The sequence below is a fragment of the Larus michahellis genome, chromosome Z (genome assembly GCF_964199755.1).
Source record: "Larus michahellis chromosome Z, bLarMic1.1, whole genome shotgun sequence".
Classification (NCBI taxonomy): domain Eukaryota; kingdom Metazoa; phylum Chordata; class Aves; order Charadriiformes; family Laridae; genus Larus; species Larus michahellis.
The window spans coordinates 55,485,638-55,694,412 of record NC_133930.1 but is presented as its reverse complement, the minus strand read 5'-3'; the positions used below and the strand labels follow the sequence as shown (position 1 = coordinate 55,694,412).

General features: G+C 45.8%; 2 protein-coding genes and 1 long non-coding RNA gene across 9 annotated transcripts; 2 read left to right on the top strand and 1 right to left on the bottom strand.

Moving 5' to 3' along the window:
* Window positions 1–22,815: 22,815 nt before the first annotated feature.
* On the top strand, window positions 22,816–137,655 carry PSD3 (pleckstrin and Sec7 domain containing 3). Of its 7 annotated transcripts, none has more exons than XM_074571110.1 (16): window positions 22,816–22,962; window positions 35,668–35,776; window positions 49,762–50,824; window positions 53,390–53,782; window positions 66,753–66,959; window positions 67,064–67,144; window positions 70,343–70,455; window positions 73,312–73,370; window positions 77,097–77,186; window positions 99,702–99,745; window positions 108,043–108,236; window positions 110,776–110,846; window positions 116,951–117,108; window positions 117,985–118,129; window positions 121,361–121,504; window positions 127,614–137,655. In XM_074571110.1, the coding sequence occupies exons 1-16, from the start codon at window positions 22,942–22,944 to the stop codon at window positions 127,824–127,826; spliced, it is 3,105 nt and encodes a 1,034-aa protein (XP_074427211.1). In that variant the 5' UTR covers window positions 22,816–22,941; the 3' UTR covers window positions 127,827–137,655. The 7 variants fall into 7 exon arrangements, with proteins under 7 accessions (XP_074427211.1, XP_074427212.1, XP_074427216.1 ...); XM_074571111.1 differs by lacking the exon at window positions 22,816–22,962 and adding an exon at window positions 29,280–29,327; XM_074571112.1 differs by lacking the exons at window positions 22,816–22,962; window positions 35,668–35,776 and adding an exon at window positions 45,977–46,022.
* LOC141736595 (uncharacterized) lies at window positions 28,125–46,598 on the bottom strand. Its single transcript, XR_012585014.1, has 3 exons — window positions 46,471–46,598; window positions 36,009–36,200; window positions 28,125–31,729 (listed from the first exon to the last, which is right to left on the bottom strand). It is a non-coding gene; the product is annotated as an uncharacterized LOC141736595 (long non-coding RNA).
* Window positions 137,656–173,335: 35,680 nt separating the features above from the next.
* LPL (lipoprotein lipase) lies at window positions 173,336–190,918 on the top strand. The gene is made up of 10 exons (XM_074569422.1): window positions 173,336–173,638; window positions 180,572–180,735; window positions 180,880–181,059; window positions 181,688–181,799; window positions 183,667–183,900; window positions 184,142–184,384; window positions 185,487–185,607; window positions 186,277–186,459; window positions 187,605–187,709; window positions 188,733–190,918. The coding sequence occupies exons 1-10, from the start codon at window positions 173,554–173,556 to the stop codon at window positions 188,776–188,778; spliced, it is 1,473 nt and encodes a 490-aa protein (XP_074425523.1). The 5' UTR covers window positions 173,336–173,553; the 3' UTR covers window positions 188,779–190,918.
* Window positions 190,919–208,775: the final 17,857 nt, after the last annotated feature.

Below are 208,775 nucleotides of genomic sequence, written 5' to 3'. Positions count from 1 at the left end.
CAGAAAAATGGATTATAGTTGTAGGCAACTCCCTTCTGAGGGGAATAGAGGGTCCGATATGCTGGCCAGACACTCCTCTTAGGGAAGCCTTAGGAACGCTGCTTGAGTCAGCGTCCCTGTACTCTTCCCAGGATACCTGTCCCTACTTCCACTGCCTGTGCCTCTCTTTCTTGCCCTTTAGTTTGACCAGCAGGTCTCAGCTCAGCCATGCTGGTCTCTTGCCTTCCTTTCCTGATTTCTTACACCTGGGGATCAAGAGCTCTTCTGATCTATAGAAAGTGTCCTTAAAGATCTGCCAGCTCTGTTCTGCCCCCTTGTCCCTGAGGGCAGTTTCCCAGGGGGTCCTACTGACTAAATCCTTGAAGAGATGGAAGTTTGCTTTCCTAAAATTCAGGGTCCTGACTTTACTCTTTGCCTGACCCATATTCCTCAGGACTGCGAACTCCACCAGTGCAAATAGGAAGATTTAGACTAGCTATAAGGAAGACTTTTTTTACAATGAGGGTGGGAAACAGTGGAAGAGTTTGCCCAGAGAGGTGGTAGATGTGCCAGCCCTGGAAACATTCAAGGTCAGGTTGGACGGGGGTCTGAGCAACCTGATGTAGTTGAAGATGTCCCTGCTCGTTGCAGGGGAGGCTGGACTAGATGACCTTTAAAGGTCCCTTCCAACCCAAACTATTCTATGATTATATGATTCTATGGGTGGATGGATGGATGGAATATGAGTGCACACCTGAGAAGAAATGCTCATTCAAGTTACCAGGCTTCAGTGCCTGAAATTTGTTGCTTGTGCCTCTGTCTGAGTGCCTGAATATAATAAAAAAGTATCCTGACTGTTGGGGAGACCTGGGACTCTTTGTTACCCGCAGGTTGCCCTGGGGCAAATCACTCAGTAAATCATCCACCCTCCACCATTTGCAGGATCAAGCTTCAAATTGTATGGACAGAAATCCATACAGCCCTCCTCCGGAAGAAAGCCCTGTGGCTGTTTTCTGTAGCATTCTTTTGGGTAAATCCAAGCTTTGTGCCAGGTGTGTACAGTGCCAAGCACTGGCACCCCATTACAGATGTATGCCCAACCACGCAGTTCCTACTACCACACGGTTACCTAGGGGTGGGATTTTTCTGATGGCTGAGACTGTGTACCTTTGCAGAATTAAATATTGGCCAAACTAAAGATAAAATTTCCATTGGTGTCAGTGCATCCAGTGTTTTACCCGTGGGAGACAAATCCCAGCAAAGGGTGGCTCATGGAAGACTACCTGTAGTAACAAGGCAGTACCTTTCATGATTCCTCTTAATAAGGGCAGCACACTCCTTTCTCCACCCCAAGTAATTACGTTAGAGGGCCTACGCATGGAATTAAAGTGAAGAGGAAAATGATGAATTCATGCCTATGGAGCTTTCATGCTTTTGCTTACAGTTACAGACATTTTTTCCCTTTGTTAAAGACAAGCCCAGGAAGAAAGGCTGTCTAAATGGAAATGAGATTGAGAAACTAGTTCTAACACACACATTAAAAGAGTGGTGTGGAAAGAATGAAGTATCTGCACTGCATGTATGTTATATGTTCGTTTGCAAGCGGTATCCTTGGTTACATCTTTTATGTCAGAAGAACTAGCATGATACATGCTAAAGTGTTTTTGCAATATGGCATGAATAATTCTCATAGTTTCTGTGGCAGAAGCACACATGTAAAGTGATTACTGATGCAGTTATTGCCAGTTTAAGGTTGGTTTGGCATCTGTTTTTTTTTTACTTATGAGCAAATTGCATCTCAGCTGAAGGCAGGGAATGAGATGGCAAACTCCAAAATATTTAAGGTTCTCCTTTGTTTATCTTATTACATGGATGGAGTAATGTTGTTCGTAGCCATGCTGTACTGGAATATTCCTTCACATTTTCAAAAGCTTTTATTTTTATTTTTTGAACTTTTCCCGTGTTTGCTTTCTCATCAGGAACGATCACACAAGCCAGGATTTGAATTGAGTAGTCATAAAAAGAAGGTTTTGTTCTTGCTAACCTGAGTAGTCAATAAGAAGCTTTGCTTTTATATTTCTTTTGTGTACTCAGGGAATAGAAAGGTGAATGTGATTTTCATATTTGAGCAAAGCAGTTCAACACGGTGCAGAGCTAAAATGTACAAGAAACTGCACTGGAACTCAGTGAAAGGCTGAAATGATTCCCTGAAACAATTCAGCAAATTATTTTATGCAGCAAGTAAATTTGAGAAAACTGCTTTTAAGTGCAGCTAAGGATAGGGATAAGGATAGACTTAGACACAAATTTTTGAAAAGACTGTTCTTTCAGCTCTGCATTTTTGCCTGGAACTTGAATTCAGCATACCCCCTAGTATTTTCTCATTCATGTTCTTCTAGAAGCCTGGGGGTATGTTCTTCTTTCCACATGGGTGTGTCAGAGCCAGTGGTGAAACGAGAGGACTGTACCTCCAGCTCTTGCCTGCCACTCACAGGTCTGTTGGCCAATACACAGAATGGTAAACAGGAGCTGTGCTGCACAGACGTAAATTTCACAACTCCCAGATGGTATTGGACATCTGGGAACGACAGTGTTGATCTTGTCATAGAAATGATAGTGGATAGTATCTGCTACAAATGCTTTTTGATGGGAAGTTTTAATTTTGGTAATGAATTGATGATCCAAGTTAAATTTTCGATTTATGAAGCTGTGACTGCCAGAGCTGCCTGAGTTGAAATGGTTTTTTAAAAACTTTTGTTACTGGTGGAAGCCAAAGCCCCGTGGAGACAAAATGCAAGAAGGCAATTTGTGTGGTGTAGTGCATTTATGTGTTGTACTCCCTGCGTGCAACATTTTCATCCATTTGCATTTTCTCACGGAACAGGAAACACTTTTAGTCTGCTCTGTGACTTGTGAATGTGGGCAAGCACTGGACAGGATTTTTTAATCTCCTTTGTACTCTAAGTGTACCAAAGGACTTAATGCTTTCAAGGGCAGCTTAACCTTCATTTGCAACGTTTGCTTAGACACAGAGAAAGTGACTCAGAGGTTTTGGAAAATGAGAAAGCTCAGTACCAGCTCCTGTGCTAGGGGAGTTGTTCCCGTTCGTGAATCACAGCTTTCAGTTTCCTATTGCATGAGGGATAGAACAAGGAAATTTCCCTCTATTTCTCCATAGATCCTTCAGCTTAAATTCCTTCCTCAGAAAGGTAATTTTCAAAAGCACAGGAGGGAGTAACTCACCGCCCACGTTCAATGGCAGTAGGGTTTCCATTACATAGTGCAGTGCCATTGATAGGCTTGAGAAAGGCGTGCAACAAGCTTGTTTGGTGTGAGCGTAAGACATGGTGTTTTCCACTGTTACGTTTTCACAAATCTCTCGTGCTGAGCACTGCCCTTCCTCTCTCTAGTTGTGCTGCTGGGTGAGCAAGCAAAAAGGGGTTTCCTGGTTTGCACACAAGGCAACATTCCTGAATGTAATGCAGCCTCTTGGTACATTCCCAGTAGGCCAGAACATGTAAATATCCTCTGGTTTCCATTTCTCTCAGCTGTTCCACGTGAAAATCTGAATAACAGCTTATCAAACTTGGTATTTTCTGCCCTGCTTTTCCTAGCCAGTTTGCATTCCTCATCTCATGAAAACAAACTGCATTGTATATAAATATTTATTGTGTGGCACTGAGAATGCCTACAAGAACCAGTGTCATCTCTGTGTTTATGGGTGGTAAGAGTCACGTTAGTGTTCTTTGTACCCAGGGCCTGAGGACACGTTTGAACCAGAGGCATGTTCAGGTGCCTTACCAGGCAGTGAATGAGCATCAAGAAAAGTTGGTCTCATGTTTTTGCGTTGCTGGAGAAGGCAGTGGGAGAGCAGCCTAGTGCTTTATCTCTCTGGGAAAGCAAGTCTGTCCACTCTGGATTTATTCATCCAAATACGTGCCAGCGTTTGACACAGCCCCTGACCACACCAGGGTGAAGGCCACCAGCTGCCTTGGCCGGGCTGGGAGACCGCAGCCATCCGCTGCTGCACAGTGAGAAGATAAAGGGCAGAGCAGGCACTTAGGGCTATCTGGGAGGGAATAGAGAGCTGCTTCATACTGCTTGATTTTTAAAAATGTTTGGGCCTGATGTCTGATATGGTGACGCCTTGTGTTGTTGTTACTATCAGCACTAGGAGGAGATAATTTTACTGTGTCATTCTCCACTCATCTTGCAAGTAGCTGTAGCAGAAACTGGGTAACAGGCCACTACATCTGTTTGAATTAAGTCCAAAAGAAAACATGTAGATATGTTCCATATTCTTTTTTAGAAGACGTGTTTCTTAGAAACTTGGTGAACGGATTTTTCCTTTCTTTTTTTTTTCCCGTGTAAAATCTGTGATGGTTTAATGATTCCAAAAGAAGGGACGTGTTAAAGATAACACACATACTGAAATCCTCCATTTTTGTATAGTAAAATGCTTTTATTCCAAACCTCTGATTAAAAAAACATCTTCCCTATCAACAGGCCATAAATATTATATATAAAGTATTTAAAGACTGTATTAATTGCTTGTGCTTATTACTTGGCCACTGTAATTGCAGTTGTTCCTCTCAGAATATCTACGTGGGCTTTGTGTATGATATTTTTAAAATTTGGGAAGGAAATATTGCTTTTAGTCAATTAGTTAATTAGTTAAATTTTAGTTTTTAGTTAATTAGACAAAAAAATGAATGCCCTGCTTGCATGTTTTCACAGACGGAGTGACATAAGGTAGCTTCTGCCACTGTGGGTATTTCAAGAACTATGGAGCTGAGAAACTGGGAGGTCTGTGCTAGAAAGGTCATGAAAGGAGACAACATGAACACGCAGATGAAGGTTTACACGAGGAAGACCTAGATGGTTTGACTTTTCACTTCACAGGCACTAGCTAGCTCAATTAACATTTTCCCCAATAATACTAGGATCTGAAAGGATGCTGATAAAATACCCAGATCCTCTTTCTTATGTTAAAATTCTCTACAGCCTTCTCTTATTTGATTCTGTTTTCAGTATACAGTAAGCTGTCTTCTGGAGGTGCGGAGGGAGATTTTCTCTAGGATTTAGCTGAGGTTGCACTTGTGTTCTGAACCCAGGTTTGCTTGCAGAGAAGTGAGTATAAGATGGGAGCTAAGTATTGCCTTAAGGCAGGCTCTAACTTCTCTGCTATCAGAGGAGGTAAAGCCAGGTGGCAGAGATCAATCTTTCAGGGCCACCCCACCATTCCTCTGGCAGGTGTTTTCTGGGTTTTCTACTTGGTCTTCTACGCACAGATCTGAACATGCTTAACTTGGAGAAATCCTCGGAGGAATCCAGGATTATTTCAGCTGAGGATGGAACTGTGCTTCCTAACCTGTCTGAGGCCTTATGTGGTGGAAGAGACAAGCAAAAGTACCCATTGCATCAGATTTGTATGAAGGAAGGTGGCGTCCAACACAAGACATCTACCTGGGGAAAGCACCTTCTTACCTTGCAGTCCCATGCCAGGCCCAGCCCAGAGGTGGAGAAAAGACACGGTCCTGGGCAGGCATAAGAGAGAGGGGAAGCTAATAGGGACCACTTTCCTTTCTTGGGTGATTTCTTTTACCCTTTCCCACCTTGGATCCAAGATGAGTGCAAGCAGGCCACTCTCAGACAAGTGCATCCCCTCGCATTTTCTTGTTCCTGTGGTTGTGCCAGGGGGAAGCCCTGACTGACCCGCTGGCCCCTTTTCCCTGTGCTGACCCCTTTTTCCCTGCCTGAGCCCCGCAATGCCTAACGTGGAAGAAAAGCGTTGCTGATTTGCTGTGGGCCTGGTTAACCTGGGTGGAGAGCCATCAATGCTGGCACATAGTAAGCCTGTAATTTCTAGGTATTTTGTTCTTTATCTCTTTATCTGTGATCCGCTGTAATACCAGTAATACCACTTATGACATTGACCCACAGCCTGCAGCAAAAGTCCCAATGGCTGTGTTAATGAAAGGAACTCTGCGAGGGCTGTGCTTGGCCTCCTTGGGGTTAGAGGCTGCAAGTCTTGTTGCTCTTTTGTTGAGAGCAAGCTCCTGTGCCCTAATTCAACTCTCCAGTTTGAGGTTAAATCCTGGAGGATTTTTCATAAACAAAAAGCCCCAAATAATGGGTGAGATTTCTAAGAAAGGCTGAATTATCAACTCCAGTAACTCTCCTCTCTTAATTATTGATGCATTGCTTAGATAAACATCTCTTTCCTGTAGAAAACCAGTCTTGTCCCACTTGCCTGGAAAAGTTGTTCCCTCTTCCAGTCTCTGTAAATAACCACTTTCAAGCCTTCCTTTGGCTGGAGTTGCATTGAAATGAGTACTGATAATAGACTTCTGCTTCTGTCTTAGTTCATCTTCCCTCAAGCCTTGGAAAACTTGCTTTTCTTGGTATTGCAAGATGAGAAGTTCCCCTGTTATACAATGTCTCTCGCCAAAGTTCAGGAGGCACTGCTGCTCCTTAGGGTAATGAGCTGCAGGTCTATGCTAATCACACAAGGGAAGTTTGCAGCAGTACTTGTCAGCTACCTCCGCATCTGTCCAGGATGGCGTCATCACCATCTGTCCTTCCCATCTGAATCCTGGTGCCATGAGCACAGCTGAAGGCTGGACTACTTCATCTATCTGTGAGTAAGACATGGCTGACACAGGTTGAACGTGCTGAACAGGGTATAGCTCAGTTAAATAAACTGATGGGCTAAGAATAGGGAGGCTGGGAGCAGAACAGACAAGTTCTGCCACTGTGCTCCTCAAAGCAATCCCTAGAGCGGCACTGGGCAACAGGAGCTGTGAAATTCACCTCAGCACTCCTGCTGCCACACAGGAGCGAACGTAGCGCCTGAATAAACTGCAGGTTGACAGATACAAGTTGAGTGGACGTGGAATGTGAAGAATGTTTGCAAGTGGACTTGGCTCACCTGGACATTGTAACTTACATCAGTGCCCACTCCATTTTACAAAAAAATAACAGGCTTATTTTCGCTTGCTTACATCTACCCATGTGGGAGTCATCCTTTCAATAAAGAGTAAAAACTTTTAATGTCTTTTAATATGCCCCAACTATCTCAGAAAATGCTGTGGAACGGCATTCTCTGTGATTGTTATTGCAGAGAGATCTCTCTTATAATTTAATGTCTTAAAACCAGAATAAACCAAATCCTTCTCTTTTTAAGTTAGGAACCCTATAAAACTCTGAGCAAAGCTTTGATACAGAGTCTCTTGGCCAATACAACTAAAGGAAGGTGATTGTGTAGAAAGTTCCAGTCTGGAAGAAAAGTCTTATCAGTAAGCGTTTGAGCGATTCCATGTGGATCTGTCCTGTAGCGATATAAAAATAAAAAGACCAGCCTGAACCAGAAAGCATTCTGATACTCCTAATCATCTTCTAGGGAGGAGGACTACACCTACTGTAGGGAGAATCCTCACAGCAGGCTCCGCTGGCTTGATACTAGGAAATCCATGAGTCACAGCGATGTTAGGCAAATCGGTTTAATCATTCACTTGGAGGGCTTCATATATCAATACTTACCCATGGGATTCCTGGTATTCTGAAGTCCTGCACTTCCCCACATTTACTTGGAAGCTACTGATATGCCAGCACTTTGATGTAGTCACTCTCAAAGAACTTTGATTTTTAAAGACACCTGTAGTATTTCAGAGCAAAGTTTTAAAAATAACTTCTAAAAGAGAACACCTATCCACATGGACGTCTGTAATAACAGTGAGCTCTTCCACCAGACTTTACAACATCTGTACAGTCTCAACTTTATGTTACCTTGGTCCTGCTATGCTAAGTTAAGCAAATTGTTATTTACAGAGCTGTCTGTCAAGTGAAGGAGCTGTGAACTGGGATTCAATTTACCTAGGATCAGACAGACTGGCAGCAGCAGAACTTGCATTTGAATCTAGGTATTTCTAGCTCCGGGTCCCAAAAATGTATGGTCTATAAGACCAGAACATTTTCTTCACACTTGGTGGCAGTAATCCCCGCTCAGCTCTAATGAGAAGGTAGACTGTTGCACTTTTGCTTTATCCAGCAGGTAGGCCTATCTCAAAACAAACAAGTTACACAGGCAGCAGGACTTACAAGGAAGGATGAACAAAAGCCAGGGTTGTTTTAATTTAGAAAAGAGGCAACTTGGGGGTCATATGATCCTTTTCCATGTAATTACAAGAGTGCTTCAGGAGGGAAAGGCATAATCTGTTCTCTCTGTCCATGGTGGATAAGGTAAAAGCAGCAGGCTGAAATTACAGGAAGGGAAATTTAGATTAGATGTTTTCCACTTGGTAAGGTACTGAAACATTTGAAAAGATTGCCTGGGAGAAAGTAGGATATTCAGGCCTGGAAATAATAGGGGTGGTTAAAATAGTGTTCACGCGTTTACAAAGCTTGTGTGGGCTAGATTAGTATTTTTAACCTGTGGAATATGGACCACAGAGTAACAGTCTGTGAGACATGCAGAGCTCAAGCAGCATGAAAGGGAAAACAATTCAAAGAAGCACCTCAGTCTGCAGCCAGCCGGGATGTGGCAGATCTCTGCCCTCTGCTCTGAGGAATTATTTGACATGTTGGGGGCAAAACCAGTAAAAAAACCTTTGCGTAAAATGGTGACACTTTGACCAAATGCTGAGCAATGTACTCATGCATCACCATCCCTCCTCAAGTTCTGAAATGCTAGATGGCTGATTAAAGAAGTTTGAGATGTTTTTGACCACCTGGCTTTCTGGCTTCACCCCCTACATCTTGTCTAAGATAATGTCAATTTCTGAGAGAAATGAACTCATATTTATACATTGAGATTTTTAGTGTGATAACAAGCAGCTACTGCCAAGAGCCAGTCCTTTGTCACTGAAAGCCCACAGGAGCCTTCTACATTTTGAGTGACTACCGAAACAACCAGCGATGCCTCAGGGTTAAACATCGCAATGGAGCTCTGTGCCCTGTATGCCGCAAAAAAGTTCTTGCTGGGATTGACACAGACTCAGGAAAGGGCAGTCAACAGTGAATGCCATGCCAGAACTTGGTTCAGCTGTTTTCTTCATAATACCTTCTCTGTCTGTGATGCTGAGGCAGCAATCTGGGTATTTACCAAAGAGTTGCCCTTTGGTAACCAGGAGCTCTTCCCTCTTCCAGCAAAGAAAATGAAGGAGGCCTCTAGTTGGAGCTGGCAGAATTTCAAAGGGACCAGCTGTGTTGTTGGTGTTGAATCACCAAGAAAACGATGTCCTTGTTTGCCTGTTAGCAGGGCACATGAATCACAAGGAGCTTCTACCAATGGTAGCAAAAAGTATAATGTTTTGTTAAGCCTCCATTCTTACGGCTTCACACTTTTGGCCCTACCTCATGCATTCCTGTCAGTGTCTGCCATCTCCCATTTGTGTCCTGGTGGGTACCTCTGGCAGGCAAAAAAAGTGCCTAGATGAATGGACCACTTGCCAGTGCTCACTGCTGCCCAAAGGGATATGCTTCTCCCTGTCTTTCTCTCGGAACTAGCATTAATAGCATTAATAAAGTGCAGATTTCCATTAACCTCATTTTCCCTATGACCTCTGTCCTACTGTTGTTTGAAATTCACTAACCAGTTCAAAAGATATTACGGGAAGCTGACAGATGAACAAACAGATAACAGGTAGCGTAACCACATAAGCTCTTGTTTTCTTAGAAAACAAGGCTAAAACAAGCGCTGTTTAATCAAATTATTGCTGCCTGTGAATTGGTCAAGTCAGGCACTCAGGAGAAAGCCTGCACCTCAGAAACCGGGATGGCAAATCCAGCGTACTTCTTGGGGGTGGGTGGCACACAACGTAAAACCCCTGCCCAGGCTGGTCCAATTGAATCCTCATCGATCCAGCGTTCAGCACTGCTCTCAGTACTGCTTCCAGCAGACTGTGGGCACTGGAGATGAAGACACCTTCGTGGCTGAAGGACGGGACTGAATTCAGAAGGACTGGGGTTGGTCATCACGTTTGATGGTACCTTCTTTAGGATGAAAGGGAGAAGCTAAGGTGATGGGTTGAAGGACATGGCAAGGGGGGAACTGTAGAATCTCAGTACGAAGTATTGCCTTCCAGGACAACTTTATTAGCCTCCTTGTCATGTGAGTCATAGCAAAACATTGGCTTTTAAGAAAACATCACTTGGATTGAACTGGGGACTTTCTGAGTAAAGACCAATGCTTAAAAAGCATTCTGCACCTTTTGGTCTCTCCCACAGGGTAAACAGTAGTTATATTAATAGTTTTGGGTGGTCTGTACTGTACATTATTTACGGCAATATGCTATGGTCTCTGAAAGCATTCCACTGCGTTCATCTTCAGGATGTCTTTCATTCTCCAATCGACTGCAAGGGTATGAATTTTCCCCACAGTTGTCCAATCTGTCACTACAATATCATTTGAATTACATAGTGTCACCCCCTAAGGATGATTGCAGTCCATGCAGGGAGTTTTTGACTGGTGGTTTGTCTTTCTGTCTTTAGAGAAGACCTTGGTGGCTTGAGATCCATTAGTCATAGACAACAGGTTGCGTGGTGTGCATGCTACCATCTCCCAGACCTCCTATGGGCTCTGATCTATAGGAAAACCCTTGTGGTGGCCATTAAGGCAGATGATATCAATCTGTTCACTTCCAATACCTTCCTCTACCAGATCTGCAGCCACACACATTGGCCAAAGTAAATTGCTGGAGTCTATGGCCAACCCCTGCCAATTCTTGTAAAGCATCCCTTGGATCGCAGAGATCTGGCCCTATTTAATTCAAACACGGCTTTCAAAAGAGAAAAAAAGAAAAAAAGAAAATTGCCAAATGAGATTTGTCAATCTCATTTTGCCAGGTTACTTCAGTGCACATAGCACAATGCTTCTTTTCATGTGTTTAACTGTTTTATACCCAGAAGAGACCCTCGGTGAGGTACCTGCAAATCCTCAGGCTGCACCAAATGCAGGTGTATGGCTTGAGGCCAATAGCCTTGATACAAAGATTGCCTTTGAAGTGTTCACATTACATTGAAAAAATGCATTCCCTGCAGGAAATGCAGGGACGACACAGGAAATGCAAAAAGCATTCCTGTCATGCCACCAGAAGATATGGTGGGTTTGTGTCATCATAAGTCTGCAGTATTTGTTTTCTTTGGAGATCAAAGCCATTATTTAGGTAAGGCCATTATTTAAGCAAGTTATTTTAGCAATAATCACATTCCCATTATGGGAAGCAGAAGGGTTTTCCATTGTTCTCTTGGCTGTTGCTAACCTCCAGTGCAAATCCGTCTGCCTACTATAGGTGTATCTAAAGAACTGCTGCATGAGGAGTTCTTTGGAAAATCTGGACCTTTATATTTTACCTACAGAAAACAGTGATCTTTTGTTGGTATCAAGGGAGCTGCTTAACAATGACAAATACCTACTTGCAAAAAGAGGCAAAAATCTCCCATCCAACACAGATAATCCCCTCAAACTCAATTCCAAGACATGAGTCAGGTTTATTAATCTGAGGTCACCAACTGAAAGGTGTTTCCCATCCAAGCAGGGGGACGAAGGGACAAACCTGAGAGCCTCAGAATATCATTCTCCTCTTTTTCCACCCAGTTCCAACAGCTCAAGCTCAGGCAGCCCAGGGAAATTCAGGCCCTCCTTGAAGGCTCAGTTGAGCAAAGCTCACTCCTGAGACAGCTGGACTGGCTGGTGATTTTGTGGCCACTTTCGGATGTGGTAAATGCACTGGAGCTCATGCTTCAGCACTGCGTCTGATCAGTGTCTAAAAATGTAAATGTGAATGTGAGATATTTGGGTCCCAGTTTTATAAAGCATTCATGTGCCTGCCTAATTTCATGTATGTGACTATCTTCCGTGGGGACTGAGAGGCGCCAAGCTGAAAGACATCTGTTTTATTGCTATGCAAAGAGCAGCCTTTTACTATTGAGTGTAACACTCACTTGCATCTGTGGCTTGATCGTGTCATTTAACTCCTCGACCTCGGTTGTTTCATCTGAGAAGTTAGATTGCTAGGGTTTGCCTTTTTGACAGGGGATGTAGGAGGATTAATTCATGAGTGCGCACCCTGGACTTCAGAGAAGTCTGTCAGTATGAAAAACTATAATTAAGAATTGTTTGTCCTGCCCTGGAAAAACACTCGCACAACAGCCTTATCCTGAGCACAGCGGACTCTTTGCCACTACTGTTCAAAGCAGTAAAGGCTGAATGTGCTCGGCAGGATCGGAATCAGACTAAAAATTTACTTTTAGGACAGCCATTGAAAATCAAAAGCTTGGGAAGAACCTAAAGCTTTTAGAACCAAGGGAGACTCCAGAGGCCAAAGCAGTCAGTGATAGCTTTCCACTGACTCCAGCAGGCTTTGAACAAGCTTGTATCTCTCACAACTGTCTTAGATAGTTATCACTTCATCACCATATGTACCTCGTCATCTTCTGCTTCTCTCAGAAAACAGGAATAACCAAGCTCTTCAAGTCAGGAGACAAGTTCTTCTGACATCAAGGAAATGGAAGAAAACAGCATGTTGCTTTGGCACCAGCTATCAAAAATACAGCATCCTAATTTAAAAATATAAATGGAAAAGAATTGTGAAGGATCGGAACATATACTTGTGGGAGTGAGTGGCCTTTTCCCTTGGGATGAATTTGGACTTGGATTTGATCTTCGGATAGCTGTGGAGTTGTAAAGCTGGTTTGATGGAGTTGTAAAAAGTTGGTATGATGCTGAAGGGAAAAAAAAATAAATCAAGCTTTTGGAAATAGAATAAAGAAGGATTTTTGGATTCGAGGGAGTCAGGAGCAGCACATCTGTTTCACCTGTAGACGTTGGATCCACGTGGAGATGGTGAGTGATAGGAAGTGGGAAATGACAGGCAATGCCCACCAACACCCTCGGTTGTTCAGATAAAAACCTGCTTTGCAGGAGATTGGATCTCCATGCTAGAGTATCGTATTGTCCATTTTATGCCTTCTGCATTCCTGGTGAGGATTTCCTGAAAGTAAGGGGAAGAAAAGACCTAGATGCTCTATAGCCTTCTAGCCTGGCTTTTATTACAGTTATCTGGGGTGCAGAGGAAGATGTATGGAAATGTTGAAAACTAATGCTGAGGGCTATAGCACTGGAGCAGGCAGGAGATCTTTTATCCAGTTGTGGATGGAAAAGTAAAGCTGAGTAAAGGGCGGTGGGAGCAAAGGTGATAGCAGCAATTCATTTGGGGAAAATGTAGAAAAAAAACTCAGATGGAAAATGATGCTTCTCGGCTCAAGCATTCTGCCTGCACGGGGTGGGCCTGACTAGATGTGGCATTTGGCACAACTTCCAGATGGTGGGCAGGAGTGAGAGTGGGGTGGGTGGAAACTTCCTACAGCTTTCCTGCTGCGTGAGGTAATGCTGAATGTCGAGCCTGTGCACCAATTTCACTGATGGGGGGTTGGTTTCTGGCCAGGGACAGGGTGGGAATGAATAATTAGCTGGGGAAAGAGCAATAATAATATAAATGTTTGCAGGGGAGGTAGGGAGCACAAGACTGGGGGTGTACAGCAGTGGGGCTGGGACCCTTTCCGGGGGGGGCAGCAGTGGTATATGGCAGGAGGGCAAGGGGACTGAGAGTGCCTGTGTTGGGGTCTGAGTCTGGGCGCTGCAGGGGGCCAGAGCTGTGAGAAGCAAGAGGTGGGGCTGGTTGTGAGGAAGTGGGGTGGTACAGGAGAGGGTGGAAATTTAGAGGATGCATGCCGAGGTTGACATCTGGGGAGGGAAGAGGGAGAGAGGAAGAGTTTGAAAGGAGGTCTGGGGTCCTGCTTTGGAGAGGAGCAGGAAACTGCAGGAGATTTACATGAGAAGAGAGGACAGGAGTCTTCCCCGGTAGCCCGTTTTCGACCCAATAGCTTCAGTGGGTAACGCCAGCCATACATACACTCACGGTCACCTGATGCAAAGCTATGCGTCCCTTCTCGATCCATCCCCCCAGGCACCTTAGGGCTTTTGCTTTTCTAGGGCTTTCCATCTCTTCAGATGACACTTCAAGGCCGATGTTAGCCCAGGAGGCTGTCCAGCTGCCTTGTGTGGCAGGCTGCCCCAGAAAACCAGCTACAGAAGGACAAAATGTTCTTCCCCCCACCCCGGCCTGGTGATACAGCCCTCTGGACTGCAAACTGCAGCTGTTACTATGGTGCTGCACCCAGAGAGTGGCTGTCTCTGGTGTCATGCTCCAGCCGGACACATGATACCTCCAGCTTGAGTCTTCTTCAACTTTGGCTCCTATTTTCTGCTGTGGGAACAAACGGTGTCTTCCTTTGTTTAGGAAATCTGCCAAGAGACCTGCCTGCAGAGACCTTCCACATCCGACCACAGTTGGTATCGATCTCTTCACATTGGCTGGGCTTGCTCTGCCCCACTGAAACGTGCTTAATTGTCACCATTTAACCTTCCACCCGTCATTTGTGACCGATGCGTGCTCACTGCCTGTGGAGAGCTGGGGAGGGATATGGATGTGCCGGGCAGTTTCCAGCTGTTTGTTGTCCACACCTGTTGCAGCTTTGTTTAAGCAGAAAAAGCAGATCTTATTAGTACTTTTCTTCTCAGCCATGTTGACTCCCTCTTTGGCTGCAGCATTTCAGACAGTGGCTGCTGTATGAATGTCCCAGAGTTGTGAGCTGTAATGATCTCATTTTGGGAAGGACAGTGGGGTGATGTGCCTTATGTTTGCCTGACTCCGAAGGCTGCTTGTTGCGTGTCAGTGCAGTCACAGTTGTGGCTGTAGAAGTCCTCCTCTGACTCAAGTTTTCCAGACACTAGTAGGGCTGTAAAAAGCTGCTATTTACCCTACCAAAAAACCAAAGGCTATTGACTAAATGTTCCTTCCCCCTAGCCTCGCACTGGCTTGGTATCTGGAGTGCAGTTTCAGTCCAGTCTGACCCATCCGTAGCAGAAGAAAGAAGACACACATGAAAAGGGGAAAGCTGTACAGGGCACTTTACAGGAGGATGCCAGTGTCTAAGGAAGCCAAAAACACAAAGCCACAGTATCTTGGCCTGAAATGTATGCATCCTTTGGTCACAACGTACCACATAGTCGTAGCATCTGGCATCTCCTTTTGGAGGCCAAGACCAGAATGCTTTATGTGAGACGGGCTAAGGTTTCCCTAGGAAGGATACCATTCTGTAGAATCGTGTAGGTTATTCAGGAGGGGAAAAGACCACCTGGAGCATTTCCGCTGTGCTCAAATACAGCGTGCTCCCCTCACCTGTGTGTTTGATCAAGTGCACTTTTGAACGCCTCTGCTGATGTTCATGCAAAACACTCTTTCTTCTTGCTGCTGTTAGTCTAGATGGGCTGTTTTGCTAGTGAATCCATCTGGTTACCATACACAAGCACAAGGCAGAGGCAGCCAAGGAATCACTGAGTGAAGGGCAGATGGGGTTCTGAGAGGAAGACCCCTAAGAGTAACCACACTTAGGCAGATGTTTTGCAGACTTATTTTGAGATGGTTGATTGATTGGAGTGACTCCAGAGGAGAGCAATGAAGATGATCAGGGGGCTGGAGCACCTCTCCTATGAAGACAGGCTGAGAGAGTTGGGGTTGTTCAGCCTGGAGAAGACTCCAGGGAGACCTATAGCAGCCTTCCAGTACTTGAACAGAGCCTACAGGAAAGATGGGGAGGGACTCTTTATCAGGGAGTGCGGTGATAGGATGAGGGGTAACCATTTTAAACTGAAAGAGAGGAGATTTACATTAGACATTAGGAAGAAATACTGAGAAATACCACTCTGAGGGTGGTGAGACACTGGAACAGGCTGCCCAGAGAAGCTGTGGATGCCCCATCCCTGGAATTGTTCAAGGACAGGTTGGATGGGGCTTTGAGCAGCCTGGTCTAGTGGGAGGTGTCCCTGCCCATGGCAGGAGGGTTGGAACCAGATGATCTTTAAGGTCCTTTCTGACTAACCATTCTATGATTCTATGATTAGTCTGATTCAACAAAGCACTATTGCCTTGATGAACATACTGCTTTGTGCTTCAGTCTGAGAGGAAGGTCTCTCTTAGCTTATATCCTTCCTTCGCTTTTCTGCTAGGCACTGTATCCTCTGGGACAGAGCTGAGGAGTTGTGCATGTCAGGTTTACTTGTGGGGCTGATGATGCTGGTGTGATGCATGCTGTCTGCTAGAAGGCGGTGAAAAAGCCCCTTCCCAAAGCCAAAATACCCCCTTGCCATATGGATACCATTACAAATAAACCAACCTGTGATTCTCTCCTTTACTCTTTTATGTGGCAAGTTGGGGGAAGGGAAGGAGTCTTGGTGATTTGATCCCTAGAAACCTCTCTCATTAGCACAGATCCAGGCACAGAAACAATACTGAGCTCCTGGGAACTGGCTGATATTTGCTTTTCCCTATCTCCACTGTTGGTATTCCCATTGCTGGAGCATCCTGGACTCCTAGACCTGGCCTCTTGCTTTCCTGTCAGAAGCAGGATGGAGGGCTTTCCCCCACCCATAGGGATAGCTGTGTTGCACCCTTAGTGCTGGGGAGTGGCAGGAGCAGACCTCCATAGGACTCGGCAGCCCAGGGGTACCAACTATTCCTCCATCACTTTTGGAGGTGCTTAGGAAGAACATGGCCAACCTCAAACTGGATGAGACCCTTCCTTCATTTCTTCACTCTGGGGAGTTTTTAGTAGGGTCCTCAGGTGACACTGTTGTGGTTTTGGCCAAATTGGCCAATAGCTGTCAACAGATGCTCGCCCCTCACCTCTTGCACATGGAGAGGAGCAGGAGAGATAAGAAGATTTCTGAGTTTAGAAGGAACTAAACTACTTTAATGAAATACTACTAATAATAATAAAAGGAAATAATGAAACAGATACAGTATATACAAAACTGTATTAAGCTCCCAGGATGACGTCACCGGCAGGCACTGGGGAAGTCCCAGACTGGACTCAGCGACGGGTGGGAACTGGATTCCACAGCTGGAGTCAGGAACACACGGATTGGGATCAAAGGCAGATGAACAGACAGGGTCCTCCTTGGATTTCAGCCATTGAAGGAAGTGTTGACCCTTTGATCCCTCAGCTTTTATACTGAGCACGGGGCAGATGGGATGGCATACCCCTGTTGGTCAATTTTGGGTGACCTGTCCTGTCCGCTCCTCCCTGCAGGTGGGACCCCTCTACGCTTTTCTGTTTCTGACACTCCAACGGAGCAAATAATAAAATGAGCTGCCCTTGGTTGTTACAGCAGTAAATATAAGCAAGAGCCTCGCTGCGTACCGTTCCTTGGCACTAGCTGTAAACATTGCTCTTATCACTCTGAGAACGAACAGTTTTTGGCACAATATGCTGTTAATATCAGAGAGTTAGAAGAGGCTTAGCTAAGAAGCAAAATCACCGAACGGAAATTTGGTTCTGTTTTACCTCAAACCAGGACAGACACCATGAATCCTGCAGGGGGCTGCCACTTTTGAAGTGAGCTGGCAAGCAAAAGATTTAATGACCTGTCCCTGTTGCGGGCTCATCGGTCCTGCCCAAACTCCCAGGAGCTGTGGCTGTTTGCAGGGCAGGGGATGGTGCTCTTGGCTGTCGCTGATGGTCTGCTCAGAAGGTACAGACCCACTGCAGACGGGCTGATTTCAGGGCCCTGCAGCCCTTTGCTAAAGAGAAGGACAAAAAGAGAGATTTGCTAGAGATGGGGAGGGGCAAAGGTGGAGGTGACAAAAGAGAGAAGGTGACAGCAGAGACCCAGGATGTAACCGTGAGCCTGCCGTGAAAGCAGGGACATTCAACAGCGCTTTCTGTGTCCTTCAGTTTGGCTTGGGCTAATAAAAATAAGGATACTTCTAAAGACTCGCCCAGCAGGGGAGGTACCCGTTCTGTGAATTCCCTGTTTTTTGGAGGTGATGTCCAATAGGAGATCCCCAAAGTCTGATGAGTGGAATAACAAGCCTCTGAGATTTCCCATCAAATGCTCTAATTTTGGCCAGTTACAGGGCTCCCCAGGCAGGGAATGTTGGTCATTTCCTTTCCTCCCAAGGAGCATGTCAGCTGGAGGAGGGAGTGAAGGGAAATCTCTGGAGATGAAAGATGGAGGGTCTGGAAAAATTATGTTTCCTGGAGTCCTGGGCACAGCAAGACTCTTGAGAATTGTGAGGGAGGGGGAAGGAGCAAGACAAGAGTCAGTTAACCCCGTAAAGGGAGGTTTGCAGGAGCTTTGGGTGGGAGGCCAACCCGGCCTGACAACCTGCAAGGAAAGAGCCACGTGAAGAGCAATGATACTGGCACAGCCTGCAGCATACCCCTCCTCACCGCAGTGCCAGCTAACTAGCCTGTGCGTGCACTAACCCATTCCCTGCCGTGGCTGTCCCCTTGGGCATTACTACAATGATTTATTAGTGCTATCTTACTCTTCTTAAGAAATAACAGAAAGGTTACCCTCCGTACGCACGCCCAGTTGTTTCCTAGTCTGCATCTTACCTCCAAATCTGCTGTTCCCCTTCTGCTGTTGCAGCTACTCTCCACCCTTAATTCAGAAAGGGTTGTGATGGTCACTCTGTTTTTCTGAGTAAAACAAGGAAAAAAAAAAATTCACAGCTGAGTCCACAGAAATCCAGACACGCAGAGGAAAATCCAGTAAATTATTAACTCAGTCTTTCCATCTGTGGATAACGCTATTTCTGGTTGGTTTTTTTATTATTATATTTATTTATTTATTTATGTATTTATAATTCTTCTCCCTCATGGAAAGAGAGAATCTCTATTTGATTTGAAATGCAATGCCCCAAGCTGTTTTCTGGCGAGTACCTGGATGATGGCTTACATGTGGTTTTCTGCCTTTTGAATGAGGAGGAATAAACTGGAAGTGAGTTTCCTGTACTCCTCTCATCTCCCTGCGAGAGGAGAATAATACGCAAGAGAGCGGCTTTCTAGGCAAACGATTACAGAGTTTATGCATTGGTTATTCTTTACAGACCACTGATTAGGATACACTCCCCCCGCTTTTTTTTTTTTCTCCTGAGGAGATGGGCTGATGAGAGATGGTATTTTCAGCTGTGAATTTTTGACCCAGATAATTAACGTTTGTCTTAAGATGTGGTGGGAAGAGGCTGGTGCCAGCTGCCTGGAACAGGCACTGACACAGAAATGCTGTGATGCTCAATCCACGCCTCCACCCAGGTGCTGCCCTCCTGGCAAGGGAAAGCATGCTGTGGTACCATGTTGTGACCAAAGGCAGGTTTGATCCACGTGGTATGACCAGAAAAATGGGTTTATTTTGCTGCTCTGCTCCCACTCTCGTGACGAAGTGTGGGGCTGCTCGATGGGCACAGCTTGGAGGCCCCTTGGCACTGTGTAACTTACCCATTTTCCTGTTTCTTGACCTGCCATTTTCCACCCAAGTCTCCTTGCAAACAAGCAATCCACCATAATTACTGTTTTGCCTTGGGTCCCAGTTTTGCTGCATGGCGTACCCAAACTTCGTGTTTTCAATACCGTTACCAAGGCAGCCTCAGCTTATAGGATTAGTGGCGCACCAATGGTCCTGCTAGGTTCTGCTCCCCGGAATAACCCCAGCAACTGCCTGTGCAGTTTGGCCACTTCTCACACAGCTCCTGCTTACACCAGCTGTGAGATCCGTGGTGCTTTCACACTGCTATCCGCCACGGCCAGCAACTTATGGTGTCGCCTCCGCTTTCCCATGCCCTGTTCACATAGCCCAGGCCACAGCCGGGTCGCCTGCCTGGTGTTGGCTCCCTGCTCCCCATCACTGCCCTTGGCCAGCAGAATTGGAGCAGCTTAGCCATGGAACCAGGCTGGACATTCCTGCAGAGCTGACTGTTTACCGTCTGCACAGGGGCTGACTGGTGGGTGCCTGGCTCTGTCCCTTCTTTCTTTTTCACTCTAGGTTGGGCTGTGTCAAAATACAGGCTGTATGCTCGAACTTAAATCCTTAAGCAATTCGGAGCGCTCTGTAGATGTGACAAGCCCTCACAACTACCTAGCAAGCCGCCAGTTTTTGTGTCAGCTTTTGCTGCAATCTTTTTTTGATATAACTGACTGGAAAACTTAAATCAAGCCTTTGGACAAAGAATACAGATTTCCTTCATAAATGCACTGAAACCAACCCATTTCTCTGCTGATTGCCTGTTTGCAGTAATGTTTTGGGATTTAATATGGCCCTTGTGAAGAAAGCGATGATCGATGGTGTTAAGAAATACCGCCTTCCCTTGTGCAAATCTCAGGACGGGTGGTGCCAAACCCCATCACCCTCCTTTGCAGTGAAGCAAACCAACAGCTAGATGCCAGCGTGGCAGAGGCTTGCAGGATCACCCTTCCCCAGACTAGCAAATGCTCTCCTCTCCCAGTCCTGGGGCACAGAGCATATTCCTGGCAGCCTAAATGCCTGGGTGACTCAGGCCACATGCCTGGATTGGAGAGAAAAGGTCAAACTCTTCACAACTGAACACAAATGGGGGAAAAAAAACTAAATTGAAGAGCGGTGGCCGCAGCTGCCACGCAGGTGCCCAGGGCTGGGCGATGGGCAGTTGCTTTGCAAGGGGCAGCAGTGACCCTTCCCTCAAACCCGGCTTTTTCTCCCAGCTGCCTCCTGGCCTGCAGCGGCATTACCTCAGCCCTGCAGGGGAGGAGGGAGGCAGAGCACATCACCTCCTCAGAGACCCAGGCGCTGGGTGGTTTCTTTTTTCCGCTGCGTTAGCCAGCTCAGATGTGGCACAGATGGGGAATCTGCAGCCTGTGGCCCTGCACTGGCTCCTTGGGGCCTTCAAGGCGCCTGAAACAGATGGGACAAAACCCTGCTGCGGCTGAAACGTGCTTGGCATCGCAGCCCTGGCTGGGGGAGAGGGGTGAAGCCCTGCTGGGGCACTGCGGTCCACGGTGCATGTCGGCCATGGATGGATGGGCACGGGGCTGCATCACAGGGACATGCTGCTCCTGTGGGTGCTGGGCTCAGCCCTGGCACACAGGCAGAGGCGGACAAGGCAGTGCCTGCAGGCCTGTGCAGGGACCTCGTCAGGACCTGTGCCAACTGTTTTGGGGGATGGAAAGGCAGGTTTTCGTCCAACTGTTCCCAGAGGACAGAAATGACTGGAGTGGAGGGCTGCTGAGCATGGCAGGAGGCAGATCCTGTGCTGCTCCTGGGATGCGTGGGCGAGCATGGCTTGTGGTGCTGTGGAGCCAGCGGGAGGCTTGGGATGGGGAGAGGGGAAGCTGTAGGGAAAGGGCGGGATGCCTTCGGAGATAGAGGGTACGCCAGGCCTGAGGCACCTGGGCGATGGAGGCAGTGCAGTCTCTCGCAGGGTGGCATGGGTAGAAAGCAGGAGCAGCACTGCTTGGGTAAGTATGGATGTGCAGGTAGTGAGAAAGAGGGGTTCGGGTCAGGAGGAGCCGCGTAAGCTCTGTGTGCCGCAGCCCTATTGGGAGGAGCATGGGGAGATGCTGCTGGATGGAGCCTCCAGATGAGCCTGAAGAGCAGAGGGATGGTGCTGCCACCTCTGTCTTACTGCCAGACAGAGAACGCTCCAGGCCAGGATGCATCATGCTTGATGCCTGGATTTACCTTTACCTTGCTAGAAATTGATTTTTTTAAATGTATTTATTTTTTTGGTGCTGGAGAACTGAAAGGCTGAGGTCGCCCCGTGCTGGCAGTGATCATGGCTCCAGCGGTGAGCTGGAAGGCTGATGGGGAGCAAGTCAGGGCTACGCTTTCCTCCTCAGCCGCAGAGGTGCTGCTGTGTCCGGGTGTGGTACACTTATGTCGGTGACTTCATGGCGATGCACTTCTGCCACCAGGACTGTCCAAAGCCTTTCCTAACAGGAAACCAGCTGGAACAGCCTTGCCTTTCACCTAACATGCAGCTTTCTTTTCCAGTGCAGGGGAAGGAGCAAACCTCAGGTGTTTAGCAAGTCCTCGTTCTTGGTCCAGAAAACCTATCCTCAACTTTGCTGGGTTAAAAAAAAAAAAAAAGCTTTCAATTGCTACTAAACACGACACAAATGTGCTGAAAATACAGAAACTAAGTTCCTTCTTTTCTCCAGTCTGTCAGCTGCTTGTGTAGCTAACTCCTGTAACTGGGCCCATGAGATCTGGGGGTATTTTCTAAAGCACAGCTTCCGACAGGGAAACCCCGCTTTCATTAAAAAGGATGACTTGCGGAGTTCCTGGTTAGAGAAATCCTAACAATGTGACTGCGTGCTCAGAAACGTGACAGTGCAAGAGACCTTCCAGTGAACTGTGAAAAAAAATGAAAATGAAAAATCAGTTTTGAATGTTCGGATGGGGTGACTCCGAAGACATCTGTGCTCTTTTGAAGCCGGGCTGTGAAAGGAAAGCCCCGAGGCTGGAAAAGGATTTTGGTTTTTTTTTTTTTTTTCCTTTTTCCCAGCAACGGCCAGCCACGCTGAAGGGGTTTAGGAGCAGAGCACAGTACGGCATGTCCTGTCCCCCACGGGCTTGGGATGTGTCCCTCCCCAGCGCCGTTGCCGTGGGCAGGCAGCCTGGGTTGTGTTTTTCACTCTGCTGCTTCGCTAATCCTGAAATAATTCCTTTTTTTTTTTTTTTTTTTAAATCTTTTTGAGGAGCACGTGGTGTATTCCCTTCCCCTTCGCTTTCATCGCATTCCCCCCGCAACCCCGCGCCTTCCATCCCCTCCCCGCCTTCCATCCCCTCCCCTCCCGGGCAGCCCCCCCGGCACCCCGGGCCCAGCCCCGCCCCGCCGCCCGCCCCGCCCCGCCCCGCCCCGCCCCGCTCCGGGTCCCCGCTCCCGCCGCGCCCACCCTGTCGGGGCCGCCCGCCGCCGCGCTGCCCGGCTCCGCCGCCGGCGCTGCGGGCGGGCACGGCGCCACGGCCCGGCGCGGCGCGGTACGGCCCGGCGCGGCGCGGTACGGCCCGGCTCGGCCCGGCCCGGCCCGGCCCGGCCTGGCGGGAGGGCGGCTGCGATCCGCCACGGCCGGCGATGGGAGATGGAAGGAGCCGGCGGTGCGGTAAGGGGCGGCGTGTGCCCTGCGGTGCGGGGGGTGCGCGCAGCCGGGGGCACTTTCTTCCTTTCATTTACTTTTACCTTTTTTTCCCCTTTCCTTCTCTTTTTTCTTCTCTGTTCTTTTCTTCTACGTTTCTTTTTCCTTTCTTTTTCTTTATTTACATTTCCTTTTTGTTTTCCTTTTCCTTCTTCTCTTTTCCCTTTTCCTTCTCTCTTTGACTTTTTTCCCTTTTCCTCTTTCATGTCTTCTCTTTCTCTTCTCTTTCTCTTCTCTTTCTCTTCTCTTTCTCTTCTCTTTCTCTTCTCTTTCTCTTCTCTTTCTCTTCTCTTCTCTTCTCTTCTCTTCTCTTCTCTTCTCTTCTCTTCTCTTCCTTTCTCTTCTCTTCCTTTCTCTTCTCTTCCTTTCTCTTCTCTTCCTTTCTCTTCTCTTCCTTTCTCTTTTTTCTCTTTCCCTTTCCCCCCCCCCCCTTTTCACACTTCCCTAAGGGAAAAAAAAGCTCAGAGCCCGCATCTGCCCCCATTACTGCTAGATCCCTGGAGACATCAACTGCACCAGGGAGGCTGCACTGGGACCCCCACCCCAGGGCTGGGACCCTCAACCTGCATCTTGGACAGTTGGTTTTACTTCTGTGTTCATCTGACTTGTCTGTGTAACAAATGAGCACTGTTGCTGCACTGACAAACTCTCTTAATCATATCAAATTCTCCAATTAAATGAGGTGTTGTGAAAAAGTTAAGAGTCTTTGGCTGAGTAGTAGCCTTGCGCTTTCTGCGGAGGAGTGGGGCTGAGGTGACTTTACCAAAAGTGTACAGTTTTAGAACATTAAATGAACACAGGGACGCTCCTGTGCAATTGTGGTGTTATCTTCATCCTTGCTACTAGGGACTGCAGCTATGCTTCTCAATGGGAACGTAAACATAGAGTTGTAATGAGCTTGAACTTCACACAAACTCACCAAAGATGCCAGCTTCCCATATAGACGCAATATTTCCATGCCATAAACAACAATTACCTGGCTCCCACGGGGTGCCAGTTAGTACTTTGTCAGGCCAAGCACATCTATGTGTTATTGAAGCGATTTGGGTGTGTAATAGGCAACTGCAATTACTGCTGCTTTCGCAGCTTCAGTCATGCTTTAATGCTGTCTGTGCGTAGGGCCATTAAAACAGAAAGTCAAATGCAATATTTCTAATGAAACTGGTGGTTGCACACTCACTGTTTAAAGCAATTGTAATAGGCTGCTGAGAATCATCTAAGCCTTTCTGGTTTAGCTAGCAGAAAGAAACCTCTTTCTACTCCAAATGCTTTTTCATCAGTCACATCCTCAGTTGATGTGTTTCAGCAGATGTTACCAGTTTAACGCTAGCTGTGACTCTGACCTGGCTCTGTTGATTTACACAGACTGAGAGTTTGGCTATAGAGACGTTGGTTTTGGGGTACGTCTTTGGAGGGAGAGAAGGTGAGGTTAAACTACCTTCCCTGTGCTCCCCTTCAGTTACAGCCTTGGTTCATTGCAGAAAAGACTGTAAGAAAATCCTTTGTGGTAGTCCTGCTAAAACAATTCCAAGAAACTTACACGTGGTTCTCTTCAAAACTCGATACAAGAAAAAACTTAGGACTCCCTGATACAAAAAGAAAATTCTTGCACAACTTACCTGTGTGAAAGGGGTGTTATTGGTGCTTGAGCACATTATCTGATTTACTGTTGCCATTTCTGTGACATCAAATTGAGAAGGAAAAGAGCAGTGAGGATCCTAAGGAACACGCTCATGGGTTTTCTTTCAGCAATCATTTCTTTGCTGTTGTGAAGTTGTATAGCTGAGACCTGGATGTCATTCAGAGTGTTTCCCCTCCCTGTCTCCCCCCCCAAAATGGACCTTTCTATTCTTGCCCATCATAGCAGGAAAGTTTGGCAGTTATTTTTGCAGCTTTGATTTAAGAGATGGTTTGGGGTTTGATTCCTGTGGGATGAAGCGGCAGTCTGTCTGCGGGACTACTGTGGACCAGTGCCACGGAGCATCTCTGCAGACAAGTGGTTGTTTCTGTGGGTGTACTCTGAGCCAAGTGCTGGGAGCTTCAGCCTTGGGGCTGGTGGTGGGGGCAGCACAAGTCACACTCCGCACGCTGCTGTCAAGAGGAAGGATGTTTTGGGCACAGCTGATAAACTGTCGTTGAGCATGCAATAGAACTGATTGCTTGAAACAATCTCTGCTCCATGGAGGGACAGGCTGGCAGACCTGGGTGCCAGGGTGTTTTTTTTCTGAGGTGTTGCATGTGTTTCTTTGCAGGGTTCCTCAGTTTAGTTGTAAGGGTCCTGAGAGAGAGCAAGAGTCTGGGGTACTGCTGGGTACTGATTTAAAGATAATTTAGAGGTAGTACAATGTAGTCGCTGAGGGAAGGGAGCACAAGGGAGGGAGGGAACAGCACCTGGAGAGTAAGATCAGGTGGGTCCCCAGGGTACTGGAGAGCCATCTGCCAAGCTGCTGTGCTCCAGCTGAGCTTTGGCAAACCTGTGAACTGCTGCCAAAACTCAAAGGTCGGGACAGTCAGCCACCATCCAGAGTATCCCCCTCCATGTCAGCTCTGCGACGTGGGTGCCAGGGTGCAGCAGCTGCTAGAGGTGCAAGGTTTGTGGGCTCGGCCAGAAGAGTTGGGAGCGGCATCCCTGTGCTCAGCAGCACATGCCACCTGTTCTCCATCAAGGGATGTTTCCTTGCAGCTGGTTCCTAATGGAAAGCAGCGTCTGGCGGAGCAGAGAGTCTCTGTCTCTCCCACCCAGACCCACTCTCTGGCCTAGGGGTTTCATCACATCCTAGTGGGTTGTAAAACTGTGTGTGGGTCCTTCTCTTTGGAATTTTGTCTGGGAGGAGAGATGTGTGATAGAGAGCTCCTCCAGATTATCACCATGTGGAGAAGTGGAGCTGCAGATGAACAAGTTTATGTCTTGAGCAATTTGTGTCTTAAATATCTGAATCTCTTCTTGAAGGGATTCCTGCCTCTGGCACCCATGGTAACAGAGGCTGTTTCCAGTCCCTTTTTTCTGTTTGCACTGAGGTGAGGTTGGTGGGGCGTAGAAATTGTTCACTTCCATGGGATGGAAAAGCTATTTGAGACCAGCTCTAAGTGCCTGCCCCACACTTTCAGTCCAGCTGGAAGTGTCCTGTTCCTCTCAGTAATGGCACTGTTTGAAGTACGCTTCTGCAGTATGTTTCCAGGTGCTTTTTCTGAGTACAGCCCCTCCTTACTTTGAGATGTCCCTTGCTGTTGTGCCAGCTCTTGTCAGAGACCACAGGCTCCTGGGATGCTAATGCATCCGAGCATTTATTCTCTGCATTAAGAGATGAGCAAAGCGGGTCATGGATGGGGCTTAAAAGCGGGGTGGAGTGAAGGCTAGCCCTCTGGGTGCAGGCTAGGTTGCTACAGGGTTGAATTGGGAGTCAGAGGAGCTCAGGTATTATCTAGGCCTTGAAGCTTGAATTGCTCTTGGATTGACTGTACTTCCTGGATGCTGTAAGCAAACAAACCTGCTGGGGCACTGGATCAAGCTGTCCGTCAGGGATCAAGCTGTCAGTCAAAGCGGGAGCTCTGTATTTCCACCTCCACCTAGTGCCTCAGCCACCAACTCCATTGGTGGGAAGTGCGTGGTGTTTGCTCTGGCTTGCTTTGGTAACTATACAAAAAGATTTTCAGTGCCGCAACCACTGGACTAAGCCTAAGGAGACCAGGCTGGAGCTGGGTTTTGAGGGTGGGCTGCTAAGGCAGAAGCACTCCGGTCACTATCATGCTTGCCAAGTGCTTCATGGTACAGCTACAGGAATTTTTTGGACACCTGATGAAATGGCTGAATAAGAGGGCATTGTCTTGAGTCTGTGCTACAGTAGTTTGGGAGCAGTGAGAAAATAACCCAAACAGCACAGATTACGCAGTGCAAGCCTCCCTTTTTGCACAAGTGATGAATGGGTCTTGCTCTCTCTTCTGAGCGTGAAATGGCACAGTGGAAGAGGTGGCTTATCTCCAAAGTGTACTCATTATTTTTTTACAACAGTTTTCAAACAGGAAGTGTCATTGGGGTAATAACAGCATCTCCCAGGCTGAACAAATGCCAAATGTGATGGCAAGATGTGCTTAAGCCTGGGATATGGCTGCATTTCAGCACTAAAGGAAGAACCCTTACCAGGAAAGCCCTTTTCTCAAGAGAAAACAAATTCTAGTACCAGTGAGTTCTGGTTTTCATCAGCTTTCTTGTCTGTGGACTCGCTGTGGCCTAATGAGGAAAAAAGAAGAAGTATTGACTTCCTCAACAGTGGGACACTAGTGCCAGCTGGCCTATGTTGTGCTGCTTGTGGGGGATGTATCACCTTTGGTGTCTTCTGCTTTCCTGCCGTGTCTGAAACTGCCTGGTGGTTCCTGTCTGTTTGTGGGGCCACAGCTGACTGAGGATGCTGGCGTGGGCACTCTTAACTTGCACTTGCTTAGCAAGTAAGCGGTCTGCTCTTGCAACAGCATCTTTTCAGTCCCCCAGTGCTTGCACAGCAGGAGGCTTACGTGAAATTTGTTGGTGTGACTTGTAGCTTCTGCCTCAGTTGTGCTGGGGAGATGTCCCAGATCAAACTTCAGTCAATTTCTGATCTGAAAAACTTCCGTTAAATCTATTAAAGATTCAGAAAGAACAATTTAGGTGAAAGCTGTAAAATTAATTTAAATATGTGATATGAAATATTCATGCAGGGTCAATGAGCTACGTCTAAGTCAGAGGGAGATATATCCCTCTTTTTGCATGCTCTGTCACTGTGTTATAGCACTACAGTTTGCCCTTGCCACCCAGGAAATGCAGGTTTTCACACCTTTGCAAATGTAAATTCTTCCAGTAGTTCTTGTGTAGAGTGGTTTGGGTTTTGGATGGGGTTTTTTTTGTTTGTTTGTTTTTTTATTTTACTCTTCCCTGAACTTGAGGTGCAAAGAATATTTTTATCATGTTGGAATACTATCTTAAACTATGTTTGTAATATTGATGTGAAAAAGGAAGATGAGCTCTCCTGATATCCCATCCTTCTTTACTCCCATCCATAAAACCAGCACTTATTTAGCTGTACATAGAGAATATACAGCACATGGGAAAGGATGCGCTCTCCAAGTTCTCAAGTCTTAGCAGATGTTGGCTTGGCTTTGGGAAAGAATTTAATTGCTTAAAGATACAGATGTAACTTCTGGTAGGCTCATGAGGCACTTAGGCATCTCCAAATTTTAGCTTCCGTGGAGTTGAAATCCATGTGGGGCAGACCTGTAGCCTGTCTAAACATTGTTCCACCATCTGAATTACCTTAAGATGATGGAAGCGCACTACTTGCTGAAAAGAAGCAGTCTGTCAGTTTGCTAATTATACTTGGAACAGATTGAACAAAAAAAGTAAATGCAAGATGTCTAGTACATGAATTCTCTGAATAAAAGATGCTTTCTTTGTTCATTTTTCTTAAATCAGACCCCCATCCCGATGCTGTTTGACATAACTCAGGAAAAATACTTGCACTGTGGCTTTTAATGTTTTGGATCTTTTTACTATCTTTATGTTTTAGAACTAAGAACATGGTTCATGCAGTGAGCTGAAGCCTACCTTTCAATTGGCTTGCTTCGATTCTTGCACATACCTTAGAAATAATGCACCGACATCCAGAGGTCCACACAGCACACATCAAAAATCACTGACTTGGCAAATAGAAAATGCTGAGTGACCTTTGAAGGTAAAGTGTAATCATACAGACTTTGAATTAATATGCTGTTCACATTCATGCAGTTACAGCTCAGACAGTGTCAGCCTTTGCATAATAAAAAGCATTTAATTCAGTATAACAGCTGACTGCTTCCTAACAACTTCAACCAAACAACAAAGCAAGCATTTCTTTAAGGAGAGAAAAACTCAAGTGCAGGTGTAAAACAGGACGACTAGACTGAAAACAAATTTTACCTGCATCTGCTTGATACTGCTGCTAAGGCATCCGTTTTCTGTCACTGTTCCCGTGCCTTTTTCTAAGCAGCAACTCTTTTGCTTTGTTTCTGAATTGAGCCTCTCATCAGACACTGAACTTTTGTGAAGTCTGCCTTTGAGTGGGGAGAGCAGGTCCGATGGTATCTGCACCCTTTCAGTTTTGCTCTCTCCAGCCCGACTGCTTCCTGGGAGGCTGCTCCTGGTAAGCACATCCCGCGGCACTAGGAGCAGGATGGGAAGCCTGCAGTGCCCCGGTGCTTTTAGGTGAATCCTTGGGGTGAAGGTGCAGGGCGCCTTGCGATGAGGACTGAGGAGTGGAGCTGGCTGGATGGTACCAAGCCTGAGGTCTGCCTGATCCAGGGCCATGCCAAACCCTGGTGAGCAGGTAAGAGTGTCTGGCTGCACACTTTGGACCCAAGGTCAGTTTAGCCCAGGAGCATGTATGTGCTTGTGAATGTCAGCACATGTGTGGGAAGAGTTCAGCTTGGAGCTTCATCAGAAGGATGTGATTTCTACGTATGTTGTGGATTTGTATCCCTTGAGCTTTTTCACCTTCCTTTTCAGCTCCCATGGGATTTTAGTTTCCATGACATTGCTTGCAGGGAGGTGTGTGGTTTTGACTACTAACTGTGCGAGGAACCATCTCCTGTTTGGTGCGATGCTGACTCCTAATACCTTCTTTTGATGTCCTTTGGCTGTTTTATTAAAAGAGGTGGTGAATCACTGGTTGCTCTTTGCCTTTTTCGGACCCCTTGTGACTGCATGCATCTGTGCCACGTGTCTCTCAGCTGCCTCCTTCCTTCAGCTGAAAAGTCCCAGCTGACTTCGTTATCCCTTTCTATAATCCAAACTTCTCTGCTGGACAACAGCTATAGGCAGTGCCCTCACCCGAGCCTTTCCTTCCTCCACCACCTTCTGGCTCTCTACACGTCTCCCTGCAACTCCTGATAGTTAAGAATTAAACGCAAGCTGAGATTTCTTCTCTACCAAAACCTTTGCTAGCATTAACTTTTGGCAGCTCCAGATGAGATTAAGCCATGCAAATTTGAGTCTTAATATATTTGACTAATGCTTTAATTTAATAATTGCAAACATGTATGTTAATTAGCGTGGGGGTGTGTGTGTGAGGAAAACACAAACATGGCGTATGGGGTCACATGGAAGTAGAAACTACAGACCTTGCTAGTGGTCTTTTTGTGAGCACCAGCACTCTCTGCTTTCTCGGTGCTGTCGGTGCACTAGCTTTCACCAGCTCACAAATTTATTTTAACTCCAGCTTTCTGCATTTCATCCTGTTACTTAGGAAAATGACTTAAGAAAAGCTCAACAGAAATAGTCTTTTCAGAACAATTAGTACGACGTGTCAAAAGCAGCGAGGCTTGCTAAGCTCACGCCCACATAGGAATGATAACAGTGCTTAAAAACAAGGGCTGGCCACTAGTTGTGCCACGCTGTTGGGGGGGTTGTCCGTCCGTGACAGCAGATGCAGAGCTCTCAATGCGTGACTCCATAAGGACTTGACCAGGGTGTTGCAGCTTGACTCACATGGTCCTTTTGCTCTGGTGGGAACTTGCTGGAGAAGACTGTAAATCTGTGGAAACCTATCCATCATTCCTGCCTTTCTTTTTTTTTTCTTTCCCCCCCCTTTTTTTTTTAAGCTAGCTCCATTACCAGTTACCACATTTCTGTCAGTCTCTGGGGGAACTCCGGTAGAAGACAAGATGATGGTAGAAGTTTAAACTCCTCCTGAGACCATAAACTCACTGTATCAGGGTATATGATAGTCTGCTGAGAGGCATTTGGCTTTTTTGCTGCGAGAGACGTTGGTGAAGCAATGAGAATGGAGCAAGCACAGACTAGGATAAGAAACAGTCCAGGTGTGTCTGTGAAGTCCTCCATAGCTGGCTGTGCTTTACAGGCATCCTGCAGCAGCTTTTTCTTGCTTCCTTGTAGTAGCCCTGAGAGCTCCGTTGCGGCCACTGTGGCATCTGCCCACTAGCCTCTGTGAAGCCTCCAGCAAGCGCTGTGCTGCCGGTGGAGGGGCTGTTGCCTGCTGGCAGGGAGCTGGCACCCATCAGCTGCGCAGCTGAGGGGGGAAGGTGGTCAGCTCTGGGAAAAGGAGCTGTGCACATGCAAAAGTGTGTGAAACTGGGCCTCCCCTGAGGCTGCCTCATGGTATGGCTTAGCTGTGGAGACCCCCACCCCAACTTGCCAGTTCCCTCCAGGTTTTCCAGTAAGAATTGGAGTAATATTTCTTTCTGGGGGTAGAGTGGCTGGGTTTTATTAAGAAAGCTCTCAGGGGTCCCCCTGAGGATGCTTTGACCTCTCTGTCCTGGCTCATGGCCCTTTGTGAAAAATCCTTAGACCCCTTCCTGGTGATGTTTTCCTTTAATATGACTGGTCTCCTGCTGTCCAGCCTTTCGGCTGACTCTTGCTCCCTGAAGGCTCAAACTTGGGCACCCATCCCATTCTGCTTTTTCCCAAGCACCATTTTCACAGGTCCCTTGTGAGCAGTCAGTCTGTCTAACAGCATCTGTCCTCTCAGGGGGTCTGAGAAGCTCCAGACTGACATTTGCCAGTGAATTATCTGCTCCTTTGAACACTTCCTCCTTATTAGACGTTTTCAGAGAAAACACATGACCTTAAGTGTGAATGCTTCAGAAGGCATGGGTTCTCGTAAGCTCTTTGTGCTCAGACTGATGCAGTCCTTCTCCCAGCAGCTGTGGACAGTGTCATCCCCTTCGCTAAGACCCACAGAGATGGAGCCCAGCTCTCCTCTTGCCTCAGCTGCAAATGGTGGTAAGAGAAGATGACTTTCATATTCCTCAATTAATGCTCTCTTTAAAAAACAAAACAAAACAAAACAAAAACAAACACCAAGAAGAAAACTGTCCCCAAAAAGGCCCCGGCCAGAACTTCCATTAAATTCAAAAGAGGATGCTTTGGTGCTTTCCTGCCATGGAGGAAGGAGAAGGATTTTTTTCAGGCTTGGATGACTCTCTATGCTTCTCTAAAAACCACTGGGAATTTTGGGGGACAGTTTGAGGGGAACTCATGACTAGACTTGAAATCAAATTCATCCAGAGAGAGACATTGTGCTTCAGGAAAGGCAGCAGCCAGCTCTCATCAGGGGTCTGCCTAAAGCCACCTCTCGGGGTGAATTGTGGCAATGATTTCTCCTTGCAGCTACTGATCCTCTGCTCCAGTCTGCATGTTCGGCCAGAAGAGCGGAGCAGATGCAGTGTGCATGCTTCATGCTGGGTTGACTTATCTGTCCTTGGCAGCTCCCACTGTAGGAGCAGGATCTGTGAGGTCTTAGCATCATACTGCTCTTCAGTTCAGTGCTGAGACACGGATTCAGCAGCTTTGTTTCCCGTGCCATCCTGAAACCACCACAAGCACTGTGGCATGTCTTAAACAATCTCTGCTCCCTCAGAAAGGGACAAAAGCCCAGCGAGGTGGGACCTCTGTTGACCCTTGCCAATGCCTTGTGTGAGGTCAAAAAAACCTGGTCCAGTGTGTTGGCAGGAGGTCTGAGGGGTGAGGACTGCCATGTCTAAGCTAACACAGCCTCATGGATGTTATACAAAATTCACCCAAGGCAAATGCAGCCTCCCCAGCTCCCAACCAAGAACTGTGACCTAGAGAAGTAGGCTTGATCAGACATGTTCAAACAGGCAGAAAGTGCTGCAAGAGTGGTGAATGAATGGGCAGGAACTCACTGCTGCTCTGCCCAGAGCGTAACTGGCCTGAAAAACAGTGTGTATGTGGCTCATGAGAAATGTTTGGGCAGCTGGGCTGATTTAAGGGGATTGATGCTCTGAGTGAGCATCACCCTCTCCAGCAGTGACAAACACCAGATGCATCAAAGGTGGTGGTTGAAGCCCTCTGAGGAAGCAATTATGAAATGAGCTGACCCGGATGCAGATTTCTTTGCCCTTGAGCTGAGGGAAAAGGCTTAAGCAGGAGTTTTATATCCCTTCCAATCTTGCTTGTATTTAATCCTTGCTAATGCAGCTTGGAACGCACCATGAATATTTGTCCAGCCCTTTTCTGGGGTCGTGGTTTCGGGGCATGATGACTTCTGCAAGGTTTTGGTGAGTGGTAGGTTGAAAAAAGGAAAGGAGAGCACATGTTCTCTCTCGATTTTCTGGTTTTTGTGGGTTTTTGTGTTGTGTTTTTTTTTTTTTTTCCCCCTGGGTGTTTTTTCGGTCTCTAAGGAATGACAACAGTAAAGCAACAGTCTTAAAAGCCAGCTCTGACCGCATAAGCATCCTCCTTCTCTTCCCCTCTTGCTTTCTCTTTTTAATATATCTTGTTTGGATGAAATATCATAAACTTATCCTTGAGCCTGGATCTGGAGGCTCTGAACTGCTTTACCTTTACACATCCTTATAGTGCTCTGACAACCTAAATAGATGTTAGGTTCAGTGTTCCCATGCATGCCAGTATCTGTAATTCTCATCAGTAGTGCTGAGCACTTCTGAAAATCAAGTTATCCCTTTCAGACGCCAAGACAAAGGTCTTGCAGTCTCTGCTTAGACACCAAACTGTGATAAATGCTGCCTTGTACACTGAAAAACCATTAATTTAACCACTAATTTCTGCCTGTAACTGGATGATACTGAAAGTGTTGGAAACTGGACTGTTCTTCATTGCTTTACAGTAAGGTACAGGCAAATATAGACCTTTGGAAAGTGTGCTTGTGGGCAGGGAAGCTCAGTGCAGCGGATGTCTGTGAAGCCTCAAAGAGGAGGGCTGAGGGACGGACATGCTGTGTCCTGGAGGTGTGTAGATCAGAAATTTCTGACTGCTCAGGAACTAGACTGCTCTATCCACTTTATTTTCCATTTCATTCATCTGTGAGTGGGATTTGGCACCAGCTAGTTGTTTAGCTTTCCCTTCCTTTGCATTCATCTATGTAGGCTGACATTTTGTCTGTCCCCGTAAGCTATTCCTGTCCAGGCTATTGCAGACAGAGAGCCGCCTCCTGTGTGCCCTGGGTCCAGCTGTTCCCCTTCTAGACCTTCCTGCCCCACTTCCTGCAAATGACCTGTAAAAGCAGGGGAGACAGGGAGGCTTCTTCCAAGCTCATTTCATCATGCTCATGGTAGTCATCTTTGTGCTAGAAAGTCCTTCATCACATTTTTCCCTACGTATTTGGTAGGCTAGTGTTAGCAGGTCCATCAAAGTGCCCATTGGAGCCCTGGTCATGAATAGCTGGACCAGTGAATGGCAAATAAATATATCCAAGACCCCCGCAGAAGATCTACTGCCCACTTTACTACCATTGCAGTGGTCTGTTGGAGTAAATCCTGCAGAGCTGGTGCAGTGCAGAAAGGTGGCAGAAGGAATGGGGGTGAAAGGCCAAGAAAACCTGAAGCAAAACAGTTCTAGGGCATGGGGCAAGATAGTTATTTGTCAATATGCTCTTGGAAGAAACTATAATTGCTGGAGAGCTGGCCATAGAGGAATGTATGGATTTGTGATTACATCCATCTCTGATTAAAGAGCCTTGACCATGTGTTCCTTTGAATTATGTGTCTCCTGTACTTTGAATTTCTGTTTGTAGCTGATGCTTACCCTAAGGTATTTGGTGGAAGTGCATAAAAGTTATTATTGTCCTGGGGGGCAGAATGTTCCATCTGGCTTCTTTTTTTTAAAGAGTATTTTTGTAAGCCAAGGCCTTTGCCAATGTGAACCATGCAATGACTTGCTATGCCTAACAACTGGCTGCCTCAAACATAGGGTATGAATTTAAAGGTCACTGAAGAATTTATAGAGTTAATGATTTATTTCATCTGTCACTTCAGACAGAAGAATTACAGGCTCCGTCTTGCTCAGCTGGGAAGAAACTTAGTGCTGATTGCAGACAGTTTTTGCGCTACAGTTTATTGCTGGTGTGTGCTTTATCTCGGAGATTTCATTTGTCCCCACCTGTTCAGAAAACTAATTTTAATCTTAGTCCTGCAGCCTTTCTCTCCTCTGAAAAACTGAACCTTTACTGTGTGGCACCGGGATGCTCGGCCTGTCCATCCATCTGTACCCCCAGGTGCTCCCCTGCTAGCTGGGGACCTGTGCCCCCTCCCCATCTCCTGGACACAGAAGGTTTGGCTTGTGTGGTACAGTCATAAAAACAGGTTGGGCTATTGTCCAGTTCTAGACAGCGGTGGTCAGGTGTGGCCTGCCCAACAGGGACCTTCAAACAGCACTCACCACACGTTTGCATGCCTTAATATCTTTTTCCCCCATTTTTGATCATCCTTGTGGTAGCCTTTGCTTCTCCTTTTCTCTGGCCCAGTATCCTCCCAGAGAAACAGCTTGCCCCATGTACGGTTTTCCCATGGGTCCCAGTTTTGTGACATCCGTACCCAAATTTGCTATTTCTCATACTGTTCCCTAGGCATTTTTAACCCTAACTGGTATTACTGAGATGGTTGCCCAGTGCTGCTGCCCTTGCGGTGGGGTAAGCCAGCTAAAGATGTGAGGGGTTGGGTGCTCCAACATCATTGCTTAATACTGAAACGCTTGGGTTCGAAGACAGAAAGGTGAGCTCTTCAAAAGCACTCTGAGTTAGCCTGTGTCTGTTCTGGTTGATCTTGGTGATGACAGAGTTAAACGAACACTCTGAAAATCCTACCTGACAGCCCACCTGGAGGGATTTCGTGTTCCTGCTGCTGTTTTTTCACTAAAAGGTAGATAACTTTGTTTTTCTGACTCTACAGGCAGAAGCACTTGTGTGGGATAATGATGTATCGGCTCATGCCCAGACTGTTGCCAAGGCCAAATATGAATTTTTATTTGGCTTGGAAGAAAACAAGCCTTCAGAAATGGGTAAGTGCTATGTATTACTATTGTGTGGAAAAAAAAAAAATATCTCTTAAGCCACTCAGGAACGTTTTGCAGAAGCTGCTCCCTAATGAGCCCAGGAGGGCTCGCTCACTGTGCTATGCTGCCCTTCGCTGGACCACAGTGCACATACCAGAGCAAAGGCACCTGATGCTTTGGCCCCAGAAAATGACTGCAGTTCCCTGTCTTACGCCCCCACCCTTTCTCTTTGGCTTACCTTGGCCACCTCGATGTGACAGCAGGGGCTCGTGTGTGAGACACACGTTGGTGGGGGAAGTCCTGGCACTTCTCTGCAGCGGAGTTGTTTCAGCCACGTGTTCTACAATTACGCATGCTGAAACATGGCCATCTCTGCCCGGAGGTCCTTCCAGAAATGCCCTTCGTGGTCTGCACTTTGCTCTTCCTACAGCTAGAGGTAGATAAGATTTTAATTTAGATACTTGAGGAGGTACCTGAACTGCTCCGTCCTCTGTAGTTACTAATTCAAGAAATCCAGGTGCAGCATGTAATATTATGCCTAAGGATCAGTCTTGTTTCTATTCTTTTCTTGTAAATACATGGTGTTTTCTACCTTTTCGCAGATCAAGCTTGGAAGAAAAGAAATGTAGTTACTATACCTATTTCTCTTGCCTTGTCATAATTCTCAACAATTCCTGCCCTCTTTGCAAAAGTATTTCCCCAGGCTGTTCTCTTTGCACCTTGATCCTATTTAATTACAAACTTTCTGGAATGTCACTTTTAATTAAAGACGACTCCCTTCTTGCCGGAGAAGGGAAGCACTTTGTACAGAAACAATCTGTGTACGTTCCTCCACTTCAGTAAGGAAAGGCGGGGGGGGGGGGGGGGGGAGGAGGTGTTGGAAAAAGAAAAAAGAAAAGCAGAACTGAAGTCTGGAAAGTGGGTAAACGGTTTCTCCCTGGATTTTCTGAAGTTTGGTCTTCCACTTGGGAAATCCTAATTGCAGAGTGGAGGGGAAAAAACCCAAAACAACCCAAATGTCCTCATTTAGAAATTTTAAAACCTTCTACAGATTGCCACAAAATGTGTATCAGATTATTACATGAATCACAATGACCTCATTTCTTGTTTGGAGAGACACAGTGTGAGAGCACTGTCAGCAGGCATTAGTACATTTCCGGAGATTGGCATTAAATAAAGTATGCTGCATCTAATAAATCCAAGTGAATCTATTGTTATTACTAACCAAAACAATTATCAAATGTGGTGGGTATTCTGAGCTAACTGAGTACTGAGCCCTAAAATAAAGGCCGGCAAAGAGTAAGCTAGATACGTTGGTTTATGTGTGTACTTTTCATCATTTTTCTTGTGCTGCTGCTTGCCTTGTTTCTGAATTTCCTTCTGTTCCTGTATTAATCAGAAACTACCATTAAGGACTAACAATTAGTGAAATGGGAGTGACTTCAAGGGAGAGTTGCCAAATATTTAACAGTGGTTAACGTATAACATGTGTGAATTGTACCCAAAAACTGTATGACATTGTGCCTACCTAGGCTGGCTTAACGCTGTCACAGACAAATGCATCTTCCTCCTTCTCCAGGAAGATGTTTGACCATAATGGATAAATGACAGTGGTGCTGTCCCTTCTACTTTTTTTCTTCAAGTGAGCAGGTTTTAACTGCTTATTAACTGGAGATCAATGAGGACAGTGTGACTGAGGGCACAGTAGTACAAACCCAGGGCTCTGCGCACCAAATCCTGTCTTCCTTTGATTTGATATATGTTGACATGTATGTCATGACATACATTGTGGGAGGACACAGTTACGCCTGAAAGCGTCTGTGTCCTGCTCTGGGAGGAGGTTAGATGGGGAGGGGAAAAAACACCACCAAAAAAACAGACAAACCCTCTCTTCTCTGAAGTTGCCTTTGAAAGAAAGAAGACACGCTTTTTGTGGGTCCAAGTGTGAAAGATTTCAAGCAAATGAGTGACAGGGGCAGGGCCAGGAGAAGTCCTGGCATTTAAACTTGATCAAGAGAACAGCCTGTTACCATGGGCAGTAAAGCTGAACTGTATCTAACCCAAAGCAGTTCAGCCATGCCCTGGCTGGCCTCAGAAACTGAGAACGTAAGACGTAAGCTGCTGAATGGCTTAATTATTTCTGCCTCTGAGTTTATCCTTTCTCTTTTGGCCACAACCATATTACTGCAGCCCTGCTGGATGCTGTTGAGGGTATAAATTTTTTAATTGGGTACTAAAATACTTGCATTAGACAATCCAGTTCTCAAAAAAGGAGTAACTGGGGACAACTGTAGCAAACACTTCTGTCTGCCTAGATGGGAGACTGCAGACTTTGTTAATAAGGTGCCATGCTGGTTTTTACGCTCCGTGTTGAAGCTTACAGTCATTCTCACAGGTGAGAAGGGGCGGGGGGGGGGGAAGTTAGATGCCTGTAGAAGATGTGTTTCATCGCCAATATTCAAATGCTAATAAAGCTGCCACATTAAAAACAATTCCTCCTCATTTCTCTCCTTTGCTGCCCTCAGTCTGGTTTTCTCTGGGGTATCTGTGATCCCTGATGTGCTCTCATCTTTACTGTTTGATGCCTCTTCTCTGGCTCCTCTTCTCTCTCCTCTGTTGCCCGTTCCCCTGCCTTGGATGCATCACCCGGAGCAGAAGCAAGTCCAGGCCCCCAGGACGCTCATCGCATCACGGGAGGGCTCGGGGCTATGCGTCTCCCTGCAGACCCCTGCTTGTGGGTCTGCTCCTGGCTGTGTGGGTGTGGGGAGGATGCACCACCCGTGGCCACGTGCCGCTGCCCCGACTGGCTGCCTTCCTTGGCAAAGCCCCAGCCTTCTGCCTTCCAGCAAAAGAAAATGTTTTTAAAAAACTGCATTTGCCTGGGTTGGACAAGATGTCTTCTCAGCCTTGTTGACATAAAGGGCGCTTGTTGTATATGGAAACATACCCTTCTCTGCAATTGGCCGTGGAAACAGTGATCTGTTTTGAGCAGCCCTATCTTTAGGCTTGGGCATACTAGGGAGTACTGATTTTTGTGACTTTGCAGTTAATACATTTAAATACCAAAAAGAAAAAAAAAAAGTCCCATCAAAATGACTTAGGCCTAAAAAGTACTTCCTTGGGGAAAATAGAGGGGGATGCTACAAAATAATTGCTTAAGTAAACATGAAAGCCAAGTACCCCTTAATTCCTGTTATATGAGAAAATAAATCCAAGACAGTTGTTAGGAAGAAGATAGCTTCTTAAGACTCATAAGCAGTCTTTTCTCCGATGCTTCTAGGAGGAGAAAGCTTTCACCCCTCCTGTGTAACAGAAGGTTTAATCTCATTCTTCACAAAAAAGCCCTGTACAAATAGTCCCTGGGTTGCTATGCAAATCTGGTCTTTCCCAACAGCTGCTGGAAGAAGCTTGTTTTTGAATTCCTGATGAAACAAATAGCTTTTTGGAAAGCCTGTCACTTGCTGTTTTGTGTACAGTGAGGTGTCATGAGGCAACTGAGCTCATTTAACAGCTTGCTTCTGCCAAAAGAGATGGTCCCAGCCTCACGCTGCCGCAGATTGTCTCATGCTAGTTCTTCTGCTCATCTGTTTTCTTAGCAAGCTCAAGCCAGCAAAAACTGAGTAACAAAAAACCCCAAAACAACGCCAGAAAAACAAATCTAAAAAAAAAAGGTTTACTTTCTCCTGGCAATGTGTGCTGAATCACCTGTGCAAGGGGTCAGACAGTGCCAGAGCTGACACATGAAAGAAAATGAAATGCATACTTTAACCCATGCAACTCTCCCATTCCTGAGCCTGAATCATGGAAATTATTGCTTTTGCTGTAAAATTTCTTGAACTTGTTTCAGGAGCAAAGGAAGCATACAATGGCTGCTTTTCTTTTTTGTACAAGCAAAGCCTTTTCACAGAATCACAGAATCTTAGTGGTTGGAAGGGACCTCTGAGATCATCGAGTCCAACCACAAAAAAAAAAAAAAAAAAAAGCACCCACCTAACTAAACTCCACACCCACAACGCCACACACAACACCCCACCACAAACAATAATCTTGGGCACTAGAGCACGCCCTGAAGAGCCATGTCTACACGTTTCTTAAATACCTCCAGGGATGGTGACTCCACCACCTCCCTGGGCAGGCTGTTCCAGTGCCTGACCACTCTTTCAGTAAAGTAATTCTTCCTAATATCTAATCTAAATCTCCCTTGCAGCAGCTTCATACCATTTCCTCTGGTCCTGTCGTTATTCCCTTGGGAGAAGAGGCCAACCCCTGCCTCTCTACAGTTTCCTTTCAGGTAGTTGTAGAGGGCAATGAGGTCTCCCCTCAGCCTCCTCTTCTCCAAACTAAACATGCCCAGCTCCCTCAGCCTCTCCTCATAGAACTTGTTCTCCAGACCCCTCACCAGCTTGGTGGCTCTCCTCTGGACATGCTCCAGCACTTCAATGTCTTTCCTGTAGTGAGGGGCCCAAAACTGAACACTGTACTCGAGGTGAGGCCTCAGCAGTGCCGAGTACAGAGGCACGATCACTTCCCTACTCCTGCTGGCCACGCTATTCCTGATACAAGCCAGGATGCTATTGGCCTTCTTGGCCACCTGGGCACACTGCTGGCTCATGTTAAGCCAGCTGTCCACTAACACTCCCAGGTCCTTTTCTGCCGGGCAGCTTTCGAGCCACTCTTCCCCAAGCCTGTAGTGTTGCCCGGGGTTGTTGTGACCAAAATGCAGGACCCGGCACTTGGCCTTATTAAACCTCATCCCATTGGCCTTGGCCCGTTGATCCAACCTGTCTAGATCCCTCTGTAGAGCCTTCCGACCCTCAAGCAGATCAACACTCCCACCTAGTTTGGTGTCATCCGCAAACTTACTGAGGGTGCATTCAATCCCCTTGTCTAGGACCACCCTTCGTGGTCCTATGATGCTGATTTAAACAGCCTTAAGAAAATTGCCCCAGTAACTTTCTGTAAAATGAGTACAACTAACTTACTAGGTTGTCCTTTGCTCTTCTGCCTCACTTGCTTTCTCTGTGTCCCTTCAAGTCATGCGTATCCAGCTCTGCTGCATCCTCCTTGCATTGTATGGATGTGTCACCTTCCTGATCCTCGCTCTAAAAACTGCCCTTAGAACAAGGTCATTCACACGTTATATCGTTCTCACACTGGCACAGATTGCTGCCTGTAGTCTTGCCCAGTGCTTCAGCTGCGTTGCTTTCCGTTTTGATGCATTACCTTTTGTCATATTTTCATCTCTTGCTCTTTCCATCTCCAGGCAATCCTGAAAGTCTGGGCTCCCTGGTCTGGTGTCTTCCTCTCTAGCTCTGCTTTCCTGAAAAGGTGTAAAGCTGTATTTTCTGAGGGCTGAATTTTCTGAGGGCCTGATTTTCACATTCGTGTTTTGTAATTATGGTGGACAGAGCTTGTGAGGATAGGAACATCAGATGTGCATTTAAGAGTGTGTCCTGCAGTGTTTACCAGGGATGCATGCAAGACTGGAATCCAGAAAGTTCAGACCTGTGGTGTCCCCCCCCACTTAATTAAAAGTCCATCATCCTTTTGTGTGTACTTGACTCTATCATCTTTCTTTTTGTTGTTTCTAGTGTCCCACTGCATTTTCTGACACACGGGAGTTTTTAAATAGTTGTGTGTAATCAGTAAGTTTTCTCATAGATATCCCTGATGTTTGGTGTTGCTGGTTGGCAATGATGCAAAGAGAAGGTTAACTTTTTAAATTTAGGTCTCCAGAGGTACTGTATTAAAAGGTACTTTTCTTGTTGAGTTTGTGCACTCGAAGGAGTGATTACATCTCCAGAACCAGCACATTGACCAGCTGTGCTGAGTGCTTCTCTTTCATGCCAACGCGGAGTAAACCAGGTGATTTTGAACTACTGCTTGGATGCTCTGAGGAGCAGCAAGCTGTCACAGTGCTGTCAGAAGAGCACATGTGACTGTGCATATGGAAAAATTAATGCCAGCGAAGGAGGACAGGCTGCACTGTGCTCTGCATCTCGGCTGCGTGAGGTCGAGCTCTCTTTCTGTCGTTCCCTCTGAATTTCTGAGCCCTGCTTGCCCGGGCTGAATGAAGCTGGGGCACGCTCCGGAGCTGTCAGATGTGGTGTGATGGATGTCTGGGTTTCCAGTCCCAGGGAAAGGAAAACTAAAGGGGTGTGAGGCATTATGCTAAGTCCCTTGCTCTGCAGGAGGAAATTGGATGTCTTGTGACCTGCACTTGAAAGCTGGCTAGTTCAAGTTATCATAACCTACAGCTGCAGGGAGGAGATTACCACATCCTTGACTTGGTAAACAACAGTGTTGTTTGAAGGCCAAGGGTTTAGTACAAATAATCGTTAAGACATGGGCTGTTTGTTTATTGTTTTTTAAAGGTGCTGAATTAAGCACTCAGAAGTTAGGAAATGCCAGAGTTAAGGCAGTAGTTACCTCCCCATCTGTGGGCTGTCAGCCGAACCCGAGAGCTGTCCTGACGTGAGTGCACAAATATTTGGGGGCCTGGTGATGCTGGCAGCCTGTTGGTGGTGTCTGGCCGCTTCAGACGCTCTGAGCACACGTGGCGCAGGCTGAAGCTGGCTCAGAAACACTTTCCCGGAGGTGGCCGGGCCCTTCCCTTCTGTCAGGCAGACAGAAAATGATGCACCCAGGTCAGTGGGCACAACAGGAGAGGCTCAGCCAGCTGACTTGTCTGGCTGTAGGCAGGTATGGTGGGCCACAGCTGCATTTTGCTTGTCACCGTGGGCTCCTCTCCTCTCTTTGACTTCAGCCCCATCACCTGGTGAGACAGGCAGCACACCCAGCACAAGCCCTCCGTTGTGCTGTAGCCTCGATTCATCTCTGAAGCTTTCTGTAGGAAAAGATGCTTGTTATCCTGCTATTGGAGATGGCTTGATAAGGAGCATAGAAAAGACATTTAATTAAAATTCTGTGGGTAGATGCAGTTCTGGCGTGGTATCGCTCAGAAAAAGTGTTACACAGGGTACAGCAAGTATTTTTCCTGTTTGCAGTTCACTGCTTTAACAAGTGCCTTCTGCTCTAGACCCCTGCGTTGTTTATTTAACTCTGTCCAGCTTCCTGAGGAAGGGAATCTCATTCACCCTGTGAGCTTGATGAAAAGTTACCATGTGATGTCCAGCTGCGTCTTTAGCGGCAAATACTCGGAGCCTGGGAGATGCACATGTCCCTGTGTGTCCTATTTTTGTTTTAGCTGGGCACGTAACTCGATATCCAGCTCCTGGGGTGCTTTGAGGACTGCTTAGCAAGCTTTCTCTTAGCCTGGCTAATTGGTCCCAAAGCCTGAAATGCAGTAAAGGACACCCTTCTCTGTGGATATTCCTCGATTCTTCATCAGTTGCTGCAAAGATCCAGAATTTCTGGGATCTGTGAGTAGTACTGTGGGGCTTTTTAAGCCATTATTGCTTGTTCAAAGTCTGGCGATACATTTTTTTATCTCAAGAGGTCTTTCTGTTTGAAGGACTTTTTGAGGGTTTTAAAAATGTTATTTAAAAATACAATATTTAAATATGTAACATAAGGATTCAGAGAAGCTGTAAAGTCTTTATAGACCCTGCAAGTGTCGAAGTGGCAGTGGCCTGTCACAGCTCCAGAAGTTTGGTCTTTCAACTGAAGGCTCTTAGGGAGCTTTTAAAGTAATCCTTGCTCTCACTGTGTATATCTACACTTAGAAAATCACCTGCTAGCTGCTTGCTTTCTAAATCACAGCAATGTAAAAATAGAAAAATTTAGATTCTTTTTGGATCTGTCTTTTGAATCTTGCGTTCAAGACTTTTCCATACGTAACTGTTAAACCACAACTTGAGATTTTTGCAGCCACGTCAATCTAGGGGGTGGGGCTTTAAAGAGGAAAAGTGTGTTAAATGTAGTAAGACTCGCCTGCGCTTTTACATCAGGGTAGGGAGCCCAGATACTCCCTTTGTATTCCCTCCTGTTCCCACTTGCACTAGCAGCTGTTTCACTCTACCGTTTTGCTTTCCAGGGTAATGACTCTTGGGACCAAGCTATCTCACTGACCATCTGTGGCCCATACAGCAATTTGTAGTGGATAATCCCTCACGCTAAACCCTCCCAGCACGTGCTGCATGTTAGTTTTGGACTTTGTCCTGTTCAGAGCTCGCTGTAGGCCTATGAGCTGCTGCGGCAAGGTGCCATCCTTCCTGCAGCCAGGGGAAAGGTGTGAGGCTCCCTGGATGACTTTCAGTTTGGTGCGGTTGAGGTTATGCAAGTGCTTGCAAACCCTGTTTACCACTAGGAAATAGTTAAAATCTGAGGGAAAAAAATATGCAACTGAGTCATAGCATTGCTTACCCATGGGTTTCCATCAGGAACAGGGTTAGAAGGTTTGCAATTGTAAAAAAACCACACACACACTCAAACAGACACACAGTGACCCAGGTATTTTACATGCTGGTTTGATCATTACTTTCTTAATGGACAGGATTTACATTCTTAACCTAGCAGCTTTTCTCTGTTTTTCAAGCGGTGACAACTTGGGCATCATATCACCACCTGACTCCAGGCGCTGGGACTTCTCTAGCGGAGAGATTCATGATGAATTTACCTAGTGTGGGCATGGCTGTCCTGAAGCTTCAGCTAACACAGCCTCTGGTTGCCCAAAACCGCCAGAATTTAGGGAACTATGCAAGAGCAGCAGTGAGCAGTACTGTTCTGATAACCTCTTCCAGTATGCAGCAAGCTGTCGGTGCGAGATTTCATGAGTGACACACTGCCCCGGCTGCTTGCAGGGGTGTTATTTTCTTCCCTGAGCCGGTCGGTTTAATTTCTGGGTAACCCTGGGCTGCTGACGGCCACACCACAGCGAGTGGAAGGCACAAACTGCCGGGTCTTTGTCAGACCTCCTGCTAACAGCAGCAGGGACCTGCTCCCGTCGTCTCTTTTTGTGATGAAGGATCTCAGCCAACACAATCACTTTTTCTGTGTAGCTCTGCCATATCTCTGGTCCCCTCGACCTTCCCTGCGTATTTGCTAAGGCAGCAGATGCATTTAACCAGGGCTTATTTTCTAGGCAACTCTCTCCTACCTCTTCCCCCTGCTGCCCCCCTGCCTTCACTCAGCTTCTCCGTTTCCGCCAACTTGTTTTTACATAATGCTGGTGTAACTTTGCAGGGATGAAGGCCTGGCTCTGTTTCCACCAGCAAGCAAACTGCCCAAAAGCCTGGATTGGCTGCAAGCTGCAGAAATCCCTGCGCCCAGTCCAGCGCAGACATTTGCAGTCCAGTTACAAAAGCACCGTGCTTGCATTATGCTAATCCCCCAGCTTTGGCTAATGAAGGACCTCCGCGAGCCAGGCAGGACCTATCGCCGCACGGAGAATGACATCATTTGGAAAAAGGGCTGCTGCACAAGGCTGCCAGTGATTGTGCAGCATCCCTCCCCTCTCATAGGGGGAGGCCGCTCCGTCTTGGTGGGCATAGGCACTACTTCATAAATCGGAATAGTTTTAGTTACCAGAGAAGTTGTAACTCGAGGGAGTGCAGGAGGAGGAGACGTGTGACCCCCCCCTCTCTGGCAGGCTGCCATAATGATACAATGCCATAAATCCTGCCATTTGTGCATTAAGCTCTGTCACCTAGCGGTTCATTTCCTCTTAACGCATGCATTGTTTTCACTTGTTCTGATTTGCATTTTACAAATAATGGCGAGAAACGCTGGTACCAAGAAAGCATGACTGGTGTGACGCTGCATGCAGGCTCACCCACGTGCTGCTTGTGATCGGCGTAAGGAGATGTGGAGAAACAAAATGCAGGATGACTGGGCTGCTTTGTGAAACCTTCCAGCTCAGTAATGCCAAAACGCTGTCAGGCACCCCGCGCTCTAAAACCAGCACATGGCTTGCAGCATCGCCATTCTGCCTGTTTCTTCCCTTATGGATGCGGCAGCTAGGCACAGACGTCTCCCTGGCATACCGTCAGGCAGCCTTGCTGGAGGAAATTTTTTTTCCCCCCTGCAAGCTGCCAAGGTGGACTTCTTAGCTCCTGCGATAGACTGAATGAGACTGCAGTTCCCCCATCAGTTTCATAATACTCAGAAAGCATCCATTTACATCATTGTGTGCAGTGCAGGGCAGCAGCTGCCAGGAAATTTGAAACTATTTTGATTCCAGTTGACTAGAACAGCAGCAATTGAATTAGCTGGTATCGCTATAGATAAACTGATGATCTGTGCATTTTATTTCTTTGACCAATGGGTAACTGCTGGAGCTACAGTAACCTCTGTGAGTAAGGAGACTGTTCAAGCAAATATATCTAATTTCTCGAGATAGCTAATATATATTTATATATACTGTATAGAGAGAGACACTCACACCATTCTTTTGTAAAATGTACCTGTAAACAAAATGTCTGTCTATGCTTGTAACTTGTGTTTTGCTTCCTAGAATTTCCTTTTATTATGCTGTAGACAAGCTTGTTTGACATGGAATGGTTATTTACCTATGAAATATCATATCTATGCCTGATTTAAGTCATGAATTCTTTCAACGTCTAGTCATCAGAAAGGCTGCCAACTGCTGTTAGGTTATATTTGCCCGGTCTCAATTTTCTAGCCACTCACCCCCTTTCTCTTTTAGCTTTTTTTCTCTCCATTTAATTATCTCTCTCTTTTCTTTTTTCTCCCTTTGTTGAAAGAATCCACCTTCAATGCAAAGTAGAAATTGGTGTTACCTGAGAGTGTGTGTCCTTTCTTTGTTTGTTTGGTGATGGGTATTTTTTTTCCCTGCTCATCTTCAGTGCGGTCCTTAAATTTTGTTGTTGCCTTTCTAGCCTTGTTTGTAATGCAGTCATATTGGGGGATGGGGTTGGACAGGATATGCCAGTAGCTGCAGCAAGACATGATGCTGTGGTGGTGGATGGGAATAAGGGAGGAGTTTTCCTTAAAGAGCTCAAGCTCCTCTCAGCTCTGGTACCTGAAATAGCTCTCTGAGCAAAGGCTAAGGCTTTGCACCTTTTAGGAGCGGGGGGCAATTGGTGGTGGTTTACTGCACGGAGTGGAGACCTCGGCAGTCATGTGCGCGGTGGTACCTAACGTAACGGGACAGACTGCTGCTTTGGTGCCATATGTGAATTTTTTTTTAATCAGGCAGTGAATTAGGCAATGTTTCTGCAGGATGTCGTGAAAGTGAGAATCCCGCTGACTTGTGCTCTCGTACGGCAGTGGCAGCAGTCCTTACAGAGGAGGGCTGCTGTCGCCTTACTGTAGGAGAGGCTTCAAATTTCTACTGTGAAAGTGCTCCTCTTGCCCAGGTGCAACATGGCTTGCAAGCATGGCAGAGAGGCATACCTGTGTGCACGCTCCCTCCTCCTGCACGGCACTCTGTGGCCGCATATGCCTGTATGTGCTCTGTATGTGTACCTCTTCTAGAGTCTGTCAGGCTTGCCAGAGGGTAAAGTTTGCTTGGGATGAAGTTCAGGAGAAGAAGTAAATCAGAAACTTGCTTGGGGTTGCACACTGCCGTCAGCAGTGGCCATTGGTGGCAGATGGGGACGCGCAGCAAGGCATTTAGCATTCACTGCCGGAAACAAGGCCGCCTCTGTTTCCCTCATTTCGGTTCAGAAGCTAAGATAGCAATTAGCAGAGATGGGCTTGGCCCCTTGGCAGGGCCTGTGTGCGGTGCCTTGTCAGGGCTTGGCCTCCAGTGCATGTTGGCTGCATCCCCAGCCCCGTGGCGGGCCAGGGACCCGTGCTCTGGGCTTCCTTCCAGCAAGGCGGTGTGCGTGGGTTGGAGGCAGGCACGGGGGCTCCCGGCTCCTGGGGCACTGTGGAGTCCTGGGATGGATGGCCTGGGCTTTCCCTCAGGATGGGGCCAGAGCGTGTGGCCCAGGCAGCGCCACGGCCAAGGCATGAGGCGATCCCAACCGCCGCACCTCCTGCTGGCCAGCCTGCAAGCTGGGAGTTGCTGTAGGTGGGGCTGTGTCCACTGAGAAGAGTTTATGTTAGCGTCCATAGTTAGCATCCATAGTGGCGGGCTGCCTACCTTTAAAAATCCCATCTGGACATGTGCTGAGAGAGCAGGAAGCGCTAACGGTGCTGCATTAGAGCAGAGCAGGGCCAGGGGTGGGGAGCCGGGGCCTTTTGCTGGCTTGGGCTGGTCCCTGTGCAGGTGTAGGACGTTGCAGCCACACAGCATCATTCTCATCCGTGAGTCTCTCCTGGTGGATGTGTGTCCCTATGGCAGCCTGGCACCTGTGCCATGAAGTGGGTGGGCTTGGGAGGCACCCAAGCACTGCGTGGCTGAACTGTGGGCAAAGGGGGCTCTTTGTCTGAGGCTTTGGGCACTTAGAAAAAGCACCATGCCTGGAAACACTCCCATGGGGAGAGGGACGTTGCTGTCTTCTTCAGACTCTCCCAGTGTACCCACAGCTGTGTGTTGGAAACCCTGCTATGAAGGCAGGCTGGTGATGTAGAAGTGGTCAGGGCATCCATGCTCCTCACAGCTCCCTCGGCCCTTGCAGCAGAGAAAAGGTCCCTGCTTTGTCCAGTCACTGTCCTCAACAGGAGCCAAGTCATCTAGGTGGAACTTGACACACTGAAGTTTTGAAACAACAGCATGGAGACATATGAAGAACCTACTGGGGAAGAGACTGTGGTTTGCCACGGTCCGAGTCTGTCCCTTTGATCTGGCACCACACACAGTGTGTGGTATTTACCCTGTGGCTAGATACACTGTATAGTGAGCTGGCAGGTGTGAGCTGCTGCTCGTCTTTACAAACCACTGGCAGATAGATAGACACATTAGTCTGGTGCTGAGCTCGCATTAAATTATCCTCCCTTTCACCTTGAACTCAGACAATCATTAACCGCAGCTACGTGGCTTCCTCCTCAGAAATAGCTTGTGGCCAGCCCGCTAGAACCAGAGATGGGGATCAGTTTGCAATGCAGCACCTAGAGATGCACTTCAAGAGGGACAAACCATCCAAGTGCAAGTTGGTGTCTGGTTTCAGAGCTATCATGCCTGACGTTTTTCAGAGTAGGTGTTTGGATCTGACCCCCGCATTGTTTGTTGTAAAGCACTTTTATACTCCAGGCCAATTTTTTTTCCAGAAGGGTGCAGCAAATGCAGCTGTTGCTGTTTTGTTTTGTTTTGTTTTGTTTTTTCAAAAGCTCAGTGCCTCCTTGGGCTGTAATACAAAGTGGCCAAATATCCATCATTGTGTCATCCATGAGGTCCCTCTGAGGACAGCTGGTTCTCTGTTACCCCACAACAATGGGAGCCACTGGGTGCTCGGTACTTGGAAAATGGGACCATCCGGTTTTTCCTCCTGCTTTGTTTACATCAGTTGGAAAAGGAACACCAGGAGGGGAAGGGTAGCAAGTTTTCTGTGCAGCTGTGAATTTGCTGCAACAGAAAATGTGAACTGCTAGGCATGTGTACATTGCTGCAACATGACCTGCAGTTACCCGAGTTGTAAAAGGAAGAGGGTAGGTAGTGCTGGCAGAAAGTTAAATTGCTCATTAATTGCTTTGTAATTTAGCTAATTGGTTTTGTCAAGGCTGTGGAATATATGGGGTGTGGCTGATTATCTTCCCAGTGTTTCATCTTTACAAGTGAAAATGACCTAAAAACTTTTTTTTTAAATAAAACCAACATGTATGGCGCATGCTGTGGATGGATGTCAGACCTCTGAATATCTGCTTTCTTCAGCCTTTGCGCCTGGCCTGTGGCCTCAGACTGTTCATGGGCCACTGGGACCCTTTCTGAAGTGTAGCAGACATTTCTGGCATTCCTTCCTCTGCAGTGCACACTCCCAAAGTAAGGCTGCCCCAAAACTCCTGTGTAAAAGGACCAGCTCTGGCTAGCTGCAGTGTGAGAGTGTGCAGAAGTGAGTTAAACCGAACGGTATTTTCCTTGCAGGGGAGAGTGTAGTTACTCTGTTAGGAGAGGGCTGGGAAGGGAGGTCAGGCTTTTTGCTTATGCACGCAGTGGATAAACCCACGCTTTCTTTATTTCTTTGCAGGTAGTGGCCATGGAAGCAGCACTTTGCTCCCTCATACCATCATCAACGAATTTCCGGAGTATGGCACCGTAGAGCCAAGTGGAGACGCACTGAGGTCTTCATCACTGCGCCAGGCAGAGCCTGTGACATGCAGTCCAGAAAGACGGGATGGTCACCACCGGGTACCTGACAGGCCCCTGCCTCTGCGTGCGTCTCCTGCAGATGATTCGAGACCTGGTGCTGGGGCAGCACAGCTGCAGACCCCAGAAGAAGGTTTGCAACCTGCAGGTAACCTGCCAGAGATTATGAAAATCTCTCGACAGCTGGAAGCAGCAAAGGTGCAAGAGAGAGCAAATACTTCTCTTGATTCAGAGACACAAATGGAAAAAAAGAGCGTTACTGGCAGACAAAATGTGCAGGCAGCCAGAGAACCAGTTCCAGCAGGCCAAGAAAAACCCTCAGACATGCCTCTTCCATCTGAACGAACAGCTGAGGAAAAAATGCATTTGATCGTAGAGAAAGATCTGGCTGCAATATGGACTGGAGAAAAGCAGTCCGAGTCTGTCAGTAATAAAGCCGAAGAGGTCCACGCAGCGCAGGAGACAAGCTGTCATAGACCATCTGTGACAAACCTGGAAACAGCCAGCAGAGTGGAGGGGTGGGCGCATTTTGAGGAGTTTTCAGCGTACAGTCAAGGCAAAATGCAAATGGGTCCTGAGAGGAGGCTCTCTAAAGAGGCAGCTGTGAGCAAACATGTAGAATTTCAAGGGGTGGAGATTTTATGGCTGCAAAAAGCTGAGGAGCAGAGAAGAAAGAAGCACTCGCTGCTGGAGACTGTGTCTGTGGAGAGGAAGACGTTCCCCAAAACGTCCAGCCACCCTGTGCCACCGATGGTCTCCCCAGGCTTGATCTCCTCACCAGGCAGCACATGGAGGGAGGACTGTGAGGACCCGAAGCTGGGACCTGCTGTTTCTGGAGCCACTCCTCTGGTGCTGCTTGATGAAAGTGGGGAGGATGAAGTTTTTGTGAAGGATGAGAACCGCGCCAAGGAGGAGATGGCAGTGCTAGCAAGAGGCCAGGGCAGGTGAGGTGACGCTTGAGGGGGCACAGGGGGCAGGCGGGGTTTCTCTTGTCCCAAGCAAGGAACAAGGCTTGTGCCTACCCCTTTAGGAGTTAATGACAAACGAATGTTTCTCTGCTGCCTGCAGCATGGTGGCAATTGTAGCATTTCATGCCTGTTGGTGGCTAGTGCAGGAAGTTGGGACTAAAGCTTGTCCACACCGACATGCTGAAGTTTGAAGTCTATCTCAGATTTGGAGACATAAAGATGTCTGTTGCTGTTTGCGGAGTAATGGCTGTGTGACGAAGCATCTGTAGCAGGTGTAGTTGGGATCCAGACATGGCATGTAATTAAATACAGGCAGCATGCAGGCCTGGACGTATGTGCTTGGCCAGATTTTCTGGTTTCGGGCAGAGTTCATGCAAAAACAGCGCAAGCACTTCTGAGAGTTCAGGTAATAAAGACGTTTTACCCAGGGTCTTGTATGTTTTAAGAGGGTAAATGCTGTGATGAGCTTTCTCTATTATCTATCTATGTATGTTTGTTTGTATGTATGTATGTATGTATCTATCTATCTATCTATCTATGTGTGTTTATATAATTTTAGCTATATATATTGAAAAAATTGTTTGCTGCTTTTTCTAAGAGCATCCCCATTTCCTCACTTTTCTTTCCTGATGCACATCTGTAACAAAGCAAAGGGCCCCACCGGTGCACACTGAGCAAACCGTGCCCACTCTGAGCTGGCGGGCTGTTTGCTGCTGGAACAACAGGGTCTCAGCAATGGAGGCACCTCTGCACCTTGGGATCTGCAGAGTTTTGCTTTGGCTAGCATGTGGGATTGCTCAGGTGGGCAGCCCTGACGCCTGGCACGTGCTGTGAGAAGCTTCGCAGTATTTGGTGCAGCAGAGAAGAAAACTTTCTGCAGGGGGGATGCTAGACCTTCCCCTGTGTTGCGTGAAACAGGGCCAAGCGGTTTTGGCAGAAGATAAACCCCCTTGCGTTCTAACACTCCTCACCGAGGTGGGAGGCTAGGTGCGGCTAGGTTTAAATTCTGAGTGATGCCCAATTCAGCACTATCAGTCCAATCGCGTTTAATATGTATTAAACTATTACGATTTGGATACACTAATAGTGGACTGCACCTTCAGTCTAGTCGTGCTCCTGAACTAGCACGGCCTCTCTCAAGTTTTGGTCGCGTTCAGTGAGAAAGCGAAACGACTAGCTACTTAAACAGTGCGGTTTATTTAAACAACAGATATACAGGTTCTTTAGGATTGCCGGTGATAAATACACTGTCTGCAAAGCACGTGCAAATAAAGATATTGCTAAGTATACAAACGCGCGACAAAATTATAAACGATACAGCCTGGCTATAAATGTAGGGTAGAGATTCTCTAGAGAAATTTCTAAGTCCCCGAGAAAGCGCTCGGTGTAATCGAAGTCTTACCCAAAGGCGTCCCTATGGGGGAGAAGAGAGGCTCAGCCCGTCGACTGATCCCGGAAATCAGCGGTGGAATTCTTCGCGATGATGTCTTCCCTGACATCCCCTCTCTCTTGGGCTATTTTTATATTATTTTTTTATCTTCAAAGTGGAGTTTGAGTGACTTTAGTTATACGTACTTTTATTATGATTAATGTATTCAAGGAGGAGTGTTCACACCTCGGGGGCGGATAGCCTCCGGGATGGAGGTATGTTTTGGTACATTGTGGTGAGCAAAGTTCGCACAAAAGGACAGCATTTCATCAACATTAGACGAAATGTTGGCTCGGGTAGTGTGTAGGCCGCTTATCAGTTCCGTAGTACCATCTTGTCCCCATATCTGCTATTCGTCACAAGGGAAGGCCACAGAACAATCACGTTCCGTTCCATCCCTCGTGTAGTTTCGCAAACAACCTTGTACAGGGAATCACAGATGTTGCATTCTTCGTGTGCTAGCTGCGGTTGTATTCTACCTCAGAAGCCTCTTGATTTTATGACTTTCCTTAATGTGTGAACAATGCTGTATTTTTGTATTCTTGGCCAATTTAGTAATTATTCCACAATCAGCAAGGAGGCTGAGCCTTCCGCCTTGAAATCTGGTTCTCCTGGCTCTGGGTTTTTACTTGCATTTGCTTCCCTTTGCATTTTGGAGGTATTTCCTACAGCCTTTCACCAAAGACCCCAGCACTGGGACTGCAGAGTCAGCAAACCCCACTCCGGGAGGCAGAGGCCCCATCTGGGTGCACGTCTCTAACCTGTGCAGCCCCTGGCAAGGCAGTGGTGCTAGTGGAGGCCTTATGCATTTGTGAGTGCTCTTCTCCTTTGCACATAAGCAGCTGATGCTATCTGTTAGGCAATATTAGGCTTTCCCCCCACCCCCCTCTTTTACCCAGAAGATTATTTCTTTTTATGTCCCCAGAGAGTGAGATGGTGCCAATCATGAGCAGAGGTGGTGCAAGGACAAACTGGCATTTTACCCACAGTGTTGTCTCTTGCACAAAGCCACACTGACTTTTCTGTTCACAAAGGTGGAAGATGAGGAGGTTCACCCAGAGGTCTAAACCTTGCCCCTGAGCTGAAACAAGCTGTTTCTGATTAATTTCCAGGATGATGGAGGAGGGCGAAGCAGCCACAGGAGGTTATGAAGATGTCCTTGGGCAGAGGCACTCCGATGTCTCCACTGATCTGTACAGCTCACAGTTTGAAAACATCCTAGACAATGCATCTTTATACTACAGCGCGGAGTCGCTGGAGACGTTGTACTCGGAGCCCGATAGCTACTTCAGCTTTGAGATGCCACTCACTCCCATGATCCAGCAGCGCATGAAGGAGGGCGGCCAGTTTTTAGATCGGACGTCAGCCTCTGGGCAGCCAGACGTTCTGCAGCTTCCCCCTGATGGGGAGGTGAAGGGCTGTGGTGAAGGCATCGCCAATGGCTTAAGGGATGTTAGCGAAACACTCTTCAGAGGAGACGTCACGGAAGTACCTCGTTTGGCAAGGTAAAAGCAGTGGGTGATCTTTCTGTGTGCCTGCTGATTTTTTCCCTGATGTCTGTTTACTTCAGTAGGCTGTCATAGATTATAGTTTGCCTCTTTCAACATTTTCTACACAGAATAATTTCCAGTGTAATGGAGTGAGCTGCAGGACAGAAATGAGCAGTCCAAACCTGTTGTTTATTAGAAAAGTGCGAATTTACTTTACAAAGGTTTTGTAGGTGATACTTGTGTTGATAAAAGGCTGGTCGGTATTGTTGCATCTCTGAGACCTGTCCCTGGAGGAGTTAGTTACCAGCTACAGATGAACCTTGTTCACGTCCAGTTGTACCTGGATTTGTTAGCAGCAATTTTTAGAACAATAAAACATGGATGAGTTGTTCAAATGTAATTCATGATTTGGATGTTAAAGGTGTGTCTCTGGGCATAGATTTTCCTCTCTTGAAGTCAGTGGTGTTTTGCCAGTTACTTTGGCTGGTACAAGGGTTTGCTTCCACCACATTCACAGAATGAGAGACTGTTAGTTGCTTCTTTCATTTGTGCACTAGTTACTGATTGAGAGAGGAGGGAGCATTGCAAAAATGTTAATAATTTCCATTTGGTAAAGGGAGAGATGAGAAAACCCATTAGGAGAAGAGTCACGTGAAAAGCAAAAACTGGGCGAAGTGGTCAGAAAATGCTGTGTAATTGTAGAAACGTACTCTATGAGCAAACTTCCCTCATTGTATGTTGTCAAAGACGGTGGGGAGAGTGAAAGGCAGCAGCAGGCAAAATCAGGGGTCGAGCCAAAAACAGTAATCTGCGGAGAGATGAGGGACCTTGTGAGTGACAAAGATGCCTCCCGTCTCCATCCTCCAGGGACAGGATGTTATCTAAGGGTCCTAAGGCTATTCTCTTAGATAGAACTAGTCTAGTCTAAGCTTTCCTGGGAGTCAGTGGTGGGAGGTCTTTTATCTTTTATTCCTTTTTTGCTAGTGTGAAAAAGTCCTTTGAGCAGAAAGTAGTTTTGCTAACTGTATGGATTAAGGGGCAGTTTGCCTTTAAAAGAACAGGCAGAAGGATTTAGCAGTTTAGAATGTTTTTTCCATCAATCCAACTGGAAAAAAGGTGTTTAAATCTTGTATGACCCTGAGCTGCTTGGTGCCAATAGGCAATAAGTGACTGCTCATCTGCCACAACCAGTATGGAGCCAGAAACTGAGGTCAATCTTGACACTTGCAGCTCCTTACCTTTGCTGAACTCAGAGATTGCTGTAAGACTGGTCAGTGGGGGACAAGCAGCATATACAGACCCCGATTCTGTTAGCCTGTAGTCACAGCATCTAGTCATCATATTATCATCGAGACAGAAGTTATGATAAAGACAAGGTGTGCTTAGAGGCACATTAGGTGCCTGCCTAGTGTGGATTTCATTAGGAGTTAAGTTAGTTTAAATTTGCAGCCATAGTAATAAACCAACAGAGGATTTTGAAATTATTCTTTTTTCCCCCTAAATAAAAGAATAAAAAAAGAAGAAAGAAGTGTCCCCAACAGCAGGTTTGTGGAAGCTCTGCTATGATAGTCTGCAGGGCTGTGTTAGGGATGAGCCCCGAGGGCACGCACTGTTAAGGTAGGTGCTGGTAAAGAGTGTAGCTGCAGCAGTTCAGCCAGCCACAGATGTGCCCAACAGGGTAATCCTCTGGATGATAACCTTATTAACCACCCCTCCACCCCCCCATCATATTCTAATATCGTGTATTGCACCAGGGTACAGGGGACTGACAGGTCATGTGTGCTATACTGTTGGAGCCAGTGATGACTCACGGTGTTACAGCGTGTGGGTGAAGATCACTGTCTGCATGCTGGGGGCTGCATGGGGTTTATTCGCAGAGGGGTCAAGAAGGTATATCACTGTGATGCTCAGGTGAACCAGAAATAGCTGCCTGAGCCGAGGGTACTATTTCTAAGAGTTTGCATGCATGGTTGTGTTGCTTGAAGCAATCACAGACTTGTTTTTTCAACTGAAAGTCCTCATGTAGGGTATGTGTGCAGTCGCCACTGTGACACCTTGGTGCCTTCACTTGTAAATCCTTGTTTCCTATGGTGCCATGAACCTGCGTTTGTGTTAGGGCTGTAATTGCCCGTGCGTAGCACCTGCCTGGCTCTGGCTGGGCATCAAGGGGCACTCCCTGAAGTGGTCCGGCTCTCCCGGAGAGCGAGGTGGGGAGGGCAAGCCCACCACCCTGCTGGATCCAGGCAGTACTCCCTGGCCCTGCACCCCGCAGCCACCGGCAGGAGCTAGCAAGCAGGAGCTTGCCTGCGATATATCGCCGAGCCACCGGAGGTCTCTGTGCCCTTTGCGGAGCTGCGGGCTCTCCCTGAAGCCAGGGGCTCCTGAAGCCAGGGGCTCCCGCAGCTCCCTCTGCCCACCCTGTGATGTGAAGTCACTGGAGGGTGGGTGCAGGCAGGAGAGCAGCTGGAGGACCCCATCCTGTAGGGATGGAGGCAGGTGTGGGATCCCAGCGTGTGAACAGTGACAAGTGCAAAGTGAAGTGGGGGAATTTGGGATGCAGAGGGGCTTGGGAGCAAAGCAGTGCAACATTGCAGTGCGGCACAACAGGAAGCATAGCCCCACTTTTACAGAAACTACGCTGCCGACCCAGGTGAAAAAAATCCAAACCCAAAACCTCAGCAGGTCCCAGCGCTGTGGCATTTTGGTGATATAAAAGACGTGTGGGAAAGTGCGTGGGGAGAGAGTACGCGTCCAAGTACCAGCACTAATTTATGGGGGAACAGAGTGTGAAATGCTGGCAGTCCTTCATGGCCGGGTACAAAAGGGAAGGGTGGATGTGAGAGCAAAGAGTTAATAGTTTAAACCTGCAAATTGAAAGCCGTGTGCCAATTAGGAAAAGAGGAGCAGGTGCTCCCTGGGGCCATGCCCTCCTGATAGCAGGCAGCTGAGCACCACAGCACTTTTTGCATCTCTCTGGAGGGAGCCTGAGCGTAACTGACACGCGGACCCTAGATGGCGTGAGGTTTTAATGTGTAACGGCAGGGAAGCATAGTCTTGTAATGAATAAGCGGGAGGGTAACATCCTTCTCTGCTCTTAGGAAATCGCTGGCTCTGGGAGGGGTCAGCTCTGGTATGTGAAGGCCGGTCACATGCCTTCAGAATTGAAAAAAAAAAAAAAAAAAAACGAAAAAAAATTATTAGAGGCTTGTGGGCTGCAAGTTCCTGTGGGCTCCTGGGTGTCTGGATGTTTCGTCCCTGCCGTCCTCCTTATCAGCTGCTGGCCATGGCGAAACGCAGTAAGTCCTGGCGAGAGCCGTGTGATGTGCCTGCTCTTGACAGCCACCCGCTGCGCTTCCTTAGAGCAGGGGGACATCAGCCGGCCCCTGGGTTTTCCTGCAGGACAGGTTGGCTTGTATTTGCAAGTAGTCCTTTCCTAGCACAGTTTAGGTGCCCTTTGTGTCTGGCCAGTGGAGGAGGGATGCCTGGGGAGAAGGGTGTGCAGGTTGCCTTCCTTTGGGAACAGTTCCACTTCTTGGTGTCTTTTGGGGGGGTTAATCGCTCCCCCCCGGGAAACCCAAATTTCTGCATCTCAAGTAGCCTTACGTTTCCCCAGGTGGGGTGGGAGAACTGGGGGAGGAGGGAAAGTGTGAGTTTTCAGAACTGAGGGACAGCCCCCCTGTATATCAGGGCACCATGAGGTCCTTGTGAAACGTGCTGAACCACAGGTTGCCAGTGTAATGAAACTTTGCAGTGGCAATAAAGTTACTACGTTTGGGCTGTTTTTGGTCCCCTTGCCTGTGTTATCCCTGCAGAGGTATACAGTCCCCACCGTTGCACCCACAGCCCGGGTACTGCACTCCTCCATTCTCCTGCCAGTGGATTGTGTTGAGACGGAGCAAGGCTCAGCCTTGGTATATGGGAGTTTAGTCTTACTCACAGAGGCAGTAAGGAAGGAAATAAGTTTGCAAAGTGCTACCCAGATGTCAAGCCTGTTCAGGTTTGCATCACCTGAACTAACTGTAATCATTTACACCAAATCAGAGTGGGAGGAAGGGGATGTATTTCCAAAGTGGTAAGATATATCTGAGGGAAAAGTGAGTTATCTTTACTATATATACAGTGAGTGACAGAGCATCAGTGTGTCTAAAACTAAAGTAGGAAGTTCCCTCGATGATGATTCTCATCTTTCTTTTCTACTTCCAGACTTTAAAGACAGAATTTCTTTTAATCTTTCTTTTTTTCTTCATTCTTTATAGCAGACTTCCTGTTCCCTTTTCCCTTGTATGTTACAGTCAGAACAAGAAATAAAAAAAAAAAAAAAAACAACCCAAAAACTTCTGGCATTTCTTTTCCTGAGTTGTCCTGGAAGGTGTGGTCTCTGTTGGTAGGACATCGCCCAAGATTTTTCTAAATCCAGAGATAAACAAAAAAAATCTGTATTGCATCTCCTAGTCTTCAAAAATGTGAAATATTTGCCACCTGCCATCATCTTTAAAGAATTGCCAGTGCTCAGCAAATTCTGCAAGTCCCGTTATTTTAATTATTTTTTTTTTCCTAGAGATGCAAACACAAATTTTGTCACATACGTATTCTTTTGTAATTCAAGGGGAGAAGAAAACAAACTCCCTAAAGCAATCTGGTGGTTCTCAGAATAAATGCACAAGAATGTAAACTGCAGTTCCCAATGGCTGCCACATTTCTCTTAATGGTTTGGGCCTCTCATAGTAGTTTCCATAGTTGTATTCCTTCTTCTGCGTATGGGTCATTTCCAGCAGTTTCTTAGTTGGCACTCTGCTTATGCCTTCTTTGAGACAACAGATTTTGTTGACAGATAAACCAGGTTTTGATCCCCTTTTCCAAGTTGATTCTCTGAGCCTCCTCCCAGTTTATCAGTATCCTGCATGCCAGTTATACTTCTGGTTTTCAGTTCGCACTCTGGTGTTTTTGTCCAAGGTAGCTCGTATTTGATTTTCAATGTAGATATCGGATTCAGTACTTACATATATAACACATAACCTTTATTCATTCATTTTATTAGTCTATCCAACAGCAGTCTGGTAGAACCTTTTTCCTCTTTGAAAACTTACCTTGTGACCTGGTTGAATCTTTTCCATTTAGCGTGAAATCTGCCAGGATCCCTGTGTTCCTAAGCAGACATTTTTTGGCTTTCGGACATGCCTCAGCTCATGACAAACTCTGGGACTTAGCAGAACTATGGCTCTCAGAAGGTGCTGCTTCATATTTGCTGCCTTCCATGCCCAGAATAAGGAAAGTTATTCAGAAGAATGACGGTGGTTGTTGTCCTAGAAGAGCGATTGAGTCAAATGTGTCTGCAGTTGGTGAGCAGGCAAACATACGCTGGAGCCCATTTGCGTGCACATGGGCTACTGCATCTATCAGTTGCTGAGCCACTAGCAAGCACAATATGCTGGCACGGATATGTTAAATCCAGGTAAAGATAAGTGGCACAATCCGCAAGGGTAAATTTCTGAAACCAGTGGCATTTTGGCAGCTGAGGATTTCATCCTTTATTGCACAGTTTACTACTTTCAAAAATGTTAAGCCACACTGATCACCTTGGTATTCCCTGCAGGAAGGTGTTAACACTTTATCAAGGCTCTGGAAATACAGTTTGCCTTTGCTCTGGCTAAAGAGGTGCTTGCAACACCGGTTTAGTGAGAGTATGTAAAATTGCTTCTAGTTCCTAAATAAACTGTTGTTTTAGGGAAAAAAGGGCTGCTGACTTTTCGCCTCTTCAGTTCCCAGCCTCCTCTGAAAATAAAATAAACAAAGCAAAAATCCAGGAGCTGACAGAGACAGAAAAGAAAAGGAAAAGAAAAAAAGAAAAAAAAAAGTGGAGCAGCTGATCAGTTCGCCGCACAAAGGGCCTCAGTATAATGCTGTCAGCAGCTCGACTTCTAAGCTGGCATCTGTTGGCATATCTCCATTACAGTCAAAGCCATTTAGGTCAGGAAGCCTTCATTCACCGAAACCGAGGTGTCTCTGCCAGTTCCGGGTCAGTCCCGAAGTGCAGCCTGGCTGTCTCATCCATTAGGCACGACTAGCTGCCACTCAAGCCCCCTGTCCACATTATTGCTGGTTAACTCTCTTCTTCCTCCGTCTGTCTGCCTGTTGGGATAGAGAGAGGCAGTGCCTGGCGGCTGGCAGGGCATCGTAGAGGCATGTATAACTTCGGATGTGATGCAGGAGCACCGATGGAGAACAGGGCACGTAGCGTGCAGACTCCTTGCTAGCACAGCTGGGTGAGCTGTGGGTTGATTGGTGGTTGTTTTTCCTTTATTGCGGAAGTCTGTCTTTTATTATTATTAACTATTCTTTTTGAGGACAGGCAGTTCATTTTGCTGCATGATTGCAACGCAAAGCTGTCCAATATTACTGCCAGTGCTGAAATGCTCCTTCTGCACGTTGGCAGGGGAGCCTTAACCAAGAGGCGTAAACACCTGTATTTCTACTGTTTTGCTCCGTGCCTGGACTAGCTGCCCTGTTAATGTGCGCTCCCAGGGCCTGTCTCCAAACAGTTAAACCGAGCCTGAGGAGGGGGGAAGTACTCCACTGGCTTCCCAGTTTTGCTTCTGTCCCAGGGGACCCTGCAGGAGCCTCATGGGGACATGTCATGCTGGTGCTGAGCGTGGGGATGGCTCTTGTCCCCCACAGCATGTGAGGGGGTGGGTGGACTCAGGAGAGAGAGCCCGAGGGCTCCCAAAACATTGAGTGTTTTCTGAGGTTACGGGTGTGCAATGTATTCTTTGGGTCTGGTTTTTGCTCATGTCTGGGGGCAGGTGGGCCAGATCCTGAGCATGGAATTATCCTGATGTATCCAAGAGACTGGTCTCTACGTCAGTGCATCTGTCAGAAATATCCATTGCGGGGGGAGCCCGTGGACACCCTCTGTGGCAAGGGCCAGGTTTTCACTTTCTAGGTGTGGGGGCATTAATGTGGTGATATTCCCTTTGCCATTGCTAACCCCCGCCACAGCAATGTAAGGAGCCTGAGGTTGCAAGGGAATCAAACCTGAAGTATTTTTAGCAAACATTTGTACTTCAGGTGGCAACAGGCCAGCGTGTCTGTGTAATAAAGGACACGCTGTATCTTGGAAGGGCTGCAATCCTGTCCCTGCGTGTGGTGGGACTTTTTGTCCTACTGCTGGGATCCCGTAACTATAGCATTTGCATTTGCTGTAATGCAAGCCTACCAGAAACGGCATTTTCTAACGCTTTAGCTGTTAGCTCCCTATTTACGGTCAGCAGGAATTCTTTTAATCAAAGAAAAAGGCAGATGATTACAGGGAGCAAGAGGTTATTTTTAAGCAGCATCGTGCATTTCAGCCCCTGAAATTAACTTTGCATATGCATTTTATTGATAACCAATAGGAGATTACAGGGCTTGTTTGTTTATTTTTTACTTTGCTTCTCTCTGTGTGACATGACAAGGTAGAGGTGCTTTTCAATGGATCCTCAGTGGGTACTCTGGGTTGTAGAAACCATCCTCCCTTCATGTGTCCTGGCTGATGCTGTGCTCGTGAGACACCCACTGAATTGAGTTGCAGCAAAGTGCAGCTGTGTCAGTCCTCAAAGAGGGATCTACTTCAAAGTGTGTCTTTGAAGAGAATCCATACGTAGGACTTCAAAGCTGCTTAAACTGTTCGGAGTAAAATAGCACAGTGAGTCATCTGCTAGGAAAGGGCATTATCTTTATTTTTATTATTTTTCTCCCCTTCCTACAGTGGTATCTTGGAAGAGCCCTGGAGCTGGAGGTAACTGGCAAGGTAAATCGTTGCTTGACGTGATTTTGTGCTCGCTCTCTCCTGGCCCCAAAGAAGCTGGTTCAGAACTGCAGCAAAGCTGCAGCAGAGCTATTCCCAGCCTGTCTGTGTGGTCGGTCATTTGTAGCAGGAACTGACTCATCATGTCCCAGTGCTGCCGGGATTTCTTTGCTTTCTCCAGTGGGGCTACTCCTTTCAGAGGCAGGCAGTTCAAGCATGGCTTTTCAGCTCTCTGAAACGACATTCAGCCTGTGCCACTGATCATTTCTGGTCAGCTCTGAAATGTGGAATTGCCTGAGCATCCATGTCTCTCTTAAGAGTTGTAGGGCAGGGATTCGTTCTGTCAGGGCAGGACTTTTCACAGAGGGAAGTCTGCTCCCCTGCAGTCTAGGCTGGTGTCAGGGGTATCTGAGTGCTTCTGCCTTTCTGATGTCCCTGCCATGCTGTGAGGTGAGAGCTGCTGCTGAGGGGCTGTTGAATTAGAAATAGCGCATGCTTTTCACAGCCAGAGTTGGTGGTTATAGTTGAGGGGATGGTGTCCTCTGTTTCAGAACCAAGAGGAGAAGGCGGCTTGGAGTGAAGGCATTTAAAACAACAGGGCCAGCACAGTGTTGCAGAGGGTGATTATCAGCCCCAGCGTGGCTCCCTGGCAGATGCTTTACCCCTGCTGAAAACAATATTTGTTCTGGCCCTAGCTTCAGCATGCCAGAACGCCTCTCCACCCTTCCTTATTTTTAATCATTGCTGCATTTTGCTCTGATGGGCTTTGCTGGCAAATGCCTGACTTTTAGCTTGCCTTGAAGTAAAGCTGATGTTAAAGGCGTGCAGATTTATTTGAGAGAAAAAGTTTGGTTTCCTCCTGTTTTCTCCTTCTCTCTTTCTAAAAAGAGCCGGGAAGGTCCCAGCCCTGTCTCATCCAAGCTCCCCCTGAAATCCGTGCATCCAGTGCACTCCCTCCAGATATACATGCCGGATGGATTAGATTTCCTCAGGGAAGGGCCCCATGTGCGTCCAGGGGAGACTGTGTGCCACAGAGCGTATGCCGTGCTTCAGGCCGGCAAGAGCTGCAGACAGTGATGAGCTGGGATCACTGATGTGTCTGGGCTGTGAGGGGACAGCACTTAGGCTGAGTTGTCACACCTTGCCACTCAGTGTCAACTGCAAACTCTTCTCCATGTTAGCAGCTGGGGCCGTTGCTTTGTGCTGGATCTGAGCTCTTCTCCTGTAAAGCAAAATGCTAACATGCTTTTCCTCCTTGGGACAAACCAGGTAATTTTTTTTTCCCCATGGGTTTGCTAAAAAATGAAGAGTATCCTAAGGTTTAAGACACCTGAAACTGCAGTTACTCATGCCGAGGTTTCCAGTTGCAGCCTAGGAGACTAGGAGAGTGGACCACTGAGATATGAGGTGCCTGTATCCTCACCATTATGTTACTGGCCTTGTTCTGTTTTTGTCTGGAAGTTGCAGCCATTCCCCAACCATATGTTGCTGTGGAGGGTTTAAATTTTGGTGAAACCCAGGATGGGGGTGGGGGGGAATAAGTGAATCTAGAATATTCTTAAACAGATCAAATGTGCTAAGTGCTGAGCGTAATACGATTGAGATATCTTGGTATTGGGAGCTAAATCACTATAGACCTTGTCAATAATGGAATAAGCGAAGAAAATGGTATAAAATGTTTCAGACTCTGCCTAGCTGTTACGGTGTGTTACGGGAAACCAGCTTTACAGATGTTACAGTCTGCCTGCATTTCATCCGCGAGCGTGGAGAGACGGCTGCTGCTGTTAGAAGGTATTGAATTTACCATAGCAGCTGTTTATTGAATTGCTTTAATTTCTGCTGGATATGGCAGTCATAGCCTATGTGCATTCACTGTGAACCTTTTGGGGGATGCTTTGGCAGGAGGGAGGATGTGTCAGGAGGGCATTGCTGGAGATAGAAATAAGGAGGTCTAAGGGCCTGGTTTCTGCCCGCAGCTCATGCACTGTGAGACTAAAGGGGTCTGGTTTGTTGTAGCTTCTGTTTCCTGTGTTTTCCGATAGCAGAGATTAATGTAAGAGTCTCTGGATGAAAATCAGCAGCCATGGCTGTACAGGCAATTACCAGTAGTATGGTTGCAGTCCCTTTTGGCCTTGAATCCAGGATTAGGGGGAATATAATCTATTACATTTTCAGCCTACTTTTGTCAGCGGAGGTTTCTCATTTTTATGTGATAAAGAGTAAAGCTGCATGAGAAATCCGTGTCCAGTCTTGCTCTGCATCACAAAGCCCTTTCTTGGTTCTGTTTAGCTGATAATGCTGCTGTGGACTCTTTATGTGTAGAACTTGTAGACTGCAGAAGACTGACCTATTTGTAGCCTTGGTTGCTCCTAGCCCTTGATTAGAGTCCATTATAAGCACTTTACAGAGGGAGGCAAGTATTATTATCTGTGTTCAGCAGCTGGGGAAACTGAGGCACAGAATGAAAATGGTGCACCTGGAGAGACTTGGAGTGAGAAAAGATGTCAGCCTTTCCCCTGAGGAACACTCCCCCGGACCCTGCTAAAATGATCTGTCCAGAGAGCGGCTTGCAGTAGTCATTCACAGAGTGCCTGTATTTCCTAAGTCTTCAGTGACGTGGGCATTGAGTCTTCTCACCACCTGAAAAACTTGAGAACTGAAGTCTCACTTTAATGTTAACAATCTGGTATTTTCCCTGAACAAGAGGCTTATGTTACAGACAACGTATATTGTTGATCTGATTGCCTTCTTGTACCTATTAAGTAATAAGCTGATTAACTTTCGGAATAACTGAAAGAAGCATTCCTTATTCTTCGATCTGTTACATGTACAGGGAGCCCTGGTTGGGATAAAGTTTTAAATCAGGGAGGTTGGAAGATAAGGTTTCTTATGCAGCCTTGTTGGCTAGTTTTGGTGAGCAGAGAGCACACTCTCCTTCTTGCTGGGTGTTCTTCACATCCAGCCTGCGGCTCTGAGAGGCAAAACAGAAGCTGGGAGCTGCCGTACTGTTTATTTCACTAAGTGGCAGATGCTGGCACTTCCTTTCTTCTAAACTTACGGTGGTTTGCGGTAACGTTGAGACTCGTAGTGCACTGGTTCATAGCAGGGTGCAGATGTTTCTTGTCAGCTTTGGCCATCTTTCAGGGCTATAAATATTGCCTTTAATAAAGAGCAGTGGTGAAACAAGGCTGTGATTTATGAGCGAGGCGCTACAAGTTGGCATGGCTTTTGAAGCAGCATTTGTACATGGAAGGCTCCATAGATGTGATAGCTCACCTAGTTATCCTTTCCTCTTGTCAATTGTTAGAGCTGGGAATTTGAAACCAGTCTCACCTTTGTTTGCTTTCTTCACAAGTTTTTAGTAGACCAAATCTAGGGAATTTCAGACATTGGCTAGTGCTTTTGGAAAAGGCTGAGGAGGCATTTCCCACAACAGCAGTATCAGGAGGGGTGTTTTTTGTTTCTTATGTTAGCTGGTGATCAGTGATGTTAATGCTGTTGGAATTGTATTTGCAGTATTAAGTCCGTGCTAGAGCACTGACACTGAGGCCCTTTTGTTATAGCACCTTATTATTCACCCTGAAATAAATGCAAAATCAAATCCCCAGTACCTGTAGGAGCAGGCTAGATGTCTGTTTTCCCCAACACTTGATAAAAAAAGTTGCACTGACAGTGTGGATGTGTGATACTTTCGATGTTGTAGCAGCACTAGGGGGATCGAAACAGAGGTGAAATGGGCAAGTCTCCTTCCTGTAGGAGCACCTCAAACCTCATTCTCTTAAACCATAGAGAGCACAGGTGATGATTTGTGTGGAAGGCGGCATGCAGAATAGCAAGGATTTTTATTTTAAGCTCACAGTATATGAAAATCCCATCTTTAAAGGGTTAATAAGTGGCTAGCAGACATTTCAGTAAATGGCTAGATAATTGTTACTGGAGCGCAGTGATCGGTTGTTCTAACCATGGCTTGTCAAGCTTGAAGATTACAGTGGTGTATGAAACCATGGTATGTTGAAGTGTGGTGTTTAAAATCATCTTTAACTCATTCCAGTCATATCTGCCCTGCATATGACCCCTGCTGATTGTTCATTAGCCCTGTGTAAATGAGGATTTAGTGGAAGGAATTTCTGTATAGTATTTTTTTTTAATAGAAATGCTGTCATGCATGCACACACATACACAGAGCTGAGATTTTGCAGGAATTTCATGGCAATGTCAGAGAAAAGCTTTTCCAAAGTGAAAAGCTTGCCTGTGTGCAGGGGTGTGTATGTGGGGGTGCACTTTGTGGTGTGGAGAGCTCTTGTCTCTTTGAGGGGAGAAGCAAAGCAGGCACATAGCTCAGCCAGAGCTTTCCTACTGTAGTAGAGGTGGGAGGAATCTATAAATGCATGATTTATGTAAAGTGCCCTGGGATTGCCATGCGGAACATCCTGAGTTTGAGCAGCCGGTGAGGGAAATTATTGCCACCATGAGGGAGCAGGGGGAAAGCAAGCAGTTCTCCAGGCTGGCCTGGGTGGCTTGCATCTCTCTGATTCCCCAAACTGGGTTCCTTGCTCCGAATCCTGATTTTTCTAGTGGTGCCTCCCCACGGGATGCCCACTGCTCATGGGCGGCACAGAATCCACTGAGACTTCTGTGGATGTTATTTTAGATTTGGGGAGTTGTATTGTTTCCAGGACAACTGGGGAAGAATGAGGAAGGGACTTGTGCAGAGTCAGCTTGCAGCTACTGAACACCCTGTCTTGCTCACTGCCTTTTTACCCGGAAAATGGCTAATGGCCTACTTTTACAGAGACCCCTTCAAGCCAAGCAAGTGATTGGGTTAAAAAATACTAGTGCAAGAAGCAGATGAGGAGCCAATGTCGTCAGGTGCAGTTGTAGTCTGATAATAGCAAACATCTCTCTGTGAAGTGAGCACAAATTGTGGACACTCAGCACACTCAGAAGGTGAGTGCAGAGCAGAATGTATTTCTTGTCTGGGAAGCCCATATTTGGGTCTCTGTGTTCAACTCTCTTAACCTCTGATGACTGCTAAATAAATGTCCCCATTCTACACAGCTCCTTCAGTTAAGCAGAATTTGCTATATTGTGTAATCTTGCCTCTGTAGCATTAATTGCCTTCTATTCTAAGAGGAATTAAATCCTTCTTGAAACTGTAATGTCATCTTTTTTTCTTCTTTCCATGTTCTTTCTGTCTCATAGCAATGCTGAACTGCAGAATATGGTGTTAGACTCCAGTGCTGCCATGGGGAGCAATGAACTTCAGGAGAAAGATGCCACCGGAGCCCTTGGCCACGATCTCAGCAATGGCAGCAGCAGCAATTTGGAAGCAGCCAGGCGCCTGGCTAAGCGTCTTTACCATCTGGACAGATTCAAACGCTCTGATGTGGCAAAGCATTTGGGTAAAAAGTACGTGCTGATATGAGGCCTTTGGCCACATTGATTTTCTTGCTGGTGCTGGAGGGGTTCACTCTCAAGTGATAACCTTTACTTATTTATTCGTTTGTTTAAAGCAACGAATTCAGCAAGCTTGTGGCCGAAGAATACCTTAAGTTTTTTGACTTCACAGGCATGACGCTGGACTGCTCACTCAGGTACGTGCCCGTTTGCTGACCTTATGTTCTTGTTTTAGTAATGGTCCTGTTTGCTGTGTTGTCCTGATTAAAGCAGTTGTCCTGTGGAGGCTTAAGGGGGTGGAGAGAGGAATGTGACGCGTTTTTGTGACAGAGCTTTTCTCTTCTGTTTGTCTTGGCATGCTGCCGTACTCCAGAGTGCTGTTGGAGTGGTGGCATTTCCTGGAGAGGGAAGTCTTTGGGTGGACCTGCTTAGAGGAGATGGTCCTTGATGCAGAGGAGGTGGAGTAATGTAAAATGTACAGTCACTCAGTAAACAGGGGACTTGTCGTCTGCCAGGTGCTGCTGGGGAATGAAGGTGCTGCTCGCACCTGAGCTGCACAGACTTTTTGGCCGATGCCTTGTGGAACTTGCTCTGCCCGGCTGCAGTACACAAATCCAGGGCCGGGGTTTGATGTGGCTCAGCAGCCCTCCTCACTGTGTCTCTCTGAGGCACCCAAAAATGTGCAGAACAGCAAAAGCTTCCACGTGGAAAATGCCGTTGAGAGTTTGGTAGCTGCCAGCGTGGGTGTTTGAAAATCCAGCCCTTCAATTTTCCTTCCTTTTTTACACTGAAGTTAAGCCTAAACAATGTTTGTTTTCAGTATTTTTTTTCTTAGGAGGCAAAGCACCAAGTTTGTGTAGCAGTGGCCTGTTAGTATGGTTGCTGGTGTTCTGGTATTTAAAAGAATTTAAAGTGAGTTTAAATCATCTGGCTGAGGTTACTCAAGTGGATTATCGGTTTTTGCTACTGATACAAAACCAGGAGGTGCCAGTCCCCTTGCAAATGCATTTTCCCAGGGATCTGACTCCAGGACACTGTGGCAGACCCCAAGGAAAACCCAGAGTCCTGCCTGCTGAAGGTGGTGGAAAGGAAACGTGCCCGTGGAAGAGTGAACTGGCTGCTCCCATGGCAGGGCGATCATATCAGAGCCAAGCTGGAGCACCCACTCAGCACAGGGCGGGAGCAGCTAGGGTGGTGGGAGGTCTGCTGCTCCTTCCGGGTTTTAGCAGCCCTGAAGCGCGATGCTAAATATACCCATCTTTTAAATTGTGAAATCCAACACCTAATTGCTTAGTGGCACATATTTAGGAGGTCTCTGCTCCCGGTAGATCTCCTGTTAATATTAATAGTCATGACCTTCTCTAAAATATGCCGTGGCTCATGTGGGACTTAGACACGGCAGTGGTTTGCTGAGGTTGCAGAGTAGCCGTGGTGACTGCTGGCTGCATGCCCTGCACACATAGCAGAGGCCGGGGACAGAGCATCGTCCCGACGTGTGGGTGAGCCTAGGCGTGCTGCCTCACGCTTGCAGAGAGAGGTAACCGCCCTGTTGCTGCTGGCTCACTGACAAGCTGTGGTTTGTTAAGCATTTTGGAGCCCATGGCGGCAGCCGAGACCCATGCAACACCCCCCACCCCTTACCCCCAGGCTGTGTGAGGCCATTGTGCAGTGCATGTCACTGTTGGTGGCAAGTTTGGGACATGGGGAGCATTATTTCTTCATCGTCCTGCTCTGCTTCCACACCCTGGACCCACATAGCCTGTGCATCTCTGGAGTGCATCTCTCACATCCTCCACAGGACCACAGGAGAGGAGAAGGTGGGACCACTGCTCCAGCCCCTCTCAGAGTCCATCCTGGCCCTCCTGGTGGGCAGAAACTTGCCCCTGTGGCCCTTGGCCGCAGCATCGTGCTCTGAGAGCAAGGAACCTGCCTTGTTTATTTAGTAAATGTTGTTTCATTAGTTGCCTCTCTGAGCTGGTTTCCAGCGGGGTAAAGGGGAAGAAGGGGTGTAGGTCAGTAGTGCCTAGCATGGGGACAGGGGGTGTCGCAGAAAAGAGCCTGAGCTGGAGGAGGAGGAAAGATGGATAGTTGTCAAAATGTGCCATGGGGGCATGAGGTAGGAAGGGAAGAGAAACCCTGCAAACACTCAGTTGTATCTACTTGTGAATAGGGTTATTTGCAATACGTTACATGTGAAATTAAGTTATTACCAGGCAGATCACACTCTGTATGGGTGTGAGATCGTTGCAAGTACAGCCCATTTCTGACCTTAGATCAAAGAGAAAAAATTAATGTTTATTTGTCCAGGCTAGATAGATGTGAATGTTCCAGCAACATATTCCACACCTCACAGATCTAGTGTTAGTTTCAGCCTCATGGGGTATTTAAAAATTGTCTATTAGGCACTCATTTTGTATGCCGTCTTGCTTTGGACCCAGGAGATTCGTGTTTTCAGGCTTTTCTTAGAAGCATCCTTACAAATGAGTGTAGGCTGATACTGCTGAGGTCATCTCTTGGCTCCAGGATGTGGGGGTTTTGGGAAGTGCAGAAGTTCTTTGGCTGTGAGGCGAGTTTTTCAAGCAGGAAGAATGGCGTCATGGTTAAGAGGCAGGGTGGTTAAGTGTTGGATGAAGAGTCAAAGTGTGTGTGTGTCCCACCTCTTTACAGAGGCTTGCAGGTTGTGTCTAACGAGCATGCCCTGGTGTGCACCAGCCCTGCGCCCTGGACTGTCATGAGCAGGAACCCAGGAGGTCTGGGTTGCCCCTCCAGCTGTTGAAGCTCAGTGGGAGACTTTGCGACTCCTCTGCCCTTTTCCCCAGATGTTTTCTGCAGGTCAGGTAGATGCACTGCCATCTGCAAGGTGTCTGGTGTGTCCTGGCCTCTCTGATAGGTGACTCTCCAGAAGGAGGTCTGCACATTTGGTGTGGGTTCTGAATCTGCAGTGCACCTGCGTGACTTCACTGCCTGGAGCAGCTCCTCTGCTTTGGATGGGAATACTAATAAGTTAAAATGTGCAGGGGTGACACACAGTAAGAAAAGTACAGAGAACACCCTGAGTGTCTGTCATGCATAAACAACCCCTGCTCCAGATACTTCCCCAAAGAAAATAAAAAAGTTAAAAGTAAGAACAGCTCTTTCAAATGGTGTAATTGCTTATTAGTTTGTATATTCCATGGCTGGGACCAGTGGTAATTTAACTCCTGCTTCATTTACTATAATGTTGGGATTAACTGCACATGGGATAATAGCCTGTTTTCCTAGAAAGGCTTCTTAGAACGAAATGTCTGCTGTGCACTTATGTACTTCTTGCTCTAAAGTGTATTTTGCTTTGTGTGCTGTGTGAGGCAAGTAAAGATTGATGACTTTAATTTCACCTTTTTCTGCACTTCTTTTAGGACTTTCTTTAAAGCCTTTTCACTTATTGGAGAAACTCAGGAACGAGAGAGAGTTTTAATCCACTTCTCCAGCAGATACTACCAGTGCAACCCAAACACCATTTCTTCTCAAGGTAACTTTGTTTCTGATACAAAGGTTTTTGCTTGTCTCCCTCTTCCTTCCTTCTTGCCTTCAATAGCATGTATGGTGTGTACCTGGGAACCGAAGGTATGTAATTGCTGTGCCACGCTTGTGGTGAGCACTGAAACTGTCCACATTCTCCACACATAATCGTGGTAAGGCAGTAAAAAAATGTATATATCCCCAGTCAGGAAAGGTGTTTGGACTTTCTCAGTGTAAATGCTCAGTTGTAGCATCTCCAAATTTGAATGTCCTCAGTTGTGGTTTCTGGTCTTGCTGACTTCCTCTGTGTGTGTCTGTGTGTGTGTGTGTGTGTACCTGTACTCTGGCTACACACACATGGAAGAGAATAGGTCCCATGTCAGGTGGAAAAGAAGCTGTTCACTTTCCATGTTCCATTCAGTGCCTGTTTCTCTGCATGCACTGGCAGCAGGCATGCAAGTTCTTGCCAGTTGTGGGGGTGAATTTTGGGTGCTGTATCTAGATTATCTCGACTAGCTAACATCAGTTGGAGTGCTGCCTCCTTGCCAATGTTTTCAGTCATTTTGGAAATGGATGGGGGAAACAAACAAGCACACTGATCAAACCTGAGAAAGCTGGCATTGGAGAAGAGGACAAACTGTCCGCTGGCATAGCTGCTGCATTCAGTGAGCCACACTGGCAGAGTCATGTGGCCCTGTGATTGCGGCGCAGGCTGATCACATGCGAGAAAGGGAGGAGGGCAAGAAAGAAAATAAACACAGGCTAAACTATGCCTTTAGTCTCAAATGTAAGCGAGAAGGAGCTGCTGCACTTGGAGGTACTGCCACACTTCCTTACTCCTTGCTTTGTGACCTGCCCCTGTTGCGGTGAAGTGATGTTTGTCTACTTTGTGTCTGTTCAGCTTCACTGGCTGGCATGCCAGGGATGGGAATAGGTAGCTGTAAGGCAGGATCTGCTCCCATACTATTTCACAGAATCATAGAGCCATTTAGGTTGGAAAAGACCCTTGGGATCATCGAGTCCAACCATCAACCCCACTCTACAAAGTTCTCCCCTACACCATATCCCCTAACACCGCATCTAAACGACCCTTAGACACAGTCAGGGATGGTGACTCCACCACCTCCCTGGGCAGCCTGTTCCAGTGTCTGACCACTCTTTCTGTGAAGAATTTTTTCCTAATGTCCAGTCTAAACCTACCCTGTTGCAGCTTAAAGACATTCTGTCTTGTTCTATCACTAATTACCTGTGAGAAGAGACCAGCACCAACCTCTCTACAATGTCCTTTCTGTCCTCTTCCTAATGCTTTTCTTGTTTCAAGACACCACAGACAGTCAGGTAGAATAGGTGCATGTGCAGATTGCAATAATGACTTGCGTGTTGATGTGGCAGCTTTACTCTAGGGTGCAGGAGGGACATTGCTGCTTCTGAGCCTAAGTAAAGTGAGCCCTGCAGACTTTGCCCAGGATTCTACATAATTTTGACGTTGTATTTCTACTGGCAGTAGTCAAGTGCTACACTGCAGAATCCAGTGGAAATCCAGGATTGCATTTGCCTTTCTCTTTTCCCCTTTCCCTTTTCCATCTTCTGGATGCGTTTGTGGTTTGGAAATGATAGGGCACGCTTCCCTAGAGAAATAGATAGACCTGAACTGAAGCACCACAGCCCCAGATTCAAGCTGCTTCAGACTTACTACGGCTAGTGATACTAGTTCTCTCATTTCATGCTCTGCTACAGTTTGGTCACCTTGCTTGGGTACTAGGGCCTGTGCAAACATCTTAAGAAAACATAGTCCTTACTTTGGGGAACATCTTTTTGTAATGGCTTCATCTTGTGCAGATTTAAGCGTGTGATAGTCACATTGAGTGTGGGATATATCTATCCTCATCCACCATTCCTTTTCTTTCACAGCATAGAGGGAGCTGTGCACAGTCATTATCTGGACTCGGCTACAACGGTTCTTACGTACATCTCCCTAATAAATGAGTCTGTGTCTTTGACACCCCTGTGAGAGAAGGGAAGGTGTTTATGAACAAGAGAATAGAGAAAATATTTTTCCTAATGTATTCCTAATGTTTGGAAACTGGCTAGAGGCATTTGGATTTTCAGAGGTGATAAATGGCACCATGGACACCATCACCTTCATCTGGATTTGTGCACAGCCAATACATTTAGGGTTTTGAAAGGAGTTCTTGGGAAATGAGGAATGTGAATTTGGTGTCTACTTTTGCAAATGATAGTCTACGCTGACTTTCCTAAGTCTGCCACGGTGACTTCAGGGATGTACCTATGGATACAATCTGTCTCTTCTGGCTCATAGTTGAGGGCCTTTGCTACAGGACCACTTTAGAAATTGCTGGAGCACTCTCTACCCAATATGGAGCCAAGGCAGCGTAAATGGCTGACTTAAGATCTCCAAAACTCAGCCTAATTGATCCCTGAATGAGGAAGGGGCCAGAAGGGGAGGAAAATAGGATACCATGCTGTATACACGCTGCGCACAAGAATGGGTCTATTCTACTCTTCCTTTTCTCCCCTGAAATAAATGAAGAAGAGGGAGCTGATTCAGGCTGTGGTATTGGTATTAGCAAGCAAAGGGTGACAGCGTGGTTTCCTGTCTAGTTTGCCTCATCCATGGGTGCTGCAAGATAGTTTTGACAGTCATTAAAAGATGAGAGAAAGGCTGTTCTGTCTTGGCAGCTGCAGGATGACCTCACTGTTCATTTATTTAATTATGTGTATTTCTTGATAAAACAGATTCTCATTAAGGGAACAGACTCAATTAGGCTATAAGGCTCAGTTTCAGCTGTTCTTAAAGGTCCAGTTGGGGGTTTGCATGTGACTCTGGTTATGTCTTTTTCTGCAGATGGAGTTCACTGTCTCACGTGTGCCATGATGCTACTGAACACAGACCTGCATGGCCACGTGAGTATGCACAGCTTTATGTAGACGGCTCCCATTGACACTGTGCTTGGAGGAAGTGGTCTTCTGGCAGCAGAGTCCCCTGGTTGGTGGCCTGCACCCCTGCAGACAGCAGTGAGAAGGCTGCGCTCTCAGGCTGTCATCCTGGACAGGGCTTTCCAGCATGCCCAGATCAGTCATGTGTAAACCTGGCATTGTGCCTGGTTTTTCCATAATGTATGAGGGCACTCCTTGGCTTCAGGCCCCTGTCTTTCTGGTGTGCTTCCTATCCTTCCCTGGTTACAGCAGCTGGCCTGGGAAGCTGTGGTTGGGGTTGGCTTCCCTTTTCCAATATATACATTCCAGTACGTAAAAACATTTGGAAAGGCAGAAGAAAGGAGGGAGGTGAAGAGGTGGTGGGAAGGTCACAAGAGGAGGGTGAAGTTTGCAGACGTCCAGTGGCAGGGGGAAGGATCTGGTGGAACCAAAGTTCTGCTCAGCCAGGGTAATGGTGAATGTGCCTGGAGCCAAGGGAGCAGAAGGGGGGGAACATGGGCATCCTGAGTGGGAGCACTGTGTTGCCCCACTGCACATGTCTCTCCACTGCTTGCCCAGGGGAAATAGTATTCCAGTTTGAGTCCTCTTAGTCACACTGGTACGGGGTGCCAGCAGCCCTAGGATATGTATTTCAGCACTCATGGTGCAATACGTCTGCTATGTATGGTATTCCCATGCTGATAGGAGACTTCCTCCATCCTGGAGTCAGGATGGAGAGGGAAAAACACAGGGAGCATGGCAAGATACCATGCAGGAGTGGTGGCTTCAGCCAGGTGGATTTGGGGCTTCCCTCTGTCTGAGACCCGCCACTGCACTGCCAAGGGCTCTTCAGCAAGTGTAGCAGGTTGGGTAGCTGGAGATAGAAATGCCCTGGGTCTGTCTCTAAGGACTGCTTTGCCCCTGTGGGTGCTGCTCTGAGGTGGGTGCAGGTAATGAAGCTGAAGCTTGTGTGTGCTTCCCCAGGGGTTTTGACGCCCACCTCCTGTTAATTGAATGCCTTTGTCTGAAAATTGTAGAAGTGGGAGGGGAAAGGGAGTTATGAAGAATTTTTTCTCTGAAGGCTTAGCCTTCCCCGACTGAGGAGTGTGCCAGTCGCACAGGAGGGGAATGTGCCCCAGTGTGCCTTTTAGCATACACCGCTTCTCTTGAGCACACCTGAGACCGCCTGCGCAGGTACCCCGCTCCCCAGAGCAATGAGCATCCTAGGGCACCTGCTCTCCAGCCTGCCTGGCCTTGCAGTCTAGGGAGGGAGACTAAACGGTTGTGCGTCATCCTGACAGCATTTCCTATTGCTCCCTGCGATGCTTTAGTGGGCTCTGCTGTCTTCATTAGGTACTTGAGTAAATGGTTTGCATCTGACCCATCATTGCTGATGATGATTTGCAGCTGAAGCTAGGATAACTCTGGCTGTTGCAGTGTATAACTTTTGGAGGCCTATCCTACTGGCACTCGTTATTGTGTTGTTACATGTACACAGCTGTAATATTTCCCAGACTCCTGCATGTGTCTCCTCTCTCTCCCTGCCCCCCCCACCTCCCCCCCCCCCCCCCCCACTTTCTTGTAATTTTGATCTTCCTCTTATTGTTTTGCATTTTTCCACATAGGTGGTAAGTTGGGCATTTTTGACTTGGAATGCAGCCCCTTGTAGATATACACTAATTGCCTGTTTCCTAACAAAGATAATGCTCTGACCCATCCTTCGCATGATTCTGCTAGAGCAGGAAGCAAATGAGTCACAGGGCTTGTCTACACTGAGCTCCATTTGTTGATGACATACTGATCATAAGTGCAGACTTATTTCACAATAAGCTCAACTACTTGTAGGGCTGTAGTGCAGCTGCTCTGCCTTCAGTTCATACTTTCCCTTAACTCTTGTAGACAAACTCTTACCCCTTTATTTATCCCTGTCTTGCCGCATTTCATTATCTTTGTAACTAAACCATTTTTGCTAGCTGTGTCTTGGAGATGCATGCTCACTTCTCTGCAGGGAGGTCATCACCCAGACTGTGATGCTAGATACTTCTAAGGTATCTCTAGACTGCCAGGCATATCTTCTGGAACCTATGTGGCACTGCATGGAGATGTTAGCTTTGGTTCTGGAGCAAACAGCCATTCATCTGCAATGCCAGTTATCTCAGTGGGTGAGATGAGCCACGCTGCTGTTGGTTTTGGTCATCATGGGGAAGCTGCAAACTGCCGCATGGAGGAAACAAACAGAAGCAGGCTGAAATCTGCCACAGGGAGGAAGGAAAGCATTTGCAAGTGTAGTAGAACAGCTCTAGCCTATACCCAAAGACTGCAATTATGAGCTGTATTCTGCAAGCTTAGCAACCAGAGAGCTAGGGTTACAGCCAGACTGTGTTGTCAGGAGCCTTCATGATGTGGGAAGCAGTGCATCATGTGCCCCTCCAGAAGTATCTCCTCTCTTGTGGAAGGCAGTGTTCCTGCCTGCCTTCTTTCTGCTAGTCTGTGCTGGCCACGGGCTGCAGGGTGTTCCTTTGTGACTAGATGTGGCTGACTGTCAAGGTTTGCTGGTTTTCCATCTCTCCCTGACCATACCTTATGGAAGGGAAGCAGAGGATGTGCAGTTCAAGCTGTCATATAACTGTAACATTGAATGACCTGTATTACTGACTGGTGCCCTTCTTTGGGCTCCACTGCTGTGGTAATTTGGGCTCTTGCTCCTACCCCAAGTCACTGTCTGCACACAAAGCTCTTCCACTGTATTTCTGCAGCTGTGGCATATCCTGACCATGGAGTAGTTGTTGTCACCCACTTAACCTGACTAGCAGCAGTGGCATCCGCAAAAGACGCCACAGTCATCACAGGGCCCTGTTTTCCCTCTGCCTTTACCATGCCTCACAGCTCATCCCAGGCTACCTCCCTTTCCTCGAATCTCTCTGGGCGCCTTTTACAACCAACTCAGTGTTGTCATTGCTGCCTGCTCACAAAGCTCCCTGCATGCCGAGTGTGGGAATTCTAGCACCCAGGGGACCAAGTACAGGCACCTTCTCTGAGGGGTGATGAAGACTGGGATCAAGACTTTAGGGCAGCCTCAAGCCTCCAAATGGAGCAGTTCAGGTCCTACATTAACATAGCCGATCCTTTTTGGTTTGTGGCTCAGTTGGGCAACTTTCAGTCTGAGAAATAGACAGAAAGAAAGAAAAGGGAGCAATCCTCTGGAAATGTCAAGGCAGCCTCAGCCTGTGAATCAGAAAAGGTAAAGGCTGCTCCTGGGCATCTTACTTCAACTCAGGGCAGTTGCTATTGGAAGGAAGCATTTGAAATCATAAGAGAAAGGTCTGGAAAGGGCCTCAGTTGGCTGTTTCCTATGTCCCACAGGAGGATCAAGTAGAGCTTTTCCATCAGAAGCTGGTAGAGTCTCTGGAGACACAGGAGCATAAGGCACCACACAGATACTAGGGAGCTTCATCATCACTGTCTTCACTATCCTCCGCTGTTTAGCTGTTTTTGGGTGGGTATGTGGTACTTGGGGTCCTAATGCACCTTCCCTTTTCTAACTATATTCACAAAAGAGTGCTTGTCTTAGTAATCTTGGAAATGCCGCCTTAGTGCTGCCTGCCTTGGGCTTAAATGAGGGCAGGGAGATGCAATTTATCTCATGTTGCTTATTTATGTCATTTTGGAAAGCAGCATGCATATGATGCTGTGTTTTTCTGCCATCCCTTCCAGAACATTGGGAAAAAGATGACCTGCCAAGAGTTCATTGCCAACCTCCAGGGGATGAATGATGGCAAAGACTTCCCGAAAGGGCTGTTGAAGGTAAGGAATGAATTGCAGAGCATAGGTTTCGATTTCAGTGAGAGATGGTTCAAAGCAGAACATCCTGCTTGCATTTTCTGAATCTAATTGTCAAATAGGACAAGTGATGGGCATGCTTCTCCTCCCAGAACATATATACAGTGTTTATTCTGTTGTTTCCCTCTTGCCTTCGCTTGATTGTGATCAAAACTCTCTGCAGCGCGGAGAGGAGAGACTGAACTCTGGTGGGGCCAGCTCCAGAGCTGTGTGTCTTGTAAGCTCATGCAGTTGTGCGGTCCCAGAGTGTTGTCTCCTGATTAAAGTGGACAGAAGCAGCCAGTTGATTCTGATTATTGAGTACGTAAGGGCTAATCCTGAGCTCTGCGTATCTGGAAGGCGTGTGTGTTTTTTCATCAAAGGTGCTTTAGGGTTTTCACATTAGAGCAGGAGATGTAATTTCAGATTAGAATGTGTTGTCTGGCACAGGCTGCTTTTCTTCAGGTTTTGTTCATTAAGTTTGTGCCAGGAGTTAAATCTGAAGAACAAGGAAAGAGGCTGTGCAGGACGAATCTTGTTTCATTGTCAATAACAATGAGAATGTTTCGTTTCTCTTCTGTCTGATTGCTGGCATGAAACAGCAGTCTGTTTGAATGAAGAGAGGAGCGCATACACTAGAGTTCATAATTATTTTTTTGGTAATGGAAGTAAAAATGAGAGGCTGCTGCATCTGAGAGCTGACCCAAAACCTGCTGAAGTAAATCAAAAGAATTGCTGTCTTTTCTGTGGGTTTTGTGTCAGGCCCATTGTGAAATGCAGATGTACCTGCATAGTTACAAGTTTTCTAGTATTGGTAGTTTCTTCAGTTTCTCCAGCCTCTTCAGAGAGCTTTTTGTTGGGCCCTCCTGCCTCAATTCTTACTAAAGAGATAGGAATATAAATGCAACCCCCTTGTTTTCCGATTTAATGTCTTTTTTTTTTTAAATCTGGATACAGAGTATTCATCTGTCAGCAGCAACATTTAATTTATCTTTTTTTTTTCACAAGGAGTCTCATTTCTTACTCTGCCATAGAGAGATGTGTTTAGATTAATTTGCAGGCTAATTACAGACCTTATTGAATAAATAGGTCTCCAGACTGTGTTTAAATAACCTTCTGAGTGTACTGATGAGAGACTTCCACTGGTGCTCACCTGCTGTTTATTTTTCTGCTGACAGAATTACGCAGTTGGGGCTGTATCTTGGTGTTTTAGCGCTGACCTGCTAATGCTAAGGCTTGCCTGGCTCTTTGCCAGCCCACCCAAAGCAAGGACTGGGGCTTGGGATTTTTTGGATGTAGAGCAGGATGGAGGAAACCCATTGTCGGTGTCCTGCCTTGTTGAGGCTTTCTGCCCTTTTCTTGCTTGCTGCCCTGATGTCTTGGGGACAGAAGCGGCACCCAGCCTCAGCCTCTTATCTGGCTTGTCTGAGGATTTGCTGATGATCTGCCCCTTGTTTTAATTTATCAGTGGAGGGGCGTGGAGTGAGTGGCTGTAACTGCATTTCAGTAGCTACATCACTGTGTCCGCAGCAGCCACCTTGCCACTAGATATGTGATTACAAAGACTTAGCAGAAATTAAATTTGCATTAGTCTCAATAAATTAAATTCACAGAGTCCTCCTACAGCACAGTGCCAAAGTGCATGTGGCTTGCCGGTACATTAGCAGTGTAACTAATGAGCGTTGGTGAGGCTGCGAGCCATCTCCCCGCATCCTTCCCCAGCAGCCTGGGAGAGGAAGGACCGTTTCCACAGGGTGGCAGTGTGCCCCTGTGGGATTGAGGTCTTTAGCACCCACTGGTGAACACTGCAGACTCGTGGGCAAGCTAGTGGACTTTTCTGCCTTGCTAGTCTTTCTACATTCCCCTCACGGCTCTGCTGCACCCCTGTATGAAGCTCTGCAACTCTGTCAAGTCCTGGAACAAAGCTGAGTGGTGCTGGAGGGGAAAGAAGAGGGGAGAGATCTTAGCAAGTGCTTACACCTTTGCAGGCAGTGTTCACCCAGGGCTCGGGAAACTCTCTGCAGCATTTACCCTGGATACAATTCACCAAGTCAGGGCTGCAAATACTGCTTGGGCTATCCAGGGCACTCACCAGACAGGCAGAAATTGAACGTTGCCTTCAGTCAATCCCATTATTTTCAGTGCTACTTAAAGCAGAGTGTGGCCCTGAGCGTTTGTTTTGTCTGGATAGGAAAATAGCCCTTCAAGGGTCAGACATCAACATGTGAGGAGGGACACCTTTGTCTTCTGTGTGATCAGCCTCAGAAAACTTCTGATGTGAGATCTGATTGCTCCTTTCCACTCTCATGAGGGAGCCATCTCTTTGTTTTATTAAGTTTTTTCCCAATAATAAGGATGCTTTGGTAAACACCATAAGGCCTTCAGGATGTGATTCTCGGTGTGTCACTGATAGTGCTTTGATAACAGATTTTACTCTGGCTAGAGATGGAAATGAGAAATGCTAATATGATCTTGCTCACCTTGTGTCTTTCTGTGTGTCAATTAACACTGAAAAGAGCTTCACTTTTGTACACAGAGATTCATCTCTTTTTCTTTTTCCTCTTTCCTTTTGTCAGATCTGAGGTTGCTTTTAAAGATGGGACCATAAAGGCAAATATACCAAACTGTGATTAAAAGCGTGGTTCTCCCCATGGGATCTGCTTGCAGTATTCATATATTCAGTACTTTGCCAGGCAGGCAGACATATGCACCTTCCCTTTTATTCCATGTTAGCTCCGGTTCAACTGTCTGTCACATATCCCATTAATATGCCATCGGCTACTAGTAAAGACTAGACGTGGAGACAGTAGCCTGATTTCCAGTTATGTACTCTCAGTGCCTGTTGACCTGAGAGTGATAGTTTATACTTACTGCAGGGTTTCTGTATGTCTTCTGGGGCAAATTGAGAGCAATGTAAATGAGAACCAGCATCCCAAGCTCTGATTCTCTTTTGTGGTATAAATCAGGAGCATCTGTTTCTGTGGGTCTGGCTGGTGTAGAAGGTGAGTCAGGTCTATTAACTCCAGGTAGATTAAGGTTACTGAAAGTGAAATTTCTTAAAGGCAAGAAAGCTTTTTGAAACTCCTGTCCTTTGACTCTGAGCTGTCACACTCCAAGCACACAAATAATTTTATATTGTATCAAGCTGTGATCAGGCAAGGTGATCCTGAATTTCAGCTTTGATCTTATACTTTCCTGTAGCAAAGATCCCTTTGTCCTGGTGAGTGAAGCCCTGCAAGGAGTGCTAAATACCAAGAGTTGTGACAGCCCATGGTTTTGTTAGTGCAGCAGTACTCTGCTGTGGATGGTCTCAGTGCTCGCTGCTAAGGCTGATAGTGAATCACACATTTACCAGCATTTACAGGTGGGGACGAGTGACAGGTTTACTGGGACTGAGAGAGACAAAGGCACCCAGTGTTCATCTCCTCAGAGTGGATGTACCCGACATCCCGGATCAGCTGCCGCAGATGCTGCTGCGTATGGTGAGGGAAGCTGGAGGAGAGATGCAGCACCACTATGAATGAGAGAGAGATGAACACATGAGAAACAGTTAAAAACAACTAAGTCCAATCTGTGGTTGTTAGCCTAAGAGAATCATGACCACAGCATCAGTCCTATAGAAAGGGAGGCCATGGCTAGAGTCTCCCTACTTGGAAGGGAAACAAAATCAGTCTGCGGCAAGGTCAGGAACCTCATGACTACAGCATAAGAGCAGTTCATCTGCAGGCTGGTTCCTTCCTCCTTTGCTCACACCAGCTTTAATCTGGTGCAATGATTCCATCTTCACCGATGATACTCTGGGTTTGCATTATGTGACCATAGGCTTCTTCAAAGATGGTCCTCATGAGATTGTCTGGAATGAGAAGAGGGGGAGGAGAAGCAGCTTGGAAAGAGCCTAATTTTGGCCATGAACACTTGCTTCATTTCCTGTAGGCAGTGCGGTCCCCATGGATGAAGTGCTGGTACAGTGGTGGCCACTGTGTCTTCCTCTGGTCACCTTGTGGAAAGGTGTGTGAGACTTCGCTTGAGCAAGGTGGCTGTGACAAGGCCTTTCTTATGCAAGGAGAGAAAATGTCTGCCCTGGCTCACAGAGAGCCTGCAAGGAGTAATCTCTGAGGAAATGGCTCCCTGCTTTTGTTAGGCAGCGTCTCGGGAAGGGTACTCTGTCATTAGGCCGTGTGCTAAGTACCACCTGCCCATATTGTCCTGCATAAGTAAATGTCCTCTGCATCTGCAGTGTCCAAGGTACCTCATTCATGGATTCAAGGGCATCACCTGACCACTGACATGGGCTGACTGTGTTGCCCCATGACATGAACAGTAGATTTGAGGAGGTCATACCTGGCTGCATGTCTTCTGGTAGGAGGTGGTAGCTCTTTGCTGATGCATCATGTCAGGGAACTTCTCCATCATGCTGAGGGACTTGGGATGCTCTACGGGGACCCAGCTAGAGCCATCCTGGCAGGGGCTGCTGATGGAGATAAGTCCGTCCTACGTAAAAGATCTGTTTTTTCTCAAAGGCTGTTTTTTGCCTAGGCCTTATCTCCTGGAGAAGCACTGTAATGAAGTGACCAAATTAAGTGGGAGTTGCTGGTGCTGAACTCTTCTGAAGAACCAGTCCCCCTTAATTTCCTAAATGATCTGAATTCTTGATCAGGATTGCTGGGATATGTAATTTCCTATAGAGGCTGCAAGGTAGGGTTTATCTCATTTTGCTGTCAGTTCCCTGCACTTTAATTAAGGATTTTTTTTTTTTGCCACTGTCTTTCTGCCTTCTCGCTCTCCCTCTCCCCACCCCCCAGTTTTTTTTTCCTTTAAAAACCCTGCAAAGCAAACGCTCAATTTAAAGAGAATTACTGGCATCTTGCTTCATCCATTCCAATCATTTCAGGTATTTAGCAGAGAGAAGGGAGTGAGCATCAGGTGGCTAACTTCCCCCCCCACCTCCATTTACGCAGAGGAAATCACATTAATCAGACTGCTGCGTACACCCTCATTGCTCTCATCTGCAGTCTCCACACTTCCTCCATTTCATGGCTGAGGCTCTTTGGCAAGGAATTCCTACCTTCCTGCTATTGCTGGATGGAGCCAGGAGCCTGACGGATTTGGGGAGACGGGAGCCTGTGGCAGGGTGCCGGAAGGGCCCCAGGAGGACAGCAGACTGCTGCAGCACCCTGCGGCTACGGGCAGAGGAGGGGGGCAGAGGGGACCAAGTATCTCTGCTCCACTAAAGAAGCCACAGCTCTGCTCAGCAGAAAGAGAGCTTGTCTCCTTGTTTCTCCCCCAAAGTGAAGTTTTTCCTGTTAAAAATATTTCTCTTGGGATAATGTTTCTGGGGCAGCCATTTCTTATCTGTTTGAAATGAAAGATCTGTTACTGAAGGCCCCTTTCAGCTGCTAGGAAACAACAGAGTTTTAATCTGGCAGTATAAAAGTCAGGGAACGCAGGATAAAACCATTAATCCTTGTCTTAAACAGTTGTTTGCAAAAGCATACTTTCTTTTCACTCTCTGAAGAGCCACAGAGCCATAGTGACTGAAGGGAACACCCAGCTCGTCTTTGCTCTTCTGCATCCCCAGCGAGAACCTTCCTGCTGCGATAACCTTTGTTTCCTTTGGCTTGCAGTTTTTGGGGGTTGTCCTGTCGAAGAGTAATAACCAGTTAAAGCACGCCTGTGCAGAACTGTGAATAAAACCAGATTATGATGGTGCGTGCATTGCTTTGCGTCCCATGAATAACGGAGATCCTGACACCCCCTTGCCCTGTTGAAATGCAAATGTATTTTCTTTTTGTGTTACAGGAACTTTCTTCAATGCTTATAAAGAGAAAAAATCTGAAATCTATGCAGTTTTCTCAAGTTAAATAAGTCCAGGTATTGTGTCAAGGAAAGCAACAAGATAGTAGCAAAATCCTAATGCTCTCCACCAAGTCTCTGTCCCTGAGCAGGGAAATCAGAACTTTAGAAAAGGCTTAGAACTTTGTAATCATGATGCAGGAATAAGGATTCCTCGGCGTGGTCTAGGGGTGGTACTGGGGATTGCTTATCTTGCTAGGAGGCAGCCATTACAGCATGGACCTGTTTCTGCTTTCGTCATCTGCATTTCTCTGAATTAATTTTGCTCCTCCAACCTTTCATCTCTTTGCTTTCTGATTGTTATTCAAAACATCTCACCTAGCCCACTGGGCTTTTGTGTCAGCAAGGAGTGAAACCCAAGCAGAGTCAGCTAAGAATTTCCATTACTACTAGCTGCAATTACGTGGCTCAATACCAGGCTCCTAATGAATGTTTAGGGGTTTAATTTTCATCTGTGGAGGCAAGGTCTCCGTAGTGTCTTGTCCAGGTTGATCAGGCAAGTGAGTCATTTCGTGTTTCGCTTATCCAGCCTGTCAGACAGCCAAGGCTGTCAGTAGTCCCCTGGTTTAACTGAAATGCTTAGCAGCTCCTGAGGATGAATGTCACCGTTCAGAGCTTCCCATTTCTTGTACTGTCAGTGTGGAGGATACAGACTGGTAGTCTCCAGGAATGATGCGCTCTGCCACTTTAAAGGAGGAATTTGGGGCTCTTTTCAAGCTGGGAAATCTCTAATACAATGTCACACATACATTTTGGTCCCTATGACATATTACTCCCACCTCCATGTAGGTAGAAAACAAATTCTGAAAAACATTCTTTGATCTTCCGCCCACTGATCTGCTTGAAATTTAAGTTCTGTGCTGCAACACGAGGGAAGGAGGAGTAGGAACATAATTTATACCATATTTAAAAAAAAAAAAAAAAAGAGGAGAGGAGAAAACATTACTTCCACCAGTTTTAGAATTATTGCTGTGTAAATCTTTGATACTCCTTCCTTCTGTTTGTCATCACACTTTTTAAATGACATTGGACTATTGTCTCTCTGACCCAGTTACACTGTTTTCTTTTAAGCAAGAGTGCTTGAATTTAGACATTATTTTTTTTTCCTTCCTTTCCTTTGATGTTACATGGAACATTTAGTTTCCTTCTGAGGTCATGCTCCCTTGGATGGTGAAGTATTTGTAAGATGCTGGTACAAACATGGGGCAAATTTAAGCCATCTATTTTCTGCCCTGCTGACATATGGGTTCTGGAAGGAGTCATGATGGTTAGAAAGGATTTCTTCTGCTTTTGGGGCAAGACAGCTCGCCATTGCTTCATATGTACATGTGTTTATGCAGTAAAGGGTTGTCAAAGTTTATGCCTATTTTCCCCTCTGGAGCTGCTCCTTCCATGGTTCAGTGCTTGCAAATACAGGTGACACCCACATGAAACCTGTGTGGTTCTCAGAGTGGCCTGGATTCCCTTTTTTTCCCTTCACCCTTTTCCTTTTTGTTGTTGTTGTGTTTGCTGTCTGAATCAGAGGGAAGCACTAAATGGTGGTTGTTTTTTTATGTGCATCTCTGGGGGACTGCTGGGTCGTGTGGGGATTATTTCAGTGCTGTTGACTGTATGGAGGAACAGGGGTGGTTTGCAGCTGATCTGGGAGAGTTGGTGGGCTTTGCACCAATGCTTGGTTCACCTCCCTGTGGGTTTCTGTCACAGCTGTGCAGAAAAAGGGTTTTGGTGCTTTTATGAATTTGTTCAAGGTGCTGCTGTTTTCTGTAGCTACATTTGGCGGCTTTAAGTTAAGGAACTTGGTGGTCTGTGTTAGTTGGTGATTACTACGTGGCTCAATTTCTGTCAGCCCTGTTGGCAGTAGATGCTAGTTTCTAAAAGGAGGAATTAAAGAGGAAAACTTTTTTCCCTAGAGACTATAGTGCTTTGGCAGGAAAGACAACAGCTAGTCTGTGGCAGAGAGGTGTTTTCAGATATGCTGCAAGGAAAATGAAGATGGGTAATGGCATCTATTCACTTGCAATGCTAAGCAAGATAAAGGGGGCATGGTTTCTTTGCATCCCTGTTATTATCAAGGAGGTAGTCTCCTGCCATTCTTAGCAGGGCACTTGTCTTAGGAGTGGTTTCTTTCAGCTCAAGATGCAGCATGGATCCCAGGGAGGTACAGTGATACCAGGATTGGTTGGGTCTTGCACCAGCCAATATGGTTTTGTCACTCTGCTCGCTTTTAGGGGCTTACTGATGTAAAAAGTCAGTAGTAAAGACTTGCATCTGTGACCACAAGCCAGCTGGTTTTGGATGTGCTTTTAGCCACCTTCTCTTGTAAAGTAAAACATACAGACTTCAGTTGCCCTCCTGGGGTCATAGGAGCAAAGCTTGTGTTTTCCTGGTGCTAGAAGTTGATGTGCTTTGCTTCGTGGTTGAGGTGGTCTAAAAGCAGACGCTTATACAGCTACAATAGCCTAGTTGACATGGGATAGCTTTCTAGGCTGTAGTAATTTGACCACTTTCCATTGTAAGGATTACTTTCGATATTGTAAGAGAAATCAGAGTCATCCCCAGGGATTCCATCAGAGCTTATAGCACAGGTGTACGTACTACAATATAAGCCATAAGAAAAGGAGATTCTTTCTTGAAGACATCAACAATTGTTTTTTGCTGGTAAATTCAGATTGAGAAAAACCCCATCATCTTTGTAAATGTCTGGTAATAATGTACTGTGGTTGGTCAAAACTAGGAGTCTGTCATAGGGAAAGCTAAGTGGATAATTTTGAAATTTCCTGTCAATATCTGTTATTCTCCTACCATACCTGCTGTTACCCTCTTAGGCTTCCTGTTGACCTGGTTGCTTATGCACATAGAAATGAAGTGGCTACTCTAGTATTTCTGCTGTTTACAGGGATGGCAGTTGGAGACATTTAGATTTAATCTTGATTGTCAACTCCCCCTGATCAGCAGACCTCAGAAATCGTTATCTTAATATCACAGGAATGTCAGTTCAATAATGTTACTGTTGATCAGTTGTTGAACTCTAGTTTTGTAGACATTGTGTGTGAGTAGCTTATCCAGCAGAAGTAATTTTCCCCTCCTTGTCCATTTTGGGGAGAAGAAAAAAACAAGGATGAAAGAAGAAGGAAAGCAGTCTTATGAAAGATTTAATGTTGTTTATTTAACAAGCAGTATTTAATAGCACATTAAATAATGCCACTTTTCTGTGCTACACAAATAGCAAACTGGCTCTGGAGTGTATTTCAGGTAACTGATGTGTGTGTGTTTATGCATTTTGTTGGCTTTTGTTGTTGATATTTTTGTCACTGGAATCAGGCTTAAATGATGCTAATGGATTCTTGCGGCTTTGTGTGAGGACACTGGAGTTCTTCAGACACAATAACGTGGTCCTTAGGTTTGGTCCCTAAAAGCCAGTATTGATTTCACTTTGAATTCCATAGCTTTTCTTCTTGTGTTGTTGATTTGCTGAATGACGTTAGGGGGACCAGGCAAGGATTTGGCCTCCCAGGGAAACTTGACCAGTGGGAGGAAAAGATGGGAGGAGCTTATTGCACTGTTAAGTTGAAAAGGCTGCCTGTTTCCTCTGTGGGTGATGTAGTCTGCCATAGTGCCTTTGACAGGTGAAAAGCTTTTGGGTTGCTTTAAAAAAGGGTAAGATGGAAAGAGTAGTAGAGACTTTGGTTTTCCCCTCCTGCATCTGTTTTGGCCCAGTTTAAAATTCTCCTGCTGGTTTATGGTTTGCTCCTTAGAGGTGCTGGTAGGGAAGGTCTGTAAAGAGGGTCACCATTCTTTCAGTCATCCCAATGGTGTCACTGGCTGTTCAGACTAAATACTGACTGAATATCTGCATTCTGTCCCTTTTCCACCACCTCTTTGCTGGCCTCTGATCAAGGGGAAGATCATGGCTTCTTGACACACCTGGAGGGTCCCCAGAGTGTGGACAGCTTTGTTTTTTCTGGTGTTGCACAGCTATATCAGCCCCTCTTTAAAAAAAATCCCTTCTAGCCCTCTTCTTATGTTAACAACCCACTTCTCCCTCAGAAATCCCTGTTGCACAATTACAGACAGAAATCAATCCTGTGTACATGCTAATTTCTAAAATGGTGGGACTTCTCTAATGTTGAAGAGTGGTCTTTCAGCTGAAGAAGACAGTCACTGTGTACACAGGGCTACTGGCTCAGTCAGGAGTACAAGATTGTATTATCATTTTCAGATGAAAATCAGGGTCACTGATGAAATCTGAGCTGAATCCCTGAGCTGAAGACATTTAAGGTTTCAAAAGCATAATCTCAGGAGGCTCTCTCTTTTGGAGAGTGTAAGCTGTGAGAGGAGTGTTTTCCATACTCCATTGGAGAACAAAAAAAAATAGATTGAACAAGATGCAGCCTGTCACACTTAGTGTTTTGGGTTACTGCTTGGTTACAGCTGAACCAGACCTGTTCCCTCGTGAATTAAGGTTCCTGTCCTGCCTGAGGATCTGCTAACCTCAGCTCGGAGGATGCTCGGTGGAGAACTGCTGCACTTAGGCAGCAGCGACGGTGCTATGCTGTGGGCAACAGAAGAGAAATGTTGCTGTGATTCAGTCTAGCTTGTATTTAATAATGAAATTGCTCTGCGTAATTCACATTGGCCTGGGTCTGCGTGTGATATTTAGGGAATACAATTATTTTGGATGTGTTGAGGGTGCTTGGGGAGTTGGCCTTATAAATCCAAGAGCAAGAATAATCTGCTAGGCGGGGGGCTGGTAGGATAGGGAGTGATTTGTGGCTATTTACGTAGCACCTGTCGGGACCTGCTGCTTAGCTCATCTGGAGCTGTTTGATGGCAGTGAAAATTTTCTCTAAGAAGAGATTTTCTTTGAAAAGCTTTTCCACTAGCAGTGGATAATTTCAGATGGGTTAAGTAACATAAAACCCTTTCTGGGAAGTGGCACAAGTAACTTAGAGCATGCAGTTGCTTGTTGCCAGAGAAAAAGGGTCCTCTGCTCCTTCAAGTACCCCCTAGCAATGACAGGTTTGTGTAAAAAGGCTGGAGCACATCTGGGATTTGATCTTAATGTGTGAGGTTGGGGGGGGTTGCTAGACCTGACTTATTGAAATGAGAGTGCATTTCGCTTGTTTGCCAAGTGGGAAGAAATCTGTACCTCAAGCAGGACAGAGGCAGGATCTGTAGTGAATCAGAAGCTTGTCACCCCAGGAACACTTTTTGTGTTGATACTTAGGTCCCTTATTCCCTCTTCTGCTGACTGTTCTCCTTCAGCATGTCCATACCTATTGCAATCTATGTGGGGGGTTTGCACTTGTAGCATCCTTGGTGGTAGCAAGCAAAGGGTGACTGCTGGCCAAAGGCCTGCTGTGTCCCAAGGAGGCAGCAATGTCTTTTACAAGTGAAAATGCACCTAGGATGATAATGTGGCTGTCTAGCCATTTGCCTGCTAAGGATGTAAATCCCTGATGTCAAGAGGCTGGGAAGGTGTAACCAGGGGAAAAGCCCACTCAATTCATCTGCTTCTTATCTACTTCTGCGTGCTGTCACGCAGGTATTGTAGGATGAGCAAACTCTCGCTCTGCCTTAACATGGCTTGGCTGACACCAAATGGGACTTGGGCATCAGTAGCAGCTGGAGCCCCTTCACTGAGCCTTCAGCCAGCTGTTTCAGTGCAGGACATTCGTGTCACTGTGCCAGGGCAGGAACCCCTCGTCCCTGGCTGACGTGCAGACTTGCAGCTCCCTGTGCATTGTGGTGGCAGTGGGATGAGAGGCTCTCGTCCTTCCAGACCATGACCCCAGTGCTGCTGGCCTTGTCCTTCCTGGTGGGCTGGTGGCACGGGGCAAGTTGCTTGACCCGGTGTTAGCCCATGGGCAGGTCCCTGTGCCACACAGTCTTTCAGCTCCTCGTGCTCCTTCTGCCTAAGCTGTTTTCCCCTTCTGAGTTCAGGGTGATGTCCGCATTGTCCACTTTTACCTTGGTGCTTGCACGAGCTGCTCCACCTGCCCCGGCATGTGCTGGCAGCTGCCACGACCCCGTGCTGAGCAGAGCAGAGATCTCTCTCTCTCATCGGAGCAGGTTGCCATGGCAATGCACAGTCTGCTGCGCTCTGGGTCTCCAGGAGCCAGAAATGATGGTGCTTTTGCAACATTGAGGTAAACATCTCTCTTTTCCCTTATATAGCACATCCATCCCTGGTAAGAGGGCTGGCTGCCATTGGTGCCGGCCTCCCCTCACCCCCTGCGTAGGAGAGAGCAGCTCCAGGCACTGGGAATGCACCTGACCTGTGGAGCTGTGCTCCTGTGGGTTTGAGCAGTGCCTCCAGCGTGCGTGGGCCGTGGCAGTGGCCCTCCCGTCACTGGGTGGTGTGGTTTTCCCACTGGGGATGAACAGGGTACTGCTCAGGAGTGGCATTGCTCGTGGGCTCAGCTCCTGGAGCATGGGGTTTGCTCGTGGAGGGGTATGACTACAGCTTGCCTGGATGCTGAGGGGAAGGTGGGTCCCCAGCTGCTTGCTCACAGCTCTGACACTGGCTTGCACTGGTCACCTTGGGACAGTCACTTCTTTCTCCTAAGCACCTCTTAAATTGTGAAAGTGGTCTTGCTCTCCCTTGCCTGCTGGGAAAGGCACCCCAAGGACTCTGGCTAATGAGTGCAAATGCTTAGTGTTGTGAAAATTTGCTGGAGAATCTCTCTGGGGCTTCCTAGAAGTTCATTATGGTGCTGTGGGCTTTCACGTGTTTCTCCATTGCTTTGGGAATCCATCAGTATTTCTCACATCCAGAAGCCTGTAACTGGCAGGCGATTGAAGACTTTTTACGGTTTCCTTTGTTATTGAAGGCAGTAATGAGCATGGCAGGCTGTTTCAGGCAGGGAAGTGTGGCTGTGTGAACTGAAAATGAATCTCTTGCTTGATCTGCTGGCATTTGTTCCAGCATCTTTCTCTCCACCTCTCCCTCTTGCTGTTGGTGTGTGTATGAAGGGGGAGTCAATGCTGGAGAGGGGAGTGGAGCAGGGGAGGAGTTTCTATCAGCCTCTTCTTTTTCTTTTTTTTTCCCTTCTTTTTTTTTTTTTTTTTTTCTCCTGTTCAGTGACGTGAGCAATGCCTGGAACAATCAGGCTGGCTCCAAACCGTGCGCCTGAAGATGCTGGAGAAAACAGCCTAGTGCGCTTTAAGCAAACACTGATTGCTTGAGCCTGGGCTCTCCAGACGTAACCTTTTCCAGTTCCTCTGCAGGGAACTGGGAAGTGCCATTAGCTTTCTTCTCCTCCATCCCATACGCTCACTTTTGGAAATGATTGGAGTTAACAGTGTTCAGAGCACCAGCAAAGTCCGGGTGAGAGCCACAGGTTCAGTGAAATACTCCCGAGAAGAATCGCTCTGGCGGCAGTCCCATCGGTCAAAATCTATGAAAATCTCCAACTCCTCTGAGTTTTCTACTAAAGAAAGCAAGGTAAATAGCTAAAAATTCATAGTGTTTCTCTTTGCTATGAGTGGAGGTGGTGGTGTTGAAAAGGTTACGCTCTGCAGGAATTAAGGGCTCTGGATGATCTGCAGTGCTCACAGAACTGCTGTCAGGTCAGAAAAAAAAATCTCTGTGCTTGAGGAGGGACTTGAAGGTGAAAAAGGTCTGGTGTGTGATAGTGATCGCGTCTTAGAGGAATGCCCTGTCACTGAGCTTGGTGCAATAGTAAACAGTGAAAACTTGCTCTGCTCTGAGGAAAGGTGCCAGAGTTGACAAGTGATGTCCTTGGGATTACCTGTTTAATGGGAATGATTTTCCATAGAAAAATAGCTTTTGCTCCTTTTCTGCAGCTCTGGGTTAGTAGGTGTGGGTGGTAGGTAAAACTATCGTCTCACTTGCATGCATGATTAAATATTGCTGTCAAGTATTTATTAGGAGGGCATCACTTGTGCGTTTATAGGAATACATTAGTGAATTGTAGTGGTCGGTAGCACAGGCGATGCCCAGCTGCTACTGTGGCTATGTGCTGCAGCTCCTCGCTCAGCCCAGCCCGGTGGTTCGGTTCCTAGGCAAACAACCCCCACTCCATGCAGTATTGCTTCTTTCCTCATTCCTTGCTCCTGCTCAATAACCAAGAGGCACCCGGGAACCCCTGGCAAGAGCTTTGATAGCTGTCTTCCTCCCAAAGGTGCCCTGTGTTTCCAAGGGTTGGATGAACTTTATGCAGTGACCGAATATACCTTTAATTGATTCTGCCTTGGGATTAGAGGCTATAACCATTTGCAAAGGTGTGTTGAATGAGGCTGAAATATTGCAGAGCATCAGTCAAAGGCGTTTAACCGTGTCTTGTGTCCGTGTGCATGCAAACAAGCAGGCACATGCATGGATCTTCCTTCACTGTCCCTTTCCTAAATCTCCTATCTGTCATGAGAGAAACCTCCTCTGCTATGGTGAAAGGATCCCAATGCTGCACGGTAGTTCCTAGCAGATCACTCTCTGATGACTTACAGGTTGTGTTTCAGAGTCTCAGCTGCAGAGTTTTAATCACAGAGTAACGCAAATAGAAATAAATAAAGTATTTTATTCAGTCCAGTTTAAGGAACCTCTGTTTTGAGGGCCTTATTGTCCATAACTAAGAAATATTGTACTGCTAAGGTTGTGGCAGGGAGATGGCATGGCCATCATTCTCAGGCTGTTGCTGATGCAGTATCTGCTACTCCAGCAAATGCCAAAGTAAAGGCTGCATCTTGCAGGTGCTCTGGGACCCTGCTCTTGTGATCACTTTCACCCTAGGCATGGGAATAATTGCATGGTATTCAGTGTGAGGATTTATGTACAAAAAGTCTCTGCATATGGCAGAAACTTGTGTCTTTTGACATGGCGTGAATCATTTAATCTCTGTACCTCTGTACCCTCTCCCAAGCTGTGTGTCCACGGTGTATGCATGGTGTAATGTCCTCAGGGCAGAGACTTTCTCCCAGGGATGGTGTCTGACACAGTTAGTTAGCTACTGCAATAATCAACGCTCTGTATTCATCCCTCTGTGGGATTCACATTTCTGCTTCCTGAGTGCTGTAGGTTGTTGTGTGAGAAATGCCCACTTCTGCCTAGCTCAGTAATTTGGGAAGCATTCTGCAGCTTTGCTTCTGTTTGTAGTGCTGTTTCCTTATTTCCTACAAAGGTATTTGTGTCTGTGGAGCATCTAAGACCTGTAAAAGCTGTGTTACGGAGGGCTGAGAAGATCCCTACATGCCCATCAGTGACGCCTGCCCAGTTGACAAGATGACAAGCAGCTCTGCCACTGGTTGGTCTTGTGATTTTGGGCAGCCCTGTTCTTTCCATATGTCTGTTTGCCCTTCTGTTCTTTGTCTGACGATCTATTTTGCTAAGATGTCGCTGGTTTAGAGAACTAATTTATATTTGAGCTTCAGCTCTTCTGTCGTGTTGGTGGAAGAGACTTGGAAGTTCTTGCTGATGTGTAGCATTGCAAAGGAGGTCTTTTTATCACTGTAAGTCTGGGTATGTGCTTGTGCATTGCCTTTCATGAAATATCTTCAGTTCTAGGCTGGGCTTTCTGGACAGTGGTGCTGTGTAGATCCCCTCAGTCTCAAGCAGGCCTTTATTTGTAGACTTGTCCTCTTCCGTATTTCTGTGGGTGTGTTTTCCCCCTTTGAGTATGGACTGCCTTGCATTTTACCTGCTCCGCACACAAAGTAATAACAATGCAGAAAACCTGTTTCTGTGATAGCTTCAGGTGACTTGGGGCAGGAGACCCGTTTGTGCCTCAGAAACATACTTTGCACTTACGTGACTCAGCCTGTTTTGCTGAGCTAGAGAGTATTACGTATCCTCATGCTCTAGCTGGTATGGAAAAGGCACCAACATGGTGCCGGCATATGAGGTTTGCCTGCTGCTAAAGAGGCTAGGTAGCCTGAGGACCATCATCTCATTGAAAAACAGCAGGTAGTGCTTCTCTGCACATGTATATTCACTCATGCACCTGTACATATACATGCTCCGTGAGGTGATGCATCCTGGGTGTGTATTATAGGCAGGTATTACAGCCTCAGGCCAGCAGGAGAACCTGCGAAAAGGATACTGTGAATAGATGTGCTGTTGTTCTTGGGAGAGTAGCCTGAAACCCAGGCTGCATACAAGGTGAGTCAGAGGACCTTAGGATCGTCTGTGTGACCCAGCGTGCTCAGCAGTCTCTCCTCCTGACAGACTCTGTTTTCCTGCAGCCATGGACTGAATTGCAGAGTGCCTGTGCCTGTCCTGCCTACAAATGCACAGAGCCAATAAAACAATTTCTGAAATAGGCTGTGTAGGTGCTCCACTATCAAGAAGCACTTCTCTAGGCTTTTCTCTGTTCACCCATAATAATTCAATACGCTGCCTTTACCAGTAACACTGATGAAACACTCCAGCAAGTACAGAACAAATCTTTTCTAGCAATCCCCATGTATCAATTTTACAGAGGATGCGTTTCTTGTGTGGCATTAATTTCTTGGCTCTCAGGAGCCCCAGCTAACCATCCTTTTCTGTTTTATGATGATATATCTGGCACAATCTTTCCTTCCTTTTTTCTTTCTCCCCCTCCCCCCCTTCTCCATACAAACCAGATTTTTCACAGAGGAGTTTCTCTTAGAAATGTTCTCCTCCAGTTGGTGACGCACTTGAAATTCCCTGGGTGAAATGATCTCCTTTCCTTCCCCCTAAAACATTCCGATCAACCCTATCTCCACCCACACCAAAACAACATTCATCGGTTCCATATGCTGCTGAACAGCTCTGTGCCGTTTTATGAATAATGTATGCCGGCTTGTTAGAAGAACGTTTGTTGTACAAACCAGTGGAATTTGAAATTGAGAGTGATATCAGCAGACATGCCATGCCATGCACTAACCCACGGGCTTCTTGGGGTACTCCTCTGGCATCCTTGCTGCATCCTCATCAGAAGGGGGAAAATGTGTGAGACATCAGGGGCATGCGGGCTTTGAGCCTGGCAAGGAGCTACAGGCACTCAGTGATCAGAGCCCTTGTCCTTGTCTCACCAGGTGTTACAGATCCGTGCATGAGGAGAGGAAAAATTTTGAGATCTGGATTTTGGGGGAGAGTGACAAATAGGAGATAATGAAGTACTGTAGATCTGTATGCAAGCAACAGTTCTAGGGGAGGGTCAGCCTTCAGGTAATTACTTAAGCAGCAAATTGGGAGTGGTATATAGCAATGTGTCGCACCTCATCCAAACTTGGTGGAAGGCAATGACACAGAGACACCTGGGTCCAAAGGACGGGCACATTAACACCTTTATGGGCTGCACGCAGACACCAGCAACATCTCGTATCTGTTGCTTCTGTAGCCTGTTATTTTTTGTAGGGTTCTGCTACTTTTATTGTTTTCCCTCCCTCTAATAAACCATGTATGGTGGGAGCTGGGGCTGGTGTCTGGCAGACTGCTGTGGTGCCAGGGGCAGAGCTGATGGACCGGTGCTGCGTGACTGGGGGAGATGCAGAACTTCTGACTGAGCATTTCTTACTGCAAAGCCTGGGCACCTCTTTGCCCAGAGGTGGGACTGGGGCTTCCTTCCATGGATCAACTGTGCCACTACCAGCTGGAGGTGACAGAGAAATGTTGCTGGGCAGGTCTTCTTCTAACAATGGCTGCTGGGAGGGTGACAGGGGCCTGGGGCAAAGAGCACAAGTGCATCCCTGTCCTATGGGCTGCAAAAGCCAAATAGGATATCTCCTGTGATGGTCAGATAGTCATTTCTCCAGCAACAGCTCCAGAAATGAGGGTGTAACTGGGTGTGAGCAGAGAGTCTGGGAAACAAGGAGAAGACAGACTAGGTTATCCCTGATGGCTCTCTGAACTCGGTTTTGATTTTGCCTGTTTACCTGCTCATGGCAGGCATTTCTGGCTCCTTCTCTTTTGTTCACGGAGCAGTATCAGAAATACCTGTGATATATTCCTTTCCCTCTTGACAGGCTTTTCTGGGTGTGCTGGTGTATATAGAAAGTCAGTAGTCTGGTTCAAGAGCCGGACCTACATTGCCTTTCGAAGGAAAGGTTCACACAGAGCCCTGGGACCTCTTGCACCCTGCTGTCCAGGCTTTGGGGACCCCATGTCTACTTGTTACCTAGATGATTTACTGAGATGAGTATCTGGGTAATTCTTTATGTCTCTGTCCCTGTATGCACACTTGGTGTTGCCTTTCTCATGTTCACTGCTTCTGCATGCAGAGGCTGAGTCACAGCATAGCCAGCAGTCGGCAGGTGCCGAGAGCAGCCTGTTTAAATGGGTCCAATGGTTCATGCATGTGAGAGGGTTTGGAGGGAGGTGAGGATGGCGGGTGACCTTTTCTTTTTGGCAGCTTTGTAAAATAAACAGGAGTTTTGAGAAGCACTCCCTGCATAGTTTTGCTTCTCTTTCCAATTGGAATAAAAGTACCAACTGGTGAGAGCTTGTGAAAATCTGGACTTTTAGTTGACCTACCAAAGAGAAAATGAGGATGGAATTCAGCAGCTTCTTACAGAGTTACAGACTTCTACTTAAAAAAGAAAGTGTATGTTTATTGCCCAGTTTATGAACAAATGCAAACAAATCCCACAAATATATAACAAATTCCATTGGGTTTTTTTATATTGCAGTCTGCTAATCGTCAAATTGGAGCTGTAGGGAACAGCATTGGAGTTAAAATAAGGAAGGTATCTAGGATGTTGCCCGCTACTCTGTTTTATGCAGCAATTAATTTCTTTTATTCTCCCTTCAAAACTGCATTTGTTTCTCCAGGGAGCTTAGGGTAGTGCTGGGCCTCAGGTGTGGTGGACCCAGAGATCAGCAATTCTCAGAAAAGGGAAAGCTCTAAGGAGTGTGTTTCTGCAGTCTGGGTAATACAGCTTAAGAGTTACAGAATCGCAGAATCACAGAATGATAGGGATGGAAGGGACCTCTGGAGATCGTCTAGTCCAACCCCCCTGCCAGAGCAGGGTCACCTAGAGCAGGTTGCACAGGAACGAGTCCAAGCAGGTTTTGAACATGTCCAGAGAAGGAGACTCCACCACCTCTCTGGGCAGCCTGTTCCAGTGCTCTGCCACCCTCAAAGTAAAGAAGTTCCTCCTCATGTTTAGGTGGAACTTCCTATGCTCAAGTTTGTGCCTGTTACCTCTTGTCCTGTCGCTGGGCACCCCTGAAAAGAGCCTGGCCCCATCCTCCTGACACCCACCCTTGAAGTATTTATAAGTGTTGATAAGGTCCCCCCTCAGCCGTCTTTTTTCCAGACTGAAGAGACCCAAATCCCTCAGCCTGTCTTCATAAGAGAGGTGTTCCAGTCCCCTCATCATCTTGGTAGCCCTTTGCTGTACTCCCTCCAGCAGTTGAAGCAGTGAAGTTGGATACTGCTGAGTAGTCAGTAGCTGGGGGTTTGGATCCTGCCTACAGTCACCTAGGGTGCCAAAAGAGATAGAAAGTCTCTTCCTTTCCAAGTGGTATCAGTCCAGCTTGGAAGATGAGACCCGTGCAGTATTCGTTCCGGCATTCCCGGCTGTCGTCCAGCCTCCAGTTTTCTGGCTCAGATAGCAAATTTGCCAAGCACTTCCCAGGCTAGCAGGTAAGAAGCTGTGATTGTTGTCAAACTGTAAGAGTGCTTTAAATCAGAGCTTTTTTTTTTTTTGCCCCCAGAGAGAAAACATGGGTTAATAAAATCTGTCCTTGCAGCTAGTTAAGTACGGTGAAAGTCGTGTGCCTCGCCATAATCTCTGATCAGCTTTGTTGCAATTTAGTGAAGCATTTAACTGCTTGTCTCCAAGTTTGTTTGATTTAATCATACTCTGGAGAAACTCTGCTGAAAAGAGCTGCTGTCTGAATCAGGGCCTTGGGAAACAGCCATGAAATAAATGATAGAACAGGTGCTGGGCTGTATACGTCTGCTACTGGTTGCAAAACATGGGAGGAGGAAATTTTTGTTCTCCAGATCATGCGAGAGCCCAGTAGACATCAGGAAAATAAATTGCTCTGGAGAAGGAACATAAAACGGCTCCAAAAGGCTGGTGAGTACAGTGGCGAGTGCACAGCCCGGCAGCAGTCTCTGCCACAGAGGTGGGTTACGGGCAGGCATGAGAACTCATGTATCTCCACCCCTTGAGAGGTCTGCTCACAGAGGTCTCACTGAACAAGTTTGGTAGACACACCAAGTATGCACTGTAAACAGCTGCTCAGGCTCTGGGTACTCTCTAGGGTTTTCTCTTTCATTTTTGTAAATAGCAGAGGCTTTCTGAGAGGCTATATTTGATGCTCTATGGGGGACACTGTGTCCTTTGTCAGATGTATGCCATATGACTAGGTTGGTGTCTGTTACTCCCTAAAGAAAGAAGAGGGAGTCTGGCTTATTAGTAAAGATCGGGACAAACACATGTCACTTTCCACAAGGCAAAAGCCTGGGGCATTTGTTGTTCTTGCACCAATCTGGAGTGCTGCTTTTGTATGTCCTGCTCTTTGGCTGTAGTGATCCCTAGAGAATTCCTTAGCAGCAAAAGGCAGTACTGCACAGGGCAGGTGTTCATTTTCAGAGGTTGTGACCCAATTTTGTAGGCATTTGGGCCAGAGAGCAACAAAAGGCATTTCTGATACCCCAGGCCAGGTTTTTGCTACTTTTCAAAAGCATATCCAACCAGCTGGGGAAAGAAAATGCTGCTTCTGAAAAAAATGAGGAGGCAACTGGGAAAAAAATGCCGCCTCTTTGCCTTATGTGTGGAAGTAGTTTTCTGGCTCAAAATGTAAGAGAGTATTTTAGTCATAGTAGGAAGAAAAAGACAAGTCAAAGAATAAGAGGGGGCTTTGGACAAGTCATTAGAAACATGGTGGCTTCTAATAGAACAGACTGTGTGACCCCAGGGAATCAATGTCAGCATCAGCTTGTGCAGAAAAACGGAGGTGTGTCTAATTCTGCTGGGCTGCTGGCTGCATGGTAGGAGAAATGTTAGCCCTTTCTGGTGCTTTCTTCTTGCAGCTTGATAGGTCTCACCTGAAAATTAAGGAGAGTGCCTACAAACTGCCAGCAGTGCCCTTTACTTCACCGTTGTCTGGCTGTTTGCCTTTGGATCAGAGCTCCTTGTACAAGTTTGGAGAAGACAGGATAAATAGAAATAGACAGCGAAAACTCCAGAGTTGGAAATATTTCATCTTATTGCTGTGAGAAGTACAGCAAGCCTTGTTAGCAGTGGGGACCTCTCTCTGCTAACTCAGTGGAAGTAGGATGTGGAATGATTCCTCCTGGTGGTCGTATCTGTTCTTGTGCTCTCAGAAACCTACTTTTATGGTACACTGTGACTAAAAGTTGCTGCATATGTTGCATCCGTGTGAGGCGAGTTGTAGCAGTACGTTTGACCTGCTTGTGTATGGTTCAAACAAGCCGGATTTTCAGAGCTGAATATGAAGGATCTTCAAATAGACCATTCAAGATTCAGAAAGGAGTCAGTGGATCACAGGATGAGCAGCAGGATGTGCTCATGGGATTCTTGTTGCATGTTCAGCTGTGGCATATGCACAAGACTAGTTTCAACTCTTCAATTTTCAAAATTATTTTTGTTTTGGGTCAGAGTTAAGGCTATTTAAATGCTAATGTTTCTGTTGAGTGTGTCATAGCTATTATAGTATGTGAGTTTCAGGCTTGTTCATACTTGATGTGCTACTTTTTTGTAATCATGTGCATCAACAGTTCTTCTACACGTTAACATATTTTGAGGCTGTGTAGGAGTTATGTGCCAGAGGGAGTAAATCTAGCTATGTATATAAGGTAAATTACAAATGTGGATTATAAGTGTGAGAATCAGGGACATTCCATACCAAAATACTTCACTTGAGTCAAGTGGCCTATTTGAAGAACTCCATTAGCTTGTAGTAATAGCAGGCATTTATCCATTGTATGCATCAGCTACTGCAGGGCTGAAATCAGACAGTTATCTTAAGTTTCATACCTACTTCCTCTCAAAAGAAATGCATCTCAACTGTCTGATGTGCACCCAGGCTTAAGTCAGCCTCCAGACCCTGTTCTTTGCAGGCTGGTAACAACAGAGTTGTGACCTTTGATGTCAAACCTACTGGCATCTTTCCTATGAATTGAAAGAGTAATGATGTTAGCAGGCAGCAGTCCAAGACATTGATCTTCAAGCACGAAAACTGCTTATTGTTGATTTTCTGTTTTGCACATAGAAATGGAACGTGTTTATGTTTGGATGTGTGACTGGGGAAGCACTCACGTGTCTGTGAGGCTCAGGGGCTTTGCATAGCTCTTGTGGCATAGTTTTACAGGTAAGCCCATATCGTGAAATCTTGACCCCACTGAAGTCAGTGACAAAAAAATATCACTATCAGGAATTAAATTGGACCTTGAATTTCAAGGCTGTAGTCTTGTGACTTTTGCAAACTTAACAGAGTTATATTAAAAAAAGCCCAAACCACAAAACCAAAAAACCTGCCTGAGAAAATGACTGTAATCTCTTACATTCTGGTATTTTTTTCCTTAGATGAGATTTCTGCTCAAGACTTTGGCATTACCATGAGCAGATATGGTACTTCCTTGATCAGAGACAGCTCGCTTGTAGTATTAGTTAGGTAATTTTCCTCAGCATATTGATGTATGTGTAACAGGGGTCAAACAATAATCCCATCTCTTTTCTCTCCCTTTGCAGGCCCTCTACAATTCAATCAAGAACGAGAAGCTGGAATGGGCAGTGTAAGTATACTGCATAGAAATTAGGAGTTTAAAAATAGTACCTGTGTAGTAATCTGTTTATACATCCTATGTCACCATCTGAGTGGGCTCCAAGGCCTGTAGAAGATAGCCAGTGTACTGGCTTTTCTGTTTGCTTTTCTGTTAATGAATGACCTGGCAATACTGCCTCATCTGTTTCTCCAGCAAGGGGAGTTGTTAGTGATAGGAGCCAACTGCATTTGTAAGGAAAGAGGACGTTTCATTTACTAGGAAACTTCAGCCTGAAAAGAGAGAAATTAAATCCTCTGTTGTTATATGACTGCATAAATAAAACAGAAGTCGACTTCTCCCTTTATCTTTTGTTACATTGTGTTAGAACCACTGAATAGAAACACGCATCTTGGATTGAGTTTCCTGCTGTTGGTTTATTGTCTTGGTTTGTCTCCTGATTAACTATGGATAACTTGACAACAACCTAATATGAAAGATGATAAATTGGACAAAGTCTGATATCCCCCGTCCTTAGCTGCTTTCGACAGGCTAACACTTGTTCACCACGGAAGTACTACAGACCAGAAAGTGCTTCAATTTCTGATTGTGTTAAATTGACATTTCTCTGCGCTTAGGTTTTATGTGGTCTAGGTATGCCAGCAAAGAGTAGATGGGGTCTGCTTTACATTTTACCGCTTGCACAACAGTGGATTTTGGAGTAAAATAAACAAATGATGTCTTTTATCTGTTTTGGCTGTATAAGATGTTTACTTGCGTGGATTTACATATCTGAAACCTCACCTTGTCTGGGATGCATGCTCCTGCACCTTTTCTGCTAGAAGGCCTAACAATTGCTATAGGTCTTGCAAGACCATTGGCTTCTGATCTTCCTTGTTTTAAGTTCATCATCTGCAAATGAATTTCTTGTCAGAGTGTGCATCCTCATGTACAAGGGCTGCTGGTCCCAACTGGGATTGCAGCCCCTGTTCAGAAGTGTCGTAAATAATGTCAGAATAATGAGGAAGATGTGCTGGTAAGGGGAATCATCAAGAAGTGCCATCTCTGATGAGCCTTGTAAAAAGCATGGTGGGAGACATTTTCCCAAACTGTGTCTTGGTCCTGGAATATACTGTGTGAATCTTACATGTCACCACACCAGAGTTGTTTGCAAGACACTCTCTCACAGGTACTACACAGGACCCAGCAGAATCCATTATGTGACTTTCTCGATGTCAGAATTTTCCTCCAGCTCTTGGCAAGGGACCATACTGTGCCTAATACATTTGGGCAGCCTCCAGGTGGAAACTGGCTCACACCTGGCACTGCTCCCATGGGCTTCAGTCAAGGTGATTTATGAGATAGCTTACTCCTGTATAGGTAGTAGCTGCTTCGACATCTACATAGTTCGATCCATATCCATTGCTAATTAATTGTTTGGGGAAAACTTGTAAGCAGGCTGGAAAAGGGAGAAATCATAATCCTCCTTAAATAAGGTTTTGGGATGTGGGTGTAAAGCCACCTTCTCCCACTAGAATGCTCAAAGTGACCAATTGTCCATTCCAATTCCAAACTCAGACAGATAGCTGGGGCTGATGTGACAATTACTTAACATGCTGTGAAACAACGCTCATTCTGGGCATAGTCAAAAGATGTTGTGCCTTTACCTTTAGGGCTGGAAGAGACAGTGTGAAGATGTCTCTCCTCACTTCCACAGAGATGTGTGGTTGGTGTAATCACATCAAGGAGCCCCAGGATTGCCTGTGCTAGAGGGAGGAGGCACATCACTCTTGGTCAGCTGTCGTGATCCGCAGAGAAAGTTGGATAGGAAGGAGACATACTTGGTTTTGTTGTGATGGGACCGAGGAAGATCCTCTCTCCTTTCCAAAAAGTATCTTTTTGCTTCCCTGATGCAGTTGGCAAGGGAAGAAGCGGGAGGTAAGGCAAAGGTGGAAATAGTGCTGCAAAACCCAGCGTAAGCTCCCTCACAGCGCTGGCATGTTGAAGGAATGCCTTTCCTTTAGCCAGAAACCCTTTGAGGATCTAAGACTCTCTCTTAAGAGTTAAGCAACAGGAAGAGATTCTCTAGCAGTACGTTATTTGGTGGATTAATGACTGTCAATAGGTCCATAGGTAGGGGAGGGTAACAGCGATATATAAGATGGAGGAAGACTGCTGTATGATCCTTATCTTACTGGTTGCGAGCTAGGTGCATCATCATCCTAAATGGTTTGCTGTCCGTTTCCAGTAGAATTACAGTCTGATCCAAAGCCCACAGAAAGAAAAGGCTACCATTGATTCCAATTTTGTAGTCAAGAGAAGTGGCACCTTAATCAGCAGATGTGCTTCAGAGGCTTTCAGTAGGAGTATTCATTTATCCTTTATGAACAGGGAAGCACAAGTACAGCTGTGGGAAGAGAGAATTACTTTTTCTGCAGTAGTTCCAGGTTCAAGTTCTCTAAAAGGTTAAAAATGAATCATATACGATGATCTGTAAAATAAACAGATCTGACCTCAGATTTACCCTGAACTGGTGCATGTGGGATCCTGAATGCACAGTCCTACTCCACACTGCACCCCCCAGATTTTTTGATTACTTTTCACAATAGAACTGTAAGAAAACGTTCTGCCATTTACTTGGTGTGCCATTTACTTTGCTTGCCATTTCGTCTTGCTAGCCTTGTTGTTGAGTGTCCTGAGAGAAACAGAAAAGCAGTAGGGGAAAACTAACCATCAGAAATGTGATTATTCTGTCTTTTGTCCCGTTCCATATTTCCTCTCTACTGCTTACAGTTCTAGATCTCTCCTGTCTGTTGGACTGTGGTTCATCTCTTTGAACAGCAAGCAAAGCACTTAGTAGTGTTTGGACCTCACTGAGGTCCTTGGCAGAAGTTCCTGCTGACTGCAGTGAAGCCACGTACTGTTTCATCCAGTTAGTCCAGGGCATCCTTTCAGTGTTCTGAAGTCACTGGAACCACCCCAGGAGTGCATGTAGCCCCAGTAATCGTGTCATAATTTCTCATGCTGCTTAAATTTCCCTGAAGGACTTGATATTTCCATGAGGTTTTTTCATACTCAAATGGTAAACTCATGTTCTTCAATGCTGACATCACCCGTAAGACGAAATGAATTCAAGATCCTGTGAACATGAGCAGTGATATCAAAAGAGTTGCGTTTGTTCAGGTGGAAAAGGGAGCACCAAGGAGAGGAACCCGAGTGTATTTGTTTCAGTGTGTAAAGGCTGTTGCAGAGAAGGGTGTGAATTATTCTTCTTGCCCATTGAGGATGGGCTTAAATTTGAAACATTGTCTATAATTTTATGGCCCAGGCTTTGTAGAATTTCTCATCCTTTGTCTTTTGCACAGATCGCCATCAATTTTAAGCTGAAGAAGAAAAATTAGTTTGATTTCAAAGGTGACAGAGATAAATATGTTTTGTTTGCATATTGGTGGTGAGCATTATTTTTCTCCATTGTCTGTAATATTATGTCTACTTCCTGTTGAAGGTGGTAGGAATAAAATCATCATCTTAAAATAAGCTGAATGGTGATCTAGAATTAACATATGAAATCCCAAAGTGCTGCTTACAAAAATGCAAAAACCAAATGTCTGCATTTGTTGTAGTTGTTGTAGTTTGTTGTAGGAGCCAGTTGTATCCTGAAAGCTTTCTGTCAGCAGGACAGTGTAGTTTCAGGAGAATCACTTGGGTTTTGACTAGTTGATGGTACAGTTTTCTTTCCAGAGAAGTTTAGACATGGACACAGTATATACTTTTTTGTTTTTCTGGACCGTGCTGAAAAATTCTTCTCTTCTAGCCAAACCAAAATAGGTCTTTGAGATAGTGATGGTGGGAAAGGGCCGCTGCCAAATCCTTTCTGTGTTTCCTGCAGCAAACTGTGACGCTGAGACTGGGGTGATTATAAAGACGTCTGTGCTGAAGCTCACCTTTTTCTAGGTCAGACCCAGAAATCTCTCCCCATTATAATTAACTCTACGTCTCCCAAGTTCTAGAATGTTTCTTCTTTGCAACTTCATGATTGATTTTAGAGAGGGGTCAGATGGTAATCATCTGTCTCTCCTTTCTTTTCTCCTCCCTTTGGGAAAGATGCCAAAACTTCTCTCCACTGGTTTCTCGAGTCGGTTTCCTAATACAGATACTATCAGTTCCACAGATTTATATCATTATATGTTACAAATCTGAATATATTTTTAAATGCCAATTTCTAAATTAATAAACCCAGCCTTTTGCCAGGTCATGTAAATGTTCAATTTGAACAAATGCAGAGACAAAGCAGACTTTTAAAATTAAGGGCTTGACCCTGTCTTTCCAGCTTAGTGACTCCGAAATTTTCCAAGGCAGAGCCTCAAATCAGACCGTAGAGCGTACAGAAATGTTTTTGTTACTGAGAGAACTGGACGGTGGTTTTCTCCCAGAAGACAGAAATGGGACTTTCTTGTATAGGGTCTTTCTGCGGAGAGACAAAAATATATTTCTTCACCAAAATGGCAACATCTGAATCTTCACGTGTTTCAAATCTGCATGTTTAAGAATAAGAGACAAACTCTTTCTCGTTGTCAGTGATCACGCATTTGGGAAAAGAAAGGTCACTGTTTCAATACCGTGTCTTCAAGTGACAGAGCAAGTAGATTCTGGCTTTGGTATGCTAGTTCTCATGGGCTGCCAGTGCCCTGCTTACTGCTCTGTCTGCAGGTCCTTTTCCAAAGAGAAAAGTCAAGGGAGGTGGAACTGAAGCTCATTGTTTTGGGAAACCTCGAAAATGTCACGTGACATAAGTTAGAGTCTTGGAGAACCTCTACAGGTTCTCCTTTTCCTGTCACCATTACTCTGCAGGGCAGAGACTCTAGTACCTACAACCTTTTAGTCCTCAGAGAGGGGTCTCCAGAGGAATCAATTCCAGACCCAGAGCCAGGAATGATCCCCCTCTGCTGATCAAAGACAGAAAATCTCCTAAGACTGCTGCAAACCTAAATGGACCCTCATTATGATGGTTTGCTAGTGAAGTGTGTGTTGGAACCAACAAGGTTTGTTTTTTCCCCAAAGGCACAGGTACAGGCTATTTCCTGTACCAAATGGAAAGGAGAGACACTAAGCCTGCCTCTGACGAGGACCTGAGCTTTCTCTGTGTAACACTAGATCCGTGCCTCTGAACATACCTACACAGAGACACCATCCACTGACTCTTACCTTTGCATCACTGAACCCCCAACTCTGGGGATGTTACAGGATTTGAATCATCTCTGAGAGCCATCTGAGGATGAGGAAGTTAGTTGTACCCCCCACAGGCTAGGGTTTCAAACAAAGATCAGTTTTCAGGTGTATGTATCCAGAGGCCAGCTGAATTTTCTGCAGCTCTTCCTTCTTGCAACCGTACCCTAAAGGCTGGTGAGGAGTAAGCTCAAATTTTACATCCTTGATAAAGCCTATCCAGGACCTATCCTGCCAACTTTGGTGGAGGGTATGTAAGCAAAGGCTAATACCTGAACTGTTTTACTAATCTGAAACTCCTCCCAATCGTCCTGCTTTCTTCTTGTGGTTGACCACTGAAGCAACATCAAGTATTGGAAGAGGTGGGTCCTAGATCCCCTGGTTTTATTCCCACTGGTGTTTCATTTTCAAGATCAGAGGGATATAGAGGCTCTTTTTAGTTCTATTTTCTCAGCTGTTTGTTCGTTTCTTGTTCTCTGTAGTGAGTCCACCTTGCCTCTCTGGTTCCCTTCATATGGCTCGTGCATCTTGACCTCATGAATCTTGTCAGATCACTCAGTTCTCACAAGTCTCTCTGAGGCTTATGAGTCTCAAGGATGTCCCATTGTCAATGACACATGAAAAGACCAACTAAAGGCTAGTTCAGTGCTACCAGTAGTCATGATGGCAGATGCCATTTTGTCCTTGTCTGCCCTGTCTGCATTTTTCTTTTGAAGAATTCCTGTTTAATAGCTGCCCCAGAGATGCTGAGTTCGAGAGCACTGCTCCCGGCACTAGTGGTGTCTAGGATGCCCAGGACTGCTTATCACGACACCTGTGGCTGCTTAGGTAAGGGCACTGGTACATTCCCACAGGACAGTTGATCGGTATAAGATAATACACTCCCATAGCTCCAAAGGAGATAGCTTATTCCAAAAAAATGCTAAGCCATTTACTGCAGTAGGTCTCTGCTGACAAGGAGAAATCCTCTGTGTCCTTGGCTGTTTCCCCAGAATTCACAAGGCACTTCTATGTGACAAATCAGCCTGAGTACTTGTGCCCTGTGAGAGAATTTAGTCTGGATTAGGTACCACAGACCTATGGTGAGAGAATTTGCTCCTGGAATGGACACATATTTAAGAAACATGTGCCACACAATGCTCCAGACTTGCCAGCAGCTAGTAAGTGCGTCAGACACAGGAAGGATGGGGACAATCAAAATTGTCAAAAATTCCTACACTTTTTCAGTAGGAGAGAGCTTCAACCAAATCATGCATGAAGAAATCTGTATTGCTTTGACCAACAAAAAGTTTTTTGCAGAGCTCTCTGTCCTGGAGTGGGAAAACACGTATCAATAGGCTGAAAGATGCAAGGACTGCTTTCCCTTGCAGGAATCAGGTCTTCAGGTAAAAGTTTTGTTTCTCTTAATCAGGAGACCTTTCAAGACAACATCACGATGGTATGCTACACCACCTTGGCTATATCTCTGCAACTAAATCAAATGTGTGGCACCTTTGCGTGATGCTCAGGCCAAATGTCGATGTGTAGCATCTGTATGCATACTGTTAAAAGTCTTACCCTGCAAAAGAAGGTGCTTGCTTCTGTAACTGCCTGTTGGGGTGGTCCTTGACTGTGCTGATTCCTAGAGGTTGTCTGGAAATCATTTGGAAGTGTGCTGGGCTGAGACCATGCCAAGCACAAAGTAATATGAGGTGGTCAAAGTCAAATGCTTGGGAACATTCCCTGGCACGGCGAAGTTCACTAATATAGCCTCTGCGTCTCTGTATTGGGTTTCCTTGTTGTCAAACCAGTCTATTACCCTTGTATCTCCTCAGACTAAGTTATTGCCTGGAAGACCATTTCAGCAGAGATCATGATAACTCAGATTGTCACTCTAGCCTGCAGTTCTAGGATGACATTTCTTTAGATGGTCATTCCCATAAGCAGACATGGTTGCAGTGTACCCTGAAAGGAGCTTTTGGATTGGCAAGTGCCTTGCTAATCCTCATCTGATACACACCTTTGAAAGTACTTGTGTGATTGAAAGGTCTGCCTGAAAGGTCTGCCTGAGCTTGCTCTCTGCTGGTCGTCTGGGTGCAGTGAGATGCAGCAGCTTGAAGTCCACCACAGCTATTAGAAATAATTACACTCGAATTATAATGAATATTTTTTTTAATCAGGTGCTGCTCTTAGGAGAAGCATTGCTACCATGATTTTCCAATGACAGCCTTCATACTATCTGACACCTTTCCCAGTCACCTGTAGGGGAATGTGTGGGGACTTCAAAGGGCAATGGGCTGCTTTGTAATCTGACACTAACTGTGGTTCCTCCAGATACACCATCCACCCAGATTCTGCAGCCTGTTGTTCTCTGAAAACCATCGTCCTACTCTTGTGATGGACAACCTTTGTTTTCTAGGTTTCCTGGTCCTTTTTGCCTTTGGCTGTGATGTGCAAAACGGCATTTATTAGTCAGGCAGTGCTTGTGACTTGCTGAAATGGGTTGCATTGTTGTCCCCAAGAGCTGTGTTGAATACGTTGCCCTAATAAGTAACATTTTGAGCAGCATTTTGTTTCTAAAATACAGATAACATAATTCACCTAGTGTAGTTTTTATTTTTAAATTACTACTTTTATGTTAGTCTGCAGAGGAAAATAAAAAAAAGGAGGTAGAGTCTGTGTTTCATATGCTAAGTTAAGGGGTAAGCCACAGTGATCTGTAGTAATCTAATTCTTTTCATCTACGTGTGAACTCATGAAGAAATTGGAGATTTTTCAGGAGAGCCCAGCAGGCAAATATTTTGCATTTTAGCACTCAAATACGTGGAATTAAAAACAGGTGAAGTTGGAAGACACAGAACACTCTTGAAATCCTGCCTTTTGAGACTGTAAAAGGGAAACTTGGGTTTTCTCAAAAATCTGGCTCCTATGTCCTGTGCTGGTGAAGTAGGTGAACTGAAGCTTTGCTACAATCCAACTATGTTTTGGCACATGTCTAGGTTTCTTTCTAAATAGGGCCCCTATAAAGAGAGAGGTATGTTTTGACAAGGAACATGCAAAAATCACAGAAATGAAACTTTACTGGTGCCTCCCTCATTCATGCTTGGTTTTCACTGCTTTTTAAGGGATGAAGAAGAGAAAAAAAAGCCTCACTCAGATGGTACAGATGAAAAGGATAATGGGAGCCAGACAAAGGCTGTCAGTCGAATTGGCAACTCAAATAACCCATTCCTGGACATCCCCCATGACCCCAATGCTGCTGTGTATAAAACTGGATTTCTGGCTCGGAAAAGCCATGCGGATATGGACGGAAAGAAAAGTGAGTATCTTTCACTCTTAACATCTCATTTTCTTGTTATCTCTGCACAGTGCCAGTTACGATGAGCCCATGTGCTTCTCAAGGCAAATAGTGCTGCTTCATTAGGGGAAATTGCAGCAATAACAAACAACGCAGCAATTGGATTATCACACTCACACTATTAGGCCAGGATTTACAATGTTCAGTCCCATTTGCAGCAGCTGTAATGCATGAGCATAATGAGTAATGTGATACAGCAAAGCAATGTGAATCTTTTGTGCTAAAAGAAAATGAATCTCGTGGTTTACAGAAGATAAAACAATTCCAAGTGAATTACAGTAGCTGTTCCATAGTAGTTTGGTAATTCTCCTTTTTCTTATGTGACACCAGATTGTTTCAAATCTGCCGTCCCCTCTGGGTCTGTCTTTAAAGAAAAGCTGTTCTTTATCTCTACTTGGAAGATGCTGTAACCGTTCCCTTCCCTACTTTCCCAGCCTTGGGTCACATACACAATGAAATTCATCAGCTTTTGGTAACAGCCAGATTTATGCCACGCGGTTCCTTCCTGCCTCTTCTTTGTAATAATCCTGCTGTGACTCTTACTTTAATTATCCTCTTTCCTTCTTGTCCTACTTCCATTTGAAGTGCACTAATTATCGAAGGCTTCTGATCCGCCTTTGTGTGTTTTGTTGTTTGGACATCTTCATTTGTTTGTTTTCTATTGATGTTCTTGGAAACAGCAGAGGCTACTCACAGCATCTGTATTTTCCCCCATCATTGCTGATGATCACCTTCTCATGGTTCATGCTATTGGGCTGAATCCTGAAGGCAAAGTCTGACTTTGTGATGGGTTTCCAGTAACTGCAACTCTCTCTTAGCTGGGCTAAGCTCTCTGGTGTTCACACGTTTTGCTATTATATTTTAGAAGGTACAATTGGAGGTCGGTGTATTCAAGCCAGAGGCTGACAGCTGGACAATTAAATCCAAACAAAGATGTTGAAATCAAACTGACCTCATTCTTTGTGATGACTGGATGCTCTGAATAGCTTCATCTTTATTAAATTAATTTAATAAAGATGTTTATTTAACCTTAATAAATAATTGTATCTAGTTGCCTTTATTCAATTATTTCTTTAATTACAAGTAATCAGAATTTCTCATTATTCAGCACATGGGATGTTGGCATTTTGGGGATGACCCTTTTATGAGTAATGAAATTAGGGCCATGTTTTCAGAAGTTTCTGTAGATTTTAGGGGTCTGTCTGTCATGCAGCTCTTGAAAAAGTTACATTCTGACTTTCTAGTTGCAAATAGAATGAAACTTTTTTTTTTTTTTTTTTTTAAGTTAGACCTTTTCATATTTCATTTCCTAAAGGAGCTGTTGCAGGGCAGAGATCAGCTTGTGCGAAATTGATAACGAAGTGATGAGCTAGCATGCTGTATGTATTTTCTCAGGATAGGAGCACTGAGGGCTAAAGCACTTAGGCAGTATGGAGGAGAAAGATGTAGCAGGGGCCAATGGCTGGAAGCTGAACTGAACAAATGCCAGTTAGAAATAAAGCCCATTATGTGAGATAAAAATGATTAACTTCTGGAGCAAGGGACTAATAACCTCTTCATCACCACTTGCTATCTTCAGATCAGAATGGGATGCCTTTCTGAGGGTGATGCTTTAGTCGTGCATGGGTTATTAATTTCAGTATAAAGGCAAGTGGATGCGATCAGTGGTATGTGCATGGTGGAGAGTGAGCTTAGATTCAGGCTTCTGGTCTCTGGCACTGTGACTGTACAGCCTGTGCCTTCTCTCCTTCTATTGCAGCTGAATTTCAAAACTGGAACCTTCATGCTGAATCCCCTTTTTTTTCTTATCTTTTTTTTTTCCTTTTTTTTCCCTCCACTGCTTGTTTGTAGGAATTTTTGGGCTGGATAGGTTGTTTCCTTACGTTCTTCAACCTCTAACTGACTTTAGGTTTCTTGAGGGGTGATCAGTTTTTTTCCATAGGATTTTTTTTTTGCTCCCTTCTCCTTTCTTTTCTTCAGCTTCCCCTATGGCTGCAGGAAGAGGGGAAGCGACCAAGAATCCATCTGACTACTCAGGGCCAGCTCAGGTGTGTAGCAGCGGCGAGGGGGAAGGATCCTCTTGAGAGTGGCAACTGCTTTCTGAGCAGTGTCCTGTTGATCCTGAGCAGTGCCTGCCAGCCTGCTGTGGCATGGAGAAAGGGTGTTTCCTTCTGAAAACTCTGCCATGGCACAGAGCTCAGACCTAGCTGTGTAAGGGCAGTGTCTGCCTACCTGCCAGAGCACAAAGACTGGATCTTTCTGGCCTGCTTTCTGCATTGCTGCTGTTCCCTTCTGATCCAGTCCAGGGCTGTCGTCAGGGTTGTTTTATTACTCTCTTACACAGCAGGTATGTGCAGGCACTGTGCTGAGTTGCATTGTCCTTTGAAAAGGAGAGTACAAAGGAGGTTTAACATAGGACTATAATGTAGCTCTCCTGTTGCCTAGACAAAGTGTAAAAATGGATCCAAGTTAAATGGGTTTTCATTTGTTTTCTTTGCAGCTCCCCGGGGAAAGCGAGGCTGGAAAACCTTTTATGCTGTGCTGAAGGGAACGGTCCTATACTTGCAGAAGGTAGGGGAAATCACTGTCTTTTGGAAACTAATTAAAGAGGGATAAAGAAGCAGGCATCCTCTCCGCTCTCACAGCCCACATCCAGGCTCCTTTCCGTCCGACACACTGTGTAGCTGCTCTTTCTGCCCCCCCCCCCCCCCCCCCCCATTCAGGCATGAATCCTTTCATTGACACCCTCCCCCTTTTCACACTTTAAAGTTCAGTTCCATTGTCCCCATCCACTTGTGCACCCTATCAGTTCCAGTTTATATCATTGCCATCACTCAGGGCTGAAAAAATATCCAGCTTCACCAGCAAAACGAGCATTGTCTCTGTGTCTTGCTGCATTCTTCTAGGCTGCTTTTAACATTGATTTCAGAATTCCTCTTCTGTAAGGCTGTCCTCCTTTCCCATCTTTTGATAGTATACTTATATGCAATGCCTGCAAGACCAGCTGCAAAACAATTAAATGGCAGCTTGGCCTTAGTCGGAATCTGCAGCTTCTGCTCCATAGCAAAATTGAAGGATAAAAGGATATATTTTTTTCCCCCCAAAGCAAGATGAGACACTGGTTTCTAACAAACTTTACTCCCTGACAGCAGGAAGTCTAAAAAAAAATGTCAGCTGAAATCCTTCGAGTCTTTTGGCACAAGCCTAAATATATTATAGCACAGTTTTAACTATTCTCTTGGAACGTGAAATGCAACATATGAGTGAGAACTGTCAAAATCAAATAAAAGGTAGCAGCTAAGTAGATTGTTAAGGCTTTTTGTCCCCCGGCATAGGTGAAATATTCATTAAATAGGTGGTGTTTGTCCAAACTGCCCTGAATTGTAGAATTATGCTCCTTTGAAAGCCTTTTTACATTTCCTCTATGTTTTGCAACTGTCAGGAGCATAAGTTCAAGTGCATACTGCTGTTTCCTCTTCCCCTGCTGTGACTTTCTGAAGTTCTTGGTTTCATTGAAGCCAATCTGGATAGTCTCTGAGAAGAGAGTGATTTGGATCAAATTCTTAAAGCATGAGGTTTACAAGGTGGATGCTTGAGGTGCAGTACCTTTTTGAGAGGGCTGAAATCCTGAAACAAACAAAACAATCTCCAATCAGAAGGGTAGATTAGGGCTGAAAGTTGGATGTGGCATGCTCAAAGCCAGTGTAAGGGGTTAGAATGAAGTCTGCTGAATTGCAGCTGAGCCTTCCCTCTGGTCCTCTTGCTCGTAGCAGGTTCAGATTTTACTAAAGTGGCCTTCATACCAGGTTTGTACTTGCCCTTTCCTGGGTAAAATGGTCACCTGCTTTGATTTCTGAAATAAGTCATCCCTAATGTTCACCTGGAAAGACTGCATGGTTCCCTAAGAAGTAAGAAGGCTCCTTGTCCATGACACGCTAATTAATTTCTTATTTGATCTTTGAGGGGGAATTAATATGCTTTCAAGGGGAAGAAATTGAGATGCTGTCTATTTTAGAGTCTTAAATACTTCTATGAGTATCACCAGCATATTAGTTTAAAATGCTTTTTCCTTAACAAAATGTAGAGATGCTGATGTAGCATGCAAATTTTCTACAGAATGTTGCTCTCCCCAGTCTCACCCTCCATCCTTTGGAGACCAAGACAGTAATTTCACATCTGACTGCGTCTTTGCAAAATGAAATGCATTGCTGGAGTTATTGGTCTTGTTTGTTGTTTGTGCATGTTGCACTTGTCACAGCACTTGAATTCAGTGATAACAGGGTGGTTACGCTGCAACACTGCACTCTCCCACTTGGTCCTGAAGACACTTGCACTGAAGCCATCTTACTGTAGCACAGTAACAAGCAAGACTTTTACTTTAGTGCTGTAAAAGGTTGACAGAGGGTCCTAATGGGAAGTGACTCATTCCCAGAGTGATGGGGCAGCTGTGACCGTCCCCAGGGTGCCTCCAGCCCCTGCTCAGCCACAGTGCCTCATGCTGCAGCTGTGAAACATCCTCTGGTTTCTCTTCAGAAGGTCCAGCAGGGCTTTGCTTCATCCCTGGAATAAACTTTGCTCTATTAGGGATGTGGTATTGCAGAAGTCGAGGGTGCCAGGGTTTTAAAATACACAGCTAGACCAAGGTGTTATAATAAAAGTTGCTGAGCTGTTGTTTCCTTTTGCAATATACCAGGAGACTGAAATTACCCTAATTTCAGAAAGTTCAGGAGCATTTTAGAACAGCTTGATTTCTTTGTAGACATGCATAGCTCTGGCAGGAGTCACGGGCAAAGGATTTCCTTGCCTCTGTTTACCTTCTGTCCTGATTATGGAGTGCTGTAAGGCAGGGTCACATATGTACACACACATTTACCTCTCTGATTATCTGTATGTATACCCGCCTGGATGTGTTCCTGGTGAACCTGCTTTGGCAGGGAGGTTGGACTAGGTGATCTCTGAAGGTCCCTTCCGACCCCTGCCATTCTGTGATTCTGTGTATATTATCTATATATCTGTGGAGGTAACGTCTGTGATGATGGTTTCATTGCGCTGAGCACTACTCAAGCAGGGGAGAGAGAAATCTCACTGTTCTAGGTACTGTATACATACAAATGCATGTACGAACCTTTGTACTGTTGCTTTCTGTGTTTATCTGTACCTCAGCTGTTCCCCCAAGACACTACTGTAATATAAATATTAATTGTTTGTAGCAGCTGTGATTCCCCCAGTGGGTAGTGTGATCCCAATTCTACTGTCACTCTATTTGCATACCAGTTCAGTTCTCCTCATTTTGATGTAAAAATCTATGTATGAGAGTGGTTTGTAAATGGTGGTCACATGAGATTTACTGGGGAGTTCTATCTGGGCAGTCTTGTCTCTGTGCCCACATATTTTTTTTTTTTCCATTGGAACTGTTCCAGTGCTAATTCCTGTGCTGCATATTGTTTTATTTTTAAATGAGTGATTTAAGAGAGATGCTTTCTGAATTAGTGAGCACAAAGGCCACTGGAGGGGCTCAGTGGAAGCATTCACAATTAGCCAACTAAACATGCCTGCATTAGTATTATATAAAACGAGAGGTTTGACATGTTTGGGATGTTGGCCGTGTCTCTGGGCATCCTCAGGCCAAGGTTAATTTCCTGCCCTCTGTTCATAGCAAGAGGAAATTGCAAAGTAGGAGCTTGACAGAATGTCTGTTCGCCAGACTGACATGGGATGTGATGTGTGTACAGAAGAGAGGTTTATAAGGAGAGGACATAAGGCTGATCTCGCTTTCTTGCTAGAAATTGCTTCTGGGCAAGCGGTGCTGGACATGGACCTTTGTTGTTTGTTTGGACTCTTCTGTGAGGTTTGCAACATATTCACTCTTTGATGTGTCACTTTATAATCTTGCGAGCTTTCAGGTATTTTTATATAATTTTTCTCAAATGTGTTTCCTCTATTAAAATTTAAAAAAATTGAGAGAAAGGCCAGAATGATGTAAAGTGTTCGGTGACAAGACTTTCTGAAAGAGAATTTTCATCCGTTTCCACTCATATGCAACTGAGTGGAGATAGCCATCCACGGTACACTGACTGATAAAAAGCCAAATGCCATTCTCTGGTCTATCAAAAATGGGTTTAGAAACGCGCTGACTCTGGGTCAGCAGGATATGGGAAAGTCATTCTGCGGGAGTCTGAGAAAGATGAATTCAGCATGTTGTTGGGTTGTGTGCAGCACTCACATCAGCCTTCTGCTGATAGGGAGGTCACGGTTCCTTTCTGGCTCCTCATGTATTTCTTGCCACTGTCTTGGTCTAAACTTAGTTAGCTGCCTTCCATTTCAGCTCAGCCTCCACGCTGACACCAGCACATCAGAGCACATGCTGTCCTTGATGGCATAGGAGATACGGATGTTCCTGCTCTCCTAGCATTCCCTGCCAGTTGAAAAGAGTTGGAGGCCTTAGAAGAGGAATTTTGACAGCATATTCACATCCTTCCAGCTTTCTCTGAGGCTGGCCAACTACGTGGAGACATTTCCGGTATGCTGATCAGTGCCTTTGGAGAAGCTGGCAGAGCCCCAGCTGTCAAGGTCGATTGCAGCCAGTTGATCCGGTGGGATTAGCAAGGATTATAGTGAACACTATCTGTCAGTAAGAAGGAGTTCTCAGCTAGGATCGCTTCTGGGACTGCCCAAATGTGGAGTTCTTCTGGAACAAGTTTAGACACCAGGGTGGGTTGTGGACATTGGCTGCATCTCACAGAAGATGCTGGGAAGCAACAGACAAGGCTATAGCTGACACTGTCTCTAGGCAGTAACTTGAGGAAAGCCAGAATATCACGTTTCTGTGGCCTATGTTCATTTCCTGGCCCTGAAGTTTTTTCGGTCTCCCTGAACAGTGGAGCCAGTCTTTCCCCCAAAACTACCACCAAATAAATCAGCTTTTGAACTCGTGAAGGAAAGCGCATGACCTGGGGGTTTGCTTCCTCCATCTTCAAGATGGGGCTGAGCCAGACGTTGGACAGCCTCCTCCAGTTCTCATCCTTCAGCTAGGGATTTTGCCAAGTCTTCCTTGAAGGTTTAGAGAGTATCCTACATGGGAGTAGGCAAAGTCCATCGTGATATGGAGATCACTCCAAAGCTTGCAGGGACTCAGGCTATGAGAGAGAAAGGACATTTGCCTTCACTCACTACCAGACCGTGAAAACCCCTTATGTCATGGATGTTTAGGTTGAAGGCTATCCTTTGATCATCTGCGCAGCAGTGCTCTGCCTTTCTGCTAGGCCTGCCAGATCTGTGGTGGCTTATGCCCTTGTCTGGCCCCAAGCAGAGGTGGTGCTGCAACAGTATTGCTGGTTAGCTGCATCTCCTCTGGTGAAGCATCTGAGTAGCAGCAAGTTCTAGGCCTGCATTAGCTGGACCTCTGTGAGGAAGGATGAGACGTGACAGAGGAGCGGGATGCTTTGTCCTCCTTTTTGGGAGGTGGTCACCACATCTGGTGACTCCCCATCCATTGAAACTCATCCTGGAGAGCCCCGACCAAACCCAGCCTGGCCAAGAGCACAGATGCCTTCAGCAGCAGTGTAGTTGCCTGTGCCTGCAGCCCTGCTCTGTGTGCTGCCAGGTAAGCCCTGTAAACCAATTCCTGCACGTTAACCAGGTCTTCTCTGGGTTGGGTGTCTCTCTGAGTGTTTAAGCTAGTGCTGTCCCAGCACACACGCTGCGTCCTGCACTCTTGCCTGCTAAACCACATCTCGTAACTCTTGTGTTCAAGTGGAGGGATCAATAGTTATCATGCCGGCAGGGAATTATTCCTCTGTTTTGCAGTCGTCACACCCCCTCCCTTGGTGGGTGTTTCAGATGAGACTGATTTCTGTGATGTACTCAGGGGGAGAAATGGAGTCAATTGCAGACTGCTTTGGCCTCTCCTTCAGAAACTTTGCATGTGCAGCATTGCTGGCAAGTGACTTTTCCTTGAAAAAGCTCCTGGCTTTCACAAGCTGTTTGTAGTCAGGTGGGGTTTAAACTGAACTTGTGACTACACCATGATTACGCCCTCATCCAGCTTCGGTCACTCAGGAGATCAAAGACTGCTCCAAGGCTGAAGCTTGCACCACAGAGGAGTTTGATTCTGCTTTTGTCATTTGGTGTTAGGAGTGGTACTGTTGTTTTGTCAAAAAACCTGGATGATGTTGTGCTTGCCATTTGCAGACCCTGAGCAGAGAGATTTAAAGTCGGTTGCTATATTTCCTGTGTGGAGACTGATAAGGGGTCTTCTCCACCATGTGAGGGCCTGCCTAGGAGGACATACAAAAGTAGTTGTTTGAGAAAAACAGCAGTGGAGGCTGAGAACCCAAGCAGAAACCAGCAGCTGAGCAGTGGAGGTGGGGAACTGACCATAAAGACACATATTCCACAGCTGTTGCAATCTTCAAATACTCCCTGTTTACCACTCTTCCTGTCAAGCAGGTAGCAGAACTACTTCTCTCCCTTGCAAAGAGGTCAAAAAAGAGAAAGAAAGAGAAAGGAAAAAATGTTAAAGGTAGTGGAAACCACAAGTGCTCAAGTCAGGTTGCATTTGGTTCATATAACTTAGTACTATTTATGATTATGGAATAAGGTTTTTCCCTAGGTTAGGGAGAAAGGAGCAGCACATGGAGAAGTAAGTGCCGTTTTTCCCCTGTTAATTCCTACAGGATGAATATAAGCCAGAAAAGGCTTTGTCGGAGGAAGATCTGAAGAATGCAGTTAGTGTGCATCATGCGCTGGCATCCAAGGCAACAGACTATGAGAAGAAACCCAATGTCCTCAAGCTTAAAACAGCAGATTGGAGGGTCCTGCTTTTCCAAGCCCAGTAAGTGCTTTCTTCAGATTTGTGCCAGTTATTGATGAAAGAAAGCAGTTCTGAAGGAGGGATAAATTCATGCCTGGACAGGTTAAAGCAGAGGCTTAAGAGGTTCAATCTGTTTATTTGATCAGAAATAAGATTAAGCAATGATTTGATTAGTGTAGTTCATGAGAAAGAAACATCAGGTTTTAAGAGGCTTTTTAATCTAGCTGAGAAAGGCGTAACAAGATGCAGCAGCTGGAAGCTGAAGCTACAGGAAATTCAATTTGGAAACAAGGCACAAACTTTTAACCGTCAGGGTGATTAATCATTGAAACAAATGACCAAAGGCAGTCTTGGATTTTCTGTCTCCTGATGTCATCAGGTCCTAGCCGGATGTCTTTCTAGAAGATATGCTTTGGTCAGAAATAAAGTTACTACTTAATGCAAGAATAATTTGATTAAGTTCTTCAGGCTGTGATATCCAGACAGAACAGATGACCTGACTTTTGCTTCTGACATTAAAAACCTGTGCATCTGTCTTGTGCATGAGCCCTTTTCTACTGAGATTTGTGTGAAACTTCCTAGAGATCTGTGGTGTCAAGCACAGCTGAGACCGTAGGACATCTGTCTAAATCAGGGCATTGGTTGGTTCTGTTGCCTGTGTCATTTGGTTTGGATTAGGAAGAGATGCGTGCTAGGGTGAGCTGTGGACCTAATCACAAGCCAGCCTGTGACTGAGATACCTGACACTAACTGCTTGCAAAGATAGACCACAAGACTGAGTAGACTCCAAGACTTGTCCAGTTCTGGTTATTCTTGCTTTTAAAATGCTGTTGAAGGGGTGGGAAAGAGGTAGAGGAGGCTGAGTCAACAGGTGCTTAATATGTGTTTCTTCCCCAGGAGCCAAGAAGAAATGCAGAGCTGGATCAACAAGATTAATTGTGTGGCTGCCGTCTTCTCTGCACCACCATTTCCAGCGGCAATTGGCTCTCAGAAGAAGTTCAGTCGTCCACTCCTGCCAGCCACCACAACGAAGCTATCTCAGGTGAGCTGTTTTCATATAGAAGGTAGGTGATTGCAATTTTTCTGGCTGGCTGGAGACTGTATGGTCATCCTTGGCATTGTTTTGTGGCTGTCGCCACTAGCATTCTGAGGAGAAAGAGGCTCACACAGTGAATCCCTGCTTGTTTCCTGATGCAGGACTTGAAATGGGGGGAGAGAAGGAGCAGACTTGAACGTAATGGTTTTATATTTTTAATGAGAAGAAAGAATCACTAGTGTTCCTAGTACCAGATGTAGAATTTTCATCCCTCAGTTATGGCTCTGCAGAGGACATTGCAAATACTATCCAACTGCTGGTTTTTTTTTGAATTTGAGTGTTTATTGCTACTCATTTCAGAAGAAATAGACATACTCCTGGTCTTTGGCTTATTGGGGTGATAAAAGGTGAAAGCTGATGCATCAGGCAAGCATCAATTAATATTTCTCCCACAGTACTTTTCCAGACTCCAACCATTATCAGCTCAGGGATTTCCTGTTAATGTATATTTATAAACTGCCTCTTACTTGAAAGTCTTTGGTCTCCCCTTGTGATCACATAAGCTTTTAGCTTCCACAACATCCTGTGGCAGGGAGTTTCACAGCTCTACTACTTCTTGCACACAAAAACACCTGCTTCTGCTTGTTTCAGATGGGCTGTGTCTGACGCTTGCCCTTATATCTCTGTGTACTTTGGTGCTGTGATGCGTGCCTGCGATTCCTCCTGCACTGCCAGGAACACAATATTGATTGCGTTGATCAGGTTGATGGAGTGGCAGAGGTGATAGACCCCAATCCTAGCTGTATATTTTATGAGTAACCTCCTGTAGCTTTTAAAGTCATCTGCCCATGCTGGATGGCTTCTTAAATGCATTTTTTGCCATTTTCATAGCTTAGCAACGCTCCTTAGAAACCACTATGTCATGATCTGCATTTCTGTAAGGGGGTGGGTTTTTTATGTTGCCCGTGCTTTTTCCCTCTCTGTGGCAGTAGCCTTTCTTCTTACAATGTGGTGACCGACTTTCCATCTTCTATTCTGGGTTAAAATTTAAAACATGTCTCATACAGAATAATACTAACTTGTCTCATCCTTGTGGTTTTACCTTTTGCTCGTGCATACCTTTTTTTAAATACTCTATGGGGCTTCAATAACTTACCCCCAGTCACCAAAAAAAGCTTTTTTACTCATTGTTGTTCTGTGTGGTTGTTCCATTTAGTATGTTGTTTCCTAGTCTCATTGTTTCCGTTTAATCTGGAATGGAAAAAAAATAGAACACAGCCCTGTGGTTTGTGTCTCCAAGAAGGGGAGACACGAGAAGTGGAATAAGATAAGCTGTTTTAGCTAAAGGCAGAAGCATGTTAAGCGTTCAAAGCAGATAAATTTCAAGGCAAGCAGAAACATGTCTGCTTTTATCTGTCAGTGTGGAAAAGCTGCCAGCAGGCTGCTTCTCATTTGGCAGACAAAAAAATATGAATTGTCAAATCCCTGCGGTTGCTGTTTAGGATTTTGTGGGCTGAATCATGATGGACAGTACTTCTTCAAAGGGCCTGGTCCTGGTCAGGCATAAGTCAGGATGTGGTGAGAACCTAACATGGGCAAGGGAGAGAGGTTGGATATGACAGGTTGTGCAAGATCATTGTACCAACTTTGCTTTCAAAAGCAGATCAGGGTCTGATCTTGGTTAGTCCAACCAAAGAGCGATGTGACAAAGCTATATATAAAGGAACAGAGAGTCTAGAAAAGATCTACTAGGGTTTTTATTTTCCCTTTTTTCTGAGAATGTGCATGCACACACAAAAGCTCCAAAGGGCTGCTGCCCTGGAAATTACAAGTGCCAAATTAATAGCTGCTTGAAGACCTCCTGTCATCAGGCTGTAGAACTCACTGCATCAGGATGTCGCTGGGACCAGGGATTCAGCACAACGTGAAGAGTGGTTGGGCACTAATAGAGAGAGTAAAGAGATCCAGGTTAGTTACTAACAGCAACAAGAATTTTTGGCAGCCAATAGCGAGTGGTTTGAGCCCTACCATATACAGGCAGACGCAAATTATCCCACGTTTCTTTTGTCGGGTCTCTTGCAAAAGAGCTGAAACACAAGAGTAGCTGGGGCTCAACTACCCTCCTCTGTGGAAGTTTTCCCCCTTTCTGCCCTTTTCCACAGCTCCAGCTCAGTGACCTGAGTGGGTCAGTCCCTGCTGTGACTCATGGTGCAGTGCGGGTGTGTCCAAGTTAGGCTTGAAGCTGCAAGCTGTGCAGCCACACCACTGGGGGACAACTGGTGGCAACTATCTCTTTCTGTGGGGCTAGGTACGTAGGTGGGAGCTGAGCTGGGTACTACCTGCTGTTACGACTCTTGTTAAGTCACTGAGATCTGTGTAATCACATCTATATTTTGGAGTTACCTAATTCAAACATAATTTCAGATGCAAGTCTAGAAATGGCCAGAAGGCCATGCTGCAGGAGCTGGAAGCCTTCTGAGCTGAGGGAAGGTTAGCTGACAGATGGACTGGAGGAAGTGAGTGGGCTTGGAATTATGATAAAGGAAATTGCCTAGAAAGGGGGAGTAGCAGCTCTTCACTTTCTCCAACTGCACAGTGGGATAAAAGCTGGTAGCAGCTTAGCAAAATGAGATACCTTTTGCGGATTGGACAGCCTTTACTATTCTGGATGCATTGTATTGTTCTGAACAAATGGAAACCGCAGGCCAGAGAGTGATTTGTAGTGCAGAAATGGAAAGAAGCCCCCTGTCTCGATGTCCTTTCTGTCCTGGAAGGAACTACTTCTACATTGCAAAGACCTGAGGCAGGGTCTTTGCCTGTCTCATTCTGCACTTGGTCTGACTGCATATACAACAGCCTTAATTAATTTGCCAAAAAATGTATTAGAGCAGAAGTGTCATGTTGTCAGTAATGCTCTGCAGCAAGCTGCTTCCGTTGCTCTCAGCAAGGCGACGGATGACAGGTTTGCTATCCTTCCCAGTGGCATCTGCTAGCTGCTGAGTTTTTCTGCAAACTTGGCCACTTTGCTTGGGTGCCTTTGAGAGCGCTGTTGGGGACAGAGCTCTGGGATAACAGACCTTATCAATCTATTAAAATTAGTTAAAGGAATGAAGGAGAGAAAGAAAGAGAGAAAGAAAAATAAAACACTTGGTATTATTGTACAGGGATCTCTCTATTTTCCTTTGCTTATCGAATATTTTAGATTCTGTCACTTAAGTGCCTAATGTGTTTCTGAAGGATGAACAGCTGAAGTCCCATGAAGCTAAGCTGAAGCAGATCTCCACTGAGCTTGCTGAGCATCGCTCCTATCCTCCTGACAAGAAGCTTAAAGGCAAGGAAGTAGATGATTACAAACTGAAGGACCACTATCTGGAGTTTGAGGTATGTATGTGAAACATTATTACTTTTCCTGTTTGGATGTGGATGAGCCAGCTGGTCTTATACTTAGGGTACAGTCCTAAAGTTCTGCTTTTTTCACCCTATTTCACCAAGGAGTATGTTCTTGTTAGGCAGATATGTCACAGCAATCCCAGAACTTGGGATGTGGCTCCTCTTTCAATAAGGACTTTCTGTGGCCTTAGCCATGACTTTAGCTCCTCATCTGTAAAATGGAAGATAAAAATGTGACCCTCTGTCCTTGCCTGATGTATCTATTTGAAGAGATTATAAGGTCTTCAGACAGAAACTGTCTCGTGTTGTAAGACTGTGTGTTGCCTAGCATGCAAGTTGCCTACTTCAATCTTTATGGAATGACTGCATTCTGCAGTAACGCAGATCATGAGAATTGTCTTCCATTGGCATGTTCTGAAGGAATTACTCTTCTAAAATTATCATAGGTATTCCTCATCAGAGCCATTTGTGTTGTGTACCAGTCAGCTGGATGTCAGGGTGAGCAGGAAAAGGGCAGAATTAAAGATCACAGGATTGTGTGATGCAGCTTAGGCAGCTGCATTAGAAAGTTTTTCTGAGTACCTGACAGCAGCTTTTATCCATCACGGTGTCTGCCACATTGTAGGGCTATGAGGGAGGGGGCCAGCAACCCAGCAAATGCCTGTTATTTTACATGGCTGCACCTTTGAGCTTTTTCCCCTAGAACTGTGAGTCAATGTTGCTTGGGTCTGAAAGGATCCTACTTTAGATAGGCTCTGCCTGGCAAGGAAAATCTATAGTTTGGAGAAGGGCAAGAGCAGCTAAGACACAAGTCAGAGAGACCACTAGAGAAGATGCTGGAGGCAACACAAGCCTCCAGAACTGAAGTAAGCCTCCTGCCATGTGTTATATGAGTTTCTTTTCGAGAAGCTCTTTTTGGAGAAACTCCTGGGTTTGACTAGTTGGGTACTTTCGGTTTTGCAGAAAGTTGTAACCGCTGTGTTGGTTTTGACTTTGCTGTAGCTCTGGGCCGCTTCGCATACAGTGAGCTTGAGGTGTTTTGCTGTTGTTATGTATAGGGAACACGGTTGGCTAGTTTGTTCTTCCACACTCCACATACCTGAAATGATCTGACCAACAATCAAATGAGGAAGTGGTGGACAGGGCTGTCAAGTAAAGGGTACACAGTGATGTGAACAGGAGAGACTACATAATCAATAGAACATGGCTGAAATAAGGTGATGGGAGAGCTCACGACTGGAGTGCTGCCATGAATGGTTACAGGCTTTTTAGAAAGGAGGGACAGGGACTGCAAGGAGGGGGAGGCACCCTTTATGTGAGTGAGTAGAAGGCACATATCAAACTTTGCCTAAGGAAGAGCGATGAGCCAACTAAGAGCTTGTGGGTCAGGATTAGTGGGCACACCATGGGTGTTGTTGTGGTGGCTCTCTGCTAGGCCTTTTTCAAAAAACTGGAACAAACCTTGTGTTTGCAGGCCCTGGGAAACTTCAGGGGAACTTCAGCCACCCGTATATATGCTGGAGGGACAATACAGCAGGGCACAAGCAATCCAGGACATTTCTGGACTGCATTGACAACAACTTCCTAACACAAGGGACCAAGGAGCATACAAGGAGAGGCGCTTTGCTGGACCTCTCACTTATAAACTAGCAAGAACTGGTTGGGGATGTGAAGGTCAGGGGCAACCATGGCAGCAGTGGCCACGAGATGTTGGACTTCATGATCCTGAAAGGAGGTGTCAAAGTAAAAAGTAGGATCACAAACCTGGACTTCAGGAGAGCTGACTTTGGCCTGTTCAGAGAACTGCTTGGAAGAATCCCATTAGATACGGCCCTGGGGAAGAAGAGGGCTTTGGGAGAGCTGGACACTTTTCAAGGATCACCTCCTTTAAGCTCAAGAATGGTTCATCCTGACAAGCAAGACACCCAACAAAGATGGCTGAAGGCCTTCATGGATGAACAAATCTCTCCTGGCAAAACTCCACAGTAAAAAGGAAGTATGCAGGAGGTGGAAGCAGTGGCATGTGACACAGGAGGAATAGAGATACTGTCCAAGCACATTGCATTTAGGATTGCATTTAGGAAAGCCAAAGTCCATTTAGAGTTGAATCTGACAAAAGATGTGAAGGTCAAGAAGAAAGGTTTCTATGGTATGTTAACAACAGGACAGCTAGCAAAAATATGGGGCCAAGTTGGGGCCCGTAATGGGGCAGGGGACCTGGTCACAAAGAACGGGGGAAGCCAGGGTACTTCTTTGGGTCTCTACTGGTAAGACCAGCATTCAGCAGTCACAAACACATGAGCCCAGTGGGAAAATCTGGAGCAAGGAAGACTTAGCCTTGGTGAAGGATGATAAATTTAGGGAATATTTAAACTGGACACACGCAAGTCCATGGGATCTGATGGGATGCACCCATGAGTGCTGAGGGAGCTTGATGATGTCATTGCAAGGTCACTCTCGATTGCCTTTGAAAGGTCATGGTGATCAGGGGAGGTTGCTGGGGACTGCAGGAAGGCAAAAGTCATTCCTGTCTTCAAGAAAGGCAAGGAGGAAGGTTCAGGGAACTACAGGCTGGTCATCCGCTTCTCCATCCATGGGAAGGTGATGGAAGAAATTCTCCTGGAAATCACTTCGAATCACATCAAAGACAATAAGGTGATTGTGAGTAATCAGCATGGCTTTATGAAGGGGAAGTCATACCTGACCAACATGATAGCCTTTTACAATGAGTTGTCTGGTGTGATGGATGAGAGGAGAGCAGTGGATGTTGTTTGTTCTTGACTTTAACAAGGATTTTGACATTGTCTGCTCTAACTTCCTCATAGACTGCTGATGAAGCATGGACTAGGAAATTGACAGTAAGGTGATTTGGAAACAGGCTGAACAATTGAGATCAAAGAGTTGTGATCAATGGCACAATGTCAGTTTTGAGCACAGCACTTGGATGTACAGAGCAAGCCATACACTTCTGCTCTGTAGGGTTCTTGTGCGACTTGGGGAGAGCAAAGAGTTTCTTGGCTCTAGGTCCTTGACACAAAGCTTATTTTCTACCACTTCTAGAAGCATGATGGGTTGGGATGAAATGTAGGCTAGAGCGTTAGAAGATTTTTAGAAAGATTGATGGAGAAAGAGATAATTGTGGGTTTTTTCTGTTTTCTGACAATTTTATCATGGCGGTCTTTAGAGAAATATTCCTTGGGTACGTGAGTACAAAGCAGAACCAGTACAGCCCAGGAGACAAAAGATATCTTCTTCCCTAGTGACAGTCTTGAACAGCAGTTGAGCTGTGCAGTTCAGATATGTGATCAGCACTGCAGGAATGCCTGTCTAGGCAGGCGAGTGGTGGCATCAACTTCAGTTGTGTATGAGAGATGGTGATTCAAGGTGCTGGTGCTGCTGTGCAATGCCGTGTTACCTTCACACTTGGCACAGATTTCACAGGCCATGTTGAACTATCAATAGGCAGTAAAAAAAAAAAAAAAAAAAAAAAAAGGAAAAGATGAGCTGTATGAAAATCCTGGATGGAATCTTTCCCCAGTTTTGAGGTTTCTTCACGTTCCTGTCAGAACAAAGTCCTGTCAGGATCAGGCAGGAGCTGGTGACAGACCTTGCTGCATGGGGTCAAAGCAAAAGGGCAAGAGTCAGGTGAGGCAGTGTTATGTACATGGCTCTTCCAGGCTAAGACAGCAGACCAGACCTCACATCCATGTCCAAACGGCAATGCTGATACATCTCCAGAAGCAAACCAAAAGGGCCTGCAAGTCCCAAGGAAGCAGCGTAGTCACATTGGGAAAGAAGAAGCCAGATGCCTTTTCTGTAGGCCCTTGTAATTCCTTTTTGTTCACCCACAGGTGAAAGATAAGTGAGATGGTGTTTCCTTCTGAGGTGAGGTGAACCAGGAGGTGCGTGGTGCTTGTTCAGGGATGCAGCCAGGAGTGTTTCTTCTTCCAGGTGTCATTGCATGGAGACACCAAGGAAAGAACATTTCCTCTTTGTCTGCTGAGGAAGTACTGCTCCAGATGATGTTTGCTCATTGCAGCAAATTTATGGTTTGAGAGAGATCTTTTGAGTGCTGCCAGGTGAGAGGTGAAGCCAGAAATTTGATGAGTGGCTACCTCATCTCCTTTTTATTATGTGCATTTAGTCTTCAGCGATAATGTTGCAGAAGCCTTTGAATTGTTTTAACTTTCGTGTTTTTACTTTCTTGACAGAATTTTCCAGATTGATTTCTTTTAAGGAAAAATTTCCAACAGCTGTAATGCTTAGTTTCAAATGTCAGATCGCTAAAAGAGCAAGTTCATTGCAGTTGAAATTGAAACAGGAATTTCCAAATGCATTGCTTAATTGCGATAGAAATCATGGGCCCACAAAGTCCAAGGCAAAATAGCCATTGGCAGACACGTAAGGCAGAAACTGGTCCTGGATTTCCGTTCTGATTACCGGCTCTTGTGACCCCGGTGGTGTTTACTGGACCAAGAACAAGCAGAAGTCTGTATGGCAGTAAAGTCCCTCTCTCCCTTGATGAATACTACGCTGATCCCAGGCTTAGAGCACCGGCTTGCCTTCTCTTTTGCAGAGGTGTCCCGTTTGTTGTGCAATGAATCATTCATCAGCCCAGTGCATCGTGCATCATCATCAGGGTTCTGCTTGCTGTTTCTCCATTTCCTTTTTTTATTGAATGACACATCTTACCTGCTTCATGTGTTTGTCTCTCGCATTGTGGAGCTGGAGCTCCAGATATGGAATTGATAAGAATGCTTTTTTATTTATTTTTTTTAGGTGGATTCTTTTATGATCCTCCTCTGTGAGGTTTTATTTATTAAAAGGACTCTCTGGAAACCCAGACACATTCTCTCCTTTTTTTTTCCTTTATATTCCACATTTCAAAGCAGTTACCAAGCTTTTTGACTTCCTGCCCTCGAATACTACCAGAACTTTATTATTTATGATAAATAAACTGGAAGAATTTTTCTTAAACGCTTTCTCCTCTGTCAGGAACATGATAGTTTTGCAAATGTTTTACCACTTGGAAATATAAATTATCAATCAGTACAGATGTTTATGTCCTCCCTCCCTGGCCCCCAGCCCACTGAGATCACCTTAATTACAATGCCTGCACCATATCTTTAATAGGTATGTCAGGGGCAGGTTATTGAACACATCTCGGGAGGTGGGTTGCTCTGTTCTCAGCACCTCCTGCCCCAGTTTTTGTTTTTGAGCCCCTGCAGGGACCTTCTGTTAATGTACGCTCATTTTGTTCGTTGCTGAGATGTTCTGCACACAAAGATGTTATTGTGGCACACAGAGTGAAATCTTACCATTGGAGAGGGAAAGGTCTGCTCCAGACAAGGAACGGACTAAGTGGGCTTGGGGCCCGGTAAAGTGAACTTTTTCCAGTTGAAAAATACAAGTGTCTGGACAGAGAGCAGCCTTCATCATTCACCATGAGTGGCCCTGTCAGGGGAACATGCTGTGCCGCTGTCATAAGTTTCTCATCTATTCCTTTTTGTTAAGGTCTGGCCTTGCAGAGCATCCTCTCCTGGACTCAGTGGTGGCCAAGCTGGTACAGTCTGAGCATAGCAGGACCCTTTTTCCCCCATGGGCTGAAGCAAGGAAAGCAGGATCTGCTGATGGGAGTGGAGGGTTGCAGGGGAGAGCCGTAGCCAACCAGAGGAGGATTTTTTTTGTCCTTCAGTTTGCTGCACTTTATTTCCATGCCTTCGTGGGGCACATAACATCTCAATGTGTACAGAATATGACTCAGCGTGACTAAGGTCAGCAAGCTCTCGCTTGGTGTTACTCGGAAATCACCATCCGCTCCAACTGCCTGGAGTTTCCAACACCAGAATTTGTGTGCTGCAGAACTGAGTGCCTCTAATTGCACAGCACCCCCAGGCTCAGCCTGCCTGAAATCCTTTTTGTAGAGTGTAATTTACATTAGCGACCATTGTTCATGTCCACATCAGGCACCATTGTTCGCATCCATATTAGACTCCTGGCTTTCAAGGCCAGCGTAAACCATTAAGTTACCCAGACGGTTTCTCAATGCTTCTGCAGAATTTCTTCCAGACTAATGCAGGCCTTTCTTTTCATTCTCCAGAAAAATCGCTATGAGATTTATGTTGGCCTCCTGAAGGAAGGGGTGAAGGAGCTGCTGAGTGAAGGAGAGAACGATGCACCAGGACTGAAGAAATCCCATTCAAGTCCCTCGTTGAATCAGGAGTCTCCAGTTAGTGCCAAGGTGAAACGCAATGTCTCGGAGAGGAAGGACTACAGGCCAGAAACACCCAGCATTAAGCAGAAGGTCACTTAGGGTGGAAATAACAACTAGGGGAACAGCCATGCAGCAAAGTACCGGTGGTCAAAATTTTTTCATTTAATAACCTGTCATTCACAAAAAATAAGTGCATCTGCCTGAATGGGGTGTTAGTGACATTTTCTATTGTATATTTTGCTGTTTCTGTGCAGATTGTGGGAGATGTCTTTGCTCCTGCTTTGCTTTGCTTTGTTAATTTGTCATTTAGCAATTGAAGCATCGGGACTTTTTTGTGTTGTTCTGTTTCTAAAGGAGGTGGGGGAGGGGTAGAGCGCTGTGACGTATATTCTGTCTCTTCCCCGTTTATCTCCTCCCATCGGCACGTGGCTTTCATCTCTCAAGTCACTTGTCACTTTATTTACGTGGTGGGTGGGAAAGTAACTGGACAAATGCTGCAGAGCTGTGAATGCGAGCTGCAGCTGTAAGAAACGCTGTGCAAACGGGCAGCTGCAGAAGGCTGGCTAGAGCCTAAGGGTGCTGGGAGCACTGGTTTCCTGACAATGCAGGGCATGTTGGTACTGGTACTTAGCAGCAGGTGCTACAGCAAATAGTCACTGTTGCTTATCTTATTGCATTGACCCTGGACCCACGAGTGCAACAGAATGAAACCTGGAAACCTCTGGCAATGCTGGGATGACAGCATTGGAATAATTTGTTTGCTTCTTTCCAAGCAAAGAGTCTTCTCCTGAGTTAGCAGTCTGGGTGGTATCCAAATCCATGCTGTCTCTGCAATCAGGGAGATTAGAGATTACCCAGTCGGAATGAACCTGGGCTGTAAATTTATTTGCAGAGGAGGATGCTGTAGATGTCAGCCATTAGTATTGTATTTTAAAGGCAAAGGGCCTCTGAGTAGTTTTTAACTATACGCTCTCACTTAGCTGCTATATAGAGCCTTATGATATATTGTGCCCCGATGCTTCCCCTTCCAGGAGTGTCCTTGTTGGTGTGCACATATAGGTGTTTGCAATTTCTCTGCTAGTGACAAAGCACTTTGCCTTTTCTCTTCAGGAAGGGATTCTCCTTAGCTCTCCATTTTCCTGCTTTAGCTCACATACAGGTGGAAAAGGCTGGTGCAGACCGGAGAATGGGACAGACCTGTCCTTGCTGCAGGACAGGGTTTGATGCTGTCCTGGCTCCTCCATGCCAGGAGGTCAGCACAAGGCAGCCCCAAGTTTGGCAGATCCTACCCTCCATCTGCAGGGAACCAGCCCGCCTTGCACCTCCTGCATACCCTGCACCAGGCTTTCAGGGCAGGGAGTGCAGGACAGGGAGAGACCACCGTGGGCAGAACTTTCCATGCCATCAGTGGAGCCCAGCAACAGGACAAGGGACAATGGGCACAAACTGGAACACAGGAAGTTCTGTCTGAACACGTGGAAAAACTTCTTTACTTTGAGGGTGACAGAGCACTGGAACAGGCTGCCCAGAGATGTTGCGGAGTCTCCATCTCTGGAGATACTAAAAAAAAACCTGGATGTAATCCTGTACAGCCTGCTCTAAGTGAACCTGCTTTAGCAGGGGGAGGGAGTGGTCTAGATGATGAGGTCCTTTCCAACCCCTGCCATTCTGTGATTCTGTGAAGGCCCCTGTTTGTGCCACAGACCCTCAGGGGGGCCAGCAGTCTTTCAGGCGTAGGGAGTAGAAATATGATGTAGAAATCATTTTCCTGCTTCCCAGCCCCTCTCACCTGGGCGGCAGCGTGGCTCTGCAGAGAGCACTGGCTCACCTGTTACTTAACACCCTGGGTTTTAATCTCGAGTTTGATACTGGCCCACAGGGTGAGCTTGGACAGGTCTCTCCCATTTTGCATTGCCCTTTCCCTATGTGGAGCAGTACAACCAAACTGGCCTTTCCCACAGAGTGCTTTGGGAGGTAACGTTGAGGGACAGTTGAAAATTATTGCTCTTATTTTTGTTGTGCCTGGCACAAGGCAGCCTTTCTGATGGATGTAATTCTTAATGCATAAAGAAACATCAAGATCAATGCAAGGACTGTTTAGAAATGTGCTGGTGTTCCCAGCTAAGTAGTTGAAGGGCCACACATCAAAAAAAATTACCACCTGAGTGGATTTCTGCTCTGCCAGACTTCCCGAAGGGTCCAAGTCAATTAATCTAGCTTACTGAACTGCCAGTTCAGTGGGCAGGACAGGGAGTGATCAAAGAGAGAAGGACCTTAACAGGCACCTTGTGACTTGCCTCCCCCACTGAGGACCACCGTGCAACAGCTTTCCCGGTGTTGTGCTCGCTGTTGGCTGTAACAAGGATGTTGTGGTCTCAGATGCCGGGAGGTGTTGGAGCGAATCGATCCTTGCAGTTGCAGTCCATCACCAAAACCAGATGGGACTGTTTCCAAATGTGATGTAGGGACACTCACACATCTGGCATCTGCCACTGAAAGTGGCTGCTCCATGGTAGAAGTCAGGAGGTCAGCCACTAACCCTGGCAACGTTTCTAAAAGCTGCGGAGTCCTGAGTAGAAGCCAACAGTGGTTCCCAAGCACTGGGGCTTTAGAAGTTGTATACGCTTACAGTGGAGCAAATGTTCACTCCTCGTCCTGAAGAAGAGAGATGCCTTCTGGTGCTGGAGCCAAAGTGATGTGGCGCGGCATGCTGTGTTAGGAGACTCAGTGTAGACAGGTGCATGATAGTGCTCATTGGGAGGGATTGTTTGAATTAATCAACATTGATCAACAGGTCATGGAGGGGAAACAAAGCCAGGAGATCCCTGCGGCTGTTCGTCATGCTCTGGTAGTTTAAAACAAAAAAGCAGAAGAGAGAGAAGGAAAAATTCATTTGGGGAATGCCAAATGCACATTTGAGAAGAAAACTTGTCCTGTCTTAGATACGGTGTTCAGAAGCATGCAGCAGAAACAAAAAAAATGTGCAGATTTGTAAATGGGCCCTGCTTGGCTGTCAGGGCAGGGTTGTCTAGATGAGTTTTTTGAAGGCAGGCAGGAACATGCCCAGCAAACTTCTTGTGATTATGGAGTGCAGTGCTTTCAAAAGCAAAGAGGTGACATTTAACTTTTTTTCCTGTCTTTTAAAATATTCTGGTTCCTGTAGACTGCAGCTAAATTGCTGATCTCAAAAAGAAATTGTTCTTGTAAAATGCGTTTACCAGCTTTGACACAGAAACTGGATAATTCCTCTTCAAAGTCATTGCAGAGGAGATGATTTGAAGCAATAGGAAAAGTCAAAAAGTGAACTGCAAAAATGTTGGTGTGTTTTTTTTTTGTCATTTTTCATTATTTATTCTCTATTTCCATCTATACTTCTAAATGGATTAGGGTATATTTTTTAAGTCTCATCTGGGCTTAGTAAATGCAGTTTTTTACTGCATTTTTTAGCCATTAAACATTTGTTGAGCTTGGAGCACTCTTGGGGAGACTGCTGAGGCGTGCAGATTAGTTTGCAGAGAATTTGTCAGGTTCTGCTCAAGTTTTAATTAATGCCATTTTGCTCCATTGCTTTACAAATTCTACACATCCCAGGCACCCATGTGAAAATGCTCATTTCAGAGGCTGAGAGAAAAAGGTGATCCTGTTGTGAGTGCCTAAGGCTGATGGATTCCCTTGTGAATAGGATCATCTACTAAGCAGTACTGTAATTTGCTTTTTTTCCCCCCGATGCTATTGCAAAGGGTGAAGGCAGGTTCACAGGAGGTCTCAGCAGTGCTTCTTCTTGGGTGGCACCACTGAGAGTCTGGTGAGATAGCTTTGCATGGTACCTGCTAGCCAGTACCCTGCCTTTCTTTGCTGAAATATTTGCCTTTAGCAGAGATCAGTGCTTGACCTCAGTGACTCAGGAGCTCCTGTTGCAGTATATTAGGATACTCTGCTGATTTCTAGCCTTCCTCTGGGACACACCATGGACCTGGTCTCGCTATTAACAGAGCATCCTGCAGCTTTCTGGGGCTGCTCAGTGCAAGCAGGAGTTACTGGCAGACCACCACAAGCATGTGTGCATGCAAGCCAGCCTTTGCCTTGGTTCTGCAGGGAGGTGCCATTCTCCCTTGTCATCTTCCCTGCTGCACCATGCGACCATCGCTCAGGCAAAGCCTCTGCCTGCATGTCGAGAGGAGGGATGCAAGGAGTGGAGCAGGATGGGGCCAATGGGGCCAACGGCCCCTCTCATCACCCCTGCTCAACATGCAGACAGAGGTCCTGGAGGGATGAGTCCTGCTCTGAAGCATTCCTGGTTGCTCCCCCTCCAGGGGCTGGACCATCTCCTCTTCCTAGCTGAGGGAGGAGAGAGGACCTTACTGGCTCTGCATCTGACAGCAGAGAGGTGAGGGAGAAGGACAAAATTGCCCTCTCCTCACTCAGCAACAAAAGCAGGTGAGATAGATACTCTCCTGAAGCTGCAACTGTGCTCTCCTCTGTGAGCCAGAAGGATGCAGGGGTCTGGTTGAGATGGTTTCTGTTCAGCAGTGGCTGCGAAAGAGGCTCTCTGGGCTGGCTGTGTGTTTGTGTGCGTCTTGCAGATAAATCACGCATGGACCAGTGAACATGACTACAGCTTTTTAATCCAGTATTTATGTTGTGTCTTTAATTGATGTAGAGAGATAAGTCAGCCAGCAGAGTGATTAATGCAGCATTGCTGTGGGGGAACGCTGTTCAGCTGCGATGCTGACTCAAACAGTTTTTCATCTATAGCCAGCCACTTGTAAACGGTTACCAGAAGCTTTCTAAGGGCTTGTAACAGCTCATCCCTTAAGTGCTTTCCCTCTGATCCCACCTACTCCCAGGGTGTTGGCTGTCCACATTTTGGGTCTCTCCTAGAGAGCAGTGCTCAGTGCAGCCCTGCTTTGAGCAGGAGTTTGGACTAGCAAACCTCCAGAGACTGGAATTGTTCAGTGACTTTTCACAGCTCCAGTGCCTTCTGGTAACAAGGATGGTTGTTCTTCTGGCTTTAAACAGCCAATATTTTTGCCTTTCTTTGGTCGGGGAGTGAGGTTCTCACTTGATTAGAGCAGCTCCTTCAGTGAAGAGATGGTTGTGGCAGTGCAGAAAGGCAAAGGTGGCAGGGTTATCACTGGGCTTCTGGAGGCATTGCATGGTAATGTTCCTCTTGAAAGCAGGGAAGACTTTCGCTGCAGGCGGCGTACCACTTACCGTGTCTGCATTCTCTATCCCTAAATCAATTTGGACCTTATCGCAGTTACTCTGACAGCAACTCCGCCTTTTCTGTCAAGCTGCTCCTATCTGTCATCTTAGCACCTCAGCTGCTTCTGTATAACAGGTCTCTTTCCTTCCATGCTTTTAGAAATCCAGAAAATTTGACTGTCCCGTCTTGCCTTGAGAAAACCTGCTCTGAAGCAGTGCTGTGTTGAATGGATAACCCTGTGAACAGATTTTTCATTCTGCTCGTTGGTAGCCTATGTTTCCAGCCACAGTTATAGCTGGGAGGTGTGAGACAGAGTTTCAGACTGCCGTGATTCTCTACCGTTACGCTGCGGGGACGCATGGTCCCCCCTCCCACACTCAGACCAGACACTTGTGACGTTCCTAATCTCCTTTCCAGAAGCCTTGGAGGCAGAGCAACCCGTGCTGTGGGGAAACTTTGAAACACTGTTTTGCAAGGAGTTGGGTACTTTCCAAATCAGGTCATACGTTTTGCATCCTTCTGGGGAGCTGTGTTTAAAAAAAATTAAAGACTTTTTAAAAAGCCATTTTCAACCAGTGCCCCCCAAGCACAGAGAGATGTTATTGTTGCTGGAAACACCGTCTGCTTTTGCAGAGGCAAAGGCATTATACACACCTTATCTCAAGCAATCTTCCAGCTTGCTGCTTGTTTAAAGTTTCCCCGGTATTGCTCCCCAGGCTCTGGGACATCACATCTGCTCTGAGAGGGCAGTTATGAAGTCCACATTTCTCCCCAGAGCACAACCAGCGTGTGTTCCCAGCATCTGATATCTAGGCTGCCTAGAGGGGTAAGCCAAAGAAGCTGTCTCAGAAATTTCTTTGAAAGAGCTCGTCTCCAGCTTGTGCTTTGTTAGAGGATTTTTTTATTGCACATAGAACAAATGTGCCTGGCCTCTCCTCTCTCCCAGAGCTCTCCTGGCACCATAGGTGTAGTGTAGTGATCTGCTTCACCTGGAGCTTCACTGTGTAGGACCTGAACATTTGCTCCAGCAAGAAGAGGCTTTGTCAGCCTCCTGAGAAATGACATCACCTAAGCTGAGCAGCAGTGCAGAGGACAAACGATGCTGTAGGAAGACAGTCAGAAAGCCAGTGCCACCCTCTGTGGCTGCTCACCTGCTGCAGACTCTGAGTTTGAGCATTACCCTCAGTGCTGCAGGTAATTAGAAATGCTGGCTTCCTTTTCCACCTACACTGCGCTGCTTGACCAACTGTCTCTACTGCCTGCTGCTTTTCTCCCTTGTGACAGCAGCACCCTCATTCAGGGGTGACACAGTCCCGTTATTAGGAGGCTGGTTTAAAGAAGAGCAGGGAGGAGAGGTCCCAAGAAAATGAGTCCGGATGCCATTTGGGAATACCTGCTCTCCTGTTGGCAATATCCAGTTGAACAGTGAATGGAGGCAGGCTCAGCCCAGCCTGAGAGAAGACACCTTGCTTGTTGTCCGTGCATTGAGGCTGTATTTTATTTTTTTATTAGAGCACTTCCCTCAGCAAATGTAAGCAACAGCTTTCCCAAAGGCCGCACCATTGACCTGACTTTGCTCCCATGGTCAGAAGGAGCAAATTTAGGCCAGCTCAAAGCGTTCTCTGTCCTCCCCTTTGCACAATGAACTACTCTGTAAAAATTATAAATGTTTAAGCAATGAGGGACCTCCCATGGCATCTGCTGTTAAATCTGGGCCAGGAATCAGCTGGGGTACAGGCCAAAGGTTCATTTGGACTGAGAAAAAGTACATCACCTAGCAATGCAAGGATTGAAAGTGCTGCAAACTACAAGGGCAGGATTTTTTTCCGACATAAACCACTTAATTAGTAGCCACCCTATAGGAGTGGTTCTGTATGTAACTCACCTAAATGAGACCATCACAAGAAGATTATTTTTGTCGAAGCAGGCAAGGTTTCTGCTTTGCCTTGGACCAAGTGAATATCCTGGTGTAACCACAGAGCAGCTAGCCAAGCTGCCATGGAGACTTGGTTTGACACAAAATCCTCTGACTCTCCTGAGCTCCTTGCTGGGAGAAGGGAGATCGATGATATCCAGTCTGTGTCACTGCACAGGGCAAACGCTATTGGTCATGTAAGTCTTAAATCACTTACACACTTATGAAAACCTCATGCTTAGTGCTGTCAAATTCTGAAAGACTGTAGGATGAGAACAGGGGTGGGTTGTGTGGGGTTTTTTTAATTTGTACATATTCATGACAACTGTATCCTCTTACTTGAGGCTGGGATTATAACTTGGCTAAAAGAACAGAGTTTTTTGGCAGTTTGAAAAATTTAAAATCACTACTCTTTGCGTGAGGTACAATCTGAGGCTTACATTACATGGTGAACATATTTAAGTGATGCCTGTAGATGTGTGTTTGTATTTCATAGGTATAGTATGGCTTCTGTGGCTCAGCACTCCAAAGGCTGCTGTTCTTTTCTGAGGCTTATTTTGGTCAAAGCACTTCAGCAGCTGCAAACTTTGTTAGGATGCTTGTTGTTCTAGTTGTTCTCAAATTAGCGTAAACAGTCATCAGACCTTTCACAGATTTAGGGTATCCCTTGAGCTGCCTTGATCTCCATGTGTTTGTCCATCAGGGGCTGCCTGTTGTTCCGCATGTTGAAAGCAAAGGCCTATATTTGAGAGTCTGAGCAAGGATTACTGGGTGTGATTTTCTGCTAGCTCAACACTGGGCTAACTCTCTCCCTGTTGATGTCAGCCGATGCCTGCACCAGGAGTGTCTGTGCTGACTTCTTCTGAAAATCACACTCCGGGGATCTAATACACAGCTTTACTTCTGAAAATGTTGACCTCACTCTGTGAAAATTCAGCAAGGGGACATCAAAAAAAGTGTCCGAGCAGGACAGGTGCCTGTGATGTCTTCTGCAGATACAGCCGTACAGCAGTAGTGAGGGTTTCTTTCTGCAACTGCACATATTACAGAAGAACGTCTGGCTCATTGTCAGGGAAGAGCAGCAGGGCTGAATTCTCACTCTTGGGCATCTTGTATGCCTCCCAGAGGTTTCCACTGGGGAGGTTTAAATAAACTTTTAGCAAGTTGCTGGTCTAAGTAGAAAGACTTAAGGAAACCCAGTGGGTTTTCCTGTTGTGCTCTAGTCAGGGTAACACTAGCATTATCTGCATTATCCCTGGAAAGGGGGAACAAAGCCTGAGGGTGGGATTCTTACCTGGAGTCATAAAACTCTCATCATGCAGTTACCTTGAAGCACTTGAGCAACTTCAGTGAAGCCATACCTTTGTGCTTCACTGGTCCGTGGCCAGAGTGATCATGTCTTGCAGGACTGAGATGGGAATGGACTGCAGCTCTGGATGAAATGAAGAGGGACATCCCCATCACCTTGCTTTGGGCGAGCTGTAATCCCGTAATCCTTTTTCAGGTGCTGAGCTTCTCCCTTGGGTTACCTGCCTCCTGTGGTGATGTAGTGGGAAGATGAGGGTGAGCACTGTGGCACTCAGAATCACAGTTAGGAAGTGTCGTTTCCCCTCCAACTGAGCTGTTACAGAGTTGTTTTCCCTCAGGCTGAGAAAGGGGACTGAATTTTCAGTTATTGTTGCATGGTACCTGTATGGGAAGACCAACTCTTGTAGTGGTAGTGCAGAAAGACATTGCACATGCATGTACACACACGCTGTGTATCTCTTGTGTGCAGAACTAACCGTACAGGACCGGACGGCAGTCCTTGCAAGACCTTTCCTCTGGGTGGCCTCCTATCCCTTTTGCCAAGTGTAGGAACCTTCTTTCTGATAACCGTGAACTCAATTTACTCTCATCACTGAGTTGCCGGAGTGTTTTTCATGCAACACACTAGAGACGCAGTCCCGGTCTCACTGATTTGTGGTAACTTCTTGGTCTGCTGTGAAGCAGCATTGAGGTAATCACTAAATCTTCTCCAGCAGCATGAAACTTGCTGCTCTGACTCTTGAGGTGGTCATTGTCTCAGGTTTGAGGCTGTCCTACCAGCAGGGCACCCCGTTTTGTCCCTGGGAACATGCATGGCCAGAAAGCATACTCCTCAGTGGTCAGAGTCAGAGCTGTGCAGACTTAAGTCAAGCCCTGGTTCATGGGAGGTGTTTCCACGTGCTGCTGATGTCCATAAGGACTGAAACATACTTGCTTACACAGAGATGCTTTCCTGAAGCAGAGTTGTCAGTCTTTTCTACAGGTACCACAGGATGCCCTCCCTTATTCTGCTTCATGTAACTGGTACTAGAATGATCATTTCCTGATAAATGAAGGCACTTAATCAGTCCTCTTCTCCTTGGAAGAAGGACTTTTGGGGATATTGTTATATCATTTAAAATAATATTTTGGAATTTAAGTTTACATTGCTTTATTTTTCACTTGAGGTGACTGTATATAAATATTTTCCTCTATTTTATCATTGCTGATAAAGTAAGCCTACGGTATACAGACAAATAATTTGCCTTTGATGTATTGAAACTGTGAGATATAAAGTAGACTCCTCTCTTGTGTCCATGTTCCTGACTATAACTCTGTTCCTCTGTGTTTTTATAAGTTGGAATAAATGTTGCTTACGGGCAACAGAGAGCCTGCAAGCCTCCCAATAATTTTTATGTAATTGAAATCAAGCAACCCTAGTGAAGGATCTCACATATGTATAATGATATATGTATATGTACAAACTTTAGAAAGAAATAAACCAAATGTATTTCATCTTCTGCAGTTGAATGTTGGTTTTTTTTGAAGCCCTTACCGTTGCTTCCTACGAGTAAGGACATGAAGGTGGCTTTACTGGCTCATACAGTAGCCTCTGGCTGTCCTGCTCAGGGAAGATACAGACTAATTAGCAGGTGCAGCCCCTTTCACTAGTGCGCCTTTCTGACTTCTGGCAGTCAGCAGTTTCAAAGTTTCCTGAGCTGAGGGTGCATGTACTGCCTGCCTTACAGAAACACAGGCTGGACCTGAATACCTCTGCCAGGGCAGAGGCCAGTGTAGCCCCACACAAATATATAGCAAACACTCCTTACTGAAGGGAGCACGAGGAGGCGTGTGATTGGAGTAACCAACGGAGCCAGGGGTACTGCATGGACATTAGTTCTGCGTGAGGACAGCTGGAGCATCTCTCTCTTCCTTCTGCACCTCTGAAAGAGGTGGCTTCCCCTCCAGGCTGTTACAGTGGGTGAAGCCTGCACAGTTACCACCACTTAGCTGTGAAGAGATGCCAAGAAGAGGACTGGCTAATTAAAAATTAAAAATAGTTTTGCCAGCACATGGGCTGGAAAAGGGAGGTTACAGCAAACAGCTGTTCCAAAATGATTGGGAGTTGACCTCAAAATCTTTATGAGGTAGTTTGTTTGAGGGCACTGTTAAAGTTGGGAATTGCTGTTAGCCTGCTGGATGGGAAGCAAGGACCCATGAGAGGCAGAAAAATCGGACAATAAAGAAAAAAGGGAACTGGAGAAAGACAGAGGTGGGACTGGGCAAGAAACAAATGGCTATCCATTTGAGAGGAAACAAATGGCTATCCAGTGAGAGGAAACAAGCTGTACAACACACAGAAAGCAAACAGCCTTGTGCTTACAGTTCTTGGGTTGGACATGGCTCAGTGGGGGACGTGCGATACTGTGTAGAGAGTGAGTATCAGGGCAAATGAAGAAGACATGTCCAATACCAGGGGCATGGAGAAGCTTTACAGCAGGGCTGGGAACTTGTATTTGGAGACAATAGCAGGGAAGACATGTTTTTCTTACCAAAATCTCTGTGAATGTTTCACTATCTTGAGATGGTTGGGTTTTTGTCTTCTTTCCTTCTAGAGCATGTTGCCTTTAGATGAATGGCAAGACCTCCAGCATTTGAGGTAGTCATGCACTTTTTTTTCTTCACACTATGCCATGGGATGTCAGATTTTTTCATCGCTGTTCCATCCTGATAACTTCAAAACACTCTGGGTTTTTGGTTCCACTGTATGTTCCTGGATTAGTACATCTTTTGCGAAAAGACTAAACAAAGTGCTGGTGAGGATAGGTGGGAGTATTTTACAAAGATGTATTAAATGCCTCCTTTAAGCCCAAATCAATGTTTTAACCGTGTCTGAATGCTAATGTCAGTGCTGCTCACCACATCTTTTCCTATTTTGTCTTTCTAGCTGACAAAGTCATTGCTGAGCATTTTCTGGTGATCCCTTTCTGCCCAGAATCATTAGTCTCATCACGTTGCTCACAATGCATTAAACTAGAACAAAATAACAGAACAGGTGCAAAGTGAAAGACAGATGCATTTGTATTCTCTTCATTGTCCATTTTCAGTTCAAGTTTCCAACCAGAATATAATTATCAAGGCAGCCTGAAAGTATGCAGGTGAAACCTCCATAGAAGCTACATATCTCTTTGGGTATTTATAAATAAGGTAGCATGAGAGAGTGACTTAGCCCAAAAGGAAAGCACAGCTTGCTCTGAAATTGTCACAGGTATCTCTAGATTAGAAACAGGAAGAAAGTTCTTACCCAGCAGAGCACTGATGTACTGCAGTGGCCTCCTTGTACAGCAAGAAAAGAGAAAATACCTGGTGGCTTTTAAGGGGAATGACATGATGATGACCCAGGTTTTTGTCTGTCAGGCCATTGCATGTTCCAGCTCTTTCTTTCCACATTTGCTGATAAATTGATGTTTCTCAAAAGAAATTATGCCAGCAGCTATAGTAGCCATTTCTCCCAGAAAAAGGGCCATCCTAGAAAACATGAACTACTGCACGACAGCTAGCCACCATGCCAGGTTTGCAGATCCAAGGGTGGCAAAAAGGTTGTTCCACAAATGGAAAAAATGAAAAGGTGGGTAAAATTTTTTTAGCAGGGTCTGTTGCAATAGACAAGGGGTAATGGTTTTAAACTAAACGAGGGTAGAATTAGACTAGGTAGAAGGAAGAAATGTTTTACACTGAATGTGGTGAAACACTGTCCCAGGTTGCCCAGAGAGGTGGTAGCTGCCCCATCCCTGGAGACATTCAAGGTCAGGTTGGACGGGGCTCTGAGCAACCTGATCGAGTTGAAGGTGTCCCTGCTCAGTGCAGAGGGGTCGGACTAGATGACCTTTAAAGGTCCCTTCCAACTAAAACTATTCTATGATTCTATGAATAAGGTAGAAAGTCAGGTAAAGAACAAAGGATGGGGGGATCTTCTGAAAAGAGCACAGGTGCCTACAGATGGCAGTGATGCTGGCTTGCAAACCCGAGCCGGCAGGACTCCCTGTTGGGCTTTCCATCAGGTCTGTGTCTGAAAAACTCCCTGTGAGAGGGTGGGCTGCAGAGAGATAGATTTCCACCCTGGTGATAGGTCATGTAGGGAGGGAAAGGTGGTGAATTTGTAAGTGAATAGTAGATGTGTGTGATTCATAAGATTTAAGAGTGTTAGATTAACAGCTTTATAATTGTGTGTAACAGGGTGGAAAATAGTGTAATTGCAGATTAATGATAGTAGTGTGTTTATTTGATAGTCAGTATATTGATTACTTAATAGATTGACCAGTTTCTTAGTAATATGTTTCTTAATGACTAAACACTGTAGTTTCCGAAATTGGTTACATCTTGATCTTGCAATCTAAATGGAGGGAGTTGCTTCCTGAAATAACAGTTAATGGGGAGAAAGGCTGCAGGACAATTTGTACTTAATCTTAACTTGCTTCAGCCACAACAAGTTTAATGACTTAGATAACTGCAAGGATGTTTGTAGGAATATTTGAAAATATTTGAATTATGCAGGAGTTCTGCCAGTGACCACAAACCACAAGCTTAAAAGGATGAGTCTTGAGAATGCAACAATAACAGTAAAATGGATGCATTGGGAAAGCAAGGTCTGTGAATTAAAATCTCAGGGACAGACTTTTATAGTGCACAAGCATCGTGTTTCCTCAAAGAACAAACACTACTTGTCTGAATGTGTAAACGTACTGGTGGGCCTTTATCTGTGCAGTCTTGAAATGTAGGTGAAATGTACTGTACAGATGACTAGAAGACTGCAGAAGAAAGCAGAATATACGGGGACTGAAAACTCTGTGGAAAAGAAGATGGCAAGGAGGGTTTGCCCAAGGGTAGAGCAACCAGGAACTGTTTGAAAGCCAGAGGCAAGAAGAAAACTGAACAAGGCTGTAAAGAAAAAGCATGGGAGGCAACTCAAGAGGACACAGGTTCAGTTATCTCTTGGAAAATGCAATCCGTTAACAAGAAAAGAGCAGCCACCTGTAAAGGTTGCCTAATGCGTCCCTTTCTCCAAGTGCTCTTTTAGTGAAAAGTTCTCATTCCCCCATGTTTGCAGAGGCACTTTGAACACTGTCAGGGCTGCCATGGGGTCAGGAGAGTGTGCTGTGTGCTGGCCTTCAGGGAGAACTGGTCAGAGTTAGCCAAGATATATATTTCCTCCTGTGCTTTGTAGTTTGGAAGGCAGCAACATCCCTGGGTCTGTGCACTGTCTGCTGAATGGGGAGTGGCTTTGATGGAAAAGGCAGAACCCCCCCACAAAAAAAACCCCAAGCTGAAGCCTGTTTTCCCCTCACCACTATACAGAGATTATTCAAAATATGTGGGGTGGGTGGGTGGTTTCTTCCCCCCCGCCCCCACCTCAAGAAAGTGTCTTTGTTCAGCCAGAAATCATCTTTCCGATCTGCCTCACCTTTTGATGTTGAGCTCAGAAGTGTGCAGCAGAGGTCTCTGTCACCTCTTTGGGAAGGTGAATAATTTTATTCAGTTTTAGCAACATCCTCCGCTCTGCCCAGGTGTCCAGTGTGAAAAAGCACACTTTGTCTTTTCAGGGTAATTCCAACCAGGACTTGTTAACCAATGTGTGTGTGTGTCTCTGGACACTTGTTGGGGTACAGTCTTCAGCACGGACACATGCCCTGTCATTTGAGAAGTGGTTTTGATCAAGGTGATGATGGGGATGCTGCTGTGAGTGCGGGTGTGGAGAATGCTCCTGTCAAGCCAGAAGTGCATGTGTGATACCCAGCTCTTGTTGCTCACTGCTTCCTTTCCCATCCCATCCCATCCCATCCCATCCCATCCCATCCTATCCCATCCCTGGCTGAACTGTGCTGGGCACCCCATAAATACAAGTACTGAGACTGAGGTGGATGGAGCTGAGGCCATTACCATCATAATTTACCAGGGTAATAAAGACACCAATTACTGCACCCTTGGCTTCTCCCAGGGTGATGCTCACTGTGGCAGGAGCTTGTAGTGGGCTGTGCCTGGGGCAGGAATACTCTCCATATCTGGGCTAAAACATCCTGCTGGGACAGTTTTGTGGGGGCCTTGCAGACAGCCAATGATAGCAGGTACGGTGTAAAACCCGAGTCCTTGTTACCACAGCCGTACCCACGCTGCGTTTCTCAGGCAACTGAGGTGTGGGCGGCAGTTAGAGGTTGTAATTGTTTCGGGGGGGAAAAAAAAGCCCATATACACACACACACACACACAAAACAAAAACCAAAAAAAAAAAAAAAACACCAAAAAAGAAGTTCTTTTTCTGTTTAGCTGCAATTCCTGACTGCACTTTAGATGAATTGTCAGAATCTGCATTCCTGTTGGCAGGGAGCCAGGCTCCCTGGCACGCTGATTAAACTGTGTGTGGGCAAAGTGTAGGCAGATGATGGGGACCTGGTACATTGAAACCTTGGGGAGCTTTGTTTTCCTTTGCTGCTGCTTACTTTTTCTCTCCAGACTCCTTGCAGGCTAGTTTTCTGACTATCCCTTGTTGGATCTGTTTTGGGGCCTGAACCTCCAACCCTGGGAGCTAAGAAAAACTGTGAAGCCACAAAGGCAGCTGCTCATGGTACATAACCCCTAGCTGCTTGTTCACCTGCAGGTGAGCAGGTCACCCTATGACTGCAGTGAAGACACTGGAGAGACTGAACATGTTGGCTTACAGCAATATAAAGGCAATTTTTGCAGTGGATGGGAAATCCTCTTCTGTGAAGGGCCCAGCCAGACAGCAAGGCAAATGCTCCTGGTCAAACTTCAGCCTCCCCGGGACCTCCATCTGCGACGGCTCCTCTGAGGAGCGTGGCTTTGCTTCAGTGATCTGCGCTGCCCTTCTCCAGCCTGGGGCACTGGGCTCCCTCCGGCTGACACCACAAGCAGCTGCCCGGGAAGCACTGGAGTTGGGGAGTTTGAGGCATCAGCTTTCCAGTCAATCTGCTGCTTAAATCTCACAGCTGTAGCATTTCCGCTGCCTCGTGACTGAAGATGAGGGACCGTTGCATCGTTCCCAGGATATGTGTCTGCCTGCCATGGTGGGCACCCTCAGTTTACACTGACTTGCTCGTTCACTAACTTTTCATTTGGTCTCTCATCATTTCTCTTAGGGCTTGTCAGCACACAGTCAGGAAGGTAAGATGAGTTGACCAACCTTTGGAGCCACAGCACGCGTTGGCTGGAGATGATACTTTTCAGGAACACAGTGGCTGAGCTCCACTGTGACTCAAGGCCGCTCCACTTCCACGCGGGAGTTGATGCCACCACAAAGGGCTTGACCAGATAGCTAGACCTCAAGTGAGGTAACTCTGCTTTAAAATGGGTGAGTTGCACTGCAGTGAAGACCTGTGTGGGCATACTGATTCAGAGGCAGGGTGGCCTCCACGCAGCCTAGCTTCGGGAGCGAGGCAAGCCGAATGCCTTTTTGAAACCCCACAGCAAATTGATTCACATCTTTAGCTAATTCCTCTTGAACTTTCTGAGACATCTGGCACAAACCAGTCCCTAGAGGTATTTTGCAGCCCTCTGGGCTCGTGCTGCGCGCTTGTGATTCATCAGACGTGTCTCGATGTTTAGCTCAGCGTGCAGCCTGACTGACGGGGCCTCTTTGCCAAGCGCCAGGAGCTGGAGAAGTCCTGCAGGGCCTCGCGCGTGCTCAGCCTCTCACGATTCCAGAGAAGGGTCTGATCCAGGTGGGAGCTCCTTGGAGGCCGAGGTGCTGGCTCCAGCACACCCCCGCCGTGATCTGCCTCTGTGCCCAAGAGCCAGGGAGGTCTCACCCTCAGCGTCCCCAGGAGCAGACTAAGACCAGAGCTGTGTGTGCGCGCACCAGTTCTGCCTATACTATTTAAAACGCCAACTGTCCAGGACAGGGTCTTCGGCTGTGTACATTCAATAGTAATTAATATTAATCCATGTGATTTGCAAACTGCTTGGCTTTCAGAGACTGGTATGACTTTAATGCGAGATACAAAAGGCCTGGCACGCTGTTGTATGACCCCTGGGGACAGTTTAGCTTGTTTGAATCTGTACTTGGCTTTGAGTCACAGATACGATCAATCAAAGGAGCAGTCTTTTCCCTCTGACTCACCAAGGCTGATTCCTTAAATTTGAGGGGTTTAAATATCCACTTGATTCAAGCATTAAGGGGTTGTTTGACTTGAAAAATTATGGAGGCTGAAACCACGGTGGAGGCAACTAACCCCAGCTCCAGCATGGTCAAGGAAAGATCACTCAGGTGCTAAAGGCAGAAGACGTCTACTGGCTTTCATCAGCTGAGAATTGAGCTTTGTGGGCAACAAACTATGGATTCACTTGAGTGCCAAACCTAGAAAACTTCCCCTGTAAATTTGCTCTGATCCATCTCTCATCTAAATGACTTTAAAAAAAATGAGGAAAACCAAATCCACCTGCATGTAATGGGATTTTCAGGTTTGTCATTCCACTCCTGGGAACCCTGATTTTGCCAAAGGACATTAAAATAAGAAGGGATAAAAAAAAAAAATCATGGCCCTCCTTGTCCATTCAGGTACCTCCTGTTGAAGTACAATTTTTATTCGACATCTCCTCAGCAGGTATGCCTTGAGGCTTGGTGAGTTTTGTCAGTACTTGCGCTGTGACACCTTGAATGTTGAAATGCTACGATTGCTGTTCCTCCTTTGGCTGTGATGGGTGTGGGAAAACACCAAATTTGTTTGTCTGCTGGCATTACTTGCAGCACTGTCTCATTGCAGTATGTCATCCCTTGCTTATCTGTGCCCCTCAGAGCTTTTATCATTGTGCCATCTGACCACAGCTGTTTGTATCCTCTCCCTGTGCTATTGTCCTCTAGGTGGAAAATGAAGCACAAAAAGCCTCAGTAACTCGGTCACTGAGGAATTTGCGAGCACATATGGAAGGTGAATTCCCCTCTCCCAGGGAAGGCAGCATAGCGCTTTGTGCCTGCTCCCTTTTTAGCTGCTTTGACAGCTTCACCTCCTTTATGAAGATATTCCTTCTTGGTTTTACCCTTCATTCTTGCTCTCAGCTTGTCTAGTTCTGAATTGCCATTAGAGAAAACTTCGCAACTGGGCTGCATCTCTGCAATTACAACTCACGCCTCTAGCATATGTGCTGCTTTCTTAGCTCAGTGCAGAACCCCAGTTTCAGACCAAGCGGTAGAGCTGGTCAGAGGTATTTGTGGTCTCTGGTACTACAGTCGTCACCTGAGTTCAGAGTACTGCTATGCTAAACAATGCGTAAGCCTCCCCACGCCTCCAGACTGTGGCCTTGTTCCAAAGGTTTATACCCAAGCCAAAATTCAGAGGTAAGAAAGAGGTTTATCGGACTTTTTGCAGTTAAATGCTAATAGGGTCAGGACACACTGTCTGTCCTCAGAGCATGAAGATTAGCAGACGAAATAGTTAGGGAAGACACATAAACCAAGCCAAAGAAACAGGCACACTGTGGCCGTTTGCTCATTGTCAGAACATTGTTACTGTTAACTGTTCTTAAAGCTGTTGTTATGCACAATAAACAAAAATCGGGGCTGCTTGGATTGAGGGTGGAGGTTAGCTCTGCCCTGGCAGAGGCTGCCACCCTGCCAGGTGAGACAAGGAAAGAACAACTTCAAACAAATCTAAGCTCTAGCCCCTCTTTTCCTGCTGAAGCACAGCATAAATTATACAGCATTGGCCAACTTTCCTTATTAATTTCATTCTGTAAGCAATTATAAAACATTTAGTTTTAATATGAAATATTCAAGTTCCTCTCTGATTGTTTTTGCATTCTTTATGTATAATTTAAAGAACTCAGTAACAGAGAAATTATTAAACACAGATATGTCAGATTACAACAAAGCTAAAGAGGAGCAACAAGGATACTGAAAACTGAAGGATTTACCAAGACCGTAACAAAGTATTTTGAGTGCAAGATTTTTCCTTGGATAATGAAAACAAGAAATAGTCCCCAATTTTAAGACTCAAAATGACCTTGTTGATAATGTACTAGAGCCGGCGCTGCCCAGTCTGTAAATCACTGGGTGGGGTTATTATTATTACTGGCACTGAGCTGTCATCTCACCAGATGAGTTGCCTTTAGTGCAGCGAGTCCCAGCTTTTGCAAAAGGTGCTCCAGAAAACATCGCCCTGTGGTTCCCACACGTTCGAGCTTGGGCAGCCCTGATGGAAAAATTTCAAGGGATCCACCTTGTGCCTAGGTAAACTGCTTTTCACTTGAAAAAATTGTGCCACGCTTGCCATGAGGTTGTATCCCCGACATGTGCCGTGTAGCCATAAGGTGTCTATACCATTGCCAAAAACAACACAAGAATGCCAACAGGAGGAATGTGCGTTGTTCTGATCTCTCCCAGTGCTGTATAGATATAAACTCACTGGCTTTCTAGGTGTGTCCCCAGACTGCCTCCCTTGAAAGCGGACAACGGCGAGGTGTGGGTGCAGAGAGAGAGCTTTCAAGCTGAAAGCCCCACCTTGCTCCTTTGTGGAGCTGAGCTACGTCTGAAACCCACCAACTTTTCCAAGTCAGATATCCTCTCTGGCTCCTTCCAAAACACCACTGCCCCCAGGTCTGTGCATCTATGCCCCACAGCGTGCCAGCCTACAGCGCTCTGCCCTGAAACCCCGAGCTGCAACGGGGTGCAGTGCCTCTTTGCTGCCACACTCCTTACCATCCCTGCTGGCTTTCCTGGCCACCTGGGCTCTCTCTGCCAGTGCAGATGTTTGGCATCTCTTGCCAAGATGTTGTCTGGTCTCATCTGAGCCCAGATTACCAGAGTACATCCTTCTTGATGATCTGTCAGTCCCCAGATTGTTAGCTCTCCCATTAGCGGCACCTCCTCAGCTGCCCTGAGCTGTGTGGGGCTGTTGGGAAATCTCCCCCAGGCTCAGCTGGTGGGCAGGGAGAAGGTGGGTGACCTGCACCATACACAGAGCATAGCGAGTCCCCTGCCAGGCGCCTGCCTGCTGTGCTGCTCTGCCAGTGCTGCTGGAGGAGTCAGAGGGGTCACAGCAGCAGCGAGCAATGCTCCCCAGAGGCAGCGGATGAGCTCATGGCCCGTCTGGGTGGCCACACAGGCCTGTCTGGCACAGCAGGGGTGAAGGATCAGTGGCTGAGGCCATGGATGCCCTTGTGGAGGGAGGGGAAAAGGCGTGAGCCCCACAAACATGCCAGAACAGAGCTCAACTGTGCTGCCAGCATGCAAAACCCGCTGTCACAGCCCAAGGGATGGTGGTGCTCTGGGAGAGCAGCAAAGAAAATCTGTCGTGGTAAGGCTGCAAAGGCAGAATGGGCTGAAGGGCTGAGAATCGGGGAAGAGCCGAAACTTGGTACTGTGAAGAAGTCTGTCTCAAAGAAGCCTGCCAAGTGCTCCCGGCTGTCAGAGGATGAGAGGGCAGGCAGCAGGGGAGGCTATTGAACACTGCCGGGGCAAGGGCAACCAGGGGATGCATGGGAGAAACACCAGCATCTCCATCCCTTGCCCCAAACCTTGGCCTCGAGGTCATTCATGGTGTCAGCGTCAGCAAATCATGAATCGTTGCTCAGAGCCTGGAAACAGATCCCACAGTCGCTTCAGGCTTCCTGCCTGATTGTCCACGTTGTGACGCAAGGTGGTGATGGGGCTGGCAAAGTAAGAGAGGGGGCAGAACTTGCTAGATGGAGCTTGATGTTCCTCTTTGGCCAAAAAAAGTTACTGCTATGATTATTCACCCTTTCCAAGTCTATTAGTGGGCTGTAGGCGTATAGGGTTTCAAGAAAAGTGTTATCTGTTTAAAAGCCAGATAAAAAAATCAGCAACTAACTATGTTTCTGAATAGAACTACAAATTTCTGGGGAGCCAAACACCTATTTCTTATTACTGAGAAGCCAAGTACTTCTGAAAAATTTGGCTTTTTGTTGCTTCTGGTAGTTTCAATTCTGATGCAGTTGCAGGTGGGGACAGTTCAGTGGTGGGAGCACAATAGTGGATTAGTAGCACAATAGGTACAGGAGCAGAGGGAACAGTTTGTGCGTTGCATCACGGCAGCTAAGAAAGGCATATGTGAAATATCACCCTCCCATCAGCCACGCAGGCGTACATCTCCATTCTTTCTTCCCCAACTGGCTCCCGCCTCAGGAGGCAATGAGGAATGGAGCGCTATGTCGGGAATGCAATCACTGATTGCAGAGGAAAGGGCAGTCCTTGGTGAAGTGGTTATCATTCAAGCCTTGTGCCTGCTCCAGAAGAGCCAGGACTTAACATTCTTCCTGAGCAAAGAGAAAGGAAGGATGGAGTGGGGCAAACCACTGTGCATTTTAAACAGCTTTTATTCTGAGTTGGGAGTTTTATGTTAAATACCATGATTCATCTCTATTTATTTTGTTAAGCAGTGAGCAAGCAGAAAGTCTAGCAGCTGAAATGATGTGCCTGAAAGACTCCTGGCAGGCAATCCATCAAACAAGTATTGATTAGTACTGCCACAGGAGCCATTTTGCACAGTAAGACCTTTATTCTTTGCTCTGACAAATGCTCACTTAGATGTAAATTAGCTGAAGGTGTCCTTCTCTCACACTGTAGGGCTGAACTGGGAATGAAGATTTGCTTTCGTAAGAGCAGAAGTGTGGAAAGCAAGCAAGAGCCATGAGGAAAAAATATGGCTATGATTCCAGAGCTCCAGGAGGTGTTTTTTCCTTTTAAAAAAGGAGGAGAGAAGATAAAACCAAAAATTTCCCCGAGGGAGATAGCATGGTATAACTGAAAAGTCCTCTGGTGGGCTGAAACAGCCAAACAGAGGATTGCTGGTAACAGTGCTACTGAACAGCCTAGCCTCACTCCCCTCCCATAGAGCATAATGTGAAGGAAATCAAAGGTGAGAAAGGTACTATTATACCATTTAGCCTTGCATTACAGGTGGAAATTTCTCTGCATTGCTGCAGTAATGTGCATGTCAGTACAATGCATGAGCCAAGCTTTTTTCTGCCAGAAAGGATCTAAAGATGCTGCCCTTGATACCTCCCACCAAATGGTTAGCTCCTCCTTAATTGTACAGGTACTTCTAAACTCGGTGTAAACATCTGGCTTCAGTTTCCAGCCATTGGTTCCCATTGTACCTTTTTCTACTTGATTAAACAGCCTTTCAGGATCCAGAATTTTCTCTCCTGCAGAGGCACTTTTGCACTGCAATCATGGCCTATTTAGTTACTTCTTGAAGAGCTAAACAGACTGAGCTCTCCACTTCTCTTGGTACCGGGCACCTGCTCTGATCCTAGCCTCAAATGCCCATTCTAGTTTTCTAAATGACCCTACTAATGGGCATTTCAAGTACCGGTACAGGACACTGTGCTCAGACACAGTATTACACCCTTGGTTTCCTTCACATGGGGTGCCAAAACACAATCGCACCTCTTGCCCTACCCCTTGCCTCTCTGCAGAGGCTTTGCAGAGGCACTGCTCATAATACATGGTGCTGATAGCCAGAACAGAGCATTGCATTTTTTCTGGGCTCCACGGGGCGTCCATGGGGTCTCTGGATGAATTTGCTCAGGCTGGTTTACCAGCTCGCTGGTTTCTTTTTGCCCTCAGCTATGAAAATAGGTGGTGATATTATTTCTGCTGGCACAATTTTGAACTAATTTTTCACTGTTTTCCCCAAAGAACTGAGGTATGCACATCTCGTTCTTGCATTATAACTGAAACCTTCTCCCAGACTCATGAAAAATATGTGGTAGTGAAATAATCAGTATGAGCCCATGCTTGGCTGTTTGTAATGGCTGGATGAGAGGCACCTTGCTGTTTGTGCCTTGAGAGATACCTACATGCATGATTTTCAGTCTCTCTGTGGGCGACATACTCTTGATAGCTTGCAGCTACTGCAATCTCCCTCCTGGAATTAATTAGGTGTTGCCAGATCAACAGTGAGTTCCTGGGGGTAGTACTGCAGATGTTTGCAGTAGGTGCTGTGCTCTGCCAGCAGCTCAGCACACCCATAAGCACCAACCCAACAAGGTGGTATGTTGGAAAGCCTGACGGGTGAACACGAGTTAGTAGGCTGTTGAGCACGACAGCTGGCCAGAGGTAATTTCTGGGTAATGATGTCCTGGGTTTTCATCCCCATAGTGCTATAAAGAAGCAGACAGTGCTTAAATGCCTGCAGATTGTGGCTAAATGCTGAGGAGAGTCACTGCCTGCCCTAGGGATGGGTGCGTGGCAGATAGATCACCCCAAGGCATGGATGGTGACTCTGAGTGGAGGGCTTTGCTGCAGCTCAGGTGAGCGACAACCCTGCTACGTTGCCATGTGGGTAGTGAAAAGGGTTGGGTTTTTTTCTGCTCCTCTTCCCCCTGCATCCAGGGAGAGGTTTTGTCTCTTTCTCGTATGTAATGCTGTCTCCATTGCCCATGGAGGTCTTGGTCTGAGGCTCCTCCTGTACTGTACCACCTTAGTTCTCAACCTGGCAATGTGCAAACACCTTGCTAACCCCCCATCTCTGTATGATGTGGGTTTAGTTTAGGTTTAGGTGACTTAAGACATTAGTCAGATGCCTGCTCTATCTCTTGGAAAGATGTTACTGGACCTGAAATGAAGTAGTCCATCCATGTTTCATCTGAGCATTGTCCAGTTTGCACCATTGCACCTGAAGTTGCATTAAAACAGCTAGGCTAGGAGGTACACATCCTGTTATGTCCCAGAGTGTTAGATCACACATGAAATAATGTGGCAGACAAAATAAACCAGTCTCTTCCAAACCACTGGCTAAATCTACTTTCTATCTTGGAGAAAATATTTTATTACATTGCTTTTGTTGCACTGATTCTGAATGACTTCAACTCCTATAACAATCTTAGCAAAGCTGTGACTTGTACTTTTTCAGATTTTATGGTTTTTGTTTGTTTGTTAATTATTTTTTTTCCTTTGCAACTAATTATTTCAAGAACAGGTGGCAGGGGAGAGGGTGAATGCATCTATAGAGACATGTTCAGTCTCAGCCATTTAAACAGCAATTAGTTGTAATCTCTTCTAATTTATTAACTTGTGCAGGGTCTGGTATCACAAAATATTAATAAGAGCTGGACAGGGAATTCAACAGCAACAAACTATCTGTATGCATTTAATTGAGTGTTCAGCTTATTAAACTGTAGTGATAGTACAATTTGAAGACACTCCACTGTGTAAACTAATGTGACCTCACCTATTTTACACTGCGTTTATAGTCACTGAGGACTCTCAGTATTCCTTTGTTCTTGGGGACCACTTTTTACTTCACAGTTGATTTCATCTATTAGGGTCAGGCAGAAAAGTCACGGAGAAGCACAGGGCAGGATCCAGCTGCGGCACTGGAAGAAGACGACCTGTAACTATGAACCATTGGTGTCTAATTACACCATTAATGTTACTGTAAAGGGGTCAGAAGGCGCACCTGCAGTAGGACGTACACACCAGCTGCAAGGACTGACAGCAGCTGGTAGGGTCTTGTGCACCCCATGCTGCTTTGCTTTGCCTCTGTGGTACTACCTCTTCACCACCGCTCAGTGCCTTGCTTTGCTATATGCATTTCTGGGCTTCGTTCTTGCAACACCTCAGGTTTTTTCCTTCTAAGCATGGATGCCAACAACCATTAGCAAGATGCTGTAAGGCTGGTTCTTCTATATGGCTGTCTAAAATGCAACAGGAGCGATTTTCCAAGGACCAAGCAGCACCTTTACTGATTTTTCTAGCTGTACAATTGGCCAGCCCACAAAAATGGGGCAAGAAAGGTCTGGGGAGGGCAGCCAATGGAGAAGATGGAGCAGCCCTTAAAGATATATGATCTTGTGTTTCACCAGCAGTGCCATTCAGGCCGTGAGCTCTCAGTGCTCACCGTATGGGAACCTTCCAGGAAGCAAGACCCCACACCTGGTGGTGGCAGTACATCACCGTTGGCTGCTGCTTCAGTCCAGCTGTTTTAGGCATCTCTGAAAATGTTGCCCTGCTGGTGACAGCCACAGAGGGCAATAGGACCTGGAGGCGCTGGAAGGATGTGGCCACACGAAGGGCTTGTTGGGAGTAAGGAATGCTGGTGTGCTGTGTCCAGTGCTGATGAGCTTCTGACTGAGAGGGGCGAACGCAGGCCCGTCCTCTTGTCAGCTGGCAGGCGCTGCTCTGCTCTGCGTTCACCTCTGCAACAGCCTGGTGGCAGCCCCAGGGTCACCACAGCCCCTTTACCTGCCTGCCTCCAGCTGTATCGGGTGTTTGCAAGCTGCACGGTGCTGCCTGCCGCCGTTTGAGCCCGAGGCAGAGACAGAGGGTATGGCTGGGCAGCATGAATATCCCTTGTTTTCATCCACCCACTGAAAACCCTGCTCTGTGACGACACTGAATGAAGGAGACAGAGCGCAGCGTCTCCTGGGAGATAGGAAATAGGCACGGAAGAAACCCCCCCTTTCTAGACCTGACAGTCACTTTCTTGCATTAAAAACTGGTCGGATATCTGCATGCTGTCACCCAGACAGGTTGCTAGAAGCGAGAGGTGGGAATGCAGGAGCCAGACAAGACCCACAGTACACTGAGTCTTACGTCTGACTCCAGCTGCGATGAGGAGCGAGCGCTGCAGAGAAAGGTGTAAGAACCCTCCAGTGATTTCTGGCTCAGTCAGAGATTCCTGGAGTCTGCCAGGCTGCCCCTGGTCTGTGCTACACTTCTGCTGCCACCATGCTCCTTCTCTCCTGCAGCACTTGTCCAGAGAAGCCCAGGAGCCCGGCAGGGGCAGTAAACATAGTCTCATTTAGCTTGTGCAGCAAGTGTGGCTGCCAACGCCTTCAGCAGGACCACATACTTACTTTGTGTATGCCTCTGCTACAACTCGACTAGCCCTGACCTGGGGCATGAAGGAGGACGGGAAAGGAAACCTTGGCAAACCAAGGGGAAAGCCCCGGCAGCCAGGGACAGGGGGCTGGCTCTGGGGTGGCTGCCTGAGGCAACACCTGTGCATGCAAGAATAAGGGCTCACAAAACAGCCACAGCTACCCTTTACAGGGACAGGGAAAGGCACGCTGGTGGCTGCTGAAGGAAAAGCAGGGGGGCTGTCCTCCCAGGGCTTCTGGTGCAATGCCGCCTCCTTCACCCTGCCAGGGGACACAGCTGACCACCTCTGGCTTGGCTTCTGGCAGTGGTCTCGCAGGGTTTTTCTTGCCCTGCTCCAAGGAGGTCAGTGTACTGTCTGAAGCAGGAGGAGGCCTTGCAGAGTGCAGGCTATGACATCCCTCTCATGACTTCAGATGGAGCACAGCTGGGAAATAATCGACACCCTGGAAATACTCTCCACCCTGATGCATTAACTATTGTGTAAGTGCTTACCTCAGTGCACTTGACCGCTGGAGGTGGGGTGGAGGAACCCACATAAACAGGGGTAGTTGCCTCAAGAATATCCTGTACTAGGGACTTCCGTAGATTAGTTACGGGCTTTTTTATTTCTCTTCATGTGTTTTAAGCCTATTATTTGCAAATGCCTTGGCATCAACGTGTTATTATGAGAGTGGAATTACCCAGCTGCCCATCCATCACGCCATTCAGTATTTGAGGCATAGTCTTAAATTTCCATTTATGACTACTCCTTCTGAAATGAAGTCCTGATTCTTCAGTCCCGGAAGCTGCATGAGATTCTTGCCTTCCTCTGAGGCTTTTCCTACACCCAGTTCGCACTCACCCACAAATATTGCTAGTCAAGGATGTAATTTCACCTAATCACTGCATGTTCACCTCCTGGGGAAGCTCAGGGGCAGCTCTGGCACACAGGCTGCACATCAACACCAGGTCTAGTTGCTGCTTTCCTTACTATCCATTCTCAAATGGTGAAAGCAAGTGAGTCAGCTGCTAAATGTTTCCTACAGAGCTTAACCGAGTAACACTTGTGAGGAGAAAAACTCCCGTTTGCCTCCACCTCGCTTTCAGCTGCAAAAGACCATCTGAAGAAGAGTGACAGCCTTCTCCTTTATGATCTTTCCATCGCACCAACCCACTGGAGTAGTTTAATCTTACGTTTTGGTGCCAGTAGGTGGCATTGCTTACTCTCTTAAATGCCGTAAGCTAAGCAAAACGTTCGGCCTTGCCTTTAGAGGTACCCTGTTGGAAAGTCTCACAACCTTTCCCAACACTGCAACAGCATCCAAATCCAGTGTCTAAATTTAGGCTGGAAATTATTCTAGTTTCTAACCACCAGAGGAATGAAGTTGTGTGAGCACTTCCTTGCTGGAATTACAGGGGCACAAAAAGTAGTTAGTTTTATGCGGTAACATGATAAATTTGTGAACAGAGTGGCATGGTGTGGTTACCTGTGTTATGACCTTGTAATTTCTGCAATGGCGTGCTAAAGCAGTCAGCTCAATGGAGCTGGGCCGCTGGCAACGACAGCACCTTCTTGCACTGGATTGCAACCATGGTTGCAATCATGTTGTGTCACTCCATGGCACAGACTGCCAAAGATGTGCCTGTGCCATCTCTCTTCCCAATGGATAGTCATTTCCTGTCCTGGAAATAAAGCACATGGGACACCAACTCTCTATCACAAAAAGACTGGAGTTTTCCAAGTGGATGTTGAAAGTTCCTGGGTTTGGCACTGTAAATGCAACTTTGCTGAGAATCAGCACTCCAGGAAAGCGAACTTGGCAGGATAGAGACAGCTATGGTGCCATCACAGGAGACATCTATCTACAGGCTACTGTGAGAGGAGGGGCATATAAGGAGAAAGGCAAGCAGCACAAAGGCAATTGGAAGTCTAAGTGATGAACACACCCCCACCTCCCAGTGTTGTCCTGCATCCAGGAAAAAATACTGACGCATACATGACTCCAGACAAAACCTTAGAGTCTCTTGACTCTTTGTGGGCAAGGAGTCTCCTGGAGGACTCTCCCAGCTCTCAGCACCACTGGATTAGACTTATGAGCAGAAGAGGTATCTTTGGTCCACTCATGAGGGGACTTCTGAAATGGATAGGATACATTAAGTGACATGCCCAAGATCACCCTGGACACCTGTCTCTGAAGCAAGGGGCGAACCATCATGCCGCTTATCCTAACTCAGGGAAGTGGAAGTCAAAGCACAACTTTTTATCCAACCATCTCCATGTCATCACATCCCAGATCAATGACAAAAGGTGTCCCATTGCAACAGCTAATGTGGTATGCTTTGAACATGATGGGGTGGGACTGTGTGATTCACCTGCTTCCTCTGAGGGGATGCTTTGGGCAGAGGACAGCCTGTACAAGAAATATTGAGCAGCTGTCTGAAAGACAACAAGTTCCAAGTTAGCCCTGGACCACTAGACAGCACAATCATGGAGCATGGGGAAGGTTTTATGAGCTGTTCAAAGCATTGTTTTGCCCTCCATCAAGTTGGTCTGCTTCTTGCTGTCAAGATGATATACTGCACCTGCCAGTGCTCTAGCTCCAGTACCCAGGATGACTCTGCCTTTCTTTGCACAGCAGGTAGACCACTATTTTCTCAGCTATGCATGGCATCTGACACAAATATGGCATGCATGTGAGGCATCATGTAGGCTGCCCATGGCAAAGGCAAACAGGCTACTCAGCTCTACAGTGATCTTCTCCTACCATGTGCTGTCCCTGTCTTCTGATTAAGAAAGGCTTGTTGGGGTGCATGTCTGCTTTTTCAGGAGTTGAAATAGCCCTAATAGGCCAGGCCCTGCCTGGTCTCTCCAGTGCAGATGGGATCCTTCCTCTACACCACTGAGATGCCACCCTCGGCCTTGATGGAATAGGGGTGGGGCTCATTTGGCACGAGAACCTGAGCCATTTTGAAGACACCCCATTGGCAAGACCTAAGGACACAGAGAGTGACTTTGGGCCCTTTGCCTCTTCAGTCGTACCTGAAAGGTCCTGTGTTCCACCACACGCCTCAAACTCCTGACCAGAGCTGATGATTTTGTCCCCAAGCACCAGCTGTGCAGCAAGGGCAAGACCTGGAGAATACATTTCCTTATCAGATGACCATTATTAAATACCTTTCAGTTTGTATCATAATATTCCTTTCTCCCAGACTCAATACTCCTGAATGAAGAATATAATTAGCATCAGACGATGTTCACTGTGAATTAAAGACTTTCAATTCCATTGTATATTAATTCTATGGAGCCTACTTAGATTACACTTTCATGATTTATTTTTAAATTGCGGCTGAACACTGGAGCCTATTCTTCTTGGAAAGTGACGTATGACAGGCTGTGGGATGTTCTCCTGGGTGGAGTCAGATTGTCTGCTCACACAGTGACTTTACCATTTTTGGTTGCAGAGTCTTACAGGAAATTTGAGCGTGATTCAGGTTCCTAAACACATGTACCCAGCACCATTTTAGACATTCCTGGGGTGTCCAAACCCTCCACCCAGAACAGGCAGATCTGGTATGGTACCTGCGGGCTCACAGAGTTCACAGACTATTGGCTTCAAGGTACAGGTTTGGTAGCTGGCCCCTTTGTTATGCAATATAGGTTTTTGCTTGCACATTCATTTGTCAATGGAAAAATACTGTTGTTCTCTAATACTGGAGGAGTTATGTGGGAATCAGCCTCTTGGGCTAATAGTCAGCTCATCACCTGATTTTTCTATGTCATGCCCAGAGTATCTCAGCCAGAATGGACTTGCATAAGAAGGGGAAAAGAAAACAGGAAAGGCTTCTACGGTGGGAAATCGTGGGTTAAAATAAACCAGTGAATGTACAGCTTGTCCACTTGACAATATGAAATTACATAAACCTCCCTTTCACTTGTGCAATCAAGGAGCTGACAGCCAAGTAGAAGGCAGTCCATGCTTCAACAGGGCAATTTTTTTTTTTTGGTAAAGGATGCCTCTGCTTTCTTTTCTTCTGCAGTTAGGACATCCCTTTCCTCCACCTGTGGACACAATGGCCTTGGCTGCAAATTTCGTAGGTCAGGCTGACCCGGATTGGCCTGTTCCTTCAATTGAGAGAGTTCTCCAGATGAAACAGCAGCACAAAACACATGGTGTCTCCTCCTCAGACTTGGCTGCGGCACTGCTTTGCTGTTGGCAGCCTTTCCTCAACTCTGCCTTTCAACTTGCAGGGTATATCATCACTGCCATGATATCCAGTCCTTGGGACTGAATTAGCCCTGAAGCAGCCTGCTTGGGTACATATTGTGGCATTGCCGTGGTAGCCAAAAGCTGAGAAGAGTTTAGCTGCTTGAGTTGGGGTGGCTGGTGAATGTAGAGGACCTCTCAGTGGGCCACTTACCCCTAGGTGTGCTGCTTCTAGGAGTGTTTCAGGCTCTGTTACAAGAGTCATGGTGGTTGAGTTGACTATGGTATGGGAAGGAGAACAACAAAGGAAGAAAATACGACTCCACACTTGCTCACACTGCACAGACCTGTGTGTCTTGACTTCAGAAAAAAAGGATCCTTACTGAATAACATAAAAATAATTATTTTTTTTTAAAGAAAATGACACTGTGTTGTCTTTCCTGCTACTTGGGACAAACAAAGCCTATGATTTAGTACCAAAACAGATCACCTGTCCAGAAGGTTTTGGGAGATTTTGGGTGCTGTCACTGACATGGGTGCAGCATGCTACTCTCTGGAAAAGGAGGGCCACGGTTAAGGAAAGGGCAGTGCAAAGCCCATGGAGAGGCATGTTGGCACTTCCCTCTAGCATGGGCACCCCGAGGGAATGAGAAGGCATGTAAGCAAGTGTCAGGGTCTTTATCTCTTTCTAAGTGTCTGTAGGGCCTTCAAAGTCCCATCGGGAGGAGAAGGATGTGACCAGCATATACAGCTCCTTAGGACTGCTCTTGGGGCCTGAAAGCTAAACAAACCACCCAGGAGCACAAGAGGGCGTAAAATGACAAATTGTTCTAACATTGCATGTGTCCCTGAAAGGCCGCAGGACTATTGTATTAACAGCCAACGGATATCTCTTCATTAGCGAGGAGACAGAGTAATAAGCTAGTCGGAACATGCCACAGACAGAGTGGCCTCGTGTTTCCTTGCAAGTCTAGTCAATGAATCCCAGAGCTCTTTTCTTCTATTTATACCCTATTAGCAAGTACCGGCGTCGACCTGAGGTGTGCCGGATGCTGTTAGTTGTGCTAGGCTGGAACTTTGAGGTGCCACTGAGACCAGGTCCTGCTTTCGAGGACTTTCACGTCCCAAGCTCATAATGAAAAAGGCTTTCAACTTCCGTGGGGTCCAGTGTTACTGGAGTACAAAAACAGCTACTAGATGCTCAGCTTCTTATCAAACCGCTCCGGGAGCAGGTTTGAACTGGGTTTCAGGGGTTTTCTCCTCCAGTTCAGGAGCAAGTCCTTCCAAGGTCATATCCGTTATTGGTAAGGAGTTGCCATGTCTGTATTTGGCAAGGAGCTGTGTGCTTCTGGAGCAGTGCAAGAGTGCACACTGAATATGCCTGTGATTGCTCTTCTCCTAGAAATACCAATTGGCCAAGATCCTCAGCTGTGTAGTGCTGTGGACCTCAATGTGTCTCCTTCACAGTTTGGCAGATGAAAGACCCAAGGGAGGAAACTGAGGCATAGCAAAGTGTTTAGGCTCTTTTGATGGTGTTTGTGGTCCCAGAGTGGGAGAAACCATTACAAGATCTTTTGTCCATGTCAAACGTTAGCTGACCTCCATATGCCAGGGTTTTGAGTGACTGATGTCTTTCAGATGAAGTTTGAAATTGGGATTTGCCCTATGCCTTCCTTTCTTCTTCCAGGGATTGTGTGCTGTAGTCTTTTAGCACCACCTTAGGACTGCATAACTGTGTTTCAGACCTTGGGGGTCGTGATTCCTTTAACAGCTTGCCACAAAAAGGTACTGACTCATAGCCCACATCTGTTTCTGCCTGCAGACCTGAAATACCCACACTTGAGGCATGCAGGGGATGCATCTGAGAAAAGATACGAGAGAAAATTACTCCAGATAGTTTTACAATCTCAATATTGAACATGAAATCTGAACTGAAGGTAGGAATGGGGATTACTTGCTTTAGGACAGGGATTGCTTGCTTCAAGTATGCTTAAGACTTAAACTGTGCTTTATCTGCAGCGTAATCAGCTGTCTATGGTCAATTTGCTGATGGTGAGAACCTGATGGCTGAAAGAGAGCTGCAGGTTAAAGGTATTGATCATCCCCATTGGAATAAATTCTTCTGCAGCAAGCGACCTTTCCTGAGGCAAAAGCATATTAAGAAATATTTCTGAACTTCTTAGCTTGCATTTAATTTCAGTAAATAATGAAGAATTTAAAATAGCTCAGGACTAGCAATATGTTTCATAATTTGCGTAATACTGTCTTTTTCCTAACTGTACACTAGGGATGAATGGTAGGAGTTTATGTCCTATTGCATAATTAACCAATTCATGCTGTTCTTTCCTGATTTTTCACAACAGTTTGGATACTTATGTAGCATAATTATGGTCTTCTCTCTGGAGATTTTTGTTCCTTCTTTTGCATGTCACTGCTTGTGGTACAAATTTATGGGAATACCCCCATCTCCCTTGTCTTTAACTTTGTCTGTCTTGTCAGTAGCCCCCAAGAGGCTTCCTCCTTTATCTTTTGTATCTAATGATGTGTGTGTTGGGGATGCACATTTTATTTTCCCTTTTTCATATTTCCCCTGCCCTCACCTGGTGTACCAGAAATGTCCTTGGGTTCCTTGCTGAGGAAAACCAGTAATGGATCTTCCAGAACTGTGTGTATTTTTAACTCTCATGTCTGAAGACCCAACCTGCAACATATAGGAACTCCCATACTTTTCCTGCAGACAGTTCCCTCTGCAATGGTTTATTGTCTGCTTTTGATACTATCTACTAATGAAGAGTTCTTCCAGAATAGTTACCGGATTTGGGTGCCCAGTTTAGAAATAAATGGGTGTCAAGTGTTCCTCTAAGAAGCTTTGAAATCTCTTGGCCACACCATGAGATATATGTCTTGACATCCTTTTTCAGACAGCATGCAGTGGCAGCAGTCTCTGAGTTGGATCGGGCCCTAAAACTGTTTTGTTTTCTTCTTCATCAAATCCTATATATCATCCAAGAAAAACAACTGGAACTTTCCTCTGTCTGAATTAGCTGAACAGCTCTTAGAGCTTGTGTTTGACTTTCTGGGGGCTGAATTGTATTCTTGAGGGATAAGGAGCAAGGGAAAAATGTAGAAAGCATCTGCCAAAAGTTGGTGGTAGGGACTTGAGTAGGTGGAGGGATAGCAACAGCATCATCTTTGTCCCAGAGAGTTGTTCCAGTTGACTCTCTCGGGGTTTGCAGGGCTGAACATGTGAGTGGGAAGGGCTGCGATCCTGTCTGTTTGCCATGGCACTCTGGGGCTTGGAGGGGCTTAAAGTGGTGAGTGCTGCCCCTTTACTGGGGGAGAGGGGGCAAAACATGCAAGACATTATACTTAGACTTTATTTTTCTACTTATTTCTCGACAGACTGCACTGTGGGCTGGGTCTTCAGTCAACCAAAGTCTTATGAAGGTGGTGTGTTTCCAGTTAGGATACATCAAAATGCTTCAGTGTGCTAACTGTGCTGGATCAGGGTGTTTCTGTGTAAGAGCTTAATGCACCTTGGAGGCCCTGCTTGAAATCCATGACAAGGTCTCACAGGGAAGGTATCAGATAATGAAGTTAGTTTACAGCATAACACCCTCTTTCTTTTGTATATTCCTATCTGGAGACAGATATAAACATTTGATACAAGCCAGTTGCACAAACCCAAGTAATGAATGAGAAGTCTCAGAAGGCGGTGAGGACATGTGGCAGCTGTATTCAAGGAGTAGTTTTACAATGGAGTGTTTTCAGTTCTCGGTGTGCATAGCAACTTTGCATCAAATACCTGCCCCCAAAGCTGCACCAGCTCCCAAATTCACCACAGACAGATGGTGTTTGCAGGTTGTAGATAAGCATCTGCTGTGGATGTTGAGTTGCATTTAGCAATCACTTGTCTGGGCTGGTTGCAAGGCAAGCTCAGTTCATGCAATTTCAGCTGTGTACTCCCTCCAGGTCATTGTGTCAGACAGGAAAGGCCTCTAACTTTTAAAAAGGTCATGGCTGGACTCCCAAGGGACTTAGATTGCCCTTCTCTATCCTTGGGGAAGAGGTTAATTTTCCAGTGGGTGTGGGTGTAGAGAAAGAAAGCATGGTGTAAGGTCTTGGAACAAAATATCAGTCTGGGGTTTAAGCAAGTTTGAGGCTAGAGGGGAATAGGACTGATTCTCCTTGGGTTGTTAGGCAGTGATTTATTGACATGGTTTACCCAAGCGCGAGGACCCTTAAGCTCAAATTTGATTTCACTGGGTTGAAAGAGAAAGCCACGTTCTCAAGTGAGAACAAGGCAGACAAGTGATCAAGACAAGAAAAAGATTTAGAAAAGGGGTGTATTCATGCAATACAGAGCGCTAGAGTACAGCTGAAAGAAGAGGCTTGTCTCATGAGACCTTATCAGTAGAAGAGCATTACTAGCAACTACTTCAGCTCTACAGTTTGCCAATTTGTTTGCTACGTTGGGTAGCAGTGTGGGAATGAACAGCCGCCAAAAAAAAAGAGGACTCATCAGAAAAAGAAATTAATAGCTGAATTTACAATTTATGCACTTTTATTCTCAGCAGAAGTTTTAATTTTAGCAAGAAATAAAGATTTTTTTTTTCATGAAAAATCTGTCTCATGGTTTGATCACATACCTGAGTGCTTTAAAATGCCCGAAGTCTTTCCAGCTTGTGCAGTCATAACACACAAAGCTAGTGACCTGATCCTACTTGAATTCATGCTGGGTAGATGAGAGGCCTCCTTTGTGTCATCCAGAGGTTGCACGAACTCTTCAGCATACAAAGTAGCAAACTTTTGCATGAATCCACTGTATTTTTGCAGAGTTGGTGGGGCCCTGGAGTTACTGGAACTTTAGAATCTCTTTTCACCATGACACTTCTCACAAGGGCTGGTGTATGAACCAATGCAAGTTGATGTTACAGGAGTGCTACAAGCAACACAGACTGATGGAGGGACCAGGCTACACCACTGTCTGGTCAGCCCAAAATTTTACCTCGAGAACAGGTTCTTAAGGGAAGGCTGGCAGATACGCCAGTCCACATGAATAACGCTAGCTAGCTGCCTGAGACAAAGGAATACATGCCTCCAGGCACCACGTACTGTATTAATCAGCTGTTACACACTTCACACATTCCTGGAGACCATGCCTTCCTAGGGGTTCGTCCGTGTAGATTTCGCATGCAGGGGACGCAGGAGTCCTCTTCCTCCAAACAGTTTCCTTTTTCCAGTGCCTGGGGCGACCCAGCCTACAGAGGTTTTGGAAATTTAGCTTTTGTAATACACACTGTGATCATCAGATGACAGGTGGTAAGGTAATATATCATTGCTGTAAGTCTCTTGCTGTCTATGGCAGCATCCAACCATGGTAAAAAGTTCGGGGAAGGGGATTTCTCACCGAGTGTCAGAGAGTGCAGCAGAAGGAGTAACTAGGCACAGATATACACACTGACATATTTCGGCAGGCCCCCAGTAGGAAACTAATACTGACCCCTGCTCAAGTCAATCAATGCTGCCAGCCCCATGCTTCAGAAGGACCAAGATCTACTGACAGATTGGGCTGGAAGGAATGAGCCAGTTCCTTTGCAAACCCTATCAGGATAAGCGATACCAGATTTTGTTTCCACACATGTAAACTCTCCATTGCAAAAGGACAGCCAGGAAAAAGGCTATCTAGTAAAAGGTCTTGTTTAACTATAAGGAAACCTCAGGCGTCACTGCCAGCTATTGCAAAGTTATTAGTAGCTGATTAGAGCTGATTTATTGTACCTAGTGTGTTATTCCAGGAGAAATTACCTTTCCAGACAGAGCAAATTTGACAATTATACAGATGCCAAAATATAAAAAATCAGTTTTTTCATGTATTGGCATTTTCAGATTCAATTTCCAGATTTTTGAATTTATGCTGCTATTATAAAGCTCTGGGAATTACTTTTGGGGGATATAAATGTTTCCTTTTTGAGAAAAAATATCATTTAAAAATGCCATTTTTTTTCTTCAAAAAAAAAAAAAAGCAAATTGGAAAGGGGCAGGAAATTGGAAGCTCAGAGGCAGAAATTTAAAATGCCTGGATAAATTTAAGACCAAATATATCATATACATATAGACCTGTTCTTGCCTCTCTCTATAGCAAAACGGACAACAAACCACTTTTTGTTCTAATGCACTGCAAGTGAAATTGGAAGGGCTGGTCCTGCAGCATTCATTCAGAGCATGAATCGTGCACCTATGTGCGCAGACCTGTACACAGAGACCTGCCAGTGTGAGCAAGCCCAAAAGCAACAGCTCCAATGTGCCCTGTCTGCAGCAAGTCCCAGATACCCGGGAGCATATCTGATTGATGACTTTTGCGACACTGAGTTTCTCTGCACAAGCACAAGTGATATGCAGAGATACCAAAAGCACAGAGCAAGAAGTATGGCAGTGGCTTACCATTAAAAACGATATTTTCCTGCCAGGATCAGGGAGGCTGGCATGTTTGTAGTCTCCTTCTCTGGCTAGTACTATTCGAGCAAAAGGAAAGGAGATATGTGTCTTACCCTGACAGCTGGACTGAATTTGTGTCTGCTTAGCACCTCTGTGACTGGCGCTTGCACAGGGAGCAGAGCAGCTGAATTCGTCTTTGTGGATTTACATGGGATATTTGAATGGAAAGTAGTTGGATGCAGGAGGAGATTCAGTGAAACAAAAAAACTTACAGCTGAAATACCTGTGTGAGACCAAACATAACTGCTCATTAAAACCATCAGTAATCAGTTGCCACTCATTAAATCAAAAAATGTTCAATATTCAAATTTGATTCCAAGAGCTGGGTGGTCATCTCCTTTCCTACTTTTTAAAAATAAATTTGAAAGGAGGTTCCAAACCAGGAAGTTTTAAAAAGCAATGTTTTGCTTTAAAAACTGTTTCAAATCAAAAAGGTTGGGTGGCATTATTTTTCAACCTTGAACACTTTGGTTAATTCAGCACAAAACTGCAAAATACTGTGATTGAGTCATAACATAAGTTTTCAAAGCCGAGAACTATTTCGGTTGAAAATACTTTGCTGAGCTCTACTTCTCCCTCGAAAGAGAAGCCTGCAGCTGTTTCATCGTGAATTATCCATGGAGCACTGACTCCGTCCTCTACCATGCCTAATCAGCCCCAAATTTGCCTTAATCCATTAGCTTTGTTTGCTCTGTTGTCTGTCTCTGCTTTATCTTGGGAAGGAATAAAGGTGACAGCCCAGAACCAAACAGGGCGGAGACTGTCCACTTCAATTGCCTGCAAAGTAACTCACAAGGTGGCTCTCCTCTCTAATCAGGGTCCTGTAATGTCCCTAAAACACAAGGAATTTTTTTTAGATCTCCCTTGTGAAAAGAAAGCTTTTATATAGGAACTGTTTTTTCCACGTCCACGTGTGGAAGCTCCTTTGAGGCTAATTCTTTCTTTTGCAAAGCTTTCTTCTCCCCAGGCTGTTAAGGAATACACAGGCCAAAACAACAAAAAAAAATCTCTGCTTGGCTGAGATGACAAATCACAATACCAATATGAACTGTTGAAGGAGTCAGAGGGTGCCTTTCCACTAGTTTTCTGGCAAACATAAATAAATGATAAAAGAATTATTCAGTAAATCTGTTAGGAGATTAACAAGCAAGAGAAAACCAGGGGCAGCTTGTGAACTGTTCCGTAATCCTAAAAGGGGTTGAAACTCTCAGGAATGAGGGCAAGTCTCGTGGAAGCAGGTAGTTTATGTAATACTCCTCTTCCAGTCCTGTAATTACTTACAACTCACAGCTTGCATTACAGAAGAGTAAATGTTTAGCCTTCATGGCCACAGAGAAGAGTTTGACGAGAGAATGTTAAACCTCAAAGACCAGAAGGCAAATAAAAAATACCCCAGCATTTGTCTTTTGAAACAAAACAAAGAAAGCCCAGCACTTTTTAAGCAAGGCTCAGTAGTGTTCATTCTTTCTGCTGCATGTATTTTCTACAGCTTCTTCTCAGGCCTGTGAGTTCAACTCTGTCCCTCAACCACAACATTTGCAGAAAACCACATGGCTAAAGCACACGTGTGCAACTGGATGCACCCCTGCTTCTTCATGTGGTGGAACAGGTATGCATGGGTTCAGTGTGTGCACAGCCCACCTCTCCTGTGGGGAAGAGTGGTGTCATCCCATTCTCAGCATCGCCTCGCATCTTCTGCAGTGGCACTTATGATGGGTTTAGGTGGCATTTCTGAGACCTGAATTCGAGACCACATCTAGGTCAAAACTGCTGCCAAAGAGAGTCCTGCATTTTGTCCTCCAGGGTGCCTAAGCATCACACGGCCAAGCATCTCCACAAGTAGCCCATGATCAGTAAATGCAGATGTCCATCTCTGTCAGGAGCTGTCTGAGCATGTGGAAGAGATAGAAACTGCCGTTTGCATAACAACCTGTGCTACAGCTGCTAGATGGGAAAGAGCTGTTTGGTTCTGGGCTGGAGGCAAGCTGAGGCATCCACCAGGAGCTGAGTGTCAAGGCTGAGCACCAAGAAGACTGAGGGCCTTTAGTGATTTGTGGCAAATTTTGTGCAGAGCAACATTTTGTTTTTACATCAAAATGGCCTTGGGAAAGTGTCAATGCTTGGAGGAAAATGTAAAACAGCAGTGAAGAGTTAATAATTTCTTTTCACTGGAGAGGAAAAGCCTAGCTTTATCAACGACGGCCTTGGTGCAGCACAGATGTGCTGCTGGAAGCGGCACCCAGCCAGTGGTGCGCTCCCCTGCCCAGCAAAAGCTCAGCCCATCCTGAGGCCCAGGGGGCCAGTGGGCAGCTGTCATGGGGCTCCACTGCCACCAGCAAAGCAGATGCATTCCTGGGACCTTCCCGCTTGTCGGAAGGAGTTTTCGCTACATCCACAGGCCCATCTCAGCTATGCGAGTCCACAGCACTGTGTGCACTAGGAACTTCTCCAGCTGATTTTGATTTTCCCCAGTGTTTGAGGTCAAAAATAATTTTTGTGTTTGTTAGTCCAAAAAAACTTTTTTATGTTCCTACATGCAAGGGCCTGGAAGCCTTAATAATACCTAAGGATGTGAATGACTTTAAACATCATGACCCCGGAAAATTTGAGGAAGAAGTTCACCTAACAACAAAGGAACCGATATTCCTTAAAAAAGCTTCATTCCCAGAGTTCTCATGGCATCAGACTGACCGGAAATTAAATTCACATGTCCCTAATTATTTAACAGGAATTCTTAAAATTCCCGCAGGATAAGTAATTTGAAACAACACACAGAGCTATTTTGCCTGTTTCCTGGGGCAAATTTATGTCATAGTTTGGTTAGTTACAATGTTATCAGCTGCCTCGGAAAAACAGGCTATGCTAATACGACCATTACCTAATTCATGCCTGGAGTCTGATCCTTGGAGATTTCTAAGCCTTTTAGTGATCCCTTGAATGGCCTCTTTATAACTTTAAACACAGGGACATTTACCGAGGTAGCTGCCATAGTAAGTAAACAGGAAGGTTTATAAGAATAGACATTTTTGTTTGGCGTCCTACCATCTACACAACTGCAGACTTGTGTATAAACACACATGGCTACTTTTCCCCCACTAGACATGAAAACACAATTTCCCCAATGGACTTCAAGGACACGCTGGGAGATGTGAACATGGAGGAGTTGAAGGCAGTGGTAGAGCCTGATACCATTGGCGTCCAGAGGAGACGAAGGCAGCAAATCCTTTTCATGCTTTTCATTATTTCTTCTGGTTTTACACCCCTCAGGAAGGCCAGGGGGTGGGGAGCCTGCTCTGACAAAGGTGCTCTGCGCTCTGGGTCTCTTTCTGTTCCTGACTTTGTACACAGCCTTGGGGCAGGCCGTTGCAATCTTTGGTGCCTCAGCTTCCTACTCTTTCTATAAAGTGCTTACACATGGCCTTAGGAGCTGCAGAGGAGAAGAGCTGCTGCCAGTGGTTTCCTCTCGAGCAGCAACGGGGTCTCACTGATGTCTGCTACAGCCCCAGGGAAACACTGGGGCACAACAGGACTAAGTCAGGAGGAAGATGGTGTCAGAGACCATCAAACCAGCCAAATTTCCATCTCCTCTGTGTGTGCTCTGGCTGGTGGAGAGGACCCTGAGGCGGACTGGCTGTATTTTCTGCTTCCAGGGCTGCCCTTAACACCCAGGGCTGGTGTCCCTGGACTCCAGCAGGAACTGGAACATGCCTCTTCTCTGGCGTGCCATATGGCAATGCCTCCAGTGGCAGGCACGTGCGTTTCACATTCAAACTGCCAGACTGAGCACTTTGGGACTTTAAAAACAGAAAAAACCTTCCTCAGATTTGTGGCTGCCATGAGCAGATGACAATGATGGCATCGTTTGGTGCCCTGAAGGCCAAGTTGATGTACTTCCCTCACAGGGCCCCTCTGAATGAAGAGCCCCCAAGGGAAAACGTCTTTTTCTAACTTGGAGAATCCTGTCTATGGGCTCTGAAGCCCTTCATGACCAAGGAATCAGGTCTACCATTTTTCAGGCTTCTCCCATAGTTTGTACGGTGATTGCGGTAGATTGACGAAGGGTGGGATCTTGCTGCTGCAGCCCCTGCCCTCCCTCTCCCTTTCCCCCCTTGTTTATATCTGCTCTTTGTTGCCATGTCTTCGTTTTGGCAGGAGTATCCCTGGGACAGGGACAGCAGCTGTCCATGTTCACACAAAGTGTCATCATACTTGTCAAGACCATAAAGTAACATGACAAAAGAAGTGGGTGGAAATAAATACTATTTATTGTTTATTTACATGTGGCAAATAGAATAGACCAGACAAGGATATTTCACTGTGCATCTGCAACCTCGGCCAGTTTCCTGTTCATAGTTTGAAGGCACATCACTAACTGAGTTCAAGGTTTGCTTAAGAACTTTTAAATTTCCATGAGACCTAAAGACTGATGCACATAGGAGTTAGGAGCACAAAATCACTGCAGCATCCCTCCGTAGTTCCTGGAGGCACTGCACGAGTGTGCTTTGACCACAGGCAGGCTGAACTGCCCTTTGGGAGCACAGCCCTTGCTCCATGAGCATTTGGGTTGGATGTCCACAGCAGGAGTGTTGGGCCAGAAGGGAGTTTGTACTTGCCAGTTGCGAAACCCCAGAGCAGCAATGCTAACTCAGCCTAAACTTTAAATGAAAATTAAAACAAATCCCCTTTGGGATGAGATGGAAATGTCAGCCCAAGGAGGAATGTGTTCTCAGTAAGTTGCGAGCAACCGAAGGAGATACAAGTTGGAATCCAGCCTTGGCTGCACCACACACCATCTGTCAGCCTTGCACAGCAAAATAAAGGAAAAGCAGAGAGTGTGCGATTATCCTCTCCCTCACTGGAGAGCCCAGAGGCCAGAGAAGTGGCTTCTCTTCCCCGATACATTTCTCGAGACAGAAATGACACATTCGTTTTCCCATACTGGTGGTGCCGTGCATTGCTCTCTCTTCCTACTCGCTCTCCCCTTGGCAAGCAGGGACGCAGGCTGCCAGGCTGGGACCTGAGTGAGAAGGCTCTGTTCCCATGGTTAAAGAGATGAGTTTAGCAAATTGCAGGAGAAGAACAACAGCGAGCAGGGGATGCTGACGTCTCTCCACCAGGCAGCCTGCTGGCATGATGGCTTGCTCCAGCCCCTACGGGCAGCCAGGCACCACTGGGACTGACCGCTTTCAGTCAGGCAACAGCTCTTCTCTCTCCTTCTCCCCCCTGCCCTTGCACATTTTCGTAACCTTGCAAAAGTTTCAGACAACGTCATCTTTAACCTACTGCAGGCAGGGCTTGGGAGCCACGTGAGGGTCAGCGAGGGGGACCGTGCTGGGTCAGCACACCAGCCCCATGGCCAATGAGGGGGGAGCTGGACTACACTCCCCTACCCGCCACCCCAAAAAGGGGTGCAGGAATGTCTCTCCCCTGGCATTGCATTTTGAAAGATGTGTCTGGCGAGACAGCTAGCTGACTTTGGCAGGCATTACCGGTAGCGTGATAATTAATTAAAGCACAGTTGAGAAAATTGTAGCCCAAGCTTACTCCGCAGCCAGATCCACAGCTCACTAGCAGAGCAGGGCATCCTGCTCTAGCCTGTATCTCTTTATTTGAAGGAGTAGGCAGCTTGCATTTTGCACTGAAAAGATGAAAGCGGGATGAAGAGGGATGAATCCTTGTGCTAATCAGCGAGACAGGACCTTGTCTGCAAGATAAGGCAACCTGGGAACAGAACAGCAAGTCACACCACCCCAATAGAAATGTTAAGCAAGGCAGGACAGCTAAAGGCTATTTTACACAAGGAGGAGCCCCTCCTCCTGTTGCGTGTGTGGCACTGAAGACTGGAGGAGCCTCTCTGCAGAACAAAAGAGTGAGCAGGAGGAACAGGTGCCCTCCCTGTTGCAGGCAGAGCTGCAGCTGCTGCACAGCTCCCCATATTTGAATGCCTTCATCTGAGATCCTCCAGGTACCAACAGCACGGAAGTTGCACAGGTTGTGCTCCTAAACAGTCACCCAGGTGGTTCCTGCTGTCATCTTTCCCACCGTTGCACGTTTAGGGAGATTCGTGATATCCACGAGCCGCAGACTTTCCTGCAGCTGTCTCTCACCCCTGCCTGCGTGCCTGCCTGTCCCTGGGCTGCCCCTACGGACGGGTACCTGCGCCCCACGCTCACTGCCAGTGTGGACAGGCCGGCAATACTGTGCCACAAAAAGGGCTTGTAGGTCACTGTTGGTGAGACAGGCTTGCCACAGGTCACACTCAAGCCCTTGGATGGCTTGATGCTGTGTTGCTCCTTGCTCAGAGCATGTCAAAGAGACTCAGCCCAGGACGAGAGGACCTCCGCTGCACGTGAAGCTGTTGCTGTAGCCCAATTAGTCATTACGGACACAGGCAAGGAAGAGTGTCCTCTTTTTTATTTCCAAACTGGTGTTTCATTAAAAATGGCTGGTTTTCACAAAAAAGAGATTTAAAAAAATATCTTTGAAGAAACTTAGAGTAGGAGATGAGGATTCCTTTCTTGTTTTTTGAACTTACTAGCACAGAAATCACCTGGAAGCTCACTCCCACTTTTTGGATTTAATTTCAATTTTTCTCTTCTGGGGAAGAAGAGAAAATTTGAATACTTTTAGGGAGAAAAAAAGACTTATTACTTACTTGTATTTCCTAGTCAGAAGGAGAGCGGAACATGGCTTTTTTTTGTTTCTGAGCAGATGCTTTTGTTGGAAGACCTCTCATCCTTGAAGACCTCTCATCCTCAGCTATCAAATCTTTCATAGGAATAGAATTAAAGCAGCACAGGAATTTTCGAAGTTAGTGTTAGTGTCTCTCTATCTCTCTGTGTGTCTTCCCCTACTCCCCTTTTGCCCTGTGTTTCAAGCTGGTTTTGGAGCATTGCTGTGGAAATGGAATTTTGGGGTTGATTCTCCTCTTGCTTGCTGTTGTGTGAGGCCAGTGAATTTGCCTGAGGTTTAGCACAGCCGCACCACACAAGAAACGATGCTCACGTTGTGTTGGAGACACTTGGGGGCTTGTTTTGACTTTAACCTTCCACATGGTCTGTGGGTGCAAGTACCAGCCTAGTTATGCAACTCCTGTCTCCATTCCTCCAGACTTGTCCCCCCTGTCCCCCGTCATCCCCCCCTTGTTAGAAATAATGTATTTTTGCTCTCACTCTGTTACCTTCCACCCGCTTTGGAATCCCTAAGTACTATAAATCAGACTCTGTTTTACAGATCGAGCTTTGCTTTCCCCTATAGGATTAAGTATTTTACGAAGGAAGCAAAACTCAAATCCAGTTAATGATTGGACTGAAGCACACTGAGCTGATGCCATGAAGCTTCTTCTTCTCCATCTGATCATGATTATCTTCAAGGGAAAGAAAGTTTTTAAATATTGGAAAATGTGCTGTGTCAGACTGGTGCAACTGCACATTGTTTAGTGTTCAGGGACACATTCTGCCTTCATGAAGTCCCATCTATTTCAGATTATTTTGCAGCTGGGTTTACAACAGACTTAGGCAACTTGTTCAAGATCTGAAAAACCAGAATTATTCCTCCACCCTTTCATCACTTGAAAGCTTTTAGTGTTTTGTTTTTAATTTTCCTTCTTTCTTGTGGGCGTAGACTTTGCGTAACTCTTTCAGATTATGTTTTAGAATGAGGCATGGTCATGAAAAGGAACAAAAAATTATGCAAACATGCATTTTCAGTGTCACAAATTAGAATTGATTCTGAGTAGTTTGTAAATCTGCTGCCTGCCCTTGCTATTGGTGGGTTTCACAATCTGCATTGGGAATGAACTGAAGTGTGATTACAGCCTGTGGATTAGCAGAGGTTAGTGGGGGCCAGTAGTCCACCCAGGGCAGGCCTGCCAAGAGTTGCCACTGCTCTTTTCTACCTGCTTAATCCAATCCTATCAGCAGTTAAAATTACACTAGTTGTCTTCCCACAATCATATTGTAACGTAAGTTTTTGCTTCAGTAGCCATGGAAGTAGCTGTGCAAAACGAGTCTTCATGCTGTGTTTTGCTCCAGCTGGGTTGGTATCATCAACTGCTACCTGCGATCAAGGTGGCACGACAGTCTCCGTTACAGCAGCTTGCTTTAAATTGTTTGTTCTTTTAGTTTGCCAGATGTTGGCTGCAGAGACTGGAATTCTCTAGGAAGGATGTCTGAACCTAGATAGAGTCAGGCTTATTTCTAGGGGGGAAATTACACTATAGAGTTTCAACTAAATTAGATCAGGAGAAAATGCATTGTTTAGTCCACGCTTGGAAAAAAAAAAGACACGAGAAAATTCTTGATATTGTTTTGATGAGAGGGTCTCAGACACTGGGCAGAGGGTATGCGCGGTACTTAGCAAACTGCAGCAGAAACCATATACTTCTCTTCTCACGCCACCACCATTCGCTGGTGAGGACGGCTGGCCTCCCCCCTGACCCCCAGGCTCTTCACCTCCTATCCCCTGCCTCTGACTCCCACCCTCTCACACTGCCTCACCCACTGCTTTAGCCCTCCTCCCTGACCCTGCCGCCCCGGTTGTCTCAGTTGGAAAGAAAGTCTCAGCACAATCAGTTTGCGCCCTCATTACATTCTTTCAATGCCTTTTGGATATAAATAGGGGCTGGTGGTGGGAGAATGTCAAGTTGTGTCCTGCAGAAGATGTGTTCTCACGTATAGATATTACTGGTCTTTTATTGGAATCTAACGTTGCAAAGGTGACCAGTTCTACACTCGAGGAACCTTTATTGAATAGCCTTGCTAATATGAGCCAGCCAGTCTCCTAAGGTGTCCAGTCTGAGAAGAACTGGTTACCCTTAAAGCTGATCCCATTTGCTTCACGTTGCAAAACCCAGGGAGCCCTCATTGCCTGCAAGTGTCATTAAGCTTCTTGATGAAGCTGGGCCTTTGACACCACACAGCGCAGTGAAATGAAAACTGGTCTTGTTATTAATTTAATATTTCTCTATTACACGTCATTACATAACTGATCTTTCACCCAGTGGCCACTGACGCAAAGCTGCTTGCAAACCATATTGCTGAGAGAAGGGCAGAGAGAGTTGAAAAGCTCAGAGGCAACTTTGCGTTTCTCCAGAGTGCAGATGCAATCTCCAGTGGACCAATTTACGCTCCAAACTTCCATCCCCTCGAGTGCCGGCAAAACAAGGCTTTGGCAAAGGTTTTTCAAGAGAACAGTAGAAGGCCCCTTGCAGGCACTGAGCTGAAAATCAGTTTAGCGCTTGGCTCCTGGTGCAAAAGCACGGATGGGAGGGAAGACCATATCCGAGGCACGGCGAGCCAGGTCGCCAAAGGCAGGGAGGACCAAGGGGAGAGCGGCGGGGCCGCGCGGGCAGGGCTGGCGCGGCGGGGAGAGGGCAGATGCGGGTGGGCAAGGGGAGCAGCCAGGCCCGGGGGCTCAAGAGCCGAGGGGTCTGCGCACACTGATGCGCGCTGCCTGAGATCCTGCCTCGGCCGTGCCGGGCCGGACGGGGCCGTGCCGGGTCGCGGCGCCCCGCGGGAGCCGTTCGGGCTCCGCTCGGTGACACCCCCCCGCCCCCCTGCAACGGCCCCCGCTCCGCCCCGCCCCGCCCCCGCGGCGCGCGCCCAATGGGGTGCGCGGGCTCATTTGCATATTTGCATATTGTCGGGGACATAAGGGCCCGGGGAGGGAGCGGCGGTGGCAGGGGGGTTGGCTGGCCTGCCGCTGCTGGGGGGACTCCCGGGGCGGTTCACTGCCATCGCGTTAGTTGTGCGCTGCAGTTGTATTTTTAAAAAAGAAAAACCCAAACGAAAACCTCAAATTTAAAAAAAAAAAAAAAAAAAAAGCAAACCAAAAACTTTTGCACCGAAACTTTTCTGCCGCGCAGGGAGCGAAGAGGCGAGATGGGGAGGAAGGCGATGCTGGCTGCCCTCTGCCTCTGCCTGCGCTGGGTGGCGGCTCTCGGCGCGGACCCGGCCGCCGCCGGCGGTAAGTGGCGGCCCGGGGAGGGGGCGGTGCGGGGGGGCGGGTGGCCTGGCCCCGCTGCCGGGCATGCCTGCTGCATCTGGGGGGGAGGTGTGCCCGGGGGAAATGCCGCCGGCATGGCGGGAAACGGGGAGTTTGCAGTTTAGCGTTGCGAGGCTTTCCCGCGGCGCTGGGGTTGCTGCGGGACCTGGGTGGCCTGGGAAGGCGCTGGAGAGCGATGGTGGGGAGACCTGCATCCTCTTAGGACAGATCCGGAGCCGGTTCCCTGCCTGGAGCGCAGGCACAACCTGCCGGGCTGATGGCACGGGCTGTGGCGGTTTGGGATGTCTTTTTTCCCCTAGGAGCAAGGTGGCTTCCAAGAGTCCCTTGCTGGAGGTGGATTGGGACAGCGGTAGCACCACGGTAGGGTCGGTCCCTCGGCTCCCTGCGGGGCCAGGGTCTTCCGTTCTGCACAGGACTCGCCCATCTCATGGGAGCCCCGCGTCCCAACTTCCTACGGTTCTTGGTCCAAGTTGTCTCAAGGCAAGGCTGAGTTTCATCAGTGTCTTGATAATGTGTTTGGAATGTAGTTAATGCCTTTATTGCAGCAGATTCCGTTAGGGAAAAAGTGAACAGAGGGGCATACTCTCTCAGTGTCTGCATATACATATATGAATGCACTTACACTACACCTATTGTGCCTGCATTTGTGCATAGGCACCCTGCAGGCTAGAGAAAGTGGAACATGTGTGAATGTTGACTACTAGATGTTCACTAGCACTGTCTCGGTTAATCACAACATGATTGCAGCTTTAATGAGCCAGGAGACTAGTTTTAGGAGAACTGCTACTCCTCAAACTTCTGTTAGCTGCGCCCTGTCACAGTCTTACTTTCTTACACTAATCTCCCACACATAATGTCTATCTTTAAAAGTCCACAGCCTTAGAAGAAAATGTGGCTGTAGCTGTTAGAGCTGCTGTGTGATACTAAAATGGAATATGGAAACTGCTGCTTTTTTCACTGCAGATGCCTTTGTTATTTAAGAGGATGGGGTGCTAGGGCACAGGCAAAGGAATGTATTCTTGCTTTGAATTCAATCTTGTGCCACCAGAGGCAATCAAAAGCAGTTTTCATCACAGTATCCAAGTGTCAGATGTTAAAATAACTATCTTGCCAGAGCAAGCCTTCATCCCTGTAGGAACTGATTTGCCACAGGCTTCCTAATGATTACATTATTTTTCCTTAGGAACAGGTTATATGAAAACAGGTTGTGTGACAATCCTAAAGCTATCCAAGCCTTCGGTCTTCCACACCACAGTAAAAAGATATTCTGAAACCATGGAAAACATATGATCCATCCCTCCAGGAATTCAGAGTATTTAATAAACAACACAAAAAAAGATATTCTAGGTGAAGATAACATTGGTGTTCCAGGAAAAGATAAAAACATTACTAGAAATACATTTTGGTCTCTCTTTTTACCAGTGTAAATCCAGCGTCAGGAGTTACAGCAGACTTAGGCTGCTTTGTGATGTGAGCTGCTGGCTTTTGCTATGTCTGTGTTTGGGATAGACCTACGGGGGCAGCTGTGGCATGGCCTTTCTAGAAACAATGCATTTCTGAGAAGGCACAGAGGTGAGGCTGTCAGGCATCAAAAGTGTGCTGGAGAATAGCATGAGCGCTAGCACTCCTAAAAGTTTTCTGGAATCTCTTCTGTGCAGGAAGTACTTGCATGATGTGGCTTTCTCATGCATCCTTTCCTCCATATTACTGCAAAGCCTGACAGTGATTGCATTTTATTGTCTTGCGCTAATTCCAGATATCCCAGAGGGACTGATGGATGGCAAGAGCTCTGCAGGATTGAGTTACAAGCCTCCCAGCTGTGGCTGAGTAAGGATCTGTTTGACAGGGAGTGCCTCGGAGAAGGGCGAGTGTGAGAACAGCCGTTTGCCCTTGCTTGCCAGCTGCAGGGCTTGAGCCGGGACGTCCCTGCTCAGCATCTGAGCTTGGGCCCAGTGGCTTTTCAGAGGTGTTGCTCTTTCTTGTGACTCTGCCTGGGAAGTGAAGGAGAACGTATTCTCAGGGCTCTGCCTCTAAGGAAGACGTAAAAAACCTTGAAGTTGTAATTTCTTTGCAGCAACGTTAAACAATAACCTGACTCGTGGGATAGGTCTCATGGGATTGCAACACACAGTAGTCCGCTTCCAGTTTATAGTGTAGATCAAAGTAACCAATAACAATTTCTATGGTAAAGCCCCTTTATTACAGCTGACCACAAGTTTGCTTCAGAACTCATTTAGGAGTTCAGTATGACTGATTGATGGGTGATGCTAATGCTGGTTATCAGCTGAGGGAAGAGTTATTCCAGTTAACTCCGGCTGGTTATGTAAATGTTTGATGTTAGATGCAGATGACGTTTGCTGCTCTGTGTGTGTGTGTGTGCGTGCATGTCTGTGTGGGCTTGAGTTTGCACAGCCTAGCAGTGTAATTTCTAATGATCTTTGCACCTAGCTAATAGTATTTCCACTTCTGTGTACATAACACTAGGAAATCGTTGTTTATCAAAGATTCCCTTTTTAAAAACCGTGATTCTGGCAAAGGCATTGTTATCATATTTGGCATCCTGTGTCTGATGTGGACAGTTTAACTTTTGATTAATATTCCAGATGCTGTTACTTCCTCAAAACCCACATTCTCCACCCATTGACCAGTGATAAACAGTTTTCTTCATCAAAATCAGTTGCCAGGTTGCCTTGGGCTTCCAGTGAAGGAAACTTGAAGCTGAATTCTTCACTAGTGTATGAACTTGTATTTGTACTGTGTCAGAATGCATAAAGTCAGTGTGACGCTTTCAAAATTGACAAGAGTCCTTAGCTGAATGGAGTTTCACAAATGCCAAGTGCAAATTGTCACGAGGTCTAAACAGGAAAATGAAACTACTGACCTTTCCCCGTTTCTAAGCTTTTTTTGAACTTTCTTCTGAGTTCTATGATATCCTGTATACCTTGATGTACAGGACAGTTTTTTTTAAATATGAAAACTGAAAATATGTAAATGGAGGTGTAAGAAAAGCATCATAAAGTTTGCCGAGAATGATAAAACAGAGTTTGGCAATGCAGCCTGTAGGCTGTTTGGAAAACCATTTTGGGGTCTGAAATTGGTGGCTTAATTCTTATTTCTGCTCCCTTTTCCAGTTCCCTAAATAATCCCTTTGCAGGTCACCTTGTTAACTGTAAGCACATAGCAGTGGCCAGAAAACCTTATTTTGTAACAGGGGCTTGTATTCACAGCTGTGCACCTGGAAGCTTTTGCAATGCAGAGCACATGCCTTTATACCTCTGCTGAACTAAGCCTGGGAAAGTGTGAATTTTTTTTTGGGGGGGTGAAGCATGGATTTGTTTTGTCCCTACATTTTTACCTCCAGGCCTGCTTCTCTTCAAGGCCTTGTTTAGAAATGGGCTTGCAGTCTTGTCACTAAAAGCTACTCCAGTGTCTCAGTATGGATGCATGCACATAAATTTCTTTATATCTGATTTCTATGTCTACATTATGTAAAACCTGATGCAAATTCAGGTAAATTTCTATCCACCTTTCAGAAACAAGATGAAGACTCCTCATTTCTGGATTCTCCCTGATTTAATTAATTTGGGTTACAACTTATCATTAACTAACCTGTGGTCAGTATGTATGTACAGTCTGCATTTGTCTCTGCGTTTCTTCGGCTTTGTGTAAGGCTGTAAGAATGAGATCCAACCGTTTGACTAGCCCAGTTTGGACATGATTCAAGGAGACTTCTCACTTTAAATCTATGAGGAAAAGATCTGCGACAAAAGTCTTATGTATGACAAAGTTTGGTTTTGAATAACTTTTTTAAATGGACCAAAATACTTCAAGGTACAAAAGTAGAAGTGGGGAGTGCTAGTTTTCTCAAGTGATACGCTTTGTAGCTTCTCTGCTGCAGTTTTAAATCATGGTACGTATAGATGTCAGTATGTGTGGTGAGTGTGTACATATATTGTGCACCCCTGTACTGTATTTGTAAAATTTAATCTGCAGGAGGTGGGAGGTGAGGTGATACTGCAGCATGTGTGCAGTACAACACGAGATACAGACAAGCTATCTTAAGCTCTGAGCCCTGCAGAATTTGCAAAGCTGAATTCTGAGGATAGCTTCTTACTGAGCACATCGTTAAGAATTCTGTAACAAACACCACCACACACGCGTCCCTCATCGAGAGGGTATCTTTCTGCTGGAACTGAGCATATGTGCGCATTAGACAATGTGTCACTTCTTGTGAGCATAAAAGATGCTAACAATAATTTCTTCTCACTTTTAATTCCTCATGCAACGTAGCTAAATGATCAGCGTAGCCTTCTGCCGTTTCCCTAACTCATGGGCTGGGTTTTTTTTGCAGCTGCTGCTTTCCTGGTGGTAACTGCATCTCAGTGCTCCTCCTATGTCCTTAAGTTCCACCCAAAGATTTTTAGGCTGAAACACATGAATATTTGTGAAGCTCTTTGCACATCTTCAGTGGCTGGTGCCACTGTACAGCAGTTTAAGTGCACCTTTAAGTATGGTGCGCTTAGAGTTGTAAATTTACTTTGTTACAAACTTATTTCCAGAAGAGCTGCGGTCTGAACTTGCATGGAAACTCTAGCATGTGTTTCTAATTGAAAACACACTACAAAGCAGGATATCAATTTAATTTAGATTTTGGATGATTATCAGATAGATTTAATTCAAAAGGGAAATGATATCTAAGTATGAAAGGAAGCACTATTAACTAGTGAGCAGGTGGCTATTCTTGTTCGCCTTCCTGTGCTGGGCAGGAATATACATAACTGGAAGTCCTTGCATTGTGTGCCTTGCAGTCGAAAGCTCTCCTTGGTCTTTTCAAGGTTTTACGGATTCACTGCTGAGTGAAAAGTTACAGTTGATATTTAACCAATCAGCCTTCGGGACCTTCCTTTTTCTGGCTAAAAGATAAATAGCGTAAGTCTAAAGATTTGTTTCAGAAAGGGGTTTTGTACTCTATTGGTGAGAAAACGAAGTTTTGAATGTGCAAAAATGTAAGAAAGGGGTGACTTCTGAGAAAGATCAGCATTTGGTTAGTTTGGTAAATTTTGCTTTACGTAGGTAAAGTCTTATATTCACTATTATGTGAATACTCCTACTGGTTTGGAGAAAGGTGTTTTTCATAAACTTTATCCCTTCTTTAGGGGGAAAGAGGCAGGAAGGGGGGCCTCAGTGTAATTATCCTGGATTAGCTAGCCAGCCTAATGCAGTCAAGGTCAAAACCTAAAGCTGAGCACTGCCTCTGTTCACTGAACAGTTCTTGTTACTTTTCTGAATGTGCTTTGCTTTGAGCAGGTCAGAAGTCCTGAAAAACTCAAGCAATGTTAGGCCATTGATTGAGGATGATGGCAGTCTCTCTGAGGCTTGCACACGAGCATTTGTTACCAGCCTGTATGCTGATTGTACACCTCGCGCAAGAGGTTAGACCCTCATTTCTGTGGCCCTCTAAGCACAGCAGGAACCTCACAGACTTTCTACAGCTACTGAGGACCGAGTTGAGGTCGGACATAAGTCAGTGCCCTGCTGAGTATGGTAGCTTGAATGAGAAGACTAGAAAAACTTAAGTTCTAGAAAAAAACCCAAACCAGTTCATTATTCACCGCCTCTAAGTGATGCAGCACAACTTTATGGAGAAATACCAATCTACCAGTTATCATAGAAAACCTCTTCTGCAATGGGAAAAAGAAGGGCAGTGGAAATCTGTTTTGCTTGTCTGGCATGAGGTCCTCACCATGTCCCTTTGCATTCCCTACGTGGCTTGGAGCCACTCATTAATGTGTGTTTAGGAGTTTGTGAAAGCGTGGCGGTCATGATGCCAGAAAACACAACACTGAGCAGACAGAGTTGGCCTGAGTTCAGCTCTACTTGGAAAACAGGCAGTCAATATTTGCTGAACGCAAGTTGCCAAAGTAGGGCCCAGTTTTCAAAAAGCATTGGAGTTTAAGCCCACAATTAATTACAGGGGCTGCTGGATGTAGAGGTACTTAAGTGTTGAATCAGACATAAAAGGACGAGGCATTTAAGTTTCTTCCCAAAGGAAGTAGGTAGCATGAAGCCTAAAGTCTCTTCTGTGCCTGGGCAGGAACAAAAGGGAAACAGGTTTTGAAGCTGGAGGGAGTTCTCTAAGAAGTGGCCTTTTCATGTCATCACATGCTTTGTTACCACCAGTACATGATCTTCACCTTCCCCCCAACCCAGGATTCAAAATAGGTTCAGGCAGAGGAAGATTCTTTTTCTGCAGTGTTGCCTATCAGATGGTCTGAAAAAATACTGCCTTCAAACTACAGGCTTCTGCTTTGCTAGTTCAGTCTTCTTAATGGGTGTCTGATCTTTTCACCTGCTGTTTTTCTCTGTTGGTAAAAAAGTTAAAGCTAGCATTTTGTAAAACAGTGGTGACTTTGCAGCTCTTATTTTTAATGCATTGCAGCTACTGGGTGGTGTAAAGAGCCTTGTTAGGCAGTGATTATTGATGAAGTGATGTGGAAGGTGCACCACCAAAATATGTAATAGTATGGTAGGAACTTGCTGCTTTCCTGCATGTACTATGACTGTCCTGTGCAGTCTTCTGCACTGCTGTGGTAATTAACGTGTTTCCTGCTCAATAATGTAATGGGGAAAATGCTGACTTCTAAAAGGAATTCATACCTCTCTGACAGCTAACCAGGTTCTTGCTGTTGTAGCAGGACTTTAGAGGGAGAACAATCTTCACGCATTTTACATGTCCGTTGTGGCGTGAAAGGAGCACCATAGGAAATGAAAAACGCTTGTCTGGTTTCTCGACTGTTCCTGATATCTCTCCAACATTGTACCTGTGACTTCTGAACTGTTTGTCCTAATACTCCTAAAACACTGTTGTATGTTTCCTGTGCTCTTGCATATCAGAAGCTGAGACCAATTTCGAGGGAATTGAGAGCAAGTTTTCCTTAAGGACGCCTGCAGAGCCTGATGAAGATGTCTGCTACCTGGTTCCTGGGCAGGTGGACAGCCTGGCACGATGCAACTTCAACCATACCAGTAAAACCTTTGTGGTGATCCATGGGTGGACGGTAAGAAGAAAAGGGAGAAATCTCCCTTTTAACCATACTCCTGATAAACCGTGCTAGATGCATCAGCTGAGGTGTCTATATACCACACAGATAATATTAACATATCTCCTTTTTCAATTAAAAAAAAAAAAAAACAACCACCAGGTGACAGGAATGTATGAAAGTTGGGTCCCGAAGCTGGTGGATGCTCTGTACAAGAGGGAACCTGATTCAAACGTCGTTGTGGTGGACTGGCTAGTTCGAGCTCAGCAGCACTACCCAGTGTCCGCTGCATATACTAAGCTGGTGGGAAAGGATGTTGCGATGTTTATTGACTGGATGGAGGTAAGATGTAGCCATATGCCTCACGCTGTACATAGTGTCCTGAGGGACAAAAAAGCAATGATGCAGCTGTGTTAATCTTCTCCTGTTGTGTAGATGGAGTTAAGCTGTTGCAGACAGTACTTCTGTTGATAAAATTGCAGCTTTAATGTAATGGTTATCTCCTACACAAGGAGGCCTTTTATAATGCATTCCATAAACTTCACCTTGTGGTCTGTGGAGCCCTGTGAGTCCACAGTATTTCCGAAGGCTCTGTGAGAGTTAGCTATGAAAGATGGGTTCACATATATTATACAGCAGCCAGCCCCTGGGAAACAGAAGTCTGCCCTGCCTTTGTGAAATACTTGGGAGATCCAGAAACTGTTGTGGAGCGGGTGGCTGAAAACCTTTGATAATACACAGGCCTGTGTTCTGTCCTTCATTCTGCATCCCTGTCTGCTTAGATTTTTGCCTTGAGCTAGTTAACTCAAGTGACCTAGTATGGCACAAAATTATGTTAATTGTATTTAGTATTTCTTCTATTATTCATGGCTCAAAGAGAAATCCCAGTGTTTACAAAACATCTTCCTTTATGTCTTCTGGTGTTTTCCCATTTGAGGTCAAACTTTAAACAAATTCTTCTCTTTTGCAGGAGAAATTCAATTATCCTCTCAACAATGTCCACTTGCTGGGGTACAGTCTAGGTGCTCATGCTGCTGGGATTGCTGGCAGTCTGACCAAGAAGAAGGTGAACAGAATTACTGGTAAGAAAACTGTTGCTGTAGAGTGGAGAGTCTTGTCTCTTCCATGCTGAAGTATTTTATGTTCCTCTGGAAAATCACCAGAACAATTGTTGCTTGTTGGCAGTACTTGGGTTATGTGTTCATGCTTTATTGAATCAGCAGGGCTGATAGTTCTGTAGTAGAACTGGAAAAGGTTCAGAAAACAACAAAGGTGGTGGGTGAGAAGCCTTAATATTCTGCACAAGAAATGAGCGAGTAGGCAGAGGATTCATTGGCCATGAAGAAAGACTAGTTGGAGGGGATGTAATCGAGCCTGGCCAAACCTGTGGCTTGGAGAAGGTCACAATATCTCTTGCAGCATCAGAACTTCAGCTGGTTGTCTTCATGCAGGCAGTCATCCCTGGCAGCTGGTGGGAGCCATTTAAAAAGAACAGGAGGTGGATCCTCCTGCAGTGGGTGTAAGTACCTGCAGACATCCTTGCCATGGGATGCTGCAAACGCAAGAATTTTATATGGCCCCAAGGGGAGACTGAACAGAGCTAATCGGAAGAGATCCACTGTGGGTTAATAAAAAAATAAATCCTAACAGGCTTAAGTAATATTCTAGGCTTAAAATAATAGTGGGATGGTTTTGGGAAGGAGAGGGAAGTATACATATGCTTGCCCTGTTCCTATGCATGCTTAGATATCTTAGTGTGCTAGAGAAGGCAGAGTGCCTGGCTGCTCTAGGGCTGGTGTATAGCCCAGCACCTGGAGAGCTGAGCCCCTAGCACTGATCTCAGTGACAAAAGAAATGCCAACATCAGCAAACGAGGCTAAGAAAAGCACTCATCTGTGGTGTCTTTGCTGCTGAGAGAGCTTGGGAGCAGCATTCAAATGGGAGCCTAGCTCCCTTCCTCCTGGCACCCTTTGCCCTTTCACCTGAGCCTGGCTGTGATCCCAGATCCACAGGCATGCTGGGGGGTGGGATAGGTGGCAGTTGCATCAGGAAAGGCTGGCTCCTGAGAGAGTGCAGATTAAAATGAGGAGGCCAAAGCGCTAGTCACTCTACCCTTCCTTTCTCTCAGCTGCAGCTTTGTTGCTTTCACCAAGGCTGCCAAATCACTCAAATACCAGTAGCTCTCTGTTATGCCCCCCACAGTTGCCCTTGGTGCCCAGGATGGGAAAGCAGCATCACCTTTGAGCGCAGGGAAAGATGGGTTGTGGTCACTGAAGTCCTCACAGCAGAGGAGGAGGCAGGTCAGACCGGGAGAGGCTGACCAGGGGTGGGCAACCCAGGTGCCTGTCCCCATTTGAGGGCTGCAGAGAAGACATGTCCCTTCAGCTCTGCCTTCAGCCATCTCTCAAGTAGTTGTCTGGATTCAAGACGGAGAACTTGTTCACTGGCAGAATAGTTCTGGGTGTTTTTGATGTCAGTGTTGCCGCAGCTTGACAGTTTACCATAATAATCCCCTTCCCCTTAGGCATGTAAACAGTGCAGCTCTCTTTATGTTTCCCACTTGTTCCCCTGGCAGGGAGTTAGCAGCAAGACATTTTCCACACTTCAGATAGAAATTTTACAATTTTTGACAGGAGAAGAAGGCATTGAGAAAATATTTACTAGCTGGTTTCTTCCATCCACTGGAAATGCTACAGCTGTGAGGAAGTTACCTGGGCTTCTTTACACATGTTTACATAAACCTTGTTTTTTTTTAAATGGTGACAGCATTTCAAGGTAGTGTATTTAATTCTCCTGAATACATGAATGCTACTTAAATGATCCCACCATAATGTCTGCAGTGACACCGACACCATATGCAATACTCCAGCCCAATGTGGTAGCTGAGTTTGGCATTTACTGTCGGTGTCTTTGGCAGACATCTTTTCTTTTGTGTTTTGCCCCATAAAGGGCTGGATCCAGCTGGTCCTACCTTTGAGTATGCCGATGCTCTCACCCGCCTCTCCCCGGATGATGCTGACTTTGTCGATGTCCTACACACCTACACTCGAGGCTCTCCAGACCGCAGCATTGGGATCCAGAAGCCTGTTGGACACATTGATATTTATCCTAATGGTGGAGGTTTCCAGCCAGGTTGCAATTTGGGAGAAGCACTCCGTCTGATTGCTGAAAAAGGCTTTGCAGGTGAGGCTGCTCTGAAACAAACAGTATAACATCTGAAGGGAGATCTTCAGTAGGCTACAAGCTTCCTGCAAGCAAAGATCTCTTTGAGACACAGGCACTTGTTCTTTTAAGTGCTTTTAAAAGTCACCCTATAAAGCCCAGCTCTGGCATAGTGGATTGTGCCTGTTGACAGCATTGCTTAGTAGGGGTTTATCATTATATGTATGTGTGTATACATAGTACATGTCTTCATTCTTTCAAGATGTGGATCAGCTGGTGAAATGCTCCCATGAACGATCCATCCACCTCTTCATTGACTCACTCCTCTACGAAGAAAAGCCCAGCATGGCCTACCGCTGCAACACGAAGGAGGCCTTTGAGAAGGGTCTCTGCCTGAGCTGCCGTAAGAACCGCTGCAACAATTTGGGTTACAAGGTCAACAGAGTGAGAACGAAGAGGAACACCAAAATGTACTTGAAGACCCGTGCTCAGATGCCCTACAAAGGTAGGTCCTGCTTGCTTACTGGTGAGCAAGACCAGTACTTTTGCTCAGCTGTGTGTCAGGGTGGGTGCGTGCTGCAGATGATGATATTGCTGCTTTGGTGCCTGCAGTGAGCAGGGTTGAAGCTTGCCTGCAGTTTGCAGTTAAATACAAGCTAAAGTGCAGTCTCATAAAAGCGGTGTCATCTTAATCAGGGCGTGGAGGTGGGGGTTAGAATACAAAAAGGAAGGTATTTTGTAACATGCTTCTAAGTAGCAAAATTTAAGATTATTTACTCTGTGGCCTGGTCACTTGGAACAACTGCATCTTCCAAATTTTTTTAGTATTTTTCATCCAAATGAATTTTTCCTACTGCTGGGAAAATAATCAGCAGAGCTCAGCCTGCTGCACAACTTCTGTAAAGATGTGCAAGCATCAGACTTGTGGCTTTCGTAGTGCATTTGCCAGAGGAGCACCATCCCTCATTAAAATATCACAGCACTTCTTGATTCTCATTGCCACAGGTCTGAGAAGGACGCTGCCAGAAAGAACTGGAAGGCTTTCAGCTGGGGAAATATCTTCCGAGTTGGATTTTACTACTACTCTCTTTTTTCCTTTCTCTAGTTTTGACTCTACCACATGGTATGCTCATTGTGTGATGGACCAGCAACCAGAGGGCACATTCCTGCAGTGTTAGAACAGCTGCAAGAGTAGTGTTTTGTTGGCATTTGTTGCTCGATCAGCAGTGTCAGTGGGCTGAATTTTTTTTCCCAAGGCTCCTGTGTGAGGAGGACTCAGCTCACTTGTTTCAAGTCAAGGATAGCAAAGTTTGAAGGCGATACTGCAGACTCAGGGGTTATTAAATGCAGAGCCAACTTAAGTGGAGAGTTTAGTTTCAAGAGCTGCAAAGGTGTTTTTTAATCATGATTCCTTTGCATCCTAATCTTTACCTGCTCACAAAAATGGTTCCCTGGATACCTGCAGGCAACTAAACTCCTCAATTTACTGATGTTGGCATAGTCCAGCCTAAGATTTGCATGGTGGGTTTTGTGTGGTTTTGTCACCAGTAATATCTTTGGAGGTTGAGTTTTTTCCTAACGGCCTTTTTCTTTTGTGTTTTTTCCAGTCTTTCATTACCAGGTCAAGATCCATTTCTTTGGAAAGACTAATACGACCAAGACAAACCAGCCATTCCTGATCTCTCTCTATGGCACTCTAGATCAGAGCGAGAACATTGCTTTCACACTGTGAGTAGTTACAGAAACAACTGCAATGTGCTGTTGAGTCTACCTAAATCTGTTAAAGTCCCCACTGAAAAACTTATTCTAGCTTCAGCTACAGAAATCTTACAGGGTCCCAGAACCTGCTCTTGTCCTTGATCAAAGGGACACATCTGCTGCTAAAGCTAATGATCTAAGCTCTATAGGAGCTGACCTTGATAAGACCTTCTCCCTAAAAGGAGAAGTTAATTGTCTGATGGGTCTGAAAGCCCCAGTGCAGAAGCTAAGGGAGACCTGAGATTTGCTTCCACAGCTCTACAAATAAGGAGAAGTCTGTGCTTAAATTTCTGCATGTAGGGCTGGAAAGCACCAAAGTCTGTTTTCTACTCTGAGGAACCTAAACTGTTCCTGGCTGGTGTTTGTCTGACTTCTGAGAGCCACCAGCACTGGAGAAGACACCCCTTGTATGGTAGTCTGTCCCAGGATTTTACCAGCCTTGCTTCAGAAAGCTTTCCTTGTGCTTCTACAAAAGCTTATGGTGTTTTTTTCCTTATTCCATCCCCCAGAACTATGGAGGAGGTTGCCTCCTTCTTCTCTGAAGTACACAAAGGGAAACAGAACCAGGACTTTAATTTTCTTTATCTGTCCAACAATTGCCACTTTTTTATTTCTTTTTCCTTATTCCCTTCTCCACAGGCCCGAAGTCTCCTCAAACAAGACCTACTCCTTCCTGATTTACACAGAAGTGGACATTGGTGACCTGCTTATGCTGAAGCTGCAGTGGGAGAAAGACACCTTCTTCAGCTGGTCAGACTGGTGGACTCCTTTTACATTTGACATCCAGAGGGTCAGAGTGAAGTCAGGAGAAACTCAGAAAAAGTAACTTGTTTTGATTGTTACAAGCTACATTAGTTTTAATTGACAGTGTTTCCTGATTCCTGGTATCTCTCAGGGTGGGACAAAACATGGAAAGCAGTTACAAATGGGTGCAGCACCGATAATCAGGGCTTCAGTGGCACTAAACCGGCATTTGTTGGTCATGTCAGCCAAGTTTGCGTCCACGGGGATCTGCAATCTGTAGTTTTACTCCCACATAATACATTTGCATACTGCTGTCTCATGTGCCTCAGGTTAGTTGTAATATGCAGGAGAGGATCTCCATCCGTTTGTATTTGCAGTTCCTCTCCTCCTTTCTCATGCTGGATATTCACATAGGTTTTCTCGCGAAGAGCATGCTTAGATTTTTGTACAAACCCTTCCAAAAGTGTGTTTGCACAAGAAATCATTGCTTTGTTAAACTGGATTTTCAAAGGAATTGAATACCTGAATGGTGGGTGAAGACTGAAACACATGACTGTTGCAGGACACTGCTAATGCATGAATGTTAAAACAGCAAAGTCTGAACGGAACTGCTTTGACTTGAATCTCTTGAAGTATTCATATTCACTAGACATGAGATCTGTTAGCACAAAATGGACCCAGAACAGAGTATGCATGTCTTATGTACAGTAGTGTGAATAATATGTTCCTCCTTTGAATAAACAAGGCAGTCCCTTGATCAAAGAACAGCTATCAGAGCTGAACAAATATAGGGGTGGGGAAAGTACTGATAAATAGAAAAGCAACTGCTCAGGTTTGCTGGAATTGGCAACCTACTTTGCAAACATTTGAGGGAGTAAGGCTTTCTTCCATGATCATTCACCTGACAAAGCCACACAAGGACTGCTGTAAATAAATAGCCAAGAGACTTTGAGGTAGAGACTCTGCTCTCTTAGCCACAAGAAGATTTTATGCAAAGGACCAGTGAAAGTTATGGCTACAGTTTTAGGTTCGTGCATAATGCATTTACCAGTTTTTCTTTTGTCACAGAATTATCTTTAAAAAAAAATTTTCTTATAGGCATGTAAAGTATTAGTGCCCCACATGACAAAGTGTAAAGACAGCTTCCAAGCGCCAGTCCTGTTCCTACAGTTAAAAAGGGATGTGTGTCTCAGTCATGTGATTGTCCAATATTTATTCCACAGGGTGGTGTTCTGTTCTCGAGATGGCACCTCACATCTCAATAAGGGAGAAGAGGCAGCAATATTCGTGAAATGCTTGGATCAGCCTGTCAACAGGAAGAGAGGAGGGTATGAGCAATCGCTTGGTTTTGGTTTGGGGGAAGCTTGAGTGGTAGCAGGAGGATCTAATAAAACCTCCCGATTAGTTGACTTGTGCACTAGTCTTCTCAAGGCTTCATAAGCATAACTCAGAGAGGAGGCATCATAACCTCAGGATTGCTTATGGCAGCTTTGGCAGCTTAAAACCCCCTAATTTCATTCTCTGCTAACCACCTCTTTGTGTGGTTGTTAGCATATCTGAAAAGGAAGTACAAGTCACTGCCTCTCACATGCATATGGTGGCCACATATAAATGACTCTTAGGGTTTACAGACAAGGCACAAACACAAAGAGGAAATCATGCCTCTATCTAAAGATGCCCTACGTTTACCCTTAATTGAAGAATGTCCAAACATCTACACTGAGTCAGTCTAGAGCCCTCCTTCCTCATTTGGCCAGCAGCAGATTCGCAGGCTGGTACAGAAGCTGAGCAGGCATACGCACGTGCTTTCCTTGGCACATTGCTTTCTGCTGGCAACCATCAGGTGAGTGACTTCCTGAGATTTGCATCTCTGAGTTGGATTGGAGACTGAGTCTTTGTTTAATAGCCCTTGGTGCACGTTAATTTTTTTTGATCAATAATTTTTGCTGACCCAGAGTAAACTTTCAAATGGAGGGCCAGCTGTATTTGGACTTTATCCACCAAAGTTTGAGCTGGAGAAGTGTTTATATTTATTTTAGTGCAATTGCTGTGTGTGAAAGGTCTCATGGGGACACTCCTAGACTGAGATCTAGTTCTGCATAAAAAGGCATGTGTGCTGACCTTCACTCCAGGGCAATGACCTGGGGAGGCCTTTAGATCTCTGTGTGTGTATCTGACATGTGTAAAATCAAGCAGCAGCCAGGAAAAGCCCATAAAAGCACATAATTTATTTTCCTGTTAAGTGGTACTTTTTAAATCTTAAGTCTGAAAAATAAGACAAAAAGGAACAGGTATTTTACATCTTCTTCTTTACCTTATCTGTCTCTTTTTTTTTTTTTTTTTCTCCCCAGTGCCAAGAAAGCCTTTAAAGAAAATTCTGCTCGTGAATCTGCTTAAGTGACAAGAATGAAGTTTTTCCACTCTGGGGAGGAGGAGAGTCTGTTCATCCCTGTGGACTGGATGTTCAGAACCAAATATATAGAAATATTTATCCGCTGCTGGCTTTTTGCCTGCTATTCCTAGCTATCTTAGGAGACTTCTTGTAAGGAAATCTCAGCATACAAAGTTACTAACCATAAAGATACATTATCCAAATAGTTAAAAACAAAAAGAAACCCGCAAAACAACTTGCCAAAGGCTTGAGTGTTGGGAAGGAATAGGTAATTTTGCTTAATCATGGTGCCTTGTGATAAGGCTTCTTGACATCAGATCCTCTATAGCAGTTTTCTAGTATTTATTGAAAAGAAGCAAAACCCTGTCCCTGGCTTTTCTTTCTCTTCAAGAGTCTTCTGAAATGGGACAGGGTTTTTTTTCTGGCTTGGCTAACTGAATTTTCAGACAGTTCAGTGGCTAGAGTTCACTGTCTTCAGATGCGTGTTTAGCAAATGAATAGGTTTCTCATGTAAAAAAACCACCTTTGCTGTGTGTCAGGGATGACTTAATATGGGGATGAATTTTCTAGTTTGTGGTTATGAATGTGTTCTACTGGGGGTAGATGCCAGTGCCACTTAGGAATAGGTATGATCTGTTAAGCTATATACTTCTATGCAACTTACCCTGGAATACCCCAGCAATTGTAGGAGAAGAGAGCAATACCAGTGTCCTATGCAGACATTCAACTTTTCATCTGTGCTTTCATTCCTTGAAAATGAAACCATCTAGCCTCCAACACTGTGTAAATAAGGATCTGCAAAGGAATTGAGCTACCAGAAACTGCAGGAAACGGATTTATTTTTTTTTCCTCTTTTTTCCCACCACTTGCTTGCATCCCATATGCTAAAACTGTGACAGTTTCTCTGCTCTTTGACACCAAATGTCGGTCATGCAGCTGAGTGGCTGCTGCATGCAGCCTTCAGTGCAAGTGAATCCACTTGGCAGGCCACAAGTATGTCCATGTTTCCCTATACTGGAATTGTGGCTGTCGGTGACCCACATTGGTTTGTTGCTTGGCTGTGAAACAGTGATAGATCCTAGAGTTGGTCTTCTGGTTTTCTGACTTGAGGTGGAATTCAGCAAGGAGCAGGAGCTGTGACAGTTAAAAGGAGCCTGATTGTGTGATACACAAGAATGAGTGCTCTGAAAAACACTTGAATTAGACATGCTGCAAGTTGTCAAAAATAGATATATTGAAAGCATTCTGCTTCCCCTTTTTAAAGTAACGTGTAATTTTTCTAGTGCTCTGAAAAGTTCAGTAGCCCTCTTTTAACTTTCTAGAAGATAAACAAAATACTGGGGAGGCAGAAGGTCTTGAAGGCAGACACCTGAAGAAGTGTAATGTGAACTATTGATGCTGTTTTTTGTAGTCTTTTCCTTCATATGCAAGACAGTGTGGAGGTGGTGATTTCTCCAACATCATCCCATCTTGAAAGCAAAACCAACATGTATGCATTTATATGCACAGTTTGTTTTTTTTTTTTTCCAGCCGTGGCTGCTAGTATATCTGGGGATAAAAGTCTTAAACAGTGCAATATGTTGGAATTTTAATAACTCCTAAATTGGTCACATTTGATTTCCTAACTCTTAAACTACAGAAGAGATGTGATGAGTCGCTGAGGGTGGGGCTGAGTATTGAGCCACTGCATTTGAGACCTCTAAAAATAAATATAATGATTTATTCCCTATAGACTTCACATTTTCTTGCAGTCTTCTCTTAAGTGTTAAGTTCTTTAAGGAAATAAAAGTGTCTAAACAGGTGTGCTCTTAATACAGGATCAGATACAAACACATATAGAACTTGGAGTGAGGGTTCTTGTACGTGAGGACACATGATTTAGCTTTGGATGTTATTTATTAGCTGTAAATAAGATATTTATGTGTGTAAAGGTAGTTTGTATATATTGCTACAGTTGCTGACAGTCTCTACATTAATACAGTTGTGTGGTATTAATCCTGTATATAGCTTTCAGAGATATTTTTATCAACAAACCACTTACACTGCATTATTTCCTATGTGGTTAATACTTTTTTTTTTTTAAAGAAAAGTGCCTCAGTTCTGTACAGAATGGAAACCTATGGTTTTAATAAAATCTCAAACTGATGCCAAACTCACTAGTTTCTTTTTGATGAGAGAATCTGCTGTATATCTTTTATGTGAAGGCCATGGCCTTTTACTTGGATTATGGGGTGAAAAGATGGGGTAAGACTTTTTTTTTTTTAAAGCAATGTGTAATTTATTTATTTTTCCATTTCCTTTTGGGAAATGCAAAAATCATGTATCAAGACATCAAGGAATCACTATGTGCCAGCAAGTATCCCTATTACAAGAGAAGTGTCTGGTCACCTGCAGTTGGTGGTTTTCAAGTTTCATGCCCTTTTCAGAACAGCTCTTACTTTGAAAGGCTCACTTCCTCTTTTTTTTGGCAAATTCCAGAACTATGCCTCTACTCACTGTACCAAAATAGAGATGTTCTGACCCTGAGGGTACAGGAAGCAAGCAGTGATCCCTTACCACCACTGCCGCTTAAGGGAGAAACAGTGAAAAAAAATCTCTTTGACTCACATGTGAGAGCAACTGAGCTCAAGACAGGTTGTGACCGTTAACAGTTTGCTCTGTGTGACACATAGCAAGGGTCTGCCAAGGCCCTTGGAAGGGGAGTGCTGCAATTAAAGACAATTGTAGTGACATGCACGTAGGGGACCATATTAGGAGTATTTAGAGCAGCTCTGAGTTGGCCTGGGGGACTCTGCTTCCAACACTGTTACTTGGTCAAAGAGACTGCTGTTTGAGAGGAGGCCTCACTTGTGAAAGCAGCGGATGGGGGTAAAGGCAGAGGATGAATGGAGAGCGATGAAAGAGGGAATGGGAGGAACTGGAGGGGGATGGAAAGAGGGGTAGGGAGCACCCCTGAGGGAATGAATGGGAGAGGGAAGATGGGGGAGGAACCCAATCTGCAGAGGGGGAATGCAGATGTTCAAAGGACACTGGCACTTTCCCTGTGTCAGTGGCTGGGTTGGGGGACTGGGAAGGACTCCTACAGTTGTACAAGACAAGGTCTGTGACCACATCTCCTAAAAACACCATGATATTACTCCTTTTTTAAAGCCACAGCAGCCTCACTACACTAAACACGTTATTAGGTAAAGCAGATAAATAGTTTCTGGTGCAGAGAGAAGAACACAGGTCTCGCCTTTGGAGCCATGCCTCGGCCCATTACTCTTGCATCTTGCTCTGCAATGCCCAGCCACATCAGGAAAGGTGATGGTCCCTGCTCACCCTGCTAACGGTCTCTGGAGAGGGCCATGGAGGGCATAGTATGTTCCATGGCTAAGCAATAGCTTGAGCTGGCAGAAAGTCGTTTGTGGCTAGAAAGAAAGAGTGAAGAAAAGGATTTCAGACAATGTACTGGCAAGACAAGGGAGTCCTGACTCAAGTACTTAGTGCCTGGGTTTTATTTCTATGTATTTCATTCTGAGAAATTTTTGGAACCAGCAATGAATGTGCTGTCTGTAGGTGTCTCTTCAATTAGCAGTTTGGTAGTTAGCTGATTTGACTCTCCTGCTGAGGCACCGTATTATTCATAGGTGCCTGAAATGTGGCACCTGGTTTCACGTCAGGGGGCACATGCTTTAAACATTAGATCACAGCAGGCAAGAATAATAGCTTATCATCTGAAGTCCAAGATTAGTTCCTCTCTAAAAGCTGAGAAAGCACTCAATTGATTCAGCAGTGAGAAAACTATTCACTCTTTCTGTGTCTGTAAAGTGGGTGGTTGATTTCCACAAGCCTTGAAATCATGAAGGGCCATATAAATCCCACATCTTTGTATACCAATGCTTTTTTTTCCTTCACAAACTGTGATGACTAGCTATGGAAAATGCTTTTCTCCCTTCAGATGTAGTTGTGTGTTGGCTCTTTAATGTGTACTGTGAACAAAATGTCAGAAGCTTGCTGCTTTGGATGAGCAAGACATTGCAAATGTGTTCTTTCTAGAGCTGGTCAAAACCAGATATTGAAAACAGATTTTCAATAAAAGAGAAAAATTAGAGCAACTGTAGTATTTTCCTTTTTGTTTACAGCTGTCAATGCAGGGCTGTCCATATTCCGACTCTGTCAAACCAAACATAGCAGTATTAGAATTTTCAGGTCCAAGGGGATCAATCCAACTGCGACCAAGTCATCATTGAGGAAACAAATTTCTAGCTTCTCTTGCTGCCTCTTTCTAGAAAAATCTTCTAGTCAAATGTCTTTTGTAGCAGGTCTGGGAAGTCACCGGTTTACACATAAACAAATAAAGGGATTAGCATTCTCCAGTGACTGAAGGAGCACAAGGAAATGAGAAGAGGAAGGGAAGGGAACCATTTGGCAGAACATCCCATGTAGAGCTTGTCTCAACAATGCCTTTATATCCGTGTGTGGTGCTATCTCGGCTCAGCAATGCTCAGGATGCTTCCCTAAATCATTTCAAGTTAACTCAGCCAGAACAATGCATCCACATCAGAAAAGCAGATGCGAAATAGGGCCCACTTTGGGTGTAGCAGGTGTTAGCATGTGGGTGCAGTGTATGTCCAATGATGTAATCTCCCAACCATTCATGTCAGATAAACACTGTGTTCTTCATTGTAGGCCCTTCCTGTGGGAAGTAACCTGATATTGTTAGTCTCGCTTCTCACCAATGACTCTGGAGAGTCTCTGTTACTGTTCGTCACCCCACCATGTCGAACCACTCGGTGAGCAGTGAGACAGCCTGGCTGGCCATGTATCTGTCCTCAAAAGCGCCAGGAAGTGAGGACACGTCTCGTGTTGCTCCACCTACCAAAAGTTTTTTTACCTATAATTAGCTGTAAACCTGGAATTTTCTAGAGTAGTGAAACAGGGACACTCCCAAAGAGAGAGAACTGCCAGTGCCAGCTTCACTTCTTCGTATGCACAGGCACTCCACGGAAATTAGGAGCAGTGGGAACCGATTCCCAAGCTAGAACAGGTTGAAAAGATGCTAAGAATAGCCACACTTTTTCAAAAGAAGGATTAAAGAAAAAGACTTCAAAAGGTTCCCTTGCCAGGTCCTCAGGCTTTGGTGAGGCCCTTGCTTCTTTCCTGTGGCATTCTGCATTCAGGAGCTTCTGGGGTTTCCTCCCGCAGCCTGGGAGCTTGCTGCTGTGCAAGGCTCCCTTGACCCTTGGGATTAAAAACCTCGCCCATGGCTGATTCTGGATCTGAGGAGAGGACTACCAGGCTTGTACTCCTGGTGAATTGGAGCCCTCACAGTGTGAGGCTTAATCCAAACCTCAATGAGGCTGGGAAAAGTCTTTTTTGTTGTCAGTATGTGCTCTTCAGTGCTTTCCTCCTCCTCCATCCACCTAGGATGATACCCCAGTTTTAAATGAAAGCACAGCTCAGGCTTTCCTGCCTTTGCTCCTTTTATGCATCAATACCAAACTGAGTGCATACAATGTGAGGTCACGATCTGCTCAGGCACTAGGTTAAATATCAGCTCTGGCTGACTTCTCACAAATATTCCCAGCATGTCTTGGCAAGTACAGACTTGCTTATCTATAGCATGCCAGAACAAACAGCGTAATTGCAGTGATGTAAATAGCACCCCATTAAAATTAAAAAGAAAAAAAAGGAGAGAGAGAGAAAAACATGGTACATAATACCTCATTTAACACGTAGGGGCTCCTGTAGGAGAGTGTGAGACTAAGACAATCCCAAGCAAACCCCACTGTTTGCCTTGGCCTTCTTGCTGGCAGACCAGACTTTCCGATGGGTAATGGGAGCCATCTCAGGGATGCTTTCATGTAACTCCAACTCACTGCTCTGTGTGGCATGCTACCACCATGTCTCAGGTGGTGTGCCCCTTCCAGAGCCTTGCTGTGTCTTACTCTGAAGCCAGGCATGGTCACACCAATTCTTAAATTCCTCACTGCTGCCAAGCTGCAAAATGGGAAATAGTGTAGCTAGAGCAGGTGGTTTCTTGATCTGTAGCAGGGAAGTTCAACAGCCAGGAGGCTTGACAGAAGCCACAGCATGGCCACAAGCACAGCAAGATTGCTACCCTGGACTTCAGGAGAGCAGACTTTGGCCTCTTCAGGAACCTGCTTGATAGAGTACCGTAGGATAAAGCCCTAGAAGGAAGGGGGGCCCAGGAAAGCTGGTTAATATTCAAGGATCACCTCCTCCAAGCTCAGGAGCAATGCATCCTGACAAAGAGGAACTCAGGCAAAAATGCCAGGTGGCCTGCGTGGATGAACAAGGAGCTCCTGGACAGTCTCAAACAGAAAAAGGAAGCCTACAGAGGGTGGAAGCAAGGACAGGTAGTCTGGGAGGAAAACAGAGAAGTTGTCCGAGCAGCCAGGGATCAGGTTAGGAAAGCTAAAGCCCAGATAGAGTTAAATCTGGCCAGGGGTGTCAAGGGCAACAAGAAAGCCTCCTACAGGTATGTCAGCAACAAAAGGAAGACTAGGGAAAACGTGGGCCTACTCATGAAGGAAAAGGAGACCTGATCACCTGGGACGAGGCTGAGGTATACAATGATTTTTTTGCCTCAGTCTTCACTGGCAAGGGCTCTAACCACACTGCCAAGTTGCAGAAGGCATCCTTGTCTCTAAATTGGAGAGACATAGATTTGACGGATGGACAACTTGGTGGATAAGGAACTGGCGGGACAGTCACACTCAAAGAGCTGCGGTCAACAACTCAACGTCCAAGTGGCAAGCAGTGACGAGTGGTGTCCCTCAGGGGTCGGTATTATTTAACATCTTGGTTGGCAACATGGATGTTGGAATTGAGTGCACCCTCAGCAAGTTTGCTGACAACACCAAGTTGTGTGGAATGGTTGACATGCTGGAGGGAAGGGATGCCATCCAGAGGGACATGGACAGGCTTAAGATGTGAGCCTGTGCAAACCTCATAAAGTTCAACAAGGCCAACTGCAGGGTCCTGCACCTGGGTCATGGCAATCCCATGCACAAATAGAGGTTGGGCAGAGAATGGATTAAGAGCAGTCCTGAGGAGAAGGACTCAGCAGTGTTGGTGGATGAGAAGCTTAACATAAGCCTGCAATGTGCACTCGCAGCCCAGAAAGCCAACCATATCCTGGGCTGCATCAAGAGAAATGTGGCCAACAGGGCAAGGGAGGCAACTCTCCCCCTCTACTCTGCTCTCATGAGACCCCACCTGGAGTACTTTGTCCGGTTCTGGAGTCCCCAACCTAACAAGGACATGGTCCTGTTGGAGTGGGTCCAGAGGAGGGCGAGGAAGATGATCAGAAGGTGAGAGCACCTCTCCTATGAGGACAGGCTGAGAGGGCTGGGGTTGTTCAGCGTGGAGAAGAGAAGACTACAGGGAGACCATATGGCAGCTTTCCAGTGTCTCAAAAGGGCCTACAAGAAAGCTGGAGAGGAACTTTTTACAAAGGCATGTAGTGATAGGATGAGGGGTAATGGCTTCAAACTGGAAGAGGGTGGATTTAGATTAAATATCAGGAAGAAATTCTTCACTCTGAGGGTGGTGAGGCACTGGAACAGATTGCCTAGAAAAGCTGTGGATGCCCCATCCCTGGAAGTGTTCAAGGCAAAGTTGGATGGGGCTTTGAGCAACCTTGTCTAGTGGGAGGTGTCCCTGCCCATGGCAGGAGGGTTGGAACTAGATGATCTTTAAGGTCCCCTCCAACCTAAACCATTCTGTGATTCTAAGTTTAAATTTTGGAGCATTGTATTACATGTTGGCATTAATTTTGAGAGAAAACAAACCAAACCAAACCAAACCAAAGTAAAAAGAGTGAGCAGAAATGTGTAAAAAGAGGCAAGAAGGAAGAAGGGGTTGCAGCAGGTTATACAGTACTGTACTGTATAGTGTTGTTATATACTATTTAGTGAAATCAGCGATACCAAGACTGGCATAGTAAAGCTGTTAAGCATTCCCTTGATTTTAAATGCACCATTCTCCTGATATTAAGAAAATGGAAGTATGCACCTGAGGCTAGGTATACACTTAAGTGCTTTACATTGTGTTGGTATCTATTAAAAGTGCTTAGTCCATAACAAACCAATCAAAAAAACCTCCCATGTATAAAAACCCATTATAGAAAGATCACTCCAATTACAGAATGAAGAGTAAAATATAAATGAAGGTTAAAAAGTAGAAGCACATGTTCAGCTGGTTAGTTACTAAGCAAGAAGAATAAATTAAGAGGAAGAGGAAAAGCAAGGAAGAAGAGCTCTGCCTTAGCAAATTATTCCACCCAGAACACCCACCCACATATTCTTGAATGTAATTGAGCTATTATTTATATATGACTAATTTTTCCCCATTTTTAATATATTTATAGCCCAGACACAAAATTAAGCCAAATTTTCTTGTTTATCTTGGCAAAATTTTGCCCTTTGCTTGCAAGGTTTTTCAGTACAAGGGTAAAAAGTAGATCTTAATCTCTCTGATCTTATTTCCCAGGCCTTAAAACAGGAGACACAGACCAGGCTTAGTCCAACAGAAAGACTACTTCCAACATCAGTCTTCTCTTAATGTCCTGAGCACAGAGCAGTGATGGAGTAAGCAAATGCCTACACAATGGCTGATTCAAGAAAAGGATTATGGTTGCTTTTTTTTTTTTCCTTTTCTTTTTTATTTATAGAGCTGTGTTCATGTGCCTTGCTGTAGTTCTTTGTTTTTCCTTTAACATCAGTGAATTCAAACACCCTGGGGAGAAATCAGGGAAATGCCAGGGAACATTCTTTAGTCAGTAACTTTACTCCCTTACTTAATACATGTAGATTTAAATTTGGAGCATAAAAACAATGGCATTTTTGTGGCTGGATTTTTTTTAATGGAAGGCTTAAGCATGCAATTGCATTCAAAATTTTGTGTCATTTTTTGTCCTCTGCATTTGAAAGCATTGTTTTGAATTTGCATGGGAGGCATCAGAAGAAGGCAAGAGGGCAAACCTTTGTACAAGGTTTATTTGGGTATTTTTGTCAATGCTCAAGCAGCCCTCTCTGAGACATTTCAGTTACTCAGTGGTACCTCTTCTGAGTGACTGGTCCCCGACCACCACTTTGGTTTTTTTCGGCCATTCTCTAACAGGATCCCTATCATGATGCCTTGCTAGCTGTCAAGGTGCTGGTCCCATTGCCTTCAAGACTTCTCTGGACATCTTAGGGGTAGTGATAACTGCAGTTACATGGGACCATTTTCTTCCAGACAAAGTGTAACCATCTTGGCAAAGAACTCTGAAAAGTAGCTTTTAAATAACCAGAGAGGAGAACTTGTATTTTCTTACCAAGCTTGGACCAGATGCTTGGGCATCTTTTATAGGTATGACTAAGCCTTTATGACCTTCTCCCCAAATTTATACTAGCTTGCTGATGAATCCTGTTTTCCATTTCTCCTTTCATTTCTCTTTTGACCAAGTTTGCAGAATTCAGCATCCGTTCCCCTACCAACGCCCCTATGCTTCCTGTCTCATTCCCTTGGTGAATCTGCGTATTACCCTTTGCAAGACTATCCCCCCTCCAACCAGCTAGGAGGTGAGCCTTCATCAGCTACTTCTTGAAGAACTCTGCAACATTTTTTGGCTGCTCCTATTACGTTACCTTTAACCCCAGCTTTTGGTCTAAAAGCCACCACAGATGGGGAGATAAAAACAACAAATTGAGATAACAAGTTAGGTGTTTCTAAGTCCTCAATGAGTTGATCACCTCACGTATCAGAATAAGAGGACCTACCTGTGAAACCATCTTCTGTCGATTGCACTGTACGTTCATTTAAAGAAACAGCAGTAGTTTCCTATTCGGACTTTCCCCTGTGCAACTTGATGGCATCTTGAGGACTCTGGATCCATACTCTGTACAGAATATCCTCTTCACGCTGTGTCCTGTTTTCTATAGTGTTCATTGCTGACATACATACAGTGTTGTTAAGCAGGAACACATTTCTCCCTACAATGTCTTGTATATGTTTTGCTGGGAGGATTGACTTTTACATGCTTGCTTAGTGTTAGTCAAAAAAACCCCAAATGTATATTTTATATGGTTGAGTTTGAGTCCTACATTTAATGTTCTAGAGATGAGACAAAGAATATGAAATCCTTGAAGAGAAACACATCCATCATTGAATTAAGTAGCACAGTCTATATTGGACTGAAGGTAAGGCTATCCATGGAGTAAACATTGCATTAAGTTCAGGTTTCTCCTACCATTGTACCAGACTAGACTTTCTTTCTGATGGTGAGTGGAAAGAAATTCAGCTGTTTGTGGAAGAGGGCATGAAGATTTGGAACAGGGATTTGATGAATCCCCATGACTATGTTAAAAACAGTTTCATTGCAGAAAAGGATTAATTGTCTGCTCCCTACAAGTCAAGCTTGGTCAGTGGTGCATTTGAGCTTAACAAAACTCCAGTAATCGGTTTCCTGAACTTTTTTCCTATGATACAAGTCCTTTCTATAATGATACATATTAACTTTGAAAGAATCAATACAACCAGGTACTGAAGGACCACCACATAAAAGCAGAGACAGTAAGACCTCTCACTCCTGTCTCTTGATAGATGTATGTTGTGAGCAAGTGAAACATCTTGACCTGTGGGAATACCTACATCACTGTTGTAACACTCAAGATGGGATTTCAAGTGCTGCTACTTTGGGGGAAGCATCACACAGCTCTTTTCCTTAAGGAAAGCCATCTGCAATGTGACAGTAGCTATGCCAGAAAACAGATAGCAAACGCAAAACTTAGAGAAGAATAGTCTGGACCCAGGACTAAGAGTACCACATCTTTTGGTTAAGGATTGATACAGGAGAAACCATCACAAGGCAGTTTCTGTCAACAATACTTCTGTTGCCTTTACCAAAGCACTTTCATTGATTTGGTAACTTCAGTTACATACTGTCTTTTCCTGTGAAAGAAAACCTGTCAATATTACTGCCGCCATGCACAGACATGTGAAGTGCTATAAAGAAGGGTAGACAGGGACACAGCTCTTTAGTACAAGCAGGCTGACAAAACAACATGGTGTGTTCCTCCTACCTCTGCTGAATTAAGAGCAGAGTATAAACCTGAGAATAAATTTTCCAGAAAGAAAGGTCAAGTGTAACATCCTGAGCAGCTGAAAGAAGCAATGGTTGATGCAGAGGAGGAGGGGGCACTGGTCAATATTTGGGCTTCACCCATTGCTATGTGAAAGAGAAATATAAGAAATGTAAGATCTTTGCTCTTTAACAATGCTGAGACAAATAAATTCACAAGTGTGGGGGAGCATGGGTCGAGTAAATACTGTATCATTCACTTGCAGTGTTTATCAGCACCTTTCACATTTGTTAAAGTTAAAAACCAGTGAGGGAAAGAGAGAGGCTGGGAGGGGGGGCGGGGGGGAAGCTTTCCTAGTAACTCAGTACTGTGAAGACTGAACACTGGAGATAAGGTAGTCACTGCTGTGCAGTGCTGGGATACCATGCACGCTCACCCTCCCAACGCCGTGAAGCTGTGGCAGCCAGCTAACTGGGTCCCTCAGTCACAGCACAGCTAGGTCTGAGCTCCTCAACTTCTTACCACATCCCTTACCAGGCATGTTGTCTTGGATTGTTTTTGATCCCAGCTCTTCCTCTTCTCCCCTAAGCAGCGTGAGAACAATCCATTTTCCTTAAAGGCGTAGAGATGTAACTGTAAACTCGGGAATCTCATCTTTTCCTCTCTTTTGTGTTCACAAATTACAATGACAGGCAGTGTTTCTAGGCTCAGAGTTTTTTCTTCTTTGACTAAAAAAATACCTCAGGATAAAAGTGGAGGTGAAGTACCAAGTACGCGCCCTGGGATATGCATACAAGGGCAGCCTTGCAGGAGGGCCAGTGGTCTGGCATTGTATCCTGCTTGTGGGTGTTTGAGGTCCTGCTGATATGAGAAGAATGAATTGCCAGTCTCCTTTGCTAGACTTGTCCATCACATCTCTGCTCAATATACTACAATGTACTCCTATACAGTGCATACATACCTACACACACATATTTTAATTTCCTGCCAGCCCTGGCCAAAGAAAGCTTGTAGCAGCAGTGCACAAGCTCTTCATGTTGTAAGAAGCAGCTAGTGGGTTGCTTCAGCTATTCTGGGAGGTCTGCTGTGCTCACTTGGTAAATGGCAGAGTCAGATGGGCGGGTTTAGGAGCCTTTGCTTCTCCTGGAGTGACAGACCCTTGACTACCGCTCCCTAAAAGATATGTCTTTTGTACGCTTTTCACAGGAACTAAAGAGGCCCTGAGCCTGGGGTATTTTCACAGGGCTGTGGGTAGGCTTCATGTCTCCCTCTGACCACATGTTGAAAATGGCTCTTACACATTATCAGTTCCTGGGACACTTGTTTGTCTCCCTCAGAGGCCCCACGGTGAGGAGATAAGTCAGTGAGAGGAGGAGAGGGCCCAGTTAGAAGGTGGGGGATCTTGAAGGAAGGACCTTGAGCTGTTTGAGAGCCCTAAGAGGACCTAAAGTTCCAGTTACTCTTTGTAACAATGGTAGTGATAAGCCAGATCCCAACACCATCTAAGAAAACCACAGCCTCTGCAGATGTGCCCTTCCCCTTCTGGTGTGCGTAGGCATGGAGCAGGTAGTACCAGCAGGCAGAAAGGAGAACCACTTGCTTTGGAAGAGGAAGCAATCTGAAAACAATATAGACTATGAAGAAATGGCATGCAAATGGCATGAGTGGGCAGTGAGAAGTTACTCACTGCATCCTTGTCACGTTACCCGCCTTCCCAAATAGATTTTGTCCCCCGCCCCAGCCTACAGATGGATGCTCAGGGGCACAAGTCTTTCCAGTACTTTCCTGACCTACCTCTCTCTCACAATCTGACCCTCTTGTATCTTCAGACTGGCTGTTTCTTTTCTGCAGAAGTTTTCCCAGATTAAGGCATACAGGGGAAACCAGAAAGGAGTAGAGAGGAAGATAAACAAATGTATGTCAAAGAACCCATGGCAGTCACTTCCACCATGGAACTGACACCTTCCTTTGCTTCCAGGGGAAAGTAAGGCTTGAACTCTCTGAGATCAGCAGCCTCCTGTACCACCCCTCTCTAAAATCTCTACATATACATATATACGTATATATTTATATATGGATTATATACAGATTTGCATGCTGACTCCTCTGAGCTCCTTTCCCTGCATAGCTTTTCACTTGCTTAGCTGCTGCCTGACAGCCACTGTAAAGCAGCCCACCATGAGACTAACAGGAGAAGGGAATTAAACAATGCTGCTGCTTCAGGGGAGAAAGGTTACTTTCGGACAAATTCCTGCTGAAGCGGCAGGATGGCTATTTGCATGTGACTGCTGCTTGTGCAGGGGTGAACACAAGGTTTGTAGCCGAGGCAAGATCCTAGGCTGTTTTGAGCGCTTGGCTTTAGAATTAACGTGTCCAAAAGGATTGCTTTGGCTATGGACAGACAGTCTGAAGAACAATCTTAGACGGAGCTTAAAGACTGTTTTATTGTTTGTTTGTTTGTTTTTCCCAAGACGCTGCAGGTGAGCATAAGTTTGAACTGGCATACTATTTCCTTTTAATTTTTTCCCCCACTTTGTTATGTAGGCACTTGTGGGCCCACACCTTCCTACAGCTTGCCTATCCAACAATCATTAATGACTTTTATTCTCATTAGAGTCTATTTAAGAAATGCAGAACAGAGATAGTGGGGTAGATTAAATGACTCACCTACAGAGACCACGGATGGTTCAGCAATTGAAAGCAGGTCTCCGAGTGCTCATAAAAATTATTTCATCAGCCTCTTTCCTGCCAGGCACTTTGAACGTTATTAAGAGTAGAAAAGAATTTTCCAGACACCTCAGATCCAAGTGTGTTGAAATCGGGATCACTGTAAAAAGGTACGATGGCAAAAAAACAGTTCAAGATCACTTTCAAGAGCAAGATGAATCCGAGGACAGAAAAGGGAACAAACCAACATCCTTGTTTGACCAAGTATTCTTTCCCATTTCTGATCCCTGGTCACTCCATCATTTCAGGGAGCCATAAACACGGCATCCGTCAGGTCTGAAAAGCCTGCGGAGCACAGCAGAGCATTTCTATAGTGTCTTCAGGTAATTTCTACATTAAACTTTAAGCTTAACCCTGGGGTGAGCACTTTGGCATTCTCACTGTGGGTCTTCTTCCCCTTTCTTCCCACACCTTTCCCCACTGTTGCAGGCCAATAACCCTGTAGTGAGACCTTGGACCTCACAACCAGGTGGCCACAGGCATCCTTAGAGACAGGATGGATCCCATTTTCCCCAGACTGCCAGAGAAGCCTTTCAAGGGAGAGAAAGGGCTCTGCAGGTGCTTTATGCATGCCTTTCCATAGACTGGCATTCCCAGCCATGATGCTGCTATGTGAGGTGCTCTTCTTGTCTGGAAAACCTTTCACGGCATTCTCAAGAAAGGAGGATTTATTATTCTGATCCTACTTGATGTCTAATACACAAAATCCATGGTATGTGGCCAACGAACCTAGCAGGTTCTCCCAAGCAGCAGCCTGGGATGTACTTTGGCATTCTGAGGAGACTTGTGGGAACTTTCCCTCCTCACATCTCCAGTCTAGATGGTGCCAGCAATATATCTATGATACACCCCAAATCACAAGACAAAATAAAGGATGTATTCCACAGAACATGTAGTTTAAAGGTAGGACACCTTAACACAAGAATTTTAGATGCAAAAGACTACGTGGTTCAGAAATGATCAGACATGTTAATGGAAGAAAAGTCCATCTAGGGCTGTCATGCACAGCGATACTGCGTGTAGTACTGGAAATCCCTGAGCGTCACATGACTGGAGTCTGGGAAAGCATCTTCGAGTAACATGGCTACATTTCCTTTGTTCTGCAGGTATTTGCTCTTAGCCACTGTCAGAGAAGGATTCCCAGCTGGATAAACTGTAACCTGGTCTAGCTGTTCTCATATATTCTAGATGATAGTCCTATTTACTGGTTATTCACCTTCCAAATTAGAGACATTCTACTACACTTAAACAAGGTTTATTTAAATGTCTTGATTCTTAGAGTTGCCTTAAAGAGTTGATTAAAAACAATTATAAATGTGTAAGGTTGTGTCTGCTCATTGGACTTTGAAAGGGTCGGTGGGTCCTTTTCTTTTTTTTCTTTTCCCTGTCTGTGGAAAACCCTAAAATGTGAAACTACCCAGATGGTAGATACACAAATAGTATCTTTGATTTTCTGTTCTAACAAGCTTAATACTTTTTGCCTTAACAGAAGTTCAGAATACTCTGTAGTGACAGTGAGGATTTCAGTTTATAAAGTGGAGGCCTCTGGATAAACTGAGAAGTCTAGCACAGAAGTAAAATTTTTGTATCTAACTGTACACCAGTTCTATGTAGGTGCACAGTGTGTTAAATGATACCAACTATTGCTAAAGTGTTTATACTGAAGCCCAAGGTACACAGTCCTTGAATGTTCATTTGTTGATATGTTGAATGGGTTAGACTTTAAACTAAGGCTTTGCCGGTTTTCTCTTTTTTTGTCCTACACTGTAGCTCAGTGTACCTAGACCCCCTGTGAGACCCACTCTGTCTCGCAGTGTAGACACAGCTCGAGTGTCTCACTGGGTAAATGAGCATTAGAAGGCTCTCAGATCCCAGGACAGTGAGGTGACAGACAGAGGCTAATTGACAGTTTAGGAATGCCTTCACATTCAGTGGGTTTTGGTTTAATGGTTTCTCAGTTCATGAGAAAACATTTCTCATTTGTTCCATGCTGAGGGAAGATTGCTCCTAAGGCAAAGATAACTTATTTCTGGAAGCCTGAAATCATTATGTTCCAAAAGCTGTACATATAGACTTCTCCCCAGTGCCAAGTAACAGATGCTATAATAGGAAAGACGTCCTCTTCCCCTCTAGTCCCAGCAGGCAGAGGTACCAGGCCCTGTGAAGGTGTAGGAAAAGTAAGGGATAATATTTAGGTACAGTAGCCCAGTAGCAGGCCACACGATAACCTGGGATTCACAAGTCAGCATTTTTCCTATTTCCCTTTGTTTCCACAGATTATTCTGTGTCCTGGGTTTCTTCCTCCCCTGTGCTAGAGAAGGAAGATGCTCGGATGATGGATGTTGTGGCGTCAGAATTCTGAGAACATGAATTTCCCTCACTCTGCGAGTTACGTTGTGGGGTTGCCCACACCACAGAGTGATGGGACTTTCTGCCTTTTGTTTCTCTCCTGAGTAGGCAAGGAGCACAGCCAGCCATGTTTATGATTAGCAGCCCTCATTAAAGGACTATGAAGAGACGTGGGCTGTGAACTTGAGGAGAGCACACCAGTGCAAGCACATGCAGGACCGGGAAAATGCACCAAACCAGAAGTGGCACGTATGACTGCTGCTTACACTGATGCAAAACATGTACTTTAGCATGCCACATGCTTCTGCAAGGCTTTTCAGAGAAATCACAATTGCTAAAAGCAGAACCAGCTGCTCCCTGACTTAGAAAAGTGAGTGCATGCTACTGCCTGTTCAGCAGTGTGTGTATTCAACTGCTCAGCCGGCTCAGTCCCCATTTCACTCCTGTGCTCGAGCCCTCTTGTTGATCATGTTGCACATGCGTGATCTAGCTCCTGGGCTTCCCTCTGAAAAGGTAGGTGTTGTGAGAACAGTTTGGTCTAAGCTGGCTGACTGTCTGGACTGCGTTATACTGTACTGCACATACAGGAGAGTCCTTCAGCTTTGTCCCAACAGGACTTGCATGCTCAAACCTCTCTTGCCCCCCTCAAGACACACATGGCTCAGTGTACATACCTGGCAGCATGGCATTGTCGTGGTGATCTGCAAAAAGGGCTTTCTTGCTAGAGAAAAGCAATGACTGCCCCAGAACAAATACAGTTAAAATAACAAAGCAATTACTTGTTATGTCTTGGGGCTATGGGTCACAATATACAGCATGGATGAAACAATTCCACATGAAAAATTATTGAGTCTACACCAGTTAGGAATTGGTTTTGGATTCATGTCCTCATTTGTAAAGGCGGTATGAACAAATCCAGTTTAAGGCAGAAAAAGGGAAGTAGTCAAAGCAGCCTCTTCCCTGGACCAGCAAGTTTCTAGTACACCTCTGCTTGTTAATCCATTGTTGCTCCTTGAGAAGAGTGCACTCCTCTGGCATGTATCTGTCGTGATTTCTCTCAGAGTGATGGAGCAGTGCAGAAAAGTGCTGGGTTCAGCACTAAGAGAGAACTAAGCACCCTGTGGTACCTATACAAATTCTTCAGGGGAGCCATATAGCAGAAAGAAATGAGACAGAAGCTAGGAATCAGGAGATGGAAGAATTGAGCTTTTAGGCATGGTATGAATTCCACTTAGTATAGCCCATACCCACTCCTTGATCACTCACTTTATCCAGTTGAAGGGTTCATGGAATCAGATTAGTTCCCGTGATTACTTTTGTTGTTGCAATTGAATCTATCACATACCTAGGCCCCTTGGCAGCACTAACACAAGGCAGTCCTCATATACAGCTGCCTACAAACAAGGAACACGGGTAATTTCTCTTTGATATGTCATGTTTTTCTTGTCTGGTGACTATTTGTTTTGATGCCTTTCCCTCATGGAGCATAGCTGGTAAATAAGAAATCCCTGCCTATAGCAAATCTTCACTCATCGAGAAAACCTGAAAAGAACAAAAAGCTGTCATATTATTATTGTTCTTCTTTCTGGTTCCAGCACACACAGGCCTTCTGCACAACCGGAACTATCCAGCCTAATGGGGAACTTCAGACTGCTCATAACTTCAGCTATGAGAAGGAACATACTTTATTTCTTGGAGGACTGTGGATGCAGTTGATGCCAGAGGGCCAAGCTGGTGGACTGGAGAACACTGAAAAATGCAGACAGAGTATACATTGCCAACACACTTAGCTATCTACTTTTCTCCATCTTCTTTATTATAATTTCCAGCTTGTTCCTGGTGAGGATGCTGACTCAGACCAAAGGTCTTCTATATTCATGGCTGTCCCTTTTCCCAGTAGTAAGCCAGTCAAAGGTTGCACCACTGGGTTTGCATCTGCACTCTGTCATGGCTTGTTCCCTATGAAGACATCTGTGGGGTGTAGGAAGGCTGGCACTGCACCAAAGCAATATGAACAAAAGTGGTGATTTATTACTTTTCCATATAAGGGTAATCAGGGAATCTGGCAGATTGACACTGGTCTTCAGGAAAGGCACAGAACTGGTGAGGGAAGTGGGAAGGACCCTGCCCTATTACCCAGTCATTCCCCTGAGGTCCTGTGACAGACCTCATCCACCATGACCAGCTCAGCCCAAAACAGAGACCCCATGATGTCTGCAAAAACTGCTCCCTGCACTCCTCTGAATGCGTAAGTTCTCCCACCCACGGAAAAGTCCTCTTCTTTCTGTTTGCCACTCATGGACCTTGAAACCTACTTGGGCCTGATAGTGACACTACTGAGATAAGTAACAGTTCCTACCACAGATGGGCTTATGGGAGCTAGTGGGGGATCCTCAGGGAAAATGGGCCTTAGCCTTTGCAGCTAACAAGGTAGCTTCGTAGGGGGATGATGTGAGTTAGAAGTGTTTGCAGTACAGTCACTGTTCTCTGCATCTCTCCCCACCCACCCTGCCTCTGCCCCACACGGCAATCTCTTGCAATAAATTCTCAGGACAAAGTTTTCTGTCTTCTAATCCCAATACACAAACAGGAGACCTCAGGCTTCACCTATCAGATTGGAGACCTGAAGTAGCACACACAGCAGCACGTCTGGAGCAGTCTAAATCCAGCTCTCTGGGGGATACTTACCACTGTGTCCTGCATGTTTCTTAGGGATGGAAATGCTAGGCCAGGATAAGAAAGGAGCTCTGGCAAAACTGGAAGTCCTTGTCACCTGAACACAGCTACTGCTGGTTTCCAGTGAGTGGGATTCTGCCAGGTTTCATTCTGGCAAAGGAGGTTGTGGCTCTTCCTTCATCTTGGCCAGCCTGCAGCATTTACAGAGAAACACATGGAGACATTTAAAACACAGTAAGAGTTCCCTCTAGAGGAGTGAATCAATAATGTACACACCTTTCCATGCTCTGCTGGAGCCAGGGCTCCATTTTCTTTACAGATAGAGGCTGACAGTGGGATAAGCCCACTTATGAACTACACTGCCCATGGACAAACAATAAAAACAAAATAGTGCCAACTACACAGCAAAAAGCCAGAAGAGCCTTCCAAGGACTATCAATGGCAAAAGAGAAAAAAACGTAGCTTCTAGCCTATTCTAAGCACAGTTTAATACAATTTGGCCACTAGAAAGAAGAAATCACTATTACTGCAAAAACTGTGAAAATGCCTCACAGTGATCATGACCCCATTGTGCTCAATGTTGTGTATCCCTCCCCTGCAGGGCTCAGCAGCTAAATTGGAGAGAGAAAAGGAAACCAAGGCACAGCAAAGGGATTAGGCTGTGGTCAAGGTCACACAGGAGGGCAATCGCATGAACAGAACTTACTTGTATGGAGTCATTGTGTCTCCAAGTCTTATTAATCACTATTTTTTCGTTAATATTGCTCCAGAGGAACTCAGTTTTAGAAACGCTTTTGTTCCATATTCTCTGAATATTGCAAGACTCTTTTTTTTAAATTTATTTTTATTTTTAAAGAAGTATGCAGCCTTATGGAAAGGTTGCAGGACTGTATAAATATTTAACTTTCTTTGCTCCTTTTACTTGGGACTCTGATCATACTGGGAACACTGTGAAGACACAGTACCAGCTGTGAAGAATTAACATTTCTTGTCTTAGTAATAACCGTTAAGGAATCTCAATGGGAAAAGCCATAGGATTTAGTTGTCTGATCTCCAAACCAAACACATATGAAGGCAGAAGGGACCAGCTCGCTTGCACTGGCAAAGAAGACAACAAATGCCTATCTGGGAGGAGATATTCTCAGAAGGATTTTTTGTTACAACGGACTGGTTTACAC

Coding starts and splice junctions, on each gene's coding strand:
- PSD3 (XM_074571110.1), top strand. CDS start 22,942: ATGGAAGGAGCCGGCGGTGCG. Junction 66,960..67,063: donor GCAAAGCATTTGGGTAAAAA/GTACGTGCTGAT, acceptor GTTTGTTTAAAG/CAACGAATTCAGCAAGCTTG. Junction 77,187..99,701: donor TCCCGAAAGGGCTGTTGAAG/GTAAGGAATGAA, acceptor CTCCCTTTGCAG/GCCCTCTACAATTCAATCAA.
- LPL (XM_074569422.1), top strand. CDS start 173,554: ATGGGGAGGAAGGCGATGCTGGCTGCCCTCTGCCTCTGCCTGCGCTGG. Junction 180,736..180,879: donor TGGTGATCCATGGGTGGACG/GTAAGAAGAAAA, acceptor AACAACCACCAG/GTGACAGGAATGTATGAAAG. Junction 186,460..187,604: donor TCAGGAGAAACTCAGAAAAA/GTAACTTGTTTT, acceptor TTTATTCCACAG/GGTGGTGTTCTGTTCTCGAG.